Source organism: Mesoplodon densirostris, chromosome 20 (assembly GCF_025265405.1).
Source record: "Mesoplodon densirostris isolate mMesDen1 chromosome 20, mMesDen1 primary haplotype, whole genome shotgun sequence".
NCBI lineage: Eukaryota > Metazoa > Chordata > Mammalia > Artiodactyla > Ziphiidae > Mesoplodon > Mesoplodon densirostris.
Window position 1 is genome coordinate 17,282,159 of NC_082680.1, and position 243,793 is coordinate 17,525,951.

Sequence of the window (243,793 nt, forward strand, 5' to 3'; positions counted from 1 at the left end):
AACAACCTGCACTTTTGTATATTCCATAATGATGACCCCAAGTTGCAGATTGTAAACTTTTCCTTATTCAGTGATGAACACAGACTTAGAGGTGTCTCATGCTGACCCTGCTGGCCAGTTGGCATAGTGTTTTAAACTATGTTGTTTTCTTGGTTTGTCCAGGAGAGTTTGTACAATTATTTGAATATTTAATACATTTTGCCATTATTTTAAATACTTAGTAATAGAAAAATAATACTAGTGATATGACATTGGCAGCAGATGTAAGTAACTAGTCATGGTCAGGTGTTTAGCTGAGTTAGAAACATGGACTTTTGAAGTTAAGCCTATCAAGTATGTATTAAATAGTGAGTGAAAATGTAAAGAAACAAAGTGTACAAAATGCTAGAAATAGGTTGTTGAAGCTCAGGACTGACAGTTGAAGGGCACTAATGGTAGAAATGGAAAATCTTTAAAATTAAAGATTGGAAATTAGATTGGCGAAACTCCAGAGATCCGAAAGCCTAGGGAAGTTCCCAGAGCTTCTGCCAGCTGTTTCCTCCTTCAAAGCACAAAGGAGTCAGGTGTTCAGTTTTCACTCAATAAATACTTCAGTAGAGTCAACAAGCATCGTCACATTCTCTTACTCAATCTTATGCGTTTTTTTCCTAGTAAGCTTCTCTTCCTAAGAATAAAAGAAATTGCTTTTGTTCCATGCTGATGCCACTTCAAGTAACTCGAGCAAACTAGAATTGAGATACGAAATTACTTAAAAAAATTTTTTTGTCTCTATGTACTTGTCCTGCTTTTTGGTGTTTAGCATATGTGTTATGTATCCTGAAAAGAGACGAATGATATCCATTTACACCACTATTAGGGAATTTTGTGATTCTTAAAACTTTCTAGTCAGGGAAGCTCTATTGTTTAGTCAATTGGGAGTCTGTGTCCTGCTTTGGTTTTCAGGGATCCTGGGCATACAAAGGTGGTCATTAATATAAGGTCATGGGAAATCATTGTTGAGTCAGTGCCTACCTCTCTCAACTCTCCTTTGTTCTTTAATTCAGACTTTTAGAGTTTAAACAGTGCTTTCAAAAGTTGGACCAGGATACCATCAATTAAAATGGAATAAGATCAATCTTTCTCAATTTTCAGGAAAAGGAATTATCTCTTTAAATTTTTTCTCCTATAAATGTTCTTAAAATCTTTTGTGTTTGCTATTCTCAAGACCAAAAGGAATGAACAAATTGCTAACAAATATGACCATAAAATTTGGGAGCCTCCTACAAAGCAGATCTTTTATTGACACATTATCATGGTTGAGATATTCTATACATGACTGCAAAAATAGCCACACATACAGTTATATATATGTAATCCTCTATCTATCCTGGTGGAATACTGTTTCATAGTCTGCAAAGACCACAGAACCTAAAGAGCTTTATGACTTCCAGGTGCTCTTTAACCTAAAAATGTAAAGAGGAAAGAGTTGAGATACTGGTCTTCAAGAGAAGTCACTTCCGTTGGCACCCCATCACTTAAGGCTGCTCTGGGGCTTGTGGAAGTGGCCCCTCCTGCTTCTAAGGTGGAGGGAGGAGGTCTATTCCTAAAATGCAATGTTCCTTATGCGTTTTGATGTAAAGTCATATGTGGAAATTCAGTACAGTGTAAGTAGCAGTACGACTAGTACCATTGTTTGCAGACCCTTCTGAGGAATGGCCCAGAAATTTAGTCATCGTCTGTGAAATCTGAGAACCAAACAACCTTCTTACAATGTGACTTTTGGACGATAATTCATTCCTAAGTTGGCGATTATTCATGCAGACTCCCTGAAAAATGACCAAATGATCAGGAACAAAACGCTGAAAATAAATGTGATCTGTTCTACCTGCAGGTGATGGGGTTCCTATCTTGTGCCGTGTTCAAACTCTTTAGGCTTGTCTTTGCCATGGCAAGACAGTCAATCACGTCTGCCAAATCCAAATGCAAACATAGGTGGTTCTCAGCAAGTTAGAGCCAGATCAAATCCGTGTTTAGTTCACCATCTTTCACAAATCTTGTTCACTGATTTTGTTTACAAAAATATTCTCTCTGCCAAAGAAGAGATGGAAAAATTCCCTTGCAGAGCCAGCATTCAAAATTACTCATTATCTCCACAAGAAACCCCAATGTAACCCAAGAACAACTTTTACATCTGTTTATTAAGAGTCTCAAATTGTCCTGGCTATGAGATCTATGTTCATATATATTTTGCCAATACTTAGCATCTGCATCTAAATTTTAAAAAGAAGGGGATTAAGATAAGGTTTTATTAATTACGTATGACCCAAACACCAAAGATGCAGCTCAGATTTTTTACTAAAAGTTAAAGTCAGTGAAGTAATTTTTTTTATAGAACATTGGCTTTGAAGCACAGAACATTCCTCCAAGCTTGATTATACTTCATAGAAAAATCTTTGGGGTATTTTTTTTTTTTTTTTTTTTGGTTGTAAAAACAGCATTGCCAAAATCCTTACAACTCAGGAGGGAGCGCCCTCCTCTTTTCTTTTTCCAGCTATTGTTACACACTTGGGATATTGTTTTTATTGTTTCCTTATGGAAAATAAGCCAGATTTTATCCTTAAAAATGATTACTTTTCAGAAAGATTATTTTTGACCTGAAATTTTAGGAGGTATACACTTAAAATTCTCTCAACTCTTCAGTAGTCTTTTTAGAAAAAATAAATAAATTTTTTCTCCAAAAAAATATTTGCTTTGACTCTTGACACTATGACGTGATTATTGATTATTGTTTCTATTTGAAATTACCTTTTTAAAGTATGCATTCTTTGTAATTATTAAAATGTGCAATGTAAATATTTGTAAAATATAAAAAAACAAAATTATAATCACCCACAAAGCTACACCCAGATGTAATTGTTATGCCTGTGTTTTTCTCTTCTATTTTTTCTCTCTTTACTTTCACATATACACACACACATTTTGAAACACAACTCAGATCACACTGTATCTACAGTTTAGTACTTGGCTTTTTGGCTTAAAATTTTGTTATGAGCATCTTTCTATGTCATTAAGTATCCTTTGGGAAAAAAACTTTCAAGCTCATACAGTATTTCATATACAGCCAGACCACATTTTATTTTTAAATTCTATTTATTTATTTATTTATTTTAAAAGTTAATTAATTAATTAATTTATTTTTGGCTGTGTTGGGTCTTCGTTGCTGCGTGCAGGCTTTCTCTAGTTGCAGCGAACGGGGGCTACTCTTTGTTGCGGTGCACAGGCTTCTCATTGCGGCGGCTTCTCTTGTCGCGGAGCATGGGCTCTAGGGGCACGGGTTTCAGTAGTTGTGGCACAGGGGCTCAGTAGTGTGGTGCGCTGGCTTAGTTGCTCTGTGGCATGTGGGATCTTCCTGGGCCAGGGCTCGAACCCGTGCCTCCTCCACTGGCAGGTGGATTCTTAACCACTGCGCCACCAGGGAAATCCAAAATTCTGTGTTTTTTTTGATATTTATTGCTTCTAATGTTTCACCAACCAAAACGTGACAGGGAGTCTTGGGTGGACTGGAGCTAGGGCTCAGATGCTTCCAGATTGTTGGATTAGGCAGAATCCTGTCCCCCAGGGGTCCGTTGGAATACTGTTATTTTCACGGGAGCTGAAGAACATCCTGAATTTACAAAAACTTGAATGCTGCACAGATATTTGCGAAAATCTAAAGAATTAGGGAGCCTGTGACGATATCAACCTGCCCCACAAAACCTAACTCCATCCAAAGAGAGAGAAATTCATCACGACTGAAAACGGGATCAAAATGAAAGGTACGTCCTAGCATCAGGGCTTGATGTCGAAAAGGGAGTGTGGTGGTTCTGCGTCCAAGGTTCTGACTGATCTCAGAAACATTCCGTTTCTGCACCTGGTGGAAAACGGCAATGTCCACGTATTGACAGATTGTGAACTCTGACACTTGGCAACCCAGGAGCTCTGCTTTGGACAAACCCTAAATGAGCTTCATGAGAAGGTCTTACCTTTCATTTCACAAGAATATCTGCCGTGGGCAGATGTCCCGCGCTGGAGTGCGATGGCGGCTTCACAATCTCACAAAGTTTGAGAAGAGCCTGTTTTCAGCAGTGTAGGTGTCGATGACCACAGAGTAGCAGTGTTGACAGTGGCGGTGACGGACTACAATAGGACGAAGTCTCAGTTGAGTATTGGCACTGAATGAAGCTGTCGAAGACCCAGAGTGGAACAATGGTGGAGAAAGGAAAAACCTCTCATACTCTGGAATATTGAACATCTTTGATGTGAGAAATCCTCCAAACTGAGTGCAAGTTTGATTTTTGAATCAGAAGATAGAGGCAGCATTACAGCTTCCCTGGCATCGAGAACAGAAGATTTCCAGCAGCAAGAGCAGCAGGTGAAGAGCAACAGCATCGTTTGCCTCTCACTGTGTCTGCTTCAGCAGGATCCTGCCCTGGCTAGCGATGCAGCAGGGAGCCACCAGGACTGGCTGTGCATACACGTTGGTTCCTCTGGAAATATTAGGAAGAAGAGGACTCTATATAATGAAGATGGAGGCTTAGGGCTGTTGAGATTTTAGGTATTAATATTCATGTACTGCCTTTATATTCCTAAGTTTCTGAAGCCTGAAATATTTACATTTCATAAATTATGTTGTTCTAAATATCTGTATCAAGTTGGGATCAGTGCAAATCACTCTAGATATTTGTATTCATCAGCTTGAGTTGCCATAACAAAATAGTACAGACTGAGTGGCTTGAACAACAGAAATTTATTTTTCATAGTTCTGGAGGCTGGGGAGTCCAAGATCAAGGTCCCCCAAGTTTTTGGTGAGAGCTCTCTTTCCTGGCTTGCAGATGACTGCCTTTTTGCTGTATCCTCATATGATAGAGAGGGAGAGAGAGCGAGACAGCGAGAGATCACTTCCTCTTCTTATAATGGCACTAGTTCTATTGGACTAGAGCCCCACCCTTATGACCTCATTTCATGTTTATCACCTCCTCATATTTGGATCTGCTGGGGTCAAAAAGCCACTGTCATAGATCTGTTTCCACCACAACTCAAATCAGCTGGAGACCCTTTTCTTACCCAAGGCCCCACTCAGAGCTGGTGGGCCTGATGGCCAACTCTGTAATAGGCTAGAGGGCTGCAAAGCAAAGCAACTTGCCTTTCATGCTGGAGAAGCTATTTCACCGCTGCGGATGCCTAGAAACTTCACTGAGATGGCAGGACCCCGAATTTCCCCAGAATGTATCTCCCATCCTCTGACACAAGTGTGCTTTATCTTGGGCATCTTGGACCCCTGCAACTTCCTGTTCATTCCATCCGACCAGCATGACATTGTCAGTGTAGTGACCCAGCGTGGTTCTTGGAACAGGGGACTGATTAAGGTCCCCTGTGGACAAGTTGTGACAGAGATGCATAAAATTGCACTTCCAGATGAAAATAAACTGCTTATGACGATCTCTGCTTATTGGAATGAACAGACAAGAGTTATTTTGGAAGAACTGCATTTGGAGGGAATGTTGAAGTGAATCTTGAAATGAACCTAGGGGATTTGATACACAGGAATAGCGTGAACAAAGACATAAAGGTAAGTGAATGCAGGATATAGAAAGTGATTGGTTGACTACGTGATACATTCAAAAAATATTTATTGAGCACCTACTAAGCGCCAGTGACTTAACTTTGCTGAGTTTGTAAAAGAGAAAGAGAAAGGTAGGATGTGACTGGGCCTTGAATGACAGAATAGGGAGATAGTACTTAATTAAAAGGCAATTGTAAACCACCTGAAAGTTTTTAAGATGGAGAGTGATGATTAGAGTTGCTTTTCATGAAGATTGACCTGGCAGCAGAGGCCAATATTCCAGCCAGGAAGAAGCAATGAGGATCTTAGAGCAAAGGCAGTGAGAAAGGAAGGGGAAGGATCAGCTGAGGAAAAGTTGTGGCTGAGGAATCCGCATCTGTCTGGGTATGGGGGCCGGTGAGGGACATAAGCCAGAAACAACTCGAAGGCTCTGAACTTGAGCGATTGAGATTAACCAAAGAAATAATGACGTCAAGAGGAGGTTTGGTATCAGGTAGAAGATAATGATAATAATAATCGTAGCTGATATTAGTAGACGGAAGCACCTTGAGGGCAGGACTGTGATTGCTTTGGTTCACACTTCATCCTTGGTGCTCGGCTCACAGAGAGTGCTCAATAAATATTAGTCACAAAATATATGCTCGATCTCACTGAATTGTCACATCCATCCTAAGAAGGAGGTGTAATTATGCCCCATGTTTTGCTATCCATTTTATTTTTTATTTTGGACTACCTCAGGCATATACAAATAAACGGGAAATAATGTCATAAACATCATATATATAGAGATCTCTCTCTATCTATAGATATCTACTCCTCAGCTTGAGAAGAAGAAAGTAATACAGATATTATCATTATCTCCATTTTACAGGTAAGAAAGCTGAGGCTGAGAGGGGTCAAAAACTTGTTCAAGGTCACACAGCTAGCACATGCTGCATCTGTGACTTGACTATAGGCCTGTCTGTCCTACCTAGTTTGTGACATTGATGGGACATCCATGTGGAGGTACTCAACAGGTGGATGGATATATAATATGTGAGGTATGGAGAGAATTTAGGATTAGCAATATTGCCAAGGGAATTGTCTGCATCAAAATGGTGGTTGAAGGGTCAGCAGTGGGAAGGGATAAACAGTAAGTGCTCTGAGGATACAGACTTGTGTCTGAGTGATGTGCCTTCTTGGAGGGAGAACAAAATAGGCGAGTCTAGTTTAAAACCTTGCCTGTTCATAGAGTAAGAGCTCCTTTTATGCTGGTCCAGAGTGTCCCCTTTGGTTTCTAGAAAAAGGGCAGAGCTGCCTGCAATCCACAGAGTGCTATTCTCTATGTCTGGCATAGGGCGAGGCCAAAGAAGACATTGGTATTTGGCATCATTGGCTTTATAAAAATCCTGGAGGTGAGGATGTTATTTTTTCTAGGCAGAACCCCAAATGCAGCTCTAACTCTATCCTACTGGGTATCTAGCCTGCTTCTAGCTGAGGCTCGGCTTGTATAGAGATGGGTGCCCTCCTCCACTCATCCCCATGGAGCGCTGAGGCGTAGTAGTGCTGAATAGGATTTTACTGAGTTTGTAATCACTAGCAATACTACCCTCCTGAGGAAAGAGTTCTTGGCTTCACTCCAAATCAGAAGTTTTAGTTGCCTCAGGAGAAATGTAAGAATTCTGGAAAAAGTCTTGCAAGTGCTGATAAGCATCCAAATCTCCTCACGCCACTGAAGATCACAGCATTTGGGGAAGTTCCCAGTGAATATCAAGTTTGGATTTAAAAATTCCTCTGATAATATTATTTGCAACTAGACTATCTGTGTGATAAAAATTTCTTAAGGAGAGGTTCTGCAGAAGAAGTGTGGTAACACACAATAAAGTTGAGGTCTTGGCAGATGACCTGTGTCATCAGATCTCTTCAATGACATTATCAACCCCCTTGAAAGAAGATCAGAGACACAGAAGGTATGTTATTTTGACTCTCAGTGTCCCGTCTTTAGAATGTCAGGATAGGCGAGGGTAGGTACAAAACTTAACCTCTAAATCTCAGTGGCTTCATGCAACGACCACCACTATAAAAAGCTGTTCTTTTCACTCAAAAGAATCTGCTGTGACACTTCAGAGTAGCTCCCTGCCAAGTAATGACTTGGAGAAACAGCCTATTTTTCTCTTCATGTCCACCTAATGCTGAATAGTTTGTGGCCACAGTCACAGTATATACTCAGAGTGAATTTATCATCATTATTTTCTCTATAATTTCAAGATAAGATCTCCAAATAACAAGACAAGGGAAGAGAAAGCTGGAGGGCCACAGAGGTTTTGCAGAACTTTGGCTTCAAAGTGACACAGGTCACTTTCCACAGCCCTGGTCCATGGTGCCACCCAACAGTAATAGAGCGGGGAAGCATCGTCTCCTGTGTGCCCGTGAAGGAAAGGAGAATTAAATATCTACCATTTTCACAGAGGTAGAAAAGCACTGAAACATGAGCACTAAAGAGAAAATGAGGACAACTATACTGTGTGCTGTCAAGGGAAGAAGTAGTTTGATGAATATGCAGGTAACTAGGTCTTAACCTTATTGTCTGATATTTTGCTTGATGGTGAAAATAGTTTTGTTGAATTTTCCATCCAGGATTCACAAGTGCTAGCTTAAAAAAAAATAGCCATTTTCCAACCCACTGGGCAAAGTGAATCTGTAGTGTAAAAAGTAAATTGATGTAGTATAAATATGGATGTGGATCCCTCTGCAAATTATGTGGTGTTAGAAGGATACATTTTTTTTCTACCCTTCTTACTTCTTGGTTCTGGTGCCAGATGGAGAGATTTCTGCTCTGTGAACACTCAGAGGTGCAACATTTATCCAAATGACCCATGGTTCATAACAAATGCAACAGTAGCAAACTTTAGGAATTAAGTATATGATCCCGAGTTCACCTATTATTTTCCATATAATTAACATGGAAAATGTAGGAAGTAGGTCAATCTCCTTGAGGCTACTTTTGGCATTTCCACATGCTCTGTTGCCATCTTACTGGTCTACTTTTCACTTCCTTGGTGTTATCCATATCACTGTTATGGAACTTGGTATCCTCCTCCTCTGGGTCTCCCTTCAATTTCCCAGCATCTGCCAGGGTACCTTGTGCATGACCATCAGTAAATTAATATCAATGATTCTTAACTAAATGAATGGCTGGTTTCACTTTCTGCCCTACTTAGGATCAACACGTATTCTAGCTTCTCTCACTCCACTGCCCTCCAGCTCTTGCTGCTTTGTTCAATCTCTTCTGCCCCACTGGATGGTGGTTCAGAGAAGCAGTGAAACATGGGGGCACGAGGCAGTGCAGAGAAAGTGAGAAAGAGCAGAGTGGCTGTCTGGGGTCAACACAGCTTGTGATCTAATAAGCTGGATAGCGATCGGGGCTGGGGGTCAAGTCAAAGAGGATTCCTCAGAGAACTGTTAGATCAAACCCAAATGTTTACTTACAGAGATTTCTTTCCCTATTGTTATTTTATTTCTAGCTTATTCTATGTTAACTTATCCTAATAAGTGGAATGAGGTCAGAGGCTGAATTGGAACCAGAGTGCTCCTGACGCTATTCCTGGTGTTTTTTAGTAACAAGAAATTATACTCTGGGTCAGTTTTGCCATATGCAAACATCAGTTTACTGAACTTGTCCTAATTGCCTCCCAGATTGAAAGGAGGATGAAATGATAAAAGATATGTGAAGGGGACCTGGAAATTTAAAAAATGCCATACTGTATTGATTAAATAAACATTTATTTGGAAGGTTGCAATGTGCCTACCATGCACTGGACAAAAAGAGATGAAAAAACCCAATGTCTACAGCCAAAGAATTTACAATCCAGGTAAAAGAGAGATGAGTAAGAGCTAGGAAAAACTTGGATAGATATTATTCTAAGAACTATGAACAGTTTTATGAAATAATTAGTTATGGTAAACCTTTACACACAGGTTTGCAAGAAAAAAAGGCGGGGGTGGGTGGCGCGCATTTCTTCCCTTTGGCTTTTCCAAATGGCTTAGTACTAACAGTGGCAACAACTACTCTTAATATCATAAATGGAAGAATGATGCTTTATAATGGATGCTTTGTTATCTATATCTTCCAGTTCAGTTAGTTAGAGCTACGTGAAGATGTCAAATGAGCATCCAGTACGGTGCCAAGGGAAAGTGTCTCTTCCAATGGTAAAGTCACAGGCTGATGTGAGATGCCTGTCTTAACAGCACTTTCTCGAGCGCTAACACTGTTGCTATTTCCACCTTCATCCCAAATGCTCTGCCGCCTGTGGTGAAATATACAGACAGGGCCCAAGAGGCCACACTGGATCTGGAGTGTTTGTGGCAGCCTTTTTCCTGCCCCACCCTGAAGTCCCACCTATCCTGGGACGCTCTGGAAGGAAGCCCATAGGCGGTGTGGAGCAGCGCTTGGTCCCATCTCTCCTCCAAGAGGCCACACCCACCGCAAGGCCCCCATTGTGTCTCGGGCAACAGTAACCCCACAGTCTTACGCTGGCTGCCCTTCTTCAGAGGAAGCGGGCGGCTCTGGCTCCCGCGACCCCAGCCAGGCAAGGGGCGGGGCGGCGACAGGCGGTGCAGGTGGCAGTGGCGCAGAGACGCGCGCTCTAGGGCCGCGCGGGCGCCCCGAGCCCCGCACGCCTGCCTCGCGCGGGCGCCGCCGCACCTGAGGGCGGAGCCAAAGCCCGAGACCCGCCCGCTCCCGGGCGTGAAGCCCCCTCCCCGCGTCCCTCCCGCCGCGCTGCAGACGCGCGCAGGTGCGTGAGGCCTCTCCCGCCCGGGGCCTGCAGACGCGGGCTCGCCATGGAGCACATCCGCACGCCCAAGGTTGGTGCTGCGGGCGCGGGCGCGGGCGGAGGCGGGAGAGCGGGAGCGGGCGGAGGAGGGAGAGCGGGAGCGAGAGGAAGGATGCTGAGCCAGCTGGAGGCCCGGCTTCCCTGTCCGGCGCAGACCGAACTGGCACCGCGAGCGAGCGAGGGAGGAGGCGGCGCCGGAGCCTCTCCCGCTTCGCCGGGAGGCTGGGCTTCCTCTTGCTGCCTCACAGGCCTAGCCTTGGCTGCTGCTGGATCTAACCTCTTGTCCTTGGGGATGCTCACTGGACAGAGGGCTGGACGGGAGGGAACCCCAACTGCCTGTAGAGTAATGGGGCTGCTGATAGGCTGATAAACGCTCCCTTCTGGTCTAGCACTAGGTTGCTGCTTAAAATTTTTTTTTTTTTTCTGTTGGCTGCTCTGAGCAGTTGAAAGAGAAACAAGCCTTCCTAATAACAGGTGCAGGGAAACGAGTTACGTGCAGGTGCGTTGAATGCACTCGGGAAGCTTGTTGAATCTAAGGGTTCAGACCCGCCCAACCCGCCCTTCTGCTTCTTGGTCCTCAGGCTATCAGCTGCAGTGGACCTTGCACCGAACAGATGATCAGTGTTCGCTGTAGACTGAATGTTATCAATCCTTCCATCTTCTTGCCTTTCCCAGTGGGTTGCAGCTTACAGACTCGTCCACTGGTCTGTTTTAAACAACACCAGCTCTTAACAACTCAACAAAAGCGACTGGTCCCAGATCATTTCAGTTAAATAACACTGGAAACGTTGACCCCTGTACCAAACCTTACTATTCATGGTTGTACTAGTAATAAAATTTAGAGCGAAAAAGGTGATCTACATTCCTGATAAAAACCCTAAACTAGGGACAAAACCTATTTCAGGAACCTGTTGGCTGTCTCTTGTTACTACCACTACAGCGCCTTGCGTTTCCGGGATGATCTCCTGTTCAAAATCTAGGTCCTGACAGTGAAGTCAAAGCTGGGCCTGAGGGCCTCCCTGGTGGCGCAAGTGGTTGAGAGTCCGCCTGCCGATGCAGGGGATACGGGTTCGTGCCCCGGTCTGGGAGGATCCCATATGCCGCGGAGCGGCTGGGCCCGTGAGCCATGGCCGCTGAGCCTGCGCGTCCGGAGCCTGTGCTCCGCAACGGGAGAGGCCACAACAGTGAGAGGCCCGCATACCGCAAAAAAAAAATAATAAAAAAAAAAAAAAAAAAAAAAAAAAAAGCTGGGCCTGAGTGGGCGGAACTTAGGAGGCCCCAGGGATCGTATTCATCTCATGGGGCCATTGCTGTGCAAAGTCCAGTAAGAAAAATTCATTCCTAAATTCCGGAATGGTTCCTCTTTATAAAGGCAGCTTTACAATTGTCTTATGTCGGTGGAAGAATAAAATCTTTTTAGTTTGCCACATAATGTGAGTTCCAACGGTAAAGTTAAGCTGTATTGATTTTGCACTGTGGAATTAAATTGTTGCTTCACAATCGGGAAATTGTAAACTTAGAGGAGTGCCATAAACCGCGAGATAGGTGGCTCAGAGCTTTCAGGGTTTAAGTGGTGCTAAATAATTTATTCTGGAATGAGGAATTTAACTCATGAACTCCCTCTGCCCTTGACAGGGGCATCCTTTCTTTGTCATGATGAAGGGGGCTCTTGATAAAAATGATGTCTGATGTGAATGTCCGTAGTGATAGGGTGACGTGACACTGAGCGCTTTTCTTCCTATGGAATATGAATTTTGGGAGTAAAGGCCTTTTCTCATCCTTATTCAAACTCATTCTCTACAAAGCCATGTGTGCAAACCTGAACATCAAGCAATATTCTCACTTGTTCTTAAAACCCGTTTTCATAAACACCCTGTACCATAAATCTTCTATCAGGAAACAGAAAGAAATGGGGGGAAATGGATGATTGTCTGAAATTTCATTGAGTTGCGAGTCATGAACATTTAGGATAAGGCAGGTGGAAAAAATTAAAAACTACAGAGGTTGGGGGGGATCCCATCCATTGATTCACTCATTTCATTCCACAAGCATTAGAGAACCTTTCTTGTGAGAAACTCCTGTGTGAGCTCTGTGAAGCTCCAGACCAGGGAGCTCCTGGTCTGGAACGGAGTCAGTTGTAAATCTGGAGAGAGATATGTACAAGGGACAGTGGGCAGAGAGGGCACTGGATGGAGGATCAGCTCTACCATAAAGGGTGAGGGAAGGCTTCTTAAAAGAGCTGAGTCTTTTTTTTTTTTTAATTTTTTTTTTTTGCGGTACGTGGGCCTCTCACTGTTGTGGCCTCTCCCGTCTTGGAGCACAGGCTCCGGACGCGCAGGCCCAGCCGCTCCGCGGCATGTGGGATCCTCCCGGACTGGGGCACGAACCCGTGTCCCCTGCATCGGCAGGTGGACTCTCAACCACTGCGCCACCAGGGAAGCCCAGAATTTATTAATCTTAACTTTCATGTATAACATACAGCAATGTAAATTATATTTATCATGTTATACATTCCATCCCTAGTACTTATTTATCTTATAACTGGAAGTTTGTACCTTTTGACCACCTTCCTCCAGTCTGCCCCCCTGGTAACCACAAATTGGGTCTCTCTTTCTATGAGTTTATTTGTTTGTTTGTTTTGAGGTGTAATTGCCCTACATCACTGTGTTAGTTCTTGTTACACAACATAGTGATTCGATATTTTAAACAATTTCATTTTACGTTTTTAAGTGCAATACTAATTTTCACAGTATAAATGAAAAAGGACTGTACTACTTACAGAGTTTGTGTTGTAAAATGTATAATTTTTGATGGTCATATTCGTCTTTGTTTTGGGCTTCCATTATATTCTGGGGGTGCTGAATAGATAGCTTGTCTTATATTGTACGATTTCATGTTTTAGGAGGCTTGTGAGGGGTATACACTCAAGTTTGAAGTGTATTTACCATGTGGCTGGCAGGGGTTTATTTTAAGAGGAAAGGAAATGCATGTATAATGTACAGTTGTTTTCCTATTACAGTGAAGTCATTCATTTACTCTTCGTAAGCTGTGCGATATCCACCACAGCCTCTGTACTCTGCTTCAGGCTCTGGAGTGCAGTGTAAGGAGACAGATACCCATGAATAATCTGGATGCTTTGCACATCTTTCTTGGTGTGTGTGTGTGCGTGTGTGTGTGTGTAACAGAAGCCTTTAACAGAGCGTATACCAAGCAGGTTGTGTGTGTGTGTGTGTGTGTGTGTTTAACAGAAGCCTTTAACAGAGCGTATACCAAGCAGGTTGTGTGTGTGTGTGTGTGTGTGTGTGTGTGTGTGTGTGTGTGTGTGTGTGTTTAACAGAAGCCTTTAACAGAGTGTATACCAAGCAGGTTGTTTCTCTCCCGGAATGGTTCCTGTATAAGTAAAAAAAAATGTTCCAGGGCTTCCCTGGTGGCGCAGTGGTTGCGAGTCCGCCTGCCGATGCAGGGGATACGGGTTTGTGCCCCGGTCTGGGAAGATCCCACATGCCGCGGAGCGGCTGGGCCCGTGAGCCACGGCCGCTGAGCCTGCGCATCCGGAGCCTGTGCTCTGCAACGGGAGAGGCCACAACAGTGAGAGGCCCGCGTACCGCAAAAAAAAAAAAAAAAAAAAAAAAAAAATGTTCCAAGGAGGAGCTAGTTTGCAGTTGGGTTTAAGTCAGGACACCAAGCATTACCTGTATTGCATCACAGTGAACTTTTTGTTTCTACTTCTCTGTCTGGTTTTCTCTGTCACGCTGAAAACTTGCTGGTAAGAAAAAACCCTGCAAGAAGCTTAGGGATAATTTGGGTTCAAGTGTTACTTAGTTATATATAAAGCCTTCAGGGCTTTTAGAAGTAACTTGAAGTGTGTTGTAGGGTTTGGGTTAGTATCGGATAGATGCTAACGTGTCTAGGAACCTGGTGAAGTAATCTCTACTTTTTATGCTTTGGTCTTTCTGGAAGACATTTTTTCCCCACACATATAAATTTGAGTTGTAAAATAGAATATGTGTTGACCTCCAAAACTCCAAATAGACCTTGAAAGTGCCTTTTGTTCCTTTCCACCCCGGTCCCTGGTCTGAGCCGTTACTCTCACAGCCTCCTAACTGGTTCCTCTTTGCTTTTCTCCAACCCCTCCTCCACAGAGGGAACCTGGGTGATGCTTTTATGACACAAATTGGTCATGTTACTTCCCTGCTGAAATTCTTGGGTGGCTTCCCTTTGTACCCAGGATATAGAGTGAGAATCCCCAGAGTGGCCTGCCTGGATGGACCCATGTTTACTTCTCAGCCTCATTCTGTGACAGTCGTCTTCTTACTCACCACCCTCTGATCACAACTAGCCTTTGTGGGTTTCTCACATGTGACAGGTTCTTTTCTGCCTCAGGACTTCTGCACTGCTGTTCCATCTGGAGGATACTCTTATCCCCACTCTTCACCTGCCTACATCTCTCACCTTCGTAGTTTCACATTAAATATAATTTCCTCAGGAAGGTATTCCCAATTCTCCATCTAAATCAGGGCTGCCTGTTATTGATATATTCTGTCATGGAACCCATATTTCACCTTATGCCCCTTGTTACATACATGTTTTATATATATGCAAGTGATTATTTGTTTCATGTCAAGCTCCCCTTTTAGACCAGGAGCCCTGTGAAGGTGAGGATCACATCTTGTTCACCCCTGTATCCACAGCCCCTAACATAGTTTCTGGCACCAAGTAAGCACACAGTAAATAAATTAAGAATTGGATAATAGAAGGAATGAGTAATTCTTAATTTCAGCCCTTCAGTTTTTAATATTTTCTTTAGTAATCCAGGCCTTTTGTGCATTGTACCCATGCTAGGTACCATATTGTCAGTCTTCTAATAGTATTAAGTACTTGTGGATGTCAATATATTTTATAAAATATATAGCATATATATAATGATATGTATTTTGTCATTATATATTGTTTTAATGAGACAGAATTAAAATAACATAAAATTTACCATTTAGCCATTTTAAAGTGTACATTTCAGTGTGTTTTGGTATATTTATATGTTGTGTACCTCTCACCACTGTCTAATTGGGAACATTTTCATCACTCCCAAAGAAACCTAGTACCTATTAGTAGTCAGTTCTCATTCCCTACTCCAGCCCTTGGCAGCCACTAGTCTGCTTCCTGTCTCTATTAGATTTGCCTATTCTGTACATTTCGTATAGATGAATAATACAATTTGTAGCCATTTGTGACTTGCTTCATTTAGCATAACCCTTCCTACGTTCATCCAACTCGTAGTAGGTGTTGGTGCTTCATTCCTTTTTTATTGCAGAATAATATTCCGTTTTGTGGATATACCACATTCTGTTTATCCTTTTGTCAGTGGATGGGTGTTTGGGTTATTTCCACTTGTTTGTTTATTATGAATAGCACTGCACATGAACACTCACACTTGTTTTTTTGGGAGAACATAACTTTCCAGTTCTCTTGGGTGTATCTCTAGAAGTGGAATTACTGGGTCATATAGTAACTTTCATTTTTGAGGAAACTATGAGGACATCTTACATATTATACAACTAAATCTTTTTTCCTTATATATACATCTAATAATCTAGAATGATTTATGTAGTATTCAGAACCTAGGCACGTTAGGACTAGTTGTTTAAACGGGTGAAGAGGTAGGTTTACATCAAAAGGGAGTATAGATTTTTATTGTTATACATTTAAACAATTTCTTAGAAAAACAACCTAATGAGATGAAGTTATATTTAATTCTAATTTGTGATAATATGCCCTTTTTATATAGTTGAAAACAGCATGCTTTATCTCTCTTACTGACTTTTTTTTTTTTAATTTGCCATGTTCTGAATTCTTTTGGCCATTACCTGCACCAGGACTTTTTTTTTTTTTTTAAAGATGTTGGGGGTAGGAGTTTATTAATTAATAAATTTATTTTGGCTGTGTTGGGTCTTCGTTTCTGTGCGAGGGCTTTCTCCAGTTGCGGCGAGCGGGGGCCACTCTTCATCGCGGTGCGCGGGCCTCTCACTGTCACGGCCTCTCTTGTTGCAGAGCACAGGCTCCAGACGCGCAGGCTCAGTAGTTGTGGCTCACGGGCCTAGTTGCTCTGCGGCATGTGGGATCCTCCCAGACCAGGGCTCGAACCCGTGTCCCCTGCATTAGCAGGCAGACTCTCAACCACTGCGCCACCAGGGAAGCCCCTCTTATTGAATTTTTTGCCCACCATTATTTTGTATCTATATTTTATATTCAGATGTCATCTCCCTATTTATTGTTTTAATGGTTGCATATTATTCATTTGAGTAGGGTTTGCTTAAACTGTATCCACTCATAGGGATGTGGGTTTTGTGCCCCTAGGAAAATACCTGGTACAGTTTTCTTAATTAATTATTGCCCAGAGTGGAATGATGAGAGTAGGAACAGTCTGTATAAGGATTCTCATTACGTGATATCTTTCAGTATTAGAAAGCTTCTTTATGGTCCAGGGTTTAGAAAAACCCTTTATAGTCCCAGCGAGCATAAATGAAGGGACTGCGGAGGAGAAGGTCTTGGCTCCATATAGAGAAGTTCTTTACCACAGTTATACCTGTTGTAGAAAAGAAATTCGTTTATCTCTTGAAGGATTACAGGTGTCTTAAGCAGAGTCTGGATGACTCTTGTTAGCAAAGACGTGAAGGTGTTTCAGGCATCTGAGGGGAGAATAGACTAGAATCCTGTTTGAATTTCCTCTGAGCCCAGTGCCCAGCTAGCCGAGCTCCCTGCTTCTGACGCTGAGAACTTGCTGTGTCCCTTGGCAATCCACGATGACCATGGACAGCTCTAGCCATTAGGAAGTTGTCCTTATATTGAGTCAAAATCTGGCTCACTGTAGTTTTTAGTAATTGTGTCTAGCTCTGTCCCCTGGGATGTTCCCCAATACATCAATCCTCATTCCAGGAAATGGCCCTTCGAGGATTTCCTAGGATGCCACCACCTCCATAATCCTTCCCTCTCACCTAAGTAGTTGGTTTAGCGCTGCTTTTCTGGCAACCAACCAGTGGCTTGGTTTTAAGTCCCTTTATATCCTGGTTACTTTACTCAATGAGTTTAAAAAAAGTATATGATTACTTCAGGTTTTGTTGAACTGGGAGAGAGTAAAGTTTGCTAACTATTTTTTAAATTTAAATATCACGGAGCCACAGCTCAGGGGCCTTCTGGTGAGCTGACTGTGGAAGAGAGCCCTGAAGTGGTCTCCACACATTGAGCTGTGAAGTCAAGTCTCCCCTGCCTTTTCCTTGAATGATAGTATCTTACACTTAGCTTTGTTGAATATTATCTCATTGGATTTAGCTTCTTGCTTAATCCCTAACACTGTTTTTGGATCCTGATACACATCTGCTATTCCTCTCAGTCGGGTACCATCCACTATTTAACAGCCTTGCCCTCTATTATTACCTCATCCATGATCTTATCCAGGGAAGAAACTAAATTAGGCAGATGTGACTTCTTAGTAGCTTAAGTTCGCCCTTATCTCTCAGGTTCTCCGGATAACACTAGTTCCCTCAGCTTGGTGCCATTTACCGTTTGATGAACTTGGCTTCCATCACCTCTCCAAATAGCTCATCAAAGAAAAAACTGAAGTAGCCTGCAAATGATTGAGTGAATCCTCCTGCTGACTGATAGTTTCCTTTTCTAGGTTCATACAAAATTCCATTAAAGAAGCCGTTTTAGAATCTTGCCTAGATTTAATGTCAAACTCACCAGCTTATAACTCAAAATTCCATACCCCCATTTGAAAATAGTGATGTCATTTGCAAGATCTGTTTGTGATAGAGATCAATAGAGTCATGAGAAGATTGGCTTTCTCTGTGTCATTCACTGTCATGATACCATCGGCACTAAGTGTTATCTCTTTCATCTTTATTTTTAAAAGTATACATTTTCAGGTTATAAAAGTGTATTTACTTTTGATTCCTTAATAGGAAAAATATGGAAATTAACCACTGTTAATATGTGAGTATATTTCCTTCTGATATTTTTTTTCTTTGCATGAATACTCACACTTTTTATTTGCTTGTTTAGAAATTTAGAATCACCCAATTCAATTTTGTAGTGTGCTCCTTTTCATTTACCTTATTGTGGTCTTTGAAAACATGCTTTTAGAAGACTATGTGATTTTTTTTATCCTATGGAAATGTCATTATCACATTAACCATTTCCCCATAAGGCTGTTCCAATAATATAATGAAGAATATCTTATTTATTAATTATTATTTGCATATAAGCTAGAGCCCTAGATGGAATTACTGTGTCATGGAAGATGAACAATTTTATGGTTGATATATGTTGCCTAATGACTTTCCAAAAATATTATATCAATTTTCAGAAATAGGGCATAGTGTCTTTCTCACTGTACCATTGCTTAATTATTTAAAAAATATTTGTTAAAGGGGGGATAGCACTGCGTTATTTCATGGTACATTTTTTTTATTTCTAGTGAGGTTGAAGCATTTTCAAAAATATGTTTGTTGACTATTTTATTACTTTTCTCAATTATCTATTTATATCTTTCTCCATTTCAATAATTGTTGTTTTTGTGTGTGTGTACAGTATGTATATATATTTGTATATATATTTTACTGCCAGACTGTTTTCTGGAAGTGACTGTGCCATTTTAAGATCCCACCAACAATGTGTGAAGGTTCCAGTTTTTTCGTATCCCTGCCAACACTTGTTATTGTCTGTCTCTTTTATTCATCCTAGTGGGTGTGAAGTGGTATTGATCATGGTTTTGGTTTGCATTTCCCTAATGACTAATTATGTTGAGCACCTTTCATATGCTTAATGACCACTTGTATATTTTCTTTGGAGAGCTTTCTATTCAGATCCTTTGTTCATTTTTTAATTGGGTTATTTGTCTTTTTTAATTATCGAGTTGCAAAAGTTCTTCATATATTATGGATATAAGTTCCTAATCAGATATATGACTTGCAAATGTCTTCTCCCGTTCTGTCAGGTTTTTTTTCACTGTCTTCATGGTGTCCTTTGAAACACAAAAGTTTTGAATTTTGACAAAGTCCACCATACCCAGTTTTTCTTTTGTCACTTGTGTTTGTGATGTCATATCCATGTATATATATATATATATTTTTTTTTAAAGGAATTTTGCCTCTTTTAAAAATTTTATTTATTTATTTATTTATGGCTGTGTTGGGTCTTCGTTTCTGTGCGAGGGCTTTCTCTAGTTGCGGCGAGTGGGGGCCACTCCTCATCGCGGTGCACGGGCCTCTCCCTATCGCGGCCTCTCTTGTTGCGGAGCACAGGCTCCAGACGCGCAGGCTCAGTAATTGTGGCTCACGGGACTAGTTGCTCCGCGGCATGTGGGATCCTCCCAGACCAGGGCTCGAACCCGTGTCCCCTGCATTGGCAGGCAGATTCTCAACCACTGCGCCATCAGGGAAGCCCCATGTATGTATTTTTTAAAAGCCCTTTTTTTCTGATTAAAAAGATAATGCATTACAGAAAATTTAGTTCAAAAAAGCAGAACGAAAATAAATCCATGCATAATCTCAATACCCAAGAAGAACTGCTGTTAACTTTGTATATTGTGAGCCCTTTTCTTTATATAAAGATGGAAAAGTGTTATAAAACAAAATTACATTTGTTTTCCCTCTCTCTTTCTGTCTCTCTGTGCCTGTGTGTGTGTGTAATTTGGGGGGTGAGAGTCTGTGTGTTGTATGTCATACAGTATACCATAAATATTTTTCTCACCTTATTAAACATTCTTCTGAAAAGTGATTTGTTGTAACTGCATGGTCTCACATTGTGTGGATGCATTATAAGTTATTTAGTGTTGGGAGGCAGTTAATTCTCCGTGGGTCGTAAACATTTCTGTTCTTTTGTTCTGTAATTATCTTTTCAAGGGTGATTTTATAGTAAACAGCCTTGGAAGAGAGAAATAGTTTCTCCCTTGGGCAAAGGGCAGACTTGTTTGCTGTCCGGGTAATAAAGACAACATTTTCCTCGGGGCCAAAGGTTGGTCAGCGTTGCTAGCAGCGCTCTTCTAAGATTGGCGTGTATGATGCTCTAAGCTCTGAGTTTCCTCATCTGGGACACAGAGCCGCTCTGAGTGCAGCATCCACTGGGCTGCTGTTTCCGACTGGGGAGGTGGGGAGGGGTGGGTGTAGGCACCTGATGCAGACATGGAGCTCCTGCTTCCTGGTGTGCAGAGAGTAATGAAGTCCTTTGTTTCTGACCCAGGAGTCTTGTGTCTTCCCTCAGCAACCATGAAACTGTGACAGGCTGACTTGTTAGGTTGCAAGCAGACTAAAATTTCAGGCATTTTACAGCTTTTAACCAAGTTTATTATCACTTAATATTTGACATTTAATTTGCTTCCATTTTGTCACTAGAACAAATAACTGTGATAAACATCAGTGAATTTAAATTGTTGGGCAGATCTCTCTGTTGCCTCAGATTAAATTTCTAAAGTGTGATTTTGGGTTCCATTTCTATATCTATCTTAAAGATTTTTGATATCTTCTGCTAGATGTCCCTCTAGAGTTGTGTCTGCTTTACCAGTGTAGCAGAGGAACTTTTTTCCTTTATTCTTATGAGAATGATATGTGAAGTGTGGTTTCTCATTAATTTATATACTGTAGCTTTGCTTATTGGTGAGATTGAATATACTTTTTTTTTTTTTTTCGGTACGCGGGCATCCCACTGCCGCGGCCACCCCCCCTGCTGCGGAGCACAGGCTCCGGACGCGCAGGCTCAGCGGCCATGGCTCACGGGCCCAGCCGCTCCGCAGCATGCGGGACCCCCGGACCGGGGCACGAACCCGCGTCCCCTGCATCGGCAGGCGGACTCCCAACCACTGCGCCACCAGGGAAGCCCGAGATTGAATATACTTTTGGAGGCTGTTTGTAACAGTAGCCATATAATAATAGTACTGGTGAAAGAAAATCCTTCAGTAGCACTTGCTGTGTGCTAGGCACTCAATTCATTAGTCCCTGAAATAACTCTATTAGATGTAAGTGTTATTATTATCCCCATTTTACAGATGAGGAAATGGAGGTGAAATAACTTAGAAGGAGCAGAGTGAGGATGCAGAACCAGACGGTATAGCTGCAAAGTTTGTTTTCTCAGCAGCTACGCTATCTTGTGTTTGCATGTTGAGAGCGGGAGAGAATGTGGTCTGGGTTCTCACTCCTGTCCGGCTTTACACTCCCAGGGCGAGGCCTTCTGCAGCCCTGCTCACATTTTTGCCTTGAGGCTGCCTCTGGATTATTAAACATGCCCCTTGTTTTTTCTTATGATTGCAGTTTGGTTTTATGGAAAGAACCAAGGTCAGCATTTTGTTTTGATTTAATACAGATTATTGCCCAATTGTTAAAGTCTCTTCCGTTGCCCAATATTTGACAATATTGGGGAGGTAGTCTGTGTAATCAAATACACTATCTCACTTCAAAAGCCAGGCTGATAAGTTCGTTACAGTGAAACACGCCACTAGCGTGTAACGGCGGCCGTTACCTTTTCTTTAGTTTTCCAAGTTGTGGTTAAGCAGGAGTTTTTTCAGCATTCCTCAAAACCACCTGCATTTCTTGAAATCGTCACTTCTAGTAGGTTCAGCAAAAGTTTAGTTGAAGTCTGGTTGTTCGGGTGCGAGTCGGGTGTGGGTACAGAACACATGGTGTGTCGTAGACCTTAAGAATCCCTATTCATTCAATACTGTGTAAATGCAGGTAGCTTTCTAATTAGGGGATATACTCTGTGTGTGTGTGTGTGTGTGTGTGTGTGTGTGTGTGATGGAGAAAATTCAATGAAGAAAAATAGCAAAATTCAAGGAGAGGGATGTTGGTGGGAGTGAGTTAGGGTGGTTATCTGATATATGCTGATAATACAGCCTTCCTGATAAAATGACATTTGAGCAGAGGCCTAGAAGTGAGGGAGCAAGGTATCCGCTCACCTAAGGACAGCAGAGGGTCTGGAAGTAGGAGTGTGCTTGGAGTCTTCAAGGAGGAGCAGGAAGACAGGGTAGGTGAGGAGCAGGGATGGGGCAGTCGTGGGCGATGAGCTTTGAGGGGGAGCAGGGCCAGAGCACGTGTGGACACTCACCTGGCTGTGAGGAGGTACCCAGGAGGAATCCGAGCTCGGACTTACAGTTAGCAGGCTCTTGGGCAAAAATAAACTGGGTGGAGGTAGGAGGGTAGGCAAAGCTGGAAAGAGGAGGTGGTGGGTAGCAGTGGAAGTGGAAGTAAACAATATATTTACAAGTAGAGTGCTAAGGATTTACTGACAGAGTAGAGATGAGAGGAGAGAAAAAGAGGAGTTAAGAAGAGCGCCAAGGTTGTTTGCCCCCGCCCTGGAAGGGTGGATTGCTGAGACAGGAACAGCTACAGGAGGGGAAGATGGGAAGCGAGGTGAGAGGGAACCCGGGCCTCAGTTTTGGACACACTGAGTTTGAGATGCCTGTTAGACATACAAGCGATTTCCTTAATAGGATCAGGGAACCCCCTTAAGGAACTACAGAATGGCAATACAAGAGTGGCATACTTTTTTTTTTTTTCGGTACGCGGGCCTCTCACTGTTGTGGCCTCTCCCGTTGCAGAGCACAGGCTCCGGACGCGCAGGCTCAGCGGCCATGGCTCACGGGCCCAGCCGCTCCGCAGCATGTGGGATCTTCCCGGACCGGGGCACGAACCCGTGTGCCCTGCATCGGCAGGCGGACTCTCAAACACTGCGCCACCAGGGAAGCCCGAGAGTGGCATACTTTTTTAATAGGACTGTTTTTTTTTCTTTTTTATCACTTTATAAAGGTCTCAAATCCTTTTGAAAATAGTCTGATGTAAATAAATTCAGTCAATAAATACATATTCTGGAAAATTTTCTCATAAGCCATATGCTTGTATGTTAGGTCAGAGTTTCCTATGGATCTCGTTGTTTTTAAAGAGTAATTAACACTGAATTATTTTCAGTTGAATATTGAATGTTCTGTCTTGTACATAAATAATACATTTACTCCCAATAGTTTAATTTTTGTTCTTTTCCACCTTCGCCTATCACTTATCAAGATGGACAGTAAACAAATACATTTCTCAGCATGAGAGGAGTATAATATTTAAAGGTATGCTAGATTGTTCCTTTGTAATATGAAAGGTTCTGCTTTGCTTTCTCTGGTTTCATCTGTTTTCAGAAAGCAACTAATACACTTATAACTCAACAATAACAAAAAAATCAATGAGCTCAATTAAAAAGTGGGCAAAGGACTTGAGTAGACATTTCTCCAAAGAAGATATACAAATGAAAGCATATGAAAAGATGTCCAACATCACTAGCTATTAGGGAAATGCAAATCAAAACCACTCTGGACTACCACTTCATACCCATTAGGATGGCTCTTGTTAAAATAAATAAATAAATGAAAATAACAAGTGTTGGCAAGGATGTAGAGAAATTGGAACTCTCGGACGTGGCTGGTGGGAATGTTAAATGGTGCAGCTGCTATGGAAAACAGTTTGGCAGTCCCTCAACAACTTAAACATAGAATTACTGTATGATCTAGCAATTCTGCTCCTACATACATGCCCCAAAGTATTAAAAATGGGGACACAAACAGATACTTGTATTCCTGTGTTCATAACTGCATTACTCACAATAGACAAAGAATGGAAACAATCCAAGTGTCCAGCAATAGAAGAATGGATAAACAAAATGTGGTATATACATATAATGGAATATTATGTAGCCATTAAAAGGAACAGAGTTCTGATATATACCACAGCACGCATGAACCCTTGAGACATTTTGCTGGCTGAAATAAGTCAGACAAAAAGCTTCAAATATTGGGTGATTCCACTTCTATGAGATATCTAGAATGGGCAACTTCTTAGAGACAGAGGTAGAATAAAGGTTAACAGGGGCTAGGGTAAGGGAAAATGAAAGTTATTACTTAATAGATGTAAAGTTTCCATTTCAAGTGATGAAAAAGTTTGGGGATAATGGTGGTGGTTACACAACACTTTGAATGTACTTAAAATGGTAAATTTTATGTTATGTGTATTTTGCCACAATAAAAAAAAACAAGCAAAAACATTCCCTAACACATAACCAGTGCTGAATAAATAGTGAGTGAGTTTGTTGAATGAATGAATGAATCCCAACTATGCTTAATTTGACAAATGAACATCAGCTCTTAGCATGGTAGTGGGGGGGTGACAGTGTGGCTCTGAAGTCAAGTGACCACAGTTTAAATTCTTACTCTGCCACTTCCTTATTAGGTATATGACTTTTAAAACTTTTGGCATAATTTTTAAAAATGAGAAGTAATTCACATAACCATAAAAGTCACACTTTTGAAGTGTACAGTTAAGTGGTTTTTGTTACATTCACAGTGTTGTGTAGCCATCATTACTGTCTAATTTCAGAACATTATCATGACCCCCAAGAGAAACTTCATACCCATTATAAATACCCAGCTTCATACCCATCAATTCCAGTTTCTCTCTCCCCACACTCCTGCAAACACTAATGTACTTTTTCTTTCTACAGATTTGCCTATTTTGGACATTGTATATAAATGGAATGTTATAGTATATAGTTCATTATGACTGGCTTCTTTCACTTAGCATAACGTTTTCAAGATTCATCCATATTGTAGCCTGTATCAGTATGTCATTCCTTTTTTTGCTGAATAATATTCCATTGTGTATATTCACCCACATTTATTTATCCATTCATCAGTTGATAAATATTTGGGTTGTTTCCACTTTTTGTTTATTATGAATAATGTTGCTATGAACACTTATATACAAGTTTTTTGTGTATGTTTTCAGTTCTCTTTGGTATATACCTAGGACTAGAATTATTGGGTCACATGGTAACTATATGTTTAATCTTTTGAGACTGTTTTCCAGAGAGGCTGCACCATTTTATAGTCCCAACAGCATTGTGTGAGGGTTCCAGTTTCTTTGCATCCTCACCAGCACTTGTTATTGTCTGTCTTTTTGATTATTACTATCCTAGTGGGTGTGAAATGGTCTCATATTGTTGTTTGATTTGCATTTCCTTGATGGCTGATGATGTTGAGCATCTTTTTATGTGCTTATTGGCTATTTGTGTATCTCCTTTGGAGCAATATCTATACAAATTCTTTACTTTTAAAAATTTTTTTTTTGGTGCAGTTTTAGGTTCACAGCAATATTGAGCAGAAAGTACAGAGATTTTCCGTATACCCCTCCCCCACCCACATGCATAGCCTCCCCCGTAATCAGTATCCCTCACCAGAGTGGTCTATTTGTTATAATTGATAACCCTACATTGACACATCATTATCATCCAAACCCCATAGGTTATTAGGGTTCAGTCTTGGTGTTGTACATTCTATGGGTTTGCACAGATTTATAATGACATGTATCCCCCAATGTAGTATCATCCAGAGTAGCTTCACTGCCCTAAAAATCCTCTGTGTCCCACCTATCCGTCCCTCCCTTCCCAACCCTTGGCAACCTCTGTTATTTTTGTCTCCATAATTTTATCTCTTTCAGAATGTCATATGGTTGAAATCATACATTATGTAGCCTTTGAGATTGGCTTCTTTCACTTATAATATGCATTTAAGTTTCCTCCGTATCTTTTCATGGCTTGATAGCTCATTTCTCTTTAGTGCTGAGTAATATGCCATTGTGTGGATGTATCAGAGTTTATTCATTCACTTACTGAAAGACATCTTAGTTGCTTCCAAGTTTCGGCAATTAGGAATAAAGCTGTTATAGACACTTGTGTACAGGTTTTCGGCTCCTTTGAATAAATCCCAAAGAAAGTAATTGCTGGATTACATACTAAGAGTGTATTTAGTTTTGTAAGAAACTGCCAAACTTACTTCCAAAGTGACTGTACCATTTTGTACTCCCACCAGCAATGAATGAGAGAGTTCCAGTTGCTTCACATCCTTGTCAGCATTTGGTGTTGTCAGTGTTTGGATTTTGGCTGTTCTTGTCAGTGTGTAGTAGTAACTCATTGTTGTTTTAATTTGCATTTCCCTGATGACACATGATATAGAGCATATGCTTATTTTGCCATCTGTATGTTTTTGGTGAGGTGTCTGTTATGATCTTTGGCTCATTTTTCAATCGAGTTGTTTTTATCAGAAATGTCTTTTGCAAATGTTTTCTCCCAATCTGTGGCTTGTCTTTTCATTTTTTGACTGTGTTTTACAAAGCAGAAGTTTTTAATTTTAATTAAGTCTAGCTAATCAGTTCTTTCTTTTGTAGATCATGCCTTTGCTGTTGTATTTAAAAAGTCATCGCCAAACCCATGATCAAGATTTTCTTCTGTGTTATATTATAGGTCTTTGTTCATTTTTAATTGTGCCATCTATAAGGGACCTCCTTCGTGGTCCAGTGGTTAAGACTCTGCACTTCCACTGCAGGGGGCATGGGTTCGATCCCTGGCTGGGGAGCTAAGATCCTGCATGCCTGGTGCCGTGTGGCCAAAAAAAAAAGCATATGTTCCCTCTATATTTTTATTGTTGAGTTGTAAGTCTTTGTATATTCTGAATACCAGATCTTTCTCAGATATATGACTTGCATATATTTGCTTCCATTCTGTGGGTCTTTTTTTCATTTTCTTGTTGTTCTTAGAAGCACAAAAGTTTTTAACTGTGATGAAGTCCAATTTATCTATTTTTTTCTTTGGTTGCTTGTACATTAGTTGCTATATCTAAGAAACCATTGCCTAATCCAAGATCACAAAGATTTTCACTGTGTAGGTCTTTGATCCATTTTGAGTTAATTTTTGTATATGGTGTGAGATAGCTGTCTATGTTCATATTTTTGCATGTGGGATTCCAGTTGTCCCAGCATCCTTTATTGAAGGACTTATCTTATACCCTTTAATTATCTCCACAACCTTGTGGAAAATAAATTCACTATAGTTGCACGGACCATAGATGCCTGGGTTTCTTACTGGCCTCTCAGTTCTATTCCTTTGATCTCCATATTTATCCTTAATTAGTACCACACAGTCTTGATTACTGTAGCTACGTATATGGTCTTGAATGAGTCGCTTGAGGTTTCCCAAAGCCTTGATTTTCTCATCTGTAACTCATTAGGAGACTAAATGAGAGAATACATTTAAAACACTTAATAACGTGGCACTTAGAAAACTTTAGCTGTTTTTCTTAATTTTATTATCATCATCATTGCAAAAGGAGGTGGTCACCAGTTTGTATGCTGGGAGAACTTCTATGAAATTTGAGAATACTAATTTTTTCTTTATCCAAACATTTCATTTGATTTACTCATCCACTTCCTCACTTTACAGTGGGGTTGACTAGTTTTTCCTCTGAAGGCACTCTACAAAGAGTCCTTTCCTGTCACCCAACTCTAGTTCACACCCATACTTGAGAGCATATTTTTCTTTCATAAAAATGTTAATTTCATCAACCACGTGAATTTTAGGTAAGGTGTCAAGTTTTGCTCAGGAAGCCTCTGTCGTGGCCTCCAGTTCCCTGGAGAAGAAGCCTCAGTGACATCATCCAGGATTCCAGAGGGAGAGTCTTTTTGGAGTGGATGTGTGGGGAAGAAACTGAGAAAACAGTCTCATTTTTTTTTTTTTTCTTTTAGTGGATGAAAGTAACATGGTAACATTGGTGTCTGCATTAAAGCTTTCAAAAGGGATACCATTAAGACATGATATACCTTGAAATATTTGAATGCTTGTGAGGAATGAGCAAGAATGACTGTGTAACCTCCTACATATGTCCACTTTGGACATTTATTTATTTATTCGTGAATTTCAACATATCTCACTTGAACTCACATTATTGACTGATTTGGTTTAGTTATCACTTCTGTCGTATCTCCACAGGCACACAGTGTCTGGAATGCTTGTTTTCACAGAACAGATGTGCCTGTATTTTCTTATCCTTATTTAAAGTTTATTTTTATTGGTTTTTCCATTCTGAATGGGACAAGCTGTGAAGTATGCATGAAATTAAACCTCTTGACCACGCACCCAGGGCTCCGTGACTCTGTCCCGTGTGATGGTTCCGTTTTGTATTCTTCCGTTGCACTCAGAGGGAGGCCGAGAAGCTCATTTTGTACCATATTTCTTAGGCCAGGAACAGTGTAAACTATTTTCTTCTGGTGCCCTTTCCCCTGGTGGACAGCTAGTGGACAGCTAGTTGAAGCCTTTGGGAGTTAAAGTACTTCCCAGGACATAGGCCCAACCCTTTCTCCCTCAGCCATTTAAAATAGTTTAAAAATAACCCCACTTAACGTTTTGTGGCAGGCTGTGACAACTTTATAAAAATTGTGTGTTTACTTTTCTCCTCTTTTTCGTGTATTAAAACACTGTTTATCACAGATTCCCGGAGAAAAAATTTACTGCCAAGCTCTGAAAGAAAGTTTCATTCCTCAGGGCATGTAGCAAAGCACAGATTATTTCGAATGTTCAAGGTGGAGTTGACTTCCACATGGAAGTGAGCTGCTCAGCCTGCATGAGTAGTGGTGGTTTACCAAAGGGGTTCTGCCTTCTTGAGCTAAGCGGATCGATTCAAAGACCCTATTCATGCATGTATCCTTTCACTTGGACCTTCAGCAGCTCTTCCTTGAGTGCTTTCTGTAGGCCAGGTGCTGTTTTAGGCCTTGAAGATCCATCCAGTGGTGAACAGGACAGGCCCTCTAGTGGAACCTCTAATGGAACTTACGTTGTAGGGAAGAATCAAGCAAACAAAAAATATTCCAATATTGCAATATAGATATAATCACTGTAAGTCAAGACCTTGGAAAATCGTCTACTTTTAGAAGGTTTATCTGCCAAATCCTGCTACCTTTCTTCCCCTGTAAACCTTCCAGTGTGGGCTTCTCAGCCCATTCAGAGTGAAAGGCAGTATCCTAGCATCCTCTTCAAAGGCCTGATGGCCCCAGCTGCCTATGGCAACTTGTCCCCACTCTACACCAACTCTGGTCCAGATGTCCCACCTCCTTGTAACCCCTTGAATTATTCAAAGATCTTCCTGCTCAAGGTCTTGCAGTGGTTCCTTTTGCCCGGAATGCTGTTTTCCCAGATTTCCTTGTGGCCGGCTCTCTCACTTCCTTTGGTCTCTACTGAAATGTCCAATCATTTTATAGGCGAGGAAGTCCCTGGACATGCTGGTGCCCCTCCCCACCCAGCTGCTTATCTTGCTTCCGTTTCCTCCCTAGCACCTTCTGGCATGCATATATGTTTGTTTGCTTTGCTTGCTTATTTGTCATTGCCTGTTCCCTTGCCCCCCCAGACAGTGCAGGCTCCCCGTGGGCAGTGACTTTGTCTTGTCCACTGCTGTAGCCGCAGAATCCAGAGCACTCTGTGCCTGGCACAGAGTGAAGGTGCACAGTGAAGATTCCTTGAATGAATGAATCAAGGAAATGGTTTAATGTGACTGGGTCCAAGCTTCACTATCTTTCAACAGCCTTCTTCTTTTTTTTCTTTTTTGAAAAAATTTTTAATTGAGGAGTAAGAGACATATAGCAGTATTATTAGTTTCAGGTATACAACATAGCGATTCAGTATTTGTATACATTGTAAAATGATCACAATAAGTCTAGTTAACATCTGTCTTATTTTTTAACACAATTAAGCCAGTGTTCCCTGGTACTCTAGTGGTTAGGGTTCGGTGCTCTCACATTTATGCTAATATTTTATTAATAATTCAAAAGTACTTTACAAGAAAATATAAATATGGCTTCCAAAAAACATGTTATACCTGGATTTAGTACCAAGTTCACAGATTTTCGTTTTGCAAGGACTGCCAGGCTCTAAAAAGTGAAGCAACATTGTAACCAAAACTTTAACCCCAAGGATTCTCGCAAAACATTACAAATGACAGCACGAAAAAAAGTCTTGCATAGTCACTCCAAATTTAGTTCTACAGTGTACCCAGAACCTGGCAAGACATGGTGTCTTGCACAGTCTCAACTTTTCAAATAAAGAATGTTACAAAGAGCTATATAATCACAGCAATCACATAAAGAGTTTATGACCTAAAGCAAAATGACCTAAAGTTTCTTGAAACTTGTCAGCTTCTGTACCACCTGGGTAACGTCTTCCCAGTGTGAAGACGAGTTTTATTTTGTTTTTTTTAAATCTCTAATCTAGTTTAATGGTGCAGCTTTTGTTTTTACCTGCTGGCTTGTGTTCACAGCAGCTTTTGAAGACTGCTTGTTCAACCGTAGCTGCATCCTATACCCCAGCTATGGAGAAAAAGGTAAAACCTCTTAGTCCCATGGCACTTAGTTTTAGTTTTCACCTTTGCAGATGAAGTTTGGTATTTTGTTTTTTTGTTTGTCTTTATTCCTTGTTTCTTGTCCTTGCAACATCTTTCATCACTGAATATTACTTACCTTGTCTGAAAATTCAAATTCAATAATAGAGCATTCCTGGTTAATCATACCTGAATCTACCTATAAGCGCTCACATACTTTGTTTTTACCATAGTGCTATTAACTTTCAGTCATTGGACGAATATTTTAGCACATGCGTGTGCTAAGCATTAGGGCACAAAGATGAAAAACACATAGTGCCCGTCCTCAAGAAGCCTCTCCTCCAGGGGTTGCAGTGTTGATCTGATAACCATTGTAATGGTCCATCATTTCAGGATGCCAGTAAGCCAAGGACTGCATCTCCTTTTTCCTTCTTCCCACAGTTCTAATGTAAGTGTGGGCCTGCATTGTTCATGGTGTTGCAGGGAATATTGGAAATAAAAGAACCTTCCTTGAGAGTATGCATTCTGGGAAACAATTAGAACGGTTCAGTAAAAATAGCATGTAATAAGGCAGTGCAGAATAAATGGGAAATAAATAGTAATGACCAGAAGTGCCAAAGCAATTCCCAGTCCACAGAGAGGATGACCTCTGTGGACTGGGATGGTCAAAGGGAGGCAGTATTGAGGAGGCGGGTCTTGGGTATTAGGCTGGAGGGGACATGCTGTGCTGGGTGAGTGGTGTCCTTAGGCTCCTGGGGACCTCAGAGCTCTTTGTGACAGGACAGTTGTGCAGTCTTTCTAATTGGGCCTCAGAAGAGGCTTCCACGTCTTTGCGTCTGCACGGCGTTCTGCTGTAAAGTCATTTCCCAGAATGGGAATGATGGGCTCCCAAGGGGTGTCCTGTAAGATGAGAAAGGGGAAAATGTGGTGCCGATTATAGAGTTTGTCCTTGGGGGCTCGGAGCCCGGGGTGAGGCATGGGAATGTGTAAATGGGCTGGAAACTGGCCTTGCCCGCGTGGACAGGCTGTACCCCTTCGCCCTCTGGCACCGATACTTGCCAGGAGACGGTGGGAGGGGCAGGGGCGTATACCACTCGGTTCTCTCTGTGCCCAGGCTGTGTCCTCTCTTTGGACCAGCAGTGAGTTCCATTTGGCACAATTCGCCCTTGGAAAACTGGTTTCCCATAGTTTCCAAAGAGCTATATAAGTAGATGGTTTAGTCCTTTGCTAGCGGTGCCTTTGTCAAAAATATGTCAACTTCAGAAGCATTTTAGAATTTTAGAAATATTTTTAGAGGAAAATCATCATCATAAGATAAGCCTTTGCCTTCTATATTGCTTCCTAGCTAGGTCTTATTCTTCCAATATTATTTTAGTTTTCAAAATGACTATTGTTTTGAAGCCAGCTATCTTGAATAGGTTGTTCCATAGGTTTATTCTTTGAGTCACAATGGGCCCAGGATCTGTTCTTCATTTGTTTTCCTCTCAATCTCTTTCTTCCTCTTTTTCTCTTATTTATGCTTGTTGAAAATGGTATTTTTGGTTGAGGTTATTTTAAGGTGGTGTTGAAATAAATCCTGAGACTGTCCTCTTGTTCAGCAGCGCATGTTCTTTTAAGCCTACACATCCAGGGTCATCCTACCAAAATAAATTATATGGGCCCTGTGCAAGTCTCTCAAGTGCCTGACTTTATTTATGAGCTTGGCTGCTGGCATAACGTTTATAGTTTCCCCTGAGCAAAAATGGGCTCCCTTTTCTTTTCTCTGTCTTTTCCAAGAATTGCTAGCAATCTCATTTCTTAAGTAGCTATATAGGTCTGTGTCACTTACTATTTTAGCTTTATTATCCCCCTCAGGGAATTTTTAAAATTTAGTTGAATGTCAGTCAAATCAACTGTTTTATTTATTTATTTGTTTATTTATTTATCTTTGGCTGCATTGGGTCTTTGTTGCTGTGCACGGGCTTTCTCTAGTTGTGGCGAGCGGGGGCTGCTCTTCATTGTGGTGCACGGGCTCTAGGCGCGTGGGCTTCAGTAATTGTGGCACATGGGCTCAGTAGTTGTGGCTTGCAGGCTCTAGAGCGCAGGCTCAGTAGTTGTGGCGCATGGGCTTAGTTGCTTCGCGGCATGTGTGATCTTCCCGGACCAGGGCTCAAACCCGTGTCCCCCTGCGTTGGCAGGCGGATTTTTAACCACTGCACCACCAGGGAAGTCCCAAATCAACTGTTTTAACAATTGTATAGGCAGATGGAACTCAACATTGTGCCCATTTATAGGCATTCAGGGCTATCTGAAATCATCAAGAGATTTCCTTTACCTTGGCTTAAGCTGGATAAAAATATCCTTTTCTTTTTATTTTTTTAACTCAAAATTTTTTTAAAATTTTGGCCGTGTTGCGCGGCTTGTGGGATCTTAGTTCCCCAACCAGGGATCGAACCTGACCATGGCAGTTAAAGCGCTGAGTCCTAACCACTGGACCACCAGGGGATTCCCAAAAATATCCTTTTCTATATAGGAAAGTTGACTGACTTTTTTCTTCTTTTAAAAGCAAATTTCCCACAACTTATATTTTTTCAGAGTATAACCTTATTTATTGGAATTATTTGGAGATTTGTAGATCTGTAGAAATAAGTGTGTCAAGTACCTATTTCTTGTGTAGAGAAAGGTCTTAAATTTTCCAGCCAATTGGGGAAATATGTAGATTCTTCACTTTGAAAGCTGACACACTAAACATCCTTATAACATGCATACAATTCAGAATCTTTATTTTCATTGTCTTTTTGTGCAACTAGCATAACAGAATATTCTGGATAAACCCATTCATTCTTTTACCTCTTTTTTTTTTTTTTTTTTTTGTGTGGTACGCGGGCCTCTCACTGTTGTGGCCTCTCCCGTTGTGGAGCACAGGCTCCTGATGCGCAGGCTCAGCGGCCATGGCTCACGGGCCCAGCCGCTCCGCGGCATGTGGTATCTTCCCGGACCAGGGCACGAATCCGTGTCCCTTGCATCGGCAGGCGGACTCTCAACCACTGCGCCACCAGGGAAGCCCTAACTTTTGAAAATTAGATCAAGATTACCGGAATGAACTTTTCTACCAATAGCTACCCATGGGTGTGTCTACGCTCCTTGGATTATGAGTCTGTTTCAAGCTGGGTTTTAGTCTTTCCAGATCTGAACCCTCCTACTTCAGTTAACCTGCCTGATACTGGCTCTGTCCGGACAGAAGCTGGTGCTTGAGGGGGTAAGATGGAAGAGGCGGGCTCTGTAGGCTAGTAGATGCTGTCGGAGGAAGCAGCAGAATGGGGGTTATCTGCACATGCGCAGATTCTGGTAGCGCAATATGTCTTTGGAGAATAATCAGTGGCCTCTATTATATGATTTTGGCGATGGTTTTGGGTATTAAAAAAGGAACCTGCTGAAAAGGCAAGGTGCTGCCAGGCTGTGGGAGGCCCTGATCAGTAGTACTGGGAGCACTGAGGCTTTGAACAGCGAGTGATGTGACAAAGGCGTGGAGTAGGATGACAGTCTGGGAACAGAGGGCGTGGTAGCCGTGCGCCGGGCTCTGGCTGCTCACCGTGCATTCTCCCGGGCTCACTGAGGGCCCACGCCTGCTCTGCCCAAGACTGTGTGTTTTTGTGTGGCTCACACCGGGCCACTCATCAGGTCATTCCTGTGACCACTGTGACTGGCTAAAGTGTATGCATAGGACCCAGTGAAATGCAGCGAGGCTGCGTGGGCTGCGTGGAACGCATACGGTGAGGCTGGGTTTCTGGAGCCCTCGTGAGCAGAGAGCCGAGAGCCAGCAGAGAGGGAGGGGCCCCTGCTGAGAGATGGGGGGCGGGGGTGGGGCTGGGGGCTTTGAACCCCTGGCCAGTCTCATCGTTATGGTTAAATGCTTCATTAAAATCCCTTTTGGCTGCAGCCATATGAAGCTGAGACTTCTGTCTCTTGCTCCTGGAAGAGTCCTGACAGAGGTGGAGTCAGATAATCTGCGGGCAGTGTTACTGATTAGGAGCCTCTGGGTAACTTGTCTGGGTCCCTGGCACAGAATAGACACTCAACAAATTAATAACATGAATTAATAAATTAATTACATTAACAAAGGTTAAACTGACGGGTGGCAGCCGTCTCAGGGATTTTTTTTTTTTTTTTGCAGTACGCGGGCCTCTCACTTCTCTGGCCTCTCCCGCTGCGGAGCACAGGCTCTGGACGCGCAGGCCCAGCGGCCATGGCTCACGGGCCCAGCCGCCCTGCGGCACGTGGGATCCTCCCGGACCGGGGCACGAACCCGCGTCCCCTGCATCGGCAGGCGGACTCTCAACCACTGCGCCACCAGGGAAGCCCCTCAGGGATTTTTAATAGGTGCCTTGCTTTGTAGTATATCTGACTGTATTGACTAAGTTTTAGAGAATAATTTAGCTTCATAGCGGGATACATTTTTAAAAGACTTAATTTTTCAGGCAGCTTGAAAATAGGATTATTTTCATGCAGTCTGAATGTGTGTATCCTACCCGCATCTCTCTCTGTGTTATGTCAAAGATATTTTATAAATTTTACGAAGGGCAGGATGTCTTAAGTATTTCTTCTGGTTACATGCCATATATTTTCTTGGATTGTGCTTTGTGATTTTTGCCTTTCCCTCATTTATTCTCCAATATCTGACCTCTGAATAAAATGGTCCTGGGAAAAGACTTTCATTAGTTTTATAGTTTTAAACAGATTAAATCTGCCTTTTGGGAGAAGGATTGGTGTTTCTGATTTTTCTACCAAATGGCTGGATTAGAAAACTCCTGAAGCTTCCTGACTACCCCCGTTTTTTTTTTTAATACATTTATTTATTTACTTATTTTTGGCTGCGTTGAGTCTTTGTTGCTGCACGCGGGCTTTCCCTAATTGTGGTGAGGGGGGTCTACTCTTTGTTGCGGTGCGCGGGCTTCTCATTGCGGTGGCTTCTCTCGTTGCGGAGCACAGGCTTTAGGCGCGCGGGCTTCAGTAGTTGGTACGAGGGCTCAGTAGTTGTGGCTCACGGGCTTAGTTGCTCTGCGGCATGTGGGCTCTTCCCGGACCAGGGCGCGAACTCATGTCCCCTGCATTGGCAGGCGGATTCTTAACCACTGCGTCACCAGGGAGGTCCCTGACTACCCCCTTTTATGAGTTCAAGCAACTTTATGCAACTAGGAAAAACGTGTATCTCTTAATTTCTTTAAGTAAATTTTTTTTTGCAAACAAGTTTATTATATGACATTTTACCATGTGATTTTATTTTATTTTTTTGATGTGGATCATTTTAAAAGTATTGAATTTGTTACAGTATTGCGTCTGTTTTATGTTTTGGTTTTTTGGCCGTGAGGCACGTGGTTTCTTAGCTCCCCGACCAGGGATCCAACCACACCCCCTGCATTGGAAGGCGAAGTCTTAACTGCTAGAGTGCCGCAGAAGTCCCTACCATGCGATATTATTTTTCCAGTTTTATTGAGATATAATTGACATAGAACATTGTATTGGTTTAAGGTATGCAGTGTAATGATTTGATATATGTGTATATTGCAAAATGATTACCACAGTGTTAGCACTCATCACCTCATATAGTTAACAATTTTTTTCTTGAGATGAGAATTTTTAAGATATACTCGCTTAGCAACTTTCAAATATACAATACAGTATTGAAAGTACTCCTTTTTAAATTGGAAAAATCAGATGCTTTTTTTCCCTATTATAAGAGATTATGACAATTCCAAGTGGTCTGAAGAATGTTTTACTGCTTCACTTTTTCTTCATCTGTGTCAAAATATTCTGCAACTGTCATTGAGTAGCCCATCTTTTTTGCAAACTCTGTCGTTACCACTACTGTAACAGGGGAAATGGAATCACAGACACGAGGTGAGCATTCAGTGGGAGCAAGAATGAAATCTCCGAAGTCTCTGTTATGAACTTGTTTGTCAATAATTACAGTTTATTCATAACTACAGAGATGGACGCCTTTCCTCTTTCTCTCTCACACATGTAGTTACTTGCAGGTGGAATCATTCATTGTCCAGGAGCTCTGGGTTCAAACTTAAAACATCCTACTTGGTCTTCCCTGGTGGCACAGTGGTTAAGAATGCACCTGCCAATGCAGGGGACACGGGTTCGATCCCTGGTCCGGGAAGATCCCACATGCCATGGAACAACTAAGCCCACAAGCCACAGCTACTGAGCTCTCGTGCCACAACTACTGAAGCCCATGCGCCTAGAGCCTGTGCTCCACAACAAGAGAAGCCACTGCAATGAGAAGCCCATGCACCGCAACGAAGAGTAGCCCCCACTCGCCACAACAAGAGAAAGCCCGCTTGCAGCAACGAAGACCCGATGCAGCCAAAAATAAAATAAAATAAATACATTTATTAAAAAAATAATCCTACTTAGTGCCACAGGGACACCTACCATAAATGAAACATTTCTGTAATTGATGCGTGGCTGGTGAGAAGTGCACCTTGATTCCTGATGTGGTTCTCCTGCTGCCAGAAGGTCGTGGCACCTTATGACATGAAACAGGCCAGAGCACCTGTCATGACTCTGGCCAGCTGTTCCTGGGACCACGTGGGAGCCAGGCTCCCCAGGCCTCCTCAGTACCATGGCGGGCATGCACCCCTCCAGACCAGTGAAGTGAATAGACGGCGTTAACATGGCCATTTTTTTTTTTTTTTGCGGTACGCGAGCCTCCCAACCTTTGTGGCCTCTCTCGTTGTGGAGCACAGGCTCCGGATGCTCAGGCCCAGTGGCCATGGCTCACAGGCCCAGCCGCTCTGCGGCATGTGGGATCTTCCGGGACCGGGGCACGAACTCGTGTCCCCTGCATCGGCAGGCGGACTCTCAACCACTGCGCCACCAGGGAAGCCCAACGTGGCCATTTTAACTTAATGCTCTACACCGAGTTATCAGTGCTTTAGCTTTAGTCAGAACTTTTTATGTGTTAACCATGTAACTCTGTCATTGAAATTTTAGGGAAAATGGAGGATTTACAATGTTAGGCTTGGACCGAAGGGGTAAAGTATGGGGGCACATCTTGGGAACGCGTGTGGGCGTCAGACACTTCTGGTCTGAAATCTGGCTCTGCTGCTTTCTAGCTGTGGGGCCTTGGGCAGTAGGTCTACAGGCTGCATGTGTATTTTATCATGTGTTCAGTGGGACCACTATGGCTAGTGTTCAGCCAGGGTTAGAAATAGTGTGCGGACAACACTTAGGACAATACCTGACACTCAGCAGTTGCTCAGTTAATGTGACTGTTGTTGTTGTTATTATTACCCTTCCTTCTTTCGTCCCTTCTGCTCAAGGGAGAAGTTGAGAGAAGTCTTCCTCAACGGTGCTTCCTTCTTTACCTTCAGCTTTTCTGGAAAAGTCCTAGATTGGCCTCATTGTGATTCTCAGCAGTTCGCGAGTGAGTGAGCAGGTAGTGGGCACTGCTTGAAGCCAGCACAGCCTCTGTACCCAAGACTGTGGATACCTGAGGCCGGGCTCTGCCCTCGGGGGCTTCTCTCCATTGGGCCCCGAACACTGGGCTGCAGTGCAGCCCCTGGGCCACTTTCAGAGAGTGTTGTGGCATCTGCCGTGGCCGAGGCTGGTGCTTCCTTTCCTTGGGAAATCGCTAGAGCTTTGTTGGCCAACCACGGTACCGAGGCGCTAAATTTCTTGAGATTTAATATTGAGTCATTAGCGTGTGTATTTTCACAACTGCTGTTTTCTGGGTTTTCTGACGTCTCTCTGAAGCACCTCTGAGTTAACCTGTGCAAGTGTGGGAAGGCATTAAATACCTGTAGGTCCTTTACAGGAGTCAGAACCCAGATGGAGTCGCTCAGCTGCCTGCAGCCAACGGTTCCCTTTCAAAACCAGAACCGGAACCAGAACCAGAGTCGAGGCCTCCTGACTCGCAGACAAATATTTTACTTTTCATGTTCCTGGACTTAGAAAATGTCATGATACCAAATTTAGCACGACAAACTATTTATCTAGTTGCTTTTCTTAGATTAGAACATAAACTTGTCTTCGGTTTTGGCCGCTGCAGACATTTTGATTTCTCCCTGTTCGGCAGCCTCTGGATCTCTTCCCCCGGCTGACTGGCCATGACCCTCAGCCTACTTTATATGGGTTAGAGGACTCGTCTTCAGCCCAAGCAAAACCGGTGGCCAGTGCCATTCATTTTCCTTTCTTTCATTAAAAGGTAACCCTACACTGCACTTTGGACTCCCTGTCCTACAGAGCAGTTTTTCTTTTCCAGATAGTCAGAGATGATTTTGGAATCCCAAAATGCTCAGTAGTCAAGTATTCAACCTGCAGGGTAGAAAGTAAAGACTTCTGTTCTGTTTAGATTGAAATTAGAAGGTGGTGCAGTGGAGAATGGCTGAGGAGAGGCCGTGTCTCCCTGTGATGGATGGGGGAAGGACCCAGCCATACTTGTGTCCTGTTTCAGGCCTCACAGTGCCGTGGAGGGGCCCCATGTTTTCACTGAGGCTTTTCAGCCTCGGCCTAGAAAAGCTGATGAAAGCTTTTTTTCCTCTCAATCTAACCTCAGCAGAGCAGGGATGGGAATGAAAAGGCTATTAAACTGGGGCACAGCCTTCTCCATTGAGTCTGTAAGATTCTTCAGGATGGACAAAGACTCCATCCTAATCAGCCTTTTGTTCTTCTTCCCAGAACCTAACACCGTGCTACACAAAGGCATTTTGTTGAGTGGAATTGGATGTTTACTGTTCTTTCTTTTGGTTCTGAGAATCCTGAACATCTCCTCGTGCCAACATTCCGGTTCCCGTAGCCCATTCCCAGGCCTTTTGTCTTTGGGTTTATCTCAGAGAAGAATGTTCTCATAGTGGTTTGTGAATATAGTTTTACAGTATAATTTTCTCTTAAATCATTCTGTTTTTTAAAACTTAATTAATTAATTAATTAATTTTTGGCTGCGTTGGGTCTGTTGTTGCTGTGTGCGGGCTTTCTCTAGTTGCGCCTAGCAGGGCCTACTCTTTGTTGCGGTGCGTGGGCTTCTCATTGCGGCAGCTTCTCTTGTTGTGGAACACGGGCTCTAGGTGCTGGGGCTCAGTAGGTGTGGGTCACGGGCTCTAGAGCGCAGGCTCAGTAGTTGTGGCGCATGGGCTTAGTTGCTCCGCAGCATGTGGGATCTTCCCGGACTAGGGCTCGAATCCGTGTCCCCTGCATTGGCCGGCGGGTTCTTAACCACTGTGCCACCAGGGAAGTCCCAGCATTCTGTTTTCAAATACTAATTTCATGTATAAAGTTGCTTAAAATAATTGTTAACTGGTTATCCTAAACATATTAATTTTGGGTAACAGAGCTAGAATGACCTCAGAGGCATTCACCAGGGTCCACAGCCTCGGTGACCTGTGAGCTTGGCCTTCGGAGCTGGATAGACCTTAGCTCCAAGCTGAGCCTTCCCATGTACTGCTCGTGTGACCTGGGAAGATTTGTCGGGTCTCTAAACGTAACAGTGAAATGAAGATTATGTGAGGACCCGACTCATGGGGTTATTGTGGGGATTAACTGAGGTCAGACATGCAGTGACAGCACAGTGCACGGCACAGAGTAAGTTCCCCCAAAATGTTTAATTGTTGTTTTTGTTATTATTATTTTGGTAATTTTTACATAAGCCAACTGACGGCTGGGATTGACCCGACCCATGCCATGTTGGTAGTTATTTTGAACACCTCCATTCTATTCCCTTCAGAATTCCAAAGCTCTTCCCAGAATTTCTGCCGGTTCCCTTGGATGTTTGCATTTTCACAGTCTCCTCTAGCTCCCACTGAATTAGTTCAGGTTAGAGATTGTTTCACCATCCATTTAGGCCCCTCTGGTCCATGACTCAGCTGTGTTGTATTAAAACCCACCTCTTACTTAATTACACAGCCCTTGTCCAACCCATCAAGGCAGTACAGTATACAACCTACTCTCCTGAAGACTGGGGGCAAAGGAAAGGTTCAGTAAAGCAAAGGCAGAGATTAGATTTTTCCTCCCCATCCCTGGGTTTCTTTCCCCTGGCACTTTGCCATGTAATGAAAAAATGCTTAAAATAAGGTATAAATATTTTCTAAAATACACCAAAAGGTTCACAGTGCTTGTGGTTTTTAAAAATATTTATTTATTTATTTTTGGCTGAGTTGGGTCTTCGTTGTGGTGAGTGGGCTTCTCATCGTGGTGGCTTCTCTTGTTGCAGAGCACGGGCTCTAGGCGTGTGGGCTTCAGGTGCTGTGGCACATGGGCTCAGTAGTTGCGGCTCATGGGCTCTAGAGTGCGGGCTCCGTAGTTGTGGCCCATGGGCTTAGTTGTTCCGCGGCACGTGCGATTTTCCTGGACCAGGGATCGAACCCGTGTCCCCTGCATTAGCAAGTGGATTCTTTTTTTTTTTTTTTTGCGTTACGCGGGCCTCTCACTGCTGTGGCCTCTCCCTGAGCGCAGGCTCAGGGGCCATGGCTCACGGGCCCAGCCGCTCCGCAGCACGTGGGATCTTCCCGGACCGGGGCACGAACCCGCGTCCCCTGCATCGGCAGGCGGACTCTCAACCACTGCGCCACCAGGGAAGCCCAGCAAGTGGATTCTTAACCACTGCACCCAGCGAAGTCCCAGTGCTTGTGTTTCAGTTATGGGCCTTGGGTGATTTTCTTTCCTTCTTCTGTATTTCTGAATTTTTAAACATTGTATAAATAAGCATGTTTCTTAATTTTTAAAAAGACCAGTTTTAAAAGCTGGAGGAGAAGCTTTGTAGGACTGGGGAGACTTCAGTACAAGCAGGATAAACAAATCCTTGCCCAGTGATCCTCATCTCCTTTTTCTAATCCTTTAAAACGTATTTCTCACAGTTTCCTCCGAATGGGAGTTATTTTATTTCCTGTGTGCATCACAGTGTGAGACACCCCCTGGTTGGCAACGCTCATAGGCTTCTTTGTCTTGATGTGCCTGTTGCTTCTGGAAAGCTCTTTGCATGCTTTGGTCTTTTGCTGCTCCAGGGTGGAGTTTGAGTGGTCAGGTTCCCAGCTCTGGCTTCTGCCCTCACTTCCACAAAGAGTAGAATCTCCACTTTCTCAGCTCTAATGAGTTCACTCCTCCAGCTGTTGTGTTATGGCTTCTGATCCCAGGGCTCCCACAACCCCTTCTGCATCTTCCGTGTTGCTGAGTCCAGTGGGCATTTTACAGTTCTTGCCTTACTTGATTGCTCAGCAGCATTCGGCATAAACATTCTCCTTTTAAACCACTCCCTCCGCACCCTCTCCCCTGAGAGCACACTCTCCTGACTGTCCTCCTAACTGGCCATTCCTCCAAGTTTGCTTTTCTGATTCCTCCTCTTGCCTCAGAGCTTTAAGTGTTGGATGCCCTCAGATCTTTCCTCTTGTCACTCTGCATGCTCTCCCGAGGTAACCTCTTTCAGTCCCATGATTTCAAATATAATTTATATGCCAGTGACTAAAAACTGCATTTCAGCAAACCTAAGACATCAGTGATTGTAAGATGCACTGAGATCTTATTTACCACAGAGAAAGAAACAAAAGTGCTGCCCGTTAAATGCCACAGTGGCTTCTTACCACATTAATCATAAGATACATTCCATTTTTGGAAATGTCAGAAAGTGAAAAATGTACACTCAGGAGTTAGTGATAATAGTGTGATATCTTTGCATAGATGAATTGCCATTTGCAGAGCACGAATGCCAAGTGTGTCTTAAGCGTGGTGTTCCCAGGAACATGCAAATGAATTGCAATAACTTTGTCTTAAGAAGCTGGTGGTTTCCTGGGCTTCCCTGGTGGCACACTGGTTAAGAGTCCACCTGCCAGTGCAGGTTCAAGCCCTGGTCCAGGAAGATCCCACATGCCGTGGAGCAACTAAGCCCGTGCGCCACAACTACTGAACCCGCGTGCCACAACTGCAGAAGCCTGCAAGCCTAGAGCCCATGCTCCACAACAAGAGAAGCCACCACAATGAGAAGCCCACACACCGCAACGAAGAGTAGCCCCCGCTCGCCACAACTAGAGAAAACCTGTGTGCAGCAACGAAGACCCAACGCAGCCAAAAATAAATAAAATAAATTTATAAAAAAAAAAGAAGCTGGTGGTTTCCTAAGAGTCATTAACTCTCCAAGTATGAAAGAAGCCTTATTACCATATAGTTTATTACATGTGTAGATGAGGTAGAATTAAGTTAGCTCAACAGTGAGGAGGAGTTATTGAACCACTGGGTCTTCATGACGGCACCCAAACTCTTGAGATTTATTTCAGTTTTTCTAGAATTGACTGACTGTAGCATCACAGTCAAGAACGTTCTGGCTGTCTTAGTGTAAACCACGTGGTGGTCCCTGCACAGTGCTCCCCATCTGCACAGAATTTCTCAGATACTGGGATTTCAATTTTTATTACTCATTTCTTTTATTACATCACTGGGAAATCATGCTGTTGGTGTTTCCCTCATTGTTTTTTATTTTTTCCCTCCCTCTCCTTCAGCATTACTTTTGACAGCTGTGAGACCTGTGAGAATGATTGCCAAATCTTGAACTGTAATTTTCCTGCGGCAGCATCCAAAGTTAACAAAAAGACATGGAAAAATCTCATGAAGTGTTCTAACCCACCACCATCTGCAAACCTTGTTCTGTTCCACTGAGGTTTTCTAAAAATAATCTAAGTGGTATAGCTTTCTTCACTTCTATAGGGAGAATAATTCATACTAAATACTTTGGCTTCAAAATATTATCTTATGTTCAATGTGGTTACCCTAATAAAGTTTTGTTTCATTGCTTCTAAGTGCAGAGAGAATTATTTACATTCTGTTTTTAGATACTTTTAATTGGTATATCAATCCTGGACCTCTGGTTAATTTAGCTAGGCACATTTCAGCATGCAAATGAGTTTTTCCCCATAGAAGTGTCCTAAAAATAATATATCCCCTTGCTTTTCTCCTCCCACAGTCTCTTCCATGATATCTTTCTCATAGTCACTTCAGAATAGAATGTTTAATGACAAAAATTTAAATACCATAATCCAGTCGTGTGGGAATTGAAAAATATTCTCTTTAAGAACTCTTGGGTCAAAGAAGAAATAAAAACTGCAGTTATAAACTACCTAGAAAGTAATAAGAATGATAATATTGCAAACAAAACTCATAAGATGCAGCCAGAGATTTACCTGGAGGAAAATGATTGGACTTAAAGCTTGTTATTAATCAGAAAGAATGAAAATTGATGAGCTATTAAATCCAAGAATTTAAAACTGAGCAAAGAGGGACTTCCCTGGTGGTCCAGTGGTTAAGACTCCATGCTTCCATGGTAGGGGACGCAGATTCGATCCTTGGTCGGGGAACTAAGATCCTACATGCCTCATGGTGCAGCATAAAAGAAAAAAAATTATAAAAAAATTAAAATGAACAAAGAAACAAAAACCACATGATATACTCAAGGAAAGCATGTTAAAACATTTATTAACAAACACAAGCAGAAAGTAGCGATTGGAAAAGAGAAAAATTAACTTGATAAATCCAAGACCTGTTACTTAGAAGAAAAACATATGCATATCTAATCACAAAGAGATAAGAACATAGTTCACAGTATTAGGAATGAGAGAAGGGGTAAGGAGAGAGGGATTTACCCACAGGCAAGAATTAAAAGATTGTAAAGAATTTGAAAATCGGCAATAAGATAATTTGAAAAGAAAATAGATGTCAAAGTGAGATTTAGTAAAAAATAGAAATATTGAACAGATCTATAATTGTACAAAATTGAATGAATTATTAAAGTATTTCTGTATAAAGAAGTGCCCATATTTCTTTCAAATACTAAATAATTTGTATGTTGAAAGCTTCCTAATTAATTTATGTAATTTTAACTGTGATGATTTCTTAAAAGCACAGATGCAAAAAAAACCAAAAAGGAAAACAAGAATAAAACAATTATAGCAGATAAAATATAAGGAATATTGAAACACTAACACACTGATTCCAAGTTGGTCATATACCAAGATCCAAGACTTCTTTAAGGATTAAGAAATCTATTACTATGATTAATAGCACAGGACTAAAATAAAAAAGTAAATATTCATCCAAATATATATTTAAAAGGCATGATGTTCATTCCTCATTTTCAAAAATCAAAACTGTTACTAAACTAGGAGTAGGTCGCTTCCACTATGTGATTTTTAAAAAAACATCAAACTCGAGGGTAAAATATAGGAAGTGTTCCCATTAAAAACAGATGTGCACATGAAAAGATGTTAGCATCATTAACCATTAGGGAAATGCAACTAAAAGTCACAAGATACTATCTCATACCTACTAGGATGGCTATGATCAAAAAAAAAATTATTTAACAAGGGTTGGCAAAGACATGGAGAAATCAGAACCCTTATAGATTGGTGGTGGGAATGTAAAATGTACAGCCACTTTGGATTTGGAAAATAGTCTGGGAGTTCCTCAAAAGGTTAAACAGAGTTACATAAGAACCGGCACAATTCCATTCCTAGGTGTATATACACCCAACGTATGTCCTCATAAAAACTTGTATGAGAAAAAACTTGTGTAAGAATGTTCATAGCAGCATTATTAATAATAACCAGGGCTTCACTGGTGGCGCAGTGGTTGGGAATCTGCCTGCCAATGCAGGGGACATGGGTTCGAGCCCTGGTCTGGGAAGATCCCACATGCCGCGGAGCAACTATGCCCGTGAGCCACAAATACTGAGCCTACGCGTCTGGAGCCTGTGCTCCACAGCAAGAGAGGCCGCGATAGTGAGAGGCCTGCGCACCACAACAAAGAGTAGCCCCCGCTCGCCGCAACTAGAGAAAGCCCTTGCACAGAAACGAAGACCCAACACAGCCAAAAATAAATAATTAAAAAAAATAATAGTAATAATAACCAAAAGGTAGAAACAACCCCAATGTCCATCAACTGACAAATAGATAAATAAAAATGTGGTATATCCATAAAATGGAATATTTTTGACAGTAAAAATAAATGAAGTACTGGCACATTCTACAAATGGATAAACTTTGATTGAAACACGGATCGAAAACATGATGCTAAGTGGAATAAACCAGTCACAGAGTACAACAGGCTGTACGATTCGGTTCATATGAAGTATCCAGAATAGGCAAATTCGTAGAGACAAAGTAGATTGATGGTTGCCTAGTGCTGAGGTGGTTAGTGGGGAAAGAGGGCTGACTGCTACTGGGAACAGGGTTTCCTTCTCGGGGGATGAAAATGCTTTAACATTGACGGTTGCACAATGATGATCTACACAATGCTGTGAATATACTAAAAAGCGTTGAGTCGTATACTCTTAATGGGTGAATTGTATGGTATCTGAATTCTGTCTCAATAAAACTGTTATTAAACCAATGACAAGCAACACAAGAGTGTTGTTACTGCTGTTATTTACTGTTATTCTGAAGGTTCTAGTTAATGCCATTAAACAAGAGGAATGAAGGTATAAATATTGGAAAGGAAGAGAGAAATTATTACAGAAAATATTCCTGTCTACTTGGAACATCCAAGAGACTTTGGTGAAAAAATTATTAGAACTAGTAAAAGAGTTTGGTAAAGAGGCAGTTATAAAACATACAAATAACAATTAAGCCATAGGCTACTATCCTTACTATATAAACAGTTTTCATGAATGTAAGAAATGACCACCTGGTATGTGAGGACCATTTATGAAAGAGACACACTGATGAATAACCCTGTGAAAGAATGTGGAGCACTGTAGTGACAAAAGAAGTATTTTTTAAAACCACAAGCTGGTAGGTTAAGGACACTGCTGTTGAATGACCATTCTTGATACACATAGACATTCACAAGGCCTCAGGAATGATGCAACCACCCCCCGCATAAATTGTATGCCCCCCAAATATAGTAAATACCTAATTCTTTATTTGCCTCATTAGATCCCTGGAAATTGGGAAGAAGTGGGACAAGACCCTCAAGTACTCTTCCCAGAAGGCTGGTTTGGTTCTCAGGGCTCAGAGGAAACTGAGGCAGTGGAATGTGTGGAGTGATGTTTGCCCTTGGAGTTGTCCTGACGATCCTGAGGGGTGTCCATTCAGTTCGCTGTCCCCGCAGGGCTTCCTGGAGCGATTGAGAAGCCTTGGGCTCTCCAACTGCATCAGCACCACAGCTTCTATATTAGACTAAAGAATGGCGCACATATGATTCACTAGTCTCTCAGCTGCCTCAAGGAAGCAAGTCACCATCCTGATTTGAGGGACGAGGGTTGAGCCAGTGTCTTTTTGTAGACGGTTGATCCTTGGCAGTAGTAAGTAGCATTGCTAAGCACTGCCATCCTTACTAGAATGTTCATCCAGTGTTTGGGGTGGCTCTGCCTTATTGGAGTCGTGGTTGCTGCTTTCTTCGTTTGCCCTGTAGAAACTGTCTTGTCATTTCCTTTACATTTCATATTGAAATGATCCCGATGCACATATTCTTGAAATTACATTTCAGAGATGTATGCTTGATAAAAGTTGTTTCCAGAAGTCTCCTGTAGCAGTTTGAATTTTAGCTCAGGGGTGAGAATTCTATTTATTAGAAAGATTTTATTATAAATATTAACATCTTAATTTGGTAGATTTTCTTGCTAAGCATGCAGAACATTCTTCTGATACTTTTTGCTCCTGTATGAATATTTGTATTTCCTACTAGTTTATATGGAAGCAGATAACCTTGGGGCCATTTCTACAACTGAGAAACACATAGGAAAATACATTATTTTTTTAATAGAATGCTATTCATATATAGTTAATGTGTAAACTCAACTTTCATGTGTATGCTTCCTGCCTTAAAATTACATAATTACAGTGAAGGAAAAATGTTGACCTATTTAAAACACAGAAAGGGTATTCTTAAAGAATAGGATCTATATACATGGGGAGGGGGAAGGGTAAGCTGGGACGAAGTGAGAGAGTGGCATGGACATATATACACTACCAAATGTAAAATAGCTAGTGGGAAGTAGCCGCATAGCACAGGGAGATCAGCTGGGTGCTTTGTGACCACCTAGAGGGGTGGGATAGGGAGGGTGGGAGGGAGACGCAAGAGGGAGGGGATATGGGGACATGTATATGCATATGGCTGATTCACTTTGTTAAACAGCAGAAACTAACACAACATTGTAAAGCAATTATACTCCAGTAAAGATCTTAAAAAAAAAAAAGAGTCTATAACTCTTTTGTGGTACATTGAAGGTTATATTTAAGGAACTGGTGAATTTTTATCTTTTGATATACAGAATCATTGTGAGATCTAATTAAGAGGGCAAGTTTTGGTTTTTATCACTGGGAGAATTTTCAAAATCGTATTTGGATCAAGCTCGAGATTACTTACTGATTGTTTTTTGTGAACAGCTTTTTTGCTCTAATATAACCTGTCACATTGATTTCTCTAGGTTGAAAATGTCCGCTTGGTAGATCGAATATCTTCTAAAAAGGCGGCCCTTGGTACTTTGTATTTGACGGCTACTCATGTCATATTTGTGGAAACTGCACCTGACACAAGGAAAGAAACATGGGTATGCATTCCTTATTGTTGGCTTTATGTGTTTTCCATTGTTTTAAGTAACAAGTTTTGACCCTCTATTTTTTTGTTTGTCCTCAGGGTGAGGAGGGTGGGATTTGGCGACTGGGTGTTCAGAGGACTCTTCTTGGAATGTGGGTTTTGCCTTTTTTCTGTAAAGGGTCACATCCACTTGATCTGTTTACTCATTTTAAGCACTAATTATTTGAACATCGTCAAAGACATAGAAATAGCCAGAGCTATAAGTGCTTCGTATCACAGCTGTCAAGTAGAGATTCAATCATGTTAGTGTACCAGATACAGCGTTTACACAGTGCTTTATCTGCAATCCACTTTATTTGTAGCATCCTGTAATGCAGCCCATTTAGTCATCTTATTATGTTGTCTGCAGTTTTCTCATAATTTAAAAAAGAAAAAACAAATCTAGGGAACAGTCCCATCATCAGGTATTTCTGCTACATAATAATGAGACCATTAGATAGTTCTTATTTTATGTAGCCACCCAACCATGACATTATGACCAGAGCCAGAGTCCCTGAGTTGTAGATTTTGCCTTTTCTGTAGCCCGTAGACTTTATCTTTTCTGCAGAAGGTGGCAGGCGCTACATAGTGGAGAGGAATTTAAAGGATGCAGTGTTGCCACTGAGGGCTGAGCAGAGAGAGACCCTCCTGAAATGCCAGAGCACTTCAGCATGATTTTCTTTCAAATAAATCTCTTCTGCGGCCTGCCTGACCACCAAGAGCTTCGAAAACAACGATCTCACGTTGCTGTTGAACTTGAGAGCATTCCATGTGGAACTGAGGAGCATGGTGGCACCTCCCAGTGGAGCTGTCTCTAACTTTTGTCGATTGCGAGGTTTACTTTACTAACTTCTCATGACCTTATTTAATTTTAGCTACTCAGTGCATTTCAACATTTGACGGCCCAAATGCTCCCTTACCTGGACCTGTGCAGAATTGTATGCTGAATAGTTTGCTTCATATAATGAGCTTGGATATCAGAAAGCTTGGCAATGAAAAATGAAATGATAAATACAGACAGTTGGCTCTTACCCCGAACACGTAGGTTCTTGTCGTCTGAGTGCAAGCCAGCTGAAGGTCAGGAAGGGTTTCTTGTCTATGTGTGTGGCTCAGAGCTCTGTGTTACTTTTTGTCCTGTGTATCTGTTATTTGTGCTTAGTTTACCCACATTATCTTCTGGTGGTAGATTCTTCACAGTCAGATTTCCACCATCGAGAAACAGGCGACAACGGCCACCGGGTGCCCTCTGCTCGTTCGCTGCAAGAACTTTCAGCTCTTACAGCTCATCATCCCTCAGGAGAGGGACTGCCATGACGTTTACATCTCTCTCATCCGCCTTGCAAGGCCAGGTAGGGCAGAGCGGCTCGGCATTCAGCGTGGACCCACTCTTAAGACATTCACAGATTGTGTTGAAGACGTGGATAATACTTCAGAATTACAGTACTTTAAGAATTATCCCAGCCTTCAGATGAGGCCAAGAAATCTGACTGATAGAGTTCCTTGTCTTTTCGGGGCAGGGGTGGGGGCTCTGTCCGAGTTACTTACTGTATGAGCTTCTTTCATTATTCATAGTTTTTATCCTGGAGGGGGTTTTAGTTGTGCTTCACTTTCGGGGTGAAATCATCCCAAAGTATGCCCTTCTGATACTGTGGTAGTCAAGCCACCTTGACTGAGCCCTAAGACAAAACCCACAAATTGTTTTGTGTGGAAAACATTGATATCAAACAGGTCTAGGGCAGTTTTCCCTATTTGGGGGCTTTTAAGGTTTGGTTTCTGTTGCTTTTTGATAGTAATATGTATTTCCCAAGGTTGGCATAACTAGACCTTTGTTAGCATCAGTGAATGTTCGGGGTATGTATATGTTGATTCTCCTAAACAAAACCTCCTTAAGTGTTGTGGGAAGAATGGCTGATTTGAAAAATATATGCTATCAGTTACTCTCTGGTTATATATCCCTCATCTTAGGGTCTTTAGAATTACAGCTTATTATGCTTTAAGTCTAAGAAATTTATAGCTTACTATGCTGTAAACATATGAAAATCTACACAGGTGTTTCTTGTGTATGTGGCTTGTGTGAACTGTAGGGTTCCTTTGTTTAGTGTCTTGGAAGTATACAGTGAAAGGAGATCATTTGTGTAACAGTAACATCCATGGTAGTGTTTACCCAGAAGTCATTAATAAGGGAGATAGGACATGTGCTTATAGTTACTTTACTAAATGCTTTTTGATTCAGGACAAGAAGTTTGATTGTAAACTCTTCAAAGCCTTTGGTTGGGTCCTCAGATTCTTATGATACAACTGTATTGTCTGTTGAGAGCTAATAGCTAACGTTACGTGATGGGAACATCAGAATCTGATCATTGTGACTTGACTTTGCTCCCCTTTCAAGTCAGCCCGTTGAGGCTTTTTCATCTCAGTGTGTTGAAAAGAACTGCCGAGTTAGCCAGAAAAGCAGTTGAACTTTTTGGAGGGCGCACTATAATTGGAACAGAAGTTCTGGGAAGATGTACGTGAGGTTGCATGTAGCAGAGAATGCGAGGGGAATTGCGCGCCAGCAGTTTCTGTGTCACTGATTAATGGATGTACTGGATGATAAATGTGCTCTGACCGGATTAATGGGATTTAGGAATAGCCCAGAGAACTGGGAAAGGGCTGAGGCACTGGAAGAGTAGATCACAGTGGCGGTGAGGGCTCTGGCCCCAGATGACAGTGAGTGCCCAGATTCACATTGCGAGGGTCCCCAGGGAGGAAAATCACTGTGTTCCCCTGCTTTTAAAAATATACACTTTTTCTTAAAGATGAAGTTTTGGGAGTTCAGTATTAGCTGTAGCCAGGGACCAAAGAAAGAAATTATAGTCATTAATTGAATTAGAGACATTACCTTAGAAGATTTTTTAAAAAGCCACCAGCATTGTGAAACATTGGAATTAGAAATGCCAGTTTATGTAAAACTTCGTACTTTAATGAGTATGGGAAGAGGAAATAGAATCCAGGCAGCTTCACAATTTAATGCTAAAGGCAGTGCTAAAATTAGGACATACTACAGCCTGTCACCTTGGAAGCAGGGTGTTGAATCTGGGTGGAGGTGAGGCAAGGTGCAGGGACTTTCCACCAGGAGTGTGGTGGCTTCTCAGACCATCCCAGGACCTTTTACAAATTACACCTTTGCACTCCTCAGGGTATTTCAGAAGAAGTGTGTGTGTGTGTGTGTGTTTGGTGGGGAAATGACTTTGAATTCCAGCAAAGTCATTTCCCCACCAAACACACACACACACACACACCCCTCTTCTGAAATACCTTGAGGAGTGCAAAGGTGTAATTTGTAAAAGGTCCTGGGAGGGGTGTGTGTGTGTGTGTGTGTGTGTGTGTGTGTGTGTGTGTAAATGACTTTGAATTCCAGCAGCACAATATCCATCTCTGGGGTTATTGTGGTGGGTCACCAGCACAAATCATGTGTTTTCAGCTCCCCTTATGGGCACAGCTAAGGTCCTGTAGAGGACACTTTTTTTTTTTTAACAAAAGGAGAAATGTTTGGGAGTCCATTTCAGTCAAGGCCTGTGAAGGAGACAGCTTCAAAGCTCTGGAGAGTCTGTCTTCACTGAATTACGATTTCTGGGATACGGGTAAATCAAATGACTAAAAAATTTGTCTAGATGTTATTGGTTTGTCTTTCATATGAATTCAGATTGGTCAGAATTTGGTCATGGACTCTAAAAGATCCCAGCAAAAAAATAACGTAGCCAAGTCCAGTAAGGTCTTTAATTCTTCGTAAAGAAATAAGTTAAAATAGGGCTGTGGCTCAGATGAGAATAAATTAATGCTGTAGATCTGATGTACTAATAAGGTTACACATTTTTCTGATTTGAAGACCCCTGTTTCTCAGAGGGCTTCCATTTTTCCCATGTTCTTTCTTTTCTCCTCCCTCTAATTAGCCTCCTGCTGTTTATTTTTTTGTATCAATGATCTTTCCCTCTGTAGTGTTCTTGGGCCCTTTAATATTTAAGCCATCTCTTTTGTTTATTTTCCCATTTTTTATTAAATTGCAGTATTTTTTCAGCCCATCTTAGTCCCTAATTCTTCAGCATGTTTACTGTGATTTTTAAAAATCTCAGGATTGATATAGTCTAATTTGCTTAATTTAACTTTTTACTGTTCTTATCTAAGTCAGTGCCACTCAAGCAATTTTTACAGTCACAATTTCCTTTTTATTGACGATACTAATCTCTGGGTCCAGTAGCCCTGTTTTACTAAGTGTTAGCTTCCACAATCCTGATGTTTAATTCGAGCACTTGTTTGTTCAGAATAGACAAGAAGGTTCTCATTTTTTTTTTTTTTTTGCGGTATGCGGGCCTCTCACTGTTGTGGCCTCTCCCGTTGCGGAGCACAGGCTCCAGACGCGCAGGCTCAGCGGCCATGGCTCACGGGCCCAGCCGCTCCGCGGCATGTGGGATCTTCCCGGACCGGGGCACGAACCCGTGTCCCCTGCATCGGCAGGCGGACTCTCAACCACTGCACCACCAGGGAAGCCCCCTCATTTTTTTCTTTAATATGCAAAATCCAATTAATAGCTGTGTTATCTTCTCACCCCTCTTTAAATGGTTTTTCAACTACGTTTATTTTCAGTTGCCTGAATTCATTAGGGCATGTAGAGCAATTTAACTTTCCTTACTTTGGGTTCTAAACCTCTGTGTTCTTCCAGTGACTGCTGGTGACTTTTCCCTTTCCCTCCTCATCCTTCACATTCTGCCGATGCTAATTCATGTTTGTGTTTCCTTTCGACTTTTAAAAACATTTGCATAACAATCAACAATGTAATTGTATTATTCAGGTTTTACATTGGTTGTTACAAGTTTCCTTTCGATTTTTAAAGTACTTTTTTTTTTTTTTTTTTTTGTGGTACGCGGGCCTCTCACTGTTGTGGCCTCTCCATTGCGGAGCACAGGCTCCGGACGTGCAGTCTCAGCGGCCATGGCTCACGGGCCCAGCTGCTCCGCGGCATGTGGGATCTTCCCGGACCGGGGCACGAACCCATGTCCCCTGCATCGGCAGGCGGACTCTCAACCACTGCGCCACCAGGGAAGCCCCAGTACTTTTGATTTTAGTATAAATTACCTTTGGTTTTTCCCAGTTAGTCAATAATAAGAGAGAATGCCCCCATGTTTTTTCTCTGTTTTCCTAACTGCTTTGTTCTGCCCGAAGGCTCTCTGATTTGGTGGAATGAACACCCTTTCCTTTCTTACGGGAGGAAGGAGCACAGGTTAGATGCCGAGACAAGGCCATTTGTGGGCTTGGTGCTTCCAGGTTGAAAGAGTTTCCACTTGACGGCCCATATCTTCTCCAGGAGTAGAAAGTGGGATTATCGGAGCGGGAAGGAGTTGATGAGAGCAGGAGGTATCGAATCGATTGCAGCCACACATGCTTCCCTGTGTTAAGGCGTGCGCTGAGCAATGATGCTAAACTAAGATAAAGTCAGTCCCATCTGTGTGTCTCTGTGTCTGGGTGGAGCTCATGCCCTCTACTTAGTCCTGAAGCACTGACTTGGCCTTCTTAGAACCATAGACAAAATGCTACTCATTCTTAATTTAATGTAGTATTTGAGAAATTGCCATTTTTCTTTCTAAATAGAAGTCTGCCCTTGCTTAGCAGTTGTATGATTTAGGTAGGTAAATAAAGTAAGTGCTAGAATGATTTCCACATAAGCTTTTCTGAAAATTTTTTAAATTAGAGGTGCACATTCAGTTTGCTCTCCACCGTCCAAAGGCATGCTGAGGGTTTGCTTCTTGTTGGAGGAGCTCTTGTGCCCTCCTAGGCCCCACGGGGCGAAGCCTTCAATGCATCCCCTGTTGAAGGTGCCAGGCCACGAGCAGCAAAAGGCATTTTATGTTGGATGTGATGGCCTAGACTTTGCGATGTGAAAAGCCAGTGGAGTATTTAACGTGTTTGTTTTAAGAGGGGGTGGAAAATCAGGGATTTGGCCTTCCCAAAGCACATCAGTATTTTCTCTCAGTTCAGATTCTGTAAAGACTGGAGATTTCTCAAAGCCCTACTTTGGTTGTTTTTGGTTTTAATTTACCTACCTTACTTAACTTATCTTAATAATGTTGATTACTAAACATTCTGCTATGTACTTTGCAAGAGATGGAGATGAGGGGAACAAAACATTATGAATGGGAAATAGTCAGTAAAATTTACATCTTTGTTAATGGTATTTTTTAATTTCTCAGAGTAGGCAGTTCTTAGCTGAGGGCTTCTCCTGGGCTGGCCTCTGGGTAAGAAGCTTGCCCACATTAACAAGACTGAGCTTTGACTGACAAAAATGTGTTTCTCTGCCCGCATGTAGAATTTTAGGTAAATTGGGCTAAAGGTATGGTCGATCACCCTTTTCCTTAAAAATAACTGAAAGAGAAAATTTCATTATTTCAGTGGCAACCCATTCTGATGTCTCCCAATTCAAGAGTGATCTTCTTAATGTTGGTGACAAGTTATGCTTGCATTAATTTATGTGCAGTTTCCTCACCTCTTCCCAAGGGCAGCAAGAATGGGCCCATACATAGCAAACTATCAGTAGTCATAGAATGGTTTTCTTCTTCTACCTTTCAACCTATTTGTAGGCATTTAGCAAATGGAATTTAACTTCCGTTTTACCCCATCTTCCTTAGCTCTTCTTTCACTGAAGGACCGGAGGCTTTCTCAAGAGATTCTCTTGGCATCTTAAACAAATTGCATTTGTGGTTAACATTATGATATCAGAAGCCTGAGTCATGAAAATGGTACTTAGAGATGGAAAACATATGTCAGTGTCGAGCCGACTGTTCCCAGAGCAGGATGTCAATTTTATATACTGTCTGCTCAATTTGCTAAGATGACAAGAAACCGTTTTTACTGGAAGTGTCTGTGCTGTGTGTGTGTGAGTGTGTGTCTGTGTGCGTGTGCATGTACCTGTATGTGTGCATGTTCTTTGTTGAAATCTCAGTATGCTCAATTTTCAAATTTAGAAATATGACATGGAGACTGAAATAGACATCGCTTATCTCACTGATAAACCCCAGTCTTCTAGCTTCTTTTTTACAAGAAAGAGTGCATGTCTAATTCGAAAGTCTGGTACTTAAAATATGACCCTTATCTTATCATCCTTGTAGATGAGTCATTTCAGTAGTAATCAAAAGAAGCTGGAAACTTGAGTTTTGACCTTAGGCTGCCTGTGTATTATTGCGGCCTTTTGCTGGTGGTGAGATGCTTTGTTGGGCCTCCAGACACACATTTAGGAGCGCTAAAGTGTCCATGCTGAACGCCATTGACAGATGAAGGAACATATGGGATGATCTAAGAAAACTGTAAGGAGGAAGAATTCTGTTGGAAAATAAAAAAGAAGATTAGGGGGATGGTTGGAAAGAAAATATACAAAAGCGGCCCATCTGGGGAAAAGAGAGAAGGGTCTGCCTTGGGGGGGCAGGTGGAGTGCATGGTGGTGAAAGCCAGACTCCCTACCTTGTAGCTGTGTGACCCTGGGGACGCTGCAAAACATCCCTTTGCCTCAGATTTCTCATCTGTGCAAGGAGACCTGTCATGATGCTTACTAGATGGGTCAGTACATTTAATCAGAACAGAATCTGGAATGAAACAAGGGTTCACTGAGTATCAACCACGATTTATTATCACCAGAAATGCTTTGATTTGCACTGTCCAGTAGGTAGCTCCTAGCCACACGGGGCTATCGAGGGCTTAAAATGTGGCTGGTCTGAACTAGGTTGTGCTGTTTGGTGAGAAATACACATGGAATTTCAAAGACTGTACAAAGCAAAATGTATACAATATTAATAGGTTTTGTATTCCGTATATGTTGAACGATATTTTGGGTATACTGAGCTAAATAAAATATTTTGTGAAAATTAATTTCACTTTCTTTTTACGATTTTAATGTGGCTACAAGGACATTTTACATGACATACGTGGCTTACACTGTATTTCTGTTGGACAGTGCTGGCCTAGTTGCTTCCCTCAGTGTAGCAAGGCCAGAGCAAGAAAACCAAATCCTTGATCTTGCTGGGGATGGCTGCTGGGCCTGGCCTCACAAGCATAAAAGGTGATGCATGAAGTCAGAGATGCCCTGGCACAACTGAAAGAAGTCTGTCATCACACATCCTTCAACTTGCCCCTCATGAACAGGGTGCCATGTACTATGAATGGATATTTTTTAATGCATCCTGTAAACACTGTATGAACAGTACAGTTCTGACATTTATGTAGTTGTTAAAAGTTCAGGTGTTTCAAGTGCAAACATTTAAATATATTCCACAGTTTTCTCAACTGTTTTGTCATTTTACACTGTTTGAGCATCAGAACATGGCAGTAGCCTGACCTCTGTGTATCTCTGAGAGGCCATCCTAAATTTGAGCTCCACATACATAAACAAATTTGAGTTCTGGTTTTCTAAGGAATATATATGTTCTTTTTTTTTCTTTTTTTAAAAATTGAACTATAGTCGATTTACAATATTGTGTTTCAGGAGTTCAGCAAAGTTATGCGTATACATTCTTTTTCAGATTCTTTTCCATTATAGCTTATGACAAGATATTGAATATGGTTCCCTGCGCTATGCAGTAAATCCTTATTGTTTATTTTATATATAGTGGTGTGTATCTGTTAATCCCATGCTCCTAATTTCTGCACCCCCCTTCACCTTTGGTAACCATAAGTTTGTTTTCTATGTCTGTGAGTCTGTTTCTGTTTTATAAATAAGTTAATTTGTATTATTTTTTAGACTCCACATAAAAGTGATATCATATATTTGTCTTTGTCTGACTTACTTCACTTAGTATGGTAATCTCTAGGTCCATTCATGTTGCTGCAAATGACAATATTTCATTCTTTCTTATGGCTGAGTAATACTCTATTTTATGTATATATATATATATACACACACATATATATCTCACATCTTCTTTATCCATTCATCTGTTGATGGACACTTAGCTTACTTCTGTGTCTTAGCTATTGTAAGTACCCATATATTCTTAATTACTTTTTAATCTCCATATTTTATGTGGTCTGAAAATATATTCGCTTTCAAAAGCAAATCAAAAAAAAAAAAAAAAAAAAAACAAGATGGGGAAGGCCATGCTCCTGAAAGAAAAGAAGTTCTTGCAAAGTTGAGTTCAGTTGTCCTGAGGTCTTGTCGTTGTTGGGAAGAGGTGGGTGAACCCACCTCAGAGACAGGGTACCCCTGGGAGAGCCCCGAGGGGTGAGAAGCTAGGCTGGCCTCTCCAGCCCAGACAGAATGCATTTGGGAAAATTTGATTCTGGCTTTGACTTGGCTTGATTTGGCTTTATTCTCCCCTTTTCTTTTTTTGCAGTGAAATATGAGGAGTTATACTGCTTTTCATTCAACCCCAAGCTGGATAGAGAAGAAAGGGAACAAGGCTGGATGCTGATCGATCTCAGTGAAGAGTACAAGCGAATGGGCCTCCCTAATGATTACTGGCAGCTCAGCGATGTGAATAGAGATTACAGAGTGAGTGGAGGCATTTGGTGAAATGCAGATACTTAATCCAAATGAAACCATGATTTCACATAGCTTAGCATGACTTCTGTTTGATCTCCTTCAATTTTGATAGCTCTCTGGGTACAGGTGTGTGGATTCCCAAGTCTCCCTTGGTTATTGCCGGCTCTGTTTCCTACTTGCACCTAGAATCAGAAAGTTTGAACAAGGTCCCCCCAGAGAACACCCCCTCTAATGGATGAGGGAGTGGAAACCCGGAGAGGCCCAGCGGTGGGCCTCAGGGCCAGCACCTCCCTTCTCCCAGCCAGTCTTTTTATAGCTCAGTGAGTGATGGCTGGGGAGTCACAGAGGCTCTGCTGGCAGCTTGGCATGAGCCCTTTCTGTGCTCACTGAACTCTTGATTGGTACACAAGGTCACCAAGAGCCTTCCCTAGAGAAATGAGGAGAAATATGTCTGCACTTACAGAAGGGACTGGGCGATGCAGCGAAGCAGGAGGGGCAGAGTCAGTTCCATCTTCTCCCCGAGGGTGGGCTTACAAATCAGCGTTGGTGTCCCTGTGAATTTTTAAAGTGTTTTCAGTAATAAAAGTACATAAGAACGTTGCTGAGAATTTACAAAAGAGAAAAGAGCCGGCATCCCATTGCCCTAACATTCTTCTAGAAGGTTTTAAATTTCTTCTTCATTTTTTTCTCATCTGCATAGTCCAATAACTTTTTTCTTACATGAGTAATGCATTTCATTGTTTACAATGGGAAAATGTCGGGGCAAAGGAGCCGTTCAAATATATACAACAAAAGTGGAATCATACTACATATGCCTTGTGTTTTGCTTTTCTTCACATAGCATATTGTGAGTGTTATCCTGTCAATAAATACAGTTTATATCATTTTAAAACATTATATAATATGACATAGTATGGCTATATCATATTCTATCTGTCTAATCTCTAATTTTTTGACATTTAGGTTATTATTATTTTTCACTATTTTAAATAACATAGTGAGAACATTCTGGTAACTGTACCTTTGCCCATGTTAAAAGTCTTTTTCTTAAAGACAGATTCCTAAAGGTGGAATTTGTATGTCAAAAGGTTTACTCAAATTTTTGTACATATTATCAAAAAGAACTGCAGGGCTTCCCTGGTGGCATGGTGGTTGAGAATCCGCCTGCTGATGCAGGGAACACGGGTTCGTGCCCCAGTCCGGGAAGATCCCACGTGCCGCGGAGCAGCTGGGCCCATGAGCCATGGCCGCTGGGCCTGCGCGTCCAGAGCCTGTGCTCCGCAACGGGAGAGGCCACAGCGGTGAGAGGCCCACGTACCGCAGAAAAAAAAAAAAAAAAAAAAAAGAACTACAGAAAGATTGTACCAATTTATATAAATTCTCAACAGTTGTGTAGGAGAATGCTTGAGTCTTTGTACCTTCACCATTAAAGAGTTTATTTCTTAAAAATCTTTTGACAGCTTGATAGTGGGATAAGTGATTTCTCAATTTAATCTTCACACCTTCATCTCTTGAATTGTAGTTTCGTACATGCCGACCATTTATATCTTGTCCACTCTTTTTTTTTTGTTTTTGTTTTTGTTTTTTGCGGTACGCGGGCCTCTCACTGTTGTGGCCTCTCCCGTTGCGGAGCACAGGCTCCGGATGCGCAGGCTCAGCGGCCATGGCTCACGGGCCCAGCCGCTCCACGGCACGCGGGATCCTCCCGGACCAGGGCACAAACCCGTGTCCCCTGCATCGGCAGGCGGACTCTCAACCACTGCGCCACCAGGGAAGCCCTCTTGTCCACTCTTAATTGACCATTTCTGGCTGCATATTTTGAATCCTGATTACTTTCTTCACCTTACCATATGGATTTTCTATATTGTGACAGTATTCGTATCAGTAATTAAATGACTGTGTAACATTCCATCACATGAATTACCATAATATACTTAAATAGTTCCCTATTATTAGACATTTAGATTACTCATAATTTTTGCTATATGAATAGTTCTGGGAGTAATATCTTTGTTCATATGATTTTCCCCATATTTTAAATTATTTTCTAAGGATAAATTCCCAGGACCAATTACAAGGCATAAGAGGCTTAAATCTTTTTTTTTTAGATTTCAAGCAGGCAGGCCATTGATGTTTTTGCTTTTGATCAGTATTTGGTTGTTAATTTCTTTTTTTTTTTTTTTTTTTTTTTTTGCGGTATGCGGGCCTCTCACTGTTGTGGCCTCCCCCGTCGCGGAGCACAGGCTCCGGACGCGCAGGCTCCGGACGCGCAGGCTCAGCGGCCATGGCTCACGGGCCCAGCCGCTCCGCGGCATATGGGATCCTCCCAGACCGGGGCACGAACCCGTATCCCCTGCATCGGCAGGCGGACTCTCAACCACTTGCGCCACCAGGGAGGCCCTTGGTTGTTAATTTCTGTTCCCTTGTATAGTAAGCAGTATATGTGACCTATAAGATTTGAACTTTGGGGATTTTTTGAAGATTTATATCTTCATAAAACACCCAATATTTAATTAATTATCAATATTTGATTTTATCAATGTTTTGAGTCTGGAAAAAATGTATATTCTCTGTTATTTGGGTATAAAATTCTGTCTCCATCTAAATTAAGTTTCTTATGCTATTTTGGTTCGTTTGCTCACTTGATTTCTGACAGAGGTATGTAAAAATTTCCCATTATGATTGTTGATTGGACGTTTTCTCCTTACATTTCTAAAGTGTTTGAAGTATATTTTTGAAGTTATGTTGTCCAGCACATAATGGTTTAGGACATCTGCTTGGTGTGCTTTTTATCAACTTAAAATATCCTTTTTTCCTGTGAATGCTTTGAATTCTATTCTGTATTATTATGTTTCTACTGTTTTCTTCTTCTTGTCAGAATTTGCCTGGTAGAGCTCTACTTATCCCGTTACTTTCGGTGATCCTATATGAATGTTTTCTCCTTTTAAAAAATATCTAACAGTGGGAATTCCCTGGCGGTCCAGTGGTTAGGACTTGGCACTTTAACTGCTGAGGCCCAGGTTCAATCGCTGGTCAGGGAACTAAGATCCCGCATGCCACAGGAAAATAATAATAATAATAATAATTTAAAATAATAATAATCTAACAGTAGTTATCTTTGGGTTGTTAGGGTGGAATGTTTTGTTTTTTCTCAAATTAGGTATGGTTAGATTTTGATTTTGCAGTAACTGATATCTATGACATTGTTCTAGATACTATGCTTTGTGGTTTTACTAGTCATGTTTTTCCCCTTTGCATATCTATAGCTAGATAGCTTTTTTCTTGTATTTGCCTGTGATAATTTTGGAAATATACATCTTACTGCTTTCTTCCATTGATTATTCTTCATTTTAAAACAGCTGTTTATTTATTATGCCACTCTTCCAACCTACACAAAACTTTGAAAAATAATGAAATGAACAGCAGGGACCTGCATACTATGTAAGAACAAACATGGCCAATGCTGTTAAACCTCCTTAATATTCCCTCCAAATCACTTCCTGCTCCAGGGTCACTGACTGCAATTTGGTGTTGTCATTCCTTTCTATTTATAACGTTTCTACGTTTGTAAGTAGCAGCATGTAGTATTTTTTCGTGCGTGTTTTACACTTTCTGTGTGCGGTATCGTGCTGAATGTTGCTTACTGAAACTTGACTTTTCACTCAAGTTGTAATTGTGAGATTCCTTTTATTTAACAAACATGTATAATAGTTACCACATGCCGGGCTATGTTCTAGAAGCTTAAAAAATGTTAGCAGTCCTGTGTGGTAGGTGTTGTTATTATCCTTGCTTTCAAATGGAGAAACTCAGGCAGAGACAGATTAACTGTCCAAGATGTAAAGAAGTTAGTAACTGTGGAAACCTATAGCTCTTGTTCACTCATTCTTCACTATTGTCTTATACTCCATTTTACAAATATACCAAAGTTTAAACTTTTATTTATTCTTTCTCTTTTATTTCTATCTTTTGTTTTACCATCTCAAATAAAGCCGTTATCTGGCTTATATATGACTCATAGTACATTTTGAGTTTCTACCTAAGAGTAGAATTTCTGAGTTAGAGGGTATGTGGATTTTAGCCTTACTAGATATTGCCAGATGCTTTTTTTTTTTGCGGTTTGCGGGCCTCTCACTGTTGTGGCCTCTCCCGTTGCGGAGCACAGGCTCCGGACGCGCAGGCTCAGCGGCCATGGCTCACTGGCCCAGCCACACCGCGGCATGTGGGATCTTCCCGGACCGGGGCACGAACCCATGTCCCCTGCATTGGCAGGTGGACTCCCAACCACTGCGCCACCAGGCAAGCCCCCTCTTTTTTTTTTTAAGATTTTTTTTTGATGTGTACTATTTTAAAAGTCTTTATTGGATATGTTACAGTACTGCTTCCGTTGTATGTTTTGGTCCTTTGGCCACGAAGCATGTGGGATCCTAGCTCCCTTACCAGGGGTTGAACCTGGACTCCCCACATTGGAAGGCGAAGTCTTAAGCACGGGACCGCCAGGGAAGTCCCATTATTGCCAGATTCTTTTCCAAAGTGTTTGCATGGACTTACACATCTAAGATATGATTTCTCATTACCCCACAGACTTACCAACAGTTGGTATTTACAGTGTTTGGTGGTATCTCTACTTATTGACCCAACAGGCTTCTGGGAATTTCTTCTAAAGAGTTAGCATAAACGCACAGTGATGTACACAGTTATTTATTGAAGCATTGTTTATCAAAGCATGTATTAGAAGAAACCCAAATTTCTTTAATAGAGGACCAGTTAAATAATTTTGGGTCTATTCGTATAATTAAATTAATGTGTAGCCATTAAAAACATGTAGGATATTTCCATTTACTGATAAGGAAAGAGCGCTGAAGTATATTGTTAGGTTCAAAAAAGCAAGGCACAGTATCGTGAATATAGTGTCATACCTTTTATTTTAAAAAAGAGGGAGAAAAATAAGACTTGTTCATATGGATGTGTAATTGCCCCAAAGTGATAACCTAGAAAGTAGGTGGGAATGGGATGAATAGAACACAAGGGTGAGCATGTGCACCTTTTAGTATTGTTTTATTTTTATAACCATGTGAATTTATTTATTTATTTATTTATGGCTGCATTGGGTCTTTGTTTCTGTGCGAGGGCTCTCTCTAGTTGTGGCAAGTGGGGGCCACTCCTCATCGCGGTGCGCGCCTCTTACTATCGCGGCCTCTCTTGTTGCGGAGCACAGGCTCCAGACGCGCAGGCTCAGTAATTGTCGCTCACGCGGCCAGCTGCTCCGTGGCATGTGGGATCTTCCCAGACCAGGGCTCGAACCCGTGTGCCCTGCATTGGCAGGCGGACTCTCACCCACTGCGCCACCAGGGAAGCCTCCATGTGAATTTATTAACTGATCAAAAAGTTAAATTTGAGAAAATGCCAATTGGTGTGAAATAGATCTCAGTGTGATTTTCTTTACATTGCCCTGTTGTCATTTATAGCTGTTGCAAATATCTCCTCTTAGGAGATATTTATGTACTGTGCCTAGAATATCTTTTAATCCTCAGAAGTTTTGAGTTGTCAGTGTTTCCTATTTTGTTTCATGGTTTTAGCATATTATTTAAGAAAAAATCCTGGCCTATTCTCTAACCTTTGTCCCAATTTACACTGTATAATTTCCATAGTTACATTTTCACTAATTATGATTATTATAGCTTTATAGTAAATCTTGATATTCTACAAGTCAGGTCCTTCCACATCCTTCTTCTGGATATATTGAATGTACAGATTATTTGGGATAGAATGGCCACTTTCATGATGCTGAATTTTCTCTGTAATTACTCTTAAATCTAACAATCTTAATCTTACACTGTGAGTGGACATTTGGGTCCTTTTTGTCTCAGTCATTATAAAGTATCTGGCTGATGTAATAGTTTGTTCCCATGCTAAAGCCAACCTTTGCAGTGAATTTTTAGCCTTGAAATGAAAGGCGGGAAAATCCAAGTTTAGTAAAGAAAATTGGATTTCCTTTTAAAATTAAAAAAAAATATGACACACCCTTGGGTGAAGAAGAAAATGAGGCTAAGGCACATCTTGTGGAATAATATTTTCTTGAAAACACAGGTTCTTGTTATTTTTGATGAGGTTTCCTTCTGGTCTTAGCACCACAAACATGACTCACATTTAGTTGCTTAAGTCCTACAGTATAGAGACTGCAAAACATGAGTTACTCAGCATTTTTTTCCCAAAGGTAATATACAGCAAACCCAAACTAACAATCAACAAACTGTGTTGAAACAGAAAAGGTGAAAACCTAGGGGATTTTCTGATTTTACGAATATCATTGAAATAGGGAGAAAGATGATGAACCCTCATTTGTTACCAGTTAAAAAATATAATAGAAGTTGGTTCTATCAAAATATTTCTGACTGTTAGTCCATCGGGAGGATTATGTCATCATCCGTTACTTTTGCTTTTAACCTCATGGTTGAGAAAAACCTCTACTTTTTCCTCCCTTCTTTCATAAGAGTTATTTCTTTCTTTTCACAAGTTATTTGATGTAAGTGGGGCTAGTGATGTCATCTGATGGAGAAGAAGCTTTTGTCCCTGGTGGAAATAACACCATACATAGCACACAGAGACGCAGGTTCCAGAACCGGCACTGCCCTTTTCTCTCCATGTGGTCTTGGGCAGGCTAATTATTATCACCATCACCTCTATCAGCATTGCTATTATCCCTGTTTATAAGACACTTGCTTCTGGTAATCTAATTCTCTAAGCTAAGATTTCCTTTCTGTACCTAACTTTTTTTTTTTTTTTTTTTTTTTTTTTTTTGCGGTACACAGGCCTCTCACTGTTGTGGCCTCTCCTGTTGCGGAGCACAGGCTCCGGATGTGCAGGCCCAGTGGCCATGGCTCACGGGCCCAGCCGCTCTGCGGCATGTGGGATCTTCCCGGACCGGGGCACGAACCTGTGTTCCCTGCATCGGCAGGCGGACTCTCAACCACTGTGCCACCAGGGAAGCCCTGCACCTAACTCTTAAAATTGTCTTTCTTTAAATAAAATAATTGGCATTCATTACTAGGTTAAATTTTTAATCTGTTTCTCTTGGAATAAAATTGAAAGTATAACCCAAACCAGTAATTTTTAAAAATCTTGTTTATTTCAGTTCTCTACAGCTATAGTTTATGTATTATGTATTATGTTATTTTATGCATATGCAAATCATTTCATGCTGCTCATGCCCCTTTTCTTCTCCCCATTACATCAAAAATTCCTTGAAATAAATTTTAGGTCTTAAATGTTGAAGAAGACTGTTGTCTTTATAGATATATCTCAGTTCCTGACAACTAACCCTCGCCCTAAAGTGCTCAACTCAGTGATGGGTCCTCAATAAATACAGAGCCTTGGCTGGCCCTCAGATGGATACTGTGCTGCAGTGGTAAATACATGTATTGGGAGGTTGTAACCAGGGCAACAAAGATCAAAGATTCCTGGGAATGTGAACTCCTTGAGACCAGTAAATCTTTTGTTATTCATCACTGCTCTAGCACCTAACCTAATGCCTGACACATAATAAGTATTCAGTAAAAATTTGTTCATAGACACCAGTATTCTATGATAATCATCACACTTCTAAGAAACTAGAACTTAATGATTCCAGCCACTAAAAAGAAAGGATGATTATGTAACATGATAGAGGTGCTAATTGTCACTACAACGGCAATTGTATTACAATGTACAAATGTATCAAATTAATATGTTTTACACTTTAAATTATACAGTGTTATACGTTAAATATATTTCAGTTAAAAAAAAAACAACTTGTTGAATGAATGAAAGAATTATCAAAAAAGGTTCCTCTTGGCTAGGCGAAGCAAGACATGCAGGCGCTCCAGGCAGGCTTATTTGGCGGAGGACAAAGAAAATCGTTCCCTTATTAATTAAAAAAATATCACGCATGAATTGTTTTAACTTACTGAACTTACTGAACTTACTGAGACTTAGTGAACTTACTGAAAACCTACCAATTTCCTTTTTAAAACTGCTATTTTAAGAAAACGTTGTTAAGTCTGGTGCAATGAGTACACGTCTCTTGAACTCAGACGCACAGGTGTGGTCTGTGTAGTAATGTTCTGGCTGCCTGACTCCAGAGAGGTCCTGACACCAGATTTGCAGGGAAGCAAGTGTAGTGTCTGGGGGCAGTAATTCCAGTAAAATCTCAGGTTCCAAGTAGGTTGGACCATCTGTTCTTGGTCTGGGATTTTTGTCTCGGTGCCAGAGCCCACGTTGACGTCTTTGGTAATCTTGCCTAAAATGCCGTTGGGGAAATGCTCTGGGCCTGGGAACTTCACTTCTGTGGCCCATCTGTCTCCTGCTCAATGCGGTGCCCAGGCTGGAAGCAAAGTACAAAGTAGGCAGGAAGGCAGGCGAGGGAGGCGTCATCACAGAACAACTGATGTGAGCTTTGTGACGGGTTCTTGTTCCCTTCGGTCCCGTGAGTCGTAGGACGGGTGGGATGGTTAGAGGATGTGCAGACACACATTTCCCCTGCTGCTGCACCTGCTTGAGGACTCTTCTTGAAGCGCCCAAGGAGGTGCTTGACTTCTAGGAAATAAACAAAGTTCAGGAACTGCCATCTAAACCGTCCTCGTGTTGCAAAAGGATGGATTGGCCGCCATCAAAGCAAAATATGTGTCGAGCAACAAGTCGACTATTACTGTTGCCACCATTCCCATTTCTGTCAGAATTCATGGTTGATGAAGAGCCTCGTCATGGGTGTCCTTGTGTCAGCCCCGGGGGATGTCATTTCTGTTCCGTGTCAGTTTTAGAGAATAGCAAGTGCTCAGTAGTTTGACTTCTTTTTTTTTTTTTTTTTTTTTTTTTTTCCGGTATGCGGGCCTCTCACTGCCGTGGCCTCCCCCGCTGCGGAGCACAGGCTCCGGACGCGCAAGCCCAGCGGCCACGGCTCACGGGCCCAGCCGCTCCGCGGCACATGGGATCCTCCCAGACCGGGGCACGAACCCGCATCCCCTGCATCGGCAGGCGGACTCTCAACCACTGCGCCACCAGGGAGGCCCTAGTTTGACTTCTTGAAGGTCATGAAGTTGGTAGGTTGGAGCTAGGTTTTTTTTTTTTTTAAATTATTTAATTATTTATTTATTTTTGCTGTGTTGGGTCTTCGTTTCTGTGCGAGGGCTTTCTCTAGCTGTGGCAAGTGGGGGCCACTCCTCATCGCGGTGCGCGGGCTTCTCACTATCGCAGCCTCTCTTGTTGCGGAGCACAGGCTCCAGACGCACAGGCTCAGTAATTGTGGCTCATGGGCCTAGTTGCTCCGTGGCATGTGGGATCCTCCCAGACCAGGGCTCGAACGCATGTCCCCTGCATTGGCAGGCGGATTCTCAACCACTGCGCCACCACGGAAGCCCTGGAGCTAGATTTTAAACCCCTGATTTCTGACAGAATTGCCAGACCCTTCCAAGGTGCCGGAGCTTCTGCTGGGGGAAATCACGGCCAGGGCTGCACAGAAAGGGTAAATCATGTCTTACCACTTCTAAAATCGTCATGTAAGAAACAAAAAGTTGTCATAATGTGTGGTGGAGGGTGGAAGCGCAGGGGAGAGGAATTGGGTCGGCCCCTGAAGAGTGGGTGGGCTTTGGGAAGATGTCTGGGGACGGTGTTGGCTTGACTGTCACCTCCGATAGGAGCGCACAGAGGGTGTGCCAGGGACAGGAGGGTGCCCTGAGGAGGTCACCACTGGTGCAGGCATCTTAGGACACTGTCTTCCAGTGTCAGGCTATCTTAAACAGGCAGCTAAAGTTTGCTCAGTTGCCAGGATGCAGAATTGCAGTTTGTCCCTTTTCGATGAAAGAAATGCTCGTTTGTCACTGTCTTACCTCCCACAAAGAGCCCTTGGAGAGAAGGGGCAACGCATGAGGGTAGGATGATAAAGGGTGTCTTGCTTTGCTTCACTGTGATTTCTTAGAACCAGCACTCCATTTCTCTGAAGTGGCTCTGTAACTTGGTTAAGAAAACTTAAATATGCAACCTGTAAGCCCAGTGAAATGGAATTTCTGGTGGCCGTTTGTAAAGCATGACGAGATTGCCTAAAATATGCCCTTGTGCTTTTCACAACAGGTTTGTGATTCTTACCCTACTGAACTGTACGTTCCCAAAACGGCCACGGCACACATCATAGTGGGGAGTTCCAAATTCCGGAGCAGACGGCGATTTCCTGCCCTTTCTTACTACCATAAAGATAACCACGTAAGTCTCAAGGCATGCTTTTGTTTCATGCTTTGCTTTTCTTCTTTTATCATAAACAGGCCTTTTCCAGCGGCTTCTGCTGTGTGTGTAGGTTTGAATTCTTTTTGAAGTATGTGGATATTGCTGTGTGTGTGGTACGACATGACACAACGCCACTGTGCTTAAACCCTTATCTCCTGTAGAAGTTGACCTTCCGTGTTTATTTGACAATAAAGGAATGGGAAAGGGTCGCAACACACCTAACCGTAATCATCTGAGTGAGCGCCGTCCTCTCTTCTAACTGGTCACCTTGGGAGGCTCTGTACTGAAGAGCCTCTGGAATGCCTATTTTAGAAAAGCCCTTAAAAGCCGTGGCACGTTCTTTTTCTTCTTTTTTTAAATGGAACATAAATATGTTTTTTTCAGTATCTTCAGTATAAGAAATCTTTCTTTATGGAGAATGAGTTTCATTTTTTAAAATAATATTGGTAAAAGCTAGAATTAGGTTTGTCTGCAACTAAGAGAGACCATAAGTAACCGTGGCTTCAATAGGATAGAACTGTATTTTCTCTCACATAAACCTCCCCAGGTAGGCAGTCAGGGCCTGGTGTCCTGGTTCTGCGCCACTCAGCCCTCAGGGACCCGAGCTCCTTGCACCTTTCTGCTCTGCCAGCCCTGGGGTGTCACCCTCATCACGTGGTGTGAGAGGTGACTTTAGTGCCAGCCGTGACCTCCGTGCGGCCACAGGTGGAAGGGGGCCCAGTGGTGCCCTCACTGCTTTCGGAGGGAGGCTCCCCAAAACTGCCGTGTGATGGTGCTGCTCCTATCCTGTTGATCAGAACTGCACAGGGCCTGTGGGAAAAGACAGTCCTGTGGGTAACCATGTAAATCACAGCTAAAAACTGTGATTCCAGTTCTGTGGAGGATGAGAAGACACATTTGGGGAGACAAGAATGATCTCTGTTACCTGCTTTAGAGGTCGTGTGACTTTAGCCAGGCGAAAACGTTTGGTTTTCAAGTGAGATAACATAGCCTCATTTGACTTTAATCCCAAACTATAAACAATTGCAACAGATGTGTGTGAGTGTGTGTGTCGTGCGTGCACCTATAGGCAGGGCGTGGGGCAGGATCTATGTCCGCTCTTAAAAGGAGGCTTCCACAAATACACTGAGCAATGCCAACTTGGCCAGAGTGAAGCATATAGCCTTCTGCGGTGCCCTACTTTGAAGGGAGATATTCACTCAGCAGTGTCAGGTCTGTTAATTGAAAGGATACAAATGGTCTTATTTTCAGTTACACTCACTGCTCTGAAATGGCCTAAAGAAGGCAGGTATTTCGTTAATATCCTGTATTATTTGACTCCAAATATATCTCAGCCTACACAGAGCTGGACCAATGGTGAGAGGCAAAGGAAGATGTGAATCTCTTTTTTGTAAAAAAAATGATGGGATATAGGGAGGGTGGGAGGGAGGGAGACGTAAGAGGGAAGGGATATGGGAACAGATGTATATGTATAACGGATTCACTTTGTTATAAAGCAGAAACTAACACACCATTGTAAAGCAATTATACTCCAATAAAGTTGTAAAAAAATAATAAAAAAATATGTTGGGATGAAAAGGGATGTGGAATTTCATGATGTTGTCTTTGAATTTAGGATGCCAGTAATATTTACTTTTTTTTGTAGCATCCGTTGATAAAGAAGTAAGAGAGGAGAGGGAGGGGGAATCTTTTTTTGTTATGTCAGAGGTGGGGATGGATTGGGTATTTTAAAAGTGAGCTTAGTTCTTTTCCTACGTCTTTTCCTTCTGTTTTGATTTTCTTGAGAAAAGGGATTTTTTGTCAGTGTGAGTATTATAAAGGGCAAACATGTAATGTCTGAGGATAGGGTAGAATTTTTAGCAGTTAGGCCACAGAGACCAGCTTCTTGGCCTCTTGACGTCAGACCCTCATCACCGCATTCCCGCTCTCGTGCGCTGTTCTTTACTTGGTCTCCAAGCCCGGAAATGAACTCACACAGCCATCAGTTCTAGTTAAAAATAATTGATTTCCTGTACTTAAAATTTTAAAGCAAACAGTACTTTAAGTTTTAGCTCTTCTTACAAGATAGAAAAGGTTTCCAAGCATTGCTAAAGTATCTGGTTGCCCAGGGAAATACTTCATGTACATGCATGCCCACTCTCCCACACCCACGACCTAAAATCTATGCCTCAGGTAGAATACGATCAAATTTGTGGTTTTATAACATCGCTCAGGTTTTAATATCCAGGTTAATTATATAAATCCTTCCAAGGTGACCAGGGGTATTGAGAGATATCATTAGCGAAGGTGGATTTCTGTGGTTCGGTGGGAGACACGGGAAATATCAGTGCAGTATTTCATGCTATTGTTGCTCAGAAAAACTCACACATAAACCAGGCATCTTCCGTGAAAAGTCAACAGCTATAAAGTACCTAAGTTTGAGGACCTTTCTTTCTTCCTTTTTGTGATTTTAGACTTTTTAGACTTGAGTATATATTCCTACCCCACTAGAACTCAGGCTTGGGAATAAGAATATCACATTTTCTAGTTAAATTCTGTTCGTCATGTAGCCCCTTGTTCCCAAGGAGCCCTGAAGACTTTGGTGGTGAGATGAGTTGGCCAGTGTTGGGTAGTGGGAATTGGTGATTAGATTAAGAAAAAGCTTGACATGTACCTCATGTCATGAACAGGAAGCCCCGTTGAGACTCCTTTGATACAAATCCCCCCCCCCCACGGAGGGTACATAATTACCTTTGGACCGGCTTTTATCATACATGGTGTTGTAATCACTTCCTGTTCACCCTTGGTGAGGTCAGAATTCCTGCCCTAGGGTTTACTGGGCTGACTGAACACATGACATCTGACACTGGACAAATGAGGTTGACGGTGGTTTATTAGTTACACGTGCCCACTGCCCAGGGGAGGAGGGCACTGCATGCCGGGCAGGGCTGTAGGAAGGCTGCACTCAGGAACAGAGTGAACAAGCAGAGATGGTGTGAGGCAGGCTTTGTCGTCTCAGGAGGATGAGTGGACCCCTTGTTCCCAGGGGAGCATGTGATTGGCTGGTTTGAGTAATTCCATGGGCTGGCAGGGAGCGAAACCCACTGCTCTGGGATGAGAAGGAGCTGCATCTGGTCCTTTGGGAGAAGGGTTGCTTAGCTGGGGACTTTATCCACGGGAGCAGAGTCTGGAGGGGAGCTTGCTGCTGGCCATCTGAGGCCCTCCCGATTTTACCAGCTGTTAAGGGTGGCACGTAATGTTAATTTCAGGCCTTACACCACACATGAGTTATATAGAGCCATCCAGAATCCTTTTGGATATCCAACCGTGCAACAGCTTTGTAGATCACAGTTAGAGACGTATCAGTGTCACTTGTGTTTGGGAGCTGCTGTATCCTTTGTTCTTTCTTACTAAATCTTTTAATTACTTTTAAGAAAGCAGTTCTGCTTTCAATCATTAATAGCATGGTATCCCAAAATCACAGCCCAAATCTCTGGGAAGCCCAAGTCTGAAAGATTTCCAAAGAGGCGGTTTTCCTTAAGAAAAATAGAGACCTTCTTGCCCCTCTTTTATAAATAATGTTTATTGAAACTTACTGTGTGTTAAGCATAGTTCTAGGAGTGTTATATACCTCATCACACTCTGTAGTTTTGGTGTTATTATTATCCCTGTATTGAAGATGAGAACAACCAGGGTTCAGAGATGATGGGTAAATTACCTAAGATTATATAGGAAGTGAGGACACACCTTGGATTAAAAGCCACATCTTTTTGAATCCTGCCTCTTAATTCTATCTCATGCTTCTTTTTTTTTTTTTTTTTGTGGTACGCGGGCCTCTCACTGCTGTGGCCTCTCCCGTTGCGGAGCACAGGCTCCGGACGCGCAGGCTCAGCGGCCATGGCTCACGGGCCCAGCCGCTCCGCGGCATGTGGGATCTTCCCGGACCGGGGCACGAACCCGTGTGCCCTGCATTGGCAGGCGGACTCTCAACCACTGCGCCACCAGGGAAGCCCTGTCTCATGCTTTTTGACTTATTTACACACATGGGCGCGCTGTATTATGTTGGTTCAGAATCCAGGTTCAGGAAATATTTTGCCTGGATTCAACTCCTAGCTCTGTGACATTGGGCAAGTTCCTTTACCTCTCCGTCCTGTGGTTGTCTCCTCTATAAAATGGAGCAAATAATAGATCTTACCGTATATGGTAGTTGGGAAGATGAAATAAAAATACACGGAGTTCTTCTAATAGTGCCTACCACATAGTAAGCATTCAAAAAATGTTGGCTATTTTATAACTTATCAGTAGCCTTTATAAATGAGGCTCTCATGACAGCTTACCACCGAGGAGGCTTACCCCTGCTCTCAGGTGGCTGACATCAGTAAGAAATGCCGCCGGGTAATGGTGCGGTTCTCTCAGCAGTCTTGACTCTCTGAGGCGTGTATAGGGTGGACGGGGCACTTAGAGACCACTCACCACTCTTTACAAAGCGGACAGCTCTGTGCCAGCAATCACTGAGTCAGTGACGGGTTCTGTTTGGAGCCTATCTATAGATTATGAAGAAAATGTAACTACAAAATATTAACATGTAGTCTGTTTAATCTATCTGGTTTAATTTATCGACTACATTTCATAGTGTAACTCTGTTCTGGCTTAACCCTTCACTGAAGACTGCTCTCAGCCTGAAGGTAAGTAGTAATAGTTGTCACTAATCGGCATCATTTCATGATTGGACCTGCACTAGTTGAGTGAGTTTAGGTGTGCCGTATGCTTCCTTGGACAAATTCTCCCCATTGAGATATGTTCTCTTCCCCGTCTAGCTCTTCTGATAGAATCTAAGAAATTGCCTGATGGTAGCTGTCCTTAATTAGTATTTCTTCAGCCCAGACAAAGCCAGCTCAGAATTGTTTTCTGCTCCAGTCAGAGCAGCTGACCTGACCCCTCTGCACATCATAGGAGCCGGGAGCTGGGATGAGCGCAGTGAGAGCCATCTGCAGCGCTTTACTCTCTGTCCATCCAGTGCAGCTTGCCTGTTGTCCCCAAGCCCGCTCTGGTCCCTGCTGCCACTTTGCCTTGCTGCTGGCCGGCCTCCCGTCCACGGTCAGACCCCCGGGGCCCTTTCTCCTCCACTCTGTGGTTGGACTTCTGCTGCCAACAGCTCGAGAACTCAGCAGCCCTGGAGCCCCTCTCTTGCCCCTTGGCTTTGCTTCCCACTCTGCAGGCACCGGCCCCCTGAATTCTGGCTGCAGGCACAGAGTTCCTGGAGCCCCTCAGTAATTGCCCCCCTCTGTCACAGAAGGTAGTGGAACCCTCGGGCAGCTGCCCGGTTACTTGTCTGCAGTTCTCGGTGCTGCTGGGAGCTTCTCTGCTGGAGGATCATATAGTTAGTAAGAAGCCTTCCCCAGCGAGGAGTGCCAGAACTCACCTTTTCTGGAGAAACCCAAACCCTGGCTAAGGAGTGCTGGCATGGGCTTTAAGGACAGTTAAGCTGTGCTTGGACTCAGAGCTGGAGTGGCTTCCAGGACGAAGCCCTGCATGCAGGCGCCCTGAACGGGCTGGGCCACGGCTGTTTTCAGGGGAGGTTTCCCTGCTCAGCCTGCCCCGAGCTGGGGGGCTGCCTGCATCCTCTTACACAGGGGGTGCCTGGGCTCAGTGTAGGTTCTTCAGCAGAGTCGTTCCTAGATTGTATTTGGTGATTTGAGTTCAATTTAAATGTTAAAATAAATCTAAATCCATAAAAAGTACTTTGCCACAAAAGTATAAGTTTTACAGCTGTGAGGTTGTGGCTATACTCACCTATTAATAACTCAGGGACATGTTTGTGCTGTTTTGTATATATTGTTTATGCTGTTGTGTGTGTGTGTGTGTGTATATATATATATATATATATATATATATATATATAATTTATTTATTTATTTTTGGCTGCATTGGGTCTTGGTTGCTGCGCACAGGCTTTCTCTAGTTGTGGCGAGCAGGGGCTACTCTTCGTTGTGGTGTGCGGGCTTCTCATCGTGGTGGCTTCTCTTGTTGCAGAGCACGGGCTGTAGGTGTGTGGGCTTCAGTAGTTGTAGCATGTGGGCTCAGTAGTTGTGGCTTGCAAGCTCTAGAGCGCAGGCTCAGTAGCTGTGGCGCACAGGCCCAGCTGCTCTGCGGCATGTGGGATCTTGCTGGACCAGGGCTTGAACCCGTGTCCCCTGCATCGGCAGGCGGATTCTCAACCACTGCGTCACCAGGGCCGTGGTGTATTGTACTCTTAGAATCGCAGAGTAGGGAAATCGAAGAATAGAATGCAGATCAATTCCCCAGAAAGACCTTGCTTCTAACTTACCTGGTCAGCCCAGGTCCATGCCTGCTGTCCTTAGAAGCTAGCAGCAGCCTGGGCTTCATCACTGTGAAAACTGCCCCATTTAGGATTAGAATTGGTTTTTGGTATTTGTGATGTTTCTAAATGGGCTAGTAAATGATGGAAACACTAAAGAAGTCACTTTTATAATTTTTATAAATTTTAGTAGAATAGTTACTTACTTTATATTTCTACTTTGGCAGGAAGATGAAACAGTAGTGGTGAAGAGGAAAGCAGGATACTTAACTGGCTTTACGTTTCATAATTTGGGTCCCACCTAAACATCCTTACACATTCCTAATTTCTTACACAGAGAAACTTTTTGCACTGCTTGCCCATGTAGTGGTTTCTTGACTTGAATTAGAAAGAAAGCAACCTCGGTTTCCAGAAGGCATTGATACTTTTACGAGCTAGTGGTGGGCGTCAGTGAACTGGGGGGCCTTGTGGGGATGGGCTTGAGGGTTCCAGGGAGGTGCCATCACACTGCTGCCTGATGCTGCCGCGTTGCTTCCCCCCAGGTCTCCATCTGCCGGAGCAGCCAGCCCCTGTCTGGCTTCAGTGCCCGGTGCCTGGAGGACGAGCAGATGCTCCAGGCCATCAGGAAGGCCAGTCCAGGAAGCGACTTCATTTACGTCGTGGACACTCGGCCCAAAGTAGGTATCACCACGCTGGTGTGTGTCTTTGCCGCTCTGAATCATGGAATGGGGGATGAGGCCATGCTCCCTGACCACCCTCACCTGCTCAGGGAGCCCCATCTGCAGAGGGGCTGTTTCCCTTTGCACAGTCGTGCGTGGCTGCCCTGCTCAGCTGCCTTCTGGGGCCCCTGAGGTCGGCAGGTACTTTTGATATTTCCTCTGCTCTGAGCATTGTGCTTGGTACATAGTGCACACAATGAAAGTGTGGTTTCGTGTTGGAGATTACTCTCCTAAATATACCAAATTATTTTTTTGGTTTATTTATAAAAGGACCATTTCTTCTCTGACAGTATGAAATTTACTGTGGAGTTCCTACGGTTCAGTTTTTGTGAGACATTCACCTCTTCTACTGCAAATTCCACTTGTACTGCTCTGTAGCTATGCCTTGGAAAGATTTACAAAATGTAATGTTAAGTAAAAAAAGAAAAGTCACAAATTAATGTGTATACTACTGTGTCTGTGGAAAAAACCACACTATAGGTAGGTAAAAATTTAAATTAAAATAGAAAAAGATCTGGAAAGATAAACACTAACCTATTAAAATTGCATGGAGAAGAGGGGAGGCTTGAGGGAGGTAGAGAACTTTCTACGTACCTCGTTTGAAAATATTATTTTATAATTATGCAGGTATTCATATATTAATTTTATAATTGAATAGAACAACCAACAGGAAATAATCTAGTTATCAACGGGTAGATCAAGTCCATCTTATGCTCACCACCCACTCAGCTTTATATGTTCTTGACATTAGTCAGTGTTAGGTCAAGTACAATTTGTAATTTCTCTCCTTAGACCCATTTCTTTGTAAACCCACCAACACATGGAGTCCTCAAAGGTATGTGCCATTGAATACATGGAAACAAAATCACCTACAGGGACGTGGAATATATGGGACAAAATGAGGTGACAGAGAGACATGGCCCTTATTCAACATATTTGGCATAGGAATTTCTTGCCAGTTATGAAAATACACCTGGACCTGTGGCTGTGAGAGAGAGCTGCATGTTCTCTCTCCACGTGGGTGTGGAACAGTGTCCAAGACAGACCGTGAAGCAACAAGAGTGAGCTCCAGAAAATCTGTGATGCCGTGTATGTGATAATAATTAAATTATAAAAATTATACGTTCTATAGTTTTTTCATTGAAAAAAGTTCGAGGGTATGTATAGTCAACTGTTAACAGTGGCTTTTCTTGTGAGGTGAGAGGAGGATTTTAAGAAACATTTATTTTATAAATTACAGTGTGAAAGAATTTTTAATCATAAAAAGGTTGAAAGAACGTAAGGACTTCAAAATGTTACACATAAAAGTTACCATGTGACCCCGTAATTCCACTCCGAATTTAAGAAAAATGAAAACGTATGTCCACACAGAAGCTTCTAAGTGAATATTCATTGTTAATAATAGCCCCAAAGTAGAAACCACCAAATTCCATCAACAGAGAATGGATTAATACAATAGGGTATATCCATCCCCTGGAATATTCTTTGGCTCTTATTACTAAAGGAATGGAGTACTGGTAAGTGCTACAACATGGATGAACCTTGAGAGTGTTAGGCTAAGTGACAGAAGTCAGCCACAGAGGATCACATATTGTGTGATGCCATTGATATGAAATGTCTCTATGACAGATCCATAGAGACGTCAGGCAGGGTGGTGGTTGCCTAGGGCTAGGGGACTGGAAGGGAATGGGAGGCGACACCTGATGGGTAGAGGGTTTCTTTTTGGGGTGATTAAAATGTTCTAAAAATAGATTGTGGTGACGTGGTATATTCACAGTTCTGTAAATATACCAAACACCATTGAATTGTATACTTTACATGGATAGATTATATGGCATGTGAATTCTATGTCAAAGAAGCCATCAAAAAAAAACATAAGGACATAGAAACATTAGAACAGGAAGGAGGAAATATGACCAATGGCCCCAAGTCACTTCAAAGTCTACACGGATGTTAGGAGTGGGTAATTACAGATAGGGTCTGTACTCGTGGCCGATAAGAGAGATCATGGAAACTGGATACTATCCATTGTGTAGCTGCTCAGACCCTGGCAATTTTGCTGCTTCTCTGAGCCCTATTTCATTAAATATTGTGATTCACGGTCTCGCTCACTAAGTTTCATGTCTTCCTAGTGTAAGATCACTCACATCACTGCCCTCAGCACAGTCCCTTCCTCTCTAACGGGAGGGTAGCTGTGGGATGGCCATGGAGGGGTGGGTAGTGAGGATGAGTTACTCTCAGATGCCAGATCAGCAGACCAACCATGCAGGTCAAGGACAAAACATGTTGCAGCTGGATCCCATTCTAGTAGATGACAGGTAAAGGATTGCCTTCCTTTTGGACAGATTTTCAAAGCACAGCAGGGAAGAGCTTCAGACTGGGAAACAAATAGCTTCTCTGCTTGAAGGTTTTCACTCTAAAGGTGCCGGGCTCTGACTTTTACTGCTCTCTTTCGATTTGTGCTTTCTCTCTGCTTCATCCTTCTCGCATTGACTGTTTCCCTCCTGTCATCGTGCCTTTTGCGTCAGGACAGTGGAGCTGCTCTGAATTTCCTAGCAGTCAGAGATAACTGAATGAATGCCTGTCCTAGACACACATACTGAAGACAAGATAAGAAAAGGCCGGGAAGACAGGGCCTTTCAAGTGAATTGGGGTGCCCTTCTCCGATCCCATTTTCCTAGATTTAAATAAAGGCAGACAGGTTCGCCTGCTGCTTTAAGGGCCAACGACCCAAGCGTGTACTACGCTATGCAAACCTTCTGGGAAATGTGGCAGCTGTTGAGCCAGGCATAGTCCAGCTGTAAAATAAACTAATCCAGACGATTTGATTTGAAGGGTATATTTAGCCCTGAGTGCGTTTGCTCTTGGCGATAAGAAGTTGGATGCTGATCCCTTGAAGAAAACTGGTGTCTCATACAAGTCGTGCCCTTTTCCCATTTCCCCAGGCACACACACCTTCACAGGAGTCTTCACCTGTTTGCTTAGAGCTCTCAATTCTTTTAAAGATCACGTCCGTTGATTTTTATTCCTCGGTAGCCAGGAGACCAGGTCCATGTTTGCTGTGGGTGGTGGACAGACAGATGGACCCTGGCCAGGTTTGCTCACAGGTTTACTGAAAAGGAGAAAGGCTAGAAGTCATTCTTGTGCTTGGAGCAAGGCTCGCCCCAGATGCTGCCTGTTCAGATGAAAGCTTCTGGATTGCTTGTTGATATTAAAATCTCAGGAGGCAAAGGCAGTGAGGGCCTCAGCATGAACTGAGTATCTGTTAAGAAAAAACAACCTTCGAGGTCATATGTTACTGCTAGAATTTGGTGCATTAAGAAGATAGGAGATCATGTTGATGCCATAGTTGTTGGATTTTAAAATGATACCGAACTCCTTCTACCTCAGCCTCGCTCATGACTTTAACATTACTTTCTTCTAGGACTTTGCTGAGCTTGTGAAAATGCCAGGCACTTTCCCATTCAGTTCTTATAATAATCCTGCATATTAGGAGCTGTTCTTTTCTTTTATGGGTTAGGTCTCAGATTGAGAGAGGTTCAGTCATGCGTCCAAGGTCAAGCCGTTCAAATCTAGGCTTATCTGACGCCCGAGCCCACGCTACTTCTGTCTGATCACGGTCTGTTGGCAGCGATATCCAGGGGAGCCTTGGGTCCACTGTCAGGTTCCACAGGGTTCCCCCTTCTGAGCGCATTTGCAGTGAGGCTGGAAACTCAGAGCTGAAGGACCAACCACAGGCTCGTACACGCTCAGGCCGGGGCAAGAGGTGTGAGCAGGCCTGAGAGCCAGGCTCTGACGCAGGCGGCCTGGGAGGGCTGCCGGGCAGCGGAGGGAAGGGGTGAGCAGGCCAGCCGGGGGCTCAGCTCACGCCCGGCCCCTTGTCCTGGCTCTTCCTCCAAAGACAGCTTAGTGGTTAAAGGGCCTCTGATTTCACCTTGTGAGCGATTCTTTAGCTGCGAGACAGGAGGTCATGTTGGAAGTTTTTCTGTGTCTGTGGAATCAGTAATTAGGTGGTTTCCACTCACTGAATCCTGTGAGGGGGGATCCGGGAGGATCTGTCGTAGAGATCGGGGTGCGTGGCAGAGGGGTAGCTCGGAGGTCACTTCCTCGTGGGATGCGTGGCCGACCTGTTCCACTGCGGCAGTGAGCGGGCAAGGGGAAGGAGAGCGGCGCGGCGTTCAGTGGCAATGGGGCATCTGCGCTCCCTCTTCGGCCGGACAGGGATGGAGGGGGCTCCTGTGGGTCCAGTGGACACTGAGTAAGAAACTTGTACGTGAGCCATCTTGCTGAGGCCCGGCTCCCACCCCCCAGCTGGAGGTTCCCAGCTGCGGCCGACTGTGGAGTGCGTGCTGGGGAGGGAAGCCGGGGGCCTCGGAACAGGCTCAAGCCAAGGTGGGTCTCATGTCAGCGAGCTGTGTACCTCCTCCTCCCGGAGCCCACGGACTTGCCCTAGGATTTGGACACTTAATGCCAGAGAGGGCAGTGCTGGTCAGCAAGTGTTAACCGGAAAAGCAGTGACGACCAATGGAGAGAGAACAGCAGTCTCGTCCAGCTTTACAAGGAGATATTTACCTCCTCTTTTATCCCCCTCTCCCTCCCCCTCCCCAATATAAAGATAGAGCCTAGAAGAAAGAGGAAAAGGAAAGTACCAGAGCAGACCCCTCACCAGTCCCAACAGCCTATAATAAGAGAAGGAGAAAATTTTGCATCATATATGGGGTTGGGATTTTAAGTTGAGCTGGACGGTGATTTCCTCTCTGATTGTGTTCCAAAAGTTATTAATTCTTCCTTCGGGGGTAGGACAGGAGGATTTTGATGAGCACAGTTGTAGACAGTAGTTGCAAGAAATAAAATCATCTCTTATTTTCATGTTTATATCACAAGATAAGAGTCTTCATTTCACCAGATGCAGATGCAGGGAGAGAAAAGGACCCTGAATTGACACCGCAGGCTGGAACGTGGTCCAGTCCTCTTTCTGCCAAGATCAACTTCAGTTCTCATTTTTCAGCCACGTCAGATCAGGTCCTGTCATTCAGGTACAGAATGTGCTCTGCTGAAATGTTAGACTCCGAGACTGAGATGGTGACCGGCTGACCTTTAACTTGATATGCAGATGATGGTTGACTGAGTTTCCATGATTTTGATGTGTTTGATTGATGATTTAAGGTTGGGGGGAAAGACTCTGATTCTGTTCTTTTTTTAAACATTCTTGGCCCGTTCGCCTCTCAGCCTCACTCTGTTACACATTTATTTGGTCTGTAAATCTTCACCGAGTGCCTGCTCTGTGCCAGCTTGATGCATAGGGTTCTGGCCATAAATGAGATCAGCCACCTTCCTGTGCAGCTCACGTCCCCTGCCCCACTCCAGTGGATCGTCTCTGTCATGGATACTAACTCTCAGATGTTTCAGTTAATCCTGCTCAGAAGCCTCCAGTGGCTCTCTGCTGCCACAGATAAAGTTAGAACGTCTTGATCTAGCCTGTGTGTTGAGGACCCGAATCATTCCTAGCCTCCTTTCTTGCTGCTGCTGCCAGACTGGAACCTTCCGCTGTGCTCGCACTGGTTGACTCACTGATACCCACCTGCTTCTTTGGTGGCCACTGATACCCTCCCTCTTCCCTTTCGCATCGCTTCATCTGGGATGCCCTCCCCCTTTCTCTCCATGCTTCCTGGTTATTAAAGCCTGTCTCAAGGCCTCCTTCCATCATGAAACGTTACCCCTGATGCCCTAGGCCACGTGGGGCTGTTCCAGATTCGAACAACTGCCACCGCCTCTACCAGGCTCTCGGCTCCTGCCCAGTCCTGGTGCTGTGTGCTTGCACGTCCATACTCGAGGATAAGCTTGTGGTGGCTGCAACGACTTCTGATTCACGTTTTTATTCCATTCAGTGCCTGGCACACAGTAGGTGTTCGTTAAGTGTTTGTTGAGAGTGAGTGAATTTTTTGTTTCACTTAGGAGCTTTTTTGCACCCAAAGATGCTGAGATGATCAAATAGCAGAGTGACCTTGGATTACAAAGCAGGGCACTTTTTCCAGTACCACTTTTCAGTTGTCTGTTGTGTTCTTTAAGCATAGGTTGAAACTGGAATGCAGTTACCTCTATTGTTTTATCTGTTTGAGATTTTTTTTTTAAATTAGACTTTCTATTTTGAGATAATTGTAGATTCACATGCAGTTGTAGGAAATAATCAGAAGGATGCCTTGTACATTTTACCCACTTTCCCCCAGTGGTAACATCTTGCAAAGCTGTGTACAGTATTGCAACCAGGATATTGACATTGATAAAATCCACCAGTCTTGTTCCGATTTTCCCAGTTTTACTGTAGTCGTGTGTGTGTGTGTGTGTGTGTTTAGCTCTATAAAGTCTTATCACATAGGTATGTTTGTATATTCAGTACCACAGTCAAGATACAGAACAGTTACATCACCACAAATAACCACTAATCTATTCTCCACCTCTATAAGTTTGTCATTTCAAGAACGTTCTGTAATTGAAAACATATAGTATGTGACCTTTTGAGATTGTTTTTTTTTTTCACTAATTGAGAACTTTTAGGAGCTGAAATGAACAGCTTTTTCTTTGCCTGTGAAATGGAGTTCTCAGCCTAAGGGACAGGGCACACATATAAGAGATACTCTATCTGAATGAATATACATATAGGTCCAAGATAACTTCTGAATTTCTTATTAATTATGAAACCGTGTTTCCTGCTTTGAAGGGTCAGCTGGTGCCCCATTATCCTGACAGGGCCTGTAAAATATGTGGAAACCTTGAGAAAGTACACTTTGGATGGTAGATTAAATATTGCCACCTTCTGTTCATTATGAGAAGTACCGTTGACTTTTAAGAGGCCATCTTGTGTGGCTCCTTTGCTTTTAAAGAAGGCCATCGATAAATTCTGCCAGGTCATAGGTAATCAACTACTAAAAAATGTGAACATAGGGTCCTAATTATAGATTAAAGTAATAATAGTGTTTTGGTTTTTATTCACTGCACTGTTTAAAAAGAGTATGGTATGTGGTGAGAAGGCTTAACTTGAATTATTCAAGATACAGAATAAACATAAGGTTCATGTAACATAAAGATACTTGCACGTATCCTATTAACCATTTTATTTATGAAGCTTGTAAAGAATAAGCCAGCAACTTTGGAAAATAATTATACAAACCAGTGATATTTTTATAATAGTATGTTTCAAAAGAACAATGTCTATAGGTAATTTTAGAAAAATTTTCCTCTTAAAATATTTAAAAAATTTAAAGCATGAACATCAATTGTCTTTAAAATAACACTATTTTTATATTTTTTTCTTTATTGAGACCAAACCCTTTATCCTTCTCATACCATGCCTGGGAGAAAGGGGATGATCTTTTCATAAATGGGAAACAGGGTAGTGGGGCGTGCCCCAGCTGATGTCACGTGAGCTGAATCACGGAGCAGGAAAGTGAGGGGCCTGCCATATGTTTTTTTTTTCCTGTTATTTAAATTACAAACCCACTATATCTGGTTTGTAACAAAGCTCCGGAGGAGCATCCGGAGTAGTATTGGCAGCCGCTCCTCACATGTGCCGCTTCTGTCTGTCTGCTGCAACAGCTGCGAAATTGGTATAGCCTTCCATTCATCTCTATTCTGCTTACCCCAGCATGCATAAACGTAAATGCATGTCTGTAGGTCGGCTTGTTTTACAAAAAATGGGATAATTGTATGAATATTATTCTGGAGCTTACTCTTTTCACTTCACATGTCATGGCCCAGTATCTCCTCTCTTCTCCCCTCCCTCCTCTCCTCCCTCCTCTCCTCCCTCCGCAATATCTAGACATCTATATATCTGTCTATCTCTGTGTCTCTACTTGAGCCTATTAGAAGTCCAGGGTATGAATATACCATAATTCATCCAGTCATGGCCCTATGGAGATATTCATAGGTTTTCCGTTTTTTTACTCTCAACTATTATAAAAAAAAAAAGATTGCAGTAAACATCCTTGGACATCTGTCTTTATGCGCTGGTATTTTAATAGTGTCAGACCCTCACACATAGGAAAGCTGGGTCAAAAAATATGTATGCTTTTAACTTCGCTTAGCTTTTTAAGCTTAGATTTTTGAAAAGTAGGAATATCCCCCGAGTACTGCCTTGTGGTCCTAAAAACTGATATTTTTTTGGTAGTGAGTTCTCTGCCCTTTGTGGGCAGAGGAAGAGAATGGTCAGTGAATATTGATGTCTAGGATGTGATGACCCGCTTAGCTGGACAGCAAGAATGGAGCATTCACAATAAAACATTCATTCTGGAAATCTGGGTATTTCTCAGCTAAGGCAGGACTTGTCCCCTTCTTGATTTTAGTTACACAGGAATAAGGCAGAAGTTTGCATATCATAAATTTCTTCTTCAAAGTCCATTACCATTTAACCCAGTTTGCACTAGGAACCGTGACTTTTTATATATGAAATTATGATAATGAAATAGAAAAAAAATGATGGAAAATGATAGAAATGATAGAAAAAATCCTCTCTGGAGATTTAAATAGGGTGGCCAGAGGAAATGTCTCTGAAGGCTGAGCACCTGCTTGCCCTCTCTCTGTTTTGTTCAGCGTTTCCTGCTCAAGGATGAATTGGGTGCTTGAGGGATTCTTGTAGGCAAATGAGAATGACGTCACTATTCCTATACGTTGATGTGTTTATTGGCATTCTAATACTGGAAGATATAATAATTTAAGTTACAGAGCTTTATGTTGCCAACTGTATCCGCTGATATTCTCCTGCCAACCTTAGGCTGTCATGTTTGGTATTAAATGGGGCGACTTGGCTCTGTACAGGATCCCACATTGGATTTGGCATCTCTGATAGGGAACGTCTCCAAGAGGGCTTATCTGTAGGATGCTTCCAGCTCAGAAAATGTTGCCACATCCACAAACTGATGTTGTTGAATGTAAGCTCAGCACGAGTGTCCGTAGCTACCTAGCCCAGCACAATGTTCCCGGGATTTAAAGCATATTTCTGCACATGATGTTGAATGTTCTTATGGAGAGCCGTGAAGTGTTGTGATTGTTTCACGAATATCACTGGTGACTGTTCTGTTTTGCTGCCCACTGCAGCTTAATGCGATGGCGAATCGTGCTGCAGGGAAAGGCTATGAGAATGAAGACAATTATTCCAATATCAAGTTTCAGTTTATCGGGATAGAGAACATCCATGTCATGAGGAACAGTCTGCAAAAAATGCTGGAAGGTAAACCATTTCCTTAATGCACGGCATTTAAAAAATGCAGTTAAATGTTTTAATGCCAAGATGGAATAAGATGGTCTCTTGATGTGAAAATTGTGCTTTACTATGATGTTGTTGGCCAGGGTGGGTTCAGCTGGGAAGAATATCAAAATGCAGGGACTCTTTAAACATTGAACAGTTTTTCTCTTCTTTTTTTGTGTCATCGTGGAGTGGTTTTGTCACGTGGCATTAGCTGCCAGGCTGTCTCCGGTGGTACCTGACACCTAAGATAAAAGTGCACGGGGTTATTTTTTCTTTCTCTCTCGTAAAAGTAGTTCGACCCATATTCAAGACCATTTGGAGATAAAGCAGTCCTACATCGAAAGCAACCGCCAGCTGTTCACGTGCGGACGTGAGGTTCATAAACTGAATCCGAGCGGCTGAACGGCCATTAGAAGGATGTTGGGGGGTCCTGGTTCTCCTTTCCATCAGCAGCAACTGCTGCAGGGCACCCCCTCCACCTACCCCACCCAGCGAGCACCACGAGACGCGTACGCCCAGGCTTCTGTACTCACGGGGAGAGGAAGTCGCAAAGCTGGGTTATGCAACATAGAGGAATTATTCATGTGGCCACACCAGCCATAAACTAATTGCCAGAAATCATACATTCCAAGCAAAACCAGCTTCGTTTACTGCTTATGCTCTTGCGATTGTCAGGGCCCAAGGAGGTGTCTGTTGTTATGTCCACCACTTCTCCCTCTTGTGGGAACTGAAGAGAAAGAGGATGCATAACCCAGGGCTTTGTGCCTCTGGACCAGGGGAGGCTGTAAATGCTGGGCTCGCATTTCTGGGGGGAAGCCCTGGGGAGGCGGCGCTGTGTGCCAGGGAAATGGGCAGGCCGGTCTGAACCGGAAATGCGGGGTCTGTCGTGAAGAGGGACAAAGAAAGTGCCGCATTCCCTTTTTCTCGGGATACACATTTCAGTGCTTAATCAGAGCAGGATGTAGTGAGAAGCTAGCGGTGGGGCTGGAGGAACTTGAGGGTCACAGACAAGCCTGATTTCCATTCTCCTTCCTGGATTCCCGGGGTCATCTCAGTCATGAGACTTTGAACGCGTCATGTACCTTCTTTGGGGCTCTGTTACCTGCTGTAAATGGAGAGGACTGGCCTAATAATTTCTGTGGACCCATCCAGCCCTGACAGTCTGCGAGTCCACACTTTGATGCCCCGATTGCAAATAGTTTAAAATGGAGGGTTTGAATGGTTAGATGAAACCTCTTCCTGCATCTTAATAAAAAAAAAGAACGGCCCCAGAGCTATCTATCTCCATCTTACCTCCACGTGAAATTTGCCGTGTCTCAGGTGACAGGAGGGTGCCTTGGGCATTGAACTTCGTAAACTTTGGGAGATTATCATGGGCGATGGGGCTCTCCCTGCTATAAGCTGTGCTTTTTAGACATTGAAAAACTGGACTAGCTTGGTACTGTAAGTGAACGGGCAGTCTAGTTTTAGTGTGAGGAGTGTTCAGTATCAGAATCATTAAAAACATTTGCATGCTTTATATTTTTCATTTAGTAACTTCATAAGCTGACTTTTGAGAATATATATTTTCTTCTATGCAGAAGGTGGCTCCCAGGAGCGCTTGTAACATGGCGATTTGGCTTTTGTTTTAAAATTAGCATTTACTTGGTTTCTTATTAGGAACCATGTCTCCTGCCCTCATACCTTTGGTCTGACTCGCTATTTCTAAAGGACCAGCAAACTGACCGAGTTCCAGAGGGAAGGCAGCCTGTGTTTCATAAGGGATCATGGTTCTTCTGCATCACTTTTTCAGCTCTGTGTCAGTGAAATAAGCAAGGACAACTTTCTGGATGCCTTTCAGGGGACTTGACCAATGTTTGACTATCTGTTTTTACCAAGTAAATTATAAACTGCTCGTGGAAGCTCAGCTGATGAACTGATGGAATCACACCCACCTTTTGAGGCTTTTATCCTTCAAACAGCTGTCTTGGCATCAAAGAGATCGGAAGGTTTGTACTGCTGGTCACTTGGTAGGAAGCGGAATAATGCATCTCCTTCATGAGTATTATTTTTTTTCAAAATTTCTCTTATCAGGGATATTTATATTATCAGGAGAGATTCTGAATAACAGAAGTGAAAAATTGTTTGCATTCTGGCCCAGAATAGCCCTGTCTGTGAGCAAGAGCTGCAGGATATTTCATCAGAAACTGAAATCTAGGACCAGGTTCACATCCGGTGTAGGTCCTTTTATGGAGCTGATTGATTGCATGTTAACTTTGGTTTCTAAGTTCTAAACCAAACTATTTTGTGGCATTCACAACTCCCAGTGAGATAATAATGAAACCTTTCAGTTATGTAGCAGTTGTGTGATTTATTAAGTGCTTTCCACAGAGCCTTTCCTCTTGATCATATAAATAATGGTTTTTCCCTCAAATAATAAAAGGATGCCCTATATTTTCTTTCTTTTGTTGTTGTTGAAACAGGCAGTAGAAGAACCTGGAATAGGCTCTTTCCGTGGCTGAGGAAATTGTTATCAGATGTGGAAATAAAAACCTCCTAGGGCATCCTTGATTTGGGGGGAGGAAATCAGTGAGAGGGAGGGAGAGAGGGGCACATGGAATTACCTCACATCGGGGCTTTGAGATTGAGCCGCACTATTGCGCCTCTTTGTAAATAAATACCTGTTTTCAAGGTAGGCGGGTGTTTATGGGAAAGACATGATGGCAGTGACACCTTCCTGTTTTTCAGTCAACATGCTCCACCTTTTGTATGTTGCCCAGAAAATGGACCTTTCTCCCCACCACTAGTTGCGGCGTGCCTGGATTCTACATGAATCTTAGATTAATATTGTTGGCCACAGTGTAGCTCTGTATAACTACAGTTCTGTAGTTCTGACCCCTTATTCAGGGGTCAGATTTGTACATTTAACTAAAACCAGAGCACCTGCTACGTGCCAGGCTTCCTCAGTATTTTTACTTAAATGATTCATGAATGGGCAGACCTTGAAGAAATCGCAGGTTCAGTTCCAGACCACCTCAGTAAAATGAATATTGCTATAGAGTGAGTCACACGGGTTTTTTGGTTTCCCAGTGCATGTGAAAGTTATGTTTACCCTATCCTGTAGTCTATTCAGTGTGCAACAACATTATGTCTAAAAAAGCACTGTACATACCTTAATTTAAAAATATTTTATTGCTTAAAAGATGTAACCATCATCTGAGCTTTCAGAGAGTTGTAATCTTTTCACTGGTGGAGGGTTTGAAATATTTTGAGAATTAACCAAAATGTGGTACAGAGGTGTGAAGTGAGCAAATGTTGTTGGGAAAATGGTGCCAACAGACTTGCTCGATGCAGGGTTGCCACAGACCTTCAACCTATAAAAAACACAATATCTGTGAAGTACAGTAAAATGAGGTCTGCCTGTATTTGGTTTCACAGCAATAGTGTGCTGTACGTAATATTATCTGCACTTTATAGATGAAGAAAGTGTCTCAGTGAAGTTAGGCAACTCAATCTAAGATAATTCTTTAAAGAAAAATAAGTTGAAACAAACATAGAAAAACATTTAAACTTGCTCTGATAATTAAAGAAATGTAGTTAAAACCTCAAAGTACCATTTTTCACTTAAAATTTTTAAAATTTAAATAAAATTAAATTTAAATACATTAAAATATTCAATACTGAAAAGAATGGTAAAACTAGTACTTTAAATATTTCTAGTATCATTGAAATTGGCAAGAGATACCTAATATATTTTGTTCTGAGATACATATTTTTATTTTTATTTTTTTATTTTTTTTTTTTTGCGGTATGCGGGCCTCTCACTGTTGTGGCCTCCCCCGTTGCGGAGCACAGGCTCCGGACGCGCAGGCTCCGGACGCGCAGGCTCAGCGGCCATGGCTCACGGGCCCAGCCGCTCCGCGGCATATGGGATCCTCCCAGACCGGGGCACGAACCCGTATCCCCTGCATCGGCAGGCGGACTCTCAACCACTTGCGCCACCAGGGAGGCCCTGAGATACATATTTTTACCAGATTAATTCCCCTTAGGGACTAATCCAAAATATGGTTTTAAAAAAGAAAGACATATAATGCCTATTTTGATAGTAGTGTTTTATTTATAATAATAGAATTTTGGAAGCCTCAGGAATGTTCAACAATAGTTGACTAAACACTCTACCTTTTGATAGAAAATTTTGCATCCAATAAAAATGATAAATGTGAAAAATATATTACTAACATGGGAGAATGTGTATAATGTAAGTGAAAAATTCAGGTTGTAAAATTGTATACATACTCTGATTCACTATACAGTAAACCATATTTATGAAGAATTCCCAGAATGATCATTGGATTAGAATGAGAGGACGATAGGTGGATTTTTTCTTTTTCCTTCTTTATTTACAAAATTGTCTATGGTTGGTACGTTACATGGAACACAAACAATACACACTTAGCAGGTCACAGTTTCTGAGGGTCACGAGTCTGGGCACTTCTCATGTGTCAATGGGAAGCCAGGATCCCTCTGCCCAGGATCTTACAAGGCTGCAGTCAAGGTGCTAGCTGGACTGTGTCCTCATCTGGAGACCTGGATGGGGCAGAATCTGCTTCCAGGCTGATTCAGGTTATTGGCTGCATTCAACTGAGGGCCCTGAGTGCTGTCAGCTGGCGGTCACCCTTAGGTCCTGGAGTTCACATAAGCTGTTCACAACACGACAGGTTTTTGTTCAAGACCAGTAGGAGCGCCTCTCTCCAGTTACAAAGTCCGGTGTATTACACTTTTAATTAAAAAGTTTTTAAAGACATACCCTTCTTGGTATCACATAACAAAGCAAGAATTGAGCCTAGTACTTTCCATCATTTTACCATGATCCTCGTTGATTTGTGGTTCTTTTATTGGACAGGCTCACAGATAACCACCCACATGGTAATGATTATATAACATTTATGGGGTGATTATTATGTACTGGACACTGTTAATTTTTTTTAATATACTTATTTATTTTATTATTATTATTATTATTTGTGATATGCGGGCCTCTCACTGTTGTGGCCTCTCCCGTTGCGGAGCACAGCCTCCGGACACACAGGCTCAGCGGCCATGGCTCACGGGCCCAGCCGCTCCGCGGCATGTGGGATCTTCCCGGACCGGGGCACGAACCTGTGTCCCCTGCATCGGCAGGCAGACTCTCAACCACTGCGCCACCAGGGAAGCCCTATACTTATTTATTTTTGGCTGCGTTGGGTCTTAGTTGCTGCGCACGGACTTTCTCTAGTTGCGGTGAGCGGGGGCTACTCTTTGTTGCGGTGCACGGGCTTCTCATTGCAGTGGCTTCTCTTGTTGTGGAGCCCGGGCTCTAGGCACGCGGGCTTCAGTAGTTGGGCATGTGGGCTCAGTAGTTGTGGCTCATGGGCTGTAGAGTGCAGGCTCAGTAGTTGTGGTGTACGGGCTTAGTTGCTCTGTGGCATGTGGGATCTTCCCGGGCCAGGGCTCGAACCCGTGTCCCCTGCATAGGCAGGTGGATTCTTAACCACTGTGCCACCAGGGAAGTCCCAGACACCATACTCTTAACCACTTTGCTTTACAGCCTCTCTAGGTGGTGGCTTGGGTAGAAAGTGCCCTGCCCTAAGTGTCTGAAGATCTGGGTTTGGGTTCTTGCCTTAGTCTCTGAGTAAACATGAACAAACCTCATTTCCTGTATTTGTAAAACAATGTAAGCAATATATCATTGCTGTCTAACTCACAGATTTGTTAAAAAAGATTCCTTGCAAACTGTAAAGTGCTTTCCAGTATAAGGTGCATTATGCTTTTTCTTGGGAAGCAGTACTGTAGTTTAAAATAAGTACTGCGTAAAATGGATAAGCTAATGGGCTGTAGATTAATTCAGGCAGCTAGGCAGGTATTTGATAGGTCCCCTGCTTTCTTATGGGTGACTTTTCTTAATTTTTTCATTCAAGAGACGTGGAGTAAGCACAGTTTCAGAGGCATGGAAGTGCTTGCCTTGTGATACGGTCTGTGTCCACTCAGCACAAGTTCATCAAAAATAATTTAATAAACCCCATGCCGGGCCTGGTGGGTGTTTTCTCAGCAAGTTGTCTGACAGAGATACAAACCTCAGCCTGACAGCCGATCAGATGGGAGCAGGTCCAGAGCACAGGAACAAAGGCCCGGTGCCCATTCAGCAGTTTGGACAATACTATACTGAAGGGCTGTTTGTAAGATTCAACTGAAAAGATTGGAATCCTTTTAGCGGGCCCCAAGAGGTAACCACTTTTATCGTGTCCCCTAGAATTGGGGACAGTGATGATGGCGAAAGTTTTGTGGTAAAGTCAGGTGGCCCCAGAGATACGTGACCTGTGCTTGTGTGTGAAGGTTGTGAGGCCCGATCGTTCAGAACCTTTGCTGGGTGCAGAAGGGACAGGTAAAAGCAGAGAACTTCGAGTGTGTCATGGGAGGCAGCATGGCCGTGGGTGCTGTGCTCGTGTGACGACTCCCTGCTCTGGCGTCCCCGCCCGGTGCTCTCGGGTGCGCCAAGGTCTAGAAGGGGACAGCCCCTAACACACCTGGCTCCGAGGTTCCCACGAAGTATTTTTCTCTGCTCAGAGGTAAGGCTGTAACTCTCAGTCCCAGTGTCCTTTTTATTTGCTTCTTTCTTCCTCCCCTCATTACTTTATGTGGCGCTGGCTAAGGAAGCCTGGAAGAAATGGAAGAGTTCAACCCTTTATGGTCACTTTTAAGTTTTTCATTTCAAAGTGAGTATTTCCTGTAACATGGCCTACAAGTTTACGCTATGAGGTTCTACCAGCTGTGAGCTAATGAAAAGCTATAAAGGTTGATCTTTTTTCAGTTCTCGATCTTCTGACTTTCCCCATTATTAATTTCCTGAGATTACTAACCTATTAGACGAGACAGCCAATAAGACCTGGCTGAAAATCTGGTCACACTCCTTCAAAATTTAGCAGTGTGGCATGGGTTTCCACACAGAAAACCTACTTTCCGGGCTTCCCTGGTGGCGCAGTGGTTGAGAGTCCACCTGCCGATGCAGGGGACATGGGTTCGTGCCCCAGTCCGGGAAGATCCCACATGCTGCGGAGCAGCTGGGCCTGTGAGCCATGGCCGCTGAGCCTGCGCGTCCGGAGCCTGTGCTCCGCAATGGGAGAGGACACAACAGTGAGAGGCCCACGTACCGCAAAAAAAAAAAGAAAAAAAAAAAAAAAAAGAAAACCTACTTTCCCATTAAAGTGAACTGGATAGCCCCACCTAAGGTTTTTAAATAAGCGTTCTGCTAGAGCAACAGGTCTCCTTGTCAGGCTCCACTAGTTATCAATTCATGGTCACTTGGAAGAAAGAAATGCATCAAGAGTGTGTACCTGGCTCTCTCTGTGTTGTAAGAGGATGTAAAATGTGGCTGGATGGTGTCACCCGATCTAGACTGAGATCTAATGCTCTAAGCACTGAGGTAGAGAGGAAGGAGCGTGAGCTTTGGGGCGTGTGTGCTGTGGCCAGGACTCCAGCTCAGTTATTTGCTGGCCGAGTAACCATGGATGACTTAGTAAACTCTTTTTTTTTTTTTTTTTTTGCGGTTCGCGGGCCTCTCACCGTTGTGGCCTCTCCCGCTGCAGAGCACAGGCTCCGGACGCTCAGGCCCAGCGGCCATGGCTCACAGGCCCAGCCGCTCTGCGGCATGTGGGATCTTCCCGGAGTGGGGCACGAACCCGTGTCCCCTGCATCGGCAGGCGGACTCCCAACCACTGCGCCACCAGGGAAGCCCAACTTAGTAAACTCTTTAAGCCACACTTGCTAATCTGAAAATTGGGAGTAAACATACGCTGCATGGTGGATAATGGATGTAGAGGAAGTCACTGGGAGCTACATAGTTACTTTAGACAGTCATCTGTACATCAGACAGTTCTTGAGAGTTTTCTATACGCTGGGCATTGCATAGAAAAAGGCTTTATTTATTAATACAAAGTGACGTTACTGATCTTGATGTAGGGCAGAAAATCCTGGCGGGAAGAGAAGACGATGCTTTCTCGTAAGTGATTTTCCTGAGGGCTGTCCTTGGGTAGATCAGATGGTTGAATGTTTTAATTGGATGTCAAAGCCAAAGATTTCATCTCTGGGTGATTTGAGCAAAGGAGAGGACAAGAGAAAACAAAGATTTAATGGGAGAAGGATGGCTATTTTTTATTCTAATTATGCTGTATCTTGATGTTCCTTGGGACAATTCAAAGATCAAAAAATTTCACCCTCAGAATTATTGTTTTCATTTTATTAATCATGACAGCTAGTTTTTGGATAACTAGGACATTTACAAAAGGAGCACTTATAGAAGAACATGTCTCCCATAAAACTAAAGATAGACATGACTCATATTAGCCACAGGGTGAGCAGTTTTTCCACAAGGCTGCAGGTGGGATGGGGCAATTCAGTATCTGCTTGCCAGTGACAATGTGGCCTCAGATTCGATGGGTGCATTGGTCCTGCAGCTTTGCTCAGCCGGTGTGATGAGCGTGGAATGCTTTTCCACCAGTTACGTCCCCAGCTACGTGTACTGCTTATTTCACCACTTCTGTTATTTGCTGCCAACATCTTAATCTCACATGATTCTCGGCCTTCTCTCCAGCATTTACCACTAATATCTTCCATCCACCCCGACTTCACAGGCTCTCAGCACTCCTTCCTTCTCATTCCTTAAGCCCTATCTTTGGTTGAGTTCCTGTTCACTGAGAGAAAATGACCAACTCCCAAGCCTTATATATGGTAAATGTAACATAAATGGGCATATATATTTTAAAATTTATTTGTGGCAAATTGTGTCTTTAGACACAAAACTCATATGCAAAGCTAATAAATGCTAATAGGGCAGTCTTTTGTGAACCAGCTGCTTGATTTTCTTTAGGTCAATGGTAATTAAGTATTACTGGAATGTGTGTGTGTATACATGCCTTTACACACACATACATGTTTATTAGTAGCTCGACACAGACACACATTCATGCCCATGTGTGTTTGCATACAGTTCTGTATGCTGCTAATGCAAGCACTGCTAGCACAGGTGTACAGAATTTAGGCTGGATCGCAACTCACCATTTTATATTAGCGTCAAATTCTTTAGAGGAGGACAAGGCTATTCAAAAATGGCTTTTGGGCTTCCCCAGTGGTGCAGTGGTTGAGAGTCCGCCTGCCGATGCAGGGGACATGGGATCGTGCCCTGGTCCGGGAGGATCCCACATGCCGTGGAGCGGCTGGGCCCGTGAGCCATGGCTGCTGAGCCTGCGCGTCCGGAGCCTGTGCTCCGCAACGGGAGAGGCCACGACGGTGAGAGGCCTGCGTACCACAAAAAAAAAAAAAAAAAAAAAAGGTTTTCATGTCATTGTTAATTGTGTGGAGATTCCAGAAAATAGCATCATAAACAAAGCTGGAATCTTACTGGTGTCCAGTAATATACAGAGAAGCTAATATACAGATCTCTCCAATGAATGTAAAGGCCTCTATAAGGAGGGTCCATGGCAGTTGGCAGGGGAGTGGGGGAGGAGAGCAGCACTGACGGCAGTAGACGGAGTACACTTCACTGCAGAGTTTATTCTGTCACCAGGGGGGGCTCTGAGTAAAAAAGGGAGACCACAGGGCAGGCTTCACCAAACACTTCTGTTGGACAGGCCATAATTAAGTCCTCTTTAAATGGCATCACCTGCTGGGATGTTCAGTTGAGGGAAATTACCATCATTTTGCCAGTTCTTTGAAGGCCGTTTCATTGGGCGTGGGGTTTTGACTCCAAAATGGGAAGGAGACAAATCAGACATTAGGAGAGCTCAGGTATGTGTCTGGCTGGCAAGTAAGGGAGGGCCATGTACCTTCCAACCTTAGATCTTAGACACAAGACAGACCAGTCCCACAGGGCTCAGATGGAGACTTTGCACCCTCACTGATCCCCATCCAGTCACTGTGTAGGAAGAAATGAGCTTGGTATAGGAAATAGCTGAGGAAGATCATGGGAGGTTAGTTTTCTTCCAAATAAATTTCCAATTTCCTCAGGTGCCATATTTTTATGTGTTTGTGGGATATAGTTGCCCTGTTATGTAAAACAACTGTCACTAGACCCAGGCATTAAACTCCAGGTTAGTGTAATAAGTCTGGTTCTCTGTGATCTGTGGCTAATGCCTCTGAGGTCAGCTGAAATGAACTTTGTTCAGCAAAATGGTTTGTAAATATTGGTTCAGCTTTGGCAACAGGGGTGAACCGATCAGTATTTCTGCCTTATCCTGAGTTTATCCAAACAAACCCACCAGTTTTATATTTAAAAATCCAGGCGCTAATTCTTGGGAGTCTCAAGTGTACCCCCATCTGTCCATGTGTATTAATCACCTGTGGGCTGATTGCTCTTAACCATCGCCACTCAGCACGTGAGGGGAAACTCTCTCAGCCGTTACCTTGCGTGAAACCTCGGGAGGCTATTTTAGTGAATGCACCCAGTTTTAATGTTCTTGAAAGCAGATGTGTTAAACAAGGAGCCATCCTCCGTGTGGAAGGAAAGGAGCTGACCTGGGAGAGATGCGGCAGCTGGTCCCCTGGGCCGTGAGCCAGTGAAGAGGGTGGCCTGGGCATCCTCTCCACAGCACCTTTTAGGGCCTTGTTCTGTGAGCTGGCCGGTCCCCTGTTGCCACTGGCACAGGCCACCTCCCAGTCAGCTGGAGAGCCTGGCGTCTGTATTTTTAAACTTGCTGTCATTTCCATACCTGGTGGGAAGAGAAGGCAAAAGGGATCATTTGTCCTTGGACTGAGCTTCAGAGCTTGGATGCCAAGATATCCCTCTAGCTCCCTGGACTTTTTGAAATGAAGGAGGATGCCAGCTAGCCCTGAGCCCGATCATGACCACCAGAAGTTTGGGCTAGTTCAGTGGGAAAAAAAAAAAACCCACAAACAAACAAAAAACTGTTTGCAAGTCAGTCTTATCTGTGGAAGATTTAAAGGACTCAGTGGGTCCAGAGACTGTACGTGGTGGAATGTGTGTATTTTAGGATTAAGCTGAACGGTCTGGGTCACGGCCGGGGTTGGACAGAAAGCCCAAACAGCAGGCGCCCGCGGGAGAGGCCGGGGTGCGGGGATTGCGTCACGTGCGCCGCACGGAGGCCCTGGGCAGCACTGCGGCCAGCCCGTCCCCGTCCACCTCCCCGAGGGCAGAGCCACGCCCGGCCCAGTTTCTCACCAGGGCTGGCATTTTTCAGTTGCAGCAGATTCAGCGTCTGTCTTCACACTGAGTACATACACCCCGAGGTCACGGGAAGAGTTTCCCAGGGGCGCCCTGGCTGGATGGCTTTATGGCACTGACTTCCGCACGTGGTCCTCCCTAAAACTGCCTCGCCTGCCTTAGAGATGCTCCTCCGTCCGGGTGTGAACCAGCCGTCCTTTCCCACCTCCCCTAACGAACTGCCCTTTTGCCACCTTACAGACGGCGAACACACCTTCAGCCTTATTATGGTGCGTTATTCCAGGGTGCCTGAGAGGGTACGTAGTTTTAAAAATCAGTGGAGGGGCACACGTGCAAAAACGTTTGAAGACTGCAAATGAGGTTAATAATCTTCCTGGAACAATCTAAATCGCTGCTGGTGGGGAGCCGGCGGCACTGTGACCTCAGAGGGACAGTGTCCTGAACCAGGGCAATGCTGGAGAGAACTCAGTGCTCCAGCTGGGCTTCCAGCTCAGGGCAAGCTTTTGGAAGGAGGAGTTCGGACTCTTGCCTGAACACATTCATAATACGGTTTTTTCTTAAGAAGGGCCTTAACAGCTGGGAATCTCGGTGTTATCTTCTTCCTCAGTGCTGCCGTCTGTGACTCAGAATTTAACTACTTGTGCTTTTTCTGCGTGGCTCTTACGAGTGAACCCTCTGTTATCCGGCATATTTGAGGGAAGGGTATCTGAGAAATTAAACGTTGTTAACTGTTTTTATGTATTGCAAATGCGCAGTGCTTTCATAGACTTAAAGTTGAATCTGGGAGTGAGTTGGAACGGCACTTAGATAGAATTTAGTACACCTTCCCTGTTTTAAACGTGAAGAAATCAAGGCCCAAAGAAACACTTTAAACAAACAAAATCTATGGAACATTGTTTAATTTTCATTGATGAATTTATACGATTCCTCAAAAGGGCTTTATAGGTATGAACCCCATGAACCTTGGAATGTCATATTTGTGATACGTAGTCAGAACGCTGAGTCCTAAAATTTTTTCATGCTTCATGTTAACTAAAAGATAAGCTCTCGAGATGAAATTGTTTGTGATAATATTATAGAAGTGTTTACACACCTGCCTTAGTTTTGTAAAATATAGGTATCATTGGAATCCTGGATTATCTTCATTTTCAACCAAAGGGAAAACCCCTAACCTGATGCTCTAGAAGCATTCAGAAGTGCAGGGTCTCATATTTAAGTTCACACGCTTTACTCCCTTTGGGTTGGACTGTTGGTAGCGGGAGTTTGATCATTTCCATTTCAGACTTCTAGGACAGCTCTGTTTTGTATTTTTACGGCAGTCCGCACCTGAAGTGTTTGGATGATGGAGTTCTAGTTGGGAAAGTGCTGGAGTTCGTTGTAGGAGTCTTTTCCTCCAGGGCACTCTTACTCAAGTGCTTCTCGGTGGCACATTTTGAATATCTTTGCTGGAAGAATAAATAAATCTTCTCTTATGTTTACTATGGTAACAGTCAATGATTTTCATTGATTAGGGTTTAAACTTTACTAATATAATCTCCTAACCAGATGCAGTGTCCTCTGTGACCCAAGAAGATAGAAAAGCCTTACTTAGAACCGTTCAGTAGAAAGAGTAAGCGTGGGCATTTATCTTGACTCAAGTCTTCCAGAAAATACTACAGTGAAGGAATCATTAACGAACTGCCTGCAAATACGATCACATGTAAAATGAGAGATTTTCTGTGTTTTGTTTCTGTAACACAATTTATCTTGCAGTATGTGAACTTAAGTCTCCCTCCATGAGTGACTTTCTTTGGGGACTGGAGAACTCTGGCTGGCTGAGGCATATTAAGGCCATCATGGATGCAGGAATCTTCATTGCAAAGGTATGCGAACGCAGAGAACATAAATTGTGGGGCAGGGCAGCCAGTGTGCTGACTTCAGAATGCAGATCTTGTTCCCTCGCGTGAGCTCCTCTATACGAAACGGGGTGATACCACATGGGGAGCTGGCTTTGCAGACCTCCGTGAAGTTGGCCCTCTGAAGATGGGATTTTGTGAAAGAGAGGATGGTGTTCAGTGGACGGTGTATCATCAAGGCGATCAAGTGGTAAAATACTTTCAGAATGGTCTCTCTTCAATTAGGCTTGGTCCTGGGTGGAGGAAAGAATGTTCTATAGGAGGGTACATCCAAGTGTGAGTCACTTGTGTGACCGAGGCCTGAAACTTACACCTTAGCAAACAGCTCCCCCTTTTCAGTGATGGCAGAAGCAAGTCATGTTCCTGAACCTGGCAGGTAGATTCTGTTCTGCCAGAGGAAGATTTTGCTGCAACTTTCATATAAGCTGCTTTTGAATGCATTGTCTATTTTGTTTGCTCAGTGCGTTTTTTTAAAAAAAATAAATTCCCCTCAGATTTATACCTAAAGACAACCGTTATCTTTTCTGATGACATGGTATGCTCCCCTTTATTAGATAATTCATTTATTTAACAAATATTTATTCAGTGCTGGGCACTTTTACTTGGCTCTTATCGTTTTATCTCTAATTTCATAGTTTTACAATTTATAATTTTTGTCTTTTCCTTTTTGAAAATGATTGCAGCCAGCAGCAGCTCCAGAATTTCATTTGGAAAGGCTTAAGGTGGAAACCCGGTGGGGAGGAAGAGAGGGTTGAGGGTGGGCTAGGAGACGTTCACACAGGAAGCCTGCTTGTATATGGTACAGAAGCCGGGCTCGTGGCCCTGGATATAAGGGAAGGGAAGGGACGCTTCCATTACCGGCACCAAACCTCTCCTTGGCTCCGCCCTAACTACACGGGGGCGTGAACACTCAGTAAATGAAGGAACAGGTTTTGGTATTGATTTTTTTGCCTGTAAATCTTTTTTTGATTCTTTCTGCGAGTACAAAGCCAAAGCTAATTCTGATGATTTTTCCTGTTGATAGCCATCCTTTGCCCATCCTGTTTTTCAGGCAGTTTCAGAGGAAGGGGCAAGTGTGCTTGTTCATTGTTCCGATGGCTGGGACAGGACTGCTCAGGTGTGCTCGGTGGCCAGCCTCCTGCTGGACCCTCACTACCGGACTCTGAAGGGCTTCATGGTGAGTGTGGCCGCCTGGCCACTGTCCCATGCACGCAGTGCCTGGACAGAAGGGACCTCTCTTCTGACAACTATTGGCAACTTTTCCCCCTCCTCATCAACATTATTTTTCTCTTAGTAGATCAGCATGATTAATTAAAGGGGAAAAGGTGAAATAGGCTTGGAATAAGAAGGTGAATTTCTGGGATTTTGGAACCAATTCAAATCAATGCTATTAAAGGTGAATCTGGGGGCAAATATAAAATATCTATTTAGCAGTTTGTAAAATAGTTTTATACCTCACTTGTATAAATATATTTCAAGTTTGATATATATTTTCAAGTTTGAGGTAACATGACTATAAAACAGAAAACACTTTCGAGAAAAAATATTTGGAGAAGAAACTTTCTATAGGAAAAAGTGTTTTCACTTACTGCTTTTATATTTTAAATTGTCTTCACAACTCTGGATGAGAATATTGAAAACTTTACAATGTTTTTGCATTCTTTGCTGAAATAATGGGTACATCCTCTCCTAGATTTTGCACCTTTTAGATGTGCCTCAAAACTTGACATTTTGCTTCCAACTGCAGAATATTTGTTAGTTGCCTGGAAGGGTGAAGCTTTGGCTAAGCCAGAAGCAAAATCTTAGTGACTGCAGGGACTTCCTAGCAGCTGGGAGATTACCCGGTTCCTGCCTCTTGAACCATGATTTGGTAGAAAGTGCTTCAGAGGATCCTGAATCCATGCTTGGGATAGATGCTGAGCCAGGAAGCCTGATGGGATAGCTCTACTGCTAGGTCTCCTTTGTCAAGTATTATCAGCTGACACTCTGGGGACGAGAGAGAAGTGGCAGGTTTCCACTCTTGGGCTTTTTCTTTCCTTTTGTTTTGAATGTGTCAGAGAACTTCCTATCACCTGTGACAGCACTGAGACCTCGGAGTGACATTCCTGCTTCAGACCCCTCCCCTAGACTGAGGTTAGGGGCTGGAGTCCTTCATTTCTGTCTGGAGAGTGGGGTGCGGGAGCCTCTCCCCTTCACCACCATTGGCTCTTTTTGATTCCTCCCCAATAAACTTAGGCGTTGTCAAGGCCAAACTTCAACCAATCCTTACTCTTTTTAAGGGAAAAGCTCTGGCTGTTTCAGAGCATTGGTGATATTGATGGTACTATCCTATAGTATTTGATTTAAAAGTTTTTTGGTTTTTTTAATCCAGACAAGTTGAGAGTATAAACTCATGTTACCCCTAACTCCAAAGCAGGGCTGAAACTTCTAATATGTTCCAGACCCTCATCATTCTAGAATTCTTCTAAAGTATACTGAAGATCACTGGAGAACATCCCTAATTGTTTCTTGTAAAACGGCTAGTATTTGCTATTATATTGACAAGCAGCATCGCCTGTTGGTTGAGAGTTGGGCTGGATGGGCTGTGGTGGTTTCTGGAGCTCGGTTACGAGGTGGCATCCACCGCTTGCCAGTAGCGTGATGTTCGGTGAGTATTTAACCTCTTTCAGTTTCCCCCTCTCTAAAATGAGAGTGATAATACCTACCCCACAATGAAATGAGGTCATACATGAAGCAGTATGAACAGTGCTCACTGAAAGCACTCTGTGGGTGCTGGCATTACATTTTCATATGTCCACTCTTCTTTTTCCTATGGAAGGCTTTCAACTTGGCCCTCTGACATGCATCTCTATAGGGGTGGACAGTAAGGGCTCGTTCATTTGCAGGTTACGGAGGAGAGTGACTTCTGCTCCAAGAACCTTTGAATTCAGAATCCTTCAGAATTATTGGTGCTGGTCTCTTATTTTCCTTCATTTGCTTCTCTCCATGATATTTATATTCTATCTTGTGTAGGTATTAATTGAAAAGGACTGGATTTCCTTTGGTCATAAGTTTAATCACAGGTAAGAAATATTTTTAAATCTGTTGTAGTGAATGTTCAGGATAAAAAAGATAATCTGTTTCTGAAGTTCTCAGTTAAGTGGGGGAAAATAGCCTTGTTTTCAGAGTTTCCATGTGTATCTTATTCAGGAAGTTTAAATTTTGTTGAATATGTGTATCACAGATAAAGAAGTTCTAACTCGAGAACGGTTGGTATTTACTGAGCAGAACTAACTAATGTTCTTCCAGAAGAGTCAGAAGCTTGTTCATTAATCGACCTAGAAAGGATGGACTCTCCCTTCCTTCTGCACACATTTGATTTACTAAATGATTCCATTTTGGAAGCGCAGACATTCATTTTAAGCTGTACGTTGTGAAATGCCTGTGGAACAGTTTCTCTTTGATCTTCCACAAGGGGAGTTAAATTGGGCTTATCCTGCGGCATTTGTGTCCCAGGCATCCTTGGAGAGCTAATGTAGGACAGCGGCCCAGGCTTTGAGCCCAACAGATCCAGCCTCAAGTCCAGGCTGTGGCATTTGCTGTGTGGCCTTGGGCACCTGTCCTCTCTGAGCATTCGCCTCCCATCTGTTTAAAGGGGAGACCCTCCCTAATCCACGGGGTTATAGCAAGGCTTTTAAAACCGTATATGTGAATAGCCCAGCTCCTTGCCTACTAGCCCATCTACTGGGCTTTCAATAAACAGAAGCTACTGGCCTCATTTGGTTAGTGTGGATGGTAATGTCTGACTGGTGTTCTGGTGTCTCTAATCCCTGAATGTTACGTGTTGTAGCTGGTATGGTCTCGTCTTTTAGAGGTAAAATTTAAATTTAGGCAGCATGCTGATAATAATTTAGAGATTTTGATATACATTTTTGTTTGAATGTTTTCCTAAAATAAATTCTGAATTTATGGAGCTGCCCATATTTATTTTTGTAAGTTTTTGCATTTAGCATTAGTTGAGCATTTATTATGTGGTTTTCTGGAATTCTATTTTTATAATTAATTATCTTTCCCAGAAAGCACAGTGATTCGATTTTACAAATGAGAAAATTAAAGCCCCCAAACAATTAAGTAACCTTACGATCAATTGTTATTTTCAGTTTTGGGGGTTCCACCGACTGTGTGATAGGCACTTAGGATCTCTGAGGTAGAGGATCTGTGGCAGAAAGAAAATAGAAATGGCCGATAAATATGTGTCTTGTGAGGAAAGCACATATTGGGCAACCCCTTTTTAAAGCCACCAAAAGTGAGTGGGACTAAACCTTTTGAGAGGTTTCCAGGCAGTTTCTAAAGTTTCCACCCTGGAAAAAATGACTAAACCGATCCTTGCTCATTCCTGTTCCTCAAGTTGATTATCCAGGTCTGAGAAGATGAGGTTCTATATTGTTATTCTGTATTTGATGGCACCCAAATCACCCTTTTGGATTCTTTCTAAAATTCACATAATAGTGTAAAGGACGAGGCAGTCTTCGTTTAAAAATCAATACAAACGTGAGGGAGGAGATTCCTGATGTACTCTTGAGAACAATGACACGAGAGATATAAAGGTATGTGGGAATCTGTGGTCACGTGGAAATAAATTATTGACAAGTTTTAACACTGGTCTAGAAATGGAAATATCCCTAGAAACTTGGGGAACCAGTTTTTTTTAAAGCTATCTCTCTTCCTCTTTTCTTCCCAACAAAACCATGCAAAAATGAAAAACTCTGAAGTTGCTTAGGCATTTCTTCCCATTCTCCTCTGTCACTAATTAAAGTGGAAGATTTATTTCAGAAGTTCTGATGTACTTTGCACGTTTGAATGAAAGGTTGCTCTCTCCATGGAAAGACTCCTTGAATTCTGTCTCTAGCACTAACACTTTTCTTTTGTAATTGTAACGTCAACATGTCCCTTCTCTGCTCAGACCTTCACTACAAAGTTTCTCTTGACATTAGAATTTAAAAAGTTATGTTTTTCCACTTCTTCTGCATTCCAGGTTTATAAGATAAGATCTGTTTAGGAATTAGGGTTGCTTCTATGATTGTTTTTGCATTTATAGCTTTCGAGTTAAAAAAACAAAACAAAAAAGAAACCCAAAAAACCTTGCCATAATGTCTCTCATACTTTGTTTCACAGATATGGCAACCTAGATGGTGATCCCAAAGAAATCTCTCCAGTTATTGACCAGTTCATTGAGTGCGTCTGGCAGTTAATGGAACAATTTCCCTGTGCCTTTGAGTTTAATGAGAGGTTTTTGATTCATATTCAACACCACATCTATTCCTGCCAGTTTGGAAACTTCCTATGTAACAGCCAGAAGGAGAGACAAGAACTCAAGTAAGTGTTGCAGTGTTTAATTTTTATCGAAAGAGTTTGTGACTGAGAATTTCAGATGGCCTTCCACAGTTTTGAAGACTGTTTTAGCCACACATCTATACTGACAGAGTAAAGTTATTTTCTTTTTCCTGACGTCACTTTAACAGTTTAATGCCATCAGCTGACAAAGATAGGTACAAGTCCATTTTGCCCAGTTCCTGCCTAGTGTCCACAGACAGGTAGGTAGACTTCACGTACTGAAAATGGAAAGGAAGCTTCTTGGAGTCAGAGAAAGCAATTTTTTGCATTTAAAAGGAAAGAGTTAGACATCTTTGGCGTCTGTCATAAGAATTGCAAGTACAGTAGTCCCCCTTATCCATGGTTTCGATTTCCATAATTTCAGTTATCCAAGGTCAACTGTGGTCCGAAAATATTAAATAGAAAATTCCAGAAAAAAAAAACGATTCGTAAGTTTTAAATTGTGGGCCATTCTGAGTAGCACAGTGAAACCTTGTGCCGCCCCTCTCCATCCTGCCCAGGATGGCCTGTTACTTACTTAGTAGCTGTCTCGGTTAACTGATTGACTGTCGAGGTTAACACAATGCTTGTGTTCAAGTAACCCCTATTTTACTTAATAATGGCCCCAAAGTTCAAGAGTAGTGATGCTGGCATTGTGGATATTCTTATTATGCCTAATTTATAAATGAAACTATCATAGGCGTGTATGTATAGGAAAACACAGTATACACAGGGTTCAGTACTGTCCAGTTTCAGGCATCCACTGGGGGTCTTGGAACATATATCCCATGGATAAAGGTGGACTACTGTATAACTGGGAAAGTAAATTAGAAACTCAGGTCAGTCTCTTATTCAGATTAAAACTGGATTGCTTTTATTGAGAGGGAAAAAGTAGATGAAATGTGGACTTTTTTTTTTTTTTTTTTTTTTGCGGTAAGCGGGCCTCTCACTGTTGCGGCCTCCCCCGTTGCGGAGCACAGGCTCCGGACGCGCAGGCTCAGCGGCCATGGCTCACGGGCCCAGCCGCTCCGCGGCATATGGGATCCTCCCAGACCGGGGCACGAACCCGTATCCCCTGCATCGGCAGGCGGACTCTCAACCACTTGCGCCACCAGGGAGGCCCTATGTGGACTTTTTATAAAGTCAAAAACTTAACACAAAGTGACTTTAGAGCTGCAAATGAAAGAACATTTTTGAAATTTTGATAAAATAAAATGACTTTTAAGTGTGGTATATATAATATCAGATTTAATTTTGGAAATGATCAGTGCAAATAAAATAGACTCTACTAGTTTATGGAGCCTGAATGGAAAGAAAATGACTTTTTCCAGTAGGTACTAGTTAATGTTTTCTCCAAGGAACTTTAATTCCTATAAGTTGTAATGATTTAAAAGTAGCAGAGTACATCCTTTAAGCTCACCTGTTTTCCTAGGTAGTTTTGTGATTTGTTGGGCCAGATTAGCAAAAGGGACAAATGTCATAGGAATTCAGTGAGGATTAAATGAGAGAAAATATGTGAAGCGTTTAAATAGTACCTGGCAAATAATAAAAATCCAACGACTATTTGGGGAAAAATTCCAAAAAAATTCTTGTGGTTTTATTTTACACTCAGAGGGATCAAGCATCTTGCCGAGGCCAGTACGGACAGCAGAGGAGTCGAGACTGTTACAGAGCTCTCCTGCTGTACCGTGAAGACACAGATTGCAAATTTCCCTGCTAGAGAACAGGGACACCTGATGTTCAGATAACAGTTTTTGATCCCTTTCCAGCTTTACTATTACATGCCTACTATTTGTAAGAATGAAGATAAGCTGTATTCAGGCTTATGTTCTTTGTAACAGAATTCAAGAAAGAACATACTCTTTATGGGCTCACCTGTGGAAGAATCGGGGTGACTACCTGAACCCTCTATTTAGAGATGATCCCAGTCAGACCCAGGGAACCCTCCATCTCCCCACGACGCCGTGCAACTTCATGTACAAGTATGTAAACCTCTAGGACCTGCGCAAGTATGGCTATGAACTTAAGGTTCTGGCACTTCTTACCATTGGGAAGTTGAAGCGTATGAGCTTCAAGGCTTTTCTGGGTGCAGACACACTGAAGGAAGATGCTTCTCTCATCTGGCATTTTTCCCAGTGTCTCTCCTCTCTCTCTTTTTCCCCCTAAATGTGGAATTCTCTTTAGAAGTCAATATTTTGTAGTGATGATATCCTAAAAATGTAAGTTCCAGTCTATTTAAGAGTGAAGGAGGGAGGGAGGGAGGACCTTAGAAGTTAAATGTGGAATCACAGGTTTAGGTGGTGATCATGACAGAGCTTACCTTCAGAAATACTGTGGCTTTGGTTCCCGACCACTGCCAGAGAGTGAATATCGCAATGAGCCACATCAATTTTTTAGTTTCCCAGTGCATGTACAAGTTATGTTTACACTATACGGTAGTCTATTAAGTGTGCAACAACAGCATTACGTCTAAAAACAATGTAACCATGTTCTATACCTTAATTTAAAAACACTTTATGGCTAAAAAACGCTAACCGTCACCTGAGCCTTCAGTGACTAGCAGTAGTAACATCGAAGATCACTGATCACATAGCAAAGAAAATAATACTGAAAAGTCTTGAAATATTCTGAGAATTACCCAGATGTGACACAGAGACACAAAATGAGCAAATGCTGTTAGAGAAATTGTGCTGATAGACTTGCTTGGCACAAGGTTGCCACAAACCTCCAATTTGTAAAAAAACGCCATCTCCACAAAGCACAGTAAAGCAAAGTGCACCTGTATTCTCATTTGCATTCCAGTATGCTTTACTGTGTAGAATAAAAAAGGGAGGATTTATTGCAAATGTAAATTTTTGGTGGTAGTGATAAGAACAAGCGAAAACCCTCAAATTTAAAAGACTCCCTTTGTGGCTGAAAGATGCTGCATGTTAATACAAACACTCATTTTTCAAGTTGACTTCCAAACTAAGAGCCATTTTCTTAAGCCCAAAAAAGAAAGAAGATGTTAACATGTACTACCTTCACAGTCTGTTTTAGAAAAATATGTTATGTGCCTACTAACTCAGTACCATCTATACAAGTAGACTTCATGAATTTATTCTCCTCAAAAGAAGTCTACTGATTCAAGAAAATGAAAACATCAACATGAAATTATTGCCTTAAGTTCAAGTGGCTTTTTTGAGCCTGTGCTTTGCATTTGGTTATTATTAGGACGGTGGGACTGTGGTTTGAAAGATTCCTTAGAAGACTTGAGGATGTGGATGTACAGATTGTGACCTGGTGTTTCATGAAGCGCTGCTGTCCTCTCTAGATTTTGGAGTGGAATGTATAACCGCTTTGAAAAGGGACTGCAGCCCCGACAGTCGGTCACAGATTACCTGATGGCTGTGAAGGAGGAAACCCAGCAGCTGGAGGAAGAACTCGAGGCCCTAGAAGAAGTAAGACACACTTGCTCTTGTTAACCTTATTTTGTGACGATCACTGCTCTGGGAAAGCCTCTCATGACTCAGGATGTGTGAAATGTAGCAACAGAGCCATTTCACATTTTTAGCCAGTGGGTAACAAGAAACATAGCCCCCACTAGGGGAGCACTTACCTAGGCACTTAATACGTTTCAGACATCTGGCTTGGCTCACTTCCTTGGTTTGCTTCGGGGATGATGAAAATATTAGGGAACTAGATGGTAGTGAATGGTTGTGTACCCTTGTGAATATACTAAAAACCACTGAACTGTACACTTTAAGAGGGTGAGCTACTTATATCTTAATTTAAAAAATTAGATAATGAACACCTCACTCCTCATTTTAAAAAATGTATTTTGAGTTCACAGGATGAAAATCTTTATGTAAAACCAGATAGATGCAGAAAGAAGGATGCCAGGTACTCTACCTATGCTACGTTTTCTACATTTTATAGAAAACCTGTGCTAAGGCAGTGCCATCCTTACATTAGAGATGAAGAAAAGCAAGCCTCACAGAATCTAATTATTTTGTCCAAAGTCATGAAGTCTAGTTTTCAACCCAAGTCCGTCTAAATCCCATGTTCTTAACATTATACCCAGCTGGAAGGTAACGAATACCTTTAGGCATGCATATACAAAAAAGACACAGGATTTATGATCGTTCCCTGAAATTGTTGTTTCTTTTTTAGAGGCTGGAAAAAATTCAGAAAGTCCAGTTAAATCGCACTCAAGTGAAGAGTAAGCAAAGTGAACCCAGCAAACACTCAGGGTTTTCTACCTCAGACAACAGCACGGCCAACACTCCCCAGGATTACAGCGGGAATATGAAATCATTTCCATCCAGGAGCCCTTCACAGGGCGATGAAGATTCTGCTTTGATTCTAACCCAAGACAATCTGAAAAGCTCAGACCCAGATCTGTCAGCCAACAGTGACCAAGAGTCCGGGGTGGAGGATCTGAGCTGCCGCTCCCCCAGCGGTGGGGAGTGCGTGCCGAGCGAGGACAGCGGCAAGGACCGGGATTCTGACGAGGCCGTGTTCCTCACGGCCTGAAGGTCCCCCGTGGGGTTCCCAAGTAAAGGACACACAGAAACACGTTCCAGAAATAAGAGAACAGTGCAATTTCACATGACAAAGTAGCCCAACAAATGATACAGGTCCTTGAGAATTATCAAATGTAGCAGTAAAAAGAAAAAAGCCCAACGTGTAGTTCCTTCAGGTGTTGAAGAACAGGAAGTAGCCATTTCTTTTATCAAACAAGTATAAGGAAAATGATTCCCCATTTTGAAAATCATTCTAGACTGTGGAAGAAGTTTTATTCACTACAGAGCAGTGACCTCTACCAGCACCTGAGGTTATCAATTCAAATCTTCCTTGATAGTCTGCGGCTGGTCAGAAAGTGCCCTGACCTCTTCACACTTATCACTTCGGCCTTTCCCCTTATTTCACTTCCAGATGCATATTTTGTTTCCTAAAATATTTTGTTACCTTCCTTCCTGACTCTCAGTATTTCTAATAATAGAACACATTATGGTTAATAGACATACTTCTGTAACTGATGAGCTCTGTAACTGCACTTAAGCTTATCTTTCAGGTTTATTGTTCACTTTAACTTTCTCTTAGGTAATATATTTTAAATCGTTATAATAATTTCGTTGCCTTTTCCTGGAATTTCATATTGCTCCTTATTTAAAAAACGCTAAGACTTACAACACACTTTTCTCTAACACCAGTGTACCACCTAATAAAGTAGAAACAACATTTACTCTCTGGTTCTTAAATATGAATTTGGATCATATTAACTTTTTTAATAACAACCTTTTATTACTACTCCAGAGACTACATCACCAGGACAGGGTGGGTCAACCACCAGCCTGATCCCTGAAGTATGACTGTATAAAGTCACAGGGCACCATTTCAATGAGAAGATGTCACATTAAGAGCTAGAGAATTTGGTTTTCATGTCTGTTTACCACGTGGAGTAAGTTCTGTCATTTGTTACCTTAGGAGCCGTGTGACTGGTTAGTATTGTTTGATCGACGTTCTGCCTAAAAAGCCCACACAGCTGTCTCAGCCAGCAGCCCCATTCATCGACAGAGTCCGGTCGGTCGGTGGTGCAGTCTGACCAGAGAATGCGACAGGGCACAGGTTTGCCTGGCTTGGGCTCCCGAGGGGACGTGCTGCTGGCCCTGGAGTCCAGTCTGCCCACGCCCAGGCAGAAGAGCTGAGCCATGGCGCCACTTCTGCAGACTGTGGCTCCTGGCCCCTACTGACCAGAAAGCCTGTTCAGGAAGATTTGGGAGCTGCCTGAAATGGGCCTTCTCAGTCCTCCCCCGGCAGGAGACAGAGAGCCCCACCTGATAGGGAGGGGTGGCGAGAACACCTGGAAGCTGCATACCCCAGCAGCACTTGAGCTGAGAAGCGGGTGGGCAGAGCTGACTGCCCTGAGAGCAAAGCCAGTGGCCCTGTTTGGCCAGGGAACCTGGAGCACAGGTTGACTTGAGACTGCGAACAAACAGTTAGTGACCTTCGAGCTGCTTCTCCCATGGTGCCTGAGCAGGGAAACTCATCTGTAGCCCCACTTATTGCTGAAAACACATCAGCCTGCCTGACCAGGGAGCTTTACCAGAACACACGGGAAACTGCATAACCCATCCAACAGCCCCGTTTACAGTGGCAGTTGAACAGAGAGCACAGCCTGTGACTTTCCCTGTCTGCAGAGCAAGACTGGTGGCCTGCACCTTCAGTGCACACTCCTGCCTGATTCAGGTCCCCAAACAATGAGCTGTGCAGGCCTTGTGTCCCATCCTGCTGTACCACCAGGGCAGGGAAGCTAATTTCATAGCCCCACCTAATGCTGAGTATAGTATCCAGTCCCAACTGTCTAGTAACATCACAGAATCCAAGCAACCATGAAGCCCATCCTACAGCCTCACTTGGGTGGGAGGGGAACCAAGCCAGCAGTCCTACCAGGCTATCTCAGCCAATGACCCTTGCCTCCCCCTCAGTGCTCAAACAGATGCCTTGCCCAAAAATAGACCACCTAAGTACATAAAGCAAAAACTAGCAGAGCTAAAAGGAGAAATAAAAGCAATAAAATAATAGTTGGGGACTTTAATATCCCACTCTAGACAATGGATAGATCATCCAGGGAGAGAATCAATAAGGAAACAGCAAATTTGAACCACACTATATACCAAATGTACTAACAGACATACAGAACATTTTGTTATCAACAGCAGAATACACATTCTTCTCAAGTGGACATGAACATTTTTTTTTGTGTGTGTGTGTGGTACGTGAGCCTCTCACTGTTGTGGCCTCTCCCGTTGCAGAGCGCAGGCTCAGTGGCCATGGCTCACGGGCCCAGCCGCTCCACAGCATGTGGGATCTTCCTGGACTGGGGCACGAACCCGTGTCCCTTGTATCAGCAGGCGGACTCTCAACCACTGCACCGCCAGGGAAACCCGAATATTTTCTAGGATACACCATATATTATTAGGCCACAGAACAAGCCAGTAAATTCAAGAAGATTGAAATCATACCAGGTATCTTCTCTGACCACAATGGTATGAAACTAGAAATCAATAAGAGGAAAACTGGAAAAGTCACAAACATACAGAATGAAAACTTGTGAACAACCAATGGATCAAAGAAGAAATTAAAGGGGATATAAAGAGTATCTTGAGACAAACGAAATAAACAACAAAAACTTACAGGATGCATCAAAAGCAATTCTAAGAGGGAAGTTCACAGCAATAAATGCCTACATTAAGAAGCAAGAAAGATCCCATATAAACGTCCTAACTCTATGCCTTAGGGAACTAGAAAAAGAAGAGCTGAGCCTAAAGTTAGCAGAAGGAAATAGCAAAGATTAGAGCAGAAATAAATGAAATAGAGAATAGGAAAACAACAGAAAAGATTAACCAAACTAAGACTTGGTTCTTTGAAAAGGTAAACCAAGGAAAAAAGAAAGGACCCAAATCAACAAAATTGTAAATGAAAAAGGAGACATTACAACTGATAGCACAGAAATAAAGAATTGTAAGAGACTACTATGAAAAACTATATGCCAACAAACTGGACACCCTAGAAGAAATGCAAAATTCTTAGAAACATACTATCAAGAGTGAATCAGGACAAAATAGAAAGTCTGAATAGACCAATTACTAGTGAAGAGATTGAATTAGTAATCAAAAATCTCTCATGGAGGAAAAGCCCAGGACCAGAGGGCTTCAACTGGTGAATTTCACAAAACATCTTAAGAAAAATTAATGCCAATCTTTCCCAAAAAATTGAAGAGGAGGGAACACTCTCAAAACTCATTTTATGAGGCCAGCATCACTGATAGCAAAGCTGGAAAAGAACATTACCAAAAAAGGAAACTACAGACCAATATCCCTGATGAATAGAGATGTAAAAATTTGCAATAAAATACTAGCAAATTGAAAGCAGCAGCACATTAAAAGGATCATTCACCATGATCAACTAGGATTTATACCTGGCATGCAAGGATGGTTCAACATACACAAATCAATGTGATAAATCATTAATCAAATGAAGGAAAAAAATACCATCTGATTAGATGCAGAAAAAGCATTTGACAAAGTTCAACATTCATTCATGATAAAAATTCTCAACAAAGAGTATAGGTATATAGGTATAGTATTAGGTATACAAGGAATATACTTCAACATAATAAAGGCCAAAAGGGATAAGCCCACAGCTAATATCATACTCACTGTTGAAAGGCTGAAAGCTTTTCCACTAATGTCAGGAACAAGATAAGGGTGCCCACTCTGACCACTTCTACTCAACAAAGTGGACCACAAAGTAGACCAAAGTAGAAGGAAAAGAAACAAAAGGTATCAGAATTGGAAAGGAAGAAGTAAAACTGTCTCTGTATGTAGATGACATGTTTTTATACATAGAAAATTCTAAAGACTACACGAAAAAAATCTGTTAGATCTAATCAACAAATTCAGTAAAGTTGTAGGATACAAAAGTAACATAAAAAGTCAATGGCATTGCTATATACTAACAATGAAATTATCTGAAAAAGAAATAAAATGATCCCATTTACAAGAGCATCAAAAACAATAAAATACTTAGGAATAAACCTAACCAAGGAGGTGAAACATCTCTACTCTGAAAACTACAAGACACTGATGAAAGAAATCAAAGAAGACACAAATAAATGGAAAGGCATCCTGTGTTCTTGGATTGGAAGAATATTGTTAAAATGATCATACTACCAAAAGCCATTTATACATTCAGTGCAATTCCCATCAAGATTCCAGTGGCATTTTTTAAAGTAGTAAAAACAATCCTAAAATTTATATGGAACCACAAAAGACAAGGAATAACCAAAGCAATACTGAGAAAGGAGAACAAAGCGGGAGGCATCACACTTCCCGATTTCAAGCTATCCTATAAAGCTATAGTAATCGAAACAGTATGGTACTGGTATAAAAACAAATAGATCAATGGAACAAAATTATGAGCCCAGAAATGAACCCAAGCATATATGGTCAACTAATATTTGACAAGGGAACCAAGAATACTCAGTGGAGAAAAGATGGTCTCTTCCATAAATGGTGCTGCAAAAATTGGATAGTCATATGTAAAAGAATGAAACGACCACTATCTTATATACCACTCCCCAAAATGAACTCAAAATGATTAAGACCTAAATGTACAACCTGAAACCATGAAACTCCTAGAAGAAAACAGAAAAAAGGCTCACTGGCATGTGTCCTGGCAGTGATTTTTGGATATGACATCTAAAGCACAAGCAACAAAATAAAAAATAAGTAGAACTAAATCACGCTAAAAAGCTTCTGCACAGCCAAAGAATAATCGACAAAGTGAAAAGATAACCTATGGAATGGAAAAACATTTGCAAACCATATATCTGACAAAGGGTTAATACTCAAACTATATAAAGAACTCATACAATTCTACAGCAAAAAAAAAAAAAAAAAAAATCCAATTAAAAAATGGGTAAAAGACTTGAGTAGACATTTTTCTCAAAGAAGATATATAAAAGGGTCAACAGGTATATGGAAAGACACTCAGCATCACTGGTCATTAGGGAAATGCAAATCAAAACCAGGCCATAATGAGATATCACCTCACATCTGGTAGGATGGCCAACATCAAAAAGACAAGCAATACGAAATGCTGGTGATAATGTGAATTTAAGAAAACTCTTGTGTACTGTTAATGGGACCATAAATTGGTACAGCTACTATGGAAAACAGTATGGAGGACCCTCAAAAACTTAAAAATAGAACTACCATATGATCCAGAAATTCTACTTGTGGGAATACAAAGGAAATGAAAACACTAATTCGAAAAGGTAATCTGTACCCCTTCATGTTCATAGCAGCATTATTTAAAATAGCCAAGACATAGAAACAACCTAACTGTCCACCAGAAGATGAATGAATAAAGCAGCACACACACCATGGAATAGTATTCAGACATAAAAAATGAGGAAATTCTGCCTTTTGCGACAATGTGAATGGACCTTGAGGGCATTATGCTAAGTCAGAGGAAAACAAATACTGTATGATTTCACTTACATGTGTAATTTAAAACAAACAAACAAACCAAAGAGAAAAAGAGATCAGATTTGTGGTTAACCTGAGGTGGAGGTGGGGTTGGGGAATTGGAGGAAGGTGGTCAAAAGGTACAAACTTTCTGTAGCAGGGAATACCTTGTTAATGATACTTAGGATAAGTTGTAATAGCTTTTGCATTTTTATAACATAACTCACTTCATACCACTCTTGTAGTTGATTATCAACTCTTAGAAACTTCTTTGCCTCATGTTGAGGATGAGACTTTAATTTCTTCCATTTGGCAATATACATCTACAAAAATAAATAACAAATTTTAAAAAATGACACAGTAACTATACCAAACAGAATTATGCATTTATTTTGAAAAGCAAATACTATAAATCTTTGATATTTTAAAATTTAGTTCTTTAATGTGATGTTTCAAATCAGATACAAAATTTTTTTTCAGCCCCACACCAAATATTTTACAAAACATAATTTAAGCATATGTTCATTTAGACTACTTATAAGTTAACTGAACACTGAAATTTATTAAAAAAAGGTTACCTTTATTGCTTATTAAAACTTTATTGTGCTGGACAGAGCCTTAAAAGAGCATGGCCAATCCAACAAGGCTAAAATCTCTAACAGTATATTCTCATTTTAAATCAAACATCAATTAAGGAAGTGTTTTATTTAGAGCAGTTGGTTTAAACCAATGTAAAACTGACTCAAGACAGATTACTTCCCAACTAGTAATATTTAGAGCTCAAGTGATTTATTATTTAGTGATTTTCTGGAAAATTTAATAATATGAAGTAGGTAAGCATTTTGATCATGACTCAGCAATCAACAAAAACTTTTTTAGAATAAAGGAAGGTGAAGAGAAGGGAAAACCTGGTGTAGGTTTTTATTCTTTAAGAGCACATGATTAGTTTACTTTCTTTCCCTAAAAATGAATCTGAGCTGTCCTTCAACTGAAGCACATATGAATTATGATCAGACTGACCTGTCAATCTCTATTTCAATATAAATTTCCTAGTCTAGAATTATTCCTAGAAAATCTTCCAACTTTGAAACATTATGTTTAGCATGTATCACATTTATTTAGAAAAACTTTCTTCTATTTTTGAGATGTTAGCCTTTATATTTCTACCCATGACAAACCCCTACTCTGAATAACCTAACAACTCCTAAGCTTTTCTCTACTATTGTGACTTCCATCTAGTCTTCTATTATGTGTTAAAGTAAAATCAGAATCTCTGCTTTGGCAGGCTTTTTTTTTCTTCCTCTGGCGCTGTTTCTCCAATATAGCCAATTTTAAGAAGAAAATAATATATCCATAAGATTAAAGAAAAGTCACTAAAATTTTTATTGTAGTAACAGAACCAAAATTCATACATATTCAAATGCAGACTATTGTCCATCCTGGATGACTTATATGACCTATTATCTGAACTGATTTGTCGGTTAAATGTAGGTAATGATGATCAGACTCCTCTTATTAATGACTGGGTTGTAAGGAGGTTATCTAAAAAATTAATTTAAAAAGGAGAAACCAAGGTATGTTAACTGGTACATAATGAAACTGGGATAGTTCAAGTTTAAAGAATAAAAAACATGGAGACGAATTACTTATGTGATTATGTAGAAGAGATCTACTATATAAGAAAATGACTTTTTTTTTTTGGTGGAGGAAAAGGTAGATAAGTACCTAAACACCTAGACCATGTTTGAGTCATTGTTGTATAGTATTTCCACAGTGCCTCATTCTTAGTAGGGGCTTAATAAAATTAGTAGATCAAATGAATGAATGGCTGTGGTCTGCTGGCCTCTTGTTCTGGGCTGGGCCTGGTTTCTCAGAAAGCTTCCTGATTGTTTGCAGAAGATTGGGACTACCGTGTCCTCCACTGTGGTGACTGCTGGGAAAGCTGAAGCTTCTGTGACCACTACAGTAAGGAAAGGTTCCTGAATACCCAGAAGACTGCCACAAATTTGAAACACTACCTCAGTTATCTCATCTACACATCCGGAATAATAATACCTTCCTCGTCTGGTCATTTTGAAGATTAAATGGCATGCCCTTAGCACAGTACCAGGAAGACAAGTGATTAAAAAAAGTTAATTTCTTTACCCAAATTTTATCTTTTATAGTCCGTGTGAATACTTGCCCTTCCACACAGACTAAGTATTATTCAAGTCTAAGAAAATGTTGTTTTTCCTAAAGTTCTATTGCTAAAAACATGTACAGAAAGAAGAATAAAGAAAAGAAAAAAACTGTACTGTATGCTGGTGTTTGGAATGGCAATCATACTGTGATGAATTTTAAGTAAAAATTGTCATTAGGTTGTTTTGTGATTTGGATACTACTTTACCAAGCCTCAGATATCTAGTTCAAGATTTTCTACTTAGGGCCTCCCTGGTGGCGCAGTGGTTAAGAGTCCGCCTGCCGATGCAGGGGATACGGGTTCGTGCCCCGGTCTGGGAGGATCCCATATGCCGCGGAGCGGCTGGGCCCGTGAGCCATGGCCGCTGGGCCTGCGCATCCGGAGCCTGTGCTCCGCAACGGGAGAGGCCACAACAGTGAGAGGCCCGCATACCGCAAAAAGAAAAAAAAAAAAAAGATTTTCTACTTAATTAGCTTTCACAGCTACCCTTAAAATATTCATTCAGTAATGTAGTATAAAAGCAAACTGTTTAACACAATACAAGTTAAAGCGAAAATCCAATTAAATTAATTAAAAACTAGGCTGCCTAAAAATTAATATTAATTTTATTTATTATTAAAGCTTTTCTGTTATGAAAAGCTAACACAGTAAAGGTCAGAAAAATTCACTGACTTCTGTGTGTTTAAATTAACTATTTATTAACAAAAATATTGTTTTAAACTTCAATATGAGGAACTTAGCGTATCCTTACCTAACCACAAACCAGCAGATACTTATATTTACAAAGTTAGCATGAGGCAATTCCCTGGTGGTCCATCCAGTGGTTAGGACTCCGCACTTTCACTGCTGAGGATGCGGGTTCAATCCCTGATTGGGGAACTAAGATCCTGCAAGCCGTGTGGTGTGGCCAAAAAAAAAAAAAAAAAAGTTAGTATGAAAGTTTATGTTGGACTATTTTAAATGAAACGTAGTTTTTTCTATTAGGTAAAATATTTATTTACCTGTATTGCCTCTTAAGTGCAACTTTAATTTTAAAAATAAGACAACAATAGGTAAAAACCACTGGTTTACTCTTTTAATTTATTGTATGAATTAAAAGTTACTTCCTTGAGACGGCACATTGGCAGGTTTGGTGTTTCCTGACACTGTGAATATTTAAAAACAAATTATTTTTGAAAGTTTTATCATACAGAAAGAAACAGGAAGAATAACAGTTTTTCTACAGTTGAAATGGTAATTTTTCAAAAAAGCCTGAGAGGAAAAAGTCAAAACCATTCTTGATAAAGCAATGAGGCAATTTCAAATTAAAATTATAAATTTAAATGAAGTAATTTTATAAAATATTGAAACTAGCTAAAATTACATGCATATGTATTTTATCAATAGTAAGAGAGGAACAGCAGTGGAACTTAAATATGATAGGATTTATCAACAACAAATAAACATTTTTAGTGCAAATAGTGCAGAAAAATTTCTCAAAGCAAAGATCATAGCAATCGTTCTAATCTGTACAAAATCAGTCTCAGTTCTGTATACAATCTATATAGTGTATCTATGAATTCAGCCACTGTAATGAAAGGCCAATTTGCAAATCATAAATATAAATGTGCTTAGTTTTGTGTCCCATTCCTCTCTTGGCAGTTCATGTTTTCAGGAAAATCTGAAAAGAAAAGAAAATCAAAACCTAAGATTTAATTTAAGATGATAAATTAAGATTTACCTATAAGAAGATAATCTGACTCTGAGGGAAAAGAGGTAGGGAAAGGATTCTAGCATGCTCATGTCAATAAGCCATTACTCAGTGCCCACTTACTTCTCAACCTTGAGAAATGCATACTTGATATTAAAAATCAACCCTTACCCTCAGGGATTAACAGTCTGATTTGTAAAATAAAACAATTCACTGTTGCTACTAATGTTAAGGACAACTAGATTGAGAAAAGGGGCAGATGAGTTTGAATGGGGTTGAGAAATGCCTGTCACTTCCCTCCCTGTAGCCTGATCCCTTTTAAGGGAACCTCCCGTGCTCCCTTCTCAAAGTCTACTCCTTTAGCCCGGCAGAGCGGGCAGATGAACACATGACACCCATCTCTACATCAAACTGCTGAGGTCAGGATGGACACTGTCTATGCAGGGCCAGTCTCTTTCCCTGAATTTGTGGTGAGACCCTTGTCAGTCTCCACTGGCCGTTTGGACAGTCACGATCAAGCCTGTGGGCAGCACTGGTTGAACCATGTGCAGCTGTAGCAAAGACAGCTCTGAAGAGCAAGTGAGAAAGCACATGGGAGTGAGAGACAGAAAAGAAGAGATGCAGAAATGGAAAACGAGCAGTCTTGGGAAAGGTCTAAGAGGAGCTGCTTTGGTTACTGATGGCCTCATGTCGTGTTTTCACTCCCAGGTGACTGAGGTGTACTTTTCTGCATTTTGGCTCTGTTTTCCCTGCATTATCCAGTAACACAGGCTTCTAAAGTTGTTGAGGTGGGAGCTAGTCTTTGCCACCAGATCATTCCTAAAACAAGATAGATGGAGAGGAAAACAGAAGAGTGTCCTGAGGTCAGGTGAGAGCATGAACAAAGATATGGTGGTAGAAAAAACAACATGACATGAGAGAAGATAAGGGGAAAATGGAAAATTAAAATGGATGATCTAAAATATAAGCCAGAGAGAGAAATTTGGCACTTCTCATCCCTAGGGGTTCATTGCAGGTCCTGGAGCAGAGAAATGTTATCACAGAGTGGTATTTTAGGAAGATCACTCTGTCAGTGCTGAGCAGGAAGGAGAAACCCTAAAGTCAGAGGACTGGTCAGAGTTACTGGAATAATCCTGATGTGAGATGGAAAAAAGACTGAGCGGAAATTCACTTTAAAAGAAGAAATGACAAAAGAGACTACTGAGAAATATGTCAACTAATATGGTATACTCCCCACACCAGCTGAGAGAAAGGAACTAATTACAGCTTAAACTCTACATAAGTAGCTATCAAATACTGAAAAAAAATTCATTTACGCCAATATCATACTGAGAAAATATGCAAACAATTTCTACTGGTTATATGCTTAGGTATAAAACATTATGCTTAATATAAAGTATTCTACATGTTATATAGCACAATAGCTATAATGACAATATTATGCTTAAAGCTGGCTGAACAAACACTGGTAAGAACACTTCATTAAAAATAGCCATGCAATAGCCTGAAGACTCAAACCTTCTAGAATACAATTTACCTATAGTGGAGCATGAAATTGGCTGTGCATTGCTATCACTTGTTGAAGTTTCTCTTCCTTGGCTCTTCTACAGTGGCAAATCTAGAAGACAAATTATTTAAAATACCAGTCACTTCTTCAGTAATCTTCCTACTACTAGCTAAATTTGACAGAATTCTAAGTAAGAATCTTTTAACTTGTTGACATTATTTAAACTGTGGATGTCTAAGGTAGAGCAGAATTTAAGAATCAGAAAGAAAAAAATTTTAATTTTGTTTGGAAGATAACCTTTGTAAACTTCCAGAGTGTAAAACACACTCTGATCCTTTATACCAGTTCTCTGATTATATAATTTCAAATATCTGTGTTTTAAAAATATGAAAATAAATCCTACTGTTGTTACCCAGGAAGCTTAACAAATAAAAACTTCAGCGCTTCCCTGGTAGCACTGTGGTTAAGAATCCGCCTGCCAATGCAGGGGACACGGGTTTGAGCCCTGGTCCGGGAAGATCCCACATGCCGTGGAGCAACTAAGCCCGTGAACCGCAACTACTGAGCCTGCACTTTACAGCCCGTGACCCACAACTACTGAAGCCTGCGTGCCTAGAGCCCGTGCTCCACAACAAAGAGTAGCCCCACTCGCCACAACTAGAGAAAGCCTCTGCACAGCAACGAAGACCCAATGCAGCTAAAAATAAATAAAATAAATTAAAACAAAAACAAAAAAAACTTCAAGATACAGTTATATAGTACCGAAGAAAAATGGACCCAAAATCGACGCTTCACTAATGCCATAACCATAGTCACTAATGTCCCTGTACTTCAAATTTTCTCATGGAAAACAGGGATAATAAAATCTGCCACACTTTCCTTAACAGTTTATATATATATATGGCACATCTGTTTTATAACGTTTATTAACAAAAGATTATTTTTAAACTGATGTTTCAGAGAAATTAGGTAAATATTTAGGACTCTATCAAAGGACAAGATACTGCTAAGCAGACTTAAAATTTTTTTCTTTAAATATAATGGAAATACTAGAACAGAAATTATCCCCAGAATGTTCTCAGTAATATTAAAACCAAAAAAATTTTAAAAATCTGTATAGGGAATTCCCTGGTGGTGCAGTTGTTAGGACTCAGCACTTTCACAGCAGTGGTCTGGGTTCAAACCCTGGTCAGTGCACTAAGATCCTGCAAGCCGTGTGGCACAGCCAAACAAACAAACAAACAAACACACTATATAGGTTATTCTCTTTTTAAACAACTTGTGAAACAGGTTATTCAGGAGTATATTACAACTATTAAGACTAGACTTCAGCTAATTTACTAGCTTTACTACAGAACGATACAGATACTATCATTTCTGAAACAGAACCATTATGTGATTTACCTGCTTGTGTACTCACAACAAGCAGGTTTACAGTGATAGCAGGATGTTGCTATCATTCTCAATAGAGGCTCTTCAGTTTCCTCTCATGGCACTCAAAACTCCAGCTCAGTAATGTGCTAAGGTTTTTTTTACTCATGAATATACATAAGTTATTTGATATTACGCTGTCACTTGTCCTCAACTGAAGAGTATTACATACTGTTCTCTTTTCCATGAAGCTACTGAGAAAATCATCTATATCAGTTTTTCCCTCCAAGAAATCTTCTGCAATATTATCAGAGTCTTCCTCAGCTTCATGTGCAGCTACTTTCAATCTTGCCTGTAGGGCACTCGCACTACAGCTCTGAAAAAGAAAATCAAATATATTAGTTTCTAATGCTCAGAAAAACTCCTTAGAGGGAAGGAAAATGGATTAGATGTAGAGGTAGGGAGAAGCAATTCATTATGTGCCTAACATAGCTTCTTTTTGAGGAAATCTGGTCCCATCTAAGTCCTCACCTTTTGGATATGAGATGGCTACCTAACACAATAGTAACCAACGCATTGCCTGCAAACTATTAAGTGAGAGAAACCGGGCAGATCACTGTCCTCTCTTGGGAATTTAGGAATCAGATCATTGTGGCAGGCACCCTCTAAGATGATCCCCAATGATCCTCCTCTCCTGGTATTCCTGCCCTTGAGTGTGGTCTGGACCTAGTGACTTGCTTCTAATGAACAGAATATGGCAAAGGTGATGGAATTAAATTTAACCAAAGTGGTGAAGGACACCGAAAACTACAAAACATTGCTGAAAGAAATTAAAGAAGACACAAATAAGTAGAAAGACACCTGTGTTCATGGATCAGAAGACTTAATATGTTAAGACAATACTACCCAAAGTGATCTCCAGAGTCTATGTAATCCCTATCAAAATGTCAACAGCATTTTTTGCAGAAATAGAAAAATCCACCCTAAAATTCATAGAGAATCTCAAGAGACCCCCAAATAATCAAAACGATCTTGAAAAAGAACAAAGTTGGAGGATTCATACTTCCTGATTTCAAAACTTACTATAAAGTTACAGTAATCAAAAGAGTATGGTACTGGCACTCAGAAGAGACATATAGATCAATGAAATAACAAACACTCATACATATGGCCAAATATTTTCAAAAGTGTGCCGAGACCATTCAGTCGGGAAAGGACAGTCTTGGACAACTATTGCTAGGAAAACTGGATATCCATGTTCAGAATTAAGTTGTGCCCTTACCTCACCTCATACACAAAATTTAACTCAAAATGGATCAAAGATCTAAATGTAGGAACTAAAACTGTTTTTATTAATAGTCATCCTAGTGGGTGTGAGATGGTATCTCATTGTGATACATCACATACAGGGATATATAGAAATACACCATTTTTAATCACCTTTACCTACACTGGTTATCTATCTTTACAAGTCTCGCTCACACAGATAATATAATTTTGCTTATTAGTGTAAGGTTGAGCATCTTTTCAAATGTTTCTATTTACTTATTCATTAAATATTTATTGAGTACGTACCATGTGCCAAGCACTGGACCAAGGTATTGGGTATACAGGGGGGAAAAAACAGGACAGGTTCCTGCACTAATGGCACCAACAGTCTAGTGAAGTGGTTTCCATACTTTGAGTATAGAAGAGTCACCATCTTCAGAGGTTCGGAGTGAACACATCTATAGAGACAATCCTAGGAATCAAGGAGTTTTTTCAACATTTCAAGAAGTCAGAATAATTGCTATATCAGAATGTTTATTGGACCTTCATATTTCTCCTTTTGTGAGTTTCCTGTTCTTCCCTTTGCCTGTATGTAAGGTTTCTTTATGGACCATTGGCATTAATATTTGTTATATCTGCTACAAATATTTGTCCCCTTTACTTCACTTTTGATTTTGTGATCTTCAATGTATATACAAAGTTTAAATTTATATATAGCTTAAATCATCAGTTTTTTATTTTATGCTTCTGCCTTTTGTCATAATGCTTAGAAAGGATTTTCCCATCATAATCCTAAAAAAAAAACTCTAGCAGATAGTTGTCTCTCATAATTTTATGGTTTCCACCTAAATACGTACTCTATCTAGAGTATCTTTCTGTGTATGCTATGATATAGGGATCTAACTTTTTTCTAAATGGACTGGCTTTATTAAATTCTCATTTTTTTCTAACCAATTACTCATATATATGTCTGTTTCTGAACTGCAGAATCTGTTCCATAGAACTATTTTTTGCTTCCTACAAGGCTACTCTACTGTTTTAAATAAAGAGCTTTTATAGTGTATTTTGATACTGGGAAGGGGTTTCTTTTTGCTCAAGCTCTTCTTGACTAGTTTAACCTGTTTAGTTTTTCAGAAGAACTTTAGAATATATCTGTTTAAATTAAAAAAAAATACTCGTGGGATTTTGATTGGAAGTATAGAAGATTTTTGTTATTTTGGGAAGAATGAAATCTTTATAATACTGTATCTTTCAGTCCATGAATATTCTGTTACTCTATTTCTTCAAGTCTTCTTTTGTGTCATTCAGTAAAGTTTCCTAACTTACTTCACTGGGTTCAGTTCTAAATTTTTTACAGTTTTGTTTACATTGTAAATGAGTTTTTTTCTTCTACTTCATTTTGCACTGGTAATTGCGAGATATCTAGAGGAAAACCTTCTCAATTTGCTAGGATTTTTACTTGTTTGGTTTTGGTTAACAACCGTTTCATCTTTTCTTTCACATTATACCTCTTTTCCTTTTCTTGTCTTCTTACAGTGGCCAGAACCTCCCAAGCAATGTTAAATAGCAGTGATACTGGGGCATCACTGTCTCATTCCTAACATTAAAGGGATCCTGGAAATGTTGAGTCATTAGGTATGATGTTTGCTGTTGGTTTCCTTATTAAATTAAGGAATTAATTTTATCTGAGTTTACTAAGAGTTTGTCTAAGGAATGATGCTGTATTGTGAAAAGCTTCTTCAGCGTCTACTAAGCTTTAATAAGCATCTAAAGGTATTTTAGTTGACTCTGTCAGATTTTCCAGTTAAAAGTGAGGGAGGACTGCTTACATGTGACTCCTGACTCTGACACTTTCTATTTACATGACCTCAGGGATGTTATTTAGTATTCATGTGCCTCAGTTTCCTCATCTGCAAAATGGAAAAACAGCAACAACATCTACCTCATAGGGTTTTGGGTGGAATAATGGGCAATATATGTAAATAGCTTAGTGCAATGCAAAAGATACAACAATTGTACAATGTCAGCTACTATTACTGTATTCTAAAGAATGATCATCTGAAATCTATTATAAATTTATATTATCCTTTACCATCATTTTTTTTGCTGTTGTCTTATTTCTACTTTATGTTTTACTAAATTGGCTTTACCTTCTAGAATTTCTGATTTTAAAGGAAACAGAATATTACGATTGGGTTACTGACATGAGATATGAAGATTATATCCTCTTCTCTTTCATTTATTTTAATTTTTTAAATGATTTTTGCCCTTTTTATTTTTAAAGATTTGGTTTTTTAGGAACATGGGTTGAATTTTATAAAGTTTTTGATTTTTCACATATTTCTAGCATAAAATCTATTATTTGGTGAATTATACTTTATACTTTTTATATATTATATTTTTCAATTTGCTAACTTTTCATTTAAGATACTTGTATATAGGCTTACAAGTAGACTAAAATTAAAATTTTTGTTGGTAGCTTTTATTAGAAGAGTTAAACTGCCTTTATAATAACTCTCCCAGAAGAGTTCTTTATGGGGCTTTTTATATTTTTCTGTTTTGGAACCAAATGCTCTTGCATGAGCACAAATGATTTACAATGGCTTATAACTGACAGCTGTTCATCTGCATAACTTGGAGCTGTTTATCATGACTTATAAACAGGTAAGATAAACTCAGATACCTAATAAATGCTTTCTGGTAATAATGAATTTAAAAATGTGGCACATGCACATTAAGATTAAAAATTCTTATGGTAAAAGAAAAGAGCTAAACAATCTTACCTCGCTAAGTTCATGCTGCCTTTGCATCTTCTTTTCAAAAGTTGATTTCATTTGTGTAAGTAATTCATACTAAAAGAGAAAATTCAAATGCTATTTAATTCTATTTTAAAACTGTATGGATTTCTTAAAAAATGATAACTAACTCACCTTATCTAAAACAGTTTGCCTTTTGGCTTCCAAGCTGGGCTCCAAAAGGAGATTTTTTCCTGTAAGATAAATTTTTAGCTTATTGCTAGGTAAAGATCACATTTTTCTTAGGAAATTTAATAAGTAAGGAAAGACATACTTGCTAGCTCCTCAATACTTTTCATTAAGTCATCCTTGTCAGTAATAATTTGTTTTAGTTGAGGCAAAGTCAGAAACTGTTCTAGTAATATCTCCTCTTGATCATTCATATCTGTAAGTTGTGATACACTAGAAACACAACAGAAAAAATGTTAATGAATATCAGTCAACTAGTTTTTTTTTTTTTTTTTTTTTTTTTTTTGTGGTATGCGGGCCTCTCACTGTTGTGGCCTCCCCCGTTGCGGAGCGCAGGCTCCGGACGCGCAGGCTCAGCGGCCATGGCTCACGGGCCCAGCCGCTCCGCGGCATATGGGATCCTCCCAGACCGGGGCACGAACCCGTATCCCCTGCATCGGCAGGCGGACTCTCAACCACTTGCGCCACCAGGGAGGCCCAGTCAACTAGTTTTTTTCCATAAATATTCACCATTTTTCAGTTTCATTCAGCTGATAAGAGTTCTAAATAATTTTTGACATATATATTTTTATATAGACACAGAAGAAGGCAAATTATAACCTTAAAAGCAAATAAAACATCAATCACAATAGAACGAAAAGTACTCTAAATACAGTACAGTGTCAAGTCACTACAGGACTATGAGGATGAGGGTTTATGAACAGCCCTAATAACCTACCAATTTTAACCTCTGAGCCTATTTACCTAATAGGTATGTGGCTGTCACAATAAATGATACATGTGTATGTGTCTGTGTACATACAGTCATAAAAATGTTTTTAAAAAGCAATCGTGGAAGGCTAATCCCAGAGCAAAAATCATATCCAGAGAGTGAAAGAGGGAACTGGATGGGTGGGATAGGGAGGGAGGGAAACCTTTCTGAACCTATCTTTCAGTTTTGACTAAATATAGATCCATATAAATGCAGTATATAATTAAAAAACAAAATTAAAAAAGAAAAAGCAGTCTCTAAAATTCAAAGCAAATGGAAATAAATGAACCTGTTTTTTTTTTCCTAAGTTATATAATCATCCAGAGAAATTTTACTGAAAAGACTTTAAAAAATAGTATTTGGCTGTACATCCCTGGTGTGCTATATCCTAAAGACAAAAGAAGTGTAAAAAACAAAACAAATAAACAAAAACTTATCCTGCTTTCAATAATCACTACTGATATTGTTATTTTATTAGTATTGTTATTTTGAAAAAGAACAAGTGCCTTTCAGAGAAATGGCTGGCTTCAGGTCGGGGGAAAAAAAATGTTCATGTTGAGCCTATGACATCTTTGTTTTGCCAGAGTTTCCTACTGACTAAAGATAGAACTGTTTAAGCAGCAAAAAGAATAATGTTTGAATGGACTGAAACACAAATTTCTTTTTTAATTTATGAGTTTATAATAACTCAAAAACAACTATAAAAAAACAAAAAAAACCTCGCCTATCAGAACTTTTGCAGCTAGCTTATACATCAACTCATTATTCTGAAAATCAATAAATTAAGAGCAAAAAATCAAGCATATATCTTGTCTTTCTGTATGAAGTATATTTCAATATAACTAAACTTTCCTTTTCTATGAAGGAAAGTCTTCATAGACTTTTGGCTAATTCTGGCAGTAGGAAATCACATCTGCAATCCTTAATGAAATAATGCATAGTCAGTGATTTCAAGTGTTTCAACCTGTTTCAATCCTAATGTCACTAAAAATAAGGCAACCAGACATCACTGCTACCGTATGTGATGTAATAGGAAATATGCACTAACTATGATGTAAATATTCTTGCCAAAAGAATTAAACCTAAATTTTTTCCCCCAGTTTCCTTGAGACATTGTGCAAGTTTAAGGTATACAATATAATGATTTGATAAAAAAATTGAACCTACATCTAATCAAAACTCTGTATCTAGCCACCAGTAGAAGGAAATATGAGAAATAGAGGAGCACCCTCAATGGAACCACAAGGATGCAATCAGGCAACAGGGTATGGGAAAGTGTATAGGACAAATAACCAGTTTCTTACATAAATATTTAATAATATGTGTATAATTTACTCTGTATGTATTTATATGTGTATTATATATATTTGTATGTATGTGTATGCATGCATATATGTATATATGTGTTTGTGTGTATATGTACATACATATTAATAAACGTGGGAGAAATGGTTCATGATTAAAAGGACTATAAGAGATAACAGTATTCAAATGCAATAGGTAGATCTTATTTTGAACCGTGATTCAAATAAACTACCAACCAAAAGATTTAATTATTAAGACCCTGGGGAAATAAGATAATATCAAAGAATTAAAGAATTAGCATTCATATTGTGAGGTATGATGATGATGTGGATTGGGATTATGGCAAAGAAAAAGTCTTTACCTGGTGGAGAAATTTAGTGAAGAACTTATAGGTAAAAATAACATAATATTTGGGATTTGGTTTAAAATAATCCTGACCTATACCCATATACTTCCTGAAAAAAGCTGGAAGAAGATGGCAAAGAGGTTCTCCTTTTTGTATTTTTGACGTTTTCATAATAATGTTTTTAAAGGGAAGGAAGAAAAGAAGGAGGAGGAGAATGCTCTGTAACACAGCAACAATAACAGCCCCTACTTCACGGGTTGCTGCAAGCATTACTCCGTGTATGACTGCTTTAACGTGTACGTGCTGCGTGTAAACTTCATTAATTATTAGTAGAGAATAACACATCACCACTTCCTACAAGTGACTGTAAAACACTGGATCAAATAAAGCTAAACCTTTTTTTTTTTTTTTTTTTGCGGTATGCGGGCCTCTCACTGTTGTGGCCTCCCCCGTTGCGGAGCACAGGCTCCGGACGCGCAGGCTCCGGACGCGCAGGCTCAGCGGCCATGGCTCACGGGCCCAGCCGCTCCGCGGCATATGGGATCCTCCCAGACCGGGGCACGAACCCGTATCCCCTGCATCGGCAGGCGGACTCTCAACCACTTGCGCCACCAGGGAGGCCCTAAACCTTTTTTAACTGTAGGATTTCTCACAGACCAGTAACTCAATAAATATAACCTACAAGACGTACGACTGATTCACAGAACTTTCCCACTAAGACAACCACAATACAGGAAGAGTGATGATTTAAAAGTTTTTTTTAACTTAATATGGATATGAAAATGATGATGTGGTTTCTATTTACAAATTAAATAGACAACAAACAGCAATGTTACTCTCCTAGTTTTTTTACCTTAGTTCTGAGAGTTCTGGAAATACATCAGGGATATCAGGCATCTTGTAACCAAAACCATTTTGGCTTATCTAAAGAGAGTGTGAAATGGTGTTAAATTTCAGCCATCTTTTTGACTGCTCCTATTTGGTTATAAAAGTAATTCTTAATGTACCGCGTCCCATAACTGTTTTCATGATCACACTTAATCTTTGCACTTCACATTGTCCTTACCCTACCCTTCTTTCTTCACTGTTTTTTTCAGTGTATCTTTATACATATAGGGTTACTTTTTTTTTTTTTTTTGATGGGGATCATGTGAGTACCTGTGTTCAGCCCTTGGACAAGTATACGGTTGTAAAATAAATCTCCTAAGTGTATCTGTGACAAATGTGGAGAATTATCTGTGGGTTTCATTGATGTATATGAATGTTTGTCTCAAGTAAAAGGCATTAAGTATAGAAAAATTAGTAAGTTGGCAAAAATCTGAATAGTTACCTAAGTTCCATGAGAGAGTAGGGTAGATAAGGAATAGAGTATACATTGTTTGAATATAGATGACATTTTAAAATCAAGGACCCATGGAAAGTTCTCCTGTAATTTTATTTATACTACTAATTATAATTTGTGCATAATATTCATTAATACAATGATGAAAGGTTTTGGAAAAATGAGGTCCACTTGGGTCTATATTCTAATGGGTCTATATTCTAAATTATTACAAACACTAAAATTAGTAAAGTTGATTATGATAATTTTTTAATATTTGAGTATTACTATGGGTGATATTCACTAAGGGTTAAAAATGCAGGTTTTAAAATCCCTTTAATATGTTTAATGCACAGTCTCTCCTTCAGTAACATCCCACAGGGCAGCAGATACCTGCTTAACTTAAGAACACACAATTTTTTACACCAATGAGATACTGGATTAAAAGTCCTCAGTATGCTAGAGCAGACCCTCCATAATCTGATACATGCTTCTCCTACACGATCCTTCTCATATCTTTGCCTGTGTCCTATGTGACAACCAGAGGGCTCTATAACAGGCAGCTTCACAAATATGCCATCTGGTTTATGCTTCCAAATCTTTGTCAACGCTGTTGCCTCGTCACAGAGTTGCCTTATGTGACCCCTTATCATCCTGGCAAATTCATTACCATCTATCAAAATTTGGCCCCAAGTGTGAATTCATTCATTCATCTGCCTCATTTTGAATAAGCCCCTACTATGCATCAGGCATGCTTTGAGGCACCAAGGATAAGTGGTTTAAGAAAAAGAACTGCATCTTTTATAAAGGTATTTTTCTAGCTCTACGATGGTCCCTGGGAGCACTGACTCTTCCCTTAACTGTGTCTTTGCCATAGCTCTAGACTACCTCTTCTACTTACAATTATTTAATTATTTGCTGGTTACCTCTTTGAAATTGTTACTGAAGTTGAAAATGTGATTTAATCTTTTTATCTTTTGTGCCATGGTGGCTGGCATACTGGAGGGATATAATGTTGGTTGACTGAATATTTCAAGGGTACAAACTACAGATATCTGATACCTACCGGTGCTGAAGTGTCTGTTGTGGGAACAGGCAGTGGCAGGTTTGAAAGGACACCAAATGAAGGAGCAGCAGGTTTGGCTGCTGTATGACTTGTCGCTGAGGAAGAAACAGCGTCGGCCACAGATAAAGAACTGACAGCCCTGGTAGCTCCTTGTGGGGGATGTGGAGGAAGAAATGGAAAACCCGGAGAAGCACAAGGCGGCGTCCCACCCGCTTCACTGTACAGGCTGAAGAAAAAGAGACGAAAAACATGAGGTTAGAGTTTAGGGGTAAGTTTGTGAAAGTATTCCTAAATGGTTCTAAATAACAGTGGTTATGCAGTACAGATGGCAGGTGCCACTAGTTATTATAATTACATAAGTGAATCAGATATCATATAAATTGATAAAATATGAACACCCCTAAAGAGAAAATTTTCGTTTCTTTCCATGAAAAAGAAAAATGTTTTAGAAAATATACAATTCAACTGGTCACACTGGAAGTGAAGAGAATGCTCAAAACTCAAATATGGCCTTTCTGTTGGCATCAATGAGTATCTTCATAGAAGAAATGGAGAACATTTAAGTCCAGGAAATTTATTCAAGTGTAGCTTGAATAAATTCGTAGCTTTCATTATATTTGGCAAAATCTGACTGCAAGTCAAGACTGCTTTTCTGGAAAATTTCAAAGAAAAATTAAATGTATAGATGAGCTGCTAAAAATGTTAAAACATAAAAGATGCGTATAAAAACTATGTATATATTAGAAAAAGTGGCACAGCGGTATGTACTCAAGATATAATCAGAAAATAATTTATTTTTGCCAGGTAATAAATATTGGGTTCTGGATCAAGATGGTGACATAGGAAGATCCTGAATTCACCTTCTCCCACAGAAATACTGAATCAACAGCTACATAGGGAACAATTTCCTCTGAAAAAACCCTAAAAACTAGCTGAGCAGCTCTTACACATTGGGCAAACAAGAAGAAAATGACATCTAAGCTGGTAAGAGAGGCTGAGACACAATCTCACCATAAACCCCACCCTCAGCAGGACAACCCACAAGCTGGAGAAAACTCAAAACCCAGAGCTTTTCCCTGGGGAGTTAAGGGTTGCGTTTGAACCTGAAAGACAAGCCCCCAAAGCATCTAGCTCTGAAGACCAAAAGAGCTCATGTCCCCGAGACTCCCAAGGCTACAGCGAACTAAGAAACAATTCTTACAGGGCTCGTACTCTTGGACTCCCCTGCCTCAGGGCCAAATGCAGAAGAGGACCTGACTTAATGTGAAAGAGGCTCATTGGCCAATCTTAAAGCATCGGCTAGAGGCAGCGGCAGGCATCTAACTTAACACACATCTAGGGGTCCGCTGGGATACTTTCTGGGGATGGTGGCCGGTGGGTGACATCTTGTTTCCCACCTGCTGTGCTCCAGAGACCCAGTATCACCCAGAGGGAGCTCCTACATGCATCTGGTGCTCTGGTTTCTGCAGCTACTGCCCAGGGAATATCCCTTGATTGCTGGACTCTGGATGCCAGGCAGGCTAATATTCCTGGGTCCCACAGGATTGTAACAATCAGAGAGAAGGTTCTTGGTAGACTATGACCCCCAGGACACCGCATAGACAGCAGACAGAAGCAACCCCCAGTCTTTCTGTGAAAGAGGCCTATGTGCTTGTCCAGGGGCTTTGACATCTAGGCACCCACGGAGATGCTCTCAGGGAATGGAGGCCAGTGGACGCAATCTCCGCACTCTCCCTCCGCCTCACTCCAGCTCACCAGTGTCTTAGAGAAAGGAGCTTATACCCTTGTTTTTGCAGTGGCAACCAGAGGACACCACAACATTGTCTGAATCTGACAGCCAGCGGGGCTCACACTCACAGAAATGGAGAAAAAGTGCTTAATCAGCTACCCCCCCAGGGGAACAGCATGAGACAACGGGAGCTCAGTCTTTCTGCTGAAAGAGGCCTATTAGCTTATTATCATAGCTATAGCCTGAGGGGCAGGCTTCTAATTAAACACAACTCTAAGGACTGAATGTAATCCTTCCATAGACTCCAGAGGGCGGGCTCTACTATCTTTGTGCTCTCCCTCTGCACGTTCCAGAACGCCAGCATGTCTTGCAGAGGAGATCTTACATGTGTTTGGTGTCCCGGTTTTGTATTTGGTGCTCTGGTTTTCGCGGCTGCCAACCAGGGAATGCCCCTTACTTACCTGGCTCTGGTGGCCAGGGGTGCTGACATTCCTGGGTCCCATGAAACTGTAACAGTTGTAGACAGTTCTTGGCAGGTTACCACACCAGGGCACTGCAGATAGCAGACTTAAACACACCCACAGTCTTAGTGTGAAACAGGCCTATTTGCTTATCCTGAAGCTTCAGTCTGAGGGGTGGGCTTCAGGCTTGGAACCCATGTATGTGAAAGCCTACGGAGGCACCTTCAGGGAACAGAGGCCAATGGACACCATGTTTTCATTCTCATCACCTGGCTCAGGTGGCTAGCAGGACTTAATAAGCTTGTGGTCCCACAGAACTGTATATATTTGTATACATTAAAAGCTGCTGCCTGAGGGTCTTGCTTCCAATCAGCCTAAATCTAGGTATGATATCCTCCCCTGTGGGGCAATGACAGGTCTTGGCACACCCTTAATTCCTGGGAGCTATTAAAAAAATAATAGGTTGCTTGGACAATCACAAAGGCTTGAGAGACAGTCAAGAGCCAGGGTAGGGTTGAATGATAAGGTTCATCTCCTAGTCCTGTTCTCAAAACTGGGAGAGGTAACTGTTTTATCTTACACAGAGTCAAGCAAAAAGAAGAAGCAAAGAAATATGTTCCAAATAAAAGTACAGGATAAAACCTCAGAAAAAAAAACCTGAATGAAATGAAGATACATAATTTGCCTGATAAAGAGTTCAGAGTAAAGGTCATAAAGATGCTCCCTGAACACAGAAAGAACCTCAACAAAGAGAAAGAAAATACAAGAAAGAATCAAAGCTGGAGAATACAACAACTGAACTGAAAAATATACTAGAGGGATTCAACAGCAGACGGGATGAAGCAGAGTGAGAAATGGAATATTTCCTGCCATATCAGTAAACAAAGGATGTCACAGTCATCAGCCAGAAGACATGATCAGTGAACTCAAGACAGGGCAGTGGAACTCCCATAATCAGAGCAGAGAAAAAAAAGGAAAAAAAGTGAAGATAGCTTAAGGGACTTATGGTTTGTATTATAGGGGTACCAGCAGGAGAAGAGACAGAGAAAGGGGCAGAAAACGTATCTGAAGAAATAATGGCTGAAAACTTCTCTAACCTAGGGAAGGAAATGAGCATCCAGATCCAGGAAAGCCAGCAAGTCCCAAACAAGAGGAACCAAGACACATTTTAATTAAAATGTCAAAAGTTAAAGACACGGCAAGGATCTTAAAAGCAGCAAGAGACAAACAACTTGTTAGGTACAAGGGAACCCCCATAAAACCACCAGCAGATTTTTCAGCTGAAACTTTGCAGGCCAGAAGGCAGGGGAATGACATATTTAGAGTACCAAAAGAAAAACACTTTCAAGAATACTCTACATAGCAAAGTTCTCATTCAGAATCGAAGCAGAGGTAGAGTTTTCCAGACAAGCAAAAGCTAAAGGAGTTATCATCACTAAACCGACCTTATAAGATATGTTAAAGGGACTTCTTTATGCTGATATTACATGCAAACAGAAACCAAAAGAAAGCTGGGGTGGCTATACTTATATCAGACAAAACAGACTTTAAAACAAAGAATGTAATAAGAGACAAAGAAGGGTGTTACATAATGGTAAAGGGGTCAATCCAGCAAGAGGATATAACAATTATAAATATATATGCACCCAAGAGAGGAGCACCTAAATACATAAAGCAAATATAAACAGACCTAAAAGGATAAATAGAGAGCAATAAAATAAGAATAGGGGACTTGGGACTTCCCTGGTGGTGCAGTGGTTAAGAATCTGCCTGCCAGTGGAGGGGACACGGGTTCGATCCCTGATCCGGGAAGATCTCATATGCCATGGAGCAACTAAGCCTGTGCGCCACAACTACTGAGCCTGCGCTCTAGAGCCCACATGCCACAACTACCGAAGCCTGCGTGCTTAGAGCCTGTGCTCCGCAAGAGAAGCCACCGCAATGAGAAGCCCACACACTGCAAAAAGACCCAACGTGGCCAGAAATAAATACATACATACATTTATTAAAAAAAAATAGGGGACTTTAATACCTCACTTACAAAACTAAACAAATGGGACTACATCAAACTAAAAAGCTTCTGCACAGCAAAGGAAACCAACAAAATGAAAAGGTAACCTATGGAATGGGAGAAAATATTTGCAAACCATATATCTGACAAGGGATTAATACCCAAAATATATAAAGAACTCATACAACTCAACAGCAAAAAAACAAATAACCTGATTTAAAAATGGGAATCTGAATAGCCATTTTTCCAAAGAAGACATACAGATGGCCAACAGGTACAAGAAAAGATGTTAATTCTTTGATAATTAGATTACTAACTATCAAACTTGCTAGAATGACTATTGTCAAAAAGATAAGAAATAACAAGCATCGGTGAGACTATGGAGAAAAGTGAATGCTTGTACACTGCTGGTGGAAATGTAAATTGGTATAGCCACTATGGAAAACAGGATGGAGGCTCCTCAAAATAGAACTACCATATGATCCAGCAATTCCACTTCTGGGTATTTCTGTGAAGAAAATGAAGACACTAACTCGAAAAGATGTCTGCTCCCCTATGTTCACTGCAGCATTATTTACAATAGACAAGAGATGGAAACAACTAGTGTCCATCAGTAGATGATTAGATAAAGAAAAGGTGGTGTATACATACACCGAAATATTATTCAGCCATAAAAACAAAGAAAATCTTGCCATTCAAAACAATATGGATGGACCCTGAGGGTATTATGCTATGTGAAATACATCAGACAGAGAAAGGCAAATACCATATGCTCTCACTTATGTGTAGAATTTAAAAACGAAAAACAAAAAAAACACTGAGCTCATAAATACAGAAAAGAGACTGGTGTTTGCCAGAGGCAGGTGGTGGGCAGCAGGAGGCAAAACGTGTGAACATGGTCAAAAGGTACAGACTTTCAGCTATAAAATAAATAAGTCATGGGGAGGTAATATACAGCATCCTTATGGTTAATAATACTATACTACATATTTGAAAGCTGCTAAGAGTAAATCTTAAACATTCTCATCACAAGAAAAAATTTTGTAACTATGTATGGTGATGGGTGTTTGCTAGACTTATCGTGGTGATCATTTTGTAATATAAATTACTATTGAATCATTCTGTTGTACACGTTACATGTCAATTATACCTAAAAAATATTTTACATTTAGTATTTTTTTTCTTTTAGAGCCGTTCAAAGAGAACCACACTCTAAAATAATTAGTGTAATTTAGGCCAAAATGCAGATGAGAATTATCTAAATACCAATACTTAAATTAATATTGTTAAGTTTAAATGGGTCAGTCACTCTTGTATAACAGATAAAAAGACTTTTTTAAAAAATAGAATACTAAATACTTTACTTTGTATTTGTGGTATAATAAGAAACATATTTTGTCTTTGATCAGGTTCTAGGCAAAGTGCTCCTAAAATCCTGGTAAGTTCCTAAATGATAGGATCCTTTTTTGTTATTTGTAACATCTAAGTTTATGCTAATGAGGTGACTTAGGCTGAGTCCCTATATAGTCTGAGGACGGGGTTGGTCACTAAAAAGACCAAGTGACAGAAAGTTGAAACTTTCAGCCCCACCCATCGATCTCAGGGAAGAGGGGGGCTGCTGAATAAGCTCTATAAAAACCCTTCAACAATAAGATTTGACAAGCTTCTTGTTGATGAATGTATCCATATGGTAGGAGGGTGGTGCACCCCAGTTCATGGGGACAAAAGCTCCTGTGCTTGGGGCTCTCCTAGACCTTACCCTGCCCTATGTACCTCTTCAGCTGGCTATTCATCTGTATCCTTTATAATATCCTTTATAATCAACTAGTAAACATAAGTAAATTTATTTTGGAGTTCCATGAGCCACTTAACAAATTACTCAAACCTGAGGTGGTCATGGGAACCTGTGATTTATAGCACAGGTAACAATCTATACATTTTCAATTGGTATGTAAAATGGAGCAGCCTGTGAGACTGAGCCCCTAATCTGTGGGATCTGACGCCATCTCCCGGTGGATAGCATCAAAATTAAGTTAAATTCGTAGGAAACAGTCAGTGTCTGGTGAGAACTGGAGAATTACTTGGTGGTGTTGGAAAAAAAAATGGGTATCAGAGTACTGAAATGTTCCAAAATATATCAAGCTTAAACAATTTTTTTAAACGGGAGTGCTATTGTTTCATGACATAATTTAATGTCACATTTAATGACATAAGTTAACATAAATTGGAATTGTGTTGGAAGAAAACATTTGTCACAGATTTTGAAAATACCAAAGCTAATATGGAAAAATAAATAAGAATATAGAGAAAAGTACCTGAAAAAGGACGGTAAAGAGAGATTAACCCTGCCATATAGCAAAACACATTAGAAAACCTTAATAATTAAAAAAAAAACCACAAAACTTTTTTAAAGCATAACACTGGCAATGGATAGGTAGATCAATGGAACTGAATACAAAATCCAGAAAAATCCCAAAGATATATGGCAATTAAGATATAATAAAAAGAATCTCAAATTAGTAAAAAAAAAAAAAGATAGATCGGTCAATAAATAGCATTGGGACATCTGGAAAAAATTAAATTGGAGCCAAGCCCTCATATCTATAATAAAATAACAACCAAATGTATCAAATTAAAAATGTTTTTGGATTTTTTTTTTAATCTTAAAAACTGGAAGAAATCACTGGGAAATTAAAAACTTGGGGTGGTAAAGGACTTTCTGTGATCCCAAATTCAAAAGTCATAAGAGAAAATAATGATAAATCCCATGACATAAAAAACAAAACACAACAAAACAACAACAAAAAAACCCTCTACATGACAAAGCCCATTATAAATAAAGACAAATAACAAATTGGGGGAAAACATCTGAAACATGTCATAGGAAAATGGATAATTTCTCTAATATATAAAGAATTTCTCCAAATTAATAAAAGACTAACAACCCAATAGCAAAATGGAGAATAGGACAGAATACACAGGTTCAAGGAAAGGAAAAAAAAAATCTCTAAATCATAGGAAAAAACTGTCAACTTCACTGTAAGATAAATACAAATAAAGTTATACTAATACATTTTCCACTTATAAGTTAGCAAAGATCCATTTTGATAATTTACTATGTCAGCAAAGGGAATAAGCATTGCGTACAGGAGTAGAAATTGGTACAACTTACTCTGTAGGGCAATCCTGCAGTATTAGTCAAAATTACAAACATGTATACCATTTTGAGAATGTATCTAACAAATAAACTTACACTTGGGTAAAATATTATTTTTAATGTTATTCACTGCATCACTGAGGGCAAAGAAGGATGGGCCTTTCAGGAAAGATTGGAAACAACAAAAATGTCCATTAATAGGAGTTTTGTTAAGTTATGCTATATCCATAAAACAAGTACTTTGTGGTCATAAAGAATGAGGAAGTGCTTTAGTAACCAACATGGAAAGCTCTCTGAACCATACCATTTAGTGAGGGGGGAAAAAAAAAAAGGGCAAGGGAATAGTTTGCTACCATTTGTGTGAAAAAAGAGGGAATACTATGTGTACATATTTCCTTGTATATGCATAAAATATCTCAGGAATTCTATACATATGCACCCAAATGAAAAACTCTGGATACCAATAAGAAGAAAAAGTAAACCGCAAGGGAAAAAGTGGAAGGAGACTTTTTGCCCCATACCCTTTTACAGTTTAAAAATTTTTGAGCCAAGTGAATATATGATTGAAAAAATTAAGTTTAAAAAAGTTCTCTAAAAAGTTTGTTTATTTCAAAGTATGGCTCACCTTTATCTTAAAGCTTTACTTTTATGTAAAGGTATATTATTAGCAGGTATGTAAATATAACATAAGTTATTTAGAAAGAATATGTTGAATGTGAGGGAATATTTGTACTATCCTTGAAATAGTCTTAATAATTCTGAACCAATCTGCTTTATTTTAATCTCAGTAGCGGGTACAACCTATAAAATAATCTAAGAAATGTATCAAACTTGCTTTTTAACAACGTGTACTGTATCACAGTTGTTGGCTTATATCTTCAAATAAGGTGAATGAGATATATTTAACTCTTTCCTGACAGAAGATAGGAAATACAGTTTTTAGATAAAGAATATCAGCGAGGCTTATGACTCCAGGACAAAGACACAGGAGGGCAAAGATGATGGCTGGGGCTGATATACTCAATGAATGAGATAATCTAGCTTAAGCAGATTTCCAGGCAGTGTTAAAGATTCCACCTGACTTCTGAACAAGAAAAAGTTCTTGGAAATTAAGTAGAAGAACTGGGTAATTAAGCCAAGAGATATTACAGGAAGAGGAAGTAAAGATTTTAAGAAGTTGTATCATCATGCAATTTCAGAATATCTGAGATAAAAAGTTACAAAGGATCAGGGACTTCCCTGTGGCACAGTGGTTAAGAATCTGCCTGCCAACGCAGACAGGGGACACGGGTTCAAGCCCTGGTCCAGGAAGATCCCACAGGCCGTGGAGCAACTAAGACCGTGCTCCACAACTACTGAGCCTGCACTCTAGAGCCTGTGAGCCATAACTGAGCCCATGCGCCACAACTACTGAAGCCCGTGCGCCTAGAGCCCGTGCTCCGCAACAAGAGAAGCCACTGCAATGAGAAACCTGCGCACTGCAACGAAGAGTAACCCCCGCTCACCACAACTAGAGAAAGCCTGCGTGCAGCAATGAAGACCCAACACAGCCAAAAATAAGTAAATAAAATAAATAAATTTAAAAAAGAAAAAAAGGTTACAAAGGATCAGAAATCAAAATGGCACTGGACATCTTGGCAACAGAAGCCTATATATAGACAATAGAGGAATGCCTTCAAAATTCTCAGTGGAAAACCACTTCAACATAGAATTTGAACTCTACCAACTTTTAAGTGTGAGGGTATATTAAAGACATTTGCAGGTTAAAAAAAAAAAAAAGAAGTCTCAAAATTATTCTTCCAAGCATCTTGTGGCATACTGTATTTTCCAAAAGTGGCCACAGCACTACTTCTGGTCCCATATACTCTTCTAGAACCTTGCCACTCCACCATAAAGAGGAAGAGCCTGTTTTCTTCCCCTGGAATCTGATCAGGACTTCTTGATTGCCTCAACAAGCTGAATGAAGCAGAAGCAGAATGAAGCAGAACAAACTGAATGACCTCAGTAGCTAGGTCAAGAAGGCGAATATGACTTTCTCATAACTCGTTCAGGACGTTCACCCCAGGAGCCCAGCCGTTATGATGTGAGGGAGCCCAGGCTGCATCTAGGTATTCTAGGTGACCTCCCCAGGTAAGGCCTCTAATGAGAGCCCACCGATGATGAGCAGAGCAGACAAGAGCTCTCCCTGATGAGCCCTTCCTGAATTGAAGATCAGCGAGCAAAATAAATGTGTTCATTGCTTTAAGCCATGCCAGCTGATGCAGAAGGTAGAGCACAAACAAGCTCTATTAGTTCCTAACCAAATTGCAGATTCACAAGGAAAATAAATGTTGTCATTATTTTAACCACAAGTTTTAGGATAATTTGTTATTCATCCTTAGTAACTGGAACATGCTGTTACTTAGGAAGCTATAGGGAGGCAGTAATGCAAGAAACTAGGAAATAGCCTGAGAAAGAAAAAAACTTAGGATGCAGGAAAAGGAGAATCCAACACAGGAGAGTGGGAAAGGGAAATCCCAGGATGACAGCTTTATAGCAGTTGTAGAGTAACTAATTCAGAATGGAGGGGGAAAATGGAGCAATGTCTGCAAAGAGAAAATACCGGAACCTAGAGATTACCTGACAGGTTTGATGATGTGAAAAAACGATTTGAGAGGTATTTTTCAGAGCTGCTAAAAGATGTGGAAAATTAAAAAGATCAAAGAAAATAAAACCAATGGAAAAATCGAAGTAATTATTAACTCAAGAGAAAAAGTTATACCATCAGGGAAAAATAATCATTATAAAGTACTAGGCTCAGCAGCAAGGAATATTTAGAGAGTCAATGTAATGAAAGTACCAAACATGAGTTTAAGTAAAAATCAAAAATTTCTCAGAGGATAAGGGAAAAGGAAGGTTTGTGAAAGGTAAGTAAAATCATCATCAATCCATAACAGGAAGTCAATAGATAGTATCTAAAATGAAAGAATCAAGAGATAGCAGTATGTATATATTATTCAGAAAGATGAAGGTAAATATTAGAGAAGCAGCTTAATAAAGAAAAACACAGTTGCCTCTGAAAAGTATGTATGTATCTGTGTGTGAAGGTGGGGATGTGGAAAGCAGAGGATTGCCTTTTAACATTATTTGAATTTTTAAACTATATTTTGATTACTTAGATCAAAAGTAAATAAATGTATATACAAACTCTTTCGATATAAACATACTTACTATGGGAATGCTGTTGAAGCAGGAGCTAAAGCTGGAGGATTCTTCCAAAACTCATCCAACAGACTCTGAATAATTTTCCCAAGATCTGAGTGCATTGTAAACTAAAAGTAACAGTAATACACGGTGATCAAATTCATCTTCAGAAAAAGATTATAAAGTCTCATTAGGATAATTTAACTGTAAAACTCAATCTTAAATCCACTTTTGCAAGTCAAGAATTAAATGAAAAGCAAAGGATATTATGTCAATTGAACATATCAGCAATCCACAACTTACAATATTTTCTTATAGAATCAATACCATAAATGAGGTTAGAAGTTTATTTAGTCAATAATGGAGCTGAAATATTTCCACATTTCACTATTGACAATAATTTGAAGGTTCAAAGGTAAATACTGAGTACATTTAAGTTACAGTCCTTCACATTAATCAATCATATATATATATATATATATATATATATATATATATATATATATATATATCCTAAGAAATTTAAGGCGTATTTGAATTTTATCCCTTCCTAACCACTATAAAAGATCTACTATGAACCAAAGTTCTTAACATCAACAGGTCCTCACCACTGAAAAACAAATAACCTTCAAATCAGGATTATCTATTAAATACAGTGAACATTTTTGAAATAAATTATACCATATACATACATTGTTTACTAATGGAGAGGTAATATACACTCCTTGTTTATCCACTAAGTGATGTCGTATTGGTGGATAAACACTGATCACTGGTTTTTCCTGAGGAAATTGTGGAGGAAGCAATCTGGTAAAGGTAGAACAGATTAAAAAACAAAAACAACAAATGTGATATTATACAGTCATAATCCTAAAACAAAATTACTTAAAAGCAAATAAAATTTTCATACTTTCATTTGGATTACTCAGTAATTAGTGCTCTACTATGGTTGTTGAGTTGATCGAAAGTATACAAAAAGATACACTTTGGCAACAAGACTATAAAGTAATTCACATAGCAAAACCTTCTTAATGTGGAATAAGGATACCGTGAATTACAGACTACTCTTCACACCATGCCAATTAATTGCTTTCAAACACAATATACCAAACTATCCAAAATCTCAGCTAAAATTAGACCAGGCATTTTTATCAGGTGAACCCTAATTTAACCCAGTCTGGCTATTTAGTGGACCACAGGTTCTGGCCATACACTTTTCTTATGGCTTTCCTACTTTTGAAATACTGCCAACAATTATTTCATTATATGCTGAATTTTTTAAAGAGTTGAGTGGATAAAATGGGAAGTGCTAGGATTGGAACAGTGTAGCTGTCATCATGCCTTGGTTCTATAGGGCTCTCTTCTAAATGTCTCAATTGACACATCTCTCCCAACTTTGAGGTAAATCACATGGTTTCAAGTAAATAACAGTAAATTCTCAATACAAAAAATAAAGAGTAAAAATCTTAACCTTTTTTGAACTACTACAAATTTAAAATTAGGGAGTAAAGTCTTTAAAAATGAGAGTTTACTGGACATGGAACCGTTTTCCAAATCTCTAAAACTCAGACCAGTATGTCCCTTTAAACTGCCACTCTGTTCCCCTTCTGGCTCAGAAAACTATTTGTTGGCAACTGTCAAGAAAACTGGGTCCTTGTTGGCTTCTCCTACTAGCTCTACCTAAGGCACGTGATGAGAGATAAAACTAATTCATTTATATAGTTGAAGATGTGAAACTAGTTTGGTAAAAAAAGGCAATGTATGGCCTTTGGACCCCAACCAATCTGGGTTTCTCTCCCTACTACACTATTCACTACCTATTTGTCTGTAATTTGTTCCAATTTGCAGGGCTGCTGTGATGATTGAGAAACTCCCATGTATCAAGATAACACAGCATAATGGTTGTCACTGTTACACAGTCATGCTTTAATCCGCTCATTCAACTAGGATTTAACAAGGCCTCCTATGCGCAGGCACCACGCTAGGCATGTGGATAGGACGATGAACAAGTATGGTTCCTATCTTCAAGTTAAGTGCCTCTTTACCTCACCCACTCACTCACTCTAGTGGCCAGCCACCTGATGCAATCTGAGGTAATAACTTAATTCTTTCATGCTAAAGACTAATAACTGCACTTAAGGCTAAATGAGTATTTCAGCAATCACTTTGTCCAACCTTTCCTCTTTATAACTTAATAACCTCATGATTACATTTTCAACTTTTAATTTTTTTTTCTTTAAAAATAATTAGCAGATCAAATTCAGTCTTGAACTTTCTGGTTGACGTAGTATATCTGTTGCCGAAAACTAGAATATTTTCACTTATTTCTGATGTAAAAGTGCCTATATCTCTAATGGTTTTCCACACATGATCCCTTTGAGTGTCATTATCATTCTTACTCTTTCAGCCTACCTCCAGCTTAGATTTTAGTGCAAAACAATAAAAACAATAAAAATGATTACGTCTTTTTATTACATTTCCTCTTTTACAGTTTCTTAGGGCAATATCTATTACTTTAAAAATTTTTTATTTCACAAAATTTTAAGTTTAATAAACTATAGTTACTAGAGAGGGAGATAAATACTAGAAAGGGAATAAATTCATTTAAACAGTTTACTTCTAATAACAGCTAAGAAACAAAATAATAAAAAGATTTTAAAGTCCTATTACATGAAAAAATAGGATAAATTCTACTCACATATTAATGTTAATTGTCAGGTTGTTTACGGTGAATGGCAACCTGTATTCCACATCTTTCTGTATTTCAGCTATACTGTAGGAGAAAATTTGAGAAAAAAAATTTATCTAAAGTTATAAAAACCATTAATGTTAAAAACAAATGTTAAATATTCTTAGAGTCTACTAAAACTACTTTATTTTAATAATAGAATTTAGATGGCCGATATAACTTGTATCTTGAGGGGAAAATGATCATGTTTATCGAGTAAGCAGGCAATACTATTCTGAGATATGGGTGGGGTCGTTGCTGAGAGGGGGAGTTAGATGGTGAGGTAAAGAGACAAAGAAAAACCCTTGTATTAGTGCTAGATCGATTTACTATCACTTTATCTAATTCATCCTCAGGAGAAGCAATTGTGAGCCCTCTAGTTAGAACAGGTCAGCAAGACATCAGGGTTCTGATTATAATTCTGCTATTGCCCAGGTGTACAGATAGCTGGGGAAGCCTGGGCCTTAAGAGCTTAAACTTAGAAGTCTGGATGAGAGGTCTCCTACAGTCTTACGATAGAGACCGCCGGCTGCCTTCCGAAACCAAATATTCCCCTTCTTCCTAAATTTAAGAGAAGCCTGATTTTATACTGAGTAGCAATGTTCTAACTTTTCTTGCAGCAAGTTGTTGCTGTAGACTTAAGTTCCAGTCAATGAAACATAGAAAAGTTGTAAGGTGGAATTTCCAGGAAAGCATCTTAAAAGGGAACAAAAAAACTGGTATGAGTCCATTTGCCCTTCCAGCCTGGCCCTGCTAGCTGAACTTCTAACAGCCATACTGGACCAGGAGTGACCCTGAGAACGGGAGCCATACACTAGGGAGAGCTCAGCAGGAAGAAGTAGCTTGGGTCCTTGATGGCTATGGAATTGTCAAACTGAATTTCTTGTATGCAGAGAAAAAGAAACTTTTATCACGTTTAAGTTTCTATTTTGGGAGTCTTTGTTACTAACAGCTGAATATAAATGCCAACTAGTATAAGTCCCATATACTTTAACATTCTACATTCAGAATTTTATTTTTAATTGCAGGCATGCAATTATTACAGTTATAATCTACCAACCAAATCTTTTGGGGGATGACTTGGAACGCTAACCAACATTCATAATCTTTCCAACGGGAAAAATGTTAAGTAGTATTAATGAGTTAACGCTGAAAGGAAGCCTAATATCCAAACGGACGTGAAACTTTTTCAAGCATAAATACCTTTGAAAGATCTAGCAATTACATAATTTACTTTTCTTTTGGTTGCTTCAATTAGTAGCTTTAGAAAACCTTATTTTCCTCATTTTCTTTTTTGGACTATGACTTTTTTTTGCCTTCTGATAAAACTCTAGCCTCTCAAATATGTAAATTTTAGGTAGCTTGAAAGGTTCAAAAGTGTTGGGATGGAGTTATGGAGAAATCTCCTCTGACATCCCATGGAATGAGGTTATGACTGAAGAGAAGAAATGGCTGAGAAAAGACTCAAGAAGATATTCAATATTAGGACTAACACAATTTTTATGAAAGTTTCTCTTTGGGGATCACATTTGGAGTAGGATACCAACAGCCCTCTCAGTTGTATAAACATTATGTAATCAATAAAATGACTTAAGTTTTTTATTCCTCTTTGTTATCTTAGGACCCTAAGGTGTCCAATGCTTTAAGGGAATACTGATCACAAAAGCACCCACCAGTTCAAAGCCAAGTGGAGCATCTTAGTGATTAAGAGCACGACCTCTTAAACTAAGCTTCCTGGGATCAAATCCTCTACCATTCACTTCTGTGATCATAGACGACTTATTTAATCTGTCTAAGCCTTATCTCTCGCATGGTAAATGCAGATGTTAAAAATACCCATCTACCTAAAAGAATTGTTAGATTAAGTGAGATAATGCATGTAAAGTCCTCCCCACATAATACCATAATAACTGTTCAATATATGTTAGCTATTATTAAATAAGCATTTAGAACACACATCTAAATTGGAGTCTGTCTAAATTTGTAATACTAAAGTTTTTTTTTTTTTTTTGCGGTACATGGGCCTCTCGCTGCTGTGGCCTCTCCCGTTGCGGAGCGCAGGCTCTGGACGCGCAGGCTCAGTGGCCATGGCTCACGGGCCCAGCCGCTCCGCGGCATGTGGGATCTTCCCAGACTGGGGCACGAACCCGTGTCCCCTCCATCGCCAGGCAGACGCTCAACCACTGCGCCACCAGGGAAGCCCAGTACTAAAGTTTTAACTCATTTTTTCAGACACTGTATTTTTATAGAAAATTTTTATAGAAAACAAAGTGAATTTGATTAAAATGATTTTTACTTAAATCATTGGCTAGAAGTGTTCAATTCACTGTTCCCATAATTATGTTCTTGACATTTATTAAAATTTTTGACGAGTTTCCTCCACAAGTGAGGTATCAAAAATAACTAAAGGTAATATTTGTAACATTAATGAGAGCTAAACCATCATTAACAAATTCCAAAACAACAGGTTAATCATGGCAATTGATGGGGTTCAGGACACGCTACCCCTAAATGTGGCACCTTGGCATCTTGAATATTTTAAGCTGAAGGAGTATGAGAAAATAGCAGAAACAGGAAGGTTACTCTGACCTCCTCCCCCCTCACCCTTCTTCCCTGAAACAGGTCATAAAACCTCATTAATAGGTGCCCTCCCCATGCCAAGAGGAAAGGAGCATCCTTATCTCAGAAGACATAGGGACACCAAGAAGAATCCTAACAAACCGGCCTTGCTATGTCATCATGGTACCCTGCAACCACATGCCCCCTGCCCCATTTACTACAATTACAAGCATACTTCACTTTATTGTGCTTCATAGATATTGCCTTTTTCTTTTCTTTTTCCTTTTTTTTTTTTATACAAATTGAAGGATGGTGGCAATCCTGCATAGAGCAAGTCTATTGGTGCCATTCGTCCACTAGCATTTGCTCACTTCATGTTTCTGTGTCACATACTGGTAATTCTTGCAATATTTTAAACCCTCCACCAGCAGATTGCGACTCACTGAAAGCTCAGATGACAGCATTTTTTACCAATAAAGTATTTTTAATTAAAATATATACATTGTTTTTTAGATATAATGTTATTGCACACTTAATAGACTACAGTATAATGTGAACATAACTTTTATATGCACTGGGAAACCAAAAAATTCATGTGACATGCTTTACTGCAATATTTGCTTTATTGAGGTGGTCTGGCACTGAACCCGCAATATCTCCAAGACGTGCCTCATACCCCTTAACCCATCATATTCCTCCACAACTGTCCACTCTTCATCAAACCCAGCATAAAACACTCAGGTCTGTTTCTTTGGGTCTCCATTTCCTTTTGAAGGCCCCCCTGATATGTAAAACTCATATTAATTAAATTTCTATGCTTTTCTCCTGTTAATCTGTCTTTGTCAGTTTAATTTTCAGACCCAGCCAGGGACCCTAAGAGCATCAAGGAAAGCTTTTTCCTCCTCTACACTAGCTGTGTTGGACAAAACGGCAGATATTCGTTCTACTAAATTAAAACAAGAATCATTCCCTGAATCTTTATCACAAATTTATTTTGAAGTTTTTGCTATTTTCAAATAACTTTTAAAAAGTTATTCTGAAAATAATTCATTCTCATTAGAAAAAAAAATATTTTTCCAAATCAGCAAATGTTATTTTACAATATTTTTAAATGGCTGCATAATGTTCTAGTATGTTGTTTAAACTACTCCATACTATTAGATATTGAAACTGAGCAGGACCCTGTGGGGCTCCTGGGCTTGGAAGCCTTTCTGTGTCCTCTGTTTCTTGTTTGTAGGGAATAGACTCCAGCCTCCATTACCTTCCCTGAATTCTAAAGGGCAGATTCAGAGCAGTTGCTAATCAGGGAAGGGAGGGGATGCAGAGACAAGGGAGGAGACCACCTGAGGCCAATTTAAAGGAGTGCAGGCCCAGCACACACCCTGATCCTTATTAGCAACTCCGCCCTTGAACCACTGCTATAAAACTCACCAAATCCTCCCAGGTTGGGACACAGTTTCTCAGCCTGCTATGTCCCTGTTTGCCTAGCAAGGCAATGGAGCTATTCTTTTCTACTTCCTCCAAAACTCTTGTCTCCGAGATTTGATTTGGCACTGGTGCACGGAGGCTGAATTTTTGGCATCAATAATTAGATTGTTTCCAAGTTTTACTACTATAAACCCTACTTTGATAAACATTCTTACAGCCATATAGCCATATCTTTATGCTGACAGGTAAGTACTCTTTGGATGTAAACACACATATACACACACTTTGAAGTAATACTGTAATCACACCAGAGAAAATTTAAATAGCCTTCCATTAATAATTTTATTTTCTAGGTTCTCTGAGAGCAGTGAATTACTATGGCTTTACTTCAGTGGCTCAGGACTAAAGAAAGCTGCAACAACAGAAAACTTTGTCAGAATGTGTCATCCACATTTCTTTAATAGTCCCTAAATCCCTAAAACTGTAAACAAGCAGATCTTGAAATGCAAGAGAGGCACTAGTTACGGTTAAAAGATTCCTTTTATAGAACAATCATTTATCTCCTTACTTTGTATTTTGTGTAAACTTGTATTTTGTAATTAAGACTAGGTTCAACTGAACAGCTACCATATATCCAGCATCTTCCAAGGAAATGGAAATAGTGTGGTCTTTGCTCTGATGGGGGCACACAGCACATCAAGTGACTGAAAAAGAGCAATTCAAGATACTGATTTCATGCATCTCTGGCAGTGTTGGGTAGCTCAAGGGAGGGTTTTTAGGTGACCCTTTCCAATAAAGGGTTTAGATGCTTCAAGACAGTAGATGAAGGTTAGACAATTTCCCTTTCCCATCCCGTTTTCTCCAGGAAATATCAAAGCTGACTTTTAAAAAGCAAATCAGTAACAGTGCTGGAAAGCAAATAGTACCATAAACTGACAAGAAGCTTTGAGGAATCTTAGAAAGATAAAAAAAGATGGGATTAGATTTAAGGAAAAGATCAGCGTTAAAAAAAAATAAAGAAAATAAATACAGGAACTAATGACGACCCAAAACATAAGACCAACGCAACGTAGGAGCAGTCTGAAGGTCCTCCAAGCCCTAGAACCGATTCAACGCAAACCAGAGTGTGGAGGGTAGGGCAGGAGGGCCTCTCAGGGTAGAGAGTGCGGGCACACGTGGACCAGCAGGAAGCTGGAGCACTCCCCCGGTGCCCTGCTTGTTCCGACCAGCAGACAGCAGTAAGATCTGCCCCCGAACAACATGGGGCTGTAGCCTTTAAGGTAGCAGTGCCCTAGGAAGCTACTGACTCCCAGGAAGGCTCCATTTCCAAAAGACCGCTATCAGCTTGGCCCATAACAAAGCGAGTCATTCTTTTTCACCTATCACCTGAGGCAGGCTATGATAAACAGAATTAAATATCTACAAACAAGTCAACCAGGAATCTCAAATACAGAAAAGGTTTGAACAAAACAAAACCACGCAAAGCGTGCACCAAACTCAACAAGCCCCAACCACAAAACTTCAAGGAAACAGAGTTAAATAAGCAAACAGAAGACTATCAATTTGTCTAATACCCTCAGAGGAACAAAAGAAAATAGCCCTTGTGTTACCGAGTCCAAGCTCGAACTCCTCGCTGCACGACAAGCCAATAAATTGAGAGACGAGTTGTTGCGGTAAGGAATACCGACTTCACTTGGAAGACCAGCAGATAAAGAAGATGGTGGACTCCTGCCTCCAAAGAACCATCCTGCCTGAGTTAGAATTCGGGCTTCTTTTATACTAAAAGGGGAGGGAGTAAGGGCAAACACTTCCTGTTTCCGGTCAGCCTCCGGAGGGGATGTGTTAATTCCTTCCTCCCTGCAGTCATTCACAGATGGGCCTGCTCAGGAGCTAAACAAAGGTATTTTAGCTTTAATGCTCTTTACCTGGGAGGCAGGGCTCCCAGATATGGGCCATGATGTATAATTGAAGCTAATAGGCAACATCCCTTTAGTAATTAACTTGCAATAGAATACAAAGGTTCTTCCTTATTAACATTTGCATTCTCAATAATTAAGAAACTGTAAATTTAAAATAAATAGCTAAATAGCTCAAATAGAGGGTTCAGTGCTCTGCTTGGAAGATGCTTCATACTGTATCCTTCTCTTGGAGAATACTGATGCACTTTAGCATATTAAAGCCTTTTAGAAATTCTAGAGTACTGGATTTAGTACTCGATTTTCCACAAGAAAATTTTACTCTCAAATACCTTTAAGAGTTAGAAAGGTACATGAATGAAGGCAGTTGCTTGTAGTACAAAAGGGTGTGATTGCAAACTGGTAAAATGGAGAAGCCCAGCCCAGTAAATAGGACAGCTACTCTTAAGCTCAAAGCACTGTTATGTGGGAACTGTTGCCAGATCTTTCTATTTTAAAAGAAAAGTTGGAGAGGGCAAAGGCTGTATGGGAAATCTCTGTACCTGCTGCTCAACTTTTCTGTGAACCTAAAACTGCTCTAAATAATAAAATCTATTTTCTAAAAGTTGGAAATTTGGATATTTTAATGAAAAATCTCAAATTATGTCGACAACAGACCTATTAAAAAAATACAACACTAGACAGGTTAAAACATATACACATATCCTCTCATTACAAACTTTTTGTGTTATCAAGTTTGCATGTGAGTCCTTATGAGCTGACAATAAAAACTACAGAAAGAAAGGTTTGGAATCTAGGCTTACTAAGAAACCCATGAGTTTACAGGAGACAGCCTTATACCTGGGAACAGGGGGTTAAACTTAACAGCTATAGGGTAGAAAATTATACAAGAGCAGACTCTCCAAAGATGTTATAAGGTTTTTAAAAAAAATCTGGGTAATCAGAAAGAATATCCAAGGACTGGCAACAAAAGAAGATTTCAAAACAATTTTTAAAAACTATGAGGTTGGCACTATTATATTTAAGATACAAAAATAAAATAATTGGCATTTACAGAGTACTTACTGTGTGCCAGGTAACATTCTAGTTTCTTTACATGTATTGTCTGAAATCTTTCAAAATGAAATCTTACATTTCATTTGTGAAGAAAAGAACTCTCTGGACTGGACTTGCTTTCTGAATGGAAAGTCAGAAGTAGTCCTACCAGAGGCAAATGAGCTGTAGGCTTGTGAGCAATGCATAAACAATAAGCTGGCTAGATCCACGTAGGCTAAGAGGCAAAGGTTCCAGGCACACTGATTCTATGCAGTGGAAGGAAGGAATACAATCTGTTGCCTGTTTACCGTGTGTCAGATACTCTAATAAATGTTTATATATATTACTTAAATACCAACAATCCTGCAGAATAAAAATCACAATTCCTGATTCTACAGATGGGAATTGGAACTCAGACTTCACCTAAGTCATGTTGCTTTTCCCAATGTCAATAATTTTTGCTTGTTTGCATTTACGTTCCTCAAATTCATTTTGTCTAATATCTCATACCAGAGTGAAAAAGAAAGCAATTCTGATAAAAGTAATTCCCAAATTAGATTTTCTGATTAAATATAAAATAAAAATAGCACCAGAATTACCACATAGCTAACTGATTATTAAAATGGAGAAGTCCTTTACTTGAGAGAGCTGATCTCCCTAAGTAAAAGGTAACAAAGAAAGAGTGCTATTTGTATAACTTTGAATTTATATAGTTAATTACAGATAACAATTACCATTTACAACACAGCTCCAGGTTGTTCCTTCAGAGCTAAGGAAATAAAATAATAAAGAAGCAAATTAACTGTAGATACTGTGAGAGAGGAAAAACCAGGATAGTGAGGATGGTAAAGTAACTGTTGGGGTACCATCAGATTTTAGTATTTTCTGATTGCAGGGTCAATGCAGGGAGATACTTAACAGCTTCAGTTCCGAAGAATCTTTAAATACTGGGGTTAGTGAGTATCACTTGGGGCAGTTTCAACTGCAAGTATCAATAATTGAAAAACCAGGCCGGAAGTGTCTTTAACAGTGAGGGGTTATTTGTATGTATAATACAAATGTATATGTATCCTATAATCTTATACAGCAAGAAGTCCAGAGGAAGGAAGTTTCCAGATCTGGTTAATTCAGCATCACAATATTATCACAGACTTTCCATCTTTCTACTCTACCACATTCAGTAGTCAGTCTGCTTCCTTCATGATCCAAGCAGTTCTAGACGTCCCATGTAACACAACGATATCCAAAACACAAAGAAGCACTTCCTCTTAGACACTTCTATTACTAAGAAAATGTTTTGAGCAGCTCCCCAGCAGACTTCTTCTCCAACCCACACAACTGACTAAGATTAGGTCAAGTGTCTTGCTTCCACAATAACTAGCAGTGGGAATGAGACCACCATCATTGGTGTAAACGATCATCATTTACCTAAGCAGGTTGAAAGAGCACAGCCTCCATTAAATAATTGGTCCCGCAGACCAGGAACCCATATAAAAACAATGTTCTTCCAAGAAATCAGAAGAAATGGATTTAGATGGGAAATCAACAGTGTCTCTTAGAGTGAGTTTCTTTAGGAAGTAAAGGAAACAACAGAATTAGTTCTACTCCTGCCCATAAAGTCAGAAATTTTAGTGGTAAACTGAATACTGTGATCACTGTTATTTAGAAGGTGGAATAAAATTCTTGAGGCTAGTAATCTACATAACTTTGTTTCCATTTTCGTAGCAGACAAATGTTATTATATTTTGGGTAAACACTTTTTTGGTCATCATTATGACAGTGTCCCATTTGCCCTGCCTTACCAGTAAGACTTAGATGAGGAATAAATACACATAAAATTCAGCTAACCTTTAGGAGAGGCCTGAGGAAGATGAGGAGGTAGGAATTTCTTAAGGTAACTGAAAAGAAGCTTACATTAATTAGAGAAAGGGAATTAAAAGACTCTTTCCTGAAGTGGGATTTTTTTTTTTAATTATAAGGAGTTGGAAGGTAGATGAGAGAATGGGGGTGGGAAAGGTTATTGAGGAGATGAAAAGAAGTCAGATGCTTTCATGGCCAAGAAAGAGCTACTGACCCTATATTTGGAGAAGGAATAGAGTATTAAACATGAGGCAGGTGGGCAGCACGCAACAAGATATTAATACTCATAACTGAGGAAGTTTTGTATTATTCATTAAAATACCGTTCGAAACATTCTTTGAACTTCTACAAAGTGCACCTTCAGAATAACCAATCGCAGTGTCTTTTTATACAAAAATCTTTAAGCATAAGTTGTAGTACTGAATTTGGTTACTCAAGCAACATATTTTCAGATACTGCACACATACATCATTTTTACCGGCTAGTTTTAAAATGTATGTCATGAGTTCAAAGGGCAGACTTAACAAGAATAGGTAAAGACATTTTTTCGGGGATCGTACCATTCTCTGAAAAATGGAAGTACATGACCTCTTTAACTGTCACCAGAATTATCCAAGTATAGTTTATAAATGTGAAATATTTCAATAAAAACTTCAAATATTTTTATAAAAGAACTTAAAGGAATCAAGTACTTAAAGTTAGCTGTTCATAAAACATTACAAATATGTAGATAATATCACATGTCTGATTATGTCCATAATTTCTGGCTCAAAAAATAACAAAATAGATCCCTTCTGCATTTGACTCAGAGTATTTACCGATCCTCTTAAGCCAATTCCAGAACTCCGTAGATTAGCAATTCCTGCCTTAGAATCTCACCTTATTTGGAAGGCCAAAAAAATATACAATAAATTTCACATCAATCGCTTTCCTTATTTACCAGCCTTAGCAGCAAGGGATTTTAGAATATTTGAAAAATTCAACTCCAACCTCAAAGAATAAAAATTTGCCAGCAGTGAGAATATCTAACAGAATACACTAAAGGCTTAAAAGCAATTAATTCCAAAAGTATGGTTCTAAAAAGTATTTTGGCACTAGTAGTACTAGCATAGTATACAAACAGTCTTCCAAGGTGATGCCTTCTAAGGAGACAAACTTTCGTTGTTTGTTAAAAAGGAGTCACCTTATTTCATAAGCATATTTTGTAAGAGTAGCTCTTACAGGTTAGTAGAGAACACTATTTGGAGCAAGACTGACTTGTAAGAACTCTATGAACTTAATTTTCCAAAAAGAAAGCCACCATTAAATCAAATACCACGCCATTCTTTCCCGTTTAATACCACAAATTCTCACCTTTCTAAAGTTCTCAACAAGCAGAACAATTGAGACAAAGAACCAAGAAACACCTGAAGTTCAATCAGTAATAGGCCTCATTTTAGCCAAACTCATTTTGCAGTGATTTTTGCTTTTAACACGGTATCTAATTTAAAACTATTCTACACTATAACTTGCTTGGGAAAAAATCCTTAGTGTAACAGATAAAATGGCTCCTAGAAGTTCCTTCAACAGGAATTAATCAACTTTAATATCTCTGAATATATATATATTTTAAATATACGAAAAGTCTATTAAGATGTTGACATCTTTACATTAAAATACGTGCTGACACTCAAATAAATATACTTGCATAATTCATATAATATAAAGAGGCAGTTCTAATTTTTGAAAACCACTAGAGGTCACAGATTTTTGCAATATAAAGGGCTGCAGCAAACCAGTTTACAATAAAAACAGTTGAATTAATTTGAATTGCAAAATATTTCTAATCTGACCACGCTGAAAATGAACAACTCATACAACGCCAACAGAACAATCAAGATGACTCTAAGGCAATTCCTGAGTGTGGGAACAAGAATAACAAAGTGAGAAATGAACAGAGACTGATAGTTGCCAGCTGGGGGGAGGTGGTTAGAACGGGGTAAATCTTCTATTAGGGACCTCAGAGGATTGAGTATTTCACTCCCAGAGAAGAACTCACTGGTGAAAACTGTCTTCCCTTTTCTTTAATGTTGAAACAGTTTTGTTTTGTTTTTTTTCAAAAATGGTCCACTATTTGTGAAACTTGGAGATTACTCTTCACGATTCTTTTTACCCAAGTACAGAATTTTAACAATTCTGCCAACGCGGCAAACAGGTGGGCAAAGGGAAAGATTAGTGAGGAAGCCGGGCAAAGCAAGGCGTACTGGAGACAGACTATGAGACAGATTACAGTCAGCAGCGCTGTGTCAGGAGGGATGAGCAAATCGGAATTAGAGGAGCTGAGCAGTGGTGGGGCGGGACGGAGGGAAGGAGGGCCCGGAAGAAAATCCTGAACGTGGGTCAGGGATGGGAGAGCAAGCGTGAGAGGCAGGACGAAGGGAGGTAGGTCAAAAGGCGGCAGCTGGCGGGAGTCGGCCTGAGGAGCTGCGAGTGTAGTTAGGACCAGCCCGCCCTCCCGCCCTACTTTTCCTTCCTGTAGGAGAGGCGGCGACCAGTCACCTGGAGTGTGAGTTCCGCAGGGACTCGATCAGCCGCTGCTTCTGCTGTTGGAGGCTGGTGAGACCACCGGGGGACCCAGCCGCGGAGGAGGAGGCGCTCTTGGTCAGGGGAAAGAGCCAGCTCATCCTCCACGGGTCCCCGGGCCCGAGGCCCTAGAAGGCTCTGGCCTGCTTCTCCCAGCTGCTCAGCCCGGCGGTTCCCCCAGCGACAGAGGAGGAGCGGGCAGGGACGCCCCAGCCCAACTGCTGGGGAGCCGCGTCTTTTCTAAGCAATCCCGGCCGGGGGTCCTCGGGGTCAGGGGGGCATGCTCTGACTGCGGACAGCTGGAGACAGGGAACTCGCCACCCGGGACCGGCAGTCCTCCCTTCCTGGCCCTGACGCCCCAACCAGCCAGTCAGGACGCTTGACCGCCCAGCTCTCCACCACCCCAGCTTCCGTCACCTGCGTGCCCCGCCCTCTCTGCGTGTCGCGTCATCATCTGGCGCCCCCGCCCGGACGTGCGAGAAGCGACGGCGCAGCGCGGTGCGGCGCAGCTCCGGCTCCCCTTTCCCCCTTACAGGGCGAGAGGTGTCTATGGGGCACCCGCCACCGCCGCCGTTGCCGCCACCGCCGCCGCCGCTGGGTGCTGTCTCTATGGCGAGGAGGAGGAGGAGAAGCGCGAGCTCAGCGACACAAGTAGATCTTGGCACAGACTTGCGGGGGGAGGGGCGGGTTGGAGAAGTAGAAGGGGGGCGGGAATAACGAACCTAAGCGGGTGCGCGATGGCGCCAGTTGGAGCGCGGCTGGCGAAGGAAAGGGCTGGGCGGCGGGTGGAGGTGGGGAGGGTAACTGGGGCTGGGGGTATGTCACCGGGGTGGCGCGGAGTGATGACGCGAAGGCTTTGTACCTGGGGCTTCGATGGTGTGGGGCGGAAATTGGGAGTGGAGGGCGGTGGCCTAGATCCTTAGCTTCTCGTATTCCTTCACGCAACGGTGCTTGGGAGTCCATCCGGCTCCGGTCAATGGTTATCAGCACCTTCGCTCTGGCTCTCTGCCAGGGAAGAGAGTTACCTGTGAATTGAGTGTGTCTGTACTGTCCTCGCGTTTCGTCGGGAACCCGCTGTTCGGAGATGTGTGTCTGTACTGTCCTCGCGCTTCGTTGGGAACCCGCTGTTCGGAGATGCTACCTCCAGTAATGAGGGCCTCTGATGCCTCTTCGGGGCTTCTGGAACTGTAGTAGAGAGAGGTGGAGGAAAGCAATGTTCAACTACAGGGTCTTGTGTGTGTGTGTGTGTGTGTGTGTGGCGAAGAGGGTTATAAAGGAGTGGGCCCCTGGATCTTTGGTTTCTGTTCTTAGAGCACTCGAGGTTCCATTTGTGACTGCATAGTTTGGAAGGGGAGGTCATAATTCCCTTTTTTACACTTTCTGTTATGATTTTTTTCAAAGTTGTGTGAAAAATGAAAGCGCATCTGGAATTTCCCTGCTCAAGAGTCAAAATGTTGGTCTGTACTGTTATCATTATATACCATGAAACCTGTGTTTAGGGACCAGAAACGTGACATGTGTGTTTGGTAACCAGGGAAAATGCTCTGGTTTTTAGGACATTAGAAAGAAACAATTTGAAATGCAGACCCTCTATTGCTTGCTTGCTTTCTCCCATCCACAGTTACAGACATGGAAACAGTTTCTGTGGCTGTTACTTATTGCAGAACTTTTTTTTTAATTGGTTTACTTTTGGCCCCTCCAATCTGACTTGAATAAATTCCAGTAGATTTTGTAGTTAAATTAGACTTTGAATGTTCAGTTAATGAGGAATAAAAGCAAATACTATCTTTGCCCTAGTAACATCTGATCTGATCTTTTAACATGTATATCAGCATGTTACTTTTCCTTTTTTTTCTGGAAAGGGATGTCTTTATAAAGTTTTATTCAGAGAGTGAGTTGAATTTAGAGCAGTTTTTAAGTAATGAAAAAATTTTAAAAATGATTAGTATGTACACAAAAACCACTGTTTTTACATAACATATTAGAACCAGGAAACCTATGTTGTAGTCCTTTTTCTCCTACTGATTAGCTGTGTGACTTTAGACAAGTCACTTTCTAAACTTTGATTTTCTTATAAAGCAAGGACTGTGTATAGATAATCTCTTAGGTTTCTGTCAACTCAATTATTCTGTGATTCAGATTCCTCATAAAGCTGGTTCTTATTTTGACAGGTACATAAATAAAGGATAAATATTTTACGAAACAAATCTTCAATCAAGTATAACATTTTGATGCTTGGCAGCTAGACTCCTTGTGCCCTCACTATGCCAGCAGCGACTGTAGATCATAGCCAAAGAATTTGTGAAGTTTGGGCTTGCAACCTGGATGAAGAGATGAAGAAAATTCGTCAAGTTATCCGAAAGTATAATTATGTTGCTATGGTATGCCTATGAGCAAAATCCTTAAAATGCTTTTTATGAAAGAGGAAAGGGGATTTTAAACATCTTGAATTCAACCCTTCTGGCTGATTTTTATTAGTGATTAATTATAAAAAGAATTTTGTCGATGACCTCCAACTAAAGACCACCAAGAACACACCTGTAATATGACAAGTTGGGTTTCTTACTCGTTGCACTGAGGGAAGATGCATTCTTAGAACCATGGGGCATTTGAGTAAGAGAGTGTTAGAAAGGACTTTTAGGGTTTGGGCTTGTGGCAGGTGGTTTTAGGAAAGGAGTAAGGAAGCAGGGCTTTGCTCTGAACTGGATGCTGTTAGTAAGCTCGGGTAATTCCATGATAGGGTATCTTATTGAGTCTCAACTAGAATGAGAGAAGACTGGAGTGAGGCTAAAGCTATACAGAAGCAGCAGTCACTCAGCCAAGATAGAAAGATGTTTGGTCATTTTTGTGGTTTGGACAAATGTCTGTGTTTTTGCGTATGTTCAGTCATGATTACAGACTGGCCTTGTCTGATGTTATAGTGTGAAACTGTTTATATTCAGCAGAGGAATGCTAGGACCTAGCTGTGAATGCCAGGTCTGCTCCTAGCAACATTAAGGCCTAATATTAATACCAGATGGAACTCCTGAATGTCTTTCTCAAACAAAAAAATTCACATCTCCCAGTGAAGTATTGTTGATCTGCAGTTTTTTGTTTGTTTTTTAATTACCAGTGGAGTTCGTGGACACACTGTACTGTTAAGCATTTCTACTTTTGCATATACTGTTCAATCTGCCTAGCTTGTCTACTCATTTAATTATTTTGCTTCTTTACTATTGTGTTTTGGCTTCTCTACTGTTTTCTAGATTATTAGCTTTGAGAAGTAAGAGATTAGTGTCTTAATCATCCTTTCTTCCCCAACACCTAGCATAACACATAGCGTCCAATAATGTGGTTGTTGAGTTGGACTGAATTTAGAAAAGTTTTAATTTCTTTACTGCTTCATATGAGTTGGTATTTAGGTTTTGTTCTTAGTTTCCTAATTTGAATTTTAATACTAAACTGATATATTATTTTCTTAGTATATTTAATACAAATAAATTAATACTTTTTTTGGGAGGGGCAGGTTGATTGGTTAAAATATGAATATTTGCGTGTACATAGATAATGTCCTATTTAATAGATGTACTTACAACTAGAATGAAATTATTATTTTTTTCTAGTAGGAATTCATAGTGATCATTTCTTTTTCAGATGATAAGGAGTGACAACATTAGAGATGGGTTTAACATTCTACAGGAATGAGTGGTGGCATGCAGTTTTCAGCAGTTTTTAAGGATGTGCTTTCTCTGGACTGTAGAGAGAGTACTGTTTTAGCCCAAGAAATTAGGAGGGTTTTGGTGTTTAGATAAACCTTACTTCAGAAAAGCAATTGGAAAGTATGGTGCCTTTTCCGTTTTTTTTAAACAGTTCTTCATTGGTTTTAACATTAGAATACTGTGAGCATAGTTTCACACACCGGTTGAGAAACATGAATTTGTGACTTTTTCCCCCTTCCTTGGGAATAGAGTACTCAGTTGCATTATTATGTGTATCTATTACATAGTAGTTTTTTACTAATATGATATTTAAAGTAAGAAGAAGTCGTTAAGTTTGCAGAGTTTTCTTTTATGGTTCTAAAAAGTAATGCTCTTCCTAGTTAAAAGGTACTTTGCAATTGAACGTGAATTGTGTAGAATATAACCTGTAACAGGATTCTTTGACTTGTACCCCAAATTGATTATTTATTCTAGGAATTTGTGGATTGTGGTTTCAACCATTTAGTAAATAATGAACCTTAAAACTATTTTACAGGACACCGAGTTTCCAGGTGTGGTTGCAAGACCCATTGGAGAATTCAGGAGCAATGCAGACTATCAGTACCAACTATTACGGTGTAATGTGGACTTGTTAAAGATAATTCAGCTAGGACTGACATTTATGAATGAGCAAGGAGAATACCCTCCAGGAACTTCAACTTGGCAGTTTAATTTTAAATTTAATTTGACGTAAGTGGGAAATAAATTTAACCCAAACTTTTTTTTTTAGTTTAATTTTAGGAATTAATTTCCCTCAAGTATGACAAATGAAATTCTAACTGAATTTGGTGTCATTATCCTGGAAATATTTAAAACCTAAAATTTCAAAAGTTTACGTTTCTTTTTATCATGGGACAAAAAAATTAGGCTAAAGAAGACTTAAATGCAAATACTTTGAGTTTTAGAGATGTTATTTGAGAAGTATGACTGCCACTATTTTGAAATTTGGAAAACCTGGGTATTGAGAATACTTCTTGATAGAAAAAATAATCTTACAACATTAATTTTGCTTTCAAACTTTGAGTGCAATTTGAAATATGTATGTTTTTGTTGTAATAGTTATCCTTCTTGTGAAGAGATTTTTATTATGGTCATACTCCAGTGTATGAGTAGATTATACATCACAGGTGGTAAGATAGTTCTTGGAAACTTGGGTGCATTTTCCTTTTAAATCAATATTATACAATGTTTATATTCTCAGGTCAGTCCACCAAACCTTTTGTAAGTTATATATGGGAGAAGTAATAGTATCTTTGAGCCTGGTGTTTCTTTTAGAAACAATTCAGAATCTGAATTCTAACTCAAGCCCTGGGTCAAAACCCAGTTTCTTTACTCACAATATTTCTATATCATTGGTACGAGTAGTCTTGATAGCTTAGGGAAGTTTCCAGTGTTTTGGGGTAAGGGCAGATTGTTTACAAACTGACTGTAAGATAGGGAAATGTTTAATACATTTAATACATTACTATACTGCACTGTTCTTCTGTTTGACAGCCTCTGATTGTTTCATATGATCTAACATCCGATTTGAAAAATTGTAAAAGAAGCTGTAGGACAATTAATGGTAGTGCCACGGAAGAACCTCCGTTCTCTGTAATGTGATACTTAGCATGTAAGATCTAAAGAAAAGCAGGGCTGATGAATTCAGAGGGTAGTGTTGTCAATGGTGCAATAGTATGGCTTCTGATTTCATTATGTTTTGCCTGACTCTTTGTTTTTATTCTGTTGAATTTAATAATAAACACTCCAGAACTTGGTAGAGGGTGAAAGGTACTCATCTCTGTTAAAACTGATAATAACCATTTATACGTACTTTAGTTCCGAAAATTCCCTTTTATCCTTTTCCCAAAAGATAACCCTTTTTAAAATCAGTTCTTTACCATTTCATTTGTTCCATGTTACCTTTTTTCCAAGCTGATCATTAGAACATTGGTCTTTACTAAGATACTGCTGTGATTGTATTACGTGAGTAGGTGACCATTAAGTGTCTCAGTTTTGGTAAAGTTGACATTTTTCTTTTCTAGAAACATCCTTGTTCTAATAATAACTGCTTTATTATTACAATCTCTGAAAGATGTTTTTTTCTTACACAGAGAGGGCTACTGTAGTTTTGCTACCATTCATACTAATGTTAATATCTTAAAGAGATGTTTAAGGATACAGTGAAAAATATTGTTTAAGTAGAAAGGGTCAGTTGGAAGATAAAACCAGTTCTACCTAATGTGGAGAAGGAGCACCATGAATCTTGGATATTTTGAAGAAAGATGAAAATTGACTTCTTTATTGAGTGCCTAGAATGAGTGTGTCAGCAGCTGTGCTAGGCCCCGGGGACATAGTGTTGAAGAAGGTTGGTCATAGTCATTATAACTTAGTGTTCCTATACCTCTTCTGTCTGCTTTCTATTGCCAAAGTCCAATGTTTGGGAATTTGCTCTAAACTGAATTTGGAGTTGATATGTACATGAAAATTAAAGTATAATTTGATACTTGATCATAAAACACCAGAGGTGCTCATCCAGGTCTCTCTCCTGGAGGCTGTGATCCAGTAGGTCCGGGTGTGGGACTTGGGAATCCATATTGTTGCTAAGTTCTCTGAGTGACTGTTATCATTGGTCAGGTTTGGGAAATACTGATTTGAATAGTGCAGTACTCCTTGGTGATACAACATTGAACAAAACAGACAAAAATCATTGCCCTCTTCAAGCTTAAATTCTGATTGAGAGAGAGATAATAAACTAAAATAAAAGTAAGTGAACATATGGCCCAGAATAATGTGTGCCTGGAGAAAGAATCTGGTATGCCTTTGGTTGGTTATAGCTGCTAAAGCATGTCTCTTAGTATTGGGGCGTGATGAGTGAGATTCTGCTTGTTTAAGCTACCTATTTTAGTATAATAAGGACAATAATATCTGTTGTGTAATGAAAAAACTTGGATTTATTCAGATACCCTTCTGTAACAAGGGTTTTCCAGGGAAATTTTCCAGGGAATTTTGACTTACAGTGATCATTGTGGTTCCTCTCTGTTTTTAAATATTTCAGTTGCTAGTTTTGTTATTTTTCCAAAGACATTTAATAGTAAATTGATTTCCAGAGAGTAGACCATAAGGATACTTTTTGGCCTAAGTGTAATGTTCCTTTTGGTTTTGTTTTATTAAAACTTTTGTAGAATTTTCTTTTGCTAAGTGGTAAAAAACAGTATTCTCACAATTTTAAAAGTAAATAAAAGGAAACATCCAGTGGGCAATGCATGAAATACTTTTTATTCTCAGAAACATACTTTCATTTTGATCACTTTTTTGATTTAATATAATGTTTTGGATACCTGTGTGTTTGTGCTTAGAAATTAGAGATGGCTTTCTTTTTGGCTTAAGTAAAGTCTTGAAAGATTGGTTTATATTTAGATTTCCTGGCTTGACTTTTGGGAGGTAATCTTCTAGGAGTAAGGCTGTTAGAAGAAGAAATTAATGCTATTCTAGCAGAGCCCTTCATTTTAAACAGTTTACTGCTTATCAGAACTATTTGAAAGGCTCATCATTAATGAGAGGAGGCATCTCCTTTTTCTTTAAGACGGAATGTGGTTTAACTCAGCCACAGCAGATGTCTTCTACTCAGTCTCTTTCCTGCTGAGAGCCTGGGAGATAGACACAGGCCTTCACCCCCGGGGCTGCAGCTCCATGTGGCAGCATTAAAAGGGCTGCTGAGACTGAAAGCCCCCGATAAGAACACGTCTCTTACTTTGTGGGGGTAGCCACTGGTGAGAAGAAGACCCTTTGTTTCAAACCCAGTTAAATTTACTTAACTTGTGAAAGGCTCATGAAATTGATAGTAAAGATGAAAATCTCACCATTGACTGTTGTGAATGATTATTTACTATATGAACATTTTTCTAAAATACTAAATGACCTTTGTACTTAAGTTGTATTTTCCTTCCATATATGTGAAGCATTGGAATAAATGGACCCAAGCCCATTCTCTCTCTTGATATTTCTGGCGCTGTAGTTGTAGATATAAGTGGGAGAAAACAGTTTGAAGTATGGCACCTTTGAATGTTGTCTGTCTTTTTCTTCTGCCAGGGAGGACATGTATGCCCAAGACTCTATAGAGCTCCTAACAACATCTGGTATCCAGTTTAAAAAACATGAGGAGGAAGGAATTGAGACCCAGTACTTTGCAGAACTTCTTATGACATCAGGAGTAGTCCTCTGTGAAGGGGTCAAATGGTTATCATTTCATAGGTAAAAAGATTACATTGAAAATGGCATTTGTGTTACCATTTCCTGGCTGCTTCACACTTCACTTGGGTCACTGTGTCAGCAATTTCAGGCTTAGTTACAAAAAATCGGCTGCCATATAGCGGTCTCCTGACTCTTGACAGGCTAATGTTGGTCGACTTAAAGATAAATTTAATGATATGGGATCCATTTTAGACTAAGAGACAGTATTGCATGTGGAAAGAGTACAGGCTGGAAAAATAGACCTTGGTTTAAATCCAGCAGTGTCATTTGGAACCTTTGTTACCTAGGGTTATTTAACATTTCTAAGCCTTAGGATGAAAACATTTATTCATTTTTAAAAATAGTTATTTATTATCTGCCATATGCCAAGCACCGTGGTAAGATTCTAGGCATTAAGCTACAAACAAAGTAGAGTAAAATCTTGCATTTCATGGAGTTTACATTCTGGTGGGAGTAGGCAGACAATTTTTTAAATGATGAGATGTATATTGTGGTTTGTTAGATGGTGATTAAGTGCTATGGGAAAAAAATGGCAAAGAGAAAGCTAGGGGTGGGTCTCTGTGGTGGATTTTAATGTTTTTTTTTTAATAGAGTGTTAGGAAGAAATCACTTAGAAGAATTATCTTACAGAATTGTTTTAATGGTCGGTAATAACATATTTAAAGCATCTAGTAAAGTGCTTTACACACAGTTAAATTCTCAATAAGTGGTAGTTTTAAATTCTTTCTTATCATAAAACCAGATTGTTGAAGAGAATTTCTGGAAAGGAAATTAATTCCATTTTGTAAATATAGACTTTTAGGTAAGAGGAAGAATTTTCCTATCTAAGTAAACTAAATTAAATTGGCAGCCCGGGGACTAATAGTGACCTTGGGAATTTTATTTGGCCTCTTGTTATCTTTTTAAAAAGCACTGCATTTTGCATATATTAATGTTCTTATACTTGGTCCACTTCACACATTTAAAAACAAAAAAACAAGAGTTTCGGCATGCTTTAGAATTTCCAGTGCTGGCCTGTGTAATGAATGAGAATAGTGAAGGACTGTTCATATTGTCAGCTTCAATGCAGTACTAAGCAGTAATTTTTGAGTTGGAGTGTTGAACATACTAATTTCCACCTATCATCTTTTTTCTCTATTCTCCATTTGAGCCTATACCTCAGGAGATGAGGCTTAAGTCTCTGGTAATTTCAGGAACGTTTTTTGAGGTTTTTTTTTTTTTACTTTCCTGGTCATAAAGATACAAAAGAACTGGAAAGCATAGTCCTGTTTTTTTATTACTATGTATGACAGGTTCTTTCTTTCAAAAAATACCCTGAGCAAATACCATGTGCTAGGTACTAGGATAAGATGAACAAAAACAGAAAGGGGTCATGTCTTCTTAGAGTTTAGAGTCTGGATTAGACTCTGATATATTTGAGTATTTGTCAAGATATGTTAAGATTTTATTCTACTAAACGTCATTAAATATTTTCTTCATATTCTAATCTATTTCTAGTAGATAAAGACTAGTTGAAGAAATTTATAAATCCTAAACTCTAATATGATCTTCCTTTTACTAGTATTGATGCTAAGCAAATATATTGACATATTTTAGGTAGACAGCAAAGTTAGTTACTTCCTTGTTAGCTACCAGAAATTTAAAGGTTTCTGCTGTTTATTGTTTATTCCTTGATATTCCTTAATGGTCTTCAATGTAAAAACATTTTTTTCTCTTTTTAAAGTAAGAAGTAAAATTCTAAACATTGAATAGAAATTTCATTTGTAATCTCCCCTGAAAGATATGTTAAATAGCATCTCTCATCAAATATTTGAGTCCCAACTATGTGCCATAAGGAAAAAAAAATTTTTAAGATGTGACACCTACCCTTTAAACGTGGAGAAAACAATACATGTGCTTTAAAGGGAAGTACAAGAAAACAGCTTGTCTGAGAAATCTGCGGGAGTTGAGCTCTGGAGGGAAGGCATCCTGTGGGAGGTCCTTAAAGGAACGGTAGCTTGTGGCATGGGAGTGTAGAGAGGAATTGATATAAAGCTGTGGAAAAGCCAAACAGTAGGGAGAGGAGGTGTTGATTTGAGAGTGTGGGAGTTGTGGTTTTTTAGTTTCTAGATACTAGTTGTCAGCCTTTACTACCTTCACTTCAAGGTTCAACATTACCATTAGTATCTCTTGGGGATTGAGATAGGAACAAAATTTTGAGGGAAGAGAGTATTATTAATAAAATCACGTAAGGGAAGTGAAGATACTTTGTTAGGGAATTACTGTTTGGGTTTTTGAAGTGTATGACCTTGTTATGTAAATGATGGGAAGATATGCATTATTTTTGCCTTCCGAATGCCAGTTTTCCTGCGTCATTTGACATTTTTGCCAAGTTTCCTTTCATCTTTATTTTTTGAGATACCTGCTATGGACAGTTTGATACTCTTTAGAGAGTCCTCTGTTTAAGGATGAGCAAAATAGTAGTTTAGTGACTACACGCTTAGGAGGGTAGTAGAGATCTCTGTATATTGGTATCCCTGAATGATGAAATGACACTATCTGTAAAGGATGGCATTTTCCCATTATAATTGTAAACATATTTATTTTCTCTTTTCTTCTGTGTACTTTTTTCTGGTTCATTTTTTTTTTTTCCGCCTACAGTGTGACTCACTTAAAAGTTGTATCAGAAAAAAATTTATCTTTTCATTTCTGTGGTATTTATGGTTCCTCTTCTTTATTCTTTAACCCTTTTGTAGTGGTTATGACTTTGGCTACTTAATCAAAATCCTGACCAATTCTAACTTGCCTGAAGAAGAACTTGACTTTTTTGAGATCCTTCGATTGTTTTTTCCTGTCATTTATGATGTGAAGTACCTCATGAAGAGCTGCAAAAATCTCAAAGTAAGGCTTCGAATGGCTTTATCTGTAATCAGCACAGTATTCAGAATGGGTGACTGACTTACAAGGTGCTGGGTTGGGATGTTGATTTAAACCCTATTTTTAAGTTTTATGTTAAATGCAGTTACATTATCTGATCATTTGATTCCTTTTTTGCATAAATACTAGTTTATAGGAAATCCTTTTTCAGAGCTTCAATATATATTGGCAGAATAAATTTTCAACAAGATTTAAACAGAAGATCAGATTTTTGTCATTGCTTGCCAGACTGAACATAAACTAGCACAGAATCGGAGCCTCTCAGGCCCAGAAGTGCAAGTCCTCACTCCCTTGCAACACGCACATAATCTTTCCATGCAAGATGAAGTCTGAAGTGGCCAGCAATGTGCAGATATAGTCAGTTGTTTAGCAAAAAGAGTTTCCCCTTCAGCTTACCTTCGTGAAAGATTATTTTCTTGGGTCTAGTCATAGGGTCATGTTACTAGGAGTAAATTACATAGCTAAAAGGGTTTTTTTCCCCTCCCCTGGCCCATAGATGTCAGCTTGTTAGTAGTAAGTGCTAGTGATTGGGTAGGTCGTGTCTAGACAGCAGCTTACATTCTGACACTGCTTACCATGTGTATAGTGATTTGTTACTTCTGAACATTAATTCAAAAAGAAAAGAAAGTGTCTTTATTAAGGAAAAGTGCTCCTTTAGTCTTAGAATGAATTCACTATGGGGGTACAGACTCCTAAGGAATATAGTGGTTTTGTTTTTTCTGGTGTTTGTGTTTAAGCTGTAATTCAAGAAAAACATTTATGTAAAGTGGTTGCTTCATAGAACTTTACATCAAGGTTAATCAAGTTTTCTCCTCACCAGCTTTTTAGAAGTGCAAGGAAGGTTATACTTTTAGAAGACGGTAAAAACTTTAAGAGTTTTACTTTTATGCAGAAAGAAATAATTTAGGAATTGAATAAAAGGAAACTTTGCTTTTGACAGATGAACTGAAAACCATGAGTGGTCTTTTGTGCAAAGTTTGCTTGCCTCGTTACAGGATATAGCATATAACCAGGGAAGTTTTTAAGAAATATTACTTCATGTTTGTAGCACCAGAGAACAGTAGAATTCTGTGCAATTTGAAGAGACTACTGTGACTCAAGTGAACTTACAGTAGGTTATCCTCATTACTCTAGAAAGGGTACCCCCTGAAAGTATTGTGCGCTGAGAATCCAAGGCATACATGTTTTAATCTGGCCGTGGAAATGCTTTTTAAAATTGACATGTCTGTACAATGACAGTTTTGGGGAACAGAGAACTGAATTATTGTTCATTATGTGTATGTTGTTGAAAAATTTCTAAGCATATTAGATATTCTGAATATGCCCCAAGTTACTGGCAGTGTTAAAATTTAGGTTAATGACAAAGGTACTTTCTGACCTATAGTCAGTGGTACTGAATGGCTCTATTCTGTTGCTCTCCTAAGCAGCTGCTAATGATACCTAATCCTTGTGCTATTTTTAGCTCTGAAGCAGCTGCTGTGCAAAGCACTGTTTCAAGCTGTGATGTAGAGAAGGGCTAGTTTGGTGGTAGAGGCCTTAACAATTTAGAGAAATTTCTTCGTGTGTGTCGTTGGTTCTGATGTTTCTTTCCTTTCTCTCCTCCCATTTTCCCCCTTTATTCTCCTTCCCTCACTCCCTCTCTCCTTTTCTTGTATTCTTTCTCTTCCTTTCTTTCAATCTCATTATCTTTCTTTTAATCCTAGCAATATTTACATAGGAGGGTGTTTAGCAGACCCTTCTAAGGAGTTGTATTCTTATAACAACGTAACTTTTTAAAACTAACAAAACCATAGTTAAGCACTTAGTGAATTCTTATGGATTTGACTAATCATAACAGCTTTGTTTTGTGCAAATTGTTTAGATGAAACTATTTAGAGATAGATTGGTGTGAAGCTTAAGAAAATTTAAAGTAACTGCCTACAGTCAGTTTTATAATAATTGATGGATGGATAGAGGTACTGTGAATATACTTGGTAAATGTTACCCTGTGTACCTGTTACCTTATATATGATCTGCTTCCCCCATATCTTTAGGGAAGTTATTTGCCTGCCACGTGCCTTAGAGAGTATGATGAAGATAAATTTTCCCAATTAGGATCTCATTTTTTATTAAATTATAAACATCTCCCCCATTCAACAAATACATCAGTAATTCACATTCTCTGTTTTTTGCTGATCTTCATAAGGTCCATCTTTACATACTGAAGTTCATTTCTATTTTGGTATTGTCTAAGTTATGTAATTTGTGAATTCGAGTGTTGCAATGTTTCTTCCTTTTGACAAGCCATTTTTCTTTCTTGCAGGGTGGTTTACAGGAAGTTGCTGAACAGTTAGAGCTGGAGCGGATAGGACCACAGCATCAGGCAGGATCTGACTCACTGCTCACAGGAATGGCCTTTTTCAAAATGAGAGAAGTATGGGGACATCAGTACATTTTTCTCAGTTGGTTGTTAGGTTGAGAACATTAAAATCTAATGGCAAAAGTTTGGGGGCAGTAAGTACATATTAAGTGAAGATATAATTATAGGTACCGTATAAGTCATACTCACTACACTTGAATGAAAGTAATCAAAAGTCATCAGAAGTCATCTTGAAATGTAGTTCAGAAGGCAATACAAAAAATAAGTTCTTTGTAGAATAAAAAGTTTAAACTACCTTAGAAGTCATGTAGGTCCAACCATATTATTTCTTAGGTGAGGAAACTGAGGCCAGATGCAGGTAGCCTTTATCCAAGGTCATACCCATTACTAATGGGAGAACTCCAGAGGACTTTCTGTTGGCCACATCAGTGTTGCTTCTGTCAAGTCAAGGAATCCATATGTTAAGTTTCCCCTGGCATTGGCTTTTCTTAGGTATTAAACTGCTGCTGAAAATACTGTTTGCTCTTGCCATTCTTCAGTTCTTTGAGGATTTACAGAGTAGGGCTCATGCTTTTTAGTAGATTCTTACAAAGAGGTTTTGAATTCTAAAGGGGTTAAATCTGAAATAGTTAAATCAAAAATCATGTTGGGCAGACACTCCTTAAGTGGCAAAAGACAGAGATAAGTTCTTCAGATATAAAGAAGTTAGGTATGGGAGAATGAAATTTAATGAACCCAAGTCTACTCTTAGGTTAAGTGACAGGTATACTTCACTGTAGCTAAATGCAAAGAAAAGAAAGCCAGTTGTGCAAAAACAAAACAGAACGGAATTTGCTTACAAAAAAGTTTTCCTTCTTGCAAAATATTCACTGTAGAATTCTTTTGAGTATATCCTCTTAGACATTAAAGAAATGATTGAGAATACTTCTGGGAATTTAACACTTTTTGTAGAAATGTATTAATAATACATACAATAGCAAGCATATAGCTATTTTGCCAAGTGGTGTTGATTCACAAGTGATTTGGACTGTTCATGACAAGTAAACATTTTGTTTTGTACTTCTTCCCAGTGCTTCATTAGAGAATTAAGACAACCTTCTGAGTTTTCAGTTGTGCATTTAAAAATGCCTTAATGGTTCAATTAATGGTGGATTCTCTGCTACTAATTAGTTATCTTTATTTTTCTTGGCTTTATTAAGGATAATAACCTAATCTGAATGTTCAGGGTTTGCTGTCCAGACATGTTTGGGGTTTGATTGTTTTTAGCCAACTTAGCCTTGCACATAGACTCAAGGCTACTTATAAACCTAAACTTCCCCTCCCCTGCCCATTATTGGCTATTTTTATTCATTCTCATAATTAAGTATTATTAAATTAATGGAATAAAAATGCCTGCCATTTTCCCATTACAAATTCTCAAAAATGGTCTGAGTGTTAATAGGAAAGGGGTTGTGTTTATACATTTTTTTTTTTTTTTTGGTAGTCTTTTTCTTTGGTTTCTTTTGAGCTCTGTACTTCTTGAGAAAGTCAGTCTTATACGTTTAATTTAAACGTGTGGCTTCAGAGGAGCACCATAGAAAAGAGCTGTCATAGTTAATGAACAGTCAGTACTTACATTGCTGAAAGATAAATTACCAGTGGTACCTTTTGGTTAAAATTATCTTTTTTTTTCTTCCAAAATTCCTTTTTAGATGTTCTTTGAAGATCATATTGATGATGCCAAATATTGTGGTCATTTGTATGGCCTTGGTTCTGGTTCATCCTATGTACAGAATGGCACAGGGAATGCATATGAAGAGGAAGCCAACAAGCAGTCATGACATGAAATAGTTCTTTTATTTTTATTTTATTTGAGCTACACACATGCTTGTATATAGGTTTTATCTCTGGTTGAATCCCTTGAACAACAGACATTACTTTTTTTTTCTTTCATAGCTCATTTTATTTTCTGCCTTTTGGTACTAAGTATGACCATTCCTATCTCAGATCTTAATAAACAGAAAAGCATTCAGGTTAAATCTGGCCTTAATATACTTGTTAGTAGGCGTGTGTGACAGAGAGTGGGGAAAGCTATTCAGTACATCATATTGAATACTTTGATAAACGTTACTTACTTGAGCTTGTTTTTTCCCTTTCCTAAATTAACTAGCACTGACTGTAATTTATTTCCCTGTTTCATGTCTCCCTTCCATTCTGCAGGAGTTTTAGCTATTTGAGATTGTGGACCATCAATTTTGCACTTTAGAGAGTGATTCTGACTCAAATCCTCTGTTTTATCAGCAGTTTTGGCTTTTCTTGCTCTTAGCTGGAAAAATGACCATCTGCCAACTTTATACAGTATTTACTTGCTTTTGACCCACAGAATATAGAACATGCATTGTGCAAATGGTTGATTCAGCAAGACTACAAAAAAAAAAAAAGACAAAAAAACTACTGAGGAGCTTAGTAACTGCTGTTTCTGTACGTAGTACTTAACCTCCCAAGCACATCTAGTGTCTGTCAGTTTCTAATTGGCATGTGTAGGCTGCTCTGTGACTGAAGAATTTTTCAAACCAGCTTTACACCCTTCAGGAAAAATCCTTTGTGATTGGATGTTTAGTGTGTGCCCGGAAACTGGTATCCAAGATGTTGAAGCTGTATGATAGCACACTTCCCTTGATCTGCTTCTTTTTATTCCATCGCTATTTACCCTTATTTTCAATTTTTAAAAATTTTATAGCCATACTTAAATGATGCTCTTGTTGATTACACAAATCAATTTCATTAAAATCCAAAGATTGCAAGTCTTTAGGTATATTTTGTACCAGATTAAATTAGAAGACAAAAAATTTGTGCTTTCATAGTTGCTACAAAGATAAATAATGGAGAGATTTGGTGCAAAACAAAATACAAAAAGTATAAATTTATTAGCTATATACAGTGTAGCTAATAAAATTACCTGAGGAGTGTAATGCTTGTTTATTTTTTTGTGTATATCGTTGCAATCTATTTTATATATATTGACAAAAGAAACTGTGAAATATTTAGCCATGCAGAATATGTGACCAGATCAGAGCATGTATAGGAAGACACTTTGGTAATTAACTCTGCCCTGAAATGATGGACTGCAAGTTATGATGTGTGTTATCTGCACTTCAATCAGTAGTATTAGCAAATCTCCAAATGTTAGCCACATTGGTTTGTTTCCCTTGTACGTTCTTTATTCATGATACTTCAATGCTGTAACTGGGTGGTCCTTTTTAAACAAAACATTTGTGAAACAGAGGGATTATTTGTTTTTAAAGCTTTTGTAAATAAAAGCTTCAGAAATGTTTTCTTATATATGTTGATAACTAGTAATTTTGTTTTAGAAATATTTGGGGGCTATTGTGGTGGGTTTTTTTTTTTTAATTTGGGCAACTGAACTCAGTAACTTCATTAACTAGCTGATTTTTAATCTCTTAATTGAAAAAACCAACCTGAGCCTTCTACATTTCAACAGTGTTGGCTTATTTTTTAATGCATACCTCAACTAGATGTTAAGACTTGACTTCTGTCTCCCCATTTATTCTGAAAGATGTACAAAGTAAATGCATTTGGTATAACTTACTGTGGCTTCTTTTAAAGTCAACACAAATTAGCAGGTATCTAATTGGTTTCTTTTTCTTTTGATCTTTTATAAAGATTGCCTTTTAAATAGCCATGTAGTTGCTGAATTTCAGTTTGTAGTTGCTGAATTTCAGAGTTTGTATCAATTTTTTGGTTTTGGTTTCTGTCTCCAAGAACTAATATATTTTATAACTTCTAAAAGAGGAACATTATAACCTTTACTAAACCTAGCTTTTGGATAAAAGATATTTGATCATTTTTTCATGTTCCTAAGCCATTAATTCTGGACTTAACCATATTCTGTTAAATCTACTAGAGCAAGAATCAGCAAACTATGGCCTACTGATCAAAACCAGCCTGCTGCCTGTATTTTGTATGGCCAGTGACATGAGAATGGATTTTACAGTTTTTAAATGGTTGGGGGGAAGAAAAGAGCATTTCCTGACATGTGAAAATTATGAAATTCAGCATTTACTATCCATAAATAAAGTTTTATTGGATTGCAGCCACATCATTTATGTACTGTCTATGGCTATCTTTGCACTACAATGGGAAAGTTGAGTAGCTGCTACAGAAACTGCCTATGGCATTCTCATCATTTCATGACCCGACAGCAGTTGTGCCATGTATATCTCTGAACCACAACATTTTATTATTTGTTTATGTTACCAATTCATACCCACTATGTCAAAACAAGAAAAGTGCACTTTGGTGTGCTTTTTAAGGCACATTGGAGTGTGAATTATCAAATTTTAATAAACTGTGACACTATAACTGTGCTAAAAAAAATACAATGTATGTTGATATAACCAGACTAAGCCCTCATCACAATATTCCCAACTCATGGGAAAGCAACAGGAGAATTAGCAATTTTAAAATGGAGTATCTCATCACAGCATAATTTCTTCATAAAAATAAAAAATGAAAATAAGCCTGCAGCCAAAGTATGTTTACAAGTGGCCCATTTGTTAGCCAAGCAAAGCTGTTTACTGATGGTGAGTTATATATCATGTCTGAATGCAGTAGCCCAAAGAATGTATCCAGAGAAAACTTAAGCTTTGTGTACAGCTTTCTGATGAGAACAGTTGCTTGAAGAGTGGGGCACAACATCAGCACTTAATTATGGAACAAGACAAATGATTTTGAGTGTTTTTCTTTGGCTCTTAATGAGTCATGTTATCAGTACTGCCAGCTGTTTTTTAGTTTTGAGAAATCAGTACTGAGTTTGAGTAAAGAAGTAACTACAGGTGAGAATATTTTCAAAGAAGTTGAGAAACCACTAAGTCAGTACAACCTGAAGTGGAATCTACAAGGATGTGCTATAACTGATGGTAAAAGTATGCATGGAGCAGGAAAAAGTTTAATCAAATTTTAAAACTTGTGGAAATGTAAGGTGTTTGGTTTGGTGGGGACCCATTTCACTTGTGTCATACACCTTTGTTTTGTTTTTTTTCCTAACAAGAATTAACATTGTTTACTGATAGCTGGTGTCTTATACCACTGCAAAGACCATGTAGAAAGAGCATAAACCAAAAAAAAAAAAAAAAAAAATCGTACCTGAAGTATACATCTGTATACAGACTGTCCTCCTGTTGATTCTTTCTAGCCATTACTCCAGGGCTCATCCATATTCTCTACTTCTTGCCTAAGTATATATTTTTAAAGAACTTTAAAACATGTTTGTATGTTACACTAAGATGAGTGTATAATCAAGGTTGCTTTTTAAAAACATTCAACTTTCACATTATAAATGATTAGGGCATTTATGATACTTTCAATACTAGGCTTTAGGGGCTATACATACTGACAGAAAAAGACACAAACCTAAATTCTGACAATCTTAGTTTCAGCTGAATAAAAAAAAACAGAACTGAAGCTTTCCATGGTAACCGTTCTTTAATTCAGCATCAACAGAACTCTACTTTGGGCAATTATGTTTTTTTCTTAATTTGATTAAGCACCTTTATCTGTCAAACAAGAAACATTAAGTATTAAATTCAGGTCAGGATTGAACTCCTTACATTGTTAAATCTTCCCTGGAAGATGCAACATAAATCAGTTTGTTTTCATGAATCATAAAATAATATGTCCTTTCTGAGCAATAAGGAGCTGCTTCAGCATAAACCAGAGCTTAAAGTCACTTATCAAAAGGACTCCTTTGGTTTAATTGGTACTCAAATAAGTCAACACAAAAGATGAATAATATTACATTTCCCCCCCAACTGTAAGCTAACAGTACAGAAATACTGAATATTGGCTATATGAACAGGAACATCAAAGATCTATGGGCGTTGTGACCATTTTGTTTTTGCTGTCACTCTCCTGCAGTGAGAGGGCTGCAAGTGATTTAAAGTTGTCTTTGTTGGCACTGGCCAGACTTTCATTTGACCTTTTTGTTGGTAAAGAACAATGCAAGGGTGTCAGAGACTGAGCTGTTAATAACCTAGACTGCATTATGGACAAGCATCCTCTTTACTTACATCCTTTTTTTTGGAAGATGGAAAAAACATCCTATTTCAGAGCCTCCTGCTATACTGAACATCGTGCTGGGAGATACTTCACGTTCATAGTTTGTGATCCACAGGAGTTCCTTTGAAACAAGCCTACTTGAACTCATCCCTTCAGTGATGTCCACTTGATACAAATCGGGACACTACTGTAAAAGAATAACAAATCCATCATGGCAAAGACAAAAGGAAGGGTGCACGGTTTGGACCATTATAAAGTCTAACACAGTTGCCTGTGTTCTGTAACAAAGTAAGGTATTTTGGTAGTAAATTCTGAATCTAGTGGAGGAAGAGATTGCTCAGTTTTAAATCAAGACCTCTAATGTTGGAATGTAATGTTTTTAGTAAGGGACATGATCAAATTGCTGAAGTTTTAATAAAAATTAGAATCTATGAATTTTTACCACGGTAAAAAAATTCCGGCCTTGAGGTGTGTAATACAATTTGCTTCCACAGGTAAGGAGAAATACTTCTAAGTTGGCTAAGTATGTGGAAAAGGAATGCAGGCTGTTAAAAAACATTTGGGGTTACTTAGAAGTTTTCCACAGAAGGATCTTACCCAGAGATGTATGTTACTAGTGAAAATCCATTGTTGAAATGCATCACTTCAGATAAAATGTTAGCAGATCAGAATTTGTAGTCTGTGGAAGGGGGATGGTCGTGCTGGAGGATACCTTCATCACGGTTTACAGTGTAAGTGGATTTGCGTTTAAGTTTTATGAGGTTTGAATATACGTGGTGTTTTTTTTTAAATTCATAACAGTATCAGAACTATCACTTTTACAAGTAAATATTTGACAATAAGTGTACCACAGTATACAGTATAACTTAAGAATCAGCCCAGCAGGTTTACATGTACTATTGCAAAATAGGGAAAATTTGCTAGTTTATAATATAAGGGAGTAGCAGCTTTTTCACAGGTGGTTTTCTTGAAGCATGAGAATCACATTACTAGCTTAATTTTTTATGAACATGGTTTATAAGACCTTTGTGTATGATTTTCCCAGTGAAGATGGTTTTTTGTCAAACATATGCCATATTTCCAACAGTTATCTATTGATTACAGCACACTCAAATGTTAATCTTTTTCTAATTGTCCTCAGACTCCTTTAACTACTAATGAGCAATCACTTCATCCTGTCATCCACTTCTTCTCCAAAGACCTATGTTATAACCAGGTTGTAGACATGAATCTTGCCTGCAGGAGCTCTGGTAGATGATTAGGAAAAGTATATCTTTAAAGCAATTTAGATTGTCAGTGCAAAGGCAATTTCATATAGACAGCTAACAAAGGTGATCAACCAGACTTTATTATGGTATAACAGGAGGGAATTCATAGATAAGCACTTACTTGAATGTCTCATCACTGTATTCAGATGCAGTTTTTTTCTCTTTGAAAAAAACAAATCTTTCACTGGACAATGGCAAATAGCTAATGTATATGAAGAATTTGTACAACATTTTTAAATGAAAAAATTCTTAAATATTGATACCTATATGATATAATCTCTAAAAACAGGAAAAATCAAAATTATCATTTAATGGACTGTCAGGACTTATACTTCAAGTGTCTTCAAGTTTGAGTTAAGCAATTAAAATTTTTTAAGTGTTTAAAGTGTTTTTAAGGTACATTTTATAAATATATACAAAACGTAGGTCTATTTGATGCTCTGTTCACTCAGATAAAATTTATACTGCAAATCTAATGAGATATGCCATCATCTCCAAAAATTATAACCCCTTAGAGTTAAAAACAAAACTAAACAAAAAACACTTTAAAGATTAGTCACTGTATGAAACCAAAAAGGGAACCATTACAACGTAATGAAAAAAACTTTATTTTAAAAAATGTTTTCATCTGATTCTAATGTGTATTGACTTATGGATTTGAAAGATTACATGAAAGAGCTAAAGGGAGGGGGGGAAATTAACAGTACTCTAGCAAGGTAAAGAATAAAAATCCCTCTTTTTCCCCTAATTTCTAGTTTGACAGGAGGGGTCACCCAACAGAATCCTGTCCGTAAAAACAGCTCTAGTACTGTGCTTTGAAAAACATCTGGCTGCACGTAATTCTTAATACATTATGTGATGCTCTTGCCCTTAAGACTTCTAACAGTAGCTATAGGTTCCAACCTGGCACTTCAGGTAATGAAAACGATGACCAAACAATGCTTTAAGATAAAAGTAAGAATGTATCATATCTTCTGAGTTTTCTTGAAGTAGATTGTCAGATCAAAATCTTTAGCTTTAAAAAAAACCCTGAAAAAGACCATCATCCTATTGCTCAAAGAATTGCACTCAAATGATTTATAAAATGGACCGGGCTGACAGTGGTTCTTTCATAAAGTCATTTAATATAAAACTTCATGTTTTTAGCAAGAATGAGCAACTGCAAGGATCTGTTACTCCATTATCCTCTAGTCTACTTTGTGTTGAATTTATCTAATTCAGATTTTGAAAACTTTAATACCATTTTCTCTTTGTTTAAATACCAGTTCCTTAGCTGTGTAGTCTTAAAGGGTAATCTGCTTTAAATTCTCAAAATCAGTACCAAAAAAATGTATACAGCATATTCTAATTGCTAACATTTACAAAACTTGCACTCCATCAAATTAGAAAAGAATAAGACTTTTTAATAGTGCATAGAAGGCACAAGAGCTTCTTAGTATATTTACTGAAGCCGAACATTTTGGCATCAACAAACACACCATTGTAGTTTATCTTAAACTCAGTTTCCAAACAGCACACCATTCAGTTCCTGTTGGACTAAATTTCCAAAAGGATATGACTTTTGTTTGATGATTTGCATAATTTAATCTTAACAGGTATTTGAGGACCTATGTAGTTTAACTGTCATATTTCTGATGAGAGGAAGAAGAAATAATATAGATGTCAATGAAGGATTAATCCATTGGCCCATCAGGAATTCTTAACAAAAATTCAGTGTTTGCTATGTTCAATAGGAGAAATAACCTAAAAAGAGACTTTTAAAAGCTAAACCAGCAAAAGAATATCATAAACCAATCTTCATAATTGTTATTATAGACTTTGCCCCATTTTTCACATAATTAAAAGAAATGAAAAATATATTTTTGACGTAATAGAAATGTATTAATTCTGACAAAGATTTTTCCAGCCAGTTGAGCTCAAGCTTCAATGATCACATTTCTTTTCCAGCAGGGAACAAAGGCTAGAATTAAAGCCTGGCAAAAAAAAAAAAGGATGGTCATCTTCAACTGCAGGCCACTTGAAATTTGTAATGAATTCATAGTTTTTACAGTTCACGCAGCCTAAGGCTAGATTCACATCAGAGGGAGTAAACAAGTCTCGTCTGCTACCTCTACCTCCCCCTTCTCGTAGGTAACAGGTTTTACAAATAAAGCTTAGCATTATAATGTTACGTGAAATCTTTTAAATCTCAATATCTTAATAGTCTCAATTTTCTGAATCAGAAAATCAGAGGATCAGTGGGTTTTTTATGTGGTAAGTTGTGCTCCCCAAATATCTGGGTGAAAACTGGCCCATGAATTTATTCCAAGTTTTTATGATAGAAGATATTTTTGTCCTTGATTCATAAACCATAACTACTTTTAATGTTTAAGAGGAATTTGTGTTAGTTGAAACAATCTGTATACTGGAGTAAAAATGTGTTATGTTTTAAGCAACAGCTCGGAGAGAAATGGTCAATTCACATTCTGCATATCCAGCCAGAGGGGGTGGGAACAGCTAGCTAGTGGTGCCTTCCTGCGGGAAGCCTCTTCCATCCATCGACAGCACTGATTACCTTGGGATGAAACAGAAAACGTGAAACTCTCGTGTTAACTATAAAAATACAAGCAAACAAAAAATGAACCAACTCATTCATTGTTGCAATAACATCCCTTGTTCAAAATTAAATGTTTTCTATACTTGAAGGCTCATCAGATAAGTTCTTGCATATAGACAGACCTTTACATCAATTCTCAAACTATAATACACACATACAAGAGAAGAGGATCTTGTTAAAATGCAGAAAACACAGATTCTGATTCAGTAAGTCTAGGGTAAGGTCCACAACTCTGCATTTCTGTTAAGCTCCAGGTGATATCAATACTGCTGGTTTGGGGCCCCAATTTGAGCCACAGGGTTCTATGTTCTTAGTTCTGAATGTGTCTGAGGCCAATAGGAGTTTACAAGTGACAAGTGAGTTGTTAGGGGATTTAGGGAAGTAATTCTGAAATACCATGTGCATAGAATCACAGCATTTTAAAGTTTCTATTGTGTAAGAGTGAAGGTTGGGCAGGCTAAGTTTAACCTATACTTTAGCACCATTATGGATTTAGGCACATTTTGGCTGTGTGGAAACTATACTGAACCATGAAATATTTTATAAAAAGGTCACAGGTCATTTACTAATGTAGCTGAAAAAGGAGAAGAGATATCATTTAGTAATATAATCAAATTAGGTGTATCAATATCAGATAATATTGTTCAGTATAAATGTGTATTGAATGAATTGCAAGTCTGAGGCATAAAGCAGGAAAAGCTTTAAAAAACTATTTTGACTATCAGCTACCTTAGGAAAATTCAATTTTTTAAGGAACTTTTCACTGGTATGTCAACAGAATGAAAAACATTACATCAGAAAGCACTTTTTTCTTCTTTTATGTCAACGCAGTTGATTCATGCTACAATTGGGTTTTTATGACCACTACTGTCATATATTCAAATGTAATAACATCAAGTTTCTGTGAGATATTAAACGTAAATTATGTTATTTTATCACCCATTTACCAACTGTTTATTTAGAACCTACTATGTGTCTGGCACTGCAAAGGGTTGAGAACAACGATGAACAAACACAACACTGATCTTGTCAAAATACTGGGAAATCTACTGGATTTACACACAAAGTTACGTTACTATGTAAGCTTGTAAAATATTTAACACAGATAACCTCACATACAATGGTAATTATAACTAATTCAACGTACTAAAAAAATCCTGTTAAACTTTGTATGCTTTACAGAACTATGTTCTGTAAAATACTTTGTTTGTGGTATTAGCTAATGATTCGTATTTATATAATCAGCTATATTTTAAGAATTATTTCCAGAAATTTACACTGTATTTGCTAATTAACCAAATTAAGAACATTAAATTTTCACTATCCTAACCATAGTTACAATCAATCTGATCTACTATACCATCATATAGAGCCATCTAAAACCAAAACACTGGCCAAATGGCACACAGAATTACATGGCTATTCATCAAAACCAAAACCAAGTAAAATAAAAACCAGATATCCATGAACTACTTGGATACAATTTGGTTTTAGGTGCTACTCTCTTGCTAGGTCACAGTTTTATAAGTAGAGAGTTATCTTGATAATTTCAATGTTCAGCTCTTCATATATATTTTTTTAATTTTTAAAAATTTTATTGAAGTACAGTTGATTTACAATGTTGTATTAATTTCTGCTGTACAGCAAAGTGATTCAGTTATACATATATACATAGATTCTTTTTCATATTCTTTTCCATTATGGTTTATCCCAGGATATTGAATCTAGTTCCCTGTGCTATACAGTAGGACCTTGTTGTTTATCCATTCTATGTATAATAGTTTGCAACTGCTAATTCCAAACTCCCAATCCTTTTCCCTTCCACCACCCTCCCCCTTGACAACCACAAGTCCAATTCTTCATATTGTTTATTGTAACAGTACACATAGTTGTTTGATTTGTTAAGATGTTTATGGCTTTGTTCCAAAGGGGCTCCTTATTGTAGCTTTTTATTGACTGCAGCCTTATAAATAGATTTCACTTTAAGGAAACTAATTTGGAACTATAGGTTTAAAAAAATTATGGGTTAAAGAAAATGACTTGGAACACCTAGTATTTTAAGGGTGACACATGCTCTGGGGTTCTACTGTGACCAAAAATAGGGGTTGCAGAGACTTGTGCTAACAAGATATAATTATCTTGTATTTAGACCCAGTGAGATTCAACTAATGGGTGGTCAAGAATAAGACCACTGGATATCCTGAAGGAAAGAAAAAAACAAAAATAAAAAATTGCATGATCCTATGAAATGACAAGACAATTGTCATGTAAAGTTCAATATTTTAGGATCAATCTTTGCTATTTAAGGCATTACTATAAAAATGAATTTTGTTCAACTTATATTTTATCAAGCTAACCTAAGTACTAGCTAACATTCAAGCTAAATCCATGTCCAGAGGTCTCCAGCATGACTGATGCAATCCCAAGGGTCAGCTAAGACATCTTCTATTTGAGTCACTCAAAAGTAAATGTTGGGACTTCCCTGGTGGTGCGGTGGTTGAGAATCCGCCTGCCAATGCAGGTGACCTGGGTTCGAGCCCCGGTCCGGGAGGATCCTACATGCTGCAGAGCAACTAGGCCTGTGCGCCACAACTGCTGAGCCTGCACTCTAGAGCCTGTGAGCCACAACTACTGAGCCCGCGTGCCACAACTACTGTAGCCCGCGCCCCTGGAGCCCCTGCTCCACAACAGGGGGAGGGGGGCCACCGCAGTGAGAAGCCCGTGCACCGCAACAAAGAGGGGCCCCCTCTCGCCGCAACTGGAGAAAGCCCATGCGCAGAAACAAAGACCCAATGCAGCCAGAAATAAATAAATAAATTTATAAAAATAAATAAATAAATGTTTATGGAAACTATTTGCCCTAAGAGAGCTAGAGAACTCTTGAAAATATAAAACATAACAAGAAAGGAAAAGCTTTTCTTACTTCCATAAAGTATGAGTAAATTTTGTTAGAAGAGTTAATTCTCATTCTCCATGGTCAGTGCAGGATTGCTCATACCTTCAAGAAAGAACATAAGTTAGCAATTTTTGGTGTTGCTTTTGAACAAATAGGCAGAGACTGGTTTATTCAGTCATGAATCCTGCCAGTGTTTTTCCAAAAGTGACCTGTACGTAGTATGGGTATTTAGAAGATGTTATATAGAACACACACACACATACAGTACAGTCGGCCACAACAGGTATCACAAAAAAAGCACTTTAAAAACAGTTAAATATATACACCTGAGGAAGCAGGGGTGTGAATAAAACAATGTAAGAAACATTGAGCTTGGCACTTCTCACACGACCTTAAGTCACTGTTTTCTAATTCTTCACCTACCTACCTCATTCTTGTCAAACTAATCTTGGAGCCCTTTCTCATCTCACCATTTTCATATTTCTCTTCCTCCTTTTACAGCATCCTTTAAACTTTAAATAATTTCTCAGTTCGTCTATCACAGTAACAGAAAATTAATCTATGTCTCCAAATGAACAGCACACAGAAACCAGAAAATCACTTCTACATTAATGTAGAACTATAAAGTGAAATATGAATCTCTTCTGAAAGAGAGTTCTTTGTCTTTCTACCCCCCAAATATACATCACTTCTTTGTCTCTAAGGAAACTGAGGGATTCAAAAGGCAAACAGGTGTCATCAATTTTGTTTAGGTAATACTTAGTCCCTCCCATAGACTGAAAAATGGAATGGAATGTTTGAAGCTGAAGAGACAGACCAAATTATGAATACTCAAATCATGGGGATCTTCAGAGGGCATACACATTTCTCAAGAACAAGACTCATTAAAGAAAGAGAGAATGTGACTGATTATGTATTAAATAATGACTTAAGAATTTTTACTCAGGACTATCCGTTTGTTTTTCACTAAATCCCAAAGAGACTTCAAATAAACCAGGAAACACTTTAAAGTGCAGTAAGCCAAAGTCAGGCAAGCACTAGGAAAAGGTTTGAAGAAAAGACTAGAAATGAAGGAGAAACATTTGAAGACTTAAATAGGTCAATCTGGAGATTTTCTGGCTAATAGTGCCTTAATTGAGCATGAATGGTTTTGCACTCAGGAGACCACACATATAATATATACACACCCCTGCACATATGATCACATATTTTGTTTAATACTTAACAACCCGGAGAAATAAGTAGTATTTTAAAGATGAAGCTAAGTCTAAAGGAGGTTAAGTAACTTAACAAATACCACACACTGATTAGGTGCCCAAATTGGGATTTGATATCAGGTCTGTCTGCCTTCAAACACTTCCTTGTTTTTTGCCAATAAACTATATTGACCCAAATAATCAAAAGGTTAAAATCAACAATAACAAGAGAACTCTGAGTGGGATATGAAGAAATAACAGGTAGCTAAAGTTATGGCAATTCTGCAATGGCTTTACTTCGACATTTTGAAATGGATAAAACTTTTGAGTAAAAACTACATAATTTGAGATCCCTTTCAGTAGATACTTTTTAACCTTTTGTCTGAGCTTACTGCACTTTTTCCAATTTTTAAATAAATTATATTTTGAGTTTATCATTTTATTTAATATGCGGTAATAAAGATTTGGTTCTCTGAACTGGAAAAAGGGAATGTAAATCTGTTTTTCACAAAATGATTTTCTACAGCTTCCAGACATTAATCAAAGCACTTCACAAGCAGTTCTTTGAAAACAGTTCTATATTTACAATGGTAGTCTGACTCCAAAACAAGAAAAATTCTACAGGTAATAAGAATGAAAAATTTTTACCACTTTCACCTTTTAAAAATAAAATATATCGAAATAGCCAAACAAGCATTCTCTTACCAGCTTTACCTTTTCCCAGGTTTGTGCTGTTCTCTGTCCAAGATTGAGAATCAGTAAGAAGGTGGCTCTGGGACTCTCTCAATGGCTTTGCAGGAAATTGATGGTTTTCAGGACTGAATAACAATAATTATCATCATGATCATTAGGTTAACTCTTGATAGTATTCGGATCTGTGTTTTGCAAAGGATGGAACTCAACCCACTTGTGGTGCAAGATAATTGTAGGAGTTACACAAGAGAATTTGGGGAAAACAGGAACAAGGCATTAAATTACACTGACTCACAATGAAAAAAGTGTTCTCACTCCCGTTCACTTTTCTTTCTTCTGATTACAATACAATGACAATCTCTGACTTTAGCAAATCTCCATTCTTAATATGGAGAATAGGCCTCAGCCTAATACTTTAGCAGGTAAGGGAATCTAGTTAGAACTTAACAGTATTTTATTATTGATTTTATTTTTTTTAAGTTATACTCTATGGCAAATTATACTAATTTCTCATTTATGACAGTGATATAAAGTTTGGTTTAAAAAAATTTAAGTGGCAATTTAAATAAAAATATTAAAGAAAAATGTTAATTTTACAAGTGGAAAAAATGTGGAAAAAAATATATGAAGATGAGGGTAGAAAGATAAGTTTGAGAAAAACTGACCTATTTATTGTTTCTAAAGTGGCCTAACTGGTCTCGAACAAAGAATTCTCTATCTTTCTCTATAAAACTGAAACAACAAATTTGAACGTTATCTTGCAGGAATGTTGAAAACATCTGACATTATCAGGTCTTAAAAATCTGATGTTTAATTTGGTAAGTAAAGAGTTTAAAAGAAAGACTTTAGGTTTTAAAATTTAAGTAGAGTAACATTTCACTTAGATTAAAAAAATTATTGGCACAGAAACTATTAGTGTATTATTTTACAACACACCAAAATAGAAATTATAATACTGTTCAAAAGAAAAACCCACTTAAAATTCTTCCAAGAGTAATTTCACAAATTTTAGCTGACTATAACTATTATATTTTTTAAAGGATATGCCTTTGCTCCTTAACAATTACCTCATATCTAAAATTTGAGACTATTTCAATTTTGTGCTGCTTTAACAACCTCTTACTAAAATTTTGGGAGGAAAATCTTAAAAAAGAAAAGCCTGTCTCCTATTCATATGAAATATCTCTTTTACTCTAATTCTAATTATTCCTCAGGAAAGGGACCTTAGACCAAGTACAGCTAACTAAGTCCTGGTTTAAGGACTGTTTGGAGATTCATTACTGTTAACAGGAAGCTAACAAATGGCAAGGATCCACTCATTCAACAATACTCACTGAGTACCTGTTACATCAGTGAGTAAAGTCTTTGATCTCATGGAAATTTTGTTGTAATTGAGGAAGAAGTGTAATAAATATACAGTAAGTCAGGTGGTAAGGAGAGCTCTGACGACAGTAAGAGACAGTATAAAGGGAATGGAGGCGCAGGTTACTATTATCCAAGGGTTTCCAAAGGCGGCCTCTACTGTAAAGCTACACCTGAGCAGAAAGTAAAGCGAAGGCACAGACCATTCAGATATCCAGAGGAGGAACCTTTAGGAATAGGACAAGTACAAAGTGGCAAGTACAAAGCCACTGAATAAGGAACGTGCTTGGTGTATTTGAGGACCAGCAAGATCTGTGTGCCTGAGGACTGTGAGTGTCGGGAAAGTGGTACGGGGTGACCTCAAGAGGTGCTGGGGAAGAGATTAGTCAGCGCAAGGTAAGGACATTCATTAGCTTTTATTCTGAGCAAGATGGAAAATCAGTGGAGGGTTCTGAGCAGAAGAGTGACACAATATGATTTACGCTTTAAAAGGATCACTCTGACATTTTAATGGAGAATACACTGGAGGAGGGCAAACATGGAATCAGAAAGGTCAGTAACGAAGGTATTGAAATAATCCATGTGAGAAATGATGGCCTGGACCAGGAAAGCAGCCTTGGAGGTGGTAAGAAAGTATCCAGGTTATAGATATATTTGGAGGGGACATCTAACAGGATCTAAATCTGTAGATACAGGGTCCCTGAAAGAGAGGAATCTAGTATGACTCCCAAGTTTCTGGCCTGAGCACCTGGGAGAATGGAGGTCACTACGACTGATACGTGAAAGAATGAAGAAGAATCGTGTTTTGGGTGGGGCGAGGGTATAGATGGCTTGGAATCAAGAGTTCTGCTTTGCACCTGTTCAGCCGGCAATGACTTTTAGATGTTTAGGTGGGACCACTGTGTAGACAATCAAATATACAACTCTGGAGTACACAGGGGAGACCAGCACTAGCCATAGAAAATTCATAGGGGCTAATCGGGGGAAATTAGAGAATTTTGTAGAGGAGACTTTAGCTGTCAAAATCCAATCTCAACATTTAAAGGAAAGGGAAGAGAAGCCCGGAGAGGTTACTTGACCTCTTCTAGATCACCTAGCTGGGTAACAGTGCCAGAACTAGGATTTCGCCCAACGCCCACAGTACATTTAGTTGGAGAGATACTATCTCTAAAACCCAAATAGTCTTAAACTACAAAAACCTCTTAAACAAGGATAAAAAACATTATTGAAAACTACTGTTAAATTTTATGAAAGCAGGAAAGCAGTCTAAGTAATTTATTAAAACTAGATTTTTCTGCCCTGAGGTATATATATAAAAAAAAGAGCATTTAGCTCTGTGGAATTTTAAAGCCAAAACTCACAGGGCAGGACCCAGTAAGACTCTGGTGCCTTTGAATGTCCCTGTGACACACACGAGAACGGCCTCCTCGTTAACTGGTAGAGTCTGGACTGCACATAGCTCACTCTAGGGATGGGGGGTGGGGCAAATAGGTTTCATCTCATGACAATTTAATATGATTTTGGAATGGCTGCCAGAATCGCCACCTTGAGATGGATGCTGGGGTCACATCTGGCTCCAAGGGACAAAGCACTGTGATCAATAAGAAACACGAACTAGATGGGGAGACTATAAGCATAGGTGCTGTGAACATAGCATTCCAGCAACTAAGAAAACCTTTAAAATTTAACTAATGATATTATGGTTATGCTTTTACTATTGCCTTTCATTTAAAAATTAGAGGTATGGTCACATCAAAAAAAAAGTCTGTCTTGAACATGTAAAAAAATGTTTCAACTTAAAACTTCATGTAGAGCATTTTGAAACGTTTAGATAGTTTTGCCTTTTGGCAGTTAGTAGCCAAGTCAGAATCCAATTTCAGGTCTTCCTCAAATGCCTGATAGATTGGAACCAAAAGAGACTTAAAGCAGTAGCCGAAGTCTCCAGACAATGAATTTCCAAGACTCCTTCCTTTCTCTCTCCACAGAAATGGCTCAGATCATGCTTAGAGGTCTTTAAAGAGTACCAAGAATACAGTGCCCATTGCTAATGGGACTGTCAAGCAGATGTCTGGGATTCCATTTCATCTCCAAAGGCCTGACCCAGGCAGGGAAGTTTTTTGATCTCCTTAGAACGGTTACAGCCAGGAAGAAAGGCCTGGAGGGTCAGAGGGAAAGTTTACCCTGTCTGCTCACCTGATCACTAGGGGGACTAATTTGGACTTACATTTTTTTCTTTTAAGCACCACATTAAAAAAAAATCATAATTTATTTCAGTTAACAAAAATGTATAGAGAGTTAACACCTGTTTACTGACCACCCAGATTAAGAACAGAATTTTATAATTAGGACTGAAGCTCCCTATGTACCCCTCCCCAGTCATACTGTCCTCTCACGCTCATTCCAGGTAGAAACCAGTGTAGTAAATTATCTTAAGTTCTTAAAAATTTTTTTCAAAGGAACATATAACCGAAGGACGCAAGAGGATAAAATATATTCTTTGAAAGTAAAAGAGAAAAAAAATACGGACTCACTTTTTAGATGATGAATTCAATCCTGCAGGAGTAGATGCCTGTTCAGGATCCTGGTTAACAAGGCAAGTTGGAAAGGAGCAGCCATCACCTAGACTATAATTAAAATAAAAACTTACAATTATGCAGTAAAAAAGATGATCTCTGTGAGTAGAACATAGTTATATTATGGACAAAACGTGTACATCAGACATTGGCTTGAATGTGGTATGTTTATGGAGATGTGAGTCAACCGATTTCCACATTGATATAATAGTGAGTCATAAAATAATACTGTAAAAAATAGAGGAGTTTTTATGCAGAATTACAGAGTTCTTTTGTTGGATTACTTCCACTTTCAGTCTAAACCCTAAAAATTTTCACAACAAAGTACCTTGAAAAAATGGGTAGCAACCAGTACTTCTTCTCATCACCAAACACCTGTCTCATATTTTTACTGAAACCCAAGCTGAATCCATTCTTATCTGTTCCATGTCGAAATACTGGACTTCTAAATGCCTCTAGAAAAGATGGTAGAGCAATCACATGAGTAAAGAGCACATCATCTAGCAACACCTATAGTTAGAAATGACTGAATTAAATGAGGAAACTCTGAAAACCAATGGCTAGCCTCCTGTGACTGCTTATGTGCCTATCAACAGCCCTGCAATGAAGACTGTCTATTCTTTTAAAACAAACATAAAATATGATTAGATCTATTTTAGTTTTTAAGTAACCCATTTATTCTTGCAGCAGCACATCTGCATTGTAGAAAATTAGAAAATGCAAACAAGTAGATGAAACTTTACATCTTCTAAATCTTTATTAAATGGATGGCTGGATGGATAGAGAAAATAATTACAAATGTACATTCTTTTAACCAAAGTGCAACTAAAGATACATTCTACAACCCTTTTTCAGTTAATAAATTCCATTTTCCAATTTCATTAAAATTTTATCTCATCCAATCATAATTTTTTTTCTAGCTGATCAAAAATGTACTTTAAAGCTCTTTGTCCAAACCAGGGTCCAACGCAGAGCCATCCACCATAGCTGGTTATGCCCACTCTGCGTGTGGAAGCTGAGGTTCAGAGATACCGTGCGACTTGCTCAAAATATCACAAAAAATAAATGACAGAAGTGGAACTTGAATAAGGTCATCAAAGTTCTGTCTATTATGCTACGTTTTCTTCTTAAATAATGCCGAGATGCAAAATCTAAAATGTTAGTTTTGGGGTGCAAATAAACATAGAAGTGTAATAATTTCTGCTCATAATTTAAAAAAGGAAAAATATAACTAGCAGAGTCATGGTACTATGAAAAATGTGATTTGCAAGATCCTTAACATTTATCAACCTAGGTTATATAGCTTTTTATAAAACACTTTAATAATTATAGGACCATACTGTCCAGAGGAAGTCCTTTCAGTGTTACAAGTTAAATCTAGACGTTTCTAGAAGTTAAAAGCTAGTAGAAAGGGCCTCCCTGGTGGCGCAAGTGGTTGAGAGTCCGCCTGCCGATGCAGGGGATACGGGTTCGTGCCCCGGTCTGGGAGGATCCCATGTGCCGCGGAGCGGCTGGGCCCGTGAGCCATGGCCGCTGAGCCTGCGCGTCCGGAGCCTGCGCGTCCGGAGCCTGTGCTCCGCAACGGGGGAGGCCGCAACAGTGAGAGGCCCGCATACCGCAAAAAAAAAAAAAAAAAAAAAAAAGCTAGTAGAAAAATTTACATTTGAAAAATAATTTAATTGCTCTACATATAATTTAAAATAAGGTACTGTGTTTAGAAATTATTATACCAATATTTTCACCCTAATAGTACTTGCTGGGATAAGATTTAAGCTGAATACTAAAAATGAACATTCACTGACTATATACTACAATTAATCTTCACGGACTATTATAATAACAGAATCTCATAGCCAGTATCACACTGTTTTGATTACTATAGGTTTGCTGGAAGTTTTATAAACAGGAAGAACTTAACAATTTTTTTTGGTGGATATTGTTTTTGCTATTTGGGGCCCCTTGAAATTCCATATGAATTTGAAGATTAGTTTTTCCACTTATGCAGAAAGGCCATTGAAATTGTAATAGAAATTTCAATAATTTCCTTTGGGATGGTTCATTGATAGTATATAGAAATACAACTGATTTTTTTGCATATTGATCATGCAACTTTGCAGATTTTATTAGCTCTAATAGTTTTTATTGTGGATTCTTTATGGTTTTCTATATATAAGATCATTTCATCCACAAAAACAATAGTTTTACGTCTTCCTTTGCAATTTGAATGCCTTCATTTCTTTTCTTGACTAACTTCTCTGGCTAGAATTTCCAGTACAGTGCTGAACAGCAGTAGTGAAAGACAGAATCCTTGGTTTATTTATTTAGGGCAAAGGTTTATTTTTCAACACTGAGTATCATATTAGCTGAGAATTTCTCATAAAGTCCTTTGTCAGTTTGTAGAAGTTCCCTTCCATTCCAGTTTAAGTGTTTTTATCATCAAAGGGTGTTGTATTTTGTCAAATACTTTTTCTGTTACAGTTGAGATAAAAACGTGCTTTTTTCCCCTTCATTCTATTAATGTGGTATATTACCATTGATTGATTTTTATACATTGAACCACCCTTGCATTCCTGGGATAAAAGGTTATATACCATGACAAAGTAGGATTTAACATGCTGCTGGATTTGCAGATATGTTATTGGGAATTTCTGCACCTATATTCATAAGGAATATTGGTCTATAGCTTTCTTTTCTTGTGATGTCTTTGTCTGACTTTGGTATTAGGGCAATGTTGGCCTCACAGAATGACTTAGGAAATGTTTCCTTCTCTTCTAATTTTGGGCATAGTTTGAGAATAATTGATGTTAATTCTTAAGTGTTTGATAGAATTCATCAGTGAAGCCAACTGATCCTGAGCTTTTCTTTGTTGGGAGATTTTAAATTACTGATTCAATCTCCTTACTTATTATAAGTCTATTCAGGTTTTTATTTCTTCTTGAGTCACACTGGTAGATTGTGTTTCTAGGAATTTGTCCATTACATCTAGGTTACCTAATTTTTTTTTAATTTATTTTTTTGGCTGCGTTGGGTCGTCGTTGCCATGCATGGGCTTAGTTGCTCCATGGCACGTGGGATCTTCCTGGACCAGGGTTTGAACCCGTGTCCCCTGCATTGGCAGGCAGATTCTGAACCACTGCACCACCAGGGAAGTCCCAAGGTTACCTATTTAAACTTTTTTATTTCTGCAAGGTTGGTAGTCATGTTCCCACTTTCATTTCTGATTTTCATGATTTGAGTCCTCTTTTTTGCTTTCTAGTTATAGGCTTGTCATATTTGTTGATATTTTCAATAAACTAATTATTGATTTCATTGATCTTCTGTTTTTTAGAATTCTGTTTCCATAATGTCCTGTCTAATCCTTATTATTTCCCACCTTCTTCTGGCTTTGGGTTTACTTTTTGCTCTTCTTTTCATAGTTCCTTAAGGTGTAAAGTTATTGATTTGAGGTATTTCTTTTTTAATGTAGCATTTATAGCTATACATTTCCTGCTAAGCACTGCTTTTGCTGTATCCCATCTCTGCAGGGCTTCTGAACATACTGTTTTCTCTGCCTGAGATGTTCTGGCTCTGACTTCTTAGTTTAATATACTTTTTGCTTTTGTGAGCTCTTCCCTGACCACTCCATCTAAACCACTCCATCTAGACCACTCCTTCTACCTACCATTCCCAGACCTTGATTCATACCGGAACATCCTGTTTGTTTCTTTCAAAGCACTTCGCATTTTATAATTACATTTATGTTTGGTTATTGATTTTCTGTGTCCCTCACTAGACTATTTTACCCTTGCTAACCACTGTATATACACAATGCTTTACACACAATGGACAGTCAAAAAATATACGGAATGAGTGAATTTGTATTTGTCCCACAAGACAATGTGGGAAACAAGAATGATTTTACAGCTTCAGGACAGGTTAGCATTTAATCATATGGCGACTTCTGATGACTATTTGGTTTTGTATTTAAAGTTCTGTTAACTACAATAATTTGATACTCACCTAATGTAGATTTATTTTTGCTGACTAGCCAACAATGATAGCCAAACAGAGAAGACAAGCTGACAGAAAACATAGCTGCAGCAAAGAATAAAAACATAATATGGAACTTGGCTTGAGTATCAGGTAGGCCATTCTATAAAGAAAGGAAGAAAATAAAATGTTTTGTCAAAGGGATAAGTATTCCCCTACTTTTATAAGTAAGATTTTTTGCATAAAATTTTTGTTAAATTTAGGTATGGAGAAAGATATATGGCTTTATGTTAAAACTTTGAGGAAAAAATACATCTTCAGGTTCGAATAAATGTTTACTATAACATGAATATATATGTATATATATATATGGAAAATATATTAAAATTTGGGATATTTATTTTCTTTTGTATAATCAAATTCATAGAAAAATTATGATGTGTGTAAACTGTATCAGTAGGGGAGCAAGATAAAAGAAGCTATAAAATATAGCTTTTAATTTACTTCCTGAAAATGTTTTGTTAACATGCTCCAGATTTACAAATGCTTAAACAGTTTGACTATAATGCCAGAAAATGGAAGGTTAATGGGCACAATTTAGCTACTCTTCTCATTGATGTTTTACATCACTACAAACAACAGCATCAACTACAAACACACAGAACACATCCACAATAATACTGCAAGCTACTTTAAATAACGTCGTCACAAAAAAGATCAACACTAGTTTATAACACCTGTCTAAAATAAACCTTCCAATGCCTATGGGATGAAAAAGGCCACCTCAAAGCAAAACCAGACTGCTCCTTGTTCGTATGTCCAAGGAGATCTGGAGTCCCTCTGGAATGGCAGGCTTGGGGACACCTAGTGAAGCACCAGAGCTGCCAGGACGTGTCCCCTTCTGATATTCTGTTTCAATATCCTGTAGTACCTGTCAGATTGACCCAGGTCCCAAGATCTCACTGAGAGCTTTTGACAGCAGAGTCATCACAGTGAAAACCAGTCATTCCTTCACAAATTTGTTTGTGGTTTGGAAATAAAACCATCCACAGGAATGAGGAGCCGTGAGGCCACAGGCTCTCAGACACTCATTAGAGACCATTCTTCCAGCTGGACACTGGAAGTATCCCTGAAGGCTAGGCCATGTTCATTCACCTGTGGATTCCTAGCACTTAGCAATATAACTGGCACATAACAGGATTCAACAAATCTTTAGTATTGAATGTGGTTCAAATCTCACATCAGTGATCTAGCAATTCAGAAAGCCTTACCATAATAAAGGATAATTTAATGAATGTAATAAAGCAACCCTGGCAGGGGATAACTGTTGTTTTACCATTGTTTGGTGTTCGTAAGGAATATCTTCGGGTATTTAAAACACATAGTTCTAATTTCATTTTGCTTACGTTTAAAATATACAGTGAAGAAAACAAATGAGCTGCCTAAAGCATATACAATACCTAATAACAATTCAGGACATTATAGGTATAGTAGTTTAATAATCGTTTTACACATAAAGAAATACTTCTATTTTTCAATACTAAGAAAAAAATTCTTCTTATATAGTCAATTCTCGTTATTCGCAGTGGTGCTGTTCTATAAAGTTGCCATGAACACCGAATTTGTGAATCCTGAACCATTTCTCCAGGGAAGATACAGTGTTAGGGTCCTGTAAGCCTCTGGTCACAATATTTTTGTCAAATGATCAATACGTAACCTTGTTCTGTGTGTTTCTGCTTATAAAACCTAATTTATACCTTATTTAATGCATATTAAATAACAGAACTCACAGCCACCAGCACCATAACTCAGGTCTGAAGGAAGCTTATCTAAACACTAAACACATGTATTTTCTCCGTCAGGCACATCTCAGTCTCTTCTTCTGCTCAAACACTAGACAGCACTTCAGCGCTAGGCTTGAAGACCTTTTAAACAATGAAATCACCAACAAAAAAGCACAAAAATTGCAAAAGACATGGCACTAAATAGAATGAAAAAGCACACTTATTTACAGTATGTGAGTTCCAACAGGAAGGCAGCAGGTCCTCTGGTTTGATCTCAACTAGAAATGTGCACATAGGCGACTCACATTTTCCCTACTCTGTGCATGTTTGCAAATGACCACAAAAGCTACGCTGAGTATTGACTCTGAGGTTACAGATAAATGTTAGCAAGTAGGTGAATTCACAAACACAGAATCTGCGAATAATGAGGACTGACTATATATAAGTTAGCTCTCTTCTATAAAATTAGTGTCTGGATTAATTCACTACTGAAAATCTATAATACGTATTTTTGTATACCAAAAAAGTCGCCAAGGTAATGACTTACGGTCCAAAATTTGATAAAATACTGTAAATCTGTAGCAGCAATAAAAAGGCAGTACAGCAGAGAATAAGCCAAGAAAAGGAGGAAAAATTTATAATTTGAAAATCCAACACAATTGTTCACCCTGTTAACAAAACAAAAACAACATTTTCAATGAGTTTTACATTGTCACCCTAGGTATACATATGCTCAACCTTAATACAAGTATTTTGTTTCCTAACATTTAAAATTTATTGGCATTTCTTTAAGCATAACTCAGAAGATTTCTTTATACATACAAACATTAAAAAATCCACTTCACTAAAAAGGAATTTCTATGTTCAGATTTTTAAAATTTGATATATATGTAATACTGCTTAATCAATCATGACCCCTGTATTTCCTGTCCAGTTATACAAATAAACACATGCCTTAAGCATAGATACTGTGAGAAATCTACTAATACCAAGCAGATAAAAGGAATTTTCTAAGTTCTTCTCTGTGTTACCTTTGGGTTTGATTTCTAACTATGATTAAGTAATTTAAAAATCTTGGGCCTCCCTGGTGGCGCAAGTGGTTGAGAGTCCGCCTGCCGATGCAGGGGATACGGGTTCGTGCCCCGGTCTGGGAGGATCCCATATGCCGCGGAGCGGCTGGGCCCGTGAGCCATGGCCGCTGAGCCTGCGCGTCCGGAGCCTGCGCGTCCGGAGCCTGTGCTCCGCAACGGGGGAGGCCACAACAGTGAGAGGCCCGCATACCGCAAAAAAAAAAAAAACTTCAAGTTTTCCCAAATCAGATGAAGTTTCTTCAGAGACTACTCGCATGCCGTCAGTATAGCACTGAAGCAACCAGATTATCAAAGCATATTAAGTGGTAGGTTTAAGAAAAGAAACAGGACTGGGAACCAGAGAGCCAGGTCGTCGTGCACATTTGATGCTAAATAACTATGTGGCCCTGATAAAGTGCCATCGTCTCTAAGAATTTCATTTTCCTTATCTGTCAAACAAGCACTCTGAGATCCTTTCTGAGAGCCAGCTTTATATGTTATGATTCCAAAAATGGAGATATATAATTCTCAGTCCTTATTCTGAAATCACTCTGTTTGGTAAGAGGGGTGGTAAGAATTCAAACTACTGTACCAATAAACATAAATACAAATACAGCTCATACTTTAAAGTCACACTTTTTCTATCAAAGCTTTCCCCCCCCCCTTTTCATAAAGACAAGAGAATTCCTAGATAATGTATAAATGTGACACAACACCTAAGTGGAACTGGCTGCTATCTTCACGGGTTCACTTTGTTAATTGGTATAATAAACTCATTGCATAGAACACATAGGTGTTTCCTCCCCTCAAACACCTTTGTTCCTACTCTAATGTTAGTATAAGGTAATCTTGCTCTCTACTGACTTTGCCAATAAACTGCAACATTTTTCTTTCTCTCTTAAGGTGAAACTATGTTCACATGAAAAATGTTTACTCAGTTACACAAGATGAACAAGTTCTAGATCTGCTGTACAACACTGTGCAAACTGTACTGTGGAGTTAAACGTTTGCTAAGAGGATAGAGCTCGTGGTAAGTGTTCGTACAATTAAAAAAATGTTTGTAATTAAAAAAATTCAAAAGTCAAACACTGGGCTTATGAATAAACAGAAATTTGGAACAAAAATGGAAAATGTGTACATCTTCTACCTTAAAAAATATAAGGCGAAGGGAACAGCATTAGATTTAGTAATTTTGGAACTTAAGGGTATTGTGTACGACAAATGCATAAAGAAGGCAAAACTGTGGGTGCACGCTGTAGGGAAACAGTAACGTGCAGTTCTACAGATTCCAGTGTGAGTGCAAACCAGTTACTGAGATTGCCTCTTACGACATCTGAACGAAATAATGGCAAGAAATAATACTGCAAACAGTTCCATACTAGCCTAGCCTAAATGTATTCTGTCACAAAAGGATATAGGATATTCCCTGTGCTTCCGTGCGTTGGTTTCAAGAGGAGAGAACGGGCAAAGGCTGGGTGCATTGAGACGGGACATGTGGATGGAGACAAGGACTCTTTTGTGGACGAGGGGAAAGTGAGAAGGGATAGGAAAGACTGTTCCTCTTCCTGCAGGAATGTAAGAAGCAGCTTTTGTATTAGATGACAAATAGCGTTTTTATAGAAAGGAAAATGATTTTGAACGTAGATTTTACAACATGTAATTTAGCTTACTTTAACTTCTACTTAGGGTCACGGTGTAATTTGCCATGTCAGAGCCAGGAAACAGGAGAAAGTCAGTAAATAAAGACCGGGTATTTTAGAGTTTGATAGGTACTTTGAACTTGAGGAAATAGAGTAATAATATTTATTTTTAAAAACATCTTAGTCTCATTGTGACAGACAGCTTTTGGTTAGACATTTTAACTGCCTACTACTCTGTAGACTCAATTTGAAAAGGAAGTGCATGTTTCTGAGTCTGAATGACTTTACATGGAGAAATAAAACACATTCTAGGTAAATATACCTTAAATGTTGTTTAAATTCAGGGTAAACAGCTCTTGGCCCTGTTTTAGGGAAATTGCTTTCTGAGTCTAAATTGGAAAAAGAACATAATACAAAAAAAAAAAAAAAGATGGAAAGAAAGTAGCCTCTGAAGTCCAAAAAACTTGCTATATGACTTTAAGCCCACTCTTTATCTGAGGCTCACTTTCCTCTTCTTTAAAATGAAACAAGTAATTTCTAATAATATCTGTCACTGTTATAAGGATTACAGATTTTTACAGATATATGGATATATCATCTTTAGACATTACAGGCACTCAATAAACTGAGGCTAAAATTATTTAATTTAATTAGTGCTACCTAACCACTAGCAAGCATGTCAAGGTATATTGTGAATATAATTAATTGATAAATGAAAAATTTATATTAAAAGAAAAAGTACTTCTCTGATAGGAAACCCAATAAGGCAAATACTACAGGATCTCTACTTTAGTTAAAAAAGAAGTGTGAGGTTGACCCCCTGCACCCTGATGGGTACTCTTAACTGGCCACAGCAGATATGCTGAAGTCACTGAGAACAGAAGAGGTATGGCTCTATGATTTTTCCAACACTAAAAGTTGACAGATACTGAACTTCAAAATCATACACAAGACCTGGATAAAAAGGTTCCCCACAGTTTGGGAACATACTAAAGGTCTTAGTAAGTGACTGTTACACATTCACATAATGGCTGTAAAAAAGATCTTTTATATACTGATATGAAACAATTTCCAGGATATATTAAGTGAAGGGAAAAAAAGGCAGAGACCCAGTCCATAAGGCAAACACTTGTGTTAAAAAAGTGTGTAAAAATTTTCGTGTGTATAAATATTAAACACACACACACATACAGATTTATATCTGAAAAGCACACGTGACATTTAGCAACCAACACTGGTTCCCCGTGAGGAGTGGAAGAAGGTGGGGAGGAGGGGCTAAGAAGAACACCTGCACCTTTTCTTTTTGAATTTAGAACTGCGAGTGTGTATCATCTGTACATTTTTTCATTTAAAAATTTAATTTGAAATTTAAAATAAATAACACGGCTGCTCCACTCCGCTGGCACCAGGGGAATATTAGGTCCTCGGCACCAAACCCTTCACAAGTCGACCTGGCTACTGCTTTCTGCAAGGGAGTGCCCGGATCTGGATGGTGGCTGGGGCAGTGGCTGCAGCACAGGAGGTGACAGTGCAGAGAAGCAGCAACGCAGAAGCTGAAAGGCACTGCAGTCAGTCCATTCAACTTCTTCCACGTTGCCACGCAGCGTGAAGGTAACAACAGGTAGTGTATAGACATCTAATCTGAACCCATTTTTAAAAAACTCTAGGGTCACATCTGTTCCCCTTATTTAATAGGGTCTGTCAAAATTTTAAAGATTATCCAATTATGCTATGTTTCTTTTAAAGCTAAATTAATTTCAGGTTTAGGAAGACTGCTATCAGGACTTCCCTGGTGGCGCAGTGGTTAAGAATCTGCCTGCCAATGCAGGGGACACGGGTTCGAGCCCTGGTCCGGGAAGATCCCACATGCCGCAGAGCAACTAAGCCCGTGCGCCACAACTACTGAGCCTGTGCTCTAGAGCCCGTAAGCCACAACTACTGAGCCCACGAGTCACAACTACTGAAGCCCGCGTGCCTAGAGCCCACGCTCCGCAACAAGAGAAGCCACCGCAATGAGAAGCCCGTGCTCAGCAATGAAGACCCAATGCAGCCAAAAATAAATTAATTAATTAAAAAAAAACCCAGAAAGACTGCTATTATAGTAAATCATCCTTTCTATTTGTGTAATTTTCTGAGGATAGCAAGGGCATGGCAAGCTTTATAGGTGTGCACTAGCTTGGGATTAATCCTGTTTCCAGCTCTCCATTGCTTATCATCACTATCCATTCTTACTTTAAGATAGGAAAACGGGGGATTCCCTGGTGGTGCAGTGGTTGAGAGTCCGCCTGCCGATGCAGGGGACGCGGGTTCGTGCCCCGGTCCAGGAAGATCCCATATGCCGCGGAGCAGCTGGGCCCATGAGCCATGGCTGCTGAGCCTGCGGTCTGGAGCCTGTGCTCCGCAATGGGAGAGGCCACAACAGTGAGAGGCCCGCGTACCGCAAAAAAAAAAAAAAAAAAAGATGGAAAATGGGAGTGAACTCTATGCCCCTGATTTCTTTACCACTCTGCTCAATCACAGCTAGACCACCCAGCTATCCAGAAAGGAGGAGAAAAGCCAAGAAAGCATGTGTTCCTGGCCAGTCCCTCACTGGGTGAGAGTGGCCTCTGGAAGCATTAATGCCCTGGCACTTCTGAATTGCCTGGATTATGAGCTGAACAGACCCCCCAGACATAAGAGAGCCCTCAGGCAGAGAAGCAAAGAAAAGGCAGTGCCCAAAGTGGGAGCAGTGGGTGGGCTTGGGAACTGTCCACTGCAGGTGCAGAGAATGCAGATGTGGATGGTGGGGATATGGTGGCGGCGGGGAGGGACTGACAGCAGGTGTTACTAGAAGGATCAACAGAGGAGTATAATGAGGACTAAGAAAACGTATAATTGGAGATATCAGGGGGAAAGGACTCACTGAGAAAGAGAAGAGAGTGAATGGAATGAAGGAAAGAATGAGGAAAGCCAAAGAATGACCTCAAATGGAAACTAATGCTCCAAAGACAGGGGATTTACCGACAACTTCCTCTGAGAGGAGCATTATTCTCACAGGCATTAACTAGCCTTGACATGTTAAAGCAGAAAGTCTAGGTGAAGAAAAGTATGGGCTACCCTGGAGAGAGAGAAATAAACATTGCAAACCCGACATTCCTCTGTTGTTTCCGGCAGCTAAGATAACCCTTTACTATGTATGTTTCCACCTACCCCTGGTGTAGATTTGTGGGCACGTCTACCTTTCCCTAGTGCCATCCCTGAAAGAAGATAAGGCTTTTAGAATGATCATGCTTGATGTCTAAATCCGACCTGGCTGGCAACTTTAGCGTGGTTGTCACAGGGATGTGCACATTGAGATGAAGAATTATAAGGTAGAAAAATCAACCTTCATTAGTTAAATAGATCTTTCAAATAATCCTCTATTAAGTTATCTAATTTCATGATTTAGACTTTAAAAAAAATATTAATGAATTCTAAGGGGAAACCCTTGTTTAAACATATGTGTGTATTTGTGTATTTCCTATTCTACTCTTAAATGTTAAGTTTTATTTAAAATAGATTGTGAAAGCTCTAGATGAATTCATTCTTTATTAGAAACTTTGAGTGCAGTATCGTGTATAACTTATGTGTACGTTTTGGTGTCATTTCTGAGAAGTATTTTAGAATCTCTGTGTTGATGCATGTGCATACAAAGAAAACCAGTTGCTCTGAGCAAATATGAGAAAATAACTTTTACATTGTTAACCTACTGGTGTTAAAATTATTTCACGGAAACTCTCCTGAATAAAGGCTCTTTTGAGCTAACTAAACAAATACTAGAAACTTAATCTGAAAGGTCCTACTAGGTCAGCTAAGGCAAAATTTCATTTATAAAAAGATTTAAATAGATCTATGATTCAACTTGTTATGTTATAAAGGACAGAAACTTCTTTAAGTATAGAGCCATACTCACCATGGGCAATGATGATCCATCTTCAAAATACATCTAAAAAAAATCACACATACAAAACTCAACATCCCATCAAATTTTTATCCCAATACATTATAAAGAGGAAATACTATTTCAAAAGAGTCGTGGTGAGTAAAACATTGCAAAGTTATTTACTTATCTAAAAACTGAACAGTAGCCAAAGGCTTCATCTAAAATAAACACACTATGGCCAATTCTAGACGATCCAACAGTAGAACTTTAAATTCAAAATCTACATACTTTAAGATGCAAATAAAATAATTTTCTAAAAACAAGCAGTATGGTAATAATATACAACTCTTATGCTAAAGATAAAGTGCAAAATGTCAACAGATTTATAGAAAGTCTGGGTAAAGCTTTTCCGTTAATATCCAACCTTAAGCCAAGTAGTACTATCCTTGTAGTATAAGCATATAATAACATGTGACTGTCATGAAGCCAATTGAGTTATCTTTATAAAGAGGGAAATGAATCACAGAAGTACTTGTCAACTAGAACCAGCCAAGTATGAGCTGCGAAAAATCATGCACTTCATTCATACCAGCGAAAATCTGGGGGGAGGGGGGCAACCAATCTTGGCCCTCAGCCACACTCATATTAATGCAAGGGACTATGCTGGTTATACTTCCTAAAGAAAGGTCTGAGAAGCATGAATAAGGAGAAAAGGAAATAATGTGGAAAGCGGTGAGAAAAGAAACATATTAAATAAAAAGACCACCAGCATGTAGACATTTTAGAAGTAAAAGGTTTTCTTACTTATCACAGACGGAACAGTGATGGCAGCGATCTGGTTTTATAAGTTGGCATCTGTCACAGTAGCGGATTGCTATGAACAAAGAGTTCCACTTAGCCTTAGATTTAACAGTGAATTGAATACACACTTAAATAGCTTTTAATCATCTATCCAAATTTAAATTCTAAAAAGCATAATGAATTTAAATTCGGTAAATATGACATACCCGACTGCGTAAATACAAAAATGGAATGATTTGCCTATAGCCTCAGTTCTCTGGAGAGGTTTCCCAAAAATAGAAAATCTTTGGGGGAAATGTTTCTAAGGCACGCTCAACTATAAGTATACTACAGAATTATAAAGCAGTCACAGTAAGATTCACAAAGGGTGCAACCATGTCCATTTCTATCAAAGTAAACAGAATGTCTCCCTCGACTAAATCAATTCATTTCCAGTACCCTGCCAGGATAACTAGGGGAGGATACAACCACATTCTAGAAGTTTTTTGAGAAAACACATTTCAGAAATTTGTGAATAAACTCAATTGGTTGCTTGAATTGGGAAAGCACTCACATCTTTTCTGCTGGGTGAGATACAAGACTAGAAGTGAGTATTGCAAGAAGTATTTCCAATAGAGAATTTTAATTCTTGTGACTGAAGTCCTGACCCTTTCTCCTCTAATACAGATATCAGAGACAATTATGGAGGACTGATCTGGAGAGGCTCCTCCAGGACACAGGCATCTGACAGGATGCACTCAGTCTGCCAAAATTACAGGAGATCAGTTAAGTGGGCAGTCCAGTAGGACCAGCAACACCAATACTAATGAACTTAAAATTTGGAAAAAATACTTGCAACAAGCAGTTACCAAGATTATATTAGCTAATACTATAATCTCTAAAAAACAGAAATGGTTGTTATAAACTAACAATAAAATGAGGTTTATTTTGAAGACAACGAGGCCTAGATGGAGTTGTTTTCAATATTGAAATAATTCCTTAATCATCCCCTTATAACTTTCTTTTTCAGAAATTCCAGAGATGGATGGCATGGCCTGCTCATCTCCTGAATGAAGGAGCCTCACAGGTACATCCCAAGTGAAGCTCTAAGGTATCACTGGCTCATGCGAAGTATCAAAGTGTGAGGCGGTGTTGTCCAGAAGGAATATAATGTGAGCCACATGAGTACTTTTAAATTCTCTAGGAGCTACGTTAAAAGAAGTAAAAAGAAACAGGGGAAATTAATTTTAATGATATATTTTATTTCACCTAATATATCCAAAATATTATTTCAACATATAATTAATATAAAATATTACTGACATACTTTACTTGTTTTTATACCAAGCCTTTGAAACCTGTTATGTGTTTTACACTTAAGGTCACATTTTAAGTTGTCAGTAATCACAACATAAAGACTAGTGGTTACCATACTGGGCAGCATGGGTCTAAAGTCACAGAATTTCCAGGTGAGTTTTGGTGGGCAATGCTAGATTCTCTCCAAGTGGTGATTATCTCTAAAGTACACCGGGGTAAAAAAACCTTTCAAATTAAAGTGGGCAATAACTCACAAGAAATCAAAACAATGTAGAAAAAGGTTTTGTTTACTGTCTTTTAGAAACAGAAATTTAGTCTTATAATAAAAAAACACTCCACATGTGCCATATTATATTCAACTAAAATCATCCCACTGGAATTTTAAATGAGCCATCTAGTTATCACTTAAAAAGTCTTAACAGGGGAGGGGGCATTTTATTTTAACTGTCTTGCTTGAATTTTTTGAGAATTTATTCATGTATTGTGTGATTTAAAACTTTTTTGCTACATGTTGAAAAGGAAACATTACCAACATCTGTGTGCAAAATGATAAATTACCTCACTTCTAATGGTTACCTTCCTTCTCAAAAAATCTACAAATAGTTTTTTGTAGGAAAGGATCGATAGCAAGGGAGAGCTAAAAAAGCAAATAGTCCTCATTAATAAAAATAAAAATAAATAATAATATAATAGAGTCTGGAGAACCCGGTAAGAAAGCAGGAGATGGCTGGATCAGAAGAAAGCACAGGACAAACAGAAGTGAGATGAGGAGACTTAATACCTGCCTCACTACACCCTACACCCAAGTCCGTATATGGTTGAATTTGTTCTCTGTGTACAGCAGTCAGTGTATAGGCAGCTGGTATTTTTCTCTTTTAGGTTTGGAGGAAGGACTGTGGATTTAGAATGAATAGGAAAACCCCAAATTATATTGCCATCTACTTTCTTCAGTTCTCTTAAGACGTATAAAGTGTGTGAACATCAATGGAGCCTTTCAGCTGCTTTAGTCCATGGCTTTTCGCAGGGTGAAGAAGGAAGTTATCCGAACAACCCAAGGGTCTTGGCTGGGGATGGGGTGAGAAGGACCCTGCTCACATTCCTGCCTTGGGGGTACTGTGGCTGCTCCACTGGACGTCCTTTCTGCATCATGATTACCTTTACGTTCCACATGCTCCAGAAGGAGACCAATCACACCAGCATTATTATCTATTATACTTTCTGTAACGTGAGTCAGTGACTCTAGTCTGTTAATATTGATTTTAGCATGCATCCAGAATTTTTGCACTAAAAATAGAAAGACTGTATCAGGAAGTTCAGGTTCTGTTCCAGACTGTCACAAATATTGAGAAACATAAGTTCATCCCAGGAGATAGGCATACAAGAGATGACAGCCTCACCAGTACATAACCCACACAAGGAGATAACTTATAAATCCAAAGGATAGTTGTTATTAATGAATAGTAATACTTTATCCTGGTATGACTTATACTTCCCTCCTTGGTCTTAATGTGGTGTAGCAAGGGGTCTAGTAGAAAAAGCACTTCACTAGGAATGAGGAGATGAGAGTTTTGCACCTGATACTGTCACCGCCATTAACTAGTTTTGGCAACTTGTGTAGTAACTTATTTTTAGGGGGCTTAAATTTCCTCAATACTAGTTTAGGCTTATACAGGGTAAACATATGTAAACATACATAAGCACATTGCTCTCTTTATGGGATAGAACCAGTGGCATAATATTAAATCAGGGGATGACCACTTGCTCATTGAGAAACAGTAAAAACAACAGGAAAAAATCAAGTGTGAAGCTTAGCGTTATATTCAATTATGACTCTAAAGTGAGTTAGAAACAAATATAAATAATATAAAAATATTAACGAGGTATTTTACAGTCCTTTTTTCATATCAAGTCTTGGAAACTAGTTGTGTGTTCTACACTTAAAGCACATCTCAATTTGGACTAGCCACGTTTTAAGTGCTCAACAACCACATGGGGCTAGTGGCCACTGAAAGGGACAGGATACATCTAAAGTCAGAGAGTTTCTTTCTGGGTGAGCCTCTGTGGGCAAGTACCAGTAGTCCATGTGTGTCAGCTTTTAAGACAATTCTTTAATTAGATAGCTGTTAAATTACCTTAAAAATCTTAGTCCAAGTAAATGAGATTTATTGAGTTGCTTTTGTAAAAAAAAAAAAAAAACATAAATTTTAAAGATAAAGAAATTTTATCAATATCCGAATTAAGTTTTGTATAATTTACATACTAAGTTTTAAATGTATGTAAGATTATCAATGTTATGTTCATAACAGATACTGCTCTTTTGAATTAAATAAGAATAGGAATTAAAACTTTAAAAATGAACGCAACTACAAATCAAGTTTCAGCAGTTATAACATCTTCACTGAGTCACAGCTAGGAAGGCAGAATAGAAGTAAAGTCAGTTCTGACTTGGTTGAGATCTCTGTGCCATAGCATTACTCATGTTTCCATTCTGTTTTATGGGACTGAACAGGAGAGATTTAATAATAATCCAAGCTGAAGCACAATGTGTTTCAATGAGTGCTTGACAGTTTCAAGTATAGATATGCTTTCTAACCATCACCACAACCCATCCTGACAAAGCACTCGTTATCCTCTACCTCCAGACATGGTCCTGGTGTAGATGGGAAGGTCTCTGGCTGCTCGCCTAAGAACTTCCTGATGGGCTTCTCCTCTTGGCTCTCTCTCTAGCAATTCTTTTTCTGCATAAGAGAGATGGAACTGTGGAAGAAATTTAAATCTTAATCAGTGTTCTCAAAGAAATGATAACATATTTATCTACTATACCCACAAAGAGGCATTTATAAAATATTAACAGTATATAGCATATAAATTCAGAGGTAATAGATTTAAAATCTGGGCAAGTCTGTTAATCTCATGGATCATTAGTTTATAAATCTAAAAAAAGGGAAGAATAATAATACCTACTTCCTCAGATGTTTGTGAAACTCAAGAGAAATAAGGTATGTAAAAGTGCTTTATAAACTGTAGAGTTCTATCCAAATATTAGTTACATTAATAGATGAAATGGCAAAATAAACAAGTTTGGTTCAATGGATGCATTTTTCAATTGGTTATAATTAAAAACAAAAATAGAAACAAATACATCAAGCATGTATTCTCATCTAAGTGAGTTTTAACTTAGGGATAATCATTACATGAATTCTCTAGCACTCAGAAGAACTAGTCATTGATTTTACTTCTTATACTGCCAATTGGGCCCAACCAATTTACAAAAATACTTATTTGAGAAAAATGAAAATTTGTTTGGGCTCCAACTTGATAATCACAAAAAAATGGTTTTAAAAGTCTATTTGAACTCCTATAAATGTACTCCAGGAGACATGCACAAGGGTATTCACAGCACCATTGTTTAAAATGTAAAAAACTAAACACAACCCAAATGTCCATCAAAAGGGGAATAGATAAATAAATTGGAGTATGATCTATCCAAATAATTGAATCCTATATGGCACTTAACATTTAATGAACTACAGCTGTGTACAACCAAGACTCTCAACCTACTGATGAACAGATATATAAAATAAACTACTATATATTATTATGGTTAGGGATATGTATATATGACAAGATTATTTTAAAAACAAGGAAATGATTAACACAAAACTCAGGATAGCTGTTACTTCTTGAGAAATGCAGGGAAATACAACATAGAAGTACACAGAAGATACTTCAAATATAAATAATGCTTCTATTTGGTTGGGTGATTGTTTAGGTGTTTTCATTTTTTTTTTGTTTTCATTTTATTATTCTTTAAACTGTGCCTTATATACGGTTTTTGAATGTAAAGACATATTTTACAATTTTTTAAAAGTTTTTAAAAAGTGATTTAAGTATGTCAATGAAGGAGAGAAAAACAATTTGATGAAAATGAGGTCATGATATTTGAACCTAAGTCATTACCTTCAGAGAAATAAAAATTAAAAATCTTTGTTTAGAGGTTGATAATTCTACTGAGGTTATTTTAAAATTAGAAACAAATCTTCAGGGCTTCCCTGATGGCGCAGTGGTTAAGAATCCACCTGCCAATGCAGGGGACACGGGTTTGAGCCCTGGTCCGGGAAGATCCCACATGCCGCAGAGCAACTAAGCCCGTGAGCCACAACTACTGAGCCTGCACTCTAGAGCCCGCGAGCCACAACTACTGAGCCCATGTGCCACAACTACTGAAGCCCGTGTGCCTAGAGCCCGTGCTCCACAACAGAGAAGCCACCACAATGAGAAGCCCACGCATGGCAATGAAGAGTAGCCCCCGCTCACCACAACTAGAGAAAGCCCGCACGCAGCAACGAAGACCCAACACAGCCAAAAATAAAAACAAATAAATAAATTAAAAGAAACAAATCTTCAGCTTCTAAATGTAAATAATTTTAAGGTACCATAATATTCACAAATGAATGATTTTTAATATAGTTGTAAAATTTCAGACTCATTAAGGTAAAGAAAATAAAAATAAGTTTTCTCTAAGTAGAAATTGACATAATATGAATTATTCTAAATTAGTATATCAAATTTACTTACATTAAATTAGTAGGTATGTTACAGTTAGGCCCCTTAAGAGTTTGTGAAAGCTATTTGAAAAAAAGTATTCTCCACATTAAATATTCCTCCTGCAAGATGCTCACAGCATTTGCTTACTATTAATTTCATAGTGTTTCAAATTACACTTTAACCAGTCCTTTTTCAAATGAATACGAATAACAAATAAATGAAGGCCACATTTATAAAGCCTTGGTGTATTCGTTCTATCAGATGCTCTTCACTCGCTTGCTACCTTAAATCTCAGTTTATAAAACGAAATATATTTACACAATTTTCTGGATTGCATGACTATATACATGAGGGCAGTGAGTGGCAGTGAGCAGTGTTGAGTCTCAAACCCAGAAAAAAAGGACCTTGCAGCCTGATCCTAGAGTCTGGGGCAGGAGTAGCAGCCGATTAAATACCTAAGAGTCAAAGAAAAGTTTGGGAACCACATTTCCAACAGGTGGAAAACTATCTCCCAATTGGATTGTGGATTCCTAGAATCTATTCCATTGTTTTCAGAGTTACTCTGAAAAAGCAGTTCACTGGGAAGCAGAGGCAATGAGAAAGCTGTCACCATTCAGGTCTCACTAACAGAATTAAAGACCTAACAAAGAAAAATTCAAATTGTTTATTGACGCATCATATGCAATCATATTGGTTTATCAGAGGATTTGCCAGATTTTCTTTCTTCCTTAAAAATTCAAGGTTGGGCACCATGCACCTGTTGATGACACTACTTTAAAATTTGAAACATGCTATTATTCATTGTTTTTAAAAAAAGAAAACACTGACAAACAGGTAAGTGTACTGATGGTCTTTATAGAACTGTTTATCTTGTTTGGAAATATTTGAGTGGTAGAAAATGTATAACATCAAATGATGCTGTAATTCTGTAGTAGTCAAGAAAAGGTAGGGTCGATCGAGAGAAAGTATCTATGAACTTTGTACATGTTGATTCCTCTGCCTAGAACATTATTCCTTACACTTTCTGGATGGCTCCTTCTCATTTTGCAGGTTTCAGCTTAAATGTCATCTTCTCAAAGAACTTCCACGACTGCCTTACTAGGGTAGGGACCCTGATCATTCTGCTCCTTCCCCTTGCCATACTCTCCATCAGGTCCATGTGTGATTTCTTTGTGCTACACACCATAATTCAAAATTATTTTGTTGGTTCATTTGTCCTTTGTCTATCTCTTCCACAAGCATGTAACCCCACAAGGGGATCAAGCTTAGCACAGAGTAAAGCCCTCTGCTAGAACTGTGGAATGGACAAAGGAACAAGTACCAGGAAGCCTAAGTCAGAGCCCTGAATATCAAAGCAAAAGTGATTTTGTATCCAAATCTCTAACTTTCCATTGTCAGAACCATCAGTCCCATAATTCAGGCAGATATATCTCCCTTGCCCATTTCTAAAAGTAATTTAAAACCTAGCATTGAAAATCAGTTTCGTAAAAGACTTTATACTCAAAAGGAATAAAGCCATCGACATTTTATGACATTTTCTACAGAGTTCTGGATGGATCCTTTTAACTTTAGAGGTAAGTTCTAGTGAGTGATAACGGAAGAGTCCTTAGTATGTTTAATACTTTTATAAATAAATAAACATAACACACTGCAACCATCAGGTCCTAAAAACCAAATAAATGTTGGTGGAATTGTTATTTATGTAAGATGGATGTCGAAAGTATCTAGTTCTATCTTGGAATGCACCAAATATGCAGTCCTCTCCCCCTCAGAACACTTTTATGTACAAACGCACATCACAGATCTGAGGAAAGATGACATTTGTAGAGATCTGAAGGAATGAGAGATCTCCTGGGGTGAAAAAGATAATATACCTGACCTCCAATCTTCCAGATTGCAGCAGTCCTTTGGTCAGTAATGCAAGCTGCTTTGTTTTTGTTTAAGTAGTTTTATCAATTTTGATTTATAGAAAAATTGAGAAAATGGTACAAGGTTCCCATCTATCCTCTCATCGACTTACTGATATTCCTAACATCATATATTAGCATGGTACATTTAGGACAATTAATATATCAATATGGATACACTGTTATTAACCAAAGTCCACAGTTTATTCAGATTTCCTTAGTTTTCACTGAGTATCTTTTTTTTCTGTTCCAGGGCCCCATCTAGGAGACCACAGTACATTTATTTTTCACGTTTCCTTAAGTTACTCTTGGCGGAGACAATTTTTCAGATTTTCCTTGTTTTTGTTGAGTTTGACAATTCTGAGTAGTACTGATCAGGTATTTTGTAAGATGCTGCTCTATCGGAACTTTTCTGATGTTTATCTCATGATTAGACTGGGGTTACGGGTTTTGGGGAGGAAGACCACAAAGGCAAAGTGCCATTCTCACCACGTCACATCAAGGGAACATACTATCAATGTGACTTAGCACTGTTGATGCTGACTTTAATCACCTGGCTGAGGGAGTGTTTTTCAGGTTTCTCCACTGTAAGGTGACTCATTACTTCCCTGTCTTCACCCTGTACTCTTTGGAAGGAACTCACCACATGCAGCCCACATTTAAGGAGTGGAGATTTATTCTTCCCCTTCTTGAGGGCAGAGTATGTACATAAATGATTCGGAATTCTTCTGTAAAAGAGATTTCTCTTTTCTCCCCATTTATGTATTCATTCAATCATTTCTTTGTATCAGTAGACTCAAAGATATTTATTTTATTTATTTACTTATTTATTTTATTATTATTATTTTTTTCGGTACGCGGGCCTCTCACTTTTGTGGCCTCTCCCGTTGTGGAGCACAGGCTCCGGACGCGCAGGCTCAGCGGCCATGGCTCACGGGCCTAGCCGCTCCGCGGCATGTGGGATCTTCCCGGACTGGGGCACGAATCCGTGTCCCCTGCATCGGCAGGTGGACTCTCAACCACTGCGCCACCAGGGAAGCCCAAAGATATTTATTTTATACTCTGAGTTATAAATGAACACTATTTTATTTATTTTCCTGCTGAAATTGTTCTGGCTTTGGTCACTGGGACATTTTCAACTGGATCCTATGTCCCTTTGATATACCACCCTCAATATACTTTATTTTAGTTTGTGGAGTACCTTTTACTTTTTGGCATAAGACACTCCAGGCTCATTTTCAAAATATCCTACCCTAGTTCTAGAATCAGCCATTTCTCCAAGGAGCCCTTTGTCCTTTCCTTAGAGAATGATATTAGAAACCAACAGCTGGGATCAAACACAGTTTTCAGATTAAAGGAGAGTATAATTTTAAAAGGGTGCACAAATTAAGAAAAAAGCCAGAATCCAATAATAAACAGAAAACTCAAAGAACTGTATTTCCCTTTTTGCTAGTTGTTTTTGACTTAGGACAAAAATTGAAATATAACCTCACTAGTATCTAAAATGTCCAAATTAAAACGTAGAAATTTTTTTCCCTATTAAATTCACAATAGTTTTCTTAAGAGCAGCAATGCAGTGCCAAGGTTCTGATAAGAACTGGTGGCTTTAGAAATTGCTTTAATTATTCTGGGAAACAATTTGGCAAGTGACTTAAGTTTCCTTCGTCTAGTAATTCTACTTTTGAGAATTTATATTAAGAAAAATAACCCAAAATATGGGTAAAGCTCTATGAACAAACACTTTAACAACGCTGTTTATAACATGAAAAGTTGGGATCGGACTAAAAATCCAGTGTTTCAGTGAGAATACCATGTTGTTATTAAAAATGATAATAAAACAAGGAAGAACTATTACATGAAAAAAATTGGAATATGTGTGCTCTGAATACCACTAGGAAAAATAACCAGAAAGAAATTCAGAATGTAAACTGGCTGAATTAGTGTGGTGGGATTTTTTTTTTCTTTTTCTTTCTGCCTACTCTTCATTTTCAAAATATAATTTCATATGGTTATATTACTTTAATATCGGGAGAAAATGTTATGAATTGAAAAATTATATTCTCTGAACAGTGACAAAAAATATTTACATTATTTTCTTACATTATCTCTTCTCCTACTTTTTTAGTCCCATTTTCCAAAGATTTTTAGCATTTAAGAGCACCTTATTGTCAGTTGAAGTCCAAGACCCTCATTTTACAAGTGAGGGGGTCTCTGGCTGCAAATCAGTTAGAAGATTAAGCCCAAGATCTTGCGTTTTATTAATGGAATAATCCAAGATTCTTAACCAGCAAGCAAGGGCTCTTGCTTTCATGACAATGGTCTCCAAACTCTTTTTTTTTTTTTTTTTTTCTTTTTTTGCGGTACGTGGGCCTCTCACTGTTGCGGCCCCTCCCGTTGCGGAGCACAGGCTCCGGATGCGTAGGCTCAGCGGCCATGGCTCACGGGCCCATCCGCTCCGCGGCATGTGGGATCCTCCCGGACCGGGGCACGAACCCATGTCCCCTGCATCATCGGCAGGCAGACCCCCAACCACTGCGCCACCAGGGAAGCCCTCTCCAAACTCTTTGATAATGTACCCCTACCAGTAAAAAATAATTTGAGATTGCACTGCCAATACATGCATATTTACTTATTTATAGATGTGCTATTAGCTAATATAGTATGTATCTTATATAAGACACTTTAAAAAAGGAGAAACATAAAAGAACAGCATATAAATACAAGTTTGGCTATTTTTTTCCTCCATGCGCCAACTGATGTCCTGGCACACGTCCCCTCCACAGCCCCCCACATGGGGTCCACTCTTCATGCTAGAGCGTGGTGTAGTGACAAGAGTGCAGCCTCCATGGTCAAAAGGACCTTGCTTTGAATGTTATTAGCTCTGCCACATACTAGCGCTTCATGCCTTAGGATAATTAGTTCATGTTCAAGCCTGCTGCTCCATCTGTAAAATGGTAATATATAATATCCATCTCCTACAGTAATATGAATCAAATAAGGTATATGTCTTCTGTACAAAAGTCATCCAACAAGGCCTGGTACAAAACTGTAAATTCACTGTCATCAGCCTCCACTACTCCCTCAATTCCACGTTTTTTATCATTTCATTTTTCCTCTCTAACTGCTATTTCAAACCTTCTCTGCTCTTCGAAACCTCAGTCAACGTACTTCCCCCATTATTCTTAGTTGTTGATCTCACATATAATTTTACGGAGAAATCAGAAGTCACTTCAGGGCTTCCCTGGTGGTGCAGTGGTTGAGAGTCCGCCTGCCAATGCAGGGGACACAGGTTCGTGCCCCGGTCCGGAAGGATCCCACATGCCGCGGAGCGGATGGGCCTGTGAGCCATGGCCACTGAGTCTGCGCGTCTGGAGCCTGTGCTCCGCAACGGGAGAGGCCACAGCAGTGAGAGGCCCGCGTGCCGCAAAAAAAAAAAAAAAAAAAAAAAAAAAGTCACTTCAACTTTCTGCCAAAGCTATAAACACAAACCTGCCTCTACACACATAACTTCTCAACTTCCAGTCATTTAACAAATATTTATTGAGTACCTTTGAAGGGTCAGACACTGCTCAGACACCAGGTACTGGTGATGGATTAGTGAATAAAACAGATACAGTGCATGCTGTTGTACAGCTTATATTCTAGGGATGGTATAAAAAATGATGATGGCATGAATTACAGAATGATATGCCATGGAGAAAAATACTGCAAGGTAAGCTTTAGAAGGAATGCAGGGATAGGGTTTTGCTATTTTGGAGGAAGTGGTCATGGAATGCCTGAAAGGTACTCTTGAGCAGAGACACAGAGATAGCAAGAAAATGAAGGACCTGGCCATGCAGTTATCTGTGAGAAGAGTGTTCCAGATCAAGGGGTAAGAGCAGCTCTCAAGGCCCCTGAAGGAGACACGTGCTTAGCGTGTTGACAGAACAGCCAGGAAACCAATGTGACTAAAACAGCATTACAGAGGGTCAGAGAAGTGGTGCGAGGCCAGGCCATGTGCAGCCTGGTAGGTTACAGTAGAGAATTAGGTTTTTACTCTGAGTGAGCTCAGATATGACAGCAAAGTTCTGAGCAGAGGAATAATATGAACTGCCTTCCGTTTCATTTTTATTTATTTATTTATTTATTTATTTATTTATTTTGCAATACGCGGGCCTCTCACTGTTGTGGCCTCTCCCGTTGTGGAGCACAGGCTCCGGATGCGCAGGCTCAGCGGCCATGGCTCACGGGCCCAGCCGCTCCGCGGCACGTGGGATCTTCCCGGACCGGGGCACGAACCCGTGTTCCCTGCATCGGCAGGTGGACTCTCAACCACTGCGCCACCAGGGAAGCCCTGTCTTGTGTTTTGAAAGGATCACTCTGGTACCGTGCTGAAAATATACAGAAGAGGGCAAACACAAAAGCGGGGAAACGTGCTGAGAGGGTCCTGGACGTATACCAGCAGGGATGCTGGTGGCTTGGACCACGGTAGGAGCATGGAGGGGCACGAGCTAACACTTGGGTGCTCTGAGGGTATGGCCTACAGAATTGGCAGATTGATTGGAGGTGGCGTCTGAGAGAAAAAGAGTAGCCAAGGGTGACTCCAGGATTTTGACCTGAACAACTAGAAGGATGGAATTGCCATTACTGAGATGGGAAAAATGTAGGAACAGAAGGATTTGGGGAGCAAGTAGAAAATCAGAAGTTTCTTTTCAGGTACTTGGAATTTGAATTTGAAATTCCTATTAGATGCCAAATAGGAAGCTGGAAAGGAGTCTGGAGTTTAGGAGAGAGGATCAGGCTCATGAGTAATTTGAAAGCGATGAGATGGTATATAAAGTCATAATGCAGACAACTAAGAGAAGAGGTCCAGAGATTGAACTCTGGGATAATCCAATGCTTTAGAAGTTCAGGAGAGAATGAGGAACCAGCCGAGGAGCCCAAGAAGGAGCTGCCACTATAAATAAAAATAAAATTATTTTGATGAGAAAGGAGGGAAGAATATTCTAGAAAGAAAACTATGGCATGGTGTACACAGGAAACCATGTACATAAGAACTACTAGAGTACAAAGTGAGGAGTCAGAAATCTGGACAAGAGTCATTGTTGCCAAACTAGGGAGACTAGCTTTCACCCTGTGGGATGGGCAGAGTCACTGAATAGACACAAGCAGCAGAGTGAAGAATGGATTTTTGCAGAATTCTCCGAAGGGAAATGCAGGCAAGATTGTCAAGGATGACACCACAGAGAAGACTGCAATGTCTCAGACGACAGAGGTGACCAAGACTCTGAATTAGGGCAGTGATGGAAAATAAAGAGAAAGGGGCTTGAGGTGAAAAAGAACAATTAGGAAGTGCAAACACTTCCAGGATTTGGATGCTGGGGGAGGCGCAAGGATGCCAAGCTTCTGGCTCGAATGACGACGTGGTTGGCAGTGGCATTAACCCGTAGAAGAAACAGATGAGTCACGGTTTGGGGAAGGAGAGGGTGGTGGCCTCAGTCTCAGATGTGCTGTGTTTGCAGTGTCAGTGCAGTGATCAAGGAGCTATGTTTGGCAGGGAGATATATACATTTGAAACTCGTGGGAGAGGTCAGGCTAGAAACAGATCTGGGACATGTCAACACAGAGGTCCCAGGCAAACCACCAGAGTGGGTGAGATGACCTATGATAAAAGTCAGCATTTTCCTTCAAACCTACAACTAAGGCCAGGATGAGGGTAAGAAAGATGACGGGAAAGAAGAGAACATGGTAGGAGGGAGGAAAAAGAGGTAGGAAAAAACGTAAGTAGAGAGAAGAAGAAAAAAAGGCTATACCTAATGCATTCTAGGCCAAGCATGCCATTAATACTGTGCAAATATCTGTGGTTTTGTTTTTAATATCCTTTCCCAGTTCCTATAGCATATTTATTGGCCTTTTTGAGCACTGCTGCATTTCAAACAGATTACTTCAGGAAACAATTCTAAGTGATGCCTAGACTTCTTTTTCTTAACGTTAGCCTACTAAAACGACATTATTATTACTGGAGCGGAGTTTATTTCTGTTCAACACCATGTACTAGACTAAGTGCCAAGGGTACAAAAATGAGTAAAACACATTCTTCTGCTTCAAGGACATTTAACCAGGATTAAACACCCAGAAACAAAAAGTTCGCCGGAACGATCTTTTCAAAATGCATATTTGAACGTATAACTCTATTTAAAACCTTCTGTAGCTGAAACTGCTAGTTGTCCTCCAATATCTACTCCTTCTAACGTGGTTAACATGGCCATTGAGAATAAAGACTAAATTTCCAGTCTTCTGTGCAATTAAATGCGGCCATAACACTAAGTTCTAAATGTAAGTGGAAATGGCATCAGCAACTTCCAGAAAGTCCTTAAAGAGAAGGACATTTACTTTGACTCTTCTTTTCTACCTTCTCTGGCCTGCTGTCTGGAATGTAGACATGATGGCTGGAAATGAAGCAGCCATCTTAGGCCAAGAGGTAATGTTGGGAATGGAGGCTATACATGTCAGAGCAACAGGATAGGAGCCTGGGTACCTGACAGCTGTAGACTAGCTACACTTTGAAAGTAGAGAAGATTGGGCTTCCCTGGTGACGCAGTGGTTAAGAATCCACCTGCCAATGCAGGGGACATGGGTTCAAGCCTTGGTCCGGGAAGATCCCACGTGCCGTGGAGCAACTAAGCCCGTGTGCCACAACTACTGAGCCCGTGTGCCACAACTACTGAAGCCCGCGCACCTAGCGCCTGTGCTCCGCAACAAGAGAAGCCACCGCACTGAGACGCCCATGCATGGCCCCCACTCGCTGCAACTAGAGAAAGACCGCACGCAGCAACGAAGACCCAATGCAGCCCAAAATAAAGTAATTAATTAACTAAAAAAAAAAAAGAAAGTAGAGAAGATTAGTTAAGTCGTTAATTTGTTGTTGTTGTTTCTGGTGGCTGACAGCCAACTAATGCACCATTAGTATGACAATTATAATAGAAATATGTCCACCTTCAGCTCTATCTTTTTATCTATCTATCCATCCATCCATCCTTGTGTCTGACTCTAAAGTAGAAATGGAACATATAACATATTTAATATTGTAAATATAATACTCATCCAGTACAAAAATAATATTTATCAAGTGAAAATTCAAGTATTTAATTAACACATTAATATAAAAATCACTACACTAAGTTTGCAACGTTAATAAAAAGACATAAAACTCATTCTTCAGACATCAGTATTACAGACTTCCATCTTTAGGACATAACTATACTAATATTTTAACTTACTTCTTTTGAAGGATTCATTGGTAATGTAAAGATAGTTTTCCAATACGACCAGACAAACATTGCAAAAAGTAGATGATAAGCAATCAGGCACACAACTAAAATGAGAGAGACAAAATTATCACTTTAATATGCAAGTACATACTAAAATCATGGTATTCACAAAAGATGTGTTTGTCCTAAAATAACCAAATAATTTAATTATTTAATTACTTACTATCCCATGATTAGAACCCTCCCATCTGTAGACAAGCCCATCTATCGGCAACATGGCTACGGGGACCTCTCCTAAGTTGTAAAAATAAGGCAGTTATGCCTGCAACTTTAAATAATAAACAAAGTGTTAAACGAACGTTAAAACGTTCAGGCTGTAAGAACTTTGCTTCACTAACAAAGAATAGCAAAAGCAGTTCCTTCTTGAGCTGTCTGCTTATTTTGCTCAGCTCGAGTCAAATCTGGTGGTCCTGTTTCAAGGACAGTAGTCTTAAACAGAGATCTTCTGAACAAAGAGAGATTTCCTCCAAGAACAGTTCAAGTTTCTTACTGATCACATAGGACAATTGTTACCAAAAGCATTCTGAATATTTTTTTAAGGTAGTGTACATAAACACACTTTGTGTGGTATTTTAGTCTTGAAGTCCTATGCAAAGCTGAAATATTAATTTTGTATACAGTGATAATGATTAATTCTGGATAATACATTAATATATAACTTACTTGTGTAAGATACAGTTGACTAAAATATGCTAATTTAATTTAAAATATAGCATGTTTGGTATTTTTAAACCTTAACAGCAATTTCAGCTTTTTAAAAGAAGCTGATATTCCTATTATAGAACCATTAAAACATTCAGTTACCTCATAAGGCACTTAAATCGGTGTGAGATGACTAGACCCAATGATATTTTTCATGAATTATATAGGTGACTCAGGTATGGGGTCAGACTCTGAGTTGAAACAGGAGATTGTTGATATTCGTGTATCTTGGAGCCATAAGAACCTTGGCACAGTGACTGCCATTTCAGGGTCAAGTTCTCTGCCAAGCGTCTGAGAGAATTCAGTCTGGGGACTGAGAGAATGAGACGCCTTTAACCCACCCTGACTCCAACATTCTCCAAGTATGACTTACTCCAACCAAATCAAAATGAATGCTATTTGTTTTTTCCAACAATTTTTAAAAGTTTAGACTGAAGGCAGTGATATATCTTACCTTGTTCTCCAATATTTTCCATGGACACTATAGAGATAAATAGAGAAAAGAGGCAATAGGTTATAAGAAGCTTATGGCAAACAGAGGGCCTGACAGAGACAGAAGACGCTTGAGCAGGTTAATAATTTGGCTCCTTTTCAAACCAACGTTCTTTAAATATTTGTTCAATGTTGTTTTGAGGAGGCACGAGCACTATGGGAGAGAGGTGGGGAGGGAAGGCGGTGGCCGCCCTCAACCAGGCCCCCGCTGGCGCTCCAGCCCTGGCTCCCACGCAGAAAACTAACCCCGCCAAGCGTGGCCCTGGCGGGTCTTACTCCTTTATCGATCGGTTTCTCGGGTTTCCTTCCAACTACAGAGCTCGGATAAAAGCTCTCCAGCTCATCACACTGCCAGCGACACTGATTGCTCTTTATAAGTTGGCAACCACCGAGTTAGCTTTCCAGAAGGAAAAAAATGTGTCCACGGCATACACTTCTCTTGCCGTATTTCTCAAAGGATGAATTCTTACGCCCGATGACTAACTGCTTCCTACTGTACAACACGGGGCCCAGACCACGTGCCTGAGGAACTGCCATCCCTGAAGGGCTGCTGTAAATATCGCAAGGTGGCAGGTGGATTGAGGACAGGGACCACAGAGCTCAAACAAGCTGGGACAAGAAGCCCCACTCCGGCAGTCTCCTTGCCTTCTGTGTTGTCTACTTGTTTTGTCTCCCATGTGGTGGTCATCCTCCATTTGTACTAAAAGTCTTTAGGAAGCTCTGCCTCTCTCAGTTGTAGCAAGGGAAGATTTGACTTTATTTATGTAGTTTTGTTCCTCCTTGGCTATTTAAACGGGTACAGTATTCCGGGCCTTTGTCCTGGAGTATATTTTCATTGCCTTAAGAAGCCCTGAAACCAGAGGGTAATGTTGTGAGAGATTTTTAAGATTACCTGATCCAACCAACCTCCTTCACAGGAGAGCTACTGTTTAGCCATTTCTAGACTGAGCAGGAGACACCGTTTTGGAGAGCAGCCCACCCCTTCCTGGATTGCGCTTAAGAATGACTGTACGATCAGAGGGTGCAGGAATGAGCCTCTTGCGGCTTCTACCTATGGAATCTAGGCTTCCAATCTGTAGCAATAAACAAAAATATAAATGGCAGACCTTCCTATGTTCTCTTTTAACCTAAAAAATAGATGATTTCGGGCTTCCCTGGTGGCACAGTGGCTGAGAGTCCACCTGCCGATGCAGGGGACACGGGTTCGTGCCCCGGTCCGGGAAGATCCCACATGCCGCGGAGCGGCTGGGCCCGTGAGCCATGGCCGCTGAGCCTGTGCATCCGGAGCCTGTGCTCCACAATGGGAGAGGCCACAACAGTGAGAGGCCCGCGTACCGCCAAAAAAAAAAAAAAAAAAGATGATTTCCAGATTTCTCACCAACCTTGATGTGGCTCCTTTAAATATTTCCTGGTCTTTCAATTTCCTTTTACCTTTCTGATCCCCATGATGGGACAGGCAGACACAGATGATCTTTGACTTACAAACGGCCTGTTCCACAAGTGCGCCTGTCCACCAGAGGCGAGAGTCACAGTGCACTTTCTCACAGAATACGTGAAGAGGTTAATGTGAGGCCAGAGGAAGGACCAACCTGTCTTTTCTGTCTGACCTCCACCTCTCCCTTCATGCATTTCTCTCCAGGCTCTGACTTCCCTGTCTTCAAAGTGCTCCAAAATTGACTACAGTTCTTCCTTGGATCAACATTTCTGCTCCTTCAGCTAATCTAATGAAATGCAAAAGCACTTTTAATTCATTCGTACATTTACATAGGAATGACCCTTAATGACCATTTCAGAGGTGCTGGTGTTTTAAAGAAAATGTATTTGCTAACCCATGACTCTAGCTGTCAGAACTGAAACAGTAAAACAAAATGACATTAAAAAAAAAGAAAAAGTACAGTTAGTATGAGGTGAGAAGTTTTTTGCCCTGGACCATTATTATTTTTTTTTAATAAATTTATTTATTTTGGGCTGCACTGGGTCCCCGCCGCTGCATCTTGGCCTTCTCTAGTTGCGGCGAGCGGGGGCCGCTCCTCGTTGAGGTGCGCGGGCTTCTCAAGTTTCAGAGCACGGGCTCCAGGCACACGGGCTTCAGTAGTTGTGTCACGCGGGCTTTGTAGTTGTGGCTCTCGGGCTCTAGAGCGCAGGCTCAGCAGCTGCGGTGCATGGGCCAAGCTGCTCCGCGGCATGTGGGATCCTCCCGGACCAGGGTCCAAACCCGTGTCCCCTGCACCGGCAGGCGGACTCCCAACCACTGCACCACCAGGGAAACCCTGGACCATTATTATATTGAGTGGATATGCATTCAAAGACATCTTTTTAAAAGCTATTTCTGCCCTTCACAGTTTGTTTTTCTCTTAATGTACTTCAAAATTCACAGATCTTCTTCTTTTGTTTTTTCATTTAAACAAGTTACTCGTGGATGCATGCTTATAGTAAATAATTCTGATAACATTTATAGAGTTAAATGTGAAAGTTCAAAAAGGCTGTATCAATTACACTCCCCAAATCGTGAGCCTATCCAATTTCCTATGAATGTAAAATGTCTTTAATTTTTGTCAACATTTTAGGCCAAAATAAAAAATCACTGTTTTAGTATTCATTTCCCTGATTACTAGTGAACTTTAAAAAATTTTTATTAAAAAATAAAATGATTGGCTTTTCCTATCTCTTCTGATTAAATTACCACTTTCCCATTGGTCTACTTCTCTTTTACTTATTGAGGGCCTTTTATATCGTACTCTGGGAAGTAATCCCATATTTGTTACATATGTTCCAAATAAAGTTGTGTATAACTACTTTCAAATGACTTAATAGGTTAGGGGCTTCCTTGGCCATCCAGTGGTTAAGACTCCACACTTCCAACGCAGGGGGCGCAGGTTCGATCCCTGGTTGGGGAACTAAGATCCCACATGCCGCATGGCGCAGCAAAAAAAAGACAATAAATACTAGCAAAATCTTATGGTTTATCCCTGATTAAATAGCAGTATCAAAACTTTCAAACTGACCTATTTCACTAACAGATGTATGGACTATACTTGGTTTTGCTTTATGATCTTGAGGAAATTAATGTTCTTTCAACCATGTTTACCTGTTTAGTAGGTCAATGGTTCACCTTGTAATTTTCAATTTAGTGGAAGAGTTGTCAATTTCAACATTTCCTTTCTCAGACAAAACCACATAGAATACAATGTTATTTTCTATCTTGTTCATAAATGACTGTTTAAGAAAAGGTTATAATTTAGCCACATATGTTTCCAATATAAATATATGGGAAATACAGACTCATTTTTGGAAAAAATAGATGGTAAGTCAAAAACAGATGCTAAGTCAAACGTAACTTGACTATTTACATCAACATGAGAATTAAATAGCAATACTGATCATATTTATGACAGATCTTCCAAAGATCTACTGGGTTTTAATGTGAATTTTGAGTTTTATTCAGTATAATTTAATTTTATTATTTCACAGAATTTCAGTTTGGTCTATTTAAAAATTATGCTGATACTTATTCTCCAACTACACACATATAGAAATTTCAGGGCCTCCCTGGTGGCGCAGTGGTTGGGAGTCCACCTGCCGATGCAGGGGATACGGGTTCGTGCCCTGGTCCGGGAGGATCCCATATGCCGCGGAGTGGCTGGGCCCGTGAGCCATGGCTGCTGGGCCTGTGCGTCCGGAGCCTGTGCTCCGCAACGGGAGAGGCCACAGTGGTGAGAGGCCCGCGTACCGCAAAAAAAAAAAAAAAGAAATTTCAAATCTTTTATAACCATCTTTAACATATTTTCTAAAAATGACTTTTGAGGTAATTTAATATAGTTATTTCTATTTTTATTAAAAGAAAATGGAGGCAGATGAGCTTTACTCCAAGTCACAATGAGTAGCACATTAGTTAATTCTATCTGAGAAATTCTTTTATTTTCAATTTTAAACTTTTATGCATGTGACAAAAATATTATGACTTGGGCTCTGCTGGATCTTATTAAAATTAATTCCTTATTAAAGCACAATAACTGGCATACAGCATCTGCCCCATAAATGTTTACTGAATAAAAAAGACAGAAAGTGCTTCCCTGGTGGCGCAGTGGTTAAGAATCTGCCTGCCAGCGCAGGGGACGCGGGTTCGAGCCCTGGTCCAGGAAGATCCCACACGCTGCAGAGCAACTAAGCCTGTGCGCCACAACTACTGAGCCTGCGCTCTAGAGCCCGCGAGCCACAACTACTGAAGCTCGCGCGCCTACAGCCCATGCCACTGCAATGAGAAGTCTGTGCACCGCAACGAAGAGTAGCCCCTGCTCTCTGCAACTAGAGAAAAGTCCACGCGTAGCAAAGAAGACCCTGTGCAGCCCAAAATAAATAAAACAAATAAATTTATTTTAAAAAAAGACAAACAGAAGAAAACACCATTAATTTGAATCATAAAAGTGGAATCCCAAAGCACACCTATGAGAAATGTTAATTCTTCCTTCTGTTGACTTGAAAATTTCAAGAACAAAGTTATTTCTTTTACCTGTCATCTTAGCACACTGTAGAAACTCAACTAGTAATCTGCAAAACCAAGAGTAATTGTATCTGTACTGACTGCTAGAATATATCCCCAGAAGTGAAGACAGTACCTCATTACACAAAGGAGACAGAGACGACCAAGTGGGTCATGATCCTCTAAAAATTAAAAGCTTGAAGAAGACACTGGCTTCAACTTGGCTTCAAGCAACTTTAAAAGAAGATAGAAAGGTTTTACACGTTTATAGGGTTTTTCCCTCCTAATTTTGGCTCTTCCTTAGTATTTTACTTTTTAATAGTTCAGTTTGTCAAAGTGAAGAAGAATCTTACTAAGCACAACCAAACTAAAGAGCAAAGGCTCTGGATAAAGACCGGCAAAGCTCCATCCTATTTCTGCCACTTGCTGGTTTACACAGTGATTCTACATATTTCATCACGAAGTGAGGGTAGTAATAACAACAGCAATATCATCAGAGCTGTTGTGGAATGAAAAGAGGTAATACATGTAATGTACCTAACACAGTACCTGGCACACAGTAAGCCCCCCAAATATACGAGCAATTATAATACATGATATTTAATTTTGCAAACACTAACTGTAATAGATAACATATAGGAAAGGGGACTACAAATGAAGAAAAATTACAAAGAGACAAGTGGTATTTGTACAGACCTTTGAAAGACATCAATGCAAAATTCTGACTAAAAATAGACTTTACAAAGTGAAAAATAAAAGGTGAAAAATAACTTAGATCTCCATATCTTGCCTTTTTATATAGATGTGTCATTCCAGAAACGTGATAAATAAAAATGGTGGTACTCATCCTTACACAGGGTAATGATGAGACATAAAAACTTCATTCCTGATGTGGCAGTCAGTCCATGTGAGAACTTCACTAAACGTGAGAAGATCTATTTTGGATGTGACACAATCTGTTCAACTTAATGAATAAGAACAATGATTTTTTTTTAAAGGCCTAAATCTTATATTCATTCCAAAAAAGTTAGATGCAATTTACTCTTGGGAATAAGACCACTGCTGTTATTACACTAAAATATTTACCCTTCATACATATGGTGACCATCTAAATACATACAATAGTAACACCACGGGTCACGATTTTAATTTTCATTTCAAAAACTTAACTGCCTAATTTTATCTTGGATTAGCCTAATGTCTTTCCAGTTCCAGAGCCGACAATGATAATATGCTGCCTTAGAGATCTCTAACTTTCAATCTACCTGCAGGACTTAACACTCCTCCCAGATTAAGTGCAGTACAACCAGGCAAAAAGAACTCTGCCTTGTTGAAAGATCCTAAAGAACTGAAGTACTTTCTTGGCACTGGTGGTCTATTGGAAGAGAGAAAGTGGGAATGATAAATTATTACCAGTGTCCGCAAGAATGTTCCTTTTGCCAAGAGCAAAATGAAGGCCTTTAAGAATTACATCTTGGGGCCTCCCTGGTGGCGCAAGTGGTTGAGAGTCCGCCTGCCGATGCAGGGGATACGGGTTCGTGCCCCGGTCTGGGAGGATCCCATATGCCGCGGAGCGGCTGGGCCCGTGAGCCATGGCCGCTGAGCCTGCGCATCCGGAGCCTGCGCGTCCGGAGCCTGTGCTCCGCAACGGGGGAGGCCACAACAGTGAGAGGCCCGCATACCGCAAAAAAAAAAAAAAAAAAAAAAAGAATTACATCTTGGAATCTGGAACTGTCAATATAACTGCAAGACTGGTAGGTCGGGTGGCCAGTTGTGTTTTCTGGCCACCCTTTCTGCTAACCCTCCTCCTCCCTCATTAATCATTCCTCTAAGAAACAGAGTGGGGCATTAGAGAAAAGGCTGATTGGTCAGCCATCAGTTTAGAATTGACGCATGATACTTTTGTTGTAGTGCTGATCTTTAAGAAACTCTTGTGTAAAAATAAAACAGGTAAAACCAAAGTTGAAGAGTCAGACTGTCAGCCAAAGTAGTAACCCCTAATATACAAAAGGATGAAAAACTGCTTCTTATTCTAAACCTGACTTGAGTAAACATCCTGAAAAATGCATACAAAAAAAATTTAAAGGTATACATCACTTATCTCTTCCACATGAATTATCAAGCAGTCGTTTAATCCAGGGTTCAGTAAACTACAGTCCTCAATCCAAATATAGCCAGCCACCTGCTTCTGTAAATAAAGTTTTCTGGAACAGAGACACACGCGTTCATTTACATGGCTATTTCTGCGCTACAATGGAGAGTTGGGTAGTTGTGACTGGAAGAGTATGGCCTGCAGAGCCTAGAATATTTACTATCTGGCCTTCTATAGAGAATGCTTTTCAACCCCTGTATAAATATCGTTCTCCAGAGAAACAGAACCAATAGGGGGTGTGTGTGTGGGTGTGTGTGTGTGTAGAGAGAGAGAGAGGGAAGCCGGAGGAGGCAGGAGGCAGGAGGGAAGAGGGAGGAGGGAGGAGGGAAGGAGAGAGAGAAGAGGGTAGAGAATGAATGAATATGAATTTTAAGGGTTGGCTCACAGGGTTATGGGAGCTGGCAAGTCCAAAATCTACAGAGCAGGCTGGCAAGCTGGAGAGCCAGGGAAGGGTTAATGTTGCAGTCTTGGGTCTGAAGGCAGACTAGAGGCAGAGATGCTTCCTCTTCAGGAGACCTCAGTCTTTGCTCTTAAGGCCTTCAACTGATTGGATGAGGCCCACCTACATTATGAAAAGTAACCTGCTTTACTCACAGTCTACTGATTTAAATGTTAATCACATCTAAAAAATGCCTTCACAGCAACAGCTAGACTGGTGTTTAACCAAACAGCTGGCCCCCACAGCCTAGCCTAGTTGACACATAAAATTAATCATCACACCTTGCATCTAGAATCTAATTTTATTCTAGAAATAGTTTACTAAGAAGACATGTGTTGATCTTCTGTGTAAGTTCTGAAGCCAAGTTCATTATTTACTGTAAATTAATAAATTGGAATTATAGTTAGCAAAGTAACTACATAAACTAACTCTATGGATCTGCTAGAGGGAAAACAATAATGAAATCCTTCGTCATACTCTAAAAATTTGACTGCAAATAATCCTATTCAAATTAACTTTATATATACACCCGTATGATTCCCTAAGGATGCCATCCAACCCTATTTTCTAAAGAGCTCTAAAAATATTAGAGCCGATTTAGTCTAGATTGATTTAAATTCAATCTTGATTAAAAGCAAAGGTTCACCTCAAAGATCCTTCCAGTCCTATATTTTACCAACTGATTTTTTAAAATTTTGCTTTGGTGATTATACAATTGAGAGTTTGCTGTCAAAAATGTTATCTATTGATAAGTAGCAGCCTACCACTGTTAGTCAGTAACTTGAATCCAGTTCAACTTTCAGTCCTAAGTACGTCCAAAATCCAAAACTTCAGATACTAAGACAAGCCTTCATGGTAGGTAAAAAAAAAAAAAAGTACTTTCCTCCTTAAATTAGCAAAGAACAGTTACATAATTTTTTCCAAAACAATCTGGTTTTGGGGTGTTTTCATCACAAATGTATACTGCTGTGATTTTTTATTTCTTTTCTTAACCTGAATATTCTTTTTCTTGCCTTCAAATTCAAACTCTGTTTTGGAAGAATAATTTACTTTTATTGCATAAACACAGTATCTTCTCTGTATAAATCCACTAGGGCAGTCTGACACAGATATACCTTAGCCCCATATATTCAGTCTGATAATGAAGAACACCAAAAGTAAAGAATTGGTTGTAATGAATGAATCTGAAGGATAACTTTAGAGCCAAGCTCTATTTTTTTATACTTATCTTTAACTCATTTATTGAAAAACAGTCACTGACTCTACCATAGTTACACCACTGAGGATAAAAGGTAAATGAGACGCCATCCCTCTGCTCAAAAAGCTTAGAGTTCATGGGGCCATTTCACATAGAAGTTGAAACTAACAGAAAAAACAGGGAGATTAAAACAGTAAAACATTTTCAATTAAGAAACAGAAGCCCCTCAGATTCAGAAAATTAAGATGAAAACAGGAATAGTGCTACAAATATACTTTAATATCTCCTGTCCTAACATCTCTCCTTTGACCTCAAGTCTCTAGCTGCCACCCCATTTTTCTGGCCATTTCACAGGAAAACTTATTTTAACAATCATCCAAACGCACTGCCTCTACCCCCTAATTTCTTTTTTAAAATTAATTAATTAATTACTTTATTTATTTATTTTTGGCTGCGTTGGGTCTTTGTTGCTGCGCGCGGGCTTTCTCTAGTTGCGGCGAGCGGGGGCTACTCTTCGTTGCGGTGCGCGGGCTTCTCATGGCGGTGGCTTCTCTTGTTGCCCAGCAAGGGCTCTAGGCACGCAGGCTTCAGTAGCTGTGGCTCGCGGGCTCTAGAGCGCAGGCTCAGTAGTTGTGGCGCAGGGGCTTAGTTGCTCCGCAGCATGTGGGATCTTCCCAGACCAGGGCTCGAACCCGCGTCCCCTGCATTGGCAGGTGGATTCTTAGCCACTGCACCACCAGGGAAGTCCCTACCACCTAATTTCTTGTTACTTCCTCGACCACCACCAAGTGGTTCTGCACCCGCAACATTCCACTGCTATCAGTCCTGTCAAGGTCACCAATACCCTCCCTAATTCTTGGTACTCAAGTTACTCTAACAGAATTAATTACTCTCTCTTTGAAATGCTTTGTTGAACTGACAGTGAATTCTTTGGTGAAACCGGCCAGTGAAAACCCCTTGAAGCAGAATCCTTTGCCTTTTCAGCTACTTTCCAAGAAGCACTAGTTCACTTTTAATGTATTAGAGACCAAAATTGGGGCAGTAGGAGAAACACATCAAATCATTCCCATGAACACTGGTGACACTGCCGCTAGACCATTTTAATAAGAGAAGCCGCCGCAATGAGAGGCCCGCGCACCGCAACGAAGAGTAGCTCCCCGCTTGCTGCAACTAGAGAAAGCCCGCTCGCAACAACAAACACCTAATGCAGCCAAGAATAAATAAATAAAATAAATAAAATTTTAAAGTAAATAAATAAATAAAAATAAAAACTTGGGGCAAAAGTCATTCTACAAGTAGAATCGGTGGGTTTGTAGGAACTGTTTTGTCAAGGACAGGAAAGCAGTTTCAGAACAGAAACAAAGAATAAGGGAAGGCTTCACATCACCCGGACCCGAAAACACATGGTTTCCAATGTGGGCTCTCACGGTTACATAAAAGCCAGACCTCACAATCCCAACCACAAACACAGGCCAGACAGTCTACATTCCTTGTCAGATCCCCATACGGTTCCTTAAACACTCATTTGGCAATAAGAAAACCATGGTCTCTTTTAAAATGTCAATTGATGTCATCTCACTGAAAACCCTTCCGTGGCTTTGCACTGAATTTACACTAAAGTCCAGTCTCCTTACTCGGGCCTCGGTGCGCCAACACACTCGGGCTCCTACCCGCCTCTCCAAGATCACTTCTCATTGCTCATCCTCTTGCTCACTAAGCTGCAAACAGGCTGACCTTCCAGAACACACTAAACTTTAGTGTCTTCACCCTCTTCACCTGCTGCCACTCCTGGCTCACGCCTGATCATCCTTCAGCTTGCAAGTGACAGGTCAGTTTCTCACAGAGGTCCTCCTGTCCAGTACCCAGCTACAATCCTTACCACCACACACTGTTTCTTTCGTAGCACTTAGCACAGGCTGTAATTGTTTTTATTTGTTTCTTTTCCATGTCCTTCACTGAGGTCTGCATCCTGGCTCTGTCCAGTTTGACGTTTTATCTCTGCCAAATTACTTATTCTCTCCTCAGTCTCATCTCAATATGTATCTCATTGGGTTGTTTTGAGAATAAAGTAGGTAATGTAAGTAAAAACACCTCGAATAGAAGCTGGCATATATGAGGAGCTCGATAAATGTTAGCTGAATATGGAGCATAAATAAATCACGAAACAGTGAAACCTTAAGAGTAGGAGTTCCCCAAGGTTTAGTGTTAACAGTTGTATAAACAACCTGGAGAAAGAAGCACACCATGCATTTTTAGCTTGCTGTAGTGCTACAATTTTCTGGACAGTGAAATGCCAAGTTCATGGAAATAAATTGCTGGAAGAACTTTTGAGCGTGAATAAGCAGAAAAATGCAGGTAAATTACCATGTCGGCAAATTAACATAATGAGAAAACACTAAACCAGTGAATTTTAAAACTACATTTTCGGGCTTCCCTGGTGGCACAGTGGTTGAGAGTCCGCCTGCCGATGCAGGGGACACGGGTTCATGCCCCAGTCCGGGAAGATCCCACATGCCGCGGAGCGGCTGGGCCCGTGAGCCATGGCCGCTGAGCCTGCGCATCTGGAGCCTGTGCTCTGCAACAGTGAGAGGCCCGCAAACCACAAAAGCAAAACAAAACAAAACTACAGTTTCTTTCCCTACTTCTTCCAGAACTCTTTTCCTCTCACCTCCACCCCCATCCCCACCCCACCAAGGCCTGTCCAGGTTCTGATAGGGTCTGGCATGCATCAGCATCTCAATGTGAGGAGTGGAGGAAATTGTGTAATTTGGGAAGAAGTAGGATTTCCCAGGTGGTCTGATGCATCCCCCCCGCCTCTATCCCAGGATTTATATCTAACAAACTATACTGATCTAAACTAGATGTTTTGTGTGCTAGAAATTATCAAACAACCATGGAAAATGGTCAAGGAGACCTTCTCCTGAAGAATGGCACAATGCAACATCAAAGAAAAAAAAAATGAACGGCAGTAAACCAGTCAGTATAAACCAAGACACAGGAAGAACAGGAACCTTAAGAACAGGTTATGATGTCCATTGACAGAGGAATGGATAAAGAAGATGTGGTACATGTATACAATGGAATATTATGCAGCCATAAAAAAGAATGAAATAATGCCATTTGCATCAGTATGGATGGACCTAGAGATGATCACACTAAGTGAAGTAAGTCAGAGATAGACCAGTATCATATGATATTGCTCATGTGTGGAATCTAAAAAAACGATACAAATGAACTTATTTACAAAACAGAGTCACAGATGTAGAAAACAAATTTATGGTTACCGGGGGGAAAGTGGGGGAAGAGATAAATTGGGAGATGGGGATTGACACATACACACTATTATATATAAAACAGATAATGGACAAGGACCTACTGTATAGCACAGGGAACTCTAGTCAATATTCTATAATGGCCTATATGGGAGAAGAATCTAAAAAAAGAATGGATATATGTATAACTGATTCACTTTGCTGTACACCTGAAACTAACACAACACTGTAAATCAACTATACTTTAATAAAAATTAAAAAAACAAAAAAGGGCTTCCCTGGTGGTGTATGGTTGAGAGTCCGCCTGCCGATGCAGGGGACACGGGTTCGTGCCCCGGTCCGGGAAGATCCCACATGCTGCAGAGCGGCTGGGCCGTGAGCCATGGCCGCTGAGCCTGTGCGTCCGGAGCCGGTGCTCCACAATGGGAGAGGCCACAACAGTGAGAGGCCCGCGTACCGCAAAAAAGAAAAAAAAAAAAAAAAAAGAAGAACAGGTTATGATCCAAAAGGTTATGCAAGTTGTATGTTATCTGGATGGTCAGGCCTCCATACCAGCCATCAAAAGCCTTTCTAACACTTAATATACCTGAAACAATATTACAAAACTGTGAATTAACAATATTACAAGAATTAGCTACGCTGTGTCAGGGGAGCCTTTTTGAGTTCGGAACATCCAAACTCACCTCCCTTCCACCAGGGTAGACAAGAGGCTGCCTCATTCTCTTCCCCTACCTGCTGGGCTATGAGAGCAGACGTTCCGCCCGCCCCAAGTCTTCAGTGATGACTCCTGTATCGGTCTGGGAAAGTACCACAGACTTCGTGGCTTCTTCATCAGACAGCCATTTCCTCACAGTTCTGGAGGATACAAGTCTGAGATCAAGGTGTTGGCAGACTGGTTTCTTCTGAGGCCTCTCTCTTTGGCTTCTGGATGACCATCTCCTCCCCGTATCTTCACATAGTTTTCTCTCTGTATATCTTTAGAACCAAATTTCCTCTTCTTACAAGCACATCAGTCATACTGGATTAGGGTCCACCCTAATGACCTCATTTTAACTTAATTACCTCTTTAAAGGCCTTATCTCCAAATTCGGAAGTCCTGCAGGTTAAGACTTCAACCTATGAACTTGGGGGAAGACACAATTCAGCCCAAAACACTCTCTGAAAGAAGCCTGCAGGTCGAGCCGGGTGAAGGCTGGGTCGGGGTGACAGGGCATCACTGGGCTGGTGGGGGGGGTCAGATGACAAGGGGCAAGAATAAACTGCAGGAAGGGAGTGTTGTGTTAAATGTTTACTCTATGCCAGGAATTGTGCTAATTTTTTTCAAATGTTTATCTCATTTAAACCTTACAACAATCTGTAAGGAAGGTATTATTATCATAATGTTAAAAGCTGGGAAAACAGTCTCCCAAAAGTAAAATAACTTTCCTAATGTCATTAAGTCATAACCTGTGGTGCTAGGATCTACACATTAGGTCTGTCTGACTCCAAAACTCTTTCAAGGATTCCACCTGCCCTCCCAGGATGTGTGACATCTGGCGCTCCCGACTGCATATCCCTTCCAGGCTTCTTTGTCCTGGGCAGCTGTTCCTTTTCTGGTTGCTCCCACACAGTGGCCCCTCTGTGTTTAACACCTGGGCCGCTACCTGTTACGTGTGATGAGGGATGCTCTGGAGATCAAGGTTCAAGACGTCCTCTTTTTGTCACCCTTCCTCCACCAACCAACCTAAACATAACCTGGAAACAGGTCATTTTACAAACTTTGGGCACAAAAAAATTCAAATATTTGGTTATATTTCAGTGCTGAGTGCTTGGCTTTCCTGAGTTCTCAATTCAAGAGCTGAGGAAGGAAGAGCTCCAGGTTCCGAGGATAAGAGTGAGATGGTGATGCAGGGAAGATGAGGAGGGGACACTGGGACTCCTGACCCGCCTTCTCAGTAGCAGAGGGAAAGATCATTCTTGAGGTCAGTACAGCCCAGGTACACTCCCTTACGGGAAGATCCCTCACTGGTAGAAACTGGCAACGAAGAGTGAGGGAACATACATCTGTCCCGGAAAGGGAATTTGTTAATTCCTACCGTTATCAAAATTTTCCAAGTTAGAAGTTCTTCTCTCTCTCTCTCTCCACATTTCTTTGGCAATTTGACCAAATCGTTGTTCTCAATACCTAAGAAGCTCTACTCTGCAGAAACATTTGGTGTCAACTCTGACTTTCCCAACTGAAGGCTGGGAACACACCGAGTGTTTGTACTTAATCATTAGGGATGTGTGGGTCTTCTGATTCATCAGTTTTGAAAGGGGGATGAAGATTCTGTCTCACTATTATGGCCCTGAAAAAACTCACGGCCACGGCCACTTTCCTCTCGGCAAAGAGAAAGACAATTCCTGACTCGCTGAGTGTACTAAGCAGTACTGTTAAACAAGGGACTGATCTCAGGGCTGGTCCCTGGCTTAGTGTACTCGCTTCAAAGCTTACTCAGTGGAATCCTATAATCCCTCTGTCTCAGTTAAAATAGAGGAGATTCCCAGTGCCAGCAAGTTGTACAGATTTCAAGGCAGGTGAGTTTATTTACCCTGTTAGACAGAATTGTACGGGTCCCCCCGTCTTCCACACGTGGCTACAGCTCAACTCAAGTTCCAGCAACGCCTGGGTCTTTTCAACGCCAGTCTTCTTCCTTGCCGATTCCACATGCCCTTCTTTGGCTTGGCCCTGAGAGGCATGACCGACTCCTCTGAATCAGGCAGGCTGGTGTGAACAATACACCTTCAGCAAAGTTCTCCCCGGTTCCCAAATAATGCTTGTCTACTATTGGGGGAAGGTCAAGCAGAGACTTTAAATCCTGAAAACATCCCCCTCATTAGTCAGAACCCAAATTTTAGAACTGGAAGGGCCTTAATGATTATTTTGCTCAGTGTAACTACTCACCTTTCTTATATATGTATGTATTTATTTATTCATAGTAAGCAAAATTCCCACTTGTATTTTGGTTATTTCAGCATTTAAAAATACACATATAAGATCAGATGGAAACACTTTTTGTAGTGTATTTTTTAATGTTATTAGATCAATCCCTTATTACCTGGTGTACTCAGAATTATCACAGAGGACAATACTGTGAGAATTTTTTTTTTCACTACTGAACATTAGCTTTCTGATTTATTAAGTGAAAAATCAGTGCTTCTTGTGTGCTTCTCCATGGAAACAGATGACCTTCTAAAACTATCTCCCGGGGTTAGCAGCTCCATGTTGAGTACCAAATGACCAGGGCACTTATAACAGAGCACATATAACATATTTAAAAATTAAACCGATATTTCTAGGTTCATGTAAATTATCTGACACTTCTATAGTACTCCAGAGAAAGACACGAACGGTACAAAGCTGTAATTCCAACCTTTGTGTTTATCATGCTCATCAGAATAGAATTTACAGTGGCACACTTGAAGGGATGAATTAAAAGACTTAAAACAACATTAGCACCAGCAGTTATTACTGCAGTGGAGCACTGAGTCGCAGTATCTATTAAAACATGCTAAGGTATTAAACTGTTCACTGACTCACCCTTCTGTGCTGGGTATTGAAAGGTGAGTCAGTATTTTCTTTTATAACTTCACTGTCATATATTCATGAAGTAAACTTCTCACACACACAATCTTTCTTTGATCTCAGCTTGAATTACAGTGTGCCTTGTTCCTCTTACTTGCAGCAAATCATACCCTTACTCTATACTGCATTTACCAACAGCACCAGCACGGCCCGCTGGACAGTAATTGCAGTGATAGTACCTATATTCAGTTGCAGCGAAAGCAAATTTGACATAGTTGTAAACTGGCAGGTCACAGATGAAAGACGGGTCCTACTACTGCTTAAGGCACAGTATAAGAGCACAATAGTATACAAGTACCACCTAATTATAACTAGATGTATTCATTAATGTAAACAGGAAGTTCTACACCATTGTGTACAGAACTAAGACAGTCATCAATACTTGGACTGAGTCCCTTTCTCTGCTCAATGTGTGAGTTGCATCTCATGTTTCCTACTTGTATCTCTCCACAAATTAATGTGCTGATTTTTGCTTTCTGTTCCTGAAACCATTGTCACTTACTCTAGATCGGCAGGCAAAACAAATACCCTGATATTCATTCATGAATCGTGTTCACTCCCTGTGCTGTGTATAAGGACATAGCTCATACTAACACCATGGGATACTGACGCATCCACAGACACAGGTATGTTTCCTCGACTTCTCCCCACCAGCTCATGCCACCAGTTCATGTTTACCCAGTATATGTACCATTTAAACTCATAACATGTTGCTCTTTAAAAAGATAAAATTTCTACCAGTTATCATTAGTGCTCTGGTTACCCAAGAATTGTTGTTGAATTTTAGACTACGTAAAGTAGGCCAGCAGCTCTCAACATTTCTGCCTTGGCCGTATCTGATGGCCGGTGTTCTCATGAGGGACACAGTCCCTAGGAATGAAGAAAGCTACTGCATGGGCAAAATGAAGTTGCTCACAATTCCCTGACCACCAGCTTTCCTGCTGCACTGTGAAAGGGCAAGGTAGTTAAAAACTACTCCGGTGACATTGAATATGGACATCACAGACACTTCCAGAGACCTTCAAGTTTAGATATGTTTACAAGGGTATATACAGGCTTCTCTGGAATCACAGTTCCATCAAAATCACCTGCTCCAAGAAAACAGCATGGCAGGCCTCAAAAATTAAACACAAAATTACCATATAATCCAACAATTCCACTCCTGGGTATAGACCCAAAGAACTGAAATCAGAGACTTGAACATGTATTTGCAGACGAATGTTCACAGCAGCACTATACACAATAGCCAAAAGGTGGAAACAACCAAAATGTTCACCAACAAATGAACAGATAAACAAAATGTGGTATATAATACAATGGAATATTATAGGTCATTAGGAATGAAATTCTGACACATGCTACAACATGGATAAACCTTAAAGACATATGCTTAAGTGAAATAAACAGACACAAAAAGACAAATACATGGTTCCACATATACAAGGTACCTAGAATAGTCAAAACCATAGAAACAGAAAGTAGAATGGTGGGTGCCAGGGGATGGGGGAAAAGGAGAATGGGGAATTATTGCTTAATGGATGCAGAGTGTCATCTGGGGAAGATTAAAAATGGCTGGAGATGGATGGTGGTGATGGTTGCACAGCAGTGGGAATGTACTCAATGCCACTGAACTGCACACTTAAAATGCAGTCAAAATGGTAAATGGGTACAATGGCAAAATTTTATGCTACGTATATCTTATCACAAGAAAAACATTTAAAAATCACCTGCTCCTGAGACTATTCCCAAACCACAAATTAAACTAATATTCACCTGTAGCTAAAGTTTTCTTTCTCATCTCTGGTTATTTCTACAAGGAAGAATTTTTGTTGTTTGATCTTTTCAAGAAAGTAAGCTCAAAACTGGTAAGTAAAGAAAAACAAAGCTTTGTTGAGACGCAGATGTCTAGCTAGGCATTTCCACTGAAGTGGTTCATTCATGAGTCTTCCCAGATTCTCAGTGTCTGAGATTCAGAAGAACACCCAGGCAAAATTACAAATTCCACACCTCCTTGGCCTTTTTCAGTGAATGAATGCAAAATCCAAAGGCTTCAAGGGTCTTGGGTATTTTTGGATACTAACTGCATACATGTATCCATCTCAGATTGACAGCTTCAAATTCAAGTTAAATTATGTACAGCAGACTCTATTTAAGAAGGCTGGGGCGAGGAAGGGGGAGTTGAATATTTTAGAAAGTCTTTTATTTTTTAATCTAAAATGGGTAAAAATTTTAGCATAATCAGGGGAGATTTTAGTTAGCTGAAAACTTTAAAAATGGAATGTAGCATCTTTGGGCAATGCTGGCTAAGTCTGAGTGCTTCCTGCAAATGCATTTCACTCATTTTTTTAGTGATTATTTTATATTTATATATTAGGGCAAATATTTTGCATACTCTAAATTGTTCTTAATCTTTTAACTTTTCAAATGGGTTATAAAATTAATGTTGTCATCTAAATCCTTATTATAGATGATTACATTTCAATATTCAGAAAGAAAAAAAGAGGCATTTGATTATTATATTTGTGTATTAGTTCACTAGGGCTGCCATAACAAAGTACCGCAGACTGGGTACCTTAAACAGCAGAAATTTATCTTCTCCCAATTCTGGAGGCCAGAAATCTAAGATCAAGATTTAGCAGGTTTGGTTTCTTCTGAGGCCTTTCTCCCTGGCTGACTTCTCCTTGTGTCTTCACATGGTCTTCCCTCTATATGTGTGTGTCCAAATTTCCTCCCATCATATGGTATTAGGACTCATTCTAATGACCTAATTTTAATTTAATTACCTCTTTAAAGGCTCTATCTCCAAATACAGTCATGTTCTGAGGTACTGGGGGTTAGGACTTCAATATATGAAATGGGGGGGGAGGGTACAACTTGGCCCATAATAATTTGAAACCATAAAAATATTACAAACTCGTTTATGAACATCTGAGTGATCAAATAATAAAAAGCTAAGCAGGTAATTCTCTCATAAAGGATTCATGTTCTTTGAAGCTTGAAATGTCTACTGCGATCACAAAAGGCTCAATTAAACAAGTTCAGTGGGCATCCATTCACTGAAGAAAAGTATGCCTTGAATGCTACTCTGTGTCAGGCATCAGGGCTATAACTGTAACCAGACGTGGTTACTGCTCTCATGAAATTTTCTATAGGTAATTTTCAGATAATAAGAAAGTTAAGCTTGTCTAATAGAATAAGGTCTTTTTAATTTGCATTGAAGGAATCCAGATAGCCCAGCGACTCACACCACTGGTATATGTGTTTCATTTTGGTAAAACTTTAAAAATTAAATTCGGGGGTCTTCAGAGCATAGTCAGTAATAAATTAAAACAAGAGTTCAATCTCACGTTGTTAAATTCTCAGTCCTTATTTTACTTAACATATGAGCGTATCTGTCAACATCGATTGCTCCCTCCTCCTTGATACCTTCTCCTCCCCGGGCTTCAGGACCCCACATCCTCTTAGTTTTCCTCCACTCCACTAGTCGTCCCTTCTCAGGCTTCTTCGCTGGTTCCTACTCATCTCGACTCTCAGTGCTGGTCATCTTTGGTCCTCGTCTCTGCTCAGTTTACGTTCACTCTCTTGTTGGGAGAAATGTATCCGATGTTAAGTCTTTACATCGGTTTAAACGCTGAGGACTCCCGAATTCACTCCTCCCGTCCAGACTCTCTTCCCAATGCCAAACTCATCTACCCAACTGCTCACTCAGCATCTCTGTTTCCATGTCCACATACCGCTGCTGACCTAACGTCACCCCATCCCCACCCAGCTCCGCTCTGCCTACATCTTGTGCATCTCAGCTCATCTCCCTTCGTCCAGCTGTTCAGGCCAAAACACTGGAATCGATTGGCTCCTTCCTTTCTTTCACAACTCCCAAATGTCTGTCGGGAAATCCTGTTGTCTCTAAAAATAAATGCAGAGGCTGGCAACCTCTCTCCCTTCCCACTGTCCCCACCGTGGTCTGACAGATCATCATCTCTCACCTGGATTGATGAAGCAGACAGCGCAGAGTACGCAGCAGCCAGGATGAGCTTTTTAAATATATGTCATAGCACGTCACTGTGCTACGCAGCACTCTGCCGTGGATCCCCGTTTCACCCCAAGTAAAGCCAAAATCCTCACAATGGCCTAGGAGGCCCCATAATCTGTACCTTTTCTGCACCTCTCTGACCTTGTCACCTACGTCCCTTCCCCCTGCTCACACCCCTCCAGCCAAAATGACTGTGTTCCTCCTCTAACCCGCTCACACACTCCTCCCTCAGGGCCTCCACACTGATGGTTCCCTCCGCCTGAGATGCATTTCTTCCCAGTGCAAGCATGGTTCAATCCCTCAGCATCTTTGAGTCACTGCTTAAATTCCTTGACCATCCCACCACACACACACACACACACACACACACACGGATAAAAAGATGTGGTCTATATATACAATGGAATATAGCTTGGCCATAAAAAAGAATGAAATCTTGCCATTTGCAGCAACATGGATGGACCTAGAGTGCATTATGCTAAGTGAAATAAATCAGACACAGAAAGACAAATACTATGTGATTTCACTTATATGTAGTATTTAAAAAACAAAACAAATGAACAACACAACTAAACGGTCCTAGATACAGAGAACAAACAGGTGTTTGCCAGAGGGGAGGTTGGTGGGGGGAGGAGAGAAATAGGTGGGGGAGATTAAGAGGTACAAACTTCCAGATGCAAAATAAATGAGTCACAAGTATGCAAAGTACAGTGTGGGGAATATAGTCAGTAATTATGTAATATCTTTGAATGGTGACAGATGACAACTAGACTTATTAGGGTGATCTAAAAACTAAAAAAGGAAAACTTCCACTGGCATTCCCAATCATTTTTGCTCTGCTTTTTTGCTTTGTTGTCATGATACTTAGGAGCCTCTAACACATTATATAAGCTACTGTGTCTCTTGTTCTTCCTATCCTCCAACTAGAATGTAAACTCTAAGAGCCGTTAACAAATATATATATTTGTTTGTTTTGTTTTGTTTTGTTTTTGCGGTACGTGGGCCTCTCACTGTTGTGGCCTCTCCCGTTGCGGAGCACAGGCTCCGGACGCGCAGGCTCAGCGGCCATGGCCCACGGGCCCAGCCGCTCCGCGGCATGTGGGATATTCCGGGACTGGGGCACAAACCCGTGTCCCCTGCATCGGCAGGCGGACTCTCCACCACTGCGCCACCAGGGAAGCCCAACAAATATTTTTGAATGAATGAACAAATTAGGGAGGTACTCAATAAATTATGGATGGTTTGAAATGCATTCTATTCTTGGATTTTAAAACTGCTTGCTAAAATGCAAGTTTATGGGGGCCTCCAAGTGAATCACTGCTCTCCACCCCCTCCAACCGACAGACAGCTCTCAGTTGTGCGTATCTTAGTTTTTAGTATGTCCTAGTCAATTAAAACCTTGATTAAGTCCAGCTGGTCTCTGCCCTGTCATCCCTTCACATTAACGGACCTCCCTGGAGGTGTCCTGTATAATCACTAGTCATAGTTAAGCACATACATCCCTTACTGCCTTTCTTCCTACAACATGTCACATGGAGTTGGCCACCAAGTAAAAAACCTGATCACAAATTAGTCCCTGCAATTCAGAGCAGGCTTGGGACTTACAGTCTGAGGCTCATAACACTGAAATCATTTTCCTCCGTCGGTAAATGGTACCAGGTGTCTCTCATTAGGGCTCAGCATCAGCTGTTCTGAAGCAGGCTGTCTTTCCCACTATCATATTCCCAATGTGAATTATACGGACATTACAGAGACTGTACTTGAAGTTGCACCATCTCTCACATCCCTACCAATTTGGCGAAAAGCCACACTTCAGATTCAGCCACCTACTACCTCTCCTGAGATGACCTTTGGGCCCCCAAAACCATCAGGGACACAATCTGGTCTGGGTTTTCAGTCACCTCATTCTAAACATACGCATTCAAATACAGTGAAAATCCATTTTTTACATAATGCAATAGGAACAGAGTCAGAAATTTAATTTTATCTGTATATATAAGAAAATAGATAAGCATTACAAAAGCATTCTGGTCTGCCAAATTTCACCGAGTTATAATCAAATAAATCTATAAAGTTCTTGTAAATACGTGAACTGCTTTTTACAAGGACTGTATCTATTATAAGATGACCATGAAGATAAACAAATTACCTTGAAACTATTGTACTCTTTGGATATTTGGTTTTAAAGGATGTAGAGAAAAAGGGTTTTTGATTATTGCTTGGTGTTTATTTTACTGACGAACTAATCTGGACCATGCTGTTCCTTTAGGGTGGTGATGCTAGTGAATAAATCCAGAGGTCAAAATACTTTAAGTATAGCAGGAAAGCTTAATTGACACTCTACATGAGGAGCAATTTCAGGATACCATGGAGAAATACTGGCAAAGAAATAAAGCTCAGTCATCTGTAAAAGCACTTCTCTTTCATTTGCATTTAAAAATGTAATCAACAACATATCTAAAATGAACTACCATCAAGTATGCATTTTAGAGTGCAGAGAAGCGCTAAAATGATAAATGCAGATATTTTTGCTCCAGTGCCTCCCAAATAAAAATGGATTTTTAACATTTCTGGCACAAACATTTATAATTGAATTTAAAAGTCACAGATGAAAAGTCAAATTAGGAAAAATGCTACACAAACGTTTCAAATGTGATTTAATTTTGAAAGGAAAAATTTCAGGCAATCATAGCCGGTTACTTCATAGCTAACATATGCTTCTTAAGAAATCAGGTCACCTACCTCCTCCCAGCTGCCCTCACCCCACCCCCTGCCCTGCAAATTCCACCCTTTTCCATTCTCAGCATTTTTGACTGAGATAACAATTAAGATAACATAAAATTACCCTTAAAAGAATTAGAGAAAAATATTTCAACAATGTTTAATGGACTATTAAAGAAATTAATTCGATTATGTTATGCTTTTTATTATTAATTCTCTGTTCTATATCTACATGGTAATATAAAATCGTAGGCTTCCACATACTTTTAAGACTCTTTCTAAACGATCTTTGTAAAATTGTTTGCCCAACGGAGAACATTAAGAATCTATGGCAAATCTATCATTTTGCAAGTAAGATGAGGTAGTATTTCTCCAGTCATGACAATGTTGGAGTCTCAGGGGACCCACAAACTCACCACTTCCTAGAGGAAAGAAGGCTGAGCAATGTGATACAACAGTCAAAATGCATGGAATCAGCAGTATAAATTACAACATGTAAGTCCTGGTTCCATTTTTCTGAGAAGAAAACCCACAAAGTTTCCATCAGGATGAAAAAGAAAAACAAATGAAGCAAACAAAGATCACTGAGAATCTTCTCACTGAAGAATCTCTTCATCTACACTAATCTCTGGAATATTCCTCTTCTTGGTTTGTTTGGTTTTTCTCCTCCTGGCACTTCTTCCTACCATGGAGGCCAAAGGGATCAAACACCTGCTCTTGCTAAATAAACCCTGTTGCCTGGGATGTGGGCACAACAACAGCTCGGCCAGCCGATGCTCCCAGAACCATCTTTATGGAGTCACAGGGCGCAGGGATGGCTCCAGTGCTTGGGATGGCTGGCCACTAGGGCAGCAGCTCCTTCCAAGGGTATGACGTCAGCTCTGCTTCGCCCACCATCTCTTGGTTTCTGCTCATTTTCTAAGCTAGGTTCTCCAGTCTTCCCGTGGATTCAATGAGTTGTGCTCAGGAAGTTCTCACATTTACTCACCAAGTCACAGGCCCTAAGCTGAGAGCACAGTAAAAGTTGCCCAAGCATTAGGTAAGAAATGAGGCAACTGAAACAACCACGGAGTACGCAGCTGAGGCAAAAACTGCTGGTCATAATCTCGCTCTGAGCTATTTGTCTGTGGCAGATGGATGACATGATTAGACAGGCATTACCAGTGAAGTGCTCTCCGTCAGCCCTTCTAACCTGCTGTATTGCTCATTCTGATTTAACACTGGTACAGCAACCAACTCACAGGCTCCCAGGAGTGGGCTGTTGCATTTTCCACTTCTCCTTCCTGCCCCTGTGCCACGGGAGCCGCATTTTGAAAGTTACCAACCCTTCTCCTCATGCGCAAGCTGGAGGGAAGGCTTCAGTTTTGTTCTGTTTTGTTTTTCCAGAGGCAATTTTCCCCCTTAGCTGTGAGGAAAAGATGTCTATTCAGTTCTCCTCTAAATCATCTCTGTGGGGAACAAGTGCCCAGCACATAACAAAAGGTTCAATAAACGCTTTTGAATGGACCCTGCTCAGACCCCTCGGAAGCTGGCCTCTTCCTAACCTTGCGGAAATGCACCTTCTCTAGAGACAATTATCTTGACTTAAGAAACCATCCCTTCAGCTTCTGCTTAACTACTGGAAACACTTGAGCAAGTATTTAATTTGATGGCGTGGACACGGCATTCTCAGTAAGCATTTGAAAGTAAACTTTTTTTCTCCACAACAAACTTTAAATTGAGTTTTGACTTCTAGACCCTCTTCTCTAACCTATTTACATTATACAATTGTTTCATAAAAATCAGACATTAATTCATTCGACTTTTAGTGAGCAACTCTGCATGCTAAGTACCATGGTAACTGCGTTACCTATGTCATCTCTAATAGGATTTAATAGCAAACAGTAATGCTGCATTGTCCAATATATAAATTAAAAAGTTTTCTGACACACTAAATGGAACCAAGAAAGCATTAAGCAGAGTCTTTTTTTCTCCTTTCCCACTGACAATTTATATTAAAGTCAAATGGTACATAGGTCAAGAATGTGGAGTATATCACATTTTATACATTTGAATTTTAGATTTGAAGAAATGTTGAGTTCTTAGCCCTCTATTTAGACAATTAAAAATCTTGAAAGTATTTGATAATATCAAGAAAAGTTTAAGAACTAATATAGTTTAAATCAACTGTCAACATGAAATAATTTCTAAGTATTTAGGCATTAAACATTTAGCATGTGTACATCTTCTATGGATGTGCTTTCTGTGTCATTTAAAACTATTTTAATAATTATAGACTTGTAACACTTGTATTCTCAAGATCATTTGTCAGTAGTTTTTTCTAAAAAAGTTTTAATGTCCTGCATAATTTAAAAAAATGATAGTTTACCAATAACAAAAACACAGTTCTTTCTCTGTGGGGCTCAAATTCATTTCATGATGGAAAACAACTTAGAGCCCCATTCAGTCTCCATCTTTGAACGTGCAATGGCCTTGAATTAATGGTAGATCATAACAGAATCCACGTATGAGGTTTTATATGTTTTATCTTTAAAAGAAGGAAGACGTAATTTTCTATCTCCTAAACTGATCCCTAAGTATGTAGACTAATCTTTTAGTTCTTGAACATCTTCAATAATTACTGTGGAATATAAGAGTTGCAGTCATTTCTGAGAGGTGTTTATTAATAATAAAGACTGCAAAACCATGAGTAAAACCCCAATATTCTAATGGTCTAACTTCTAACATACTCCAGGGTCAGCAGTCTACTGCTCAAGGGCCGTCTGGCCTGCTGACTATTTTTATAAATTAAGTTTTATTGGAACACAGTCACACCCATTTGTTAAATTATCTAAAGTTGCTTTTGTGCTACAACAGTAGTGTTGAGTGGTTGTAACTACCTGGCCCAAACTGTAAACCCTTTGAAAAGTCTGAAATCATTATATAAAGGCTGTTTCCCTTACTTTCAGAGCTGTGTTAACTCTTATTAAACAACAACAATAAAGTTTAATGAACTTGCTAAAGGAGTTCATTGGGCTAGAGAGATTCGGTGAGGGGTTTGCAAGGAAAGGGAGACGTTTTAACATTTGTACCACAGAAGCTGAAGTCACACTGGTTAATTTGGAAAAAGGACATAGAACTGGTAGCAACTCTTGGACATTTCATGTCTGCATCTACGAACGCCAGAGAGAGTTGGCCTAAATGATCTTTAAGCTTTCAGCAATCTTCATGATTCTCTGAAATGACTTCAGTAAATCCATAAGCAAACTCAGAACCACATGAGCACACAACTTAATAATAAATGCTCCATGGCACCTGCCTAAGGTGAAGGCAGGGAAGGAATACATTTTAGAAAAGTGGAAACCAAAATTATTAAACAAGGGTATGTGGAGCTTTCTGGTACTATTCTTGAAACTCTGCTGTAACTTTGAAATTATTATCAAATTAAAGGTATAAAAATAGTTAAAACAATTTTAAATGTTAGCACTTAAAAGGGAAAACTTCAGTTACCGTATTCAACAAAGTTAACACAATGACTGCCATAATGGATCTGGAGAACACATAAGCTGTGCTTAGTATGTTCCCTGAGCCAAGCATGCCTGCAGATTACCCTCATTCCCTCTATTCTGCATCCTAATTACCCACCTTACAAATTTTACCCTTTGAATTTATCTTACTTTACGGAAAATGAGCTAACTAGTAATTAAAGGGATCAAAAGACAGATAAGACACAAAAGAAGCTGGAGTGGAGAGAGCAGTAGGAGCCAGAAGGAGGGACTAGAAGAGACCAGTTAATCAATTAACTAGATAAACATGTTCTGAAATGATCACAAACAGCAGCAGCTCTGTTTTATCTCTTCTCTGGCAGATGAGGAAGGAAACTAACCCCAAACACTTGACTCTCATACAATATATGTACATCCCATATATTTTTTATGTACACATATTCCAAAAAGAGATACGAGTTTATTTTTTCTAAAATACAAACACTAAGCAAACATTATGCTAATTGAAAAGTGCCTTGAGAGCCATACACATCCACGTCGTTAAATATAGAAACTAACTGTAATGAGAATCATTATCTCCGGTTTCCAAGGATACCAGGGTAAAGCACTACTCCTAAATTGCAGTTAATTCAGCAAAGGGCACAAAGTAATTTATATTCAGGGTCATCTCTGCTGACAGCAGATACAGAAGGAAGGCCAGGGTAAACCGCCCTGTGTTTCCATTCTGTTTGTTACTCACTCTAACTCCCAACCTCCAACCCCCATCCTCTGGTCCCAACCCCAGCCAATGTTTTATGAGTAAAATTTGGAAAATCTGATGGTAAACAGCAACTTTCAAGAGAAACAGAATCCACAAAGGGCAGGGCCGTCAGAGATGCGAATAATGCTGGGGGGTAGGGAAGGTTGGCATTCCTCTTTGCTTTGTCTGTGAAAAGGAGAGAAGCCTGGTTCTGTGTGCCTGTCACACTGGTGGCCTTCTCTCCCAGTGCCTGTAAGGGAACTCTACAGTTAATTTCAACTTCCCACCCAACCAAGGCTATCCAAGCTCTTAGAGCTTACCCCTCCTAAAATGTCACAGCGTCTAGAATCAAATTCATTTGCAATTTTCTCTGTCTTCTTGCCTCTAGGATCTAGACGTTTCATATGATTCCTTACAATTTGTTTCTATAGCTTTAATATAAAAACTACTTTCTGACAACTTCAGAGAGATTGTCTCTGAATCATTTTGTTGTTGTTGTTTATTCAAGGCTATTTATTGATTGCTTTCAACATGACAGGCATTGTACCCGGCGAGGGAGGCAGTGACGAGAAATGATACGAGACTTCACTTTTGACCTCCAGGGAAAGTATCAAAAACAGGCCATGTCACCTAGGCAGTTTAAAAAGAGGCATTCCCCTCTCAGTCAAATGTTCACTTACTAAAATAGTGATGTGGATTTCATGGATACTTTATAGATTTACCTTAAACTTACCGAAGTTAAAATAAAAATATATAAAAAATATAAATAATATCCAGATAAAACAGCGGTTTTCCATTTAGTTCCTCCCCCATCACCTGTCCACTCAATACAGTAAGACATACTATGTAGAACTCAGCTGAGGCAGAGGTCATTGTAAGGGAAGAAAAGCTCTCCCAGCCTTCATGTGTTTCTTCCTGATGGGCATGAGACTGCATCAGGGTAAGCTTCTTATCTTAATGTGATAATGTAGGTGAATAAATTGCCTGTTTTGATAACTGAGGCCTTCTGAGACTTTCCTCTTTTGCACCAGTTACAGTAATTGAAACTGCTCACTGCTTCTAAGAGAAGGAATGAAATACAACAAACGTTTCTAATAGTTATGTAACATTTCAGTATACCTCAATAAGGCAAGTTGTTTTAATATTAACAGTTAATACAAAAAGTACATGTTTCTGAAAATTTTTTCCTATACATTTTTGATAACTTGAATGCTACATACTCAGTTGCACTGTCTTGATGATTTCGGTACCCAATCCTTTTTTTTTTTTTTTTTAAAGCTACTTTTGTACTGAAATAGTTTCTAAATTCAATAAACAATATAGTAATAATATCAAATTTTAAAACTATATGAAATGGGAAGTTAGTCTCAATTCTGTTAAAAGTTATGCCAGTAATTATTTTGGTGTATTATTCTGACACCTATTATTTCTCACAAGGGGCAACATTTTGAGGTAAGATGGCTTCAGAGAAGATTCTATGACTGAATCTTCCAGCTTGCAAAAACGCTTAAATTGAGAAGGTTCAACTAAACAGGCCACCACCTAACCTTTTTCCTGGCCTCACGGGAAGCTAGTGCTCCGGAGGGCGAAAACACAAAACACAAAAAGCGTTCACAAGTCACTGGCAGAAAGGTCATCCTCTGGTTTATCACCTTTTCTGATAACACAGATGAGCTTTCACAAAACCTCTAAGGTAGAAACCGGCTTACATTAAGGAACAGAATTGTATTCCCTAATCGTGCGTAATCAACTTTTTTTCTTCTCCTCTTCAGCGCTGCAAATACCCCATCCAACCGATTCTGGAGCCTAAAACTTGGACTGGAGCCACTTGGCTCTCTGGATGAAGAAACATCAGATGGTCGCCTCCTTTCTTCCTTCTATTATTCTAACATGTAAATTACGGTCTTGCGTACTGCATATATCTTCGAAAATACTTTATAGTAGCTGACCACCCACCCACCTCCACCTCCTCTTCACTAGCAAGTGTCCAACTGGCAATGCTCAAAGATCATAAAGGCAGCAAAAACGCCCCTGTGGGCTGTCACAAATTTTTAAAAAGTGGATTAAGCACAACCAGAAACGGCCAGCTCTGACACGCGAGGCCACCGTCCCCCGCGCGGTTCTGGCGCAGCTCAGATCCTGGGCCCAGCTCGGAGCCCTCCAGCCTCCGGCGCAGCCTCCCCGGGCCTCACCCCTCGGCGGAGGCTGGGGCGGCGGACACCGCCGTTGTCCCGGGTGCCGTCCTGCCGAGGGCGGGGGTGACTGGGCTGCGCGAGCGTCGGGGTGGAGGTGACACCGTAGCCGGAGAGTTGCGAGGGGAAGGCGACGGTAGCGCGAGCGGAAGGAGGCTGCCGCGAGGCTGTTTTCGGCCGCGGCGCCGGCCGAGAAGCAGCCAGTTGGCGGCGCCCGGGGAGCGACAGGCTCCGGGTTGGGGAGAGCGGGCGCGCGGCGCCGTGCGCTCGGCATCCCCGCGTCCCGGGACTGTCTAGTGGGCGGCGGAGGGGGCGAGGGGCAAGCGCAGAGGCCGCTGAGTGGCCGGGCCGGCCCTCCGGGGGCGGTGGGAGGGCCGAGCGAGGGCGGGCGCGCACTCACCTATGCACAGCTGGATGGCGTAGGCGTAGTAGGACCAGCCGAGCAGGAGGCTGATGAACACCACGGGGATCCAGTACAGGACCCGCCGGCACCGCCGCCTGACGCTGCCCGGGCCCGAGGGCGCCATCTTCCAGCCGCATCCACCTGCCCAGCTCCGCCGCCGCCGCCGCCGCCGCCCGCGGGCCTGGCTGGCCGCTCCCGGCGTCCCCGGCGGGACGGGCCCGGGGGCGGCGGCCGGTTGCGCCGCGGCCACTGCCGCCGCCGTGGCGCTAACTCCCCATCCCGCAGCCCCGAGCCGGCGCCGCGGACTCCCGGCTCCTCCGTCCGGCGGAGGCGGTGGCTGCGAGAGGAGGGCGTGGAGGAGGCGGAGGCGGAGGCGGAGGCGGAGGAGGTCCGGGAGGAGGAGGCGGTGGGAGCCTCCGCCCCGCCTCCGCGCGTCCTGCCCGCGCCCCAGCCCCCCCGCGGCCGCCTGCCCGAGGTGGCCCGCTGCGCCCTCCGGCGGCCTCTCACGGCACTCCGGGCCGTCCCCGCTGCTCCCCGGGGCCTCGCGCCCTCGTCGCTGGGCACCTCAGGGGCGCCCGAGGCGGGGAGTGAAGGAGCCCGGCTTGGCCCCTGGGCTGGGGCGAACGCGCCGGGCAGGGGGCGAGGACCCTTGGCGGCGGACGCGGGCCGCGGAGACGCCCGCGGGGCAGGGCCGGGGAGGGGAGAGCCCCGGGAGTCGTGTGCACTGACCGGACC

The 243,793-nt window shown here is 40.1% G+C and overlaps 4 protein-coding genes across 6 annotated transcripts; 2 read left to right on the plus strand and 2 right to left on the minus strand.

The window, feature by feature from the left end:
• The first annotated feature begins 10,370 nt into the window (after positions 1-10,370).
• Positions 10,371-107,684, plus strand: MTMR7 (myotubularin related protein 7). 2 transcript variants are annotated; one of them, XM_060085791.1, is made up of 14 exons: positions 10,371-10,426; positions 48,006-48,128; positions 49,341-49,503; positions 57,508-57,665; positions 67,758-67,886; positions 74,748-74,882; positions 84,015-84,147; positions 97,109-97,218; positions 98,303-98,428; positions 100,264-100,313; positions 102,406-102,606; positions 104,445-104,585; positions 105,917-106,043; positions 106,756-107,684. In XM_060085791.1, exons 1-14 carry the CDS (start codon positions 10,403-10,405, stop codon positions 107,116-107,118), a joined length of 1,983 nt encoding a protein of 660 aa, XP_059941774.1. In that variant the 5' UTR covers positions 10,371-10,402; the 3' UTR covers positions 107,119-107,684. The 2 variants fall into 2 exon arrangements, with proteins under 2 accessions (XP_059941774.1, XP_059941775.1); XM_060085792.1 differs by lacking the exons at positions 10,371-10,426; positions 49,341-49,503 and having other exon boundaries at positions 48,078-48,128.
• An 8,143-nt stretch (positions 107,685-115,827) lies between these two features.
• VPS37A (VPS37A subunit of ESCRT-I) lies at positions 115,828-153,457 on the minus strand. Its single transcript, XM_060085706.1, has 12 exons — positions 153,014-153,457; positions 141,648-141,722; positions 139,642-139,756; positions 138,977-139,077; positions 128,409-128,634; positions 126,875-126,945; positions 123,705-123,832; positions 123,566-123,624; positions 123,419-123,487; positions 119,599-119,742; positions 118,026-118,106; positions 115,828-116,458 (listed from the first exon to the last, which is right to left on the minus strand). Exons 1-11 carry the CDS (start codon positions 153,136-153,138, stop codon positions 118,026-118,028), a joined length of 1,194 nt encoding a protein of 397 aa, XP_059941689.1. The 5' UTR covers positions 153,139-153,457; the 3' UTR covers positions 115,828-116,458.
• CNOT7 (CCR4-NOT transcription complex subunit 7) lies at positions 152,983-170,384 on the plus strand. The gene is made up of 7 exons (XM_060085707.1): positions 152,983-153,688; positions 155,209-155,418; positions 157,271-157,464; positions 160,846-161,007; positions 163,743-163,887; positions 166,226-166,336; positions 167,974-170,384. The coding sequence occupies exons 2-7, from the start codon at positions 155,302-155,304 to the stop codon at positions 168,100-168,102; spliced, it is 858 nt and encodes a 285-aa protein (XP_059941690.1). The 5' UTR covers positions 152,983-153,688; positions 155,209-155,301; the 3' UTR covers positions 168,103-170,384.
• A 3,815-nt stretch (positions 170,385-174,199) lies between these two features.
• Positions 174,200-243,378, minus strand: ZDHHC2 (zinc finger DHHC-type palmitoyltransferase 2). 2 transcript variants are annotated; one of them, XM_060086029.1, is made up of 13 exons: positions 243,056-243,378; positions 214,306-214,332; positions 213,099-213,193; positions 202,021-202,141; positions 198,092-198,161; positions 197,318-197,350; positions 191,224-191,344; positions 188,923-189,055; positions 185,252-185,378; positions 184,882-184,974; positions 181,010-181,113; positions 179,127-179,201; positions 174,200-176,161 (listed from the first exon to the last, which is right to left on the minus strand). In XM_060086029.1, exons 1-12 carry the CDS (start codon positions 243,180-243,182, stop codon positions 179,161-179,163), a joined length of 1,092 nt encoding a protein of 363 aa, XP_059942012.1. In that variant the 5' UTR covers positions 243,183-243,378; the 3' UTR covers positions 174,200-176,161; positions 179,127-179,160. The 2 variants fall into 2 exon arrangements, with proteins under 2 accessions (XP_059942012.1, XP_059942011.1); XM_060086028.1 differs by having other exon boundaries at positions 181,001-181,113; positions 243,056-243,376.
• Between the last annotated feature and the right edge of the window lie 415 nt (positions 243,379-243,793).

What these genes read in the sequence shown, in the direction of transcription:
- ZDHHC2 (XM_060086028.1), bottom strand. Translation starts at nt 243,182, where the DNA reads ATGGCGCCCTCGGGCCCGGGCAGCGTCAGGCGGCGGTGCCGGCGGGTC. An exon ending in CGCCATCCAGCTGTGCATAG is followed by an intron (nt 214,333 to 243,055) that starts GTGAGTGCGCGC and finishes TTATCTCTATAG; the next exon opens with TGTCCATGGAAAATATTGGA. An exon ending in GGAAAATATTGGAGAACAAG is followed by an intron (nt 213,194 to 214,305) that starts GTAAGATATATC and finishes CTCTCATTTTAG; the next exon opens with TTGTGTGCCTGATTGCTTAT.
- CNOT7 (XM_060085707.1), top strand. Translation starts at nt 155,302, where the DNA reads ATGCCAGCAGCGACTGTAGATCATAGCCAAAGAATTTGTGAAGTTTGG. An exon ending in AAATGGTTATCATTTCATAG is followed by an intron (nt 161,008 to 163,742) that starts GTAAAAAGATTA and finishes ACCCTTTTGTAG; the next exon opens with TGGTTATGACTTTGGCTACT. An exon ending in CCTTTTTCAAAATGAGAGAA is followed by an intron (nt 166,337 to 167,973) that starts GTATGGGGACAT and finishes ATTCCTTTTTAG; the next exon opens with ATGTTCTTTGAAGATCATAT.
- VPS37A (XM_060085706.1), bottom strand. Translation starts at nt 153,138, where the DNA reads ATGAGCTGGCTCTTTCCCCTGACCAAGAGCGCCTCCTCCTCCGCGGCT. An exon ending in CAACAGACACTTCAGCACCG is followed by an intron (nt 126,946 to 128,408) that starts GTAGGTATCAGA and finishes CACTCTCTTTAG; the next exon opens with ATAAGCCAAAATGGTTTTGG. An exon ending in GGCAAACTGTTTTAGATAAG is followed by an intron (nt 123,488 to 123,565) that starts GTGAGTTAGTTA and finishes TTTCTCTTTTAG; the next exon opens with TATGAATTACTTACACAAAT.
- MTMR7 (XM_060085791.1), top strand. Translation starts at nt 10,403, where the DNA reads ATGGAGCACATCCGCACGCCCAAG. An exon ending in ACTACCATAAAGATAACCAC is followed by an intron (nt 67,887 to 74,747) that starts GTAAGTCTCAAG and finishes GCTTCCCCCCAG; the next exon opens with GTCTCCATCTGCCGGAGCAG. An exon ending in TCGTGGACACTCGGCCCAAA is followed by an intron (nt 74,883 to 84,014) that starts GTAGGTATCACC and finishes TGCCCACTGCAG; the next exon opens with CTTAATGCGATGGCGAATCG.